At 44.9% G+C, this 288,358-nt stretch overlaps 1 protein-coding gene across 1 annotated transcript; it reads left to right on the top strand.

Moving 5' to 3' along the window:
- Positions 1-54,328: 54,328 nt before the first annotated feature.
- Positions 54,329-259,351, top strand: LOC147727979 (sodium-dependent organic anion transporter-like). The gene is made up of 5 exons (XM_086963214.1): positions 54,329-54,436; positions 173,776-173,864; positions 175,025-175,200; positions 218,646-218,803; positions 257,742-259,351. The coding sequence occupies exons 1-5, from the start codon at positions 54,358-54,360 to the stop codon at positions 257,891-257,893; spliced, it is 654 nt and encodes a 217-aa protein (XP_086819340.1). The 5' UTR covers positions 54,329-54,357; the 3' UTR covers positions 257,894-259,351.
- Positions 259,352-288,358: the final 29,007 nt, after the last annotated feature.

Here is a 288,358-nt window from a genome sequence, read left to right as displayed (position 1 = left end):
TGCCTGCGTTGGACGTGGCGAATCATTGTCGAATTGCCAAAACTGTACTTCCTTTTTGGGTCTGCTCGGGAAAGCACAGTATGGCAGATTTGGCATTCTACTTTGGGAGCATTCACATTTTTAAATCCTTCAGGTATTGAAAAAAATTTCCAAATAAAATGCTCCTTGATCTTGGGCTGAGGAGGCTCTTCCTGAATGAAGCCATCTGAGTCCTCACTACTGCTGGATGGTCTAGCTGCCATTCTTTGCACAAAATGGTAGGACAGAAAAAAACCAGGTCTTGCTGTCTCCAAAGTGACAGAAGAAATGAAGGAAATGGGTGGGGTTTTCATTAGTTGTAAAAAAAAATGATAACAACCAATGAAAAGAGTTATTTTAAGGACACATGTTATGTTATGTTAAAAATCTTATACCGCGCACGTACACCGAAGCGGTTTCTTGGCACTCATAACAAACACAGCGGACAAGGGTAGATGGTTACTCAAAGGCAGCTTTAAAAAGGAACGTTTTTAATATCTTACGGAAGAGCTCATAGGAGGGACAGTGACGAAAGGAGGAAGGGAGAGAATTCCACAAGGAAGGACCTAAAAAGGAGAAGCGTAGACCACCATGTTTCTTGCGGTGGTTGTGGGGAATGCACAAGAGATTGTCGGCGGAGGAGCGTAAGTTCCGAGTTGGTAGATAGCACTTTAACTTGGAGGAAATAAAAGCGGGCGCCAGATTGTAAAGAGCTTTGAAGATAGTGCATCCGAGTTTAAAGGTTCACCGTTTGGCCACTGGAAGCCAATGGAGGTTCCTCAGCAGTGGGGAGATGTGCTGGTGTTTGGGCTGGTGGAACACCAAGCGGGCGGCCTGATTCTGAATCATTTGGAGTCTCTGGAGCTGGTAAGCAGGGATCCCCACATATAAGATGTTTGCAAAGTCAACCCTGGAGATGACTAGAGCCAAGATGACTAAAATGAGTGCCTCTCTGGTGAGAAATCGACAGATCTTGCGGATCCTGCGCAGATGGAAGAAGCAGGATGATGTTACTGCCGAGATCTGCTATTTCATAGATAGATCACCAGAGATGACTACTCCAAGGCTTTTCACAGAGCTGACAGGGCAAGGGGGGGCGCCAAGAGAGGAGGGCCAGTAATTGTCATCCCACGGATTGGCCGGTCCACCCACCAGGACAAGTTCCGTCTTGGATGGATTTAACTTGAGCTGGCTGTGAGCCATCCAATCAGAGATATATAGCATGGTGGTTTGAAAATTGGTGCGGGAAGAGTGAGAGGTATCCAAAGGAAAGATCAGCTGCAGATCGTCTGCATAGTTATAGATAGTAGCAGGGGAGTGACGGAGAGAAACCATAAGGGGTTGCATATATAAATTAAAAAGGAGGGGGGATAGAGCCGAACCCTGAGGGACACCACAGGAGAGGGAGGAAAGGGGAGCAGAAAAGGTGGAGAGGTGAACTGCTTGAGAGCGGCCGTCAAGAAAAGATCGGACCCAGTCAAGAGCAACGCCCTGAATGCCGGCATTAGTGACACGGTCGATCAATATAGAGTGATCGACCGTGTCAAAAGCCGCTGACAGGTCTAACAGGACGAGGGCTTGAGGGATGTTATTCGTCCGCTCCTGTTCTTAAGGTGTCCATGACTGCCGCAATGACCGCCTCGATGGAATGGAGGGGGCGGAAGCCAGCCTGTTGGGGGTCCAAAAAGGAGGAGCTCTCAATGAAGGTACTCAGACACCGAGTTACATAAGTCTCTAAGATCTTTCCCAGATAGGGAAGAAGAGAGATGGGTCTGTAGTTACTCAAGACTAAGGGGTCTGCGTTGGGCTTTTTTAGAATGGGTAGCACTACAGCCTGCTTGAAGGAATCTGGGACTACTCCAGTGGCTAAAGAGGTGTTAAGAAGAGCCAGAGCAGGGTCAGGGCAGGTCAGGAAAATTTCTTTAAGGATGTGGGGGGGGGGCAGCAGTCGTTGGGAGACCCGGAACTGACTTTGTGCAGAAGGCTGTGGAACTCGGTGGTGGAAATGGGAGGGAATGTGTTGAATTGCTGGGAGTTTTCGGGGGGTAGTGAGAATGAATGGGACGAGGAGGGTGAAGGAATATTGTTTTTGATAGTGGAGATTTTATCCTGGAAGAAGGCATTGAGCTCGTCACACAGAGCCTGAGTAGGCTTGGGGGGAAGAGTGACACGATCGGGAAGGGAGAGCTCATTGACAATCGAGAAGATGTCTTTTGCTTTGGAGGCCGACTCCAAGATTTTGCGAGAGAAGTAGGATGATTTTGCCTCTAGAATAGAGGATTTATATTTTTTCAATAGGGTCGTGAATTCAATTTTGAGCAGGGGATCATAATTGTGACGCCAACGGCGTTCGGCTTGGCGGAGGGCCAGTTTGTCCAGTTTTAACTGGTCAGTGAACCATCGCTGGGCGTCGTGAGGGCGCATAGCTTTTATAGTTTTTAGTGGTGCTACTGAGTTGGAGGCCGCCGTCAGCCATTGTTCCAGGGTAGAGGCTTGGTGAGAGGCTGAGCCAGAAGACGAAGGGACTGAGGCTGCCAAAAGGGAGTGTAATTCAGTTAGATTGGCATTCTTCCAATTATGGGCTGAGATGTTGGTAGGGAGAGGGGGGCGGTGAGGGATAGAAAGGTCAACTGAAAAGGAAATAAAATAGTGGTCTGACCAAGAGCAGGGGGTTACCAGTGGGGGCAGGATGTCTAAATTAGCCGTCCAGACCTGATCTAATATGTGGCCCTTACAGTGAGTAGCCGTGGAAATCAATTGTCGACAGTTCATGCTAGTTAGAATTTCTGAGAACTGCTCAGACAGTCGACTTTCCCGAGGGTCGGTGGGCCAGTAATTAAAGTCACCTATGATGATGACTTTAGCGTGATTAATAAGGATCTGAGAGACGAGGTCCCCAACTTGTTGTGGGAAAGAGGGCACGTAAGTAGGGGGTCTATACATAAGAACGCAGGTAAGGGAGGACCTGGTCGAGCGAAGTTGGATGACAAGAGTTTGAGTGTTAGGGATGGGAGTGCAGTCTAAGGTGGAAAAGATATGCTCTTTGCGAATAATGGCTGCAACTCCATCACCAGCTTGTCCCCCTGGGGAGTTAACTTGTATAATATAGTAACCGGCCAGAATATCGGGTACAGAATCATCTGTAAGCCAGGTCTCGGAGAGGAGAAGAATGTCCACGGCGCTATCTTCGAGTAGGCGATGGATTTCCAGTTGGTGTTTCACCATGGAACGGGTGTTTAGGTAAAGAATGGTTAGGGGACGCGTCTCTGGCTCTAGGGAGGTGGAGAGCGGGGGTGCGGAAGTAGGAGCGGGGCCCGGTGGAATGGGGGTTCCTGTGAATGGAATAGTCGAAATACCGCACTCCTGGGCCATCCTTATGGCACAGGGCGGTAGAGGAACAGCCTGTCGAAGAGCGAGTAGATCGGCAGACGAGTAAGTGAAGGTTTGAGCAGGGTATATGGCCGAAGGTCGCAGCCGGCCGCGGACAGGCGCAGACGGGCTGGACTTAGGCGCGACTTCGGCGCGAAGTCAGCGCTCCTACTGCGCTCATCTGCTGCGCGTCCGCCATATCATCATTTTATGGAGATCTGAATTGAACCACTAGACCGCTAACCTGCGCTGGGTAAGGCAGGGCGGAAGTGGTGAAGAGAAGGCGGAGAATGGCGCTCTGCAGTTCGACCCTCCGCACAAACGGCAATCAGCCGGGGCGGAACGGGGCCTGGAGCAGTAATTATGCAGGTGAGAAGCTCTCACGAAAAAGTATCAACATTAGCAGTTAAAATCACACACATACAATAATATGCGGAACCGTTTTAAAAATGAGCTATTAGTCAGCTATCAGCGTTTATGTGGAAAGATAAAGTAAAGCAACACATCTGCAGCCTCAATCGCCGCGTCTGTCAACTGATTGGCAGCATTAGCGCGCAAGATATACTTCCTTCGTCAGTAACCACTAGACCGCTAACCTGCGTTTTGATCATTTTGAAACCAAAACTGTCCTGAACCAATAAAAAGTGTTATTTTTAGGTCACATGACCCGACGCGCTTATGCTACGCGCCCGTGGCGCGGCCCGGGGCGCGTCACGTAAGCGCGTCGCATGCTTACGTTGCGCGATCGTATTCGCTCGAGTGCTTCCGGGTGCGCTTACGCCGTGCGTATCACGCGGACGCAGCTACGCGATACGTCACGATGATGTTTTCGTTTGCGGCAATAGCGCTAACGGGACGTTCACTGGTGCGCGCCCCGGGACGCGCCGAAAAAGTGCGCTTTCCGGTGCGCTCACCGGGGCGCGCACCGGGAGCGCTCCAGAGCAAAAAAAATATTTTAAAAATAAAAGAAATATTACATTTCATAGCTATAGACATTTGGTATTAAAAAACTTTGAAATTGTTTAAAAAAGACATAGGTTTGGGGCCTTATATATAGTTAGGAATTAGCATTTAAAAAACCTATGAAATTCACTGAAAAAACCATAGGTTTCACACCAGTTATAGTTAGGAATTAGCATTTAAAAAACCTATGAAATTCACTGAAAAAACCAGAGGTTTCAGATCAGTTATAGTTAGGAATTAGCATTTAAAAAAAACTATTAAATTCACTGAAAAAACCATAGGTTTGACACCAGTTATAGTTAGCTGGAAATTTTACTGACATAAAACCATTGAAATTCCCACGTTATAGTTAGTTGGACTCAGTATAACTTGCGCGTGTAATGCACTGCTGATGACATCACATATTACATCACTCATGACATGGTCAGTGACATCACTCATGACATCACTGATGACACCATCCTTGTGATATAGTGACAGACCTCCTTTCACTGTAAAGTAACCCTTGAAACACATATTCAAAAATAGAAACTAACATTTTCAAAGATACCCATACCAGTTACAACAACCAATTCAGTAATTCCACCATTTATATACACATTCACTCATTCATCAACAGTTCTATATAGTCACTCATACATATACTCACTCATCATATGTAGTGATACACCTATACATCCTGTAACACACCAACAGTCTTCCAAAAGTTGCTCACACACATACTCGCACATGCAAACAAACTATTGAATATCCATTTATTTGCATATACAGCTATACACACACTACCACCTTACTTCTAAGGAAACTTACACATACTTACTCTCTTAAACAATCACTTATAGAAACACATACTTATTTAAACAAGAACTCTTTCAATCTCTCACTCTCACATATACTCTCTTATATACATCAATACTCACATATACAAGATTAAAACATATGTAGTTACTGATAAAGACACTAGTGAGATAGTCATTCACTTACTAACACACACATATACACACTTATCCATCCATACAGTCCTGCACATATGCTGCCTTCCAAACACATACAGTGAGTCACTCATTCGTGCATCTATGTACTAAGTAATACCCCCACCAAACCATATAGATACTCATACTGATACTAAAAAAAAATATAATAACCCATATACACACACATGTAGCTACTCACCAACCCATGCAGCCACTTATACACAAAGTGAAACACTGATACAAACATTTAAATATTTAAACATTACTCGTTTATACATGTATTCACTAAAATACACTTAATAAGCCAGGTAACCAATCAATTACTTTTTAAAAAAACATCCATTAAGACACTTATTTAAACATTTATTCTTCCATCGACCTTTACATATACATATATAAAACATATTCATTTTTCAGAAAGACACACATTCACTGGATGGTGTCATCAGTGATGTCATGAGTGATGTCACTGTCCATGTCATGAGTGATGTAATATGTGATGTCATCAGCAGTGCATTACACGCGCAAGTTATACTGAGTCCAACTAACTATAACGTGGGAATTTCAATGGTTTTATGTCAGTAAAATTTCCAGCTAACTATAACTGGTGTCAAACCTCTGGTTTTTTTCAGTGAATATATATATATATATATATATATATATATATATATATAAATCATTTTTGTTTTGCTAATATCGTTGGAGCCGTTAGAGGAATCTTCTCAACATTTTCAAAACTAGTTTGCAGCTCAATGCAGCTGCGCAGCTACTCAGGGTGATTTGTCAAGTGGAGGCAGAGAAAAGGGGGCGTCCCCTTGCAATTTCCCGTAGGGATTTACAGCCATAAGCGCTGACCAGAATTACACGAAATTTGGCAGAAAGGTAGATCTTGGTCCAGAAAGAGCCCTTTTTGTAATTTGGTGTACATCTGTTCAGTAGTTTTGGAGTTAATAGTGTAAAAAGATTGAGAGATATTGAGGGACGCTATTCTGATCTGATTGGCTGCCACCATTCAACCAGGAAAAAGTGGCAGCCATCCTGGGACTCGGACACCAAAAGAAACACAAGGGGGCAGGGTAGAAATATGCTGACTCTGGGCCTGCTGGTGGGGTCCAACAGGATCCTGCCGGGGGCCAAAACTATATATTTTTAAATTTTGCAATGACATTGTGGCAGTCTCTGACGCTAGCTTTCCCTTGCCTCCGCCCCCCCAACATGAGCCAGGTTTTGGTGGGATAGGCCTTTTATATTAAGAGATAGGGGAATGCACGCAGCACCCCACCCAGGGCAACTTTGGCCCGGGGACCACATTTCCGGGGTCCCGGCCTCAAACCAAATGGGAAATGGTGCCTTTCCCAGGCCACATTTGGCTCCTGGGACCCCATCTCCATTCAGCCGTGCATACAAAAGGGAGGGGGCAATGCAGCCACCCCTCCTGGAGCTAGTATGGGCTGTGGGGACCCTATCCCCCAGGGCCGGGCTCCTGCTATGCCCTAGGATTCCTACCCCCGGGATGTAGCAGGTTTCCTTTCACTTGGCGGGAGCAAGTTTAAAGCACTAGCAAGCAAGAGGAAATACTAAGTATGCACCCAGTGGTAAGGAGCATGAAAAATGATCCTGCCCACTGGAGCAAACTTTAATCTGTTTCTCTGCCTGCACTGAAGGGGGCAGGGAAACAGATGAAAAAAGTGCTCCTAGTCGCTGTGAGCAACTTTTTTTTACTGCTCTCTGCATTCAGGAGCAATGGGGCACCCACCTGTTCGTGGCTAGGCCCCAGGTGATGGGGTCCCTGGGGCCAAAATCGCCCCAGAGAGGGTATCTGTGCCCCCTTCCCTATTGATAATGTGGCCGGGTCCTGGGAGATGGAGTTTGTACATCTAGCCCAAACTTGATGAAAATTTACCAAAAACAAAGCAACCTGTGCTGCTGAACAGTGGAAGGCCCTTTATGAAAGTATTTTCCCCATTTTCATCGACACTCTGCGTGGAGCCATAGATCAGGTGTCACCGGAGTGGAGGGACAGAGTTAAAGATAAGGGCAAAGGGAATTCTTTTTATCCATCAGTTAATCCAGCATAATTTTGTTATTCCCTTCCATGATTTACAATTACATTATAATTTACCTGATTCATTTTTAATGAATATCTTTTAATATCAACAGCTTTGCAGTCTTATTTATCTTTTAAAAATGTCCCTTTAGCTTCTCCCTTACTCACTCCATCCTCACCGCTATATAGCGTCTCTCAGGAACATAGACCTAAGGCTGCCTTTATTTATAAGATGTTGTTATCACCTGTTACAGAACGACCTAAATCCCATATAGAATTACTCTGGGAAGCAGACTTATCTCTGTCACTTTCTATCTCTTCTTGGGATAAATTATGGTTCAAGTTATTTAAAACTGCTATTGCCACTCGTATTACTCAATCACTATTTATTTATAATAGAGCTGGTATTACCCCTGTTTGTATATCCAAGTTTTCTTCTACTTCCTCGTCCCTATGTTGGTCTTGTTCTAAATCCACTGGGACTTTAATCCATCAACACTATGATTGTTCAAATGTATTGAAGTTCTGGCAATCTATTTGGTCAAAATGTATGAGAATATTTCAATGTAATATTCCATTATCCATACAAAATGTTTTTCGAGGTTCCTCCACACCAGATTTTGATGTTTCTAATCATATTTCTTTGCTGTTTGATTTATTTATTGCTCTAGCATTTAAGGTGATTCTGTCCTGTTGAAAAGATAACTTTAAAGTATTATTATTAACATGGTGGAACTATATTTGTGATGAACACAGAATTGCTAATGTCTATTCTCTTACTCTTTCTCAGAAAACTAAATCTGACCTACTTTGGTTACCTTTTACTTCTTATCTCTCTACACACGCACCTGCATCTTAATTTCTTACTTTCTCTTAATTTCTAACTTCCTTTGTTTTCTTCTTTCTTTCATTTCTACTTTTCTTCTCTCTCTCTTTCTATCCTCTTATTCTCTTTCTCTATTTCTTCACCTCTTTTGATCCTTTTCCCTTTTGAATTATTTGCTCATGTTTTTCTCTTGTATATTAATTGTTATATTTTATTCATAATGTGTTCATTTGATTAATAATGGTTCTCTTTTTCTGAAATCTTAATACAAATTAATAAACAAAAAAAAAGATAAGGGCAAGGGGGCCCCCTGGTTTGTTGAGACTTTGAGAGAAAGGTAGCAAAATCTCCACCAAGCCGAGAGGCGGTGGCGTAAAGCATATGGCCCAGCCGAGCTTGCAACCTACAAAACCTTCCTTACCTCGTATAAAAAATCAATCACAACCAGGAAAGCTGAATACTACGAGGCAACAATTATAGACACTGCAAACAAACAGAAGGAGACTTTTAGAATATTGAAAGAACTCAGCCAGAAGTCTGAGCTGAAATCTGCTGCTGTGCCTGTAGACTGCAATGCATTTCAGACCTTCTTTCTCCATAACGTCAGGGACATCCTGACTGAGATTGATAACACCCCTATCAATCAGGGCTCCCAGGTCCAGAAACAGGCCCCTCCCCTCCCCGGCAAGCAACTTACCACCTTGCCTAATTTAGATTCGGCTTCCCTGACACTACTGATGAATCATATCAAATCGGGATCTTCAGCAGACCCCTGCCCCCGAGGGTCTTCCGAATGGCCCTTCCCGGGCTAGGAAGGCAGATCCTCGCTTTATTGAACAACTCCCTGGAGACTGGCTATATACCCTCCAACTTGAAGGAGGCTAGAGTCACCCCCCTGTTGAAGAACCAAGGGGCAGACGCTGCTAATCTCAAGAACTATAGGCCCATCTCCCAGATCTCCTACCTGGCAAAAGTGGCGGAGCAACATGCCCTTAAGACAATAGAGCCCATCACAGTACTGAGCTGGTAATGCTGTATGTACTCGACAAGCTCAGAATCATGCCTGACAATAAAAAAAACAAGGGCCCTGATTTTATTAGATCTATCAGCGGCGTTCAATACAGTCAGCCATGCACAACTTCTGGCCCGAATCACTGATTGGGTATTTGTGGGCTGGCACACCGGTGGCTGGAATCCTTCTTGTCAGGGCTGTCCCAGAGGATCTAGTTGGGTGAGCATGTATAGGACAGGGGCATCCTCACCTGCGGTGTCCCCCAGGGCTCCGCACTGTACCCACTCCTCTTCAACATGTATCTGCAGCCCCTGGTGGTGGCTCTAGCTCACATGGGATGCTGAGTTTTCAACTATGCGAACGATACTCAACTCTTCCTCCTGATTGACAACTCCTCTTATGCCCATGCTCTGGTGCAAAACATCCTCAGACTCACAGTGAATTGGATGACAGCTAATTCGCTGAAAATTAACCCCGACAAAACAGAGGTCCTCGTCATCCCCATGAAAAACGATCCCTGGAGTGACCTCTTTTGGCCCCAAGAGCTTAGTGCCACCCCCACACAAGTAACTGTCATGAAAAGCATGGGCATAAAGATTGACTCCGATCTCTCCATGGCCAACCAAGTCACCACAGTGGTCGAACTTGTACAAGTCTAATGAGACAGTTGCAGAAACTTGTCCCCCTCCTTTCAACCACCTCACTACAGATGATTGTGTCAGCCACAATTGTCTCTAGACTAGACTACGGTAATGTCTTATACAACGGCCTCTGCCCGAAACATATCAATAAATTACAGGTGGCTATGAACGACGCCACCAGGCTGATCTTTAGGCTCCCTAGAAGGACTCACTCTACCCCTTTGTGGTGCAAGCTGCACTGGCTACCCATTCAGCAGGGAGCAAATTTTAAAGGTCTCTGTATTGCCCACAAAGAAATGTATGGCCACGCTCCAGTCCATATTAAAGAACGCCCTGAGAGCTATGTTCCGGGTTGTACACTGCTGTCATCCGAGGCCTGTCGCTTGGCTTTTCCATGGTGCAATACAGCATACAAAGGGGGTTGAGCATTCTCTGTCCTACTCCCACAACTATGGAACCAACTGCCTGATCACCTCCGCAAGGAATTCACACTCCTCCCCTTCAGGAAACGGCTCAAAACTTTCCTGTTTAGAGAGGCTCTGGACACAGTCTAATCACCTTCTTTGTGCTGTTATGTAACCGCTAGTGGTTCTTGGCCACTGTCTCTAAAGCGCTAAGAGACCTGCCGGTGATTATGCGCTATATAAAAATCAATTAGCATAACATAACACATCCATAAGGATTTTGAACATGCTCCACAATCCAAACCGCTGGATGGAAATACACCAAATTTGGCAGAAAGCTAGCTCTCTGCCAGCTAGAGTTTTTTGTTACTTGGTATAATTCCAGTCAGTAGTTTGGAAGATATTAAAGACTATGCTACACCACTCCACTCTACTCCACTCTACGCTCTACGATAAGCGAATAACCTCTATTATAGTTCACTCCACAATAAGGGCCTGTGCCTATGGCAGTCTGACTGCTGACAGCCCTTGGTCCAACCGCTGCATTACAATACCAGCGGTCGAACCCACAGCAGTTGGGGGGAAGGCCACTGCCTCCACCCGGATGAGAGATCCCGACGGGGCAGCGATCAGATTTCGTAATCTAGAATGCCAGTGGTGCCGAGACAGGCATTGCCGCCGGGATTACGATATCCCTTTCTGACAGTCTTTTCATGACAGGAAGACCAAAACAGGGCACCCATCTGTCACGGTCCACTGTAAAGTGGCCCTGGTGGCACATGTAGTTCTTCCATGCACCTCCATGCACTGTGTGCATGAAGTGTTCCTTTTTACTGCTGCTTGAGCTGCGCCCTTTTCCTGGGCCACAGCACAAACTGCCTTCAAAACGGAGCACTTTCTAACCACCTTGAAATACGGCGGCTGGACCGCCACCTGCTTTTTGGGTGGTCTACTGACCACCTGCTATCATAATCAGGCGCTTAGGTATGGTGCTCCACATATAGTTAATGTAGTGTGGAGGGTGATGTGACCAGACTGTGTACAAAGGGGCATGACTTATAGTAATTTGAAGGTGGTGCAGGCATTCTGAATTTAGGTCATTAACTATAAGCTTGGAATTTCTAATGTTTAGCTTTGCCTAGTTTAATGTGAGTTTCTACTTAAAAGAATAAAAAACGTTTTCCTAACTATAACTTAGCTTTAATCATTTGTATTTTCATTGAAAGAAAAAATATATATATAAATATATATATATATATATATATATATATATTCACACTGAAAAAAACAAAGGTTATAGGGGCGTTATAGTTAGGCTGACATTTCATTTGTACAAAACGAGAAATTCAGCTGTTAGCTAGCTGAACTAACTATAACTCACACCCACACTGCGCTGCGTATAACCTCACTATCACTCATGACATGGTCAGTGACATCACTGATGATATTTCAAATTACATCACTGATGACATTAGAGATGACATCATCCACAGCATCTCTGACACACCCACTCATACCCCTATAGAATCTTTTATACACCCATTGCAACTCCCACACAACCATTCACAAACCCATTCACAGAGCCATACCAGTACTTACACACCCACTCACTGATTCATAAATCTACACACACATCCACTCGCTCACCCATACTGCTACTCATAGACACACTCACTCACTAATACAGCCATTGACATCTACTCATATAGGCGCTGAGTGAGTCATCCATAGACTCATACTAGGACACTCATCCAAACAGTCAATCATACAGCCACTTACTCACCCAAACAGTTTCACTACCAACCACTTACTTACTCCTACAAATAGTAGCACACACTCACTTAGCTATACAGTCACTGACAGAAGCATGCACTATCCATGTAGTTCCTCTCACATTCACTCACACACATACAGTCACTCATATACCCCATCACTCATGTATACTACCTTTCACATACTCAGTTACTCACCCATACTGACATATGCACTCAATCAGCGACATAGTCATACAGACACTCACTCACCTATACATCTTCCCACACATGAAACAGTATCCCATACAGCCAATGACTCACCCACTCACTGATCCATACAGGCAGTCACACACACCTCCTCACTCACAAACACAGACACCCAAACAACTATAGACGTAGTCAGACAACCAATCATCCATATAACCATTCACTTACCCACTAACATACTCATAAAGTGTCTAGGATTTATTCTGCTTTTCCCGACATACCACCTGCAGCGGAAGAGCCTGCAGACTCAGCAGGAGAGGAAGCCGATCAAAATCCGCTTCTCTATTTTACTATCCCCTTACCGGAGGATTTAGTTAAAATTTGCAGATCTGTTAAATCTGGCTCCCCTCGAGATCCCGCATTCCCAAAAAGGTTGAGTGACAGTCTGGAGACACTTGAACACTACATCAGGCACCTGCTAGATGTCTCCTTCCGATCCAGTTCTATACCTGAGGATTGGAAACAGGCTGTGGTGCTTCCCCTCCGCAAGAAGCCCAACATTAGCTTTGAGAAGCTGGACAATTTACGCCCCATTTCTCTGCTGCCTTATTTCTCTAAGGTTGCGGAGAAGGTGGAAACAAACAGCTAATGAAACATGTGGAGGAAAGCAACCTTCTTCACCCTACCCAATTTGGGTTTCGGCCCCGTCATTCCACGGAGTCTGCCCTTCTCAGGGCTACCGAAACCCTCAGGCAAGGTGCTGATAAGGGACAAACCATGGCTTTAATCCTCTTAGACCTCAGCGCAGAGTTCGACACTGTAGCTCATTCCATCTTGCTACAGTGTCTGAACAAAGGTGGGTTGCGAGGGGCAGCGCTGAAATGGATTTATTCATTTCTTGTAGGCCGAGGCTTCCAAGTGAGGCAAGGTGACCATTACTCTGAGCGAATCGCTTTGGACCAGGGGGTGCCGCAGGGCTCGTCCCTGAGTCCAACACTTTTTAATCTTTATGTCGCCCCGATTGCCAACTTGGTAGAGAGTCACGGCCTCCGAATGGTGTCTTATGCCGACGACACGCAGTTGGTCATCTCCCTGTCGCGCGCACCCGGTCTTTCGGCGGACATCTTCAGAGCTTGCATGCAAGATCTAGCTGCCTGGATGTCCGCCAATTGCCTCAAGCTTAACGGAGGCAAGACCGAGGTGCTGGTCGTGGGGGGAGGCCAATCGGCGTGGACGTCGGCATGGTGGCCACCTTGCCTAGGTCCAACACCCATCCCGTGCCAGAAAGCAGAACTTGGGCATCTGGTTCGATTCTGACCTGACCTTTGGCCCTCAGATCAATCGAGTGGTCGGTTCATGCTTCGGGACCCTAAAAAGTCTCAGGAAGGCATTGAAGTTTTTACCTGTAAGAGCCCGTCAAACCCTGGTGCATGCACTAGTTACATCAAAGATGGACTATGGCAATCTTCTCTATTTAGGGACCTTGGAGAAGAATTTGAGCCGCCTACAGGTCTTACAGAATGCCGCTGCCCGACTAGTGCTTAGACTACCCAGAAGAGCCGCATCCTCAGCGGCCCTCTGGTCTTTGCATTGGCTCCCGATCAGAAGCCGGGTAGAATTCAAAGCACTATGCACGTGCCATCGGATCATCAATGGGAGGTCTCCTCTCCCTTTGAAAGAACTGCTGACGTCTTACGAGCCGTCTCGCTCCCTGAGATCTTCCGGCTCAGGACTCCTGGCTATCCCCAAGGTGTCTAGAGCACGGATGGGCGGAAGATCCTTTAGGTACCTTGCAGCTTCTAGATGGAACAAACTACCCATAGCATTGCGACTAGAACCATCAGAACTAATATTTAGGGCCAAGCTTAAAACTGCACTATTCGAACAGTAAGGTATTCCACTTCTGTAGGTTCCAGTGAGTATCTGCTCCTCAGCGCGGGGACACGCCGCTGGGCGTCACCAAGCGCTTTACAAAACTCCCTAAATAGAAATAGAAAAATACACCCACTTAGATATTAACTGATAGACAGATACACACATTCACACAACCAGTCACTCACCCATACATTCACTGAGATACCTAATCACTCACTTATACAGTCAGTCACGCACCCACTGAGTCAGCCATACCATCACTCATACATCTACTGATTCAACAATACACCTTGCTATATATATATATTTAACACTCATAAACTTTTTTTTAAAACACAGTCACTAGATGATGTCAGTGATGTCATTTGAGATGTCATCAGTGATGCGATTGATCATGTCATGAGTGATGTAATATGTAAGGTCACAAGCAGTGCATTGCAGGGGTAAAAGTTATAGAGAAGAAAAGAAACACTTTATTGTATAGTTAGTAAAAACCATTACAAAGTATAAATTTGACAATATTCTAAAACACAGAGAATTTACATTGCTGTGTGCATGATAGAAAATTATAAAATGAAAGTGTCTTTCAAGTTAAAATTCAAGTTAAAAAATATAAAACATAAACATGTTCCAGGTTCAAGCCTTTGCCAGAGTTCTTTGTTTTTTCTCGAAATTGTCAATGAATTTAGCCGCTCTGCAAATGAGTTGCGGATCTACTGAGCAAAGGATTAGTATGATCGTGGACCGGCACGTGCATGTTCCATATTCCTTAATTTGGTTTTTAACCAACTCCGACGTTCCTGGATCAGAGCCGGGCAGATACAGATCAGATGGATAAAGTCTTGTCTTCCTGCGCCACATAAACCGCATCCATCATGTTCTTGGGGCTTCCACTTTGGCGACTCGGCATTTGTTGGGAATCTACTCAACCTTAAATTAAGGTGTTTCCGTTTGATGAATGGCGAGAAAGCAAGGTCTAGGAAGGCTGCCGGTGCTAATTTTTTATATGATTGAATTGTCATCCAGGCATGGGACCGACGACTGAAAGTTAGTTTATTGTCGAGCAGCGAATGCCTGTTGGCAGCCTTCTTTACCAGCTGTTTGAAGGAAAATACTGGAAGCTTAGATTCCCAAAGTGCAGCCAAGTCAGTTAATTCTTGTGACGATTTAAGATATTTGGCTTAGTGAGAGTTGGGACTTTTATTCATTATTGTCCACATGGCACGATGTAACACAATTTCTTGGTTCATCCAGACATCGTACCAAAATTTTATGGTCTCGTACTTTTTCAGCAGCACTTGGGATTGCAAACCGAATTCAAGTCTGACTTGTGCGGGAGATGCATTATTAGGTAACGCAAATACACGTTTGTAGACTTTCATTTGAATTTTGTCCAGGAGTTGTGCGCTCTTGCCATGATGTAATACACTCTCATAAGCTATTGTTGGGAGTAGCTTAGCTTTTATTATTGTTAGCAGGGGGGAGACCAGGGGGCCCTTAAGTTCGGTCGCCAAGCTACTAAAAGCGTGCAGTAGGACCATGCCCTTTTTTTCCATGCTATTGAGATGCGTAGTGAAATTAAGATGCTTGTCCAGTAGTATTCCAAGGTACTTATAGCTTTCAACCGCTTCCAATTTAATGTTGTCTATGGTGAAGGTTGGTTGCACTTTGTGGCGTCGAGTTATAACCATAGTCTTTGTTTTCGTGCTGTTTATTGCTAGCAAGTTCTGTTTGGTATAGCGGTCAGTTCCTGTAGTAGACGCTGTAGGCCTATTCTTGTCTGGCTTAGTAGGACCACGTCGTCGGCATAGGACAGATGTGTTATACAGAGATTACCTAGCCGCGGTGGATGAGCATTGATCTGATCAAGGCTTTCTGTTAAATCCGCCATGAATAAATTAATGAGGTGGGGGGCCAAGACACAGCCTTGCTTTAATCCATCAAAGGTATTGATCTTTCGGGTTAGCCTCTGTCCATTGTCGATCTTTACCTGCATCCAAGTGTTACTATACAGGTCAATGATCGGCATTAGAATTGAGTCTGGCAGACCCTGCTGCTTCAGTTTGGCCCATAGTAAATTCCTGTTGACACGGTCGAAGGCCGCCTTGAAGTCGACAAAACAAGTGTAAAGGTCCTGGTGGTTTTGTAGACTTTTTTCGCCAATCAAGCATAACGCCATTGCATTTACCATAGTGCCTGTTCCGCGATGAAACCCTGTCTGGTTTAAAGGGATTTTGGTGTTCGTCTCCGACCATTGTGCTAGATCGGCTAGCACCAGGGATGCGTAGTATTTTGCTTCCGCATCAATCACGGCTATTAAGTGGTAATTAGTTGGATTTTTCGGTCTCCGCCCTTATAGATTGGATTGATGATGGCACCCCTCCAGCTTTCCGAGTCTCGACCTGAGTTGCTAATTCCCCGAAATAAGGTATTGAATTTCCGTGCCCAGAACTTGTGGTCCTCTTTGTAGATTGCCTGCGGAATACCATTCGGCCCCGGCGCACTCTCTTGCTTGCCTTTCTTAATTAATTGTAGTATTCGGCAATCGTCATCTGTCCATGTTGATTGACCCATTTCTTCATGGTTGGTGTTCATGCCGTTAGTGCTAGAAACAATCGTACTTTCCTGGTTCATAGGTCTTGATGTTTCTGATGCAGTTATTGAAGTTGTAATCTGGTTTTCCGTTCGCTTTATTGAGAATGTATCGACTATGTGTTGGGCCCAATCGTTTTCAGCGATGCATGTCATGCTTACAGGTTGTGCTACTCTGTTAATGGAGTTGACTTGCATCCAGAAAGCCCTGGAATCTGATTTTTTTATGTTATGCAATAATTTAGCCCAAAAGTCGTTAGCTTTATTTATTTTTTCCATCCAGACCAGCTTCTTATATTGTCTCCTTGTTGATCGGACTTCTTGCCAGATGTTTGGGTTTGTCCTTGGACCTTGTGCCCGTCTTGTGAGCTTCTGAAGGTGTTTCTTCATAGAGAGTGCAGTTTTTGTGAATTTGGTGTCGGTCTTCCTTCTAGCATTACTACTGGACCTTGGTAACCTTTCCAGGAAGTCCGACCAGGTCTTTGAGCATAGGTCCTTGTTTGCAGTGGATATTTTGAATAATTTCTTTGCGTCTGACGCTATATGGGTAGGGTGTTACTCGTCCACCTTAGCCACTTCAGTTTGATTGTTGAAGTTGTACCTGGTATAGTTGGAGCTTTGGCGTACCTGGAGGAACTCAGTTTCATCTCGATGTGTTGCATTGAGTGATCACTGTCTAGTGAACAGATTATTTGAAATTTTTTAATTAGACTCAGCAGGGGTAGTGTTACTAATGTATAGTCCAAAATGGAGCTTACGATGTGGCCTATATAGGTGGTGGCAGGGGGTTTATCATGAATGGCTCTTCCATTTATTACCCGCAGGCCAAGACGTTCAAGGTCCCACATCAGCTGCCTGCCCACTTTATCTGTCTTCTTGGCCGGTATTATCTCCTGAGGTTCAACGTCCCGCCGTTCATTTGCTACAGAGATGTTGTCCTCATCTTCAGTTGGTGTAAAAGGTTGGTGTTGAAATCACCCGTAATAATAATCTCCAACTTGGGTGTTCAAGGCGGGTGTTGGTAACAACTTTAACGAGAAGGTGGAAGAGGTCCTTTTTGGCCACTTTTTTCGGGTGGGCGTATAGATTAATTAAGATGATTATTCTCGTCTTACTTTTTACTATGCTCTCCAGTTTGATGAGTTGCATGTCTGGGGCTGATATGGCCATTTGTGAGGCGCTGATCTTCAATGCGGTGGATATGTATGTTGAGAGTCCCCCCCTTGCGCGCCCAAAGCACTGGGGACGCGTTGCGCTTTCATGAAAACATAGTCTTCCCGGTACGTCAATTGGCTCCATTGACCATGTTTCCTGCAGTGCTATGATGTCGTATTGGTCCCAGGTAGCTGTCTTTCTACTATGGTTTAGGATGTTTTTCGCTCCTGCGATGTTCCAGGAGAGCAATTTTATTAGGGTTCCTTTGGTCTCACCTGCTTCGCAATGGGTTCAAATACCATTAAAGCCCAATGTCTGTCTACAATGATTGTTGGTGGGACTTTCAGCCTCCCTGGCACCTTGCAGTACTGAATGAGTGATTCGGCTTTTGGCGTCGTCTCTTTTCCCACATCTTCTTAGCAGGGGGTGACAGATAACCCTTTTTTATTTCTTCTTTTAGCGTAATTCCCCACTCTTCAAATTTACACTTTTCCGTGAGAATGTTTTTTACTATTTCAACGTTCCTCCAGGTGGTAAGCGTGCCTTCCTTAGCCACATTGTCCCCTAACATAATGAATTCAATTGATAGTACATCAGTGGTTGTTAGGCGGCTTAGGCTAGGGATGGAGGATGTCAGATGGAGAATATTCCCTGGATTTAATTGGTCTTGTGTGCCTTGGGGCTCATAATTGGGAATGAAAAGTATCTTCCCTACTGTAATTGTTTGCTTCTCCGTGGGTAGATCACTGCTAATCTGGGCTTTATCCTTTAATGGGAATTTTGTTGACCTGTGATCCTCATTATCCTTTGTGTTAAGATGGAGGTATTGCGCTATTTGATTGTACCCATCGTTTTGGGTTTGCATGAGTGGCGTGTTCCCCATAGCCTTTACTTCCCGGCCTATTCGTTTAAGGCCGACCTGTTCTGGGTAATGCCCACTAACTATGGCGGCAGCCCCGGGGCACTGTCCTATCCATTCCACATTTGTGGTTTCTGTAGTTTGTAGTATGTCATTGTTGCCTGTGAATATCGTGAATTGTAATTGGTCGTGCATGTTTCTGTCCGCCTTTGCTCTTACTTGTCTATTAGTCTTTCGATCATTTATCCTTGGCGTTGGATTATTGGTTGGTATGGTGACACTTTTCCCTGCAGTTGAATTAATAGTGGGTATGCTGACGCGAATGGAGGGAGCTTTTTGGTTTGTGTCCAAAAGTTATAGTTAGCTCAGCTACCTATAACAGCTGAATTTCTCTGGTTTTATGTGAGTGAAATGTCAGCCTAACTATAATGTCCCTGTATCCTTTGTCTTATTCTGAGAATTTCTAAGGTTTTTTAGATGCTAATTCCTAACTATAACATCCCTGAAACCTGTGTTTTTTTTAAGTACATTTCTAAGGGTTTTTAAATGCTAACTTCTAACTTTAACGTTTACTTCAATCCATGACAGAAAAATACAATTCATAATTCATTAGAAGAATATATCAAAAAGCTGATCAAGGGTAAGAAAAAGACAGATAATACATCCAAACGATAAAGACAGACAAATAATGCAGGATTTTAGTTAAATATTTCACAGATAGTTCTAAAAATGAATATTCAATATTTCATGTGTTCAATCATAGGGCCCCATACCTGCACACACAGCTTCTGCCTATGTGATCCTTTAAGAGAATAAAGTAGATATATTTAAGATTAAACATAGCGTCAAATCTATCTCTCCACAGCTCGAAAGTAGGAGCATCCTTCTGCAATCACATAGAAGCTATACAAAGCCTAGCCACAGCCGTGGCTAAAAGATCAAATAACAAAACTAGAGTGCTGGGTGCCCCGCCGTTGCACCATCCTCGATCTCTAGCAACATTGTAGGCGCCGTAATATTTATTACTGCCCCGGTTATCTCAAGAAGACATTTCTCAATGTGCCCCAGTGGTTAATCAAGTGCCCACATGAATAAAAGTTATATACAATATCTGCCACACCTGCTCCACAACAAAAACATTTCCCATTGTTAACCTGCCCCATTTAAGCATTTTAGCAGGATTATGGTACAGATTAAACACTGTTTTATAATGTTGCGCTTGCAGATTAGCAGACATTAAAATCCTTCCTGCAACATAGATTGTTCCACTCGGAGGCACTGACACCCCAACCTATCATCCCATTTTGGGCATCTAGATCATCCTTCTAGGTGTCAAGCAAGAGATTGTATAAAACACCAATAGGACCTTTGCTTTTAACAGCCTCAATAAATGGGTTCGGCTCTATCACCCGCTGTCTTTTACAGAGATAGTCCCGGATTTGTAAAAACTTAAAAAATTCCTTCTTAGGCAAATGGTTTTTATCAGCTAGAATAGCATCAGTTGCCAAGCTCCCATTGGTATAAAAATCGCCAATTTGCAAAATCCCTTTACTTCTCCATCTATCAACAGTCAAAAAACCGTAAACTGTTTTTTTTATAGTAACTATATTTAAGCATCTTAAATAAACAGTTCTTGGCATCAGCACCCAACAGCATCTGATAGATGGATGGAGCTTCAGCAATTTTGTTACCTTGCTCTCCAGTCACTAAGATCCGCATATTTTGAAGGATACAGGCATAGTAATACAGTGTAAAATCTGGGACTGCCCAGCTCCCATTCTCCCGAGATAGTGTCTGAGGTTTCCTTCGGGCCGATAGAAATCTAGCACGGATTGATTGAAGTTGTTGCAGCTGGATGCGGGTAAATTCCAATGAGACTGATCTAAAATATTATAAAACCCTTAGGTAGAATAATAATTTTAAGAACATTGTACCTTCCCACCAACGAAAAGAGTAGCATTCACATTGGCCTAATTGTTGTTTAGCTGTTGTTAGAATAGAGCCCCAATTAACCTCCACCAGTTCCTTTAAACAAGTCCTTATTCTAATACCCACGTATGTCACCTCTTTCATCACCCTAGGGTCATCACTGCAGTCTTGATTTATACACATAATCTGTGTTTTGGACACATTAAGTTTATAACCCGATACCGAGTCAAACCTGTGTGCAAGGTGCTCTATCTTAGGCATAGCTGTAGTAAGGTTAGATGTTACAACTGCTATGTCGTCTGCATAGGCAAATACACAGCATTATTCTTGCCTACAGATGACAGACTCAATCCTAAGGCTCTGCTCCGGCATGGTTAAAATATAATGCACCAACAGTGGGAAGCATGGACATCCCTGTCTTGTGCCTCTAGTAATGTGCACAGGTTCAGACTCTTAGCCCATCATGCAGATTTCAGCAGTAGGGGTCCGATATAAGACCTGAATAGCTTTAACAAAACCCGGGCCAAAGCCCAACCATCGTAGAACCGCCCATAAGAAGTCCCAAACGACCCGGTTAAATGCCTTTTCGGCATCTAACAGTATCGGACCGAATTTATTACCTTGAGCGTTGGCTGCATCCAGCAGGGTTATTACCCTGTTAATGTGGTTGACTGTACTCCTATCGAATATTAACTCCTGTTGCCATATTGACACTACGGGAGAGATGACTCTGGCCAGCTGGGACGCCAACATTTTTGCTTAAACTTTACAGTCGCAGTTTAACAGTGATATGGGTCGGTAAGAACCAGGCAAATCAGGCAGCTTATCCTTTTTATCAAAGACGACTATACTTGCCTCATTCCATGAAAATGGAGCAGCCCCTAACTGTGCTTGTTGGAGAGTGACCAACATATCTGTTTTTAATTCCTGAAAAAAGGTTTTGTATACCTCCAAAGACAATTTATCAGGCCGGCCGCTTTACCTTTGGCTAAACTATTAATGGCTTCCTCAAGCTGTTCCATAGTAATTGGCAAATCGAAAATATCTACCTCCTGCTGGCTCAGTACTTCTCTGTTAAGATTTTGCAACAGGATCTTCCTTGCCAGTACAGCAGAACAGTTTCTAGTATACGGTCCTTTAAAGAAAGTGTGAAAAACGTTCAGGATCTCAGCTGGAGTATCTACTTGATTACCGTGTTCGTCTATCATGGCCTTGATTCTTTGTGCCACCTCCCTTGACCGCAACCTTTGAGCCAAACACCGCCCTGTAGCCTCACCATACTCATAACTCTCTTCCTTATTGAGGGGATATTTACTGGCAATTTCCTTGCTCCATTGCAAATTAATTTTAGCCTTGCAGCGGGCCACCACCGTTTGCAACGGTGTCATATCCCCGCTAGCTTGTATTCCCAGCATGAGATTCTCTTTGGCAATTCGGAGTTTTGCATACAGTTCCTGTGTCCCCAGCTTTTCTTGTCTCTGTTTATGTAACCCAAAACTAAGAGTCTCCCCATAAACCCAACCTTTAGAGCATCCCAGATGTAGCTACATGTGGTAGAGTTGCGGTTTATGACAAGAAACTGCCTAATCCAGTCATTCATTTGTACAACAAATGCCTCATCCAACAGTAATTTATTATCAAACGAAAAAGATCTTACATTAGGAAGCGTACTAATTGCATGGATATCAAATACCAGTGGGCCATGATCTACCGTAATCTGAGGGAATACTGGTATTTTAACTCCTACTAATGATGATGTTGAGATAAAGAAGTATTATAACCTCACTAACTTATGGTATGGGTGGGAAATAGAATGTAAAGCCTGGGTCAGGGCCATGTAGAACAGCCCAAGCATCAGCCAGCCCATGATCAGCCAGCAGGTGCTGTAGAGCTTTAAACACTTTGAGTTTCTTACCATTATAGTTTTTTATGCCTGATTGCAGATCCTGGGGTCCGAGATGTATATTAAAATCACCACATAAAATAAAAGGGGTCGGCCATGATGCAAGTTCTAAGTTTAGCCCTTCCAGCACTGCTGTCTCATCAAAATTAGAACCATATACCGAGCACACAGTACTTAGTTTTAACACCCCCTATTATGCATTTGATATTAGCCTAGCAACCTTGTTTGTCTGCAAGAGCTCTTCCCAAACCCTGTATGCCGTGTTTGGCTAATACAGCTACCCCTCAGGTTGTTGTAGATTGTTGTGTACATATCAGTACTGAGTAACCAAGCTCAGCTAGAATCTTCCATTTACACTACGGTATGTGGGTTTCCTGTAAACAAACCTAATCTGGTTGGACCACCCGTTGCTCTGCCACAAAGCGTTGTCTCTTCCCACAGTTATTCAGCCCACATATATTAAAGGAACAGATATGCAGTCCCGAGTTAAAATTTCTATCCCCCATCAAATGTCGCTTTTTGTATCTAGTCCATAACCATACAGTATAGTTGTATATACCTATCACCTTTGTTAGAACCGGCTGTCTCTAGTTGGCGGAGGTATGCACTTCTGACAAATAGGGACACACCTTTTCTAGTCGGGGCAAGGGGATTACACCCTTTGATAACCCCTGCCCACCCCCTTGGTAGCTTGGCAGAGCAGACAGGCTTATCTCAGAGGCTGTGTGTTAAGCATTTATGACCACATACAGTAATAAAGTGAATACACTACAAATGGACACAACAGAGTAGTATTATAAAAATAAGGATTTTTATATAAGGCTTAGCACAAGACCAAATAACGACAAAAATATACCACAATCTTTATAAATACTCTTGGAAGGAAAAATAATAGTTCAAGTGTAGTTTCTTCTTAGCACAAAGTCTTCAGTATCAAAAGCAACTCTTCTTCTTTAAAACACTCTTGGCAACAATGTAACCCACACGGGAGTCACACGACGTCGAGGCAAAGTTAATCCAAAGGGTTCGGTGTCGACCGCGAGGAGCGCTACGTCGAGCCTGGAGTCGCACAGACCCCCACAACACAGTACCTTGGAAAACTGAAGCACACGATGATCAGCGGCATCGAGATGTCCGGCGTTGCGTCTCTGGCGTCGATCCGGCCTCGGAGTCTGGGCGACCTGCAGCGGCGTCGACAGATGTCAGGCAGGAGCAGCGCTCACGAGGTGAAGCAGGATATGGCGTCGTCGTCGATGTCGATGATGATGTTGCAAGAGTGAGCAGCACTCACGGCGTCGAGAGGGCACAAAGTCGATGCGATCAGCGGCGGTGCAGACACGAGGTCACTTGGAGCTGGAGCCGAACTCACTACTCACTGGCGTTGCTGCTGGCGTCGATCGGGCCCGGCGGCTGGCGTCGAGGAAGCGGGACACTGGAGCCGTTACTCACGATGTCGAGCTGGATTCGGCGACGTCCGTCGGCGTCGAGATTGCTGGTTTCTTTCAGAGGTGCTGGACTCTCAAGTTCCAGCAACAAGCACTTTTAGCAGATGAAGTCTTTTAGCCCTGTGACTTCAACAGGAGGCTGGCACTCTTCCAGCCCTTGGAGATTTTCTTTAGCAAAGCTTGAGAGTGCACACTCAGTTCCTCTCTCCTGGTTCCTTGGCAAAAATAAAGAAGCACTGCAGGATTCCCCCAACAAACAGCACACTGGCAGAAGGGGTAGGCAAGTCCTTGGATCAGCAGGCTTCTTGTCCTTGGTTCAGGTTTCCTTGTCAGAAGTGATCTAAATTCTTGGTTCAGGGGTCCTTCTCTTATACCCCTTTTTGGCTTTGATCCCTTTGTCCATGCAGGGGAATTTCCCCACATCCTGGGTTTGTTGTGGGTGTAGCCAGGCAGAGGCACCTGGCCTATTCACTGTGCAGGGCTGGGTCCTCAGACGCCCAGCAGGAGGTGGAGCCAGCATTGTCACTGGCAGGAGCAGAGCTATCGGCCTCCTGGTAGGAGGTGGGGCCAGGATCGTCCATGGCAGGCACAGAGCCATCAGTCGCCTGGCAGGAGGTGGAGCCAGCATTGTATCAGGCAGGGCAGGCTATCAGGAACTACTCTCCCCCTACTCTCAATGCAAATGCCCCACTCATCCCACACTGACTCACTCAGACCTCTGGAACCATCCAGCTCCTGTCACACACACACCAAACCAGCAGAGACCAGAAATAGTTAGACAAGAAAATAGCCACTTTCTAAAAGTGCTATTTTCAAACCCAGAGTCCAAAAACCATCCACACAAACGGATGCGTTATTAAACCCCGAGTTCAGGGATACCAAACTCGACATTGCACCATGCTCCCTGAGCCAGCTAGGATTATAGCATTAATAATCCTGGCAGCCCATTCTAACTAATGGAGAGCAGGTAACCTCGCAATAGTGAAAAAATGAATATGGCTGTAATTCACTATTAGGACATGCCAACTTGGTCAGACTTGTCCTATCTTATACTTACAATGCACCCTGCCCGTGGTCCTACCATAGGGGTGACTAACATGAAGTTAAGGGAAGGTTTAGGGACTGGCAAGTAGGTGTACTTGCGCAGTCAGCGTGACAGTACCGGACTGCAGGTAGGTCTATCAATGGCAGACCTTCAGACATACTTTTACCAGGCCGCTCTTGTGGGTGGCACAACAGGTGCTGCAAGCCCACGAGCAGCATTTGTATTTACAAGCCATGGCACTCCTGGTGCACTAGACTAGGGACTGACAGTAAACTAAAATAAGCCAAACATGGAATTCAATCAATACAGCAATTTTACCTAGGGAGCACTTGCACTGTGGCACTGATCAGCAGTGGCACAGTGCCCAAAGCAGTATACCAGCAAAAACATCGTAAACAGAGGAGGCAAACAGAAAAAAATGGAGGAGAGACTCAAGCCAATGATGTCAGGTCTAACAACCTTCAATTCTCAAAATTTCATGGATTGTTTTAGCTTGTGCCCCCTCAACCCCACCACACTCCCAGTGCTCCCCCATCCTCCCCTAGTGCTCCAAACCTACCCCTACCACCCCATCCGCCATCACAGGGCCTCCACCAAGGCCCTGCTCCTCCCCACCCTTACCCTGAAAAGAGGCTTTGGCAACAATGGTCCCGGAGATGGAATAAAGCTCCTGCCGCCCGGATTACCCCCTCCTGTATGGTTAATAAATACTATTTGGTGCAGTACCCCGTCAAAAATTCAAACAAAGAGAGAGATAAAGGACAAAAGTTAAAAAAGAGAAAACACCCAAAGGGAGCGCAATGAAAGATCTAAGCGGTCCTATACAATCAAATTGCCTTCAGCCTATGACCCATCTACAAAGATTACAAATACTCTTTGGCCTGCAGATCTGAGGTGAAAAACCAAACTTGCTAAATATGACTTTCAGTTTAGCTGGATTTTGCAAGTAGGCTTGAGCCCCCTTGCCTTGAAAGTGGTAAATAAGTTGCTGCAGTTGCCATCTTTTCTCCACCGTCTGGTGACAGTAATCAGGTCTTACAAAAACTCCACCCCTTTCCCCATTTTCTTTCGAACTGAACGTGCCAGATCGTAGACTGCTTTACAAGCTAGGAACTTATTGATTGAAATTTAGGATATCTCTTGGTACAGGGGCGCTTTGTCCTGGTCTTGCATATTGTATGAACGGAAATCTATGAATCTCCTAGTTCCAATCCCATTGTGACAGTCCTGGGAAAGCCTCGGAGAAAAGATCAATGATACATTTTAGAACGTCCTTTCTTTCTGCGCCTTCTGGAATCTCCAAAACTCTCAAATTGTTTAGCCGAAGACAATTTTCCAAGGTCCCTCAGCTTCCATTGTGTGTCATCTTTCGATGACCACAGTGCTTCTTCACCGCCTTTTGAGCTGCCCATTCATCACCCAGATGAGAAATCCGTGCTTCTGCCTCATTGAATCTTTCTACAAATTCTGAGCATGATTTTTCAATCTGTCGAACAGAGTTCTGGAGTTTCCGACAAGCTCCTTGAGTCCGCTGACTCTGTAAGCGTCTACTCTCTATGGACCATTATGCTCCGGTATATGACCGCCACTGAGATATCCTCCGGTTTCTCCAATGCACTGCCACTTGGTTGAGTAGATGCAGTCACCCCGCTTGCCCCGGATTCAGCTAGAAAGGAGTAGGCCCATAGCATGGCATCATTGCCTCCAGCGGACTTTAGGTGTTCTTCCAGTTTTCACCTCTTGTGTACTGTTTGTGGGCTAGTTTCTGGTGTGCCAGGCGTTTCAGTACCCAGATCTTCCTAATGGAAGCTGCTTATCTCACTGTGGCCACTGTCTGGGGATCCTCCCCTATGGCTAGACAGAATAGTTGGTTCTGTCTCATCCTCTGAGGAATCAGAGGGATCGGAAAGGGAGAAAAAGTTGTCCCCTTAATCAATTTATGTTACCTATCTGTGTGTGGTGTTATCATCCTTTAAACTTATGTTGTCAGCATTGAAGAATTCACCCATCTGCCCCTCCCTTATGATGGTCTTACCCAGGGTACTTTTACTGAGGCCGTCCGATTCAGTTTGTCTGATCAGGGTATCCCCTATATCAGAGGTGGTTCAATCACCCCTTCCTTTTTCTACTTTTAAAGCCCTTTTACTCTCTCCTTCGCTCGGTGTAGTGGTTTTTCCAGGCATGTCCTCAGTTTGACAAATCCTATCCACATCAGCATTCCCCTGATCTAAAAGGATATTCAAAGGCTTACCAGCCTTATCAATCAGTCCATTAGAATCCTTGGCAGGACATGCATGTGGGGGGCTAGGCTGTTTTTTCAGTTTTCCAGGAAAAAACAGAGATGGTACAGTGCCCTTACCACTAGTCTATTGACGTGTACTCTATCGCCTTTCACCTGCCGGTTCTCCCATAATGCCTCTTTTGCCTCCACGTATTGAGCTACCACCAGCAGCTCCTCCAGCTTCAATCAGGTTGCGAGCCTTCCCTCGCCCAGGCGTTGGAGGCATTACCACTGGGGGTGTTGCCAGGTCAGCCCCACCTTCAATCCTTGATATTGCTCGCGTGCATCACTCGCTTTACGCACCGATACCTGGAGGAACGCCACACCAGTCTCAGAAGCTGCAGCACTGACATTCGAGATGCCGCCAAGACACACCAAACACACACGAGCATGCTGATCCAAAAAAGGAAAGGTTTATGCTTTTTTTCTTTAGGGCATTTCAACCCGCAGGGTTTTCAATAAACAAGTTACAGAGAGCAGGGTCTGGGAGCTCGAGCTTATGTGACCGTCCGTGTGGTCGCCATCTTGCCTCCCTAATTATGCTTCTTCAACCTGTGGGTTGTTCAGTTAATTTCTATGTCTTTTTAACAAGCAGTTGTGTTTGTAGACTGATGGAGAAAGGGGGCTGGGCTCCAACCACAGCTCAGAAATTCTGCTACTGCGTAGGACTTACAGGAGGTATCAGGAGGGCTTCTTGGCCCCCAAGGGTCCCTCAGGAGTAAAGTGGACTTCATCTCCCAACCAGGAGTGCGCCAGGAGGCATGTTTACAGAGTGGTGGAGAAAGAAGCCGTGGCTTCTGAAAATCTCTTAGCAGCTCCACTGCGTGGAACTTACTGGAGGAAACAGGAGGGGTAGTTGGCCCCCAAGGACCTCCTTGGGGGCCCCTACCCCTCCTATTACCCCCACTATGTCCCACATAGCAGGAAATGCGGAGTTCTGATACCAGGCCATGCCCATTTGTCCAACACTCTGCAAGCGCGCTTGCAGGCATGCTTTTTAGGTTTAAAGCATTTTATTAAGACAAAAACATAGGGGGAGGGAACAGGAGGTTAGGGTTATATACATTCAAGTGAAAGAAGTTAGACATGATACTGTGAGTGCGATGGTGAATTAGTCCGCTGTGGAAAGGGAAGCAACGGTAAATGAGAAAGGCCAAATATAAGCAACGCCATCAATCTGAGCATAATCAACACCATCAATCCGAGCAGAAAAGAAAAGCAATGACACAAAGAAAACCAACCCACCATCCCCTAAACCCCCCCGAACACCATGACTCACCACAACTCCCCCCCCACCCCCCATCCAATGTTCCGCTAAGAACACTACCTGCCCTCCCACTACGCCCCCCCCCCCCCATGAGCCCAGCCCTGCTGTCCCCCTAGTCAGCTGAAATCACCGGTGGTGTCAATCTTAGAAGCCTGAGGTACCTCGGACAGGTGAGTTCCCTAAATTCCGTAGTTAAAAGCGCGTGAAAGGGTTTCCCTAGCTCATCAAATTGGTCCACATCCCCCGCTACCATGAGTGATAATTTTTCCATACCCAGCAAATGCCAGAGCCTATGCAACCAGCCTGTGATGGAGGGGACCGTGGTGGTGCGCCAGTGGATCAGGATGTTCTGAACCGCTGAGCCCAGTGCTATCGCGATTTGCCTGCCCCTGCGGGACTTCAGCGGGTACATCAGACCATTAGGAAGGCCCAGCAATACATACGCCAGGAAGCGCGGCAATTCGATTTCAAAATGCACATCAATCTCATCCAGAACTTCCTTCCAATAAGCTGACAACAAGGGACAATCCCAAAGAATATGTGAAAAGGTCCCCACCTGACCACAACCTCTCCAGCACTCCCTCTCGATATGCATGTTCATCTCGTGCAGTCTCTCCGGGGTGTAGTACCAATATGTGGACACCTTGGTGAATGTTTCGGTGAGGCCAGTGTGATATGCCGAGTGTCTCGCACGGTGTGCAATTTGGTCCCATTCCTTATGGCTAAATGTCCTACCCAATTCCCTGTTCCATCGTTCCCTGCCTAGGTTATAGTAGTGAAACGGAGGGGGCTGCAAGAATTTATATAGATTGGTGATCAGTTTAGCATCGGAGGCGCGGGTCACCAACCACCGCTCATATGGTGTTATCTGACGATCAGCGGTGTCCCGCACCTGGGGTTGAAGCGCCCAGTGCCGGACCTGCATATATCGCAGTCTATCTGACTCCGGCAGTTGGAACTCCTGTTGAAGTTGCTGAAAGGGGACCACCCCCTCCGACCCGTAAATCTGAAAGAGCGCTCGGCAGCCCGCCGCCCTCCAGTGGGAAAAAGCGCCTGGCTCCATCCCAGGGGAGAAATCAGGGTTATCCGTTATCGGTGTAAAAGGCGAAGGGAACGTGGTGAGTTCCCGAACCTCACAAACTGTGTCCCACACCCTCAGGGGAACCCGCGTGACAAAGGAAGCATAGAGGTTTTGGGGGCGGTGAACCCGGCGCAAGAATGGAACCTCCTGGAGGGTACGCCCCGCCACCGCCTGGTCCTGAAAGAGCCAGTGCTTATCGGATTCCCACCTGCTCCACTCCACAAGGTAGCACAACTGCGCCGCCTGAAAATATTTCCGAAGGTCTGGGATACCAAGACCCCCCGCCTCCGGGGTGAGCGTGGAGAGAACCCTCTTCATCCGCGGCTTGCGGCCTTGCCAGACAAAGCGTGCGATGTCAGCTTGCGTCTGCCTGATCCAACCCACTAGAGGCTGGAGCGGCAAGGCTCGGAAAAGGTATAGAATCTGGGGCAGAACCGTCATCTTGACCGCAGCAATCCTGCCGAGCCAGGACAACAGGCTTTTGCTCCAGCGGCCAAGCTCCTCCTTGATTTTCTTGCTAAGAGAGGCGTAATTGGCCGTTACCATCTCTGGCAACGTCGGCGCCAGGAGAATCCCCAGGTATGGCACCAGGGATGATGACCACTGCATGGGAAAGAGCCGCTGGTGGTCCCGTCTAGTATCCGTGGCCAGAGACACATCTAAAGCCACCGACTTGCCCATGTTCATTTTAAAACCGGCCACTCGCGAAAAAGCGTCCAGCTCATGAATACAGGCGGGAAGGGACCTCCTGGGATCGTCCAGGGTCAACAGGACATCATCCGCATAAAGACTGACCGTGTGGACATACTGCCCCATCTTAATCCCGATCGCATCTGGGTTTTGGCGGATACTCTGGGCAAACGGCTCCATGTAAAGAGCAAAGAGGAGTGGGGAGAGTGGGCACCCCTGCCTAGTGCCCCGTTCGATTGCAAAGCTACGGGAGCTGCACCCATTGACTCTCACCGACGCCGAAGGGTACTTGTAGCAGTTGAAGACCATCGAGCAGAATTTGTCACCGATGCCCAGTTTCCTGAGCACCTGCTCGAGGTAAGGCCAGTGAACCCTGTCGAAAGCTTTCACAGCATCCACCGCCAACAGCATTCGCTCGCCCGGGATCCGCGAAGCCTTCTCCAGAATGTGCGCCACTCGTTTAGTATTGTCGACAGTTTGTCTACCAGGCACAAAGCCAGCTTGGTCGGCCTCAACCAGACCCGGGAGGTGCAGGGCTAGCCTGGACGCCAGAATCCCCGTGTACAATTTGAGGTCGACATTTAGGAGAGAGATGGGCCTATATGAGCCGCATAAGGCACGGTCCTTCCCAGGCTTCGGGATCACTGAGACCGTTGCTCTCAGGAGGTCTGGTGAGATGGCACCTGATTCGGAGAAGGAGTTAAACAGCCGGGCGAGGATAGGGGCCACAACCGGGCAGCAGGTTTTATAAAACAGGGACGTGTAACCGTCCGGGCCCGGAGCTTTCCCGTGCTTAAGTCTGGCTATCACAGAGATCACCTCCTCCACGTGGATGTCACGCTCAAGGTATTCCGCCTGAGCGGGGTCCAGCGCCGGAAGGGTCACGGACTCCAGATATTCCGTGGCATCCCGCGACGAAGGGGGCTCCCCGGCGTATAGCGCTTCATAGAAACTACAAAAAGTTTCCGCAACCGCCGCATCACCAGAAACCGCCACCCCGTCAGCACCCAATATTTCCTTCACCACGTTACGCTGGTGCGCGACACGAAGCCTATTCGCTAAGAGTTTGCCACACCTATCCCCCCTGTGTAGAATGCATGTTTCAGACGCAACGCTGCGTATTCCGCCCTGTCCATGTCCAGCGCCGACAGGAGCTTCCTGGCAGCCTTCAACTGCCTCCACACCCTCGGAGCTCCCGTATGGCGGTGGACCCGCTCCAGTTCCTGGGCCTGGGAAGTCAGCTCCTCCCTCTTGCGCTGCCGCTCTCTATTTTCTGCCGAGGAGATGGAGATGAACTCCCCCCTGAGAACCGCCTTCAGCGCCGCCCACTGTGTCGCCAGTGAAGTATCCGAGTTATCGTTGTGTGCCTAGTATTCTCGGATCGCCCCCTCAATATGCTTTACAAACGTTTTTTTGTGCAGAAGGGTGTCCCTAAGGCGCCACACCCCCCGAGAGGGGGAGGCCGACGGCCACGCAAACGTGCCCACGACCGGCGCATGATCACACAGTGTCAGGACCCCAATGTCCGCTGCCGTAGCAGCGGCACGCATCGGCCCACTAACCAAAAAGTAGTCCAACCGCGCGTAGGTCCGGTGCGCATGCGAGTAATAGGAATAGTCCCTATCAGTAGGGTGGAGGGTGCGCCAAAGATCATGCAAATCCATGTCAGCGATTCGGGCCTTCCCGGCCTGGGAAAGTTCCCCAGTCTGCGGGAATCGCTGTGCTGATCTATCTAATGCAGAATCAAAGACTATATTTAAGTCACCCCCTAGTATGACATGACGATCAGGGGAGGCAGTCACGTCCACCAGCACCGAATCTAGAAAGCGTTCTTGATGGTCATTTGGGCTATATAAGGAACCAATGGTAAACGACGTGCCCCCCAGGCGGAGGCGGTATGCCAAAAGCCTCCCCTTTTGTTCGGCAAATTTGTACAACACCTCCCCCCTGAAGGAGCTCGAAAGCAAAATAGCCACCCCCGTGGTCTTGGACGTAGCAGAAGAGAAAAACTGAGTGGGAAACTTGGCAGAGCGCATTCTGTGACAATCACGGGACAATAAGTGGGTTTCTTGCAGGAGGCATATGTCAGCTTGTGTCCCCTCCAGCAGAGACAAAATCGCCCTGCGCTTCACAGGGTTATTCAGACCCTTAACATTAAGGGTCACCACCTTCAGGGACGACATACCTCCCAGGGTCCGGAGACGCAATGCCGCGGGCAGGTAACAAGCGGGGGAGGGGCGCAGGGCAGCAGCGCAGGACAAGCAAAATAGGACCAAGCGTTAACATAAGAAATACCGGACGGTTCCTTCCCAACCCCTGAACAACTCCCAACCCCACCCCTAACTAACCAGTGGCAACTAGCCAAATTCCTACTCATACACAAACAACCAGGGTCCCAGCCAAGTCCCAAAACGGACAAGTCTGCAGAAAGTACCAAAAAAGGACGTCCGGCCACTCGCTCTCCCCGCCCTCCCCTGGCCCTCCCTCCGACCCCCAAACCTGGCACCGAAGAAGCTATGTCCATCTCCCCCCGGAGTGAGTCTACGCCGTCAAGGCCACACCGTTCGTGGCGGCCGAGTCCCTGGCCGCTTCTCGCAGAGCGCTGGCCGTGTCCGCTCTAATGGTGGGCGAGTCAGGTCGCCCAGCGCTCGCCGCCGATCTCCTCCTCGCCGACCGCCGTCGTCCTTCCCTATCCGAGCGCCTCCAGGTCGGCGTTGCTCCATCCTCCTCTGTAGCCGTGAGACCCAAGACACCGCAGATATCCTGCAAGGAGCGTAGCTGGTGCAGTACCCCGTTCCAACGGAATATCAAACGAAAGGGATGTCCCCAGGAGTACGGTATCTTGTGCTCTCGCAGAAAATCGGTTGCAATCTTGAAGGACCTAAGCTTCTGTAGTGTGATGGCAGACAGGTCCTGATATAGCGCCACAGGTCATTCTCAGAATGTCAATGGCTTTTTTCTGCGGGCCTCGGACATGATGCGCTCCTTCACCGGGAAGTCAGGGAGGTAGGCCAAGATGTCCGGCGGAGGTGCCGCCGACTGTCGCTGTCGGCCAACTCTGTGGGCCCTGTCGATGCGGATCGGGAAGTCCGCGGGCTCTCCCAGAATCTCCCGGAACAAGTCCTGCAGGTAGCCCACTAGGTCTGTCCCCTCATCTGCGGACGGCACACCCCGTACTCGTATGTTATTCCTCCTCGACCTGTTCTCCAGGTCCTCGTTATGGGCTTGGAGTTCAACATGTTGCTCCCTGAGACGGAGAACGTCCTGTTGCAAATGGACAATCTCGTCGTCCCGGCGTTGGGCCGCCGCCTCCACCGTCTCCATCCGTTCGCCGAGGCCCTCCACCTCCCTGCGGACCTCGCGTACTTCACAGGCCACCTCCTGCTTCAGCGTCTGGAAGTCAGCCTTAAGCGAGCTGAACAGTTCCTCCATAAAGGACCTCGTGACAGGGGGCTCACCCCCGGTCGGATCCGCAGCAGCCCGGGAAGAGCTCGGGGATGGTTGCGCCCTGTCTCGCTGTTGCTGGGCCCTGCTAAGCATGTCCGGCAGGGTGCGGTCCCCTTTTCTCGATCCTCGGTTTCCGGACATTCGTGCCCCGTAAGCTGCCGCACTCAACTGAGGCAGGAACACTGGCTCTGGCCACTAGCAGTAGGCTCGGCCCTCGATGAGTCTCTAATGTTCGGCAGAGCACCTCCAGGGGGAACGCCCGCTAAGGTAGGGACACCAGGGGCCCTGCGCCACAGATGACAAAATGGCGGGCCAGTCCAGTCGCAGAGGGCGGTTCGGGGCCTAGACAAAGTTCCAACATAGGCCCCCGCTGGGGGAACCCAGGCTGACGCGTCCCGCAGGAAAGAGGAGCTGTACAAGGGTAGAGGTGCAGGAGACGACTCCAGGCGACACTGGAGGAGGGCTGCGCCACCGTCGCCGTGAAGACAAGATGGCGGTTGGGCGGGGCCGGGCAGATCGTCCAGGCCCGGCGATGCCACCAGGGCCACTCTAAGAGTCAGGTATACAGAGGAAAGGTCCATCCAGGGCCGTCCAGCCAGAGAGGAGAAACAGTAGACCTGGCTCCAATCCTAAGCGCCGTCGCCAACTGGCGACGGGGCCGAGGCCCGCACAGCGTGAGAGGCCACCACCGCAAGTCCAAGCACCACCACGATCACACAGCAGGGCCCACGCTCAGCGATGTCGCACGGCAGTTGTCCCTCTGACGATCCCGGTCGAGTACCGGGGCGAACTCCACTCCAGAGCGCTAGACATCAGCACCAGGCCCCAGCCGAGGCTCCCGGACAGCACCCCGCTCCGCTCTGCCTCCAAGTCGCTCCAACGTCCGGCTATCGGTCTCTTAGCGTGCTTCTGCCGGAGCGATCAGGGCCAAAGTAGCATCAATGTGTGCCCCAGGATCTCCGCCGCCCGTCCCTCAGGCGCTGAGCTTCAGCGGGGGGAGAGAAGCTGACGAAAAAGGGCTCGGGCCTAGTCGGGTCGGAGGAGCTGCGGGAAGGAGCGTCCGCTCACCCCGAGATCTTGGCCACGCCCCCCAGGCATGCTTTTTGTTGGTGGATGAAGTCTCTATTGCTGCTGGGAGTCCTTGGGGGCCAACTAGCCTGCCTGGTATCTCCAGTAAGGCTGTGTGACACCCATTCCCTTGACCCCATCACCAGGGCCTGACCCTTATAAAAAAAAACAGGAAGAGGTTTGCGTGACCCCTCTCCCGAGGCTGATCTTTACCAGGGCCCACTCGAGCCCCTGCATCTATTTAGATAATTGCCACAGGGACCTAGCCCACCCGGGGCCTTAAAGAAAACGAAGCGCTGGAGTCTACACTTCTTTTTTTTTTTTTTAAATCGACACCCAGCACAAATCCCACCGAAAATTTTAAAAAATAAATGCTTTTTTATGCCCTCAGGTCTCTGTGGGACCCCCTGAGCAGGCCTAGGGGGGTCAGAGTGTGTCTACCCTGCCCCCTTTTCTTTATTTGGATTTTTTTTTTACTTTTTCCGATGTCTCAGTTCAACCGGGTCATAAGATGGCTACCAACACTTCCTGATTGGAACTATTGGCAGCCAATCAGATTGCAGGCTCGAGATCAGGAGAGTTTGCGGATCTTCCGCTGCCATATTTGCATATCTGAGAAATGTTTAAATTGCTCAGGAACTACTAAACGGATTTACACCGTTTAACAAAAAGAGTGCTTTCTGAACCAAGGGCTAGCTTTTTGCCAAATTTGGTGTAATTCCATTCAGCAGTTCGGGCTGTAGCCGAGTCTAAACTTTCCTATGGAAATTAACATAGAGAAACCATGTGTTTTTTTTAAACCCCCACCCTTTTTTTAGCCCCCGCTTGATGAATCAACCCAAAACTTTCAACACAGTAGATGAAGTGAGTGGACCATTAGTTTTGAGAATTGCACAAAGATTCGTTAAACAGCACCAAAGATATTGCCAAAAGAAAAAACGCTTTTTGAATAGAGGAAAGGACGAACCGCCGCTGTCTTTTACCACTGGTGTCCTGCAGCATAACCTTACTCTTGACCCTCTTAAACCATCTCCAGCCTCCGTATAGTATTTCAAGAGATGAATAGTTAACCTTTGCCATCCAAATCATCCCGTAACAGTTCCTTCTAATAGCTTTTTTAACAATAATTTCAACATTTAAAGAATTTGACCAAGTAGGCAGCCAGAAATTATGTTAATGTTTATATTTTATGTTTAGGATTTATACAGTGCATGGCTATCCAACCTGGACTTCCTCGCGCTAATGAACAATTTACAAGAGAGAGACACCAGGAGAAGCCAGTCAGTGAGTCATTAAACATTATTCCGCATCATTTTCAGTGCAAGAAAGCACAGACATTTCTAAAATCAAGCATATATGTTTATAACAGGTATCTTGAAAATGTCCAATATTAAATTAATTTATCTAAAATTCATGTATGTACATAGCTCAAAAAATACATATTAAAACCAGAGACCAAATGGAGGCCAAATAGGCCTATATAAGAACAATATTTGTATAACTTCATAAAAGCAGTGTGCTTAACAGTATATACCCCATTTGGTCCTCTATTTAATTCCCTTACACTACCTACATATATAACAGGCTCAGACCCCAGCAGAAGCCATTAAAAGGCCAAGTCTTTAATTGTGTTCTAAAGGGCCCTTCGTTATCGCAGTGACGCAGCGGAATAAATACGTGAAAGTATGCAAAAAAATGATGGAGGAATGTTTGCATGAATCTTAGCCACCTGTAATTACTCGGCCCGCATCCGAGTCTATGGTCATTTTGCACCCCATGGCATCAGGCTTAGCCCTGCTTCAATAGGAACGGTCCAGCCTGGTGCGGTGCCATAATGTGCACAGTAGCGATGGGCTGGGATACGGCCCGAGTAATTACCAGACGCTGAGGTTAATTCAAGCATTCCATCCTTTTCCTTCTAGCATACTTCAGAATAAACATACAGATCGCAGCCGAATAAACATACAAAACCCATTGAGCAGAATATTCTGAAGCAGCGTCCATGAGGGTGTGAAAATGGTTGGCAAAAAAAAAAGATCGGCAACCCTCCGTCCCCCTCACGTGATTGGGTTCAACGGTTTTGTAAATTTCTAGGGGTCAGGCTTCCCAGGTGTAGTTGTTTCTGCGAGCTCGGCTACATTAAGTACCAAAATCCCAAATTATGCATTCCACAGAGTTAGACCCGTGGTATCGCCTTGTCGGTGCCTTTCCCGTCTGTCCAATAAAAGCTTTGATTCCTGCGCGCGTCACGGCGGATGAACCCTGCAGGCCAAAGGCTCGAGCCCTGGGCGCAAAGAGCTAAAGTTCATCTGAAATCAGTAAAGCATAGGAACTTTAGCTTAATTCTTCCTGACCTGCTGTTGCTGCTTAACACAAGAAAACGCTGATTGTGCGCTGCAGCGGGCCCTGCCTTGTCATCAGCGAACTAAGCCGTGAAACATGCACTAACATGCCACATGCTAAGCCATGGCAGGCAAGAATGTATTACAATATTTTAATTGCTCTTTTTGCAAAAATGCTGAATAAACAGAACGTTAATCCTGAGAACCTCAGTGCTATTTATAGATCTTAAGCATGGAACAGAGGAAAGCAAATAAAAGTGAAGTCTCACTTTCAAAACTTGTCCTCCAGTTGGAGTTAATAGTTGAAAAGGAATGAACAAAGTACCGGATTCCTCTTTTAAGGTATCTTGTTCCTTCTGAAAAGTCATAGTACCGATCCATAACCATTGAGAGTACAGCAGCCCTGGTGAGAAGTGCTGAGGTTCCCATATAAATGTCTGGTAGTACTGGCCCCCTTAAAAATACGACTTTGGGGTCAGGCTTGTTCTTAGATCCGTGAAGTTGTAGGGATTACTGGCCTACTGTCCCGGATTTTGGATACTGATTTATCCATATGTCCATATCCAGCTATACCGTGGTTTACATGGTGGTCTTGCGCACAAGTGACACCACGAGAAATGATGGCAGCCAATCTAAAAAGTGCATTTGGAAACAGTGCTTTCCATGTCCTCTCTGTGGGCTGCTGAACATTGGGGAGCACTTATGGGACCATAGCCGATTTTTTGGGGTGAAGTCCAGCTACCACCCTCCTGTCTCTGTCTTATGCAGCATATTGCTCCAGCTAGCGTGACCCTTAAAGTGCATGGAGAGCTAGGGTGTTGGTTGGAGTGATCTGTGTGCACGCCATGTGCAAGAAGTTTGAGTGATAGCTGGAGGCGCGTGCCAGTCATATTATGGGGGGCTTGATTCAGCATGTTGTGGACGGCTCTGGTGAAGGAACTAGCAAGGTTCTTTAGAAAGAGGTTAGGGGGGCACTGTGGTTCACTGCTTGGCATGTGTCCAGGTCCTAAAGTAAAGCTATTGAGTAGGTAAAGGCCATACTCCTTCAAACCCAGAGTTTATTAGCTAATAGTAACACTAGGCTAATTATCAGTTGCGTTTTTGCACTCTCTGAGGATGGATGGCTCCAAGTCTCTGTGGTGACAAGAGGTAAGGAGAGTGTGAAGTACCCGAATTCTAGGTAAAATGACAGTTCTGTGTGGTAAATCAAAAGTTCAAAACTAGAGAAAATAAAGTATCTTCGAGATCTGTTGGTAATGATTTTAGTTATCTGTTTCATGGCATATATTCAGAAATGTTTTCGCTGGTGTCTACTTATGGCAAACATTGTGACCCAAGGCCAATACAAAACACAGATTTCTTATTTGATATTGACCTTAATAATACATGTAGCTCATTCTCCAATGTTTGCCTTCAAGTTTCGAATGGGTGCATCTGGGGTACCTGGGCTTTTGGTACTGTTGCCACCCCTGGCCATAGAACAAAACACAGCCACACAAGGCATTGGTAGCTCAAAAATCTTTTGAATTGCTTGTCAAATTTTAGAGTTACTTCCTTCAAGAAACCAAAACTATGGATGTACTGAGGGTTGCGGCGCCTAATGACACAGGGCAGGACTAATTATGAAAATGATGCAATCATGGATGCTCTTTGACCCTCGTGTAAAATTACTGGTGAGCCCCCAAGCTTAATATGCAAAAGATTGATGAAGTACCTGCTCTGTGAGGTTTTCAGTAGTGGACGTGGGCAGCTTTTAAGCCAAATGGTTGATGGTCCTCAGCAGGGGCATAACACAGGCCCCCGCAGCCCCCGCGGTGCGGGGGGACCCCAAGCTCCAGGGGGCCCCCTCAGATCAGCACTCTGGCCGCAGAGCTCCTGATTGAGCCTGGAGGGGGGCCCACACGTGCCTTGCAGGGAGACCCCCTCAAATGAAGAGGCACAATCGCTACTGGATGATATGTACTTCAGACGTGAATTGTTCCCGCCGTAGTGACTCTAGATGAAATTGTTAATAGATGAGCACTCAACTGAATGAGGGTTTCCATATAGGGTGTTTGGTATATGCACAATATGTCACATCATATGCATAATAATGTGTCAAGAATCCGTGACATATCATGTTGCGTTATACACTTTTTCAGCCCTGAAGAAGTTGAAGGGTACACCGCTAATGACGAAACACGTGTTGGCTGGGAAATTTTCAGATTAAAGGAACAGGAGTACAACAGCTACATGAATTACTCTCAGTCTGTTATATATCTGTATATTGAATGTTTTTCTGAGTTTACTGAATGCTTACTGTAAGTTGTTACTCACAGGAGCGTGTGCATAGGCTCGCTATACTTCTCATTTGTAGGTTTCAATGTCCTTTAAAAATCCTTCCCAGCTAGTGGCCAGTCCTGCCTCTTTGTCCATCCTTTTTCCTTCAAGGAGCAGAGACAAAGTACATTATCATTACGCGTTGTTGTGCTCATCTGTTCGTGGGAGGACTATTTTATTATTTTTTCCACCTTGTGCTACACTGTGGGTGCACAGGCCTGTGGCTGCTTCTATTTTATTGCAGCATTCGACCCTCCCACTTCCTGCGATGTGGCTGACATTCTTTTGTTTTCTCTCCAAAGGCAGCTCCCAGGCTGGCTTGTTTATAGTTTGCTGGTAAGCTGTGGAGTTAATGGGGCAGTTTATATTTTTCTGTTGATGCTCAGCAATACTTTTTCATGTAGGAGTACGTTTATTTTTGAAATGTGAAGCTTACAGAGGCGGTTCTGCTTTCTGCATGTGTATTTGGTTCTGCTCATCTTAGAAAAGGATACACAGTGTTGCGCGCGCTTCTTCAGAAGCATCAACTTATCTATAGCTAAAGCTGTTGTTTTAATACCGATAAATGGCTCTGAAAGGATTTGTATTATTGTGTTTCTTTCTCCAGCCCCTCTTTCCCTCACCCACACAGACCCAGCTCACAAGGCAGCCTGCAGCCGACTCCCAGGTGGTCTATGCAGACTCATTCACACAGGTTTCCTTCATGTCCATTTTCAGCTTCATTTCATGTACATATTTCGCAGACATTGATGATTGTCTGGGGGCAATGCATGAGACTCTGACCAATCAAAGCCCTAGCCCGGAATGATGAGCAGCAAGTTTAGGTGCTAATTGAAGATGGACATTTGCACAAGTGTCCCCATTCAGAGGAATGAGGCACTCTCTTCCCATGCTGTAGTTTATTCTATCGACTCAGGCCCTAGACTCATAAAAAGAAAAGCAACACCTATTACTAGATTAAAACCAAACACAATCAAATCCTTCTCTGTTTTGGAGTTCCTCTCACGGGGAGGGGGTGCACTGGTCTAATATGCTCTACAGCACCAATTCTCATGTGTTGCGAGCGAGAGAGGGCTCTGTTTTCATGCCATTCCAGAACCTGCATGCTGCCAGCTTCATAAAGGAGGCTAACAAGGGGTCAAAGTAAAGTGTACCTCCAGGAGGGCAATGACGACACGCTGCAGTGAGTCACACTGGGACTCTTAATTGTATGCCATCTCGTGGGTGGAGTTAGGGTAGTTTAACATACTCTGGTTCCAGCTGCCACCAGCCCCATGAGTTTGCATGATGCATTAAAAGTTCTGTAAAAAGATTGACAATATGTTTGGGAAAACAACTTCTTTGCTTCCCATTGTAAGTCCTTTTCGCGAGACACAGTGCTAGCTGGTGTTTGCTACGCAGCGTCTACGATGGTAGCCTAGTGTCCTAGGTTTGCGTACATGTGTACATCCCTCCATTTGTCCTTTTGCCTTCTCTCCCTTCTGTACCAGCCATCTCCTCCCCACATCCTTTTCCCCATCTGCATCCCCCGCCTTACCCATACCTGAGCTCTTAGGTCACCTCAGCTCCCTTCCATTCTAAACCCCTCTCTTCCCTGACCACGCAGGAATGCGGAGCAGACCACGAAAGTGCAGTCTCTGTTTGCCTACAACAGGTTAGCAGAACCTGTTAAGAGTACCCTTGCAAATCGGCATGCAGCCTTTTTATTTTTCTTCTGACAAACAACGTTTTCTTTTAGTAATAAACGGCAGGCGAACGCAGATAATAAAATGCCTTTCTGCGCTAGGAACAAAAGTGACAGAGTTTTTACGCTCTTACATTTCAATCTTCCCTCTCTGGTATCAAAAAGTTCAAAACGTAGTTTTAAAAACAGCTCTTTAGGCTCCTATGAAAGTGCAAGATTGAGGCAACTTTGCCATGCCGTTTTTAGGTCGAGCTGGAGTTGCATCCGATAGGATGCTCCAGTTCGACAACTTTAGTCAGCCATCTCGTAGGAAAACGGACAGAAGGGTGTTACGCGCCTCTGTTGCCAATTTGGCTGGATTTGGGTGCGTGGACGCGCACGCTTTCGTGTTGGTGAACAGGCACACACGCAGGCACACACACACGCGGGCAGGCAGGCACGCACACACACACACACACATGCACACAGACACACACATACAGGCAAACTCACCCGCCCCCTCCACTCCCCCCCCTTACCAGACTCGCACCACTGTGACCAGCGTGTCCAGGTCTTCCAGCCGGTACTGCGGCGGCTCCTCTGGAAGCGGCTCCTGCAGAGAGGTAGGTGGGCACCAGGCTGCCTCCTCTCCATGTATGACCAGAACGGTGTTTGGAACATTACTCTCTTCTTGGGTTCCCTTCGCTTTCATAGGGGTACTTTGCAAGACTGTGATTCGTGTTATGATGTAGGGTGTGGGGCCAGGCCTTATGCTGGTCGCTAGCGCAGGGGTGGACACGCGCAGCAAACACCAGTCAGCCTCACCCCCAGTGCTGGTCGGAAGTGACGTGTCCGAGCACACGCCTTCCATTTATTAGTTCCCCGCAGGCCACGCCTGGCCTGCGGATGAGTGAATGCGTGCGTGCATCATCTAGAATGCTAACAATACTACATCCCTATCCAACTTTACAAACTTTTATTTTGTTCTCGCAAACGTTCCAGAATTGGGTGATCAGTCTATCATAGTCATAATACGAAGCGCTGTACTTGCGTGTCCCTTGATGACGACTTCAGGGCCTCAGCTGACAGGCATAGTCCTTTAGCTTCTGACTCGGGGGTGGATTGGGCCGTAGGTTGTATCGCGAGGGTTGACTTCGGCCAGGTTCTCGGTGGTGTGGGGTGCTCCGGGTGGGGATTTGCGTTGTTGGGGATCCACTCTCTGGCTCCGGCGTTACTTCTTGTGTCCCTGCTGGCGAGTTGTTTTCATCCTCTTGCGTCAGGGCCCTGGGCGATGCCCCAGTGTTGTCCAACGCTTCCGAGTTGTGGGTTAGCCCAGGGGATACCGCTTTGAACCACGAGGTGTTCCTCGACACTTCTTCTCCTTCCTTTCGTGCGGTCACCATAGTTCCATTCGTGGCTGTCACAATCCATGGTCCCGGTTGGTAGGGCGTCTGAAACTTCCCTCCAGGACGTCTGTTCCGTATGACCACTTGGTCTCCTCTGCACAGTCGTCGTGATGTCGCTCTCCGACGCTGACTTACTCGCTGATTGTTCTGTCGCCTCCGTTCCTGGGTCTCATCTATGTCATTCAGGGTAGGTACCATCCCCGGGGCAGTGGGGAGGAGATCTCTGCGTTGTCCTTGGAACATGAGGGCCCACGGGCTTCTCTGGGTGGTGCAGTGAGGGGTCCCTCTATATTCCCGTAGGAAGTCATGCAGTCTCTGTTCAGGATCTGCCTGCTCTACCATCACTATCCGAAATGTCTTATTTAGAGTTCGCATAAATCTTTCGGCCTCCCCATTTGCTTGCGGCCATTGTGGTGTTATGCGCCGGTGTGTGATGCCTCTGGCCTTCAGGAAGGTCGTGAATTCTGCTCCCTGGAATGGTGGTCCATTGTCGCTTTTTAGTTCTTCCGGGTAGCCAAACATGGAGAATAGTTTTTCTAGTGCGGGCCCCACGTGTGTGAATGCAGTGGAGTCGATTCTTTCAACGAACGGGTATTTCGAGTATGAATCAATAGCCACCAGTGTGTGTCCTTCTCCCGGAAAACTCCCAAAGTCTACACTTATTTTGGTCCACGGTGTTGTGCAGGCCTCCTCCGTGATGATCGGGCCGGCCTCTCTGGATCACCCGTCAGTTGACAGGACAGGCAGTTCTTCACATAGTCTTCAACCATAGTTTCCAGCTCGGGAAACCACACCTTCTCCCGCATGCGGGCCTTCATCTTCGTGGTGCCTTGGTGGCCGCCGTGGGCGAGCTGCGTAGCTCGATGCCTAAGGCGTTGTGGTATCACCAGTCGTGTTCCTCTTAGCAGCACACCATCGTCGGTGGCACTGAGTTTGTGACGGACATGCCAGAACTTGGTGAGGGCCTCCTTGTCCGCTGCCGTCCAGGTGTTGGGGGGGTGTAGGTAATTGGCCCAGGTTCCCTCCTGAATGGCTTGTAGAGATCTCATGTACGGGTTGTCATCAGCGGCCGCTTCTTTGATTTCACTGATGGTCATGCACAGGGGGCAGGATGTGAGTGCTACCCATCGGGCGTACTTTTCGCAGTCGTCATCGGTGGAGGTCGGCTCCTGAGGTAGTGGATGGCGTGATAGATAGTCTGCCGGGTTCTTGGCTCCTGGCCGATACACTACCTCCATTCCATACGATTGCAGCTGGATCACCCATCTTTCAATGCGTGGTGGTGGATGCGGGGCTGTGCCTTTGAAGAGGTGTACTATGGGTTGGTGATCTGTGACCATAACGAATGGGTGACCCTGTAGGTAGAGGTGAAAATGGCTACAGGCCCACTTAATCGCCAGGGCTTCCCACTCGATTTGGGCATACCTGGTCTCGGTGGGGGTCAAAGCCTTGCTAGCGAATGCTAGTGCTGTCCATTGTCCGGGCTCATGCTCCTGGGTCAGGACTGCCCCCAGGCCTACCGGGCTGGCGTCGACAATGGCCTCGGTGCGTTTCCCAGGATCAAAGTAGGACAGTGTGGCGCCTCCCAGGAGGGCATCCTTGATGCTCTGGAATGCTTCATTTTCCTTCTTGCCCCACTGCCACACGGCGTCCGTCTTGGTGAGGGCTCGTATGGGTTCGCTTTTCGTGGCTAGACCCGGTATGAATCGGCCACAGTACGTGGCCATCCCAAGGAAACTTCTCACCTCCGTTGGTGACTTGGGCGCTGGAGTGTCTTTGATGGCCTTGGATTTTCTCGGATCTACCTGAATTCCTTCCTGATTAAATATGTAACCAAAGAATTCGATAGAAGAATGAAAGAATTGACATTTGTCTTTGTGGAGTGTTGCTCCATATGCACTTAGTCTCTTCAGGACGTTCCGCAGATGTTTGTAATGGTCAGATGCAGTGGATGAATGTATTAGGATGTCATCGCTGATGTTGATGACTCCTGGCAGCCCAGATAGGAGTTCTCTAATAGTGTTTTGGAACACCTCGGCTGCTGACGATATACCGAAATTGAGGCGTTTGTAGCGCCTGAGGCCAAGATGGGTGCTGAATGTAGTGATGAACCGGCTCTCCTCCGCAAGAGGTAATTGATGGTATCCAGCATTAAGATCAATTTTGGAGAACCATTTTGATCCATTCACGTCGGCCACTATGTCGTCCATTGTGGGCGTCAGGTGTCTCTCCCTCTTGATGGCTGTGTTCGGTAATCGCATATCGATGCACAACCGGATTTTGCCCGGCTGTTTAGGCTTTTCGACAATGACCATGGGGGAGACCCATGGGGTAGGTCCCGTCACTTTTTCAATGACCCCCAGATTCTCTAGTTTCTCAAGTTCTTTCTCCACCAGGGGTCGGAGGTGGAAGGGTATCCGGCGGTGGCGCAAGGCTGTGGGGGAGATCGATTTGTCAATATGAAGTTTAATGGGGTCACATTTGATGCACCATAGTCCCTTGAACAATTCAGGGAACCGCTCCAGCAGTTCTTCCACTTGGTGAGCTCGGATCCGGTTGGCGAAGGCTATCAATTTCAGATCCTCGGCCGTATGGCTACTCAGTAGGGTGTCAGCTTCCCGGTTGATGATGTGGATTGTTGCAGTTACTTCCTCCTCATCTGCTCGGACGGGTATCACGATCTTCCCCTTGAGAGGTAGGGGTGTATCCGCACCATAGGCGAAGATTCTCGTTTTAGATGGTAGGACCTCGGGGCGAGGATGCAGCTTGTTGAATTGTTGGAGTCACATCACGTTTACGGTGGCCCCCGTATCAATGATCGCCTTTACGCCACTTTGTCCCATTTGTACCACGCATGTTGGCTGTGGTCGTCTCCGCTGCTTGAGTTCCCGGGCGAAAGAGACGACGAACGCCTCTTCATCTTCCGAGTCCAAATCATCATATACTGTGGGCAGGTGCTTCTCTGGTCTCTCCGGGGCCGGATCGGCTAGTGATAGTTGGCGGACTGCTTTAGTGGGCGTCCATGATTTCTTAGGGTTTCTAGTCTGGTTCCTCCTGCGGCAGACTGACGCGAAGTGATTTGGGATCCCACAGTTCCCACAGGTCTGTCCCTGAGCCGGGCAGTCCTTGGCCGCGTGTGGCTCATGTCCGCAGTATCCGCAGCGGGCCTGAGGTGACTTCCTTCGATACCCTTTTTGTGCCTGGCCACGTGTCCGAGGCCGCACAGCATCCGCGCGTTCTACCTTGATGTTTCCCGCCTTGATCGGGGTTTTATGTAAGGCCTGTTCCATGGCCGTTGCTCTGACGTCCGAGAGCTCGTGAGACCTGGCCAAGATAAGGATGTCTTCCAAGGAAATTCCGGGCTTACGGAGAATGTGGCCTCTCAGTGTCTTGTCCCGGCAACCCTGGATCAACTGCCTCCTTATGGCTCTGGGCTGATCTTCGTCAGTGGAACTGGCCAGCTCCCTGACGCGCGTGTGGAATTGATCCATAGTCTCTCTGTCTCGTTGACGCGCCTGTCCCAACTTGAATACCTCGAAGTCCACGTTCAATTGGGGATCAAAATGTCCGTTGAGAGCGGCAACCGCGGCAGCATAGCTGGCGGCCGCACCCGTGTTAGGGAGGTGTTTAAAAAGTCTGAAAATCTCATCCCCTGCGTAGTGGAGTAGTAAAGACCTTTTTACTGCGTCATACGTCTCACGTGTAACCACAAAGTAGTGCTCTAGTCTTTCCAGCCAGATTTTCCAGCGAGGGGCGGCCGTGGCTGGGTCAACTGCCTCGCTGAATGGCGGCAGAACCCCGGCTGCGGCGTGTTGAAAAGGGATATTAATAATAGGCGCTGCAGCATCTCCATCCCCCATGGCGGCGACTCCCAATTATGGCGATGATACCTTCTGGTCTAGTTAGCCCTCGCAGGAATTCGCGTCAGCACCTGTACCTGTGCAGGGATCCGCACCATCCGCTCTCCTCGCGCAGCGACGTCCTCCTGTGCCACGTGCGTCGTGTCTGGCCAGGCGCGGGATGTTCAAAACTGCTCCAGACGTGCTTCCAGGTCACCAGGGAGTTGGCGGTTGTCCCTCCAGGCGTCGGCACACTACCCCAGGTCACAGCAGACCATAACGCGGCGCACGCGAGATGCATGAGATGTTGAATGGCGTTTTCTCGCTTCCCACGCGAAATGCGTGAGACTTGGCAGGGCGCCGGTGCCGCGGACAACGCGAGATGCGTGAGGTCCGGCAATGCGTCGCAGAGCACCACACCGGGGCACCCCAGGAACCAGCAGGCGGCTGGCACCCTCGCCGGAGGGCAGCCAGGGGAGGGAGGCTGCCTCCAGCAGGCAGGGCAGTGGCAGGGAGGAGTGCTCCAGCAGCAGCAGGCTCACTGGTAGGAGCCAGGGCATACGCGGTCGGCGCCGGGGAAGAGGAGCGGACCGCCCTGTTGGGTGCAGGTGCACGGGCGAGGGTTGGGCCCCCTCCACTCGTCGCCAGTGTTATGATGTAGGGTGTGGGGCCAGGCCTTATGCTGGTCGCTAGCGCAGGGGTGAACACGCGCAGCGAACACCAGTCAGCCTCAACCCCAGTGCTGGTCGGAAGTGACATGTCGGAGCACACGCCTTCCATTTATTAGTTCCCCGCAGGCCACGCCTGGCCTGCGGATGAGTGGATGCGTGGTGGATCATCTAGAATGCTAACAATACTACAATTCGCAGTCAGCATTGCACAAAAGGGAGCGGTGGATGTACACAAGAGATGCTTAGAACTCTTTAAATGGCTCGCGAATGCATCTTTGAAGGAGCTTTTAATGCTTCCTGCTAGAACTGAGAACAAGAAACAACCCGTACTTATTCGTTTGTAGCAGGACAAAGATGAAATCCCGAATCTTTAACTTTATAGGTGTATGCATTTGTATGTTTTTTCAGCAGCACGCCGTTAGGTTCATGTGTGGCTTTTAGTCCGCCTGCCCACCGTGGCGGGGAAATAGACGGAATCCCTCACAAAGTGATAATACAATTATCTTAAAAGCATGGGTGGCAGGGCGCACAGCGGCACAGTGTCATGAAAGGGAAAGCATCTAAGGTAAGCCGATTTGAGAGTTTTAACTGGGTGACCAGGGCGCAGGCATCTAGCAAGAACGTCTCTGATTTCAGCAAAGCCTGAAGACCTTTTCAAACAGACGACTCGTTAACACACTGCGCAGATACACTGCGAGCGAAAGTCAAAAGTGCCACTGAGCAGAGCTCACCTAAGAAAAAGAACCTGTTCAAGAAATGCCCTGCAGAATATTATTAAAGCTATCACAGACCTGGATCATTCCATCCAGCGGAGTCACACTTTGATCAAGTCAAGAACGAAGTCACTATAACCTCCCATGAGCAGGATGAACCCAGATTGGCCACTACTGAACTTCGTCAGAGGTACCTCGTCGACAATGTAAACCATATTGAAAATTGTTGTTGGAGAAATGACATCCATATCTAGAGCGTATACAAGGTGATTCCCCCAACAAAGACCTCAAAGAATTTGTCAGCCCTGTGAAACAGAACCCAACAGCAGACCTGCCTCGTCTCGAGTGCATGCACAGTATGCTATCAGCTTACCAACAGAAAAATAATCTGATTCCAGATGTACTTATGAGGGTGCACTTATTCAGAGATAGGAAGCTACTCTACGCACTTCTCCTCAGCAGGACCCTATCCATTTCTGTGATGCCACGGTGTCTTTATTCCAGGATGTTTCCCGACTGACGCTTTTTGGGTACAGAGAATTTATATTGATCACCAATCACCCGTGCAGTGAGAACATTCAGTAGAGACAGGGGTTCCTCTGCCGCTTGCTCTTCACCTACAAAGGCACACAACATGGCGTCCACCAGAATGCCAATACTCATTAGACACTTATTGACTACTGTACGCTTGGCTCTTGTCCAATTTTGGAAACAGTCAGTCATCCCACCCATGAATGTACGGTGGGGCAAAAAAATATTTGGACTATCTACTCCCCTGAGAGACTGACCGTGCTGATGCATGACAGAATGGATAAGTGTAAATAAACGTGGCCGCCTTTCTAAATCTATAGGAAACTAGACCCGCCACTGATAACTGACCAAAGGTATAATTTTAGTCAAGTATAACAGACGATTAATGCTATAAACTACCTTTGATATTAAAGCTTGCTATTCTGTTTTTAAACAAATGTTTTAAAGTTTCCATCTGCTGTATAAAGTGTAAAAACAAGTCTAGGTACCTGCGACTAAAAAACACAGCAACATAACAAGGCAACGACGCAATAGAGACAAACAAACAAACTACTGTGGAACATAATCCTCCCTTCTCATTGTACATACTCTCTAAGTAACCGATCTCACTAACTCCACCTGCAGATGGCTCTGTCTATGGCCTCATGGCACTACAACCTGTGTGGTGCAAGGATGGCACCTGTAGGCCACGAGTGCCTAATTTGTGCGGGGTGCTCCAGGTGGTGGGCAGTGCCACTCCGTTTTCAACGTCAAACGTTGACCTCGCGCAAGAGCGAAAAAAACAGATAAGGAGAGAGTGAAGAAAGAAGACAAAGGTAGAACAAGGGAGACAAAGAGAGAAAGCAGGGATGACAAAGAGTTTGAAGGACTGAGACAATGAGAGAGAAGCGAAGGATGGTGGAAAAAGGGGCATGGGGTGGAATCAAAACTAGAAGTTGTGTTGTTCCACAACCAGGGCATTGGACAGCACCAGCCTCGAATCCAGTGCCACTCCGTTTTCAATGTCAAACGTTGACCTCGCGCAAGAGCGAAAAAAACAGATAAGGAGAGAGTGAAGAAAGAAGATAAAGGTAGAACAAGGGAGACAAAGAGAAAAAGCAGGGATGACAAAGAATTTGAAGGACTGAGACAATGAGAGAGAAGCGAAGGATGGTGGAAAAAGGGGCATGGGGTGGAATCAAAACTAGAAGTTGTGTTGTTCCACAACCAGGGCATTGGACAGCACCAGCCTCGAATCCAACGAAAAACATGTGCCACTCAGGCAGGGATGGGTGACCTGGTACTGGAGGCTGATAGGGATGGATGAACAGGTTCTGGAGGCAGGCAGGAATGGATGACAAGTACTAAAGGCAGGCAGGAATGGATGACCGGTACTGAAGGCAGGCAATATGAACGACAGGTACTTGAGGCAGGCAGGGATGGATAGCCAGGTACTGGACGCAGGTACGGATTAATGACCAGGTACTGGAGGCAGGTAGGGATTAATGACCAGGTACTGGAGGCAGGTAGCGATGTCCAGCATGTGTAGGTTACAACATGATTTGAGGTTGGATTGCACACCTTTAGTTAACGTAGTGTTTCTCCATATTTGTCTGTAGATTAAGTTGTAGCGTGCTCATTGGTGACGTGTTTAGCCCAAACTGCACGTAGAAATGTGATATAGCATGTGTAGGTTGGCAGGAATGATCTGCTACCTGAGGCTCTCAGGCCTTGACATACTGGCCCAGGAGGCAGGCAGGATTGGCCAGCATGCGGAGGGATGCAGGGATGGCCAGCTGCTGGAGGCTGCAGGCAGTGTCCAGATATCATGTACCCTGACAGTCCCAAGTACCATTGCTGTTCTGAGTGTGGGCACTGTCAGTCACTGGTACTGCAGCACCATTCTTTTTCTACAGTTTTTTTAGGTTCAGCCTGGGCAGCGCATGTGCTGCTCTGCGAGGCATGCTGTATTGGAGTATGTACTTGAAGCCCCGCCTCTGCCCATATTTGTTATTGGCCTGTTTCATTGTCCTTTGTAAATGATGGCTTCTGATTTGTAAATAGGCTTGTTAGTTCACCCTTAGTACCAGCTTGTTTATTTATTTATTAGTTTTCACTTTTATATAGCGCAAACTTTACCCGCAGGTATCAGAGTGCTTTAAATCAGCATGCTTATAACAAGCAAGACTAGCACTCTATATTACTGCCAACTTAGCGTAGCATAAGCAACAGCTAACCATTCACAAACAATGTTTATATACCAATTGCAAATTTAAAAAAAATAATATGCAAAGCATTGTCATTTACAATGCCAGTAACTCAAACTTTAATGCTGCAAGACCTATTGCATTGCAAATGCTTGTTTTTGGTAGGTTCTTGCTATTTGTGAGCAGAGTTGCTTTGCTTTGAAGGATTTCAAGGGTGTATCTCTGGATTTAGTGATTACTGTCGTCTTCAGAATCTGTTTGAAGGTTCCAAAGGATAGAGCAAAATTTGATTATAAATACCTCTATGGGATCGAGACAGCTGTTTTGTCTTGGGGACCTCGCACACTACGTGTTTAGCAAATGCATAACTGCTGTTCCATTTTTGTAAAAAATTTTTAGGTATTACATAAAGTGCTGACCATATGGGGCTTACAAATATCCGGCCTAAATGTTTCTTTTGAATGCAGTCTACAAAACATGTTAAAGAGTACATTCCACTGCTGTAATTTTGCACTTTTTATTTGTTGCTGTTTTCAAAGTTTCCTATTATGTTACACTATATGGATGATGGGTGTACAAAAAAGGGTCCAAAAGGGCTGGATTCACTGCAGAATTTCTAAACAACCACTATATAAATGATTTTCATTCATAGTTATTGTATATAAATGCATGTTTAACACACAGTGCTTGTGAACATGAGCTGGAAACGATATACATGTGTCAGTATGATGCTTTTTGGATCGTAAAATTGTTTATGGCACTTTTCATCACTGGAATATGTTTGTTTTCGAGTGATAAGGCGGTGATGACAGGGTGAAAGATGTTTTCAGTGGTTGCATGCACTAAGGATAGTTATTCAAGGGGCTACTGCTGTTTAAGAGTCAAAGTAACCACCTCTAAAATCTTTAGGAAAATACCAGTTCTGTTTCTTTGCTCACTCCATCCCTCATTTGAGACTTGCACCAACCAAATTGTTTGTTTCTCTAAATATAAACTCTGCACATCGCCATTCTTACCAAGTCCCTGTGTTGCAATAAGTGTGACTTTCAAGGCCACATTTTGTGGACATGTGCAGTGGATGTCAAATTATCACTTGTATAATAGAATAGTAACCATGTTCTTTATGAGCATCACTTATCACCAGTGCAGCTCCCCCTGAGCACCACCTTAGCATCAGTCAGCACCAGCACAGCACCACTTTAGCACCACCTGAGCATCACTGCAGAATCAGCGGAGCAACACCTCAGCACCAGAGCATCAATGCAACACCACCTTAGCACTCACCGCAGCACCACCTCAGCATCTGCTCAGCACCAGTCAGCGTCACTTAGCACTACATCAGCACCACTGCAGCACAACCTGAGCATCACTCAGCAGCACCTCGGCACCAGTGCATCACTTCAACACTTCCTCAACACCAACTCAGCACCACCTCATCATCAGCAGAGCACCACTTCAGCATGAGTCAATGCCAATCAGCACCACTTCAGCAGCACCACCTATGCATTACTCAGCAGCACCTGAGCAACACCACCCTAGCACCACCTCAGCACCAGCACAGTAACCACCTCTGTGTCACTCATCCCCAACACAGCACCATCTCAGCACTTAAGCACCACCTCCTCAAGGACCACTGCCGTACCAGCATAGCACCACATCACAACCAGAACAGCACTACCTCAGCATCAGCGCACCAGCACAGCATCACTCAGCGCCCCCACAGCATCACGCAGCAACACCTCAGTACCAGCACAGCTTTTCCTGAGCTTCACACAACACTACCACAGCACCACATCAGCATCAGCACCATCTCAGCACAGCACCACCTCTTACCAGTGCACCACTAACTCAGCACCAACACAGACCAACCACAGCATCAGTACAGCCCCATCTCAGTACCAGCGCAGAACCACCTCAGCACCAGTGCAGCACCACCTCAGCAGCAACTCAGTACCAATGTAGCGCAACTTCAGCATTAGCGTAACACCACCTCAGCACCATTGCAGCATCACCTCAGCACCAGTGCAGCACCAATTCAGCTCCACTCACCACCAACACAGCACGGGCACAGCACCAGCTAAGCACCACCAAAGCATCACTCAGAACCACCTTAGTATCACTCAGTACCACACCCGCACAAGCACACCACCACCTAAGTATCACTCAGCGCCACCACAGCATCACTCAGCAACACCTCAGCACCAGTGCAGGTTTTCCTGAGCATCACACAACACTACCACAGCACCACATCAGCATCATTTCAGCACAGCACTACCTCTTATCAGTGCACCACTAACTCAGCGCCAACGCAGACCAACCACAGCATCAGCACAGCCCCATCTCAGTACCAGCGCAGCACCACCTCAGCACCAGTGCAGCGCCACCTCAGCAGCAACTCAGTACCAATGTAGCGCAACTTCAGCATTAGCGCAACACCACCTCAGCACCATTGCAGCATCACCTCAGCACCATTGCAGCACCAACTCAGCTTCACTCAGCACCACCTCAGCACAGGCACAACACCAGCTAATCACCACCAAAGCATCACTCAACACCACCTTAGTATCACTCAGTACCACGTCCACACAAGCGCACCACCACCTCAGTATCACTCAGCACCACCTCAGCACCACTGCACTACAAAATTGTGTTACACTTAATACAATTTAATTACTATCCACATAATTCTACAGCACACAGTGCCACATATTTCCACTATACAACTCCACACCACACAATTCCACACCTCACATTTCCACAAAAAACAATTCCAAAACAACCCATCTCTCCGTTGCACTTCCACCAACCCAGTTATCTGTCCACAAAACCCCCACTGCCCTTCTCATCTCTCCCTCACAATCCCACTACCCCTTTTATCTCGCAATCCCACTGCCCCTCTCATATCTCCCTCACACTCCATATCTCTTATCTTTAAAACCTGCTCACACATGCTGCCTGCCGGTACCTCATCGAGCTGTGCACGAGTCCACATCTTGCCTCCTCGCCGGCTGCTCCTCCCACTTGTCCCTCTCTCTCATACCATCTCTCACCCCTCTCTCTCGCTCTTTTATGTACTCTGCCTGCCTCTCTTTTGTGGTTCAGTTGAGGTCTTTGAGCACATTCTCTTTCCCAAGCTTTTTCAAGGTTTTAAGTCCATCCAACCCATGCCCTCCTCCTCTCCTCAGGTGTCTTCTGTGTACACTCTTTATGTGGCTATGGCTTACTGCCCACTTCTTTCTCTCTTTCTAAAACACTCTTTCTGCTCCTCTGTCTGTGGTTAATTAATCACTTTAAATACAAACTACCTATTCCTCTCTATCTCCTTTTCTATCTATTCTCTCACCTCTATCCATTCACTATGCCACAAATTCCCCAACTTCACTACACAAATACACTATACACAATACAATACCACACTACAACTAAGAATTCAAATCCAAGCCACGTAATTCCATTCCACTCCACACCACACCACATCACACCACATACATCCACAACGCTCCAAACAAATACATGAAGGTAAAAGACATTACTATTTACAACGTCAATAGCTCTAACTCTCGCAAAGGCTAGACATATTGAATTGAAAATGCTTATTTATCTTATGACTGCCTTCAAATAATTTGACAACATCTGATCAAATACCTTATTAAATTTCTAATAATGTGAGGCTTAGATTTCGTACTGCCAGTAGGTTGGCAGCTTAAAGTTCAAGAACTAAATACAATATTGAACCATGTAAAAAAAATGTAATCATCACCTGAAAGTTATATGTTGTCTTTCTTTACTTTTCAGCCTTACGATGACAACATGTTCCACAATACTTGCCTTGGGAATGATGCCCCTGTGCCTCTTTATCTACTCTCGATCTTGGGAAATATCACACAGCATTAAAATACCATATGCAAGCATAGGTACTGCTCTCCTTTATTTTTTTCTATTAAGTGTTGTCTATTAAAGTATGACTTTTCAATGCCTCCAACCTAAAACTGCTCCAGTGGACACTCAATATGGATAAGGCCCTAAACTTTGGACTACCTAAACACAGTGAAGGAACCAAATGTTCAATCATGTTTAAGTCTCAAGATTATTGATGATTAGCAAATGTATTTGCATGATTCTAAGAAGTTATTTTTGATGCATAGAAGCACCACTAATCAACTTTTGCATATAAAAGGATTTCGTACGCCAAAAGTTGATGCAAGTGCAACTGGAAAAGCGTTTATATCACATAACGCCAAACCCTTTCTATTCTTTGTAAAAGGGATGTAAATGGGTCAGAGCCATGGAAACATGGCTAGGATTCCATGAGCAGCCAGATCTACTAATATAGTGCCCTAACTTTAAATGGAACTCTAACAACAAATTAAATGAGGTACAAACAATGGTAAAGGGAAATATCATATAATGTTTCCATGAGTAATATGTAATTTCCGCAAAATGGCTTATTTTATATTTATCCTTGGATGGTTGTCTGCATTTTTAAATTTGTCCCCACTGCTGTATAGCTGATGCTGCAGCACTCTGATACCATGCTGTTGGGATTTTGTGGTTTCTTCATCTTGGACTGTTACGTTGTGTATCTCTGCTGCTATGCAATCACCCAACTTAGTACTGAGTTGCATGTCTAGATTCAGTAGATTCTTTATGAGCTGACACATACAATTAACTTAATGCAGGGCAGAATAGTACAATTGAAATCAAACAATGCCTTGCTTTCAGATCTATGGGAGAAGATAATAACAGTGATGATGGGCATTGAGGAGAATTGGAGAGCTATGACCCCTTCGCTGCTAGCCCTCCGCCCCCATCCCCCCCCCCCCCCCCATGCTAAGCTTTTTTTGGGCTATTTGTGGTAGTTAACTCTTAGGCCCCTGTAACCTTTTGGCCACTTAAGCTATCCACTTCAAATTTTCCCAAAACCCAGAGTTTTCTAAAGGTTCTCGAGGTTTATGGATTCCCCTGGAGGTGACCCAGAAATTAGATAAAATACAGCTAATTTTTTTTTTTTATGAATGGAAGAAAGTGCTGCAGAAGAAAGCATCTGTTTTTTCCCCTGCAAATGGTATCAACAAATGGTTTGTGGTGCTGAAATCACCATGCTCTCAGCTTTCAGGGACAGGCAGACTTTTTTTTCAGAAACATTTTCTACAGTTTTGCTATTTTACTTGGAAATGGCCAATTTTTGCTATTTTTTGTGCTTTGGGTGCGTCAAGATTTTTCAGCTACATTTGAGATTTGCAGGGGATTCTGGGTACGGAAATATTGGGAGATCCACACAAGTCATACCTCCCTGGGCTCCCTCGGCTGTCTAGTTTTCAGAAATATCTGGGTTGGGTAGGTTTCCCTAGACGGCCGACGAGTCAGGGACCAAAAAGGCAGATGACTCCCCTGCAAAACCAGGTTGGTTTGTGATAATTTTGATCTCTCCACAATACCTTTTGGGCCCTTCCCCGCCGTGGGTACTTGGCCCACCCACACAAGTGAAGTACTATTTTTTATCGGGAGACATGGAGTAATGCCGGGTGGTAGGCAATTCGTTGTTTCTTTTTGAAGCAAGCACATTAAGACACAGTAATGCAAGGAAAATGTGACTTTAGTCACATTTTCAGGTTTGCAGGACACTGTGGGTAAGATAATTTGCTGGGATCCATGAGAGAGACATAAGCGGTTACTGCCCTGGGTGTTTAGTTTATGAAAATATGTTGGTAGATTTTTGCAAGGGGATGTACACCTTGGCAGAGAAAGAAAAGTCCATTATTACCCCACAACCATCTATTCCTCAAGCACACACACACACTGATTGTATTTGGCACAAGGGTGAGTGATGGTTCATTCTATAACACACAAATTAAAAGCACTGTTAATAATTGAATGGACAAAAAACTGAATCAGTGACTAACAGCTTGTGAGCTGAAAAACACGAGTCAAGGCCCCAACCGCTTTACAACCGATTTACAGGCCATTCACACACCTATCATACATGATACACACAAGACCATTCAGACTGCCAGCAGTGGCCCCAGCACAACAACACTCACAACAACAGACAGTGCCAGTCCACACTCACTTCCAGCCAAGTGTCAGTCCACACTCACCACCAGCTAAGAGCCAGCCTAAGCACACCGCCAACCAAGTGCAAGTCTATGCACACCGCCAGCCAAGTGCCAGTCCACACTCATCACCAACCGAGAACCAGTCCACGCACACCGTCAGCCAAGTTCCAGTCCATGCACACAGCCAGACAAGCGCCAGTCCACACTCACCGCCAGCCAAGCGTCAGTTCACGCACATCTCCAGCCAAGCGCAAGTCCACGCACACTGCCAGCCAAGTGCCATTCCACACACACCGCCAGCCAAGCACTAGTCCATGCACACCACCAGCCAAGCGCAAGTTCACACACACCACCATTGCATTTAGTTTTTTTAATAAAAAAAGAAAACGCAAACAGATTGTAAGTAGATACAAAACTGCAGACACAAAAGCTGAAACTAAATACATTGCACTAATGCTAACCTTGAAACTGAACAAAAAATATAAAACAATACAGACCAGGCAGATCACTTACCCCTCATGGATGTTCCCAAAAAGTATTTTTTCATGTGGTACATTCTAAAACAAGCAGGCCCACACTGCGCAGGGTTGAAGGACAGTCAGGGCAGTACATTCAAGTCTCTTTCAATGTACATCTTTGCCAACAGACTCTACATCTCCTACTGGGAAAGTCTTTTGTGGGCGTGGGAGTAATGTGATCAGGAAAGTGCCAACCTTTCAATTTAGCCACATCCTCCACCACTCTAACTCTAGGAACACTTGCTTGTTCCACTCCAAGAAGGCTGCCTATCACAGGCTCCATAAACTTAACAAAAGTCATTGTTAACTCAGGAGAACAATCCTTAAATACAAAAAAAGGTTTCCAAGTGGAAATGATGGATAGCCAACTTCTTATACCAAATATAAACCTTAGGAAGAGCAGTGTGAGGTTCCAACCTCCGATCTACGTTATCAATGCCACCCACATGCCTATTATAGTCTAAAATGTACACAGGTTTGTGCACTTCAGGAATCTGACCCCAAACAGTCACTGGTGAAGTGCTTTCATCATGGATAGTATTCAGCATGTATACATCTCTCCTGCCTGCAAACTTCTCATGCAAAACATTGCACTGTCCCTGCCCAAGCTTTTGACAAAGAAGTTATTCTGGGAAACCTTTATGGTTAGAGCAGATTGTACTGCAAGCAACAGTTTCCACTTTGGCCAATTCCCTGAACAACTGCACAGCAGTGCAGAAGTTATCTACATATAAATGGTGACCTTTGTTAAAAAGTCCTCTACCATGTTCCCACACCATATTCTCACTCACTCCGAAAGTGGACGGACAACCAGGGGTCTATCCTGGAATCCCTACCAGTGTACACCCTGAAATTGGAGACATATCCAGTCCTACTGTCACACAGCATATGCATCTTATTTCCATAGCGTGCCCTCTTGTTAGGAATGTACTGCCTAAAAAACCAAGCAGCCCTTGAACAAGACCAAATACTCATCCACAGCCATTTCTTTCCCAAGCGCATAGATCTCAGAAAATCAGTCTAGAAAGGGATCAATGACTGGCCAAAATGTAAAACTATGGCCACAATCAGGGTGATCTTGTGGCAACGCTAAACCATTATCGTCAAAATACAGCATCTGATCCAGAAGCAAACACCGATCAAGACTCATGATTGCCGGAAATATAGCCATTGCCATCAAGGGACTAGTAGACTAATATGAAGACATTGATGGCTGCCTTCTCAGGCCCATCAAAAAAGTTAAACCCAAGAACTTCTTCAACTCTTACAGATTTGTGAGAGTCCACTGGGTAGCTCAAGAGTGGGGCCAACAGAAAATCACCACCTTTGGTAGCGACCCTTGCCCAAGGGATTATTCCCTACTAAAAAAACCCTAGTTCTAGTAGGTTTCTATCCCCCATCTTCGAAAGGGGCCTATCCACTCCCGGGGGGTGGGGGGGCTGAAAACAGACAAAAGAGTAAAATAATAAATAAAGGGTGATCCTTGCCCAATGCACTTTAAAAAAAATCCCTAGGTCGAGTGGTGTTTTTTGCACCCGCCCCCCAGCCCAGGGGCAGAAAGGCTAAAGAAACAGACCGACATATCCCCTGGGGTGGAAGAATCGAGCAGAGAATAAAATTGACCCCTTTGGTAGCGACCCTTGCCCAAGGGGTCGCTTCCATTGCAACAAAAAAAATCCCTAGTGCCTATTGGGGGCATTCCTGCTTCACGATCGTGACCCCATACACGATCATGCAGCAGAAACGCCCTGCAAAGAGACATATGGGGAGAGGAAAAACTTGTTCCTCTCCCCAATGCCTCAATGCACTGAGAACGCCCCCCGGAAGCAGGAAGCACCTATCTGCTCCTCCGGATGCCTGAAAGCAAATGGCTTCCAGCGTGTCTGGGACTTCCAGATGACATTGGCATACACCGTGCGCACTGACATCATGGCATTGCCGAGGAGGGTGGGTCGGGGGTGGCAGCAGAAATTCTTCTGCTGCTAGATGGGCTGCCCATGGGGGGAGCACTAGCGCATCCTCAATGGGTTGGTGCCATGACGGTATGATTCCATCATGCCCACGTGCCCCGTGGCTCATGACAGAACCGGTCTGTCATGAGTATAGATATGCCAGGGTGGTAAAGACTGAGAAACAACTCGAGAAGACTGAGAGTAGAGTATGGGTGCTAGAGGGGTCAAGCAAAAGCAGGTGAAGGGTCAACTAGAGACATGAATACCTTTAAGCAGAATGCAGGGAGACCATGGTGAATTTGGAGGGAAAACTTGAGGTGATTGATCATCTTCAGACAGATACTCACTTAAGGGTACTGGCAGTACCAGCATAAAGAGGCCCTTTCTGGCAAGATCAAAAGATACTGACTGATTTGTTGGATGAGGATTTTTTGTTTGTATGAGGCTCCTTTTGTTTCTAAACCTCCTTTCCAAGACTTTTGACAGTAAGAAGGCTGTGATAGTGGTAAAGCAAAGCTGGAGGAAAGGGGTCCAACAGCTTCTGCTGGGTTTCGGTGAAACTAAAAGTAGAGCTTACCAGGATGACATTTGATCAGTGATTTGGCTGAGGCATTTCTAGAGGATCTAGGGCCAGTTGTAAGTAACACTGGTTGCAATTTAACCAGTAATTTTGTGACCATTTTGGTAATATGTAAACCAACCTGTGAACTAATAGGTCATTTTACAATTTAATGATTCCTAGTGGGTCACAATAAAACCTACCTTCTGAATACTAATGAGGTAGGTTGCAAATTCAGCCCACTAGAAATTACAGCCATCGTATGAATTGTGATCAGCTGAGGACAGTAGACCACCATGTCTGTGACTGCTTTTAAATAAATGTTATAATATATCAGTATACTCTTACAAAGTGTGGGAGCCGCACAGAAATTATCCTAAGCTGGGTGTTGTGCCCAAAGAAGAATGAGCTGACATGCGTCATCATCGGGCAGTGCTCCTCACCAGGCCAGCGCTGCAGTGCCTGGCGGGTCACATAAAGGGCACTTTATCTAAGATCTTTTAATTGAAGCCGTACAAGCACCGTGGGGTCAAAGGTGGACAACCCCACAAAAAAGTGAGAAGATTGGTGTTAGAAATGGGATTTTTGGTTGGCTAAGGGTTGCGCCAAAGCCAGGCAGAAACCACCACTCTAGTCAGTGCAAGGGAGTTGCACGCCAAAGATAACCCCTGCCAACCCCCTTGATAGCTTGGCACAAGCAGTCAGGCTTATCCCGGAGGCAATGTGTAAGGCATATGCGCAACACAGACACAGTAACAACATACTAGGCACACCACAAAAATAGCCTCTGTATTATCATAAAACACATTAGAATAGTAATCACACAATATACACTGTGCCACCTGGCACTAGGCAATATTTACAGGGTAATATATACACATGACAGGGCCAACTGGACCACTGTCAGAACCATCACAAAGTGAACATAGTAAATGTAGAACATATCATAAATGTAGAACACAACCAGTAACTACTGGGAAACACTGTACTCAGCATCATTCTGTAACATAAACCATATTATGCCGAGTATCACATTAGGCGTGAAATATATTCTGCGCCAACCTCAGAAACCTAAACATATTGGACCATAACCTCCTAAGCATCACTTACGTTAGGGGCATAACTCACAGTAGAAATAATTTCACTAGCATAAAGCACAGTATGCAAATATCCTCATACATAAACCACAGTTAGAGGCATAAAACAGGGTGCGTAAATCCCAGTACATGAATGACATTTCCTGCGCACCACATAAATCACATTAGGGCCTAGTGCCCTATAAACCTAACAGTTCCCCTGGCCAACTAGCTGTCTCAGAGGGCTCAAATGCTCTATGTCCCAAATGTCAGGGCATCTGCCAATGCAGCAGAATCCATGTGCGCAATTGGGCTGGGGCAGAGGGGTGTATCTCACTCCTATCTCATTCACAATCCCCCCATAGAACTGTGGCTTAAACGTTGCAGCTGAAGCTAATTACCGTGCAGCTGTGAACAGAACATGGGCCTGGGCACTCTCTGTACTCACTGAACACATATGCTAAAATGTAGCAGCTGCCCTCTATCAGGCGGGGCAGCTGTAAACAAGAATGAGCACCGACAATGTGCCCCGATTGGCACTGACACCCGCGGTGCCTTTGGTAGGATTCAATCAATTGCCCCCAACAATACTCCCGGCACTGGCAATGTCCCTCGGGGAGCATCAGCCATGCGTAATGAAGGGGGCCGTGTGTAAGCGAAGCCCTCACACAACAGACTCACCTACTGCCTCCTCGGCACCCTCCTCAGACAGCTAGCTCTGCCATACTCACCGGGCATGGGAGGTGCTGTCTCTGTCATGTGGTGCTGGCAGCAGGCAATGTAGAGCCCCCACTCCTCGGGGACTCCTCTCAGTGCGGTGATCTCTGCCTTACCTCCTGGTAGCTCAGCAATATGCAGGGCTCTCTCTGTACTACGAGAGCTCTGCTGTCCAGCAGCAACATTTCCTCTACACGTGGGGCTTCCCTTGTTCACGGCAGCCCCGCCCTGCCATCGGCAGCCTTGGCCGCCTCTCCTCTCTTCACCCGGGCCCCCTCCTGATGTGGAGCCCACGAGTCTCTAGACTTCTGCTTTCCAGTAGCAGGCTCTGCCCCTGGCCAGGCAGACGTGCCAGACTTCCTAGGTTGCGCGTTTGCGATCAGAATCTCCTCTGCGGGAATACGGGGTAGGTTCCCGGTTTATCTAAAGACAATGGTGGGGTGGGCACCAGCCACAACCTGCACACAAGTGGGGTGGGCACCTGCCCAAACTATGATCATAAAGCGGGGTAGGCTCCTGTTCGCAGTCAGCATCAATGAGGGTGTGGGCACACACTCCTCAAGCCACATCACGGGGGAATCCCTCATGCCAGGATTCCCTCTCAAGCTATATGTGTGAATTGGCAAATTGCACAAAACACGGGTGAAGTGGCTACCCCTCATTTTTCCACATGGGTAGTCCACACATATATGGTAATCACGCTATATGTTACCCACCATATGTGTTGTGTTGTCTGTGTTTGTCTTTTATCACGATTGACATTGTTACCGATTGAGAATACCTTTTGCTCCCATTTAAATTTCCAGCTTCTTGAAACGGGTACTACTACCCCATGGTTCTCAATACCATGATTTTGATATTGACATTGTTACCAATTGAGAGTACCCTTTTCTCCCAAATGAATTTGAAGCCTTAGAAACGGGTGTTTCCACCCCTTCTTTCTCAACACTGTGAATTTTAATATTGAGTACTTCCTTGCCTCATATGTCCTCAGACCATTTAAAGACGGACTATACTGATTTAGTCTATTAGATTAAATTAGTTGTTAGCCACTGCATGCAGCCGTTCTGATCGCACCGCTACAAGTACTAATGACAACAAGCTTATTCACTTTACGAGTGATTAATTCTTTCTCTTTTACTAGGCGTTTGGTGAGACCCATATGGACTTCTACAACATAACGACCAGGCTTCATTGTTTTAATACTTTGAATTCTTATCACTCTCATTTCAGGTCACAGAACTCTAGGCCAAATGACCTGGTGAAAAACAGCAAAGCTAGTTATACCGTGACGTTCAGAACCAGCATTGCGGTAGTGTAAGAGTTGAGATCACCTTCTCTTTTTACAACAGTCCTAAAGTATTGCCCCCAGACCTGCTAGGGGCTTTCTTAGGCAAGAAACATGTCAACCACTTCCACCAGATAGACCCTGCTGGACCATTACCTCCAGGCAGGGCTCACTGTTTTTTGCTAGGTTAGTGCACCCCCAGAATAGAATTATTGCTAAGGGCAGTACTAAACCTATTTCAAAATACACTACACACTCACTATACTACCCTGTCCACATACCCTCACACACCCAACGGCTTAATCAAAAAAAGATTTCCGCTAAAGAGGTGCCTGTCGGGCATTGCAGCGCTGGCCCGACGAGGAGCAGGACCAATGCTGAAGCATGACATATTCGGGGTGTGTGAGGGCATCCATAACAGACCTGAACACTCCTTCACAATTAGGAACTACACATTGACAATTTTCGTATCGTATTTGGGAGTATATGTGCAGTACCTGGTTCAAAAAAGCTCATGGTTCCTTCTATAAAAGAAATCAACGTTTCATGCCACAAGCAGCTGTGAAGCGGTCCATTGGCGTTTCATAAGGACCAGGTAAAGTATTCTGTGACCTAATCTTCTGGTTAGAGCAAGAGGTGCTAAAAGGATTTTTTATTTTATATCACCCATCATGTAATGAAAGGTAAAGTGACTTACTCTAAAATAGGAGCAATATATTAAAAAACGCTCCGTTATGGGTCACCCTCCTGAGATATCAGGGCAGACCCATGCAGGTATGCGAGGTCCTTTGGACACAGGAGACCGTTCGTCTCTTCTGTGCGAGCTCTTGTGCACCTACCCTCTGCCTCACCAACCACAGATGGAGCAAAAACAAAGATGCCCCCCTTGCAAAACCAGACCATTTTGTGATGGATCATTTTGATGTCTCCACAATGCGGTTTTTGGCACTTCCCAGTAGCGGGCACTTGGTCCAACCACACAACTGAGGTAGTATTTGTATCTGGAGACTTGGGGGAACACTGCGTGGTAGGAAATTTGTGCTGGTCCAGTGATCCCACAACTTTCCTAATCAGAAATGTGAGGAAAATGTGATTTGTTTTTAGCTAAATTTGAGGTTTGCAGGGTATTCTGGGTAAGAATTACTTTGGGCATCCATGCAAGCCACACCTCCCAGGACTCACAAGGTGTCTAGTTTTCAGAAATATTTAGATTTGGTAAATTTCCCTAAATGGCTGCTGAGCCCGGTGTTGTAATTTGACAGCGATTAAGTTGAGCGTTAGCAAAAGACATCTGAGTTTTGCTGTTATCTTAGCATTCGATGGCACCCATTTTAAGTTCGTGGCAGCCATTTTGTATGCCACGTGTTACCTCGTGTTGACCATGTGTTTTGTCCTACCTTTCTGCTTATGGCCTTTGAATCTGCCCGGCAACAAACTATTAATAGCATCTCTGTCCTTGCTGCAGACCGTTGGGGTCCGCATCTGTTATTTGTTAGCCATAGATTGGAATGTGTTAGCCGAGACCCCAAGACTGTTAACTCCTCCCACTGATCGATTGTGCTCCTCGATATTACCTTGTATGGACATAAAATGTGCTCTTAAGCTTTGTACCGCCTTCTTATGAGCCCCTGTGTGGGTATAAATAAGCCTTGTGTCTGGTAGCCCTTTGTGCTAATTCTCACAGTGCCGAAGGGTACTGTCCGAACTTTAGCACCACCTCATGGGGTGTAATAAACTCTATGTTTTGTATTTCCAGTTTCTGTGCCAACTTTTCTTTTGGGTCTGATAACTCTGTGCGCAGAAGGGCGAACCTCTTGCACTAGCGGGTCTGGCTGAGGCCTGCACGACAAATTGGCGCCCGGCACGTGGGGCTCATCGGCGACTCGGATGCCCGAAGGATTGGTTGTGACGAAGGTTTGGAATGTCGCTGAGGACGCGATCACTGCCGGAGGAGAACCGAGTTTCGGCACCCGAGGTGGTTCTTCCTTACTTTCCGATCCGACCATCCAGGCGGCGCCGGTCCTCGACTGAGATCTCTTCTGCTGGTCTGCCGTGCAGTGACAGTTTGGTCGAATTTAGAACTTGGCAGTTGGAATCTGGACAGTCTATGATTGGTAAGAGCCCTGTTGTAGGTTTTGGAATTTGGATGCCCTTGAGTGGTAAGGTAGTTTTAGGAACGCTTACCGTGGCATATTTGTATTTGGGATAGACTTGTCTACTTTGGCTCTTGTTTGATATGATATGATATGATTTGATATGTTTTGATACATGGATATATGAGTTGCAACCCATATAGGCAGGCAATGTGAGGACTTTTCCTCAACTTTTGATATGTAGCGCAACGTACTAAGAAAGTACCTTAAGCTCTCTTTCCCTATAATAGTGTATATTTTGCACTATTTTTGAGCATGCCTGTTCTTCGCGCACTTCGAAAGATGTGCTGCTTGTTTGGTGGTACCAGTTTACGACTTGAGGAATTGCAGCCGGCTCCCCCCGAGGGGACACCTAATAAAGAGATGTACATAAAATGTGGTCTTCCTGCCATAATGTACAGCACGTTGTGGCACAGGTATACCAAAAAGGACCCTGAGTTACGGTGGCCACTGTATGGGTCATTTGATGCGCGTAAGGTTGAGGATGTGGAACGATGTTTGTTTGAGCGAAAGTCTAGACGTGATATGTTTGAGAGTTTGCGAATGTGGGAGAAAGAAGTACGGCAGCAAGAGAAGCGTGAGCAAGCGTTGATTGAGATATAGCAGCGGAAGAGTTTGTATGAAAAAGCGCTTGAATTGAAAAAGAAGGAAGCGAAAGAACTGCAGGAGCGAGAGGAGAAAGAACGTAGGTTACAGCTATCTGGCCAATATCCTGTCCGTCAGCCTCTCTATCCTGTCCTTATTAAACCGCAAGATGATTTTTTGTTATTAGATCGACCTCCACCTCCGTATGCCATTCCGTCCGCTCCGGCAGGAGATGATGAGGACTCTGATTCGGAACGACAGAAAACGCGGGACACTCGATCCATGTTGTCTGCTGAACGAGCGGCCCAGATCAGACAGACTGCTCGTAAAGCATTACGTAGCATTGATCCTGCTTCTGATCTTTTTGCTAGGATAAAGGATTGGACAGAAAAGGAGCAGATATATTTCACTGCGTCATTTACTGATGAAGTTGTAGAAATGTTCCGAAAATGCTTTTTAGTATTAGAACCTGCTGATATCGCAACTAATCATATTCAGTTACATGACGGTACTTTTGTTTTTTCCCAGGTAGAAGACGCGATTAGACGACTAGTTAAATTACGGGATGAGGCGGTCCACCTGAAGGAGCAGAAAAATATTGCGGACAACGTTCCACAGTCCAATCCGCCCGGAGAAGCGCAGTCTCCTATCTTCGTGACAGATAAGATGATACCAGTTGTCATGAGGCCTATACGGGAAGCCGCGCCTTTTTATGTTCCTCCTAAAGGAGCGGGTGATAATGATGATAAAAATTGGGTTGATGCCAAGGGATATTTTATTTATAATTGGGTATACACCCCTTGGAATAGAGCAGATGTAATGGCGCTTAAAAATGCTTTGCCTGACCCGCGTAAAAACCCAGCCGCCTTTTACGAAGAAGTTGAGGGCGCTCTAAATTCCTGTACTATGACTTTAAGTGATATAGATTTGTTTTTCGGTCTCATTTTGCCCCCAGATATGTGGAGGAGCGTTTGTAAAATTGATGATCGGGCTGTTTTAGGTGCCGAATGGAAGGACTTAGAGCGCATAGATGCAGACAGAGAGCCCGCACAAAAACCACATCGGTTAATATTAGATCTTCCTACAGCCATTTTGACTAAACTTAAAACGGTCATCCCCCCAAAAAAGATTGATTGGACTGTTTTAGCGTCGTGTAAAGAAAAGACAGATGAATCGGTTTCTGATTTTTTCACAAGTTTCGAAGAAGCTTTTCATGATTTTAGTGGCCAGTCTTTAACAGATGATACCGGCAGGCATTTGTTTGTCGACAAATATGTTAAGAATCTGTTACCAGGGGGGGCGTGGCTAGGGGCCGAACATGGCGGCAGTATAGAGGACTAGCTCCGGCAGGGATGCGGCCTCTCCAACTATCCGTACATTAATCCGTGGCTGAATCTCACCTCAGACGGAGGCACCAAACGCCCAAGACCGGGCGGAACTGGCAGCAAGTACCCGGACAGAAATCGGAGGCCGGATGACGGAGTTATCGTCGAGTGCTGAATCGATCGAAACACAGGCCTGACTCCGGGGAACCCAGTGGCGAGTGAAGCCGACTGGAAGTGCGGTCTGTCCGGCTGCCCCAGACCGGAAGTGATCGGGGCTGGAGAAACACCCCGCGACACGACCAGCGAGCAAGGTCTCTGTCTTGGGACGGAATGTGTGCCATAATTGAAAGTGGTTCATGGAAGGAGGTGCCCGAGGATTAACTGGAATACCGAGGTAATAATATTCTGCCGGAAAGGTGCAGGCCGTCTGCTCCGTTACGACCATCGGGGCGTATACTCCCATTGTTACAACTGTATACCTCCCGCGACTACACTATGGCTGGGAAAGGTGCTAAAGGTGGTACGACTCAGACGCGTATTGAACGATACACTAACGACAAAACCGCCTCCCCTCCAGCGGATGGACGCCATTCCTCCACGAAAACAGTGGAAAATGTGGGAACAAAGAAGGCGACGCTGGATGATGTTATGAAGGCTCTCACGCAGGTCCAGACGACGGTGGGCTACATCTTGACCGAAATAACCCTCATCCGAGCGGATCTTCACAAAATGGCCGAGAAAGTAGGTTCATTGGAATTGGTCACGAAATCGCTGGTTGAGGATGTGTCGGAACTACAGACGGCCATGGAGGCGGTAATGGCGGAGAACAAAATCCTAAAAGACAAGCTGGACGACCAAGAAGGACGCTCCAGACGAAATAATGTACGCATTCTTGGTGTTCCGGAGTCGGAAGGCACGAGAGCGATGGATCTGTACGTGGAAGACCTCATTAAAATACACCTTCAACCTAAAGGACTATCGGCCTTCTTTTCAGTCGAAAGGGCACACATAGTCCCGGGCGGTGAGCCTAAACCAGGGGCTTCACCCAGACCGATCCTAGCGAGACTGTTTCATTTCCGCGACCGGGACATCATCCTTCAAGCGGCACGGGTCTCACCACCTGTGAAAATTCTGAACTCTACAGTGGCGTTCTTCCCGGACTACACAGCGGAGGTGGCCAGGCGGCGGAAAACTTTCCTGGACGTTAAAAAGGAACTCAGGAGACGAGAACTTCAATATTCTATGATCTTTCCGGCCAAGCTCCGGGTGGTGGCGGAGAACAGGACCTGGTTTTTAGACAACCCAGAGACTGTACGAGACTGGCTGGACGGTTGGCGTCCTGCCTCCCAATCTCGCCGCCCTGGACGAACTAAAAATGGCCAACACTCGAACGACCGGGACAACGCTGGAGACGCTGATATGAACAGTGGCAGAAGCTCGCCAGTGAGAGACAATGTCAATGCAAACCAGGAGGTAGACATATGAACACTCGACAGGTATGAGACATTCTTGTTTGGGACTGTGGCCGGAACCGCCATGGACACTGGGCCGAGGGCCTCTGCAGAGGGTATGAGGGGTCGCTAATTCCGGAGTGCTCCTCACCCCCAACAAGCAAGTAACTGTGTGTTTTTCTTGGGGTGGGTCTAAGCACTCTGCTAAATTGGGGTGGCGGGCAGTTTTGAGTCCGTGTAGCAGGGAAGCAGGGCGGTTGGGAGTTCGGGGAACGGGGGGGTTTCAACGGTTTGTTAGTTTGTATTGTTTGGCTCTATTGATCATCTGGATGTTTCTCATAGCCACACGGCGCCGAATTTCATACACCGGGTGTACCACTACTGATCTGCTAGCACTACAAAGACTCCAACATGCGATTAGATACACATGGGGGGGAGACCTCCATCGACCACAGTTCTGTCCTATCCCATGGAATCCCAATTTACATAGACGTCCACACGATGGCGGACCAACCACGACCAAATAACATAACAACTGATCCTGAGGTGGGGCCTGTGCCGCCGCTACAAATAATGTCATGGAATGTTCGGGGGTTGGGGGACAAAGTGAAGAGAGGGCTGGTTCTCCAGTGTATCAGGAGGTTGAACTGCGACATCGCCCTGCTTCAGGAAACACACTTGGTGGGTGCAGCTACCAGAGCTTTAGATAGACGAGGTTACCACATGGTTGCACACTCGGATTTCACTTCAGGGTCCCGCGGGACGGGTATTTGGGTGAAAAAGACATCTCGATTCATACAACAGTCTACCAAAACGGACAAATATGGCCGCTTCGCGGCAGTATGTGGGAAGTGGGAGGGTGTGCCCGTGAATGTGGTGTCTGTCTACATCCCGCCAGCGCTACATTCATTGGCACTTCCGGACCTGGGCAAATTTCTTCTAGAACTCCCGGACGGGGACCTACTGGTGGGCGGAGACTTCAATGCACTTGGCAATACTGAACAAGATAGATTCCCGGTTCGCACACTCACCACAGGCCCAACAAAATTCGGGGACTTTTTGGAGGCACAGGGACTGGTCGATATATGGCGGCAGCTCCACCCCACGGATCGGCATTACTCTTACTACTCAGCCACACACGACTGCCTATCCCGTATTGACTACTTCCTTACACTGGGGGGTGGCAGACTCACGATTAACGACGTGCAGATTAGGCCCCGGGGTATATCGGATCATTCCCCCCTGACCGTCACTTTGTCCTGCACAGTAACAGCGCGCAAGCGAATCTATCCCATCTACCCTGGTTATCTCAAACTTCCTCCGGTCCGAAAAACCTTGAAAACAACTACTAAGCATTACTTCCAAGAAAACGCCGGCACGGTGTCTTCCCCGACGACACTGTGGGAAGCATACAAGACGGTGTTGCGAGGCCAGGCGATCGCGGCCATTACCGACCATAAACGCAAGCAGAAACAGGAGCTACTAGAGTTAGAACTGAAGCTGGAACAGGCAAATGCGGCCCATATGGCAGTACCGTCGGATGACACTCGACACACACTACACCTCTGCCAACAGCAGCATGACGACCTTCTTAAACGACGGACGTTAGAGAATATAGAGGCAACAGCGCATAGGGTTTACGATATAGGCGATAAAGCCAACAAATTGTTGGCCTGGCTGGACAGGAAAAAAGACGGCAGTAGGCACATTTTACAATTGCAGGACCCGGAAGGGACGTGTCACACACGCCCCTCTAAAATTGTTGACCTCTTAGCGGACCACTTTCAGGCAGTCTATACCCCGAGGGTGGTAGTCACGGCCGAGGCGGCAGAGTCAGCACTCCAAGAGGTAGAAGTAGAGACGTTGTCACCAGAGGCAGTGTCTGAACTGGAAGCGGACCCCACGGTGGAGGAGCTCCGTGTGGCGATAGGTACACTACATATGGGTAAGGCATTGGGCCCTAACGGGATACCGATCGAATGGTTTCAAGCAATGACAGATACCTTGGGCCTACCGTTGTTGGCTATGTTCGAGGACTGTCGAGAAACCGGGACACTGCCTTTGGACCAGCGTTTAGCGACTATAGTGGCCATCCCGAAACCGGGCAAGCCTCCCGCGGATTGTACGTCGTATCGCCCAATCTCGCTCCTCAATGCAGAGGCGAAGATTTTGGCGAAACTGATTGCGAATAGACTGACCCCGCACCTACAACACCTGATCCACCCGGACCAGTCAGGCTTCATCCCACATAGGAGCACTGCGTTAAATCTCCGCAGGGTGAATGGAGCATTGGCTCAAGCACATTTGCTGAAGGGGCCGGCGGCCATTTTGTCGTTGGACGCCAGAATGGCTTTCGATATGGTAGAGTGGCAATACCTGTTTGCAGTTCTGACCCGGAAGGGCTTTGAACCTAAATTTTTATCCTGGATTAGACTCCTCTACACGTACCCGGTTGCCCATGTGGCGGCCAATGGCCACATCTCTCGAGCGATCCCTCTGGCGCGTGGGACACGTCAGTGCTGTCCCTTGTCGCCTCTATTATTCGCGCTGGTCCTAGAACCGCTCGCTATTGTTATTAGGAGCACACCGCTGCTGAGAAGTATTAAGTGGGGTGATGCCTGGGAGGACAGAGTATCCCTATATGCTGACGATATGTTGGTCTACTTATCTGACCCTGAGTCGAGTGTCCCGATATTGTTGGCACTCTGTGATAAACATGGATCGACCTCCGGATATACAATTAACTGGACAAAGTGGGTCCTTTACGTACTGAAAGGCCCTGTACCAATCCTTCCTGAACAATGTCCTCTGGTGGTGACTGATGTCTCCTTTAAATACTTGGGCATACATGTCTCCGGTGACCCGAACGTGTTCTACGATCGGAACCTGGCGCCCCCACTCCTTCGCCTGAAAGCGGATGTCCGACACTGGACAGCCCTGCCTCTTACGCTGCTGGGGCGCGCTGCCTTATTTAAAATGATGGCACTACCGCGCCTCCTATATGCTCTGGAAAACACCCCAGATGTGATTCCGCCCTCCTACTTTCGTAAAGTCACTGCAGTGGTGACTACTCTGTTGTGGGGTGAACAGCCACCGAGAATAGCCCACGTTAAACTTAACCGCGGATGGTATGATGGGGGAATAGCATTACTGAATATACAACTTTATTATTGGGCATCCCAACTCAAAGTGATTAATCAATGGATCCACGCACCACACGATGACCCGGCATATTTGGCAGATAGGGCCCAACTGGGAACGCATAGTTTGTTGGCCCCGTTGTATAACCCAAGTCTCCTTAAGGGGCTGATTGGCCCAACCAAGCACACAGTTACTTTATGGTACAGGGCGCTCACACGGTTAAAGTGGAAGGGGGTCATTACAAAGCTGACTTCACTTTGGGACACTAAAAAGTTGGGCTGCCTCAGGTCCAGCAAGGGGTTTACCCAATGGGACAATATCGGCATTTCAACGGTGGGAGATCTTTGGACGTCCACAGGGGTAGTTCCTTTTTCGCAACTGCAACAACAATACGCACTAGGCCCCACTGAAACCTATAGGTACATCCAGATAAGGCACGCTTTGCTGGCAGTACTAGAACCAGGGTCCACCGTCCCAGAATCGTCACCCCTAGAAGACCGGGTTCTTACAGACTTTATGCAAACACGTGCCACATCACTCACATACCACAAATTGTTGAACAATCTCCCGGACCCCTTACAGCGTTTGAGAGAGAAATGGGAAACTGAATTGGGAGCTATGGACGAGACGGATTGGAATGCTGCTATGGCGTCACCAAGGGAGGCGGGGTCTCGGCCCGATTTAGGCTCGTACAATTAAAAATACTACACAGAGTGTACTACACAAGGACTACTCTTCATAAAATGCATAGGGCTGACACCCCATACTGTCTCAGGGGGTGTGGGGAGGAAGGAACACTACTGCATACACTGTGGGATTGCCCGTCCATAGGGAGGTACTGGCAACAGGTCATGAGAACAATCTCCCAGGCCCTTGACACTTCCCTAACACCGGAGCCACGCCTATGCCTACTGAATATTTGGGAGGGAACTGACCTCAATCTCAGACAGCAGCAGTGGGTTACTATTGGAACAATGGTGGCCAAGCGCGACACGGCGCAGAGGTGGGGGGTATCGGAGGTGCCTACATTAGCATTATGGTGCAGGACTATGGACAAATTGATGTTAACTGAACGAACTATGCATAAAATGAGAGCTAACCCAAAAAAATGGAACAAGGTGTGGCAGGCATGGAATAGATACAGGGGAGACATATGTGAACCGCTGTCGGAGGATGAAGACGACGACTCGGAGGATGAGGAGGAACTGGTCGATTGAATCGGGGGGAATTCTGGGGGTGGACGGGGGGTGTTAATTTGCTAACAGGGATTTAGGTTTGTTCAGTGCTTGGAGAGGGAAGGGTATCTACCTGGGAAATTGGGATCGGCGCACTCCACTGACATTGTTTCCCACTTTGTGACTATATATCACAGATGAGCCATCGAGTTTTGTTCTGTTCAATTTCTATACAAAAACAAAAAATGGAAAAGAAAAAGTAAGATTTTATTTCTTCATTTACTGTATCCTGATTGCATTTCACATCATTTCGAACAGTCGCTGCTGGACCGGAGGGTTGTCGGCTGAATAGCTGTGTGACAATACGTACCATTGCATTATCCTGTAACGTATACGACTGACAAGATGTACTGATGTTATTATGATGGCAATTGTCAATAAAAATCTTACACCAAAAAAAAAAAAAAAAAAAGAATCTGTTACCAGGAATAGCCAGCCACCTAAAAGCTAGCGAAAGTTCTTGGACTACTTCCTCCCCGGCCTCTGTCTTAACGATGGCTCAATATTACGAGTGCCAAGAAGCAGAGGCGAAGGGGAACGAGGACAAGAAATCAAAAGAGTTAAAAACGAAAGTTATGTTGGCCCAGGTATATGGTCCGCCTTCTAGAGGTTACGATAGGGGCCCCAACAGAAATTATGATAGAGGTGGACGAGCACCCCCTAATACTCCTTATCGTCGTACGGATTTATCTTTAAATCAATGTGCATCAATGTATATATATATAATATATAAATATTTACCGTCTGAATTTCTATGCAGTAAAGTTCAATAAAATAACTCAATCGAAAATAAGAGTCAAAGTCCGTGGCATCTGAGTTATAAGGGTTTTATTCCATAAAATGGAATGGTTCGAACCAGGGTATCATGTTCCTTTCACCATAAAGGATCAGGAAGGGATAGAGCATACTTTATTGACAGAATACAACTTTTATAGTTAATGCATATAATGGTGATTAATACAGAAGGCGTAACATCTGAGAGAAACGAGATAAGAACACATGTGCGTAGCAATACGTAATCAGAAGGCGTGCACAAGGGCGTACACAGAGGTGTATGCTAGAAACGTCACATGAAAGTGTCACAAGTGGGTGGATACATAGTGGAATCTTGCAGTGTCAGCAGAAATCTGTAGCAAGGATGCGCGCGCAGCAGCACGACGTGTAACTGACGTGAGGCTGGAGGGTGCAGGGAACTTGACATTTAGCACTAGAGGAAAGAGACAGAAGTCTGGCATGTCAGATCAACTCGTTCCTAAATCATATCTGATATCTTGTGTTTGGGGAACTATATTATCTAGAAGGAAAGGTCTCTTGGGCAAAGGCTACTCTATACTGACTATTAATGTGTGCATATGTGACTACGTGTCTGCGTGTAATGCGAGGGGCCATGGGCCTACCATGGTAACAAGAGCAATGAATTACTTGCATGGAGACAGAGAGGCCGGGCCCTTTGCTCTGCAGCCGGGGAAATGTTTATCTATTCTGCTAGACTGGAATGTGTTTTCGAGGAGCTGAACTCGGCTATACTGATAACTTGAAGGCAAAATACTGTCTTTGGCAGGCAAGCAGGCCGAGCCGGGCACCGCTCGCCGCGCAGGGAGTAGGACAGAGGTCAGGGAGGCATCCCACGTTGCAGCTGTTCAGGAGGCAGAGAACAGAAAGGGCTCGATGGCAGAAATCAGGGCCTAGCTCTGCAGGGCTAGGAAAAACGTGAAAGTGCACCATGAAAAGACGTTGGCAAGGCATACTTAGGAACTGAATTATCGATCCATTCATGGTGGATCTGAAAGAGGACATGTTAACGTTGGACGCAAATGTATTTGCGTCTTCATAGCAGGTCGAGGAGGGAAGTTACATGCACTTTAAGCTCGTACATGGAGACGGTGGGGTTCACGTTAGGGGACACAATTGACTATAAAATTTTATATTACCTCATTCCCTCCTTGTCCCCTACGGACCCTTCATGATATATCAATCCTCATTATTCCATCTATTTGTACATATAACATCATTTGCTCTTCCTTTTTCAGACGGGATTTAGAACGTGGACTGGGATGAGGAAAACAGGATGTGGCGCACAAGCCGCACATCGCCGGCCCACATTGTATACATAGGCAACAACTGAATACTATGAGAAGGGCTATTCTGAGGAAGGATAGGACTTTCCAACCCCAGGCTGACAACACGCTCCAGAACCAACCGGACCAAGTCCAGGTACCTGGATTCTGGTGTATCTGACTTGCAATCTTATGGAGACGTGTAATGGCTTTATATACTGACGGTGCATTATTTGGAATGAAAACACAGCAGCTCGATCCGAGGACTTTACAGGCCCCGCCCCTATCGGCCAGGATGACGTCAAGGACGAGACGATTTTGAAGAACGACAAGTCTCATAGCAGACTGTTCCTCGGTCAAGTTACCTAGGGCGGAAGTAGTTTCATTCACTACTGCTTCGAGGGTTCTGGTTAAGTGACGTATAGATTTACTATTAAAGACAGCACCTAAATAGGGAAAGAAACCTTTATTGAAATCTGTGTATCGTTCCCATGCCGTTTCAGTATAGTCGACAATCGGGAGATCTCTTTTGGGTCTATGAACTAGATGGGAGTTTCTATGATAATCAGGTGGAGCTAGAAAAACAGGTGGCAGAAGGAATGCAATGTAACATGTCCCATCCCAATCTAGTGGCAAACGTATATAGGCTGTATGACCACAAATGAAATAGGAATGGCGGGTAGCTTTGAATGTAGACTTGCCTTTATCACTGAATTTGATCACAGTAGTACATTTACTATGACCTAGAGGTACTGAACCATTCTTTCTGACACATAATTCGCCTTTGACGGGCAATATTGACATAGAGGGTAAGTCTGGTCCTGTATCAGACTGAACATTTAGAATCATGAGGTTGAGTGTATAATTACCTAATCCATATACTTCATTTTCTAAATCGGTCCCTGTCCTTTGTGGAAGACCCTCCTTGTTAGGGTAACATGCTTTATGCAGAACTGTGTTCAGATTTCCCCATATCCAACTGCCTTTGTAGACTATGGACGAAGAGTCTTAAGAATTTATTAAACTAAACCAGGCACCACAGGAACCGTTATGTGTGAACGGATACGGGAAGAGGGGCAAGACTCCCTTGTATTTCTGATAGGGAGGAAGTCGGCCTCATATCCATCAATTTGTAGCATTGCTGATCTGATGAGAATGATGTAACATACTGATAAAAGTATTGTTGCGCAGCGCAAGCCGGTAAGACAACTCATGCGGGGGTAATTCGCTGAAGGTATGCTCGACAGTGCTATTTGGAAAGAAATGTGCATGTATGGAAATAGGGAAATACATGTGTAGCAGAAAACTTGCAGCAATAATCGTAATACTCAGAAAAAACATAATCAATAATGTCACAATACAGTGACTACAAAGAGATTTACAATATTCTCGTTTCTTGAGCTGTTTCTGTCTATCTCTCTCTCTATTGGGGTCTAACGGGTACATGTCAGAAACTGTCTAACCGATTCACCTAGGGGAGGACTTAAACAATTAAACTGTCTGACTTGCTAGACCTCAGCTTTAATTTATACTCCTGTTGAGGAGTTTTCTCTACCAGAGGGAGTTTAGAGTCACTGGAATCTGGGCAGTCCTTAGAGGGGGAGGAAGAGTCAGTCTCTGGCGGCGATCCGTAAAGTTTTTTAACATGACTCATGTGGACCCATCCCTTGCGGCCCTCCAACTTCACTGCCGTCCTCGTGGTCAATAAGACGAGCTTCGGCTCCTGCCAGCGGGGCTCCAGCGGACTTCTCCTGTCGAAATTTCTTACAAAAACGAAGTCCCCCGGTGTAATCTCGTGCGGCTTCACCTCGGTGTTGTCGGGAAAGGCTGCAGCTACCTGTGAACGACAAGATTGTAGTGCAGACATCAAGGAGGCAAGGTAATCTGTCAACATGTTACTATCAACATCAGTAATTTTACGAGGCATAGGCGTCCCCCACATATTCGGTGGCCTACCAAAGACCACCTCATATGGGGATAGCCCTGTTCTAGAGTGTGCAACCATTCTCATGTAAAACAATGCAACTGGCAAGGCGACTATCCAGTCTACCCCTTTCTCGGCACAGATCTTGGCAAGGCGTGTTTTCAGTGTCTGATTGTGGCGTTCCACGAGACCTGCTGCCTCGGGATGTCGGACGCAGTGGAATTTCCACTGATATCCTAGCAGGAGTGAAACCTGCTTCATTAATTCGGACGAGAATGGTTGGCCGTTATCTGAATACACGACACGAGGCAAACCGTACCGTGGGAAGAATTCACGAACCAGCTGCTTGGCAGTGGTCGGAGCAGTGTAATCTGGGACTGGATATGCTTCCGTCCAACGGGAAAGTGCACAAACAACTACGAGGACATATTTGAATCCTCGACATCGTTCCATCTGGATATAATCCATCTGGAGGACTTCAAAAGGGTAATCGGGAGGATTGAATCCACCTTGCTCTACGGGAATGCTTTTACCTGGGTTGAACTGACAACAGATCATGCAAGTACGCACTTTCTGTTTTGCTGCTGCTCGTAAATGTTTGTTGTACCAGAGATTCTGTAAACTGTCTAACATGGCTTTTTCTACCGGATGTGCTGGACTATGTGCAGTGTTGATCATAACTTGAACCATAGAGTCGGGGAGAAACCATGTGGCTTTTCCCTTTGTCATCCATCCCTGATCTGTCTGGATCCCTCCTAGTTCAGTCCATTTCTTTATTTCGTCTGGAGTAGCATGTGTCTGTATGTCAATTACATCTAGTGCGGGATCCTTAACTGTCATGCAATGTGTCGGTGTCGGAACTATTGTCTTTGTCATATCAGCTGCATGTGTATGAGTCAGAGCTGTGTGTTTTGCGGTCCGATCTGCCAGGTCGTTACCCTGGGAAATAGTGTCTGTGACTTTAGTATGTGCTTTACACTTCATGATGGCTATGGCTGAAGGCAGATGTATTGCTTCCAATAATTCTTGAATGAGGGGACCATGTTGGATTTTGGCTCCGTGAGAGGTCAAGAAACCTCTTTCCTGCCAGAGTACACCGAAGTCGTGTACCACTCCAAATGCATAACGTGAATCTGTGTATATGTTAACATTCCTGTTTTTGGCTATTATACAGGCTCGGGTCAGAGCAATGAGCTCCGCAGCTTGAGCAGACAGTGTATCAATGCGGTGTGTTTCTTTGACTTCAGTTTCAGTGGTCACTGCATATGCGGCCACTAATTCGCCTGTGCTTGTTCTCATACATGAACCATCCACGTAAAGTGTCAGGTCTGGGTTAGTCAGTGCAACATCTGTTAAGTCTCGTCGGGGCTTTGTTACTGCATTAATGATCTCTATACAGTCATGTGGAACTGGATCTGTAATGTTCGAGGGTAACAATGTGGCAGGATTGAGTATGTTACAGCGTCTGATTTCTATGTGTGGTTGGAACAATGTCAATTCATAACCTGTCAGTCGTGCTATAGTCAAGTGTTGGGTCTGTGTTCTGTTTAAAAGAACTTCCACAGAGTGTGGAACTTGTACTGTCAGAGGATGTCCTAACACTATGGAATCACTTTGTCAGATTGCTAAGGCTGTTGCTGCAACTGATTTTAAGCACGCAGGCAGAGCCTGGGCTACTGGGTCTAATGTACTCGAAAAATAAGCACAAGGCTTATGTGAACCTGCTTGATCTTGTGTGAGGACAGACAACGCTGTACCATCACGTTCTGTAACAAAGAGTGTAAAAGGTTTGCTGTAACATGGTGTTGCTAAAACTGGTGCTTGACATAATGCTTTCTTTAATTCATCAAAAGCCTGTGTGTGTTCCTGAGTCCAAGGGAGGACAGTCGAAGTCGCTGCCTCGTGTGTTGTCAACTGTATAAGTGGCTTGGCTAGAAATGCGTACTGGGGAATCCATTGCCTGCAGTAAGAGGTGAGGCCAATGAAGGCCCGCACTTCCTTTTGTGTCGTAGGTTGCGGTAAGTGTGCAATTAACTCGATGCGGTCAGGTGTTAGCTGTCTCCCCCTCTTGGACAGCAAGTGCCCAAGGTACACCACTTGCTGAACACAGAATTGTAACTTTGAAGGGGACACCTTGTGTCCCTTGTCAGCCAGAAAATGTAAGACTGTCAGTGATGCGTGTTCACATTCAGGTTCGCTACGAGCGGTGATCAACAGATCATCGACGTACTGCAGCAGGGCAGTGTTAACTGGCATTTGAATACTGTCAAGTTGTCTTTTCAATGCTTGGCTGTAGATGCTGGGGCTTTCTGTGAATCCTTGAGGTGCGCGTGCAAATTTGAAGCTTCGGCCATTTAAACAGAATCCGAAAAGATATTGGCTCTCCGGATCAATGGGGACACTGAAGAAGGCGTTCTTGAGGTCAATTACAGTAAAGAACATCGCCTCTGAATCAATAGCAGTCAATAAGGATGAGATGTCGGGGACCACAGGGTACTGTGGCACAATGCATTTATTTAATTCCCGCAGATCAATCACCAACCGATAAACTGGTGGTGCATTCGGGTCAGTACATTTAAGAATCGGAATGATAGGGGAATTACATATATTGGAGTCGGTTTCTACAACCACTCCCTGTGCAATGAGCTCTTCAATGATTTCCAGTAAAGCCACTACAGCATCGGGTAGTAACTTGTATTGTCGGATTCAGGGCAGTACAACTCCTGGCTTGAGAGTCACTCGGTATGGTGTAATGTGCATACAACCTACATCAGTTGGGCCTTTCGCCCACAAATGGTCTGGTACATTTTTCAATCTGACATCAAAATTTCGTAACACATAGTGACCTTTGAAGTCACGTAAAAACAGTCTAACTCCTTCCAGAGAACAACATATTACAGCTCCTAGAGCCTTCAGTGTTTTGATACCTAACAAGTTTTCTGGACATGACTTCGTGAGTAGTAAGTCTGTAGTGGGTGACAATGGACCAACTGCTAGGGGAACAGGTTTCGATACTTCATTAACAATAGGCTGTCCTGAAAAACCAAGGGAAACATTCTGTGAGCCTGAGAGGGGTGCCCCTGGAACCTCATCGTGACTTATTGTTGTTCGACTTGCCCCTGTGTCAATCAGAAACTTTCTATCCTTTCCCAATACTTGACTATGTACATAAGGACCCTCTTGATCTACAGGGATTTCAATAAGGGGCAAGCCAACCTCCCTCTCTAGGCTGTTTCATGTGTATCGCTGATAATCGGGGTAATCAGATTGTGCATACTGGTACATCTGTTGTGAAACTTGCTGTGTCGCGGCAATAGGCTGTGGCTGTGGTACCGCTACTGTCTGTACTGTCTGTTGGGGAGCATGCATTGGCTGGGTGTTCTGTGGAACATGTTGCTGGACCTGATGTTGGATCTGGTCCTGTCTAGGCTGACGGGGTCTCTCTTTAGTTTTACCTGTGGCTATGTTGTGTTTCAGGACTGTACATTCATTTACATAGTGACCTGGCTGTTTACAGTAGTTGCATGTCCCTTTAACGGGAGCCGCCGAATTATTAGACTGTGTCATACCCCTTTTCTGACCGTCAGCTGGGACTGACTGAGCGACTAGCATTTTCATTTTCGTATCTTTCATACGTCTTTGTTCATGATCTTGTTCTTCTCTAATTCTATTCTGGTGGTACTGTAACATTTGTAACATTTGGGATGGCGTATTTGCTTGCCATGTGCTTTCGACTTTATATACACGGTTCTTAACCTGTGGCAGGGAATTCTCGACTAATTTGGTTACAAAAAGGTGCGGGTATGACTCGCTACTTGGTTTCAGGCCGCTATTAATAATAAAACATTTCTCGAATCTAGAATAAAAATCACTAGTGTCTTCATCGTGTTTCTGTTTACAGGTTGAGATTGCATCCCAGTCTTCCTTTTTCGTTGTCAATAATCTTGGCAAAACCTGTACAATTAATCCTGGTAATGCTTTAGCTTTTTCCCCAAGGCCTAACCCTGGAGTACGACCATTTTCCTCGTCTTCTATTTCGGTCCAATTAATCTTTTTATCTCCCACCTCCCATTCTTTCTCTTTGAGTTTCTCGTAAATGCCAGCAGGCAACAGTACTTTTAACATTTTCATAATATCTGAGTACGTGTAGTCACCCATGAGTAGCATATCTTTAATTTCTCGGTGAAAACCTGCAGGGTCTTTATCGTGACAGGGTACTAGTTTCTTCATTTCTAGCAATTCTATTTTAGTGAGGGGTGTATATACAAATACACGTTCTAATGTGTCATCGTCTTTTCTGACCGGATGTACTTCCCGTAAGGGATTCTGTCTGTCGAAGTAAAACATTTTTCTTTCTGGGGGTGGTGGAGCTGACATAAACTGTGGTTTCAGAAAGGTACTATACTTGTGTCTATGTTCTAGAATTTCTTTAATTAAATCGGTACCTAGGCCTCTCCATCTATTAGAGAGCAGTTCTATTAATATATCCGGTAAGGGACCTGGATCAGAATGTTGGCTTTTAAACAACGTAATGAGATGCTGAATCATGTATACACTAGCTAATTTTTGTTCATCAGGGGAAAGGTTCAAAAACGTCTGGGCTACTGCATCATCATTATACGTACTAGAATTGTCAGCCCATTGTACGGCGGACCGGGCTAGTTCTTGTTCATCCATGGAATCGAGTACATGGTACCCCATTCGTTCCTGAAGTATTTTATCGGTAGCCTGAAACAAATGCTCAGGAGTCCTCGGATTTGACATGGCAGCGTGAAAAAGTCTCTTGCTTTCTGGACGTATCGGACGTATTGTATTATTAAAGGGTCTTCCCTTACCTACATATGCTATCATTTCTCTAGCTGGTAATTGCAATGTTTCTGCTGTGGTCTCTGGTTGTTCGTCCTCCTCCGAGGATTCATTCTTGTCTGTATCTATTTCTCTTTCAGGCTTTCTTCTTTCATGTATTTGTACTACTGCTTTTCGGATCCTTCTGTACATGTTGTCTATACAACTCTGTTTATCATGCTTTCCATCTGCTATATTCTGACCCCATTTGTTAAGTGCATTCATCTCTTCCTTGTCTACACCAGGCCTATCTTGATCTCTTATCAAGCAGTTTATGAAGAAGCGTAATATCATACCTTGAGTGTCAACTTTCTGGTATGCCATGGCCTCGCCAATACTTTCAGGACCTTCCCCCGTTTGGACAAAGTGATATATTCTGTCTAGATGATCAATCATTCCTGGTAGTAACATTAAATAGTTTGCAACTCGTCGTAGACGTACTGATGCTAGCATCATTCTGTCGTCTTTACCGGGTACTGGATCATATCTACAGTCTGTGAGAGGCTCTTTAAGTATGTCGTAACTCGCTTTTTGAGGTGTACGTTGCTTTGCTAAATCCCTATAAGTCAGTCGATGTTTTGGTGGCGGTGTTCGAAAACCTGCTGTCGCACCTCCTGAGGTGCCAGGCCCAAAAGGATTTAGTGGATTAATGCCAGGAATAACGAGAGGGGAAGTGATAATAGGTGCGGGAAGTGCTGGGGGAACAGGCGCAGGAGCGGGAGGAGGTGGAGTTTGTTGTTGCGGAAGTGGGTGTAGATTATCTTGGGGTAAGTTGCCGTCAGCAGGTGGTGCATGGACACGTACATTTGTATATGCGGGAGCTACGTCGTCTAAATAGGAAGAAAGGAATATGTCCTTTGCGGTCTTGTGGCATAATTTAGTCGGAACTAATGGAGGGGGCAGATCTTTCGGTACTTCCGGGGTGGCCTTAGGTAAACCCTCGGCCAAAAGAGGATACATACCATTCGCAAGAGTATTTCGTTGTCGGTCTACTTGTTCTGCTTTAACTCGTATACCTTCCTCAACTAATTCATTTTCTCAGGCTTTTTCTGAATCTTCCCTATGTTTTTCTGCTTTTCTGAATTCTTTTTCTGTTCGTTTATGCGATTCTTTACGCCACAATTCTATGGCATCTTTCTGAGATTGTCTGGCTTTCTTTTTCCATAGTGCTTCTCCTACTCTCATGATGCAATCTGCATCCCATGTCCCTGTAACGGGCCATCTATATTTCTCTTCTAGGTTCTTAGTATAATCGGCCCATAAATCTAGGTACAGTATGGCCTCGAAGCCATGCTTATGGTACATAAAATTTCCAGGAGTGTCCCTAGGTGGGACAGGAACTGCTTCCTCTAATATCCCTTTCCTAGTTCCTAGCTGTTTTAATTTGCTGAATAATGGCATCTTGGTACTTGACACTTGATACTTTCTTGAACTCGAACACAGCTGATATACAAAAACACAGTAAAACAGTCACTCATACCACGACATTAATCACATAACAAGCATTTACAATGCAATGGTTTTGCCTTTGTTAAAGTTAGAGCAATTAGCATTGCTCTTGACATTATTTTTATTTATGTTTTTTTTAACATAAATAAATGGCATTGTCATTTACAATGCCACTAGCTTTATCTCTCGCAAATGACACACACAAACACACACAGAGCCACCCCACACACACCCCCACACAGAGCCCCCCACACACAGCCACACAGAGCCCCCCACACACACAGCCACACAGAGCCCCCCACACACACAGCCACACAGAGCCCCCCACACACACAGCCACACAGAGCCGCCCACACACACAGCCACACAAAGCTTCCTACACACACAGCCACACAGAGCCCTCCACACACACCCACACAGCACAAGCAGGCAACAGGGGCACACGGAGGCACAAGCAGGCAACAGGGGCACACAGAGGCACAAGCAGACAACAGGGGCACACAGAGGCACAAGCAGGCAACAGGGGCACACGCAACAGGGGCACGAAAACGGAGGCACAAGCAGGCAACAGGGGCACACGGAGGCACAAGCAGGCAACAGGGGCACACGGAAGCACAAGCAGGCAACAGGGGCACGAAAACAGGCACAAGCAGGCAACAGGGGCACGAAAACAGGCACAAGCAGGCAACAGGGGCACACGGAGGCACAAGCAGGCAACAGGGGCACACAGAGGCACAAGCAGGCAACAGGGGCACACAGAGGCACAAGCAGGCAACAGGGGCACACGGAGGCACAAGCAGGCAACAGGGGCACACGCAACAGGGGCACGAAAACGGAGGCACAAGCAGGCAACAGGGGCACACGGAGGCACAAGCAGGCAACAGGGGCACACGGAAGCACAAGCAGGCAACAGGGGCACGAAAACAGGCACAAGCAGGCAACAGGGGCACGAAAACAGGCACAAGCAGGCAACAGGGGCACACGGAGGCACAAGCAGGCAACAGGGGCACACGGAGGCACAAGCAGGCAACAGGGGCACATGGAGGCACAAGCAGGCAACAGGGGCACACGGAGGCACAAGCAGGCAACAGGGGCACACGGAGGCACAAGCAGGCAACAGGGGCACACGGAGGCACAAGCAGGCAACAGGGGCACACGGAAGCACAAGCAGGCAACAGGGGCACGAAAACAGGCACAAGCAGGCAACAGGGGCACGAAAACAGGCACAAGCAGGCAACAGGGGCACGAAAACTGAGGCACAAGCAGGCAACAGGGGCACAAGGAGGCACCAGCAGGCAACAGGGGCACACGGAGGCACAAGCAGGCAACAGGGGCACACGGAGGCACAAGCAGGCAACAGGGGCACACAGAGGCACAAGCAGGCAACATGGGCACACGGAGGCACAAGCAGGCAACAGGGTCATGAAAACAAGCACAAGCAGGCAAAAGGGTCACAAGCATGAATTGTAATTTAGACAGGGCTGAAGTGGAGAACGGTCAGTAGGGAAGTAGTGCGGTTGGTGCAGTGGTACCAGGCCGAAAGGTGAGAGGGGCTGTCTGCACCCCAGTTTGGACAGTTTCCACTACCTAACAGGGATTGGTGGGAGGGGGGGCGTACATCTTGCTTGGTTTAGGGCTGTTACTTCGGGGACGCAGTGCACGCTCCTGCCTGCTGCCGCCGGGACACAACAACAGGCAGGGAGAGGACAGGCTGGGAGAGGGCAGGGAGGAGACAGGCTGGGAGAGGGCAGGCTGGGAGAGGGAGGGGACAAGCTGGGAGAGGGCAGGCTGGGAGAGGGCAGGGAGGGGACAGGCTGGGAGAGGGCAGGTTGGGAGAGGGCAGGCTGGAAGTGGACAGGCTGGGAGAGGACAGGCTGGGAAAGGGCAGGCTGGGAGTGGGCAGGCCGGGAGAGGACAGGCTGCGAGAGGATAGGCTGCGAGAGGACAGACTGCGAGAGGACAGGCTGCGAGAGGACAGGCTGCGAGAGGACAGGCTGTGAGAGGACAGGCTGGGAGAGGGCAGGTTGGGAGAGGGCAGGCTGGAAGTGGACAGGCTGGGAGAGGACAGGCTGGGAAAGGGCAGGCTGGAAGTGGACAGGCTGGGAAAGGACAGGCTGGGAAAGGGCAGGGAGGGGACAGGCTAGGAGAGAACGGGCTGGGAGTGGGCAGGCCAGGAGAGGACAGGCTGCGAGAGGACAGGCTGCGAGAGGGCAGGCTGCGAGAGGGCAGGCTGCGAGAGGGCAGGCTGCGAGAGGGCAGGCTGCGAGAGGGCAGGCTGCGAGAGGGCAGGCTGGGAGAGGGCAGGCTGGGAGAGGGCAGCAAACAGCTGGCCTGGGAAAACAGCACAGGGATCCTTGAAACCAACGCCAGTACTTCATAACTGTAACCAGTCCCTATAAGACCAGGGAAGCAGTGCTTGGATCCCTGAAACCAGAGGCAATTCTCTGTGTCTGAAGCCTGTCCGGTAGCTCTAAAAAATATATCCTTCCATTTTTTCCATTATTGGATCCCACATTTACTCCTGTATGGATTGTTTGGAACTGTAGTCGCATACCGCCTATAACCCACATACTGTAGATCACCTGCTTGTAATCCTTCCTAGGTTGTATCTGTAATGTGCTCATACAACTGTTTGGGGACTGTTTTCTTGTAAAGTGCTCTGATACCTCCAGGCCATGTCCACACTATATAAAATCAATGCCAACATTCGCAATGGCCGTAGGAAAGTTCTCAATCTACTGTGGTTGTTGCCTGCCTCAAAAAGTAACTTATAAAAAGGTAAGTTACATCTTTTGGCCGACGAGGAGGCTAAGAGATAGAAGGGTAGGTGGATAGAGGGAAGCATGAACGGGGAGGAGGATGAGATGTAGAGAGGTACGTGGATAGAGGGAAGCATGGGCGGAGAGAATGATGAGAGGTAGAGGGGTAGGTGGAGGAGGGAAGCATGGACGAAGAGGAGGATGAGAAGCAGAGGGGTAGGTGGATAAAGGGAAGCATGGATGGAGAGGATGATAAGAGGTAGAGGGGTAGGTAGGTGGATGGAGGGAAGCATGGACGGAGAGGAGGATGAGAGGTAGAGGGGTAGGTGGCTGCAGGGAAGCATGGATAGAGAGGAGAGGTAGGTAGGTGGATGGAGGGAAGCATGGACGGAGAGGGTGATAAGAGGTGAGGGGGGGTAGGTGGATGGAGAGAAGGATGGATCGACGGACAGGGGACAAATGGAAAGAGTTTAGATTGAAGGGGTGGATGAGAGAAGGGTGGACAGAGGGACAGACACAGATGAGTGGGTGGATGAAGCTAGGGATGCCTGGGTGGGAGGAGAGAGGGACAGATGTATCAATGGAGAAGTGAGGGATGCCTGAGAGAAGGGTGGATATGGAGAAGGAAGGGGAGCAGGTCAGATGATGGAGGGAAGGAAAGAAGGGTGGAGAGACGGGCGGATGGAGAAAAGAAGGATGGATGAATTATGGATGGAAGGAAGGAGGGGAAAAGACAGGCACAAAATAATAGAAGGAAAGAAGGATGAATTGGTGGAAGAGGACTGAGAAAAAGATGAGAGAAAGAAAAATGGAAGGATGGATGGAAAAAGACAATAATCGAGAACTGGAAGGACTAAAGAAAGACGGTCCCACACCCTGCTCCCCGGGCTAGTGTCGACCCCACCCGCTGGTTCAGTGTTTCTTCGGATCCGTTCCAAGTGGGGAGCATCCATTTTTCTTGTGACGCCCCTCAAGAAAACTAAACCCACAAGCACCAGAATGCAAAGGTGGTTCCATTGCTTGGAGAACTCCCCAGGCCCGGGTGGGGGCTTCAGTGTGAGTGCAGGGGGCATGGTACCTCCCTCCTTCCCGCCCTGCTTACCCGGTGGCAGTCTCTGCGCTGCGCCCTCCTACTCCGAGTACCACCTGAGCTGAGCTGCCCGGCTGGACAGACTGCCCACCGCCAGCAGGTCGTCGGTCAGCGCGCGCGCGTCCATCCCGGGTCCTGGCACCGTCCCCGCGCCCGGGGATCTGACTCCTCTTCCCACGGCCTCAGACGGGAAATGCCGCCCCCTCGGAGGCGCCGCAGCTAGCACCGGCGAAAGTGAAAGCACCCGAAGCCGAGTGGGCTGAGTATCGGTGGCCCACACGCACATACCAACCCCGAAAAGCCCAGCCTAATTTTAGAAGTGGGCTTGCGGTTAATTATCCCGGCTTCCCCAGAAGGCAAAGAGAAAGCGTGTGATCTTGTGCACACCGATTTATATAAGGCGAGGCGCCTCAGATAAATCGGCGAGCAGCGCTGCACGAAATTTACGTGCAAAGCAGTGCACAGCACGAGTTTTTCAGTGAGAGCTGAGAAACAGCAGGATGTAGCAGGAGGGGCGATTCTCACCGAAACACAGTTCATTTATCTGTAATGTCAAAAACATGAGTATGACTCAGCTGACTCGACCCGCCGCCGCAGTCGACTACAGGACCGGGCATTTATTTTCAGGGCACTCCTCAGGAGACTGAGGCACACATTAATTCACAGCCAGGCCTGCCTGTATATTTTCAAAACCACTAGCCTAGTGTAAGTTTTCGTTTCAACTTTTTAACTAACCTGAATTGATTTCAATGTTAATGAGCTGAGCCCTTACCTGCGATCACACCAGGCCAGCATCATGTTGCCTCGTGTTGGCTGGCCCGAGCTGCCGGCGGTCTGAGTGATCATTTAGCTCCTGAGCCTGCCTCCCCTACATCGCGGGCGGCCCAGCAGGGCAGGTCAGTCTGGTGCGAACAGCAGGGTGCAGTGGGGCCGAGCAACACCATGATTCCCCCCGTCGCCCACAAACAAGTGAGTAACACTCTAGAGATGGGCCAGTCCGCAGCAGAGGGAGTTCTCACAACATGAAATACCTCCCTTCTGCACTTTTTGGAACAGAAATCCAATGCATATTCTGCTGACTGGGCCCGACTTCTCCATTTGCATCGGCGAGCCCAGAGAAATGAGGTAATTAGCGCTATTACTTAAGCCGCCATTAATCTTCGGTATGTGACCAGCGAGCGCCGGTTCCCAGCTGTAAAACACATCAGCAGAAAGCTGCAGGGGCAATGCGGGCAGCAATAAAAACATTCGAGCAGACTGCAGCCAGCGGTGGGACACAAAGCGGACCCCCTGTATCCCCCCGCAGGGGCTCAAGAGCCTCCGTGGATCTCCCAGGCATCCCGTAACCGGCACACAAAGCCAACACATCAGCAGAAAGCTGCAGGGGCAATGCGGGCAGCAATAAAAACATTCGAGCAGACTGCAGCCAGCGGTGGGACACAAAGCGGACCCCCTGTATCCCCCCGCAGGGGCTCAAGAGCCTCCGTGGATCTCCCAGGCATCCCGTAACCGGCACACAAAGCCCGGCCATGCGGGCGGCCTAGCGCCCCTAAACATAGCCCCGGCCACGAGGAGGAAGACAGGTTGGGGCAGGGGCTCGGAGGGTAGGGGAGGAGGGAAAAAAACAAACAAATAAATCGACTCACCTGGTCTGGGAGGCGAGCAGCGACAGGCTGGGCAGCCCAGACAGAGCGGCAGGTTGGAGAGGCACTTCTCCGGTCTCCCCGCGGGCGCCGCCATAGTGCTTGCCGTCTTCCTCTCCTTCTTCCCCCGGGCTGCCGGGGGCGGGCACTTCCGGCCGGCCGCGCTAGGATTGGCCGGCCGGCCAGTCACGGGGTTAGGAGAGACGCAGAAGTGCCGGCAATGCCGGACCAGACACGGGGGCGTTCCCCGCGTCCCGTGACGTCGGCAAAAGCCAAAGAATGTCGGGAACGCCCCCGTGTCTGGTCCGGCATTGACGGACAGGCCCCTCGTCCAATGGCAAGGCTCCGTTTACGGAGCCAGCCAATCAACGACGAGGGCCGAACCAAAGCACCCTACAGTTCTCAACAGGATTTCGCCTGCGCGAAAAGCTGCGCAGAAAGCGCAGCTTTCGCTAGGCAAAACCTAAAAACACATATTGACTACCCTTGAACTCAAAAACGAGAACAAAATCGAACCCTTGAATGTACGAATTTCTTGATATACTGCTAAACAGTACAGATACACTGCTAAAACAGTGCAGATAGGGTCTGTGTACCCAAACCCGTCTTTACCGGATACATAGTAATGCACCCGTCTAGATGCGTCCCCAGCAACGGTACTCACCGGGAAGCACAGAACGGAAGGCTCGGAAACTCGACTGGACTGGACCAGACTGGACTCGACTCGACTCGACTCGTGACGTAGATACTTCGGAACTGGTGGGCCTCTAGATACCTCGGACCTTGTTCTCTTTGGCTGGGCTCTGGTCGGGATCCTCCGCACTCCTCACCGCCTCGTCTGGGTGCTGATCGCAGTCTCCTTCACCTCCGTAGGCCTGAGGGAGATACAGGAAATCCTGCGGGTACGCGTAATTGTCCGTCTTGGCTGGGGCAGGGGGCAAAGGCCGCAACGCACCTACCGGCGCGTGGGGTGGGGGAGGGGTCCCTATTCGGGCGCCAAATTAATGTGGTAAATAAATATTTACCGTCTGAATTTCTATGCAGTAAAGTTCAATAAAATAACTCAATCGAAAATAAGAGTCAAAGTCCGTGGCATCTGAGTTATAAGGGTTTTATTCCATAAAATGGAATGGTTCGAACCAGGGTATCATGTTCCTTTCACCATAAAGGATCAGGAAGGGATAGAGCATACTTTATTGACAGAATACAACTTTTATAGTTAATGCATATAATGGTGATTAATACAGAAGGCGTAACATCTGAGAGAAACGAGATAAGAACACATGTGCGTAGCAATACGTAATCAGAAGGCGTGCACAAGGGCGTACACAGAGGTGTGTGCTAGAAACGTCACATGAAAGTGTCACAAGTGGGTGGATACATAGTGGAATCTTGCAGTGTCAGCAGAAATCTGTAGCAAGGATGCGCGCGCAGCAGCACGACGTGTAACTGACGTGAGGCTGGAGGGTGCAGGGAACTTGACATTTAGCACTAGAGGAAAGAGACAGAAGTCTGGCATGTCAGATCAACTCGTTCCTAAATCATATCTGATATCTTGTGTTTGGGGAACTATATTATCTAGAAGGAAAGGTCTCTTGGGCAAAGGCTACTCTATACTGACTATTAATGCGTGCATATGTGACTACGTGTCTGCGTGTAATGCGAGGGGCCATGGGCCTACCATGGTAACAAGAGCAATGAATTACTTGCATGGAGACAGAGAGGCCGGGCCCTTTGCTCTGCAGCCGGGGAAATGTTTATCTATTCTGCTAGACTGGAATGTGTTTTCGAGGAGCTGAACTCGGCTATACTGATAACTTGAAGGCAAAATACTGTCTTTGGCAGGCAAGCAGGCCGAGCCGGGCACCGCTCGCCGCGCAGGGAGTAGGACAGAGGTCAGGGAGGCATCCCACGTTGCAGCTGTTCAGGAGGCAGAGAACAGAAAGGGCTCAATGGCAGAAATCAGGGCCTAGCTCTGCAGGGCTAGGAAAAACGTGAAAGTGCACCATGAAAAGACGTTGGCAAGGCATACTTAGGAACTGAATTATCGATCCATTCATGGTGGATCTGAAAGAGGACATGTTAACGTTGGACGCAAATGTATTTGCGTCTTCATAGCAGGTCGAGGAGGGAAGTTACATGCACTTTAAGCTCGTACATGGAGACGGTGGGGTTCACGTTAGGGGACACAATTGACTATAAAATTTTATATTACCTCAAACAGTTGGGTCATTGGATGCGTAACTGTCCGGCACTTCATTCCCAGCAGGATGCTAGGGGGCGTGGCCAAGGGAGAACTGGTTCAGGTTTCTCGGAGCCTTGAGGAAACATGAGCGATCGTGCCCGATCTGACATGAATGCACGCTCACAGAATAGGCAAAACACTTTTGATAGGCGAAAACAATGTCAAATGTCTGATTATGTTCAGCCTGATTTGTATGATTCTGCCCATGCATAGGGTTGCCTAGGATGGGGTAAGGAATCGGTTGAAGTTCCAGTAGATCAGACGGGTCCCTATGTTACAGCACATGTTTTGGGCTCTACTGATCGGTTTCTGGTTGATACAGGAGCTACACGTAGCGCTTTGTCTAAACAATTGGTTCCGTGGGCTCCTCTGTCTGGCACAACTATTACTCGATAGGTTTCGATGGAACACCTTCCCTTAGCCCATTGTCACAGCCACTTTTATTCTATGTTGATAAATTCGATGCTCCATGCCCGTTTTTGCTTTCCCCTAACACACCAGATAATATTTTGGGTCTTGATATGTTGAAATATTTTAGAGCCACGATACGATGTTTTCCTGAAGGGGTACGAGTCATTTTGAATGATAACTACATTGAACCTGCTAGAATCTATCTTGTTAAAGAAGATATTGCATTAGCCTCACTTCCTGAATCCTTGTGGGCTACTTCAGACACTGACGTGGGTCACATGGTCATTCCTCCGGTCCAGATTAGCGTTAAGGAGGGAGCTGTGTTACCCCGATTGCCGCAGTACCGCAATTCACAGGAGGGAGAAGATGCACTCATACAAATTGTACATGATTTGATACGAGTTGGGGTTGTTGAGGAAGTCCCATATAATGTCTGCAATAGCCTGATCCTTCCGATTTTGAAGAGAGATATTGACAAACGAGTTTACAGATTCATTATTGATTTGAGGGAGGTAAACAAAATTGTAGTACCACAGTATCCAGTGGTCTATGATATCACAACACTCCTTACTTTGTTTCCCCTAACTGCCACTACATTTACTGTGATAGACTTGAAGAACGCTTTCTTTTTGATTCCTATTCATCCTGATAGCCGATATTTGTTCGGTTTCACTCTGAATAATAGATCGTATCGATTTTGTAGAGTTCCTCAGGCTATACTGAGAGTCCAAGTATTTACAGTCAAGCATTGAAAAGAGATCTTGATTCTTTTGTATTGACCAAAGGTGTGGCTCTCATACAATATGTTGAGGACATCTTGCTGGCAGCCGACACTCCTGAGCAATGTGAAACATGTACTTTATCTCTACTTTCTTTTCTTGCTTCACACCATCACAAAGTCTCTCGGAAAAAGCTGCAATACTGTAGACCAAAGGTAACCTATTTAGGTCACCTTTTGTCTAAGGAGGTACGTGCATTGACATCAGATCGCATACAAGCAGTATTAGATACACCAGTTCCTACTACACAGAAAGGAGTACGTGCATTTTTGGGTCTCACTTCCTTTTGTAGACAGTGGATTTTAGGATTTTCACACATTGTTAAGCCCTTGTTAGCACTTTTGACGAAAGATACCCCAGTACCCCTTCCATGGACAGAAGAATGTGAAAGTGCTTTTCAACAGCTGCGACAAGCTCTTTGTTCAGGACCAGTGTTAGGCACACCTGATTATACAAAGCTTTTTACACTTTATGTACATGAGAAAGATGGATGTGCATTGTCAGTGTTGGTTCAGTTACACGGCGATAAGCAACGTTTGTGTGCATACTTCTCAGCAGTTCTTGATCCTGTTGCTAGAGCATTACCTGGATGCTTTCATTCAGTTGCAGCAACAGCAGTGTCAATTCGACAGAGTGAGGGAATTGTGTTGTCACACAAATTGTTAGTGTTAGTGCCACATGCTGTTGATGCCCTTTTAATCAGACAAAGACACAGCACTTAACTAGCGCTCGTCTCACAGGATATGAACTGACATTGTTAGCTCCCCACATTACATTGAAGAGATGCGCAACCTTGAATCCAGCCACTTTGTTGCCATATCCGGTGACTCAGCCTCAGTCACAAGTAAGTATGGGCGAATTTAGCAAATTTGTGATCTGCAAATTTGCGGATTTGCGAATTCGCGATCAGCAAAATTCACGAATTATGCGAATTTGCGGATTTTTTTTGCGTGTTTGCGGGGTTTTTTGCGTGTTCGCGGGGCTTTTCGCGTCTTCGCGAGCCGCTTGCATAGCGAAGTTACCCATGCAGTCGTTTATGGGAGAGGGAGAGAGAGATAGATAGATAGATAGAAAGAGAGAGAAAGAGAGGGAAAGAGAGAGGGAGAGAGAGAACGAGAGAAAGAAAGAGAGGCCGAATCTTTGAAGGGCCAGATTCCTGAGTTGCCCCTACAGAACATACAGCTTTTTATTTTTAGCAAAATGCATATGAAAATTGTGCTGTAAAGGTCTCTTTTAGTTTAACCCCTCCTGACAACTCAAAATGGGTGTATTTGCCATCCTCTCCCTTCTTCCTGTTTTTTATATCTCTAAGTGCTTCCTGATGAGGTTTAATTCCTTGGACAGGTGCCTCGTTGCCTACTTGTAACTATTCTCTGACCCTGCTTCAAGGGTCAGATTAGGGTCAGGGAATAGTTGCAAGTAGGCAACGACGCGCCAGGAAGCAATTAGCAGCAGGTGTCCAAGTTGCAGTTAATTTGTTAGTAACCCTTTTGTAAAAGGTTACAAAGAAATTAGGTTCAACTTTTGCACCTGCTGCTGTAACCCTTGCTTGGCTGTAAATTCGTCCCCTCTGATTCGCGGATTTTACCGCGATTTCGCGAGATTCACGGATCGCAAAATCGCGGAAAATCCGCAAATTCGCCCGCGAAACGGATTTTACGCCCACCCTTAGTCACAAGAAACGCACAATTGTATTTTTCTGACTGAAGAACAGACAAAGGGTCGTATTGATTTGCAGGATACGCCCCTTCCAGATGTAGATGGTGAATTGTGGGTTGATGGGTCCTGCCTGAAGCTACCAGATGATACGACCTCAGCTGCATATGCAATTACCACGCTTGAGACAGTAGTGGAGACAGCTCGCATACCACAGAAATCGGCTCAAGCAGCTGAGCTGATAGCTTTGACACAAGCGTGTGAGCTTAGCGCTGGTTTGTGTGTGAACATCTACACAGATAGCCGCTATGCTTTCGGAGTAGCACATGATTTTGGCCTACTCTGGAAGGAAAGAGGCTTTCTTACATCGCATGGAATACAGATAATGCATGGAGATTTGGTGCATAATCTTTTGACTGCATTGACATATCCAAAGAAAATTGCCATAGTGAAGTGCAGTGCACATAAGAAAGTAACAGATAAGATTGGACAAGGAAATGCTTTTGTAGACCGCGTAGCACGTGAAACTGCGATGCAGAGAAGTACCACTTCTATGTACGTAGTAAAGTCACAAGCTGAAAGATAGCACGATGCTAGACAAGAAGGGCGAGAGATCCAGAAGACAGCTTCTGATAAAGAACGTGAGCAATGGTCAAAAGAAGGAGAGTGAGATGATGAAGGTTGTTGGAGAAACAAGCAGATGGATCGATGGAATCTGCCTATAGCTTTTGTACAACCTATGGTTCAGATGGCACATGGGCTGGCACATGTTGGAGCTTCTGCAATAACGAGAATGCGTACGCAAGTTTGGAAGCATCCAGAGATTGCCAGAACAGCTACGAGAGTAGTACAGTCCTGCTTGGTTTGTTTACAATACAATCCTGGAAAAGGGACACAAATTCCGTCTGGAGGTTTTGCTACACCGACTGCACCTTTCGAAGTCCTGCAAATGGACTACATCCAGCTTGAGCAGTGTAATAATTTGAAGTATGTCCTAGTGGTGGTTTGTGCCTTCAGAAATTGGATCGAGGCATACCCTACGAAAGATAATACTGCTACTACTACTGCTAAGGTGCTACTGAAGGAGTTCTTCCCGAGGTTTGGTGTTTTCAGACTCTTTTGGAATGATAAGGGACCTCATTTTGGAGGGGAAGTTATCAAGTATGTCCTGAAAGGATTTGGAATCAAGCAGAAATTTCATGCTGTATTCCATCCACAATCTGCAGGATTGGTGGAGAGGTATAATGCTACTCTCAAGCTGAAAATCGCGAAGATTCAAGCCTCCACGAATCTGACTTGGCCAGACGCGTTGCCATTGGCATTTTTGTCCATTAGATCAGTACCACATTCTAGGACGGGTCTAACCCCGTACGAGGTGGTATTTGGACGGCTTATGAATATATGGGGAGTTCCGAAACCAAGTTCTGTGTATGATGTACCTTGTGTTTTAATGAATGACTATTTGGCACAATTAACCGACAGCTTGGTTTCTATTCATCAACAGGTTCGAGAAGCGCTCCACGATAAATCCCAAGGTGAGGGCCATGAACTCTGCCCCGGTGACTTTGTTATGACCAAGGTATTTGAGAGGTCAAGCAGCTTGGAGCCGAGGTGGCGTGGACCAGAGCAAGTGCTCCTCGTTACGAGAACAGCAGTTCGAGTGACCAACAAGAAGAACTGGATACATAGCACCCATTGCCGGAAGGTCCTGCCAACCTTGGTGGAACCTGTTGTGCTGACCGATCATCGGGATATCCTGGCTACAGAGAAATGCCCTGCTGTATCACCTGACGGATCTGTGGAGTTCTTCCCGAACCAGATGACTCCTGGGGCAACGCGATACAATTTGAGATCAAGAAAGTGATTTGCCGTTTTTTTTGTTGCGAGACTGGTTGAGCAACTGCCCTGGGTAGTCAAAACGGAGAGCCAATATTACAAGGGAGGGGGTCAGACCTGCTTAGTGTAGTGACACCTGTCTTGGTCTGTGGTAAAGAAACCAACGTCTGCCCAGGGTGAAGAGCTCATTGACTATTTTTCTTTGTTTTCTCTATTTTTTAGTTTGTAGAAGACTTTGTTGAAATGATGATTCCTGCTCGTGATCTTGTTGTGGTTCCTACTACTCCCGTTCCGGAAGAGCACCAGCATTTCACTCTTTCATACCATGAGTATAAGCACCAAGAGTCTTACTTGAATAATACGTTTGTTCAGATGCTGCACCATACTCAGAATGCACAAACACTACAAATTGTTGGATATGCGGTATGCTTCCAGCTCATCAGAAGAAAGGTGGAACACCATTTATTCCACTTCCTTTTTCGCATAATGGTTCTTGTCAGGCCTGGTACACTCTTCTATTTTCGAACAGGAAACCTGCATTAGGTGGACTTCTCTTCCGTTTGAATAAAGAGTGCTACCAAGATGAACATGGGTATCCTCAAGCAAATGGAACTATATGGGAATGGGAAGAATATCGACCGGATAATGCTTCTACGCCTTATGTTTTCACCCACACAAGAGACTTTACCACGAGCAATGAATCTGTAATTACTGTAACACGGACTAAAGCAGACCTATGTGTGCAAAGTACTGGACGAATTCCAGTAGGAGATAGTGATTGTGCTGTTATATTGAATATGGATGGAATAAATGAGAATACCTTTTTAGCTTCACATAACACGTATTTAGTATGTGGAAGCCATGGATATCACAGATTACCTGTAGGGTGGTCTGGCACATGTTATGTTTCTTTTTTATTACCCCCTGTTTTTCTAGCACCAGCTTCATATCACCGAGATTTTAAACTATTTAGGAACATTTCTACGAATCGCTACAAACGTATGACACAAATTGATGATATAGATCAGACGGACACTAGTCTGCAGCAATATGTTGATTTTTAATTTGGGTTTGTTTCCTTTTGTGGGTGCCGCATTAAACAGTAGGAAAATACGGCGATTGACTAGAGTAGTGGAAGCAGTATCTAATGAGACTGCTGTAGCTCTAGGAAATATTACGGAGGAGCTGCAAGTTGCCAGAATTGTGACCCTTCAAAATAGAATGGTTCTAGATGTAATGTTAGCAGATAGAGGAGGAGCATGTAAGGTCATCGGAAGTAGTTGTTGTGTTTTTATACCTGATAATTCGCCTTCTGTGTATGAAGCAATTCTTAAATTGCACAAAATAGCCTCCGATATTCATGAGAAGAATGGCACCTGGACATTTGCTGGATGGTTTTGGACTCTGGTTTCCACCTGGGGTTGGAAATTATTGACTATTCTATGTGTTGCGGTTGCAATGATTTTCACCTGTTGTATGTGTATCCATTGTGGCCCAATGCTATGTTTACCATCCAAACGAAATGCCGTAAAAGCGCAACAATCGTTGGATAAGGAGGTAGTGAATATAATGTGCATAGATATACGAGATGAATGCACAGATTACCCAAAAAGAGCACATGTCTTTAGCTAACGCTAAAAGGGTCGTCTGTTGTAATTTGACAGCGATTAAGTTGAGCGTTAGCAAAAGACATCTGAGTTTTGCTGTTATCTTAGCATTCGATGGCACCCATTTAAGTTCGTGGCAGCCATTTTGTATGCCACCTGTTACCTCGTGTTGACCATGTGTATTGTCCTACCTTTCTGCTTATGGCCTTTGAATCTGCCCGGCAACAAGCTATTAATAGCATCTCTGTCCTTGCTGCTGACCGTTAGGGTCCGCATCTGTTATTTGTTAGCCATAGATTGGAATGTGTTAGCCGAGACCCCAAGTCTGTTAACTCCTCCCACTGATCGATTGTGCTCCTCGATATTACCTTGTATGGACCTAAAATGTGCTCTTAAGCTTTGTACCGCCTTCTTATGAGCCCCTGTGTGGGTATAAATAAGCCTTGTGTCTGGTAGCCCTTTGTGCTATTTCTTACAGTGCCGAAGGGTACTGTCCGAACTTTAGTACCACCTCATGGGGTGTAATAAACTCTATGTTTTGTATTTCCAGTTTCCGTGCCAACTTTTCTTTTGGGTCTGAGAACTCTGTGCGCAGAACGGCGAACCCCTTGCACTAGCGGGTCTGGCTGAGGCCTGCACGATGAACTTCTTGCAAAACCAGGTCATTCTGTGATTGATAATATTGATGCCTCCACAACCTTCCCACACAGAAATGTGGGGAAAATGTGATTTGTTTAGCTGAATTTGAGGTTTTAATGGGATTCTGTCGGAACCACAAGAACTCCTCAGGATCTGGGCGATGCTCAAAGGGGTTCACCTCCTGACATCCCCAACCCTGACTATAGAATATACAGAGTATTGAGGTGATCAAGCGAGGGATATGGATACCTTGTATAATGCTGCAATGACAGGATGAATGATTTCCACGGCCTCTATGGAGGTTTCTTCTGTAGCTGACTGCCTCTCTTTCAGTGGAACCACCTTGACTGGTATCCTATGTCAAACTAACCAAATATAGCCAAGATCCAAAGGAAAAAATAGTTCATGGGATATAGGAAAAAACCCCAGGAAGAACCCTACTGTTGAAAGCACAGAGGATGCTTAATGCCACAATGGTCCCTCAAGAATGAACTGAAAAATGAGTATTCAAAGAACAAAAATAGAATAATCCTTAAGCAAGTCTTCCCAGCAGTTCAGGAATCAAAGAATATAAAGTAACAGTACCTCCCATTCCAAGAACACTCTAAATTTAGATTCCTTCCATCCACGTAGAGCTAGGTTCCCTCTGAAGATATGGAAACCCAGCGCACAATGCCTCACCTCCTAGGCAGGCAGGAAAAGGTCCGGCGCTAGGCACCAGCCGCCGCCGTAAACAGGAATGTCGGAAGGGGAAGTTTGCACGCGTCTGTGCTCTACTTCCCTTCCCTGAGAGGCCCGATGTCTCCTGTTGCAGCCGCAGATGGAAAAATGCCAAAAAGCCCCCACGAGTCTCGCGTCTAAAGCGCGTCACCAACCACGCTTGCACTCCGCGCCGATGAGAGCGCAACCACACAGCAGTTAGGCCGATGTTCCATGTCTCTGCCAGAGACCCAACGGAAGCATAATCAAAATCGTCGTTCAGCAATCCATGAGTAGCAGAGTAGCCGCTCAGCTATGGTACCATCCAAAAAATCAGGAATCACGTACACCGCTTCCTGCATGATACATGATTAAATAGAGATCCCGCCTCCCCATAGGATGAACTTCTGGGAGATGTAGTTCAGTTTGAACTCAGTAGGCGCAGTCCTGATTCAAGATCTAACAGTATGTCCTCCACCAAGCGCCTCCTAGAACCAGGTTTACCAGGATTGCGGGCATTGAACAGATGCACAGCACAAGGGGGGTGCACTCCAGAACAAGGCTCCCACGAGTCATCCTCCGATGTGTACCCTTTCCAGGAAATAAGGTACCAAAGGCACCCCTGCCGATATTTGGAATCCAGGATGCTGCATACCTCATATTCCAATTGCCCATCTCTCACCACCGAGGGCACTGCCAGTTGTCGCGCACCTCTTGCCGGCTTCAAATGACTACAATGGAACACCGCATGGGTTGCAGGCAGTTTCAGCTTGTAAGCCACTGGGTTGATCCGGTGCAGAATGGTGTATGGACCTATGTATTGTGGATGAAAGATACTGCGCATACGAAACCAGATATTTCTGGCCATACCCAATCTCCCACCTGATACGTAGGCCCATCCTGTTGATGCTGACCTGCCCATTTCTTGTAGGACAACTTGGCCTGATCAAGGGGTTCCACTTGGGCAGACACCTTGGGGTGATTCCGCACTTCACTAGTAATAGCCAGAGGTAGGGTATTGGCATGATATCCTATATTGGCTCTGAAAGGGGTTTCCTTGATGGACCTATGCCAAGTATTGTTATAAGATAGCTCAGCCAACCATAGCAAAGGTACCCTGGACTCACCTGCTTCTTTCGTATAGCATCTCAGAAATATTTTCAGAGTCTGATTCAATCTCTCAGTTTACCCATCGGTCTGCGGATGGAAGCTGGTGGAAAGGGCTGCTTCCACATGAAGCGCTTTGCACCACATCCGCCAGAATGTAGCAACAAACTGGGGTTCTCTATCAGAGACAATGACTAGTCAGTCTATCCCCAACCACCAAGATGGCATTACACCCCGATCCATGGGTAATCCTAGGATGAAATCAACACTTATGGTTTGCCATGATTGTGAAGGTATGGGCATCTGCATCAGTTTCCCTTTGCTTTTGCTGTTGCCCCCTTTGGCCCTTGCACAGGTTTCACTTTGGGCTACCCATAGTTCCACATCTTTAGCCATCTTTTCCCACCAAAAGTAGCGCTGTATTAGTTGAAGTGTTTTCTTGTGCCCTGAATGGCCAGCCAGAACTGCAATATGACAACAGTTAAATGCCTCCTAATGGATGCTATGGGTAGGCAGGAATAGTTTGTTATTGTGCAAGTGTATACCATGTTGAAGAGTTTGTTGCATACTCTGATCCACCCATTGCTGCCACTGGTCTAGGGACCGATTATTCTTAACTTGGTCAAGGAATTGTTCTACTGCTACCACACACAAGACGTTGTTCGGATGTACTATTGCCTCAGGGAGACCTTATCGAGGAGTATCATCTTCACTTCGTCAGGACAGGGAGTCTGCTTTTTTGTTGTCTGAGCCTGGATGAAAGGTGATCAGGAAATCGTATTCTGCAAAGAAGAGCATCCATCGCATCTGTCTCTGGGATAGGTGTCGAGCAGTCTTCATGTATTAAAGATTGCGATGGTCCGTATACACCGTTATGGGATGTCGAGCCCCCCATAAGTAGTGTCTCCATTCTTGAAAGGCTTTTTTGATAGCCAACAGTTCTTTCTCCGCCACTGTATAATTGACCTCCGCCGTGTTCAGTTTCCTTGACAGGAAAGCCACTGGATGTAGCTGTCCGGTTTCCTTATCCCTTTGTGAGAAGACCGCTCCGATTGACACATCAGAAGCATCTACCTCAACTATGAAAGGGATGTCCACTTGTGGGTGACGCAGGATAGGGGCGCTACAGCAGGCCTTCTTCAGTTGAGTGAACGCCTCCATGGCTTCAGGGGTCCATACAAAAGGCGATCCTTTCCTCAACAATCGGGTCACTGGGGCGAATAACTGGGAGAAGTGAGAGATGAATCTCCGATAATAATAGGAGAATCCCACAAAACATTGCACCTCTCTCACATTCTTTGGGACAGGCCACTGTTGAACTGCTTCCACTTTTCTCTCAGCCACACTAAACCCTTGAGTACTCAAGATGACACCTAAGAACTCGACCTCAGTAACACTGAATTCACACTTGCTTATCTTACAGAATAAGCTATGTTCTTGCAGTTGTTTAATGATCATAACTATGTTTTTAGTGTGTTGTTCTGGGGAGACAGAATAGAAAAGAAAGTAGTCTCTTGTATTTTCTTACTTAAAATGCCAGAAAATGTAAAAGTGAAAAAAAGAAGCCTATTAAGCCTCTATGGCCCTACACCAATACTTGTAAATGTAGATTTTGTGTTTGCGTCGGTATTCATGAATACTCAAAGAATAATGTTTTATTCTTTCAGTGAACAGAAGTTGGGTTTTAATTTGGGTTGGATGATGTTTGTTTTCTTTGGGGGACTTATTAGGATTTACTTGAGGTTTGTAGACAAATGCCTTTTTCACTTATTGTGAGTTCTGAATGTGTGAGGAGGGTTTAGGAAGCACATAGGGAAAATGGCTCAAATCCATTTCTCTTAATCCCCCCCGCCTTCCAAACACAGTCATGCCTCATTTGTTCATGCACGTATTGCAAAGACTTTGAGCCGCTTAGTATAGGAGAGAAAAATTAGTAATAAAAGAACAAAAATAGAATAATCCTTTAAGCAAGTCTTCCCAGCAGTTTAGGAATCAAAGTAACAGTACCTCCCATTCGAAGAACACTCTAAATGTAGATTCCTTGCATCCACGTAGAGCTAGGTTCCCGCTGAAGATCCGCAGGCATGGAAAACCTGCTAGTGAACCCAGTGCACAATGCCTCACCTCCTAGGCAGTGGAAACGAAAAGCAATGTTGACCCTCAGGATAATTTTATCTCACTAATTATGAGAATACAAACAAGGGAAAACCTATTGTTCGTATGGGTTATTTTATTTAGACCCTTTTGTCAATTTTTAAATCATTTTGAAAAGCATTTTAAGGTTGAGAAAAAACACTAATTACAAACATTTACACTATTTACAACTATCATACATACAAATCTATACATCAAACGATAAACATATATACAGATGAATCCACAGTTATGAACAAGCTTCTTTTACAAAAGAAAAAGACAGTTTTTTCACACAAAAAATCAATCTTTGTGAAACTTCAACTCATTAGAAGGCCCAACCAGGGTCAAAACAACAGGAAAAGGCAACAAGAAAATTAATTAGAACTCGTCGATCAGTTAGAGTTGACAAATAACTGTTAGCTTTGCTAAATTAAAGGTGTCTATTCGCCGTTATGCCGACACGTTTCAAATCTGGAAAATAATCTCAGATTCTCTTCAGGGCTCTGTCAGTGTGGCATTCTACAAAAAGAAAGGAAGCTTGTTTTAGCCACTATTTACAAATGATGAGTGCCCCCCCACAAAAACAAAGGCAAGAAGTTGCAGGGTTTTACCTTATCATAAGGATAACGCGATCCCGCGGTCCAATTACTCAAATGGGAAAGGGCTTTAAGGTTATGCAGAAGCTCTGTTAAAAGAGATCATGTGAAAGGGAATTAGTTACCAGGCCATTCAGAAACGCACAGGTACAGGGGTTCCACGACTTCAAAGCACACGAATCATACCTCAGGTTGTGAAAAACGGGAGCGCCACTATTTCCTTTCCCAAAAATGAATTCTCCGCTGTGAGCTCAATCACGCTGCCGCCTGGAATGCAACAGACATGGACTAAACTTACTGAAAACTATACGGCTGTACAGAATGGTTGTAGGGTTGCAATTGACTGCAAAGTGACATACCTTGGGGTTTGTTTTAGTGAAGGGCAGTGGATGGTTTACTGTTGAATCGGTCCCAGCGGACCCTTGCTGTCGGGCGGGGGTTGCCTCCGCGGTGTGTCACAGGGGGTGCTGCAGTCGCGCTACTATCTGAAATAATTATGTTTAAGATGTAAAAGCGAAAAAATGTCGTTTTTCTATCTATAATTCAGGAGACACGCTTGCACCCACCTCACTCTCCAACCATGGACCAGGAAATGCGAACTCATTGGTGGAAAACCACCATGTGAGGTTCCTACATCATAGCTAATCCGCCGCTCGGCATTGTGGGCATTGTAGTTTATCAGGTAAGTACATAGAACTTATAAGCGAGAAATCTCTGATAAGGAGTTGAGCCCCGTTTGGGTGCTGTTAAACTTAAGTATCAGGTATGCTTCTTTTTTTAAAAGCATTTGGTCAATATTTGTACTCGAGTTGGTTTGATTCAAATTAAACAGCACAGTCCACTTGAACTCGTTTTCCCCATGATTGTGATCAATGAAGTGTTGGACAAGGGGCGCTGTGAGCACTTTGTTTTTGATGCGTGACCTATGTTGCGTCATGCGTGTATTAGCTTGTTGGTTTGTCTTGCCTATATAAATTTTAGGACAAGGACAAATGATGGCATAAACCACATTTTTGGTTCTGCAGTTTGTGAAATTCGAATGGGTCCACGTTGTGGTAGTGTGGATGAAAATTTTCCCTTCAATGGTTGTATCACATGCGATACAATTCCCACATCTGTGGTGACCCTCAATTGGTTTAAGTCCCCATTTGGACAATAGGTCGCTTTTTGGTTTTGATGTTCTAACATCTGCGCGAACTAATTGCTGGCCAATATTCTGGTTTTTCTTGAAGGCAAATATTGGACGGGGGAACGGCATTCCCAGCTCTTCTAGCAAGTGCCAGTGTTTCAGAACCATCTGTCTAATTTGACATAGGTCACGCATCAAAAACAAAGTGCTCACAGCGCCCCTTGTCCAACACTTCATTGATCACAATCATGGGGAAAACGAGTTCAAGTGGACTGTGCTGTTTAATTTGAATCAAACCAACTCGAGTACAAATATTGACCAAATGCTTTTTAAAAAAAGAAGCATACCTGATACTAAAGTTTAACAGCACCCAAACGGGGCTCAACTCCTTATCAGAGATTTCTCGCTTATAAGTTCTATGTACTTACCTGATAAACTACAATGCCCACAATGCCGAGCGGCGGATTAGCTATGATGTAGGAACCTCACATGGTGGTTTTCCACCAATGAGTTCGCATTTCCTGGTCCATGGTTGGAGAGTGAGGTGGGTGCAAGCGTGTCTCCTGAATTATAGATAGAAAAACTGCGTTTTTTCGCTTTTGCATCTTAAACATAATTATTTCAGATAGTAGCGCGACTGCAGCACCCCCTGTGACACACCGCGGAGGCAACCCCCGCCCGACAGCAAGGGTCCGCTGGGACCGATTCAACAGTAAACCATCCACTGCCCTTCACTAAAACAAACCCCAAGGTATGTCACTTTGCAGTCAATTGCAACCCTACAACCATTCTGTACAGCCGTATAGTTTTCAGTAAGTTTAGTCCATGTCTGTTGCATTCCAGGCGGCAGCGTGATTGAGCTCACAGCGGAGAATTCATTTTTGCGAAAGGAAATAGTGGCGCTCCCGTTTTTCACAACCTGAGGTATGATTCGTGTGCTTTGAAGTCGTGGAACCCCTGTACCTGTGCGTTTCTGAATGGCCTGGTAACTAATTCCCTTTCACATGATCTCTTTTAACAGAGCTTCTGCATAACCTTAAAGCCCTTTCCCATTTGAGTAATTGGACCGCGGAATCGCGTTATCCTTATGATAAGGTAAAACCCTGCAACTTCTTGCCTTTGTTTTTGTGGGGGGGCACTCATCAGAGCCCTGAAGAGAATCTGAGATTATTTTCCAGATTTGAAACGCGTCGGCATAACGGCGAATAGGCACCTTTAATTTAGCAAAGCTAACAGTTATTTGTCAACTCTAACTGATCGACGAGTTCTAATTAATTTTCTTGTTGCCTTTTCCTGTTGTTTTGACCCTGGTTGGGCCTTCTAATGAGTTGAAGTTTCACAAAGATTGATTTTTTGTGTGAAAAAACTGTCTTTTTCTTTTGTAAAAGAAGCTTGTTCATAACTGTGGATTCATCTGTATATATGTTTATCGTTTGATGTATAGATTTGTATTTATGATAGTTGTAAATAGTGTAAATGTTTGTAATTAGTGTTTTTTCTCAACCTTAAAATGCTTTTCAAAATGATTTAAAAATTGACAAAAGGGTCTAAATAAAATAACCCATACGAACAATAGGTTTTCCCTTGTTTGTATTCTCATAATTAGCGAGATAAAATTATCCTGAGGGTCAACATTGCTTTTCGTTTCCACTATATTACGGTCCAGTTAACCCTCTGTCCCAGGACCAAACTCCGTTTTTTTGCAAAATCACCTCCTAGGCAGGCAGGAAAAGGTCCAGTGCTCGGCACCAGCTGCTGCCTTAAACAGGAATGTCAGAAGGGGAAGTTTGCGCTCGTCCCACTCGACTTCCTTTCCCTGAGGGGCCCGATGTCTCCCGTTGTAGCCGCAGATGGAAATATGCCAAAAAGCCCTCACGAGTCTTGCGTCTAGAGCGCGTCACCAACCACACTTGCACACCACGCCAATGAGAGCGCAACCATACTGCAGTTAGGCTGACGTTCCGTGTCTCAGCCAGAGACCCAATGGAAGCCTAATCGAAATCGTCGTTCAGCAATCCAAGAGTAGCAGAGCAGCTGCTCAGCTAGAGTACCATCCGAAACAGCAGAAATCACGTACACTGCTTCCTGCGTGATAAATATTAAATAGAGATCCCGCCTCCCATAGGATGGAATTCTTGGAGATGTAGTTCAGTTTCAACTCAGTAGGCGCATTCCTGATTCAAGATCTGACAGATTCTGGATATGAAAATCTTAGAAGATCCACAAAAGTCACTCCTCCGAGGACTCCCCTGGGTGTCTAGTTTTCAGAAATGACTTGGTTTGGCTGGTTCCCATAGATGATCGCCGAGCTTGGGACCAAAAACGCAGGTGACCCCCTTGCAATACCAGGTCGTTCTGTGATAGACAATTTTGAAGCAATACATTTTGGGCCCTTCCCTGTCACAGACACTAGGCCTACCCACACATGAAAGGTAACATTTTTATCAGAAGACCTGAGGGAAGGCTGGGTGCAAAAAAGTTTGTGGCTCCCCTGAGATTCCAGAACTGTCCAGCACAGAAAATTGAGAAAAATGTATTTTTAGATAAATGTTAAGGTTTGCAAGGGATTCTGGGTAACAGAACCTGGTAAGAGCCACACAAGTCACCCCATACTGGATTTTCCTAGGTGTTTAGCTTTAAAAAATATACAAGTTTGCTAAGTTACCTTAAGCTCCAGCTGAGCTAGGGCCCAAAATCCACAGCTGGGCACATTGCTAAAAAGCGTCAGTTTTCATTTAAAAAATGTGATATGTCCATATTGCCTATCAGGCTGTTTCCTGTCACAGGCACTAGGTCTACCATTTTTATAAGAAGACCTGGAGAACTGCTGGGTGGAAAGATGTTTGTGGCTTCCCTCAGATTCCAGAACTTTATATGACAGAAATGAGAGAAAAAGGAGGTTTTTTTGTCAAAGTTTGCAAGAGATTCTGGGAAACAGAACATGATGAAAGCACATCAGTCACCCCATCCTGGATTACCCTAGGTGTTTAGATTGCACAGGTTTCTTAGGTTTCCCTAGGTGCTGGCTTTGCTAGAGTTCAAAATTCACAGCTAGGCACATTACAAAAAAAGTGTCAGTTTTCAGTGAAAAAAAATGTGATGTCCATGTTGAGTTTTAAGCCATTTCCTGCTGCGGGCACTGGGCCTGCCCACACAAGTAAGGTACCAATTTTATCAGGAGACTTGACTGGATTCATGGGTGGAAGGAAGTTTGTGGCTCCTCTCAGATTCCAGAACTTTCCATTTCAGAAAATTGAGGAAAGTTTTTGTTTTTTTAGTCAAATTTTAAGATGCACAAGGGATTCCGGTAACAGAACCTGGTGAGCGCCACACAAGTCACCCCATCCTGGATACCCCTAAGTGTCTAGTTAAAAAAAATTACAGGTTTGCTAGGTTTCCTGTCTTAGGTAAAAGAAGTCCAAATATAGCCAAGAGGTAAAATCACCACAAGGTAGTTCAATTTTCCAGTAACAGAAGATGAAGTTGGTAGATAAGATGGTACATAAGATGTAAGGTAACCCCACCAGGAGCAGCCTCCCTGCTGCTCAGCCTGCACACACCAACTGACACTCAGAACATCACCAGGCACTCAAGAATTCCATGACATCACCCCACATTCCAATACTCTAGTCAAGTCAAGTCAAAGCACTTTATTCGATTAATTAAAATCATAAAAGGACACAATAAAAATTACAATCATAAATAGGTACAGTATAAGGTCAATCAGTAAAATCATACAAGGTTCCTTAAAATCATTGATTTACGCAATTCATATCGGAATATGCAGATCTAGACTAGCAAATGGATTTAACATGGTTCAGAAATGCCTGATAATCTTAACTTCTGAGATCTTACAGCTGCCACCAAGTAGCTCGCAATATTAAAGATGATCCAAACATTATGCATCAATTGCAGATACATTAAAGCAGGTTTAACTTGTCGAAACCCCATACCCCTCAAAAGTGGGAAGATGTACTTTCTCCTTATTACAGAATAATGGTTACACAATAACATAAAATGAGTGGTATCCTGGGTGGAGCAATTATCAGTCACAAGGTAGGGCCTTTTCGGATGCGCTCCAGCCCTGGACTGTGCCCAGTAGGCTTGATATTTGATTAACCCCTTCCATGCTCATGACGAGCTCAGCTCGTCATGCAGTACACTGCTTGTGTGCTCATGACGAGCTGAGCTCGTCATGATCCATGGTGTTTAAGACTCCTCAGCACAGAGGGAGAATTGCTGTAGCACTGATGTGGTTAAACCTGAACCTTGTTAAGAGGCATCTGTGAAATGGTCTAGTGACCACCTTTAAATATAAACATTCCAACACTCATCCTGGCTGAGCAATAGGGAAGAAATGCACAAAAGAAAGGAGAGGCGACAATCAAGTCACAACATTTCCCTAGTTGCAGGCTGCGCTAGGGCCCAAAATCCACATCTAGGCACATTGCAAAAAAGGGTCCGTTTTTAGTGGAAATATGTGATGTGTCCACGTTGCATATTGGCTGTTTACTGTTGCAGGCACTAGGCCTGCCACACAAGTAAGGTATCAAATTTATTGAGAGTCCTAGGGAAACATTGAACCATAGAACCAATTGTCTTTCGCTGCATGTGCACCTTCCAAATGTAAGACAGTGTGTTAGAAAAAAGTCATTTTGAGAATTTCCCTCTAATTCCCACAATTTCTTTGTTCTTGGTGAACCTACAAGCCTAATGTATTCCTGCAACCAGAAGGATCCAGTGGACGTAACAGCATATTGCTTTTGAAAATCTGCCGTAGTTAGAATAAGGTGCAGATGGAAACAGACACAAATTGTTGTTTTTTTCAACTCAATTTCAATACTTTTTATAGGAAAAACTTTAAGAATCTACATAAATGACCCCTTGCAGAATTTAGAATTTGTCTCATTTTCATAAATGTATAGCGTTTCGAGATCCACTTTGGATTTTACACCCGTTTCCTACACTAACTGGGAGGAGGTTGAAAAAACAAAAATAGGAAACATGCTCTACCTCCCAGTAAAATGCCAAAACTGTATTGAAAAATGCAGTTTTCTGATTCAAGTCTGCCTATTCTTAACAGCTGGAAACATGGTGATTTGGGCACACAAACCATTTGTTAACGCCATTTGCAGGAAAAAAAACACTTTCTTCTGCAGCACTTTTTTTTTCATTTGTCCCCAAAAATCCAAAATGTAGCTGTATTTTAGCTAATTTCTCCAGGGAAATCCACAAACCTTGGGTGCCTTTAGAATCCCCAGGATGTTGGGAAGAAAATATCTAAATTTCTTGTGGATACCTTAGGTGGACAAAATGTAAAGGATGCCTAAGTGCAACCTACCCCAAATAGCCCAAAAAAGGTTTAGCAGAGTGAGGGGGGATAGGCCTAGCAGTTCAAGGGTTAAATAATTCCGAAGAGGGGCTTGAGGGTTAGGAAAGTTTAGAGGTCTTACCTCCAGGCTATTTGGTCATATGGTGCATTCCAGGGGACTATGAGGGCACTATTGATCACATGTATTTAATGTTCTGTGATTTTTTTTATTTTTATTAGGAATTGTGTTGTTTAATTTGGTAGAATCGGGCTGCCCTTTGTAGCCTAAAACCTTTTCTGTGTACAAAATGTTAGTTTTTTTTACCTGAATAGTGGCAAGCAGGGCATAGGTTGTATACTAGCATTATGGAGCATTATCTGGGGCTGGGGAGGAGGTTTGGGGTTTCTCATGTACCACAGTACCATATAGAGAGTACCAAAGTACCGTGCATTAGTAAAAAAAAATCTGGAAATTCTTTTTCCAGCCAAAGAATATTTTGTTTCTATTTTGGCTGATTTTTGTTATACATTTGACCTGCTCAGAATTCAAACAGGCCTGTTTCGCCTCTGTTTTGTTGGTGGATATTTACTAGACATGGCTGAAGGAAGCCAACCTGTTGTTCCTGCTCCAGATACATTGAAGGAGGAAGAGGAGGCCAATGCTATAGTGGAGCAAGAGCTGGAGCACTGGAAACAGCTGAAGGAGGAGGTGATTTGGCAATCCTTCAGTATTCCACCAGGGGAGAAGTGAACGCCCAGCAGGTGTGTTGATGTTTGTGCAAGAAATTAATCTCACATGGAACAGGACAGCAGTACTCCTTAGGGACAATCAGAATTAGGAAGCACCTTGGTGCCATGCATTCCACCTGTTTTGTGTAAGCAGAGAGGAGGTTTGATTTGGAATTGGCCCAACTGAAGGAGGGAGCATCTGCTGGACCTGGGGATATTTCACCTGTTGCTGTTCCTTTCACTTCTGGCATAGCCACTGAAGTACAACCACAATCTCATTCTACTACCCCACACACCATTCTAACAGGTGGCTTGCAAGTTGCAATCAAACGGCTCCAGCAGCAGCACAACATTGTACAGTCCACATTGTAGAGACTGCAGCTTACTATCAATACTGACAGTTGTTGTCGCAGAGGAAAGTGACTTGAATATTCACCCTGACCTCATCATTGCTCACCACTGTTCTCCCCAAAACCCAATGGGCTTTTCATTTTTGTTTTTATGGCCCAGGTTTTTTGGTGCCTTGTTAGATGCATTTTTTGCTTGTTTTATATTTGGCCCCACTGACCTAGAATTTCGGGAGAAAAAAATAACACAAAACAAAAAGAAAAAAAAGTTATTTTTAGACCTATTTTCAAATTTATTACAGTAAAGAGCTGATTAATATTGCTAACTTTTAACTTACAAGTACTGGTAGTAATATTTCAAATTTGAAGAGCAAAGAGAAGGTAAGTCAATGGTAGGTCTCAGGAAGTAGCTACTGTTTACAGATAATATTTCTAATAGTCTCCCTCCTTGTATGACTGTACAACAGAGAAGAAGTCATCTCTTTGTTTTTGTAGGTGGGTTCATTAGGCATACTAGTATTTGCGTTTTTTTGCATGCACAAGCATATTATCAGCACAAACTCATGTCTTACTTTGCAAACATGCAATACTACTCTTACCATTTTCCATTTTTGTATTGTCTACATTGTCCTTTTGGTGGTGTGGGTACTTTATCTCTCATACATTTCAAGTACATTTTAATTTTTTTCTGATAATATTTTGAAATCATTGTCGTAATTTTGGTTATACCTGTACATAAAAGTAAAAATAAAAAGGAACTCTAATTATTATTTGAGTGAAGCATAGCTCAAACATTAACTGTACAGGTAAAATGTTTGTTTTGATAAATATTATGGCATCTTAATTGCATTTATCTTTATTCCAAGTAAATAGTGTTATTCTTTTCTGAACAATAGAACAGTAATAAACAAATAAGTGTCTCTCCAAGCTTTACTTGAACTGCAGTTTTAGTAGAGCAATACAACTAATGTAAATACATTTTGCATAAGTTTAGCAGTATTGCGCTATGTTTGCATCCTAATGATATTTTTAATGCAATAGCAATTTGTGTAACATCCAAATGTTATTTATAACAAAGCATAGTTTTGAGTATTTTACTCATGTGATTAAAGTTAGTCTGTGGTTCACATCAGTTTTCAACAAATCACCAAGTCTATAACAGAAACTTAGTGGGTTGCTCTTCTAATGCTATAGTCTAATGGTTTACATGGTCATATGATCCAAAAGACAAAAAAGAACCTCTCCTAGAATATTATATAACAATAGGTAATATATCCATCAATTTTTATATAACATCATTGTCCCACACAAAAGGAATTATAAGAAAAACTTGGACATTTATTATTTCGAATCCATCAGAAAGCAGAAATTCATAAAATACATAAATATATATAAATATACAATTCAAGGTAATCAAATAGAGACAACATATAGCCCCTACGCAAATTCACACATTCGTACATCCTCTCAGCCAGTCACAATCACAACTTCATACACCACAAGACATAAGACAATATAATCATAAGACCAAAGACCTAAAGAATAAGGTACAAACAAAAACAATGCGCCGACGCGCGTTTCGGAAAGGACAATGTATCCAAAAGTTCCTTCATCAGGGCGCAAGGAGGGCCAAAATATGTAAATCAATTTCTTCCGGATAGAGGATTACTTGAATATTTTCAACAACATAATTCCTTTAGAACCACATTTCAATGGCTATATTTTAATGATGATGAGCAATATATAATACAATGTCCAAAATTATGGTAGATCACGCCAGTTCAAAAATAGCCCATCGCTATACGAAGTCCAAAGATCATATTTTCCAAGGAACAGTTAACAAGATCCTAGGGAGTGGGACGCCCAGGAGAAAGTAGCCGTCAGGTACGTGGGCTGAAAAAAATATAAACATAAGCAATCGTCTCTCACTCTTCATTCGAAGTGTCTCTCCAAGCTTTACTTGAACTACAGTTTTAGTAGAGCAATACAACTAATGTAAATACATTTTGAATACGTTTAGCAGTATTGAGCTATGTTTGCAGCCTAATGATAATTTTAATGCAATAGCAATTTGTGTAACATTCAAATGTTATTTATAACAAAGCATAGTTTTGAGTATTTTACTCATGTGATTAAAGTTAGTCTGTGGTTCACATCAGTTTTCAACAAATCACCAAGTCTATAACAGAAACTTAGTGGGTTGCTCTTCTAATTGCTATAAACTAATGGTTTACATGGTCATATGACTTTAAAGTTTAGTGAGATTACTATAGCTGCTGTGTATATTGTCTAGTCTTTTTCGGAATGAATGTGCTTCCCTAGTACTGTGCGGGTTATGTTAGCAGCCCAATCTCACATATAACCAATCAGCCTGTTTCTTTCATTTTTTTTTTATTTTTTTTTTTTTTTAATTTGTTGTCCTCATATATGCCACCAGTTAATGACTGCTCTAAAATAGGCGCTCTTCAAGCCACTGTCACAAACTGTCCTTTCCAGCCCTCGTGTTTGTGGATAGCTGTAGAAGATTGCCCAGAGGAATGGTCGTTACCCGTCCAACTTCCTTTCGGATTGATATTTGCTGCTAAGGAAGGACAGGACTACATACCTCTGGCATAATCATTGGACTATTGTTACTTTTCGATCCAGGCATTCAATGCTGACCACAACCTGACAGCTTTATCACCCCCACATAAAATATCAAATTTACTCACCGCCACGATGTATTTAAGACAATCTGCAAATTTCGGGGGGATACAGACTTCCATGCTTTGCAGATCTCTCTTCTAGCAATGGCCATTACATAAAAATAAACTGTGACAAGTTACTGTTGAACACATAATCAGGCAATAGGCCGAAGAAAACCAATTTGGATGTACATTGAATTGGGACCAACAGTACCTCTTCTAAGAACTTACACAATTGTTCCCAAACATTAGCTATGTTAGGACATTCAAAAAACATATGAATATCATTTGCGCTCATTAGATTACACCTAGGGCAAAAATATTGCACCCCAGAGATCCTAGAGAGTTTCGCTGGGGTCCAATATACTCTGTGCAATGTGTATAAGTGATTTCTTCTTAGATTATAAGGTTTAATTATCTTTTGGGATAATGAGAAAGAATCAATCCATAATTTCTCTACTTCCTCAGCTATCTGAACTGAGGAAGGGTCCCATATATTCGCAATCTCTGTTTCCAAATTGTCTTTATTGTTCAGTAATATATTATACCATTGTGCCGTTTCCCTTTTCATTTCTCTAGAATTACTAAATAACTCTAAGAACGGTTCCTCCTCATTTGTGTCCCAATTTTGACTTCCCCACCAGGCCGATAGTTGATAAAACTTGAACCTCGTTAACGTCCCTCCAGTTATGCCCTCAAGAAATTCCCACTTTAAAACTTTCGATTCGTCACATAAGTCCCCCCATTTCAGGAGACCTGCTCTTTTTAAGGGGAGAGCCAGTTGGTCCATTAAACACTCCGGGGTGCCTGGTGAGTCCCAAATTGGGGAGTATTGGTGGTAATATTGAATACACAGCAACCTACACATCTGCGACCAATAGTATAAAGCAGCCTTTAAAACTTTCAGCATGACTTTTTTGAAAAAAATTTTGTCACCAAATTTAAACAGAAAATAATCAGTACCAAAAGGGAGATCCTGCAGCATAGCCTGGAATAGTAAACTATTTGAAGTAAAATCCAATTTATTAGCTAATATCCTAAAATTTTTAAGCTGGAAAGCATAACAGTAAAATAATAAGTCGGGGAGAGCTAAACCACCTAATTTTAATCCTCTCCTTAGCTTCTTCCAAGCTATCCTTGGAGATTGTGTTGCCCAAATAAACGACCCTATTCTACCTTGCAAATTAAGAATATCTTTTCTACTGAAAACTAAAGGAATAGAATTAAACAAAAACGTAACCTTAGGTAGAATGATCATTTTGACAAGATTCACTCTGCCATAGATGTTTAAAGGCAGAGTGTTCCACCTAGAGAGAAGTTTTTTGATCTCCTTTATCACAGTTCCCAACTAACCTTCGGAGTGTCATCTATATTCTGGGTTAAATAAATACCTAAATATCTCATCTTACATTTGGCTTCTGGAATAGCGAGTAAGTTATTCCAACACATTACCTCGGTTTTCTCCTTGTTAATAGTGTAACCCGAAACCGAGCCAAAGTTCTCTGCGAGCAAAAATAACCTAGGAATCGCTACGAGGGGGTTTGAAGTATACAACAGAAGATCATCTGCATAAAGCGCTGTCCTAATTGATAATTCCCCAATTTTAAATGAAGAAATAATAGAATCTTGCCTTAAAGAACAGACAAAAGGCTCAATGTAGATATCAAACAACAGTGGAGACAAGGGACATCCTTGCCTTGTTCCTCTGCCAACACTGAACCATTCTGACAGTCCTCCGTTAACCAGAATCTTGGCCCTGGGACCTCTATCTAAAGACACCACACTTTTAATATAAATTTCAGGAAAACCAAATTTCTTCATCGTTGGCCATAAATATTTCCAGTTTACTTGGTCAAAAGCTTTCGCAGCGTCTATTGCGACTATGGCCAATGGTTTTTTATTTTGAACTGCATAGTCAATAGCTCCAATTGCCTGAAATGTGAGTTCATTTAATTGTCTGCCCGGGATAAATCCACGTTGGTCCGGATGTATAATGGATTTGATCACCTTAGCGAGCCTGTTTGCCAAGATACCTGAATAAACTTTTGAGTCCGAGTTCAGTAAGGATATGGGTCGATATGATTCTATCCTTTGTGGGTCTTTATTCGGCTTCGCAATTAATGAAATGGTTGCGTCCAGCCAAGAAGACGGGATTTGCTGACCTTGGATGAAGATTTCATTAAAAAGTTTAAGCATTGGAACAATAAATTCGTCCAAATTATCCTTATAGATTTCTGTTGGGAGCCCATCCGGACCTGCAGCTTTCTTTCTTGCCATTTTCTCGACTTGAGATCTGATTTCCCCCTCAGTGATTTCTTTTCCTAAAAAGGATATTTCTTCATTGCTCAAACGAGTTAGATTTCTCAGAATGTCTAGATTTTCTATTTCATCCGATGAAATATTCACTTTTTCACGATAAAGATCTTCATAAAAAGATCTGGCCTCCTCTTTAATGTCTTCATCCTCAGATAGGACAACGCCAGTTCCTCGTTGTATTAGAGTTTTAATGCTGTTTCTGGACCTGTCAGACCTGGCTTTCCAGGCAAGCAATGATCCACATTTCTCCCCATACTCAAAATTACGCAACTTGCTTACCTCCCACTTATCCCTTAGTATTTTTTCAGAACATAGTCTGTGGTGAATTTGTAAGTCATCTAATTCTTTTTCCAACCTCAATATTTCTGTTCGATCATTAGAGATGGCATGGAGAAGTTGCTGCTCTTTTATTTTAATTAGATTGAGATTGTTTACATCTTTTTCTTTAATTAGCTTTCTATTCAATGCCATTTGGGAACCGTATATACCTCTTAGAAAAGATTTAAGAGCGTCCCATATGATCCGGTTCGGGCTGAATCATTATTAAATAGGAAAAACTCTCCTATACTTTTCTTAGTGCTAGTGTTGAAATCTGCTTTCAGTAAAATAGTCCTATCCAGAGTCCACCTATATTCTGATGGGTTCCTTTTTTGAATGCTAATGCACAACTTAACCACGGAGTGGTCTGATTATCCATTCGGGATATATGCAATAGGATGTATATTTGATAACATCGCTCTATCAAGCAGAAAATAGTCTATCCTGGAGAACTGGTGGTTTTTTTTGCTGTAAAACGAATACTCTCTCTGGGAGCCATGTTTGACTCTCCAGACATCACACAACGCATAGTCCTTAATAATATTTTGCAGCGTACAAATCGATTTTTTTGGGCAATTGTATCTAGCCTTTGAAGTGCGGTCTAGTTCTGCATCCAGTAACAGGTTAAAGTCTCCCCCTAGCACTATAGGGATAGAAAATTGTAGTAAATAGCTTGCTAGTTTATGAAGGAAACATGGATTATCTTCATTTGGGCCATAATAAACCCCACATAAAAGTTTAACAGTGCCCACTGATACCACTACCGCCAACCACCGCCCTGACTGATCTGTAGCCCAATCATGGACGACTATTCCTTTATTGGCACGAATAATGATTGCCACCCCTCTCGTAGTACCCAATTGTTTGGAGCAAAAAATTTCCTGAACCCACTTGTGTTTTATAAAGATATCTCTACATTTATTTGCTTCCAAGTGAGTCTCCTGCAAAAAGATTAATGATGCTCCGGCATTTTCTTAAAAGTGAGATACGTTAAATTGTTTCTTATCACTCCCTAATCCATTCACATTCCAGGAGAGGATTATAGTTTGGCTAGCTTGAGTCATACTCTAATTTTAAATTTTGAATGTGGCTGATAGCAAAACTTAGTACCTTATAACAATAATAATTAACAAAAGTAAAAAACTTTTTTATGGTGCATGAGGACATTTTTTTTTTTACCCCTTCCCCTGGACCATGCGGGGAACCCTTCCCTCCTGATTGGCGAAAATACGCCCTAGGAGGCCCTGTTTCCTGATTGCCCCACTCTAAAGTAAAGAAAAGCATATGTACGGGTCTCATTCCCCTGTCTTACCTGTTTATTCCATGCAAACTCTTAAAGACTCTTAACTAAATATGTGTAGTGGAAAATTTTTTTTTGTGTTCCTTTTTATATATATATATATATTTTTTTAATTATTTATTTATTTATTTATTTTTTTTTCCCCCACACCCCGCTCACAAACATACTCTACCCACCGCTAAATGCGGAGAAGATAGATTTGAGATAGATTTGAGAAATGGAACATCTAGACCATCTCTAATTATGCTATTCCTCCTGAGCCTTCATTCTATCGAGAACAGCATCTACTTCCTCTGGAAATTGGCACGTGTACATTTTATTGTTCCACATGATTTTAAGAAGTGCTGGAAATTTCATCTGTACATTTGCCCCCATGGAACGTAGTTCTGGCATTCTAGACCCTAACTCCCACTGCCTTTGAGCAGTTTTACCACCTATATCAGATCTGATGTGATATGGATTAGCTCGAAAATGTAGGGAAGTGCGTGATAAACATCTATTCAGGATCAGTTCTTTCACACTATATGTTTGAAAGTATACCAAAATCTTCCTGGGGGCCTTCCTGTCTGGGTGCAACCTATATGGGTCTCTATGTACCCTCTGAATTTCCGCTTCTAGGTCGATATCCGGACGGTCCTTGAGAATATCTTCACGTAATAATCTGCAAACAAAACCTTTTATGTCCTCCACCTCGGCCCCTTCCGGAGTTTTTAGAATCCTCAGATTGTTCCGGCGAGATTGAGTTTCCAGTCTCTCCAGATCCATAGCCAGAGATCGATTCTGGGCCTTCAAGGCTGTTATATCTTTAGAGTTGATGTTTGAGGTCTCTGAAAGTGTTGAAACCTTCCCTTCCAGCGCACTAGTTCTAATATTGATACCATCAATTTTTGCCTCTAGTAGATCAAATCTATCATGCAGACGCTGTTGATTTTTTTCAGAAGTCTCAAATCTGCTTAGTAGATCTCCTCTTAAGGACTGCAGTAGAGATCCAAGGCTTTTGTCTGAAAGATCACTACCTCCACAAGCCCCTTCTTCCTCAGTGCGGAGGAGTTGGGGTTCAGCATCCTGCGTAATGTTTTCTGACAACTCACTTCCATGACTTGTTTCTTGATTAATGGCCCTTGGAAGACTAGCTGAAGATTGTGCAGTTACATCGATTACCTTGGTTGCGGAGACTACTTCAACTGTTATCGCTGAAATGTTAGCTGATTCCAAAGCCCCATATTTATTACTCAAGGGAAAAGAGGCTAAAAGCGGGGAAACTGCTACCTGAGTCGGATTATTTAAACTCCGTTCCCCTCCACCCCCTCCATCCATTCCTGTGCTGTCCGTCTTAGAAGACAGTGCATGCTCCATTATCTTAAAATAACTCTTAAGTGACGGAGTACCTTTAAGCAAATTAGATTTGGATTGTTTTAAGTCTTTAGTCTTACCCCTCTTTGCTCCCCCTTTTCTGCTTTGTTTGCCAGGTGAAATTGGCTCTGGACCCTTACTACCAGCCTCGACCAAGTCAGCAGTATTTAGGACCCCCTTTATCTTAAGCTCCTTTCGAGAGCGAAGCTGGTATCTGTTTTTGATAGCACTCTTTTGCTCGCCAATGGTTACTCCCACTTTGGGAGGTTGTACAGGTACATTTGCTGAAATGAGCCCTTTCGCTGTATCCCCCTTCCTGGAGGGGCTTATATTTCCCAAGGTAAATTGCTGTGTTGCAGGAATTCCCCTGTCTGCATCCATACAAACTGTAGAATCCCAACAAGATACAAATACAGGGAAATGTGAGTAGTACTTGCGGCTTGCAACCACTGTTAACCGATACCATAGGGCTGCTCTCGTGCGGAGCCCGATATTATTACAGCTTACCCTAGGTTTTACACGGACTGCAGTCTGCTCTGCCTGGGGTCGTACAACGCTACCACGGCATCCATTCTCAATACGCTGAGATCCCGCTCCTGATGCCGACAGTAACGCTTCACCAGAGACCCGATACAGCTGACCGGTAGCCGACTCCCTGGCGTAGCGCCGTTCGCGAGTCCAATCGTGTTGCTCTCTCATCCGACCTGCCAAGTGGCCCGCGTAGGTCCTAGAGCCTTCTCCTTTCCGCCTCAGTGCTTCCTGCTTCACGCTCGTGGTCTCGGCGTTTGCCTCTCCGCAGTCACTCTCGGTCCATGAGCGCGGGGGAGAAGGTAAGAGAGAGAACTAAGTTGCCGTACATCCGAAAGGGAAAACAAAGTACGACTTCTCACTCACCTATACAACCAGCATGATCCGTTGTTGTTAATCCGCTGTTAATCCGCTTGAAAAGTAGAGGGAAGAGACCCGTAGTGACTCGAGCTAGGGCTTCAAGATCGGAGCCTCGCAGCAGCCGCTAGCCTGCCGCCGCCATGTTCCCCCTGTCACGCCTCCATCAGCCTGTTTCTTTCAGAAGTATAATATGTTACATACAATGTAATTGCCAGTGTTCTAGCCCAGTACATCCATGTTTTACTTTACTAAATTCAGTGAGTATTTGTTGAAGGTGTTTGGTAGTCTTCAAGAAATATGGTTTGTGTGTGGATAATCTTACACAGTTATATTTTATGGGCAAGAGAGTATGCCAAGAACAGAGAAATTTAGCATCATGTAGTTGAGATCACATGGGTTGAAGAAAGAGATTTAGGGTGGAATAACATCTTACCTTTCATTTAATCTCTTACTAATTGTGAGCATCCTCATTTTCAAATTTTTCATTGTGAATGCAATTATACTGGTCACCTCACTGGTAAATAATTGAAATAGAGATGGAAACTACTTTAAAATGTTAATGATTTTATTTCCTCACACCCATTTTGTATGTCGAAATATTTGCCAAAGGTTAAAATCACAGTAGAAAATAGGGGAAAGTAGGAAAAACGCACAGACATATAAATAAAACAGCGTCTGCCTTCCTAAACAATCACACCATATCTTCCATATACCAACTCAACATTTTGTTTTCCAAACCTTATCTATATTGTGCAGATTGTGTACAATATACCGTAATTTGTAATAATATCATCAATAATAACATACGCCAATTCCTACTAAACTATTTCTAAATCCAAAGTACACACTTGTAATAAAAGGCTTCTTCTAAGAGTCAATCTAACAGGAGCATGTGTAAATATGAATACATAAGGGTTATTTAAAAAACGACTTTTACTGTTCCATGGAACTGTCTAGAGACCAATACAAAAGTACTGATGTACGTAATTTAAAAAAAATACTTTTATACATTCAAAACAATGTTGCCTACATATCACCCCTATTTTTACCTAATTAGAATGACAATTGAAGGCTCAAACACATTGTTAAAGTGTACTGCAAAACACACTGAAACTACTGCATAAAACAACATGGCTCCCTTCTGGTTTTGGAAAAGTGCACATTAGGCAATTAGATAATCCCTTGTCATCGCTATGTACTGAGATTGTACTACATTGCTGCCACAGATATAGCTAAAGTAAATACATTATAACTCAACATTTACTTACTCTACTTGGAAGCTCCACCCCACAGAATTATCTACACCCCCTACAAGTCACACTGCCAAAATCCCACTAAAATCCAGCTGACAGTTTTCATGCTATACAAAAGTCTATGAAAAATTTCCTTGGATTTCAAGTCCGTTTTGGGATCCCCCATTTTTCTTTGCACCCCCGTGTTATGAACCCCAATGTACCCCAGTATAGGCCTAGTTAAGTACGCAACCTTTTACCTACATCTGTCCTACCATTGTTCTACATAACAGGTCTGACGCTGACCTTTTACCTAGTTACGTGTAGAACAAATGTAGTGTCGTTTTCTCTGAAAACTAGCATCATGTATTATGCACGAGAATTCTCAGTATCACAGAAGGATTACCATCTTCTACAGAATAACTCTGTATAAGGTCACCTCTATCGTCATCCTTGCCCGAAATGCCCATAGTACACTTCTAGGTAGAACCCTTGAGGGTACCTTTTGGGTATATAAGCCCTACATATTTGCTGGGTAAACCAGAGGAGAAAAAGACTTCCATTCTGACCCGCTGGCGGAAGATGCTGAGGTTCCTGTATCAGACACTCCAGCACGCAGTGGTCTGAGATCCCTTACATGGTGTCCTTCTCAAGATCAAGACGGGTCCTTCACTCTCCCACATCAGGTAATGGGGTTGGCTTTATCCTAAGGGGATTCTTGGCTATACACCTACATACATGCTAGATACACTTAGGTACATCTAGTTAGGGTTTGCATACTAGGAGTGCGCATTATTACAGTTATGCATCTATATGCTTGCAAATATTCACTGTTTTAGTACTATGGTGGAATTTTTCTTTACTTTACTCTACTAGTTCTTATCACCGTATATATCTGCTTTTGTCTTATGGTTGTTGCAGCACATTTATTTTATACTAGAATGACTCTGGTTCAATAAATGCTTATTGAAAAGATCTTCACAGTTTATTCTGTTTATATCTCTAAGACAAAGTGAGCACAAGTGACTGAGCAAAAAGTACTGTACTGTTTCCACGGTCTCTGAGGCTCAGGGTTGTCACGTTTGAAAGTTGCCGGAAACTCTCCACTCCTAGGTTAGAGGAGCTGGTAGTGGCACTGTGAGCTAGCTGGACTAACAGACTAGCATGTCCTTGGGGGTGCCTGGAATCAGTCAGGACACCAATCCCATAGTTTATGTCTAAATATGCAGATCTTATATAGATTTGTAGGAACAACACAACATGGCGCAGCCAACATTGGTTTTGTTCCTAATTAACGGTCAAATTTGAATAGTTCAGTTGTGCTTTCTCAGATACCCCTGCTCATACATACCCAGAGAAGTCTGGAGTGGGAAGGGAAAAATCTGCCATAGCTGAGTAGATATGTTCTATGTATTGGCTGTCGGTTTTTCAAGCTTGAAAGGATTACAGTTCCCTACATTGTGCATAAAACCGAATCTTATTGTCCTTGAACAATGTCTGTTGAAGATAACCCACCGGCACCATTACATGCAACTGCAGAGGCAGCACAGAAAGGTGCTATAAACATTTGAGAAAATGTTAGAAGTGCACTTACTTTAAAATTAGCAGATTATTGAGTGTCAGCATTAGTTGGGACTGTTACCTTTGTGGTCAAGGCACACAAAGCATACAGAACGGAGATGTTCTATTCATGGATTACATTTCCACCGACAGACACACGCACACATACATTTCATTCTTACATTCCAGATGAAATACCAGAAGAATACAATTCATACAAGGCTATAAAGGCCCTGTTATTATACCAGGAACTTTTAAACATGTTTCAATGCACCCTCCGACGCACCAGAGAAAAAGTGAGACTCAGTCCGCTCAGCAGAGATGGAGCGACTTGGCCAGTTTTGGCTACTTACACACCACATCCAGAAGTTAACCCATTGGCAATAGCAGACTTATGTCCACTTCACAAAGAAATAGTACAACTTTACAGAAACTTAACACAGTTCATTATGAGAACTCACACTTTACCCCACAAGGGCCACACCAGCAGGTCAACTGCAAGGGACTGCAACTGAAATTTTCCCACAAGCACTGATCACGGTTATGGAAAGAATGGCCACTAAGAGTGTGCTGTTCTGGATAGCACAGAAAATAGCACAGTTAGAGGCAATGTTTCCACACACAGGCTCACCAGGACTCATGGCATCCCTTCAATAGCAGTTATACCAGAAGTAAGATAAATACAGAATGAGTTTGGAGCAGAACTTGCTCTGAACTGAGGGATGAAATGAATACACAATTTTTCCCAGGTAACTACAATTATGCTGGCAAACATAAAAGGGGAAGCAGTAGCGGTGGCTATACGCCAGTGCCTGAGGGAATGCCCACTTGCACAACAGGAGCAGGATTTACTTAAAATTATCAAAGATACATATGTCGAGTTAGTTAGAGATAATTTAGGAGCTAGACCCATTAAACCACAAGTAATGGGTAAATCTGAAAAGGATAATACTAAGCAAACACCAGATCCCTCTAAAAAGAAATTGAATAATAAACAACAACAAAATAAGCAGAAACATCACAATCACAGTGTGTGTCTTCTCAATAGGAGGTATAATCTTAGAAACCTTGACAACATTAGACAACCTGGCACGTATCAGGATACTGATACACGTTCCTCTGGTTCCTTTCACGGTTCATCAAAAAACTCTGAGAGGGAAGGATGTTCAGAACACAGATCAGAAGAGTGAGTCAAGCCAAGAGACATATATTGCGCTCCCGACTATACTATCAAAAAAGAAGACAAACAGAAATCAAAACCTTAATTTAAAATGAAGAAGATAGCAGGCCTTAAGACAAGAACTGCCGAGGCTGCTGAGTACCCAACTTCTGAATGGGGAATGGGCTCTGACGATGCTAGGCAGTACAGCAGAGGTTCCAATAGCTCTTCCGGAACCTGATGGCATTTCTGGTGACAGCGATGTTAAATGTTGTAAACAACGAAGGAGTGACTAAGGTGCAATCACAATCCCTCAACAAAAGCGACTACGACACAGAGTGCAGAAGACTCCTAAGCAATGGTAACAACTACATTCCTTTAGAGGTGGACCCTACAAACGATTTAAAAAATGAAATCTGTGATCTAGTATCAACAGCAGAAAGGGATGGCTGGATCTCGAAGAAAGAGGCTGATTTTCTGATGATGTCTGAGGGACGGGTCCCTTACTTTTATGTGTTACCAAAAACACATAAAAATGTGCAACCCCCCCAGGATGACCGATTGTTTCGGGTCTAGGATCTCTCCTGGAGCCTCTCCCACAGTATTGTGATTTCTTCTTAAAACCGATTGTACAATCCACAACCACTTACCTCAAGGACACCAAGAGTTTTCTATTTCTGCTCAACACAATCTCTCTACCAAATGCTCCCTGTTTCCTTGTCTCGATGGATATTGAGAGCTTGTATACAATGCATTCTGCAGGATGAGACCATTAATGTGGTCAAGGAAGCGCTGGACCAAGCAGTGTGGAATTTCAACACCACCCGGGATTTCGTAGTTGACTGTGCCACTCTTGCCCTTAAACGTAACTTTTTTGAATATGAAGGCCAACTTTACCTTCAAGCTACGGGAACATCGATGGGCAGCACTTTTGCCCCATCGGTAGCGGGTCTTTACGTATACGACTTCGAGTCTAAACACATCCTGAACCCCACAAACCCATACGGTTCGTGGGGTTGTATGGCGTCGATATATAGATGATGTGTTCATGATCTGGCAAGGAAACGAATCCACTTTACTCGAGTTCTATACCTGGATCAATACGTGTGATGATCATCTGAGGTTCACTCATGAACACTCTCAGGACGAGCTCACGTTTCTAGACGTCACCATCAAGAGGGAAGGCAACCGACTGGAGACAAAAACTTTTACCAAGCCGACAGTAAAAAACAACTTGTTGCACTTTACCAGTTACCACCCCAGGGCCCTATGGGAAAATCTCGCGTATGGGCAATACCTAAGAATACGGCGTAACTGTAGTACCCTGTCTACATACAAGCAACAGGCAAGTGTGTTGAATGGTAAATTGGAGAAAAGGGGATACCCATCGAGGATCCTGAACACCAGCCAAAAGAGAGCACGGAACCAATAAAGGGAGGCTCTTTTGGAAGACAACCCCCCTCCAGAAGTGAACGAGATTCCCCTCACATGCGTCACCACTTTCAATCCACTATCTAACGCAGTGAGCAGATGTATATCTAGAAACTGGAGAATCGTCACTAGTAATAAGGCACACTGGTGAAAACCACTCTTTTCCTATAAAAGGCCTCCCAGCTTAAAAGATTCTCTGGTCCACACACGACCAAGAAACAACAACAATCACAACCAACCACCGAGCGTTCTTAACGCCTGGAGGCTACCACCAGTAACAGGCCATCATCCCTGCGGTAACTGCAGTATCTGCCATCTGACTTCACACACCAAATTCCTGGACTTGACGGATGGCACACGCTGGGTACAACGCAGCCACACCAATTGCAACACAGCAAATGTGGTTTATCTGATCACCTGTAGATGCAAGTTACAATACATTGGGATGACATCCAGACGTGTCAAAACAAGAATATGTGAGCATCGTAGTAACATTTGTTGCAAAAAAGCAACAACGAAACTCACTACACATTTTCTGCAGACCAACCATACACCCAATGACCTCGAATGGACTATCCTGGAACACCTGAAGGGCAGTTCAGAGTCCTTACTATTCGAGAAGGAACAGCGTTGGGTGTATCGCCTAGGCACCAACACAAAAGGCCTCAACGATGACATACCATGGGGTACTGTATTACGCTGATGGGCAGAAACATGAGTCCTATAACAAACTGAATTTTTTTATATATACCAGGTTGAGCTCGTTTGCCCCCAGTTCAGGGACCTAGTCCACACCATGTAGAAAAGACACCTTTTGGATTCCATCCACTTATACCACTACTCTGGGTGGGAACCATCATACTTCTCCAAATGGCCACTAATATCCTTATTTCTCTACCCAAGTGTGGGACCCGTGCATCAAATATCCCCTATTTTGCACCCCACACTGTCTAGCTGATAAATAAAAAATAAATAATAAATGGTGTATTGAGGCGATGGACCTAAACTCACAATTGTGGGCGTGTTACTGTGAGTATTTTTTCTGACCAGACATACTATTCTCGGATCAGACAATCGTTGTGACTTATTTTTGCAATTACTAGCTAATTTAATTCGGGATTCGGGTTGAGACTCTACTGGTACTCGAACCCCCGACCTCAGAACTATGAGCTCCGTAATGCTGGTTTAGTCCGCCTCCCACGTGGTAGCTTTGAACCAATTACATCATCTCCCATTTGCACAGATGCCTATCCCTTTAAGACGCCGTGCACGCGCTGAACTTCCCCAACGTCATGCACCCACGAGGGCCGGTGCATCCAATTAGACACTTCAGGTATTTAAACTAACCGGGTGCTCTTTCTTTCGATATTTCCGGGAGACAGTCGCAGTCCGTGTAGGTACACGGAGGGGAGCCGCGGGCGTGGAAGTAAGCAAAACTCTATCCCGAGCTTTATGGCGAGCTCTTCAACCGAGGCGAGCTTTCACAACGCGGTACTATTTTCTAATGACCCGTCACCCTTCTTATTGTTATTTTTCATTTCTGGTAGAAAACCGCCGCGTGAAGTCACCTCACGCTGTCGTTTCCGAAGGGGCGCAATCTGTTCCCTTAGGAAGTGAGTTATTTCTAAAACTTCCTCAATACCTATTACTGCTCACAAATCCCCCTTTTGGTATTTACTTCCGACGCTTTGAGAGGGATCTTTCCTCTATCTATGTGTGTGTCTGTGGATTATCAAACACTTGCGGATATGCTTGCTTACAAATCCCTTTTTGGTATTCATTGCTCACGCTGTGAGAGGGGGTTTTTCTTCTACGTGTGTGTTTGTGTTCATACATTTAGGGATATACTTGCTCATACCCTCTTATCACTGTGGTCTGCTAACCTCACCACTTCATAACCAAGTTGTACATTGCTCGACCCTAATGACCATCGAGCATTTTCCGGACACGGACTCATTCACCGGGCTGGTCCTGATAGCTAATTTAGGTGCACCTTATTAAGGAATCTAAGGTAGCACCCCGATATTGGTGTCACATAAATTATGCATGATGCCTAGACCTGAACATATGTGAAACCAATGTTGATTACAACCTTGTACAGAAGGAATTAACCCTTCTCCTTCATGTTTATGTGTTTGTGGTCCTGTTTTGTCCCTTCTATCCCACAGGTTCCCTGTTTTAACACACCCCTACCAGAGTGAGTAGTGTGGTGTTGATGGAAGGTTTTCCGTCTTTTGACACTGTATATAACTTTTTCACACTTAGAGCCTCACGGGAGGGTGCGACTTAGCGCGCGCACACCACCGGAGGACTTTTGGTTTAGGTCCTGAAGAAAGCTGAGCTACACGCAATATAAACAGCTGAAACATGTCGACCAAATTTTACTTCTGATCCAGGGTTCCGGTTCCTTAATTAAGAACCTGGGGAGTCCGCTCACCTTGACTCACCTTGTTTTTAACTAATGCGGGCTGGCCAATATTAAAAAATTTTCTAAAGGCACAACCTTTGCATTTTTTAATTGTTAAACACACATTTGCACTATCACATTTAGTCACTTCCCAATTTGGGCCCTGTTGCACCCACCACATCCTGCTCCGCTGTAATCAGGCACCGTAGCACGCTGGGGAGGCATTCGGTCACCCCAGCGGGGACCCGATGATGAAGCATGTCACCAACTAGTGGTGAGTGAGGGTCCTTCTAAGAATTAAGGTTCTTTCCCTCCACCCACTACAGGGTGACCAGCAAGCGCCCTGACTTTCTTCCAGTTGAAGGCAGTCGCTCGGGCCCTCTTAGGGACATTGAGACTGCCCCGCTGTGCATACTGCACGCGTGTGAGTATTGATCACGCATGCAGCACACAGTGGAGCTTTATTTCATAAGCCTTTGAACCTATCACGTTTGTCACTTTTCTTTTGCACCTTAGTCACTCCTTCGTTGTTTACAATATATATTACCGGGGTACAGGAGTGTCTACACCCTACCTCTCTTGTTGATATTTAATAGTGATGTTAAATGAACATATCACGGTGGAGACACCTGATACTAGGGTAAGTGTCCCACACCAGTTCTATGAAATAACACTCCATGTGGAGGGGGCATACCCAGGAAAATTAAAGGTCTCTTTTGGGAGAACCTTTTCCTTGGATATTCTTCTAGCAGAAAAAGAGTGGCCGCCAGAGTTTGTTATGGGCTGCCCAAATGGAGAAACTGTAATTTTACCAAGTTTTTCTGACCTCATTTCAGAATCACTAAAGCACTCATATTGGCTGGAGTGAGTGGTAGCATTAGCTCCTGCATTATATCGCAACCATGTAGGGTGGGAAGCTGAGTCACCTCACCATGAAATCCCAGTAAAAAGTACTCCAACTTCACAGAGACAGTACCGAATAAAACATGACACGAAACAACAAGTAGGGGGGATCTTAGATCAACTTGTGTACCAAGGTGTACTAGAGAATAGCACCTCTTCAATGAACAATCCTTTATTTCCCGTAGCAAAACCCAACAATTTATACCGTCTAGTTTTAGACCACAGGCATTTGAACACATGCACAAAAACATTTGCAGTACAAAATGCACACAGTGCTGCATTAATGAATAACATTGTGCAGAAAAAATACAAAAAAACGAAAAATCTCTGTTGCCAAAATATAGCATCTTAGAACAGATATTTGACAGCATTTTCAGCCTTAGGCGAACAGCTGCAATTTTCTAGACTGCACCAAGGGTATAAGAATAGCCTGGACCTGTATCAGAGTTACTTCAAAATGTTGATGAGGAGGCATTGTCCTATGTAGATGATATTTATCTGATGGACGATGAACTATTGGATCATTTGGCCAGGGTGAACCACATAATATTGGGGTTCGCCTCTGAGGGCTACAAATGTAACTTTAAAAAATGAAAATTGCCCATCTCAATGTCCTATTTTTGAGATATGAGCTTCCAAGTGAAGGAAAAGCTTTGCATCAAACTTTTTAGAAAAGTGTGCGCTTCTCCACCTCTAAAAACTCTGAAAAAATTGATTGCAATCCATCTAAGGATTCCTACATTTTGCCAGAACATACATTTTGAATTACGCAGAAAGAGTGAAACTATCCTACGACTTATTTTGACCTGATTTCTCAGTTCAACATTGGACACAGGAACATACAGAGATACTTTGTTCCCTACAAGCTGACATGGTAGCTCCCAATCACTTACACACACATGTAAACACTACGAATTTGGTGAACCATGTAACAGTGGGTCAATCCGGGTACACTTACCTCACATTCAATGAAGGCAAAACGGTACCCATTATGTAAAAATCACATTTGTACACAAACACTGAAATGCTTTTTGCATCAACTGAAAAAATATTGACAGCAGTACAGACTGCTGTGGTGAGAGAAAGAGGCTCAGGGGAAACAAAATATTTGTGTGACTCCAGTACCAATCTTAGAGGCTGTTACAAAAGCAAGCATTCCTAGCGCAAAAGCATTACATCCACAATGGATACAATGGGCTAATTCTCTCACTGCAACTGATGTCGACTACAAATTTGATTCTACACCAAAAGCACATTTTGGTAATACAAACAAGAATACCCTCTTCCAAATGAAATGATGCCTCCAGACCAGTATAAATATATAATTTACACTGACGGTTCAGCTCAGTCAGCTGTAGGGAGTAAACAGCAATACAGAGCAACTTGTGCGATTGTGAAGGGATGTATGATGGATGGTATGTTCCATCCTAGGAATACGCAGACGCAGTCTCTAGTAAACTGCAAGGCTCAGCTGGCAGAGCTAAAAGTCCTAATTCTGGCACTGAAAAATATGTATCAAGAATTCACTACACTAATTATGTGCAATTAATGTTATTGTGTCCAATCTTACAATGAATATCTTCACTATTGAGGCCAGAATGGATTTAAAGTTTCAAAATAGTTGCACAATACAACACAAGTTACTCTGGGAACAAGTGGCAGAGCTGAAAAGGAACTTGCAGTGGGCTCACGTGATCCATACGCTGAGTCATCAATGTGTTGGCGTGTACGCTGAAGGGAATTTATTGGCTGATGAAGGCGAGAGGGAGAACTGCTGCCGTAGTTGCAATCACTTGTCCTAGCTCGCGAGTAGATGGACAAATACAGGAGTGGGGGATAGAATAATACCAAACTTGTATCACAGATTAGATTTAATACTAGCTGCACACAAGGGTCTGGGCTCAGCACACACAGGTATCACAGCAACAGTTTCATTGTTGAAACAATGCTATTGGTGGCCAGGTCCAACCAAACAGACAAAAGCGTTTATCCTTTAATGTCACATCTGTCAGCAGTTGAAGGGTTCCACCGTAGCACGACCACCACAAACCCCACTACTGATATCAGACAGACCGCTCGCATGTGTCTATTGGACCACTGCAGCCCCTTGCAATCTGATGGGGCTTACTAGTAGATCTTGGTGGCAGTGGATTCATGCTCTAGATTCCTGTGGGTTTGGCCCCAGTGCTCGGCTGACGCCCGAACTGTTTTAAAGGATTTGCGAGTCTTCATAGAGACATACGCAATTTGCACATTACATTCTGACAGTGGCCCCGTGTTCAGCTCTCTGGTTTACAAGGAAGCCATGAGAATTGTGGGTGTGGCATTGCAGTACTCCTCTCCCTATTAACCCAAGGGAAACTCGATTGTGGAAAAGAAAACCTAGGACTCAAATCAATCCTTAACAGCGAGGGTACTAGGCTCAGTTGGCAGTTGGCTCAATCACCTATATGGGGTCCAGAGGGCACTTAATAAAATGCCAAGAATCTGCATGGGAGGCCGTACTCCAAACGAAGTCCTGTTTGGGACGAGAATGTGGGTACTCGACTTCCATTGTGGCAGCAAAGTGGCAGATAAAAAGGCATTTGACTTCAATGATCGTCTGACTGTTTTACAGGAACTCAATGAATTCCGGGTACTACAAAGCAATGTCCAAGTACAACGCACCACCACTGGGGAAGTTAAAGCAGTTTCGGCAGGACCTGCCTAGGTCCGCAAGATTGGGGATCTGGTCAGAGAAAATATTGTGGACAAAAAAGAATTTGGGACTTCAGAAAGCCTGTACCTGTCCTGGAACAAGAACAATACTTCTACCGCCTCTTGCCAAAAAGACAGAAAAGAGATTTGTCTCCATTGATCTGATCAAACCACACTATGTGGCCAATACTGAATAGCAGGCGGTGTGAGCTCTTTGGTAGCCATTGATCTCCTCTCGCCACCATAGACAAAGTTCAGACAGAAAGGCTAGTAACTTTCGAAAATTTTACTTTACGAGGTAATGGAGTTGCCAACAATGGAATGGAAATCGTGCAGACTGAAATTGAACAACAACAAAACACAAATGAAATACAGATCTCATTTCATCCTAATACCGACATCTATATGAATATGTCTCACAATGAGTCTTCTGCCAGTTCAAAAAAACCTGCATAGCTACCAAAAATAGACCGGACAGCATCTGGCTACTTCATCGATTCTGATACCTTCTCACTGGATCTGAGTGAACCCGAGTCACCAACATCTTCTGTTACCGGCAAAGAAAAAGTATGTAACATCTACCTTTGGCTGAAAAAGACTTACTTTGTTACTCCCTGCTTACAGCTCTGGATTGCCCTTGGTCTACTGCTCCTAGACCTCTGGATAGGGGTAGTGACTGTCTTTTTCCTGCTTATGAATGGACATTATCTCCCAGAACTCTCAGCAGTATCACATGTGAACTTGGTCCTGAAACCTCATACATCATCTCATCTTGAAAGAAGAGACCTGTCCTTTGTCAATATTACAGTAGTTCCGGTTCCTGAAGGAATAGTTTGGGATAGGGTTTTCTATGATGTATTTGGTCCCACTGAACTTTGAAAATACCACATGTATTTAAAATTCCTTTAAATGATATCTTCACCTCCAGTAAATTCTCTGATGAATGGGACTTTGAAACGGCGGGAAGCATGCTATCTGATTTAGAGCAATGTGCTGCTTTTCAAAAAATTAATTGTATGATGAAACATCAGATATCAAATCCAGGTATTTTTACCAACCCTATGGTCATCATTTCTTGCACAAGGCTAGTATTCCATGAAATTGTTTTACTTACTATAAATGGGAACATTGCCCAACACCACCAAAAGGTAGTTCACAAACATTTGCCCAAAATTTTGCTTACTTTTCAGGATTTAACACTTTGGACCCAACCTCATATTGCTATAAGGTTGCACCTAACCCTGCAAAGAAAAGTATGCTGACAAATAGGAAACAGATATACTCAGTTTCCTTTATTTCCCAACTGTCTTTACAAGGCTTCGACTTTTGGAGGGACACCATAGACTCAATATCAGTCTGGGGGACTAAAGATTGGCAGGCTCAGGGAACTGAGGCGCTATTTAGAGCATGTCTCATGCCACAGCAGATTATTTTCCTGAACGATACCATGCAGCAAACTTCCTGTCTTGGACTTGCCAAGATTAAGGACTTGAACACACCTCGGATTCCCTCACTTACACACTTTGAGGATTGGCAGAATTATACATCTGAAAGTGAGAATACGGTTAATGACATTATACATGAAGGTTCATACAATTCTTCAGACCCCAATTATAAGGGATGGTCAGTTTGGCCTATTGACACAAATGGGTGTCAATCACGATTAAAGGGTATCATCGGAGGGTTTAATATCCATAGGCCTGACCAACGCTATGTACAACAAGAACATCCACAGGTGGTGATATTCTACAGCGTTGGGAAGTTATGGCTAGATTGGCTAAACACCTCAACACTGTCCCAGGTGAAACACTTGTACTTACTTTCAGATGATATGGCCCTAAGGCGTTTTTTGCTAGGTCCCCGAAAACCGCGTCAAACGCTTCTTATACGCTATTTACAACAAAGTTTGGAAAATCTCTCAACAGGAAGCTGTGGAGAGATTGTGTGAAATTGACAGGGTTAACCTAGAAAAAGCATTGACAGTGGTCGATAATGGCATGACCACACTAACATCCAGAATGTATTCACTGGGCAACATTGTGTCCACTGCTATAGATATAATGGAACAGGATCTGTTCATCCTACAACATGGGCAATCACAGCTTCGATCCATTCTATTGTTAAGGTGGATTCTACAATCATTGCATTCTGGTCATGTGCCTTGGAGATATATTAACTATACTGTACTTATAACCATATATATCTTCTGTCGTATGGTTGATGTAGCACATGCATTTTATACTAGAATGACGTTGGTTCAATAAATGCTTATTTGAAACGTTCCCACTGCTTATTCTGTGTATATCTCTGGGACAAAGTGAGCATGAGTGACTGAGTGAAAAGTACTGTATTGTTTACACGATCCCTGAGGGGTCAGGGTTGTCATGTTCGATAGTTGCCAGAAGCAATTCGCTCCTATGTAAGAGGATCTGGTAGTGGCACTGTGAACTAGCTGGACTCACAGACTAACATATCCTTTGGGGGTGTCTGGAATCAGTCAGGACACCAATCCCTTAGTTTATGTTGTCTAAACTCACAGATTCTATATAGATTTGTAGGAACTACAGGACACCCTTGATGAACTGCTGTGAAACATTCAGGATTCCACAATGAAACAAGGGCCCCAGGTGCCTCAATTATGAGGCCTTGCGTCAGTTTTGCGCTTCCAATGCATCACTTTGTGTGGCGCATCGGCGGCATAAAACATGCCTCCTGTTGCGAAATCTACGATATTTCACTGCGTCACTTCTAGGACGCCTTTGCGTCAAGATTTTACGCCTGTCTCACAGCAGGTGTAATACTGACGCAGGCCCTTTCACATGGGGCTTGCCCCATGTGAAAGGATGCATTGCTGGAGCTGCGTCACTTTTGTGACACACGCCAGCAATGCGTCACTTTTGCGCCATACAGATACGTCAGAAATACTGACATATCTGTAACTCCTTGCGACATGATGCGTCATACAGTAAATATGATGCATCAGGTATGTCGCAAGGAGTGCGCACTGAGAAGTGACGCATCGCTGCTTTCGCGGACATTCATCAAACAGGTGCAACATTATTAAGGAACAAAAAATAATCACTATCTATGGTCTCCCTAACTATTAATACGGAGTGGCTACCGCCACTCTGTAATATATACATATTACATCATTCATGACATGGTCAGTGACATCACTGATGACATCACTGATGACATCTCAAATGACATCACTGATGACATCTCAAATGGCATCACTGATGACATCTCAAATGACATCACTGATGAAATCACTGATAACATCTCATTTGACATTACTGATCACATCACTGATGATATCATTCATGTGATAATAAGATGAACCTCTTCAGACTCTAATATAACCTTAGATACAATCAGTGTAAACAGACACTCACAGACTGTCACTCATCCATGGAGTTACTCACACACCTAGTCAGTCATGCAAAGAATCAATCACACCTCCATTTCCTCAACTATTCAGTTATACACACCTTACTTAATCAAGCATATACTAACACATATTTACTCTCTTATACAATCACTGATACAAGTTCACAATGATCCATACAGCTACTCACACATTCACTGGTTCTTATGCACAGTTATTTATATATGTCAACTCTTACATGTACTGTGTTTTACATATGTACTTACTTTGACATGTAGCACTGAGAAATCCAATCACTCACCAATACACTCATGCAGACAGTCAACCGCCCATACAGCTGTTTCCACATGCACTTTTGAACCCATACATCTAGTGAATCAACTGCTCACACATATATGCACAGAGTCACACACCTCCCAGCCACCCCCACACACACACTCACTCGCCCATACAAATACTTGGGCAACCAATCAATAACCCATATAGTTACTCATATAGCTACTGATCAACACATGCAGCAGTTTACAGAACAACAGATATAATGATGCACAAATTAAGACAGTTTAGTCACTAACCCATGCACTCAGTGAGACACATTTAATCATTCTCTCATACAGTCAGTCATGCACCTACTAAATCCTTCATCCAGACACTTATACATCCACTCATTCTTCAATATGTAAGACATATTTTAACTTTACAGAAACATACAGTCACTGGATGATGTCATCAGTGATGTCATCAGTGATGTCACTGACCATGTCATGAATGATGTAATATGTGACATCATCAGCAGTGGATTGCGGGTGCGCGATATATAGTTATTGCAACTAACTATATATGCGAATTTCTATGGTTTTGTGCGAGTAAATTAAGGTTTTGTAAATGCTAATCCCTAACTATATATGGTCTATAACCAACGGTTTTTTCAGTGAATTTTCAAGGTTTTGTAAATGCTAATCCCTAACTATATATGGTCTATAACCTATGTTTTTTTCAGTGAAGTTCAATGTTTTTTTATTAGCAAATATCAAAAGCTGTAAAATGTATTCTTATTCTAATTCACAAATATATTTTATATATTTTTGTATTATATTTTTTTAATTCAATTTATATTATAGTTTAAATTATTTTTTCTTGTTTCGCTGCCGGTCCGCGAACCGGTAAATGTTCCGTTAGTGCAAGTACCGCGTTAGAAAGCCACATCGTGACGCGTCGCGTAATCGCAACGTATTGTGTTACTGCGTAATGCGCCTTATGACGCGCCGCGTTAGCGCACCCGGAAGCGTTCTGGAACGCGAACCAAGGCGCAAAACGCAGAGCCCCGGAAACGATCCGAGGCTCGGCGCGGAGCGCGTAACGTAAGCATAACAGGTCATGTGACTAGTTCATAAAACTTTTCATTGGGTTATTTTATTTTAGTTTTCTAATGATGGAACGCTTGATCATATGACGTAAAATAAACACTTTTCATTGGTTTAGAACATTTTTTTTTCCCAAATGATGAAAGTCCCACCTTTTTTCCTCACTCCGACTTTCATTTGTATGAGAGAAAGACCTGTTTTTGCTTGTTTAGTCATGGCATTTGTAGTAGCTGCAGCTGGTGGATCCCCACCACCACCACCACCACTAAGGAAGAGAGGACCAACTGCACAGGTCATCTTCCAACAAGAGGAGGAAGAAGAGGAAGACGAGGAACAGGAGCAAGGGACAAGGGTGTTTTTGAAAGAAAACCCAAGGACGTCCCATGTTAAAGAAAATTTTATTTGGCAATTTTTTTCTTTTCCTCCACATGAAAAAAAAGTAAATGCCAGGTACGTTACCTGCCTCATCTGCCACGATAAACTCTCCAGAGGGACCGAAAAAAAATATAGTTATGGTAATCATACCATGCATCGACATATGGAGAGGTGGCACCCGATTAATTATAGTGCTGCACAAATTCGAGATTTGGTGGATAACCCCTGACCTGCCAATACATCCACCAATGAACTAGCAATAACTGAATCAGAGGCAAGGGAAACGGTCCCAAATCTTCAAAAGAACTTTGGGCAGATGAAATTGACATGTATAGCTTGTGGCAAATTAATTTCATGTGGAGAGAGGAGTGTTACTCTAATAAATAGAACATATGAACATCATCAATGTCCAAAATGTCCAAGAAAGTACATTTTCTTTTTTTTGTTGCTCCTGTTGAGCCCTTTGTAGTGAATCATTTTTGTTTCCCCTTCCTCCAAAAAAACACAAAAAAATATAAAACAACAAAAATAATAAAAAAAAGTTCTTTTCAGAACTACCTTCCCTTTTTAAAAAATTGCTAGAATGTTTAGCACTCTAGCATCCTCTATTTCTTTTGATTCGCTTCCCGGTTAGCGCTCCGGTAAGCGAACCGGGAGCGAACTAAAAATTTTTTTTTTTTTTAAAAAGACGAGTAAATAAACAGAGAGTAATGTGAAAAGAAAGACAAATAGAGGGAGTAACACACAATTACTGTTGAAAGAGGGACTGATAAAAGGAGTGAAAAGAGTAGTATAAATAAGTAATAGAAAAAGAAATGAAGGAAGTAGCAAAGGCAGGAAACTAAGGGTTAAAGAAATGAAGCAGTGGAACTAATAAAAGTTAAATCTTATAGACATGTAACGTAAAGAGTACTAAATACTTACCTTATAATTGTCATTAACGTAGTCTATTATCATTTTTATACTTTTAATCTGTGTAAGAAAGAACAAAAACATTTAAATTAATACAAGGTAGTAAAAAAAGAGTGAGCATGAGACAAAATGAATACATATTATAAATCACAATTCAAAGTACAAAATTAATTAAACATATTTAATGGTTTATTTTTGCTGTTATCAGAAAATATCAAATTTCACTGAAAACAGTGAGTTGAAGGTATTCATCATATAACAGCGGGGAAAAAAAAACACAATCAAAATGATTGTGTTTAAAAAACCCAAATAATATAACTAAGCAGAAATCAGAACTCCTCAAAAGTAACTTACTTTCTATGACGTCAAAGGATGTCCTATGAACAGCTTATACTGTGTTGTGCTGTTACTATTTTCTGCCCACCACTTTCTGAAAGATAAACTCCATTGTTTTAAGAAAACTGAGACATACAAAGCAATTTAAAACAGCACACTAAATTACAGCAACACCTAGAATAATTATAGTCCAATTACCTACCCTAAATTGTCACTTCAGTAATCAAGTCAAAAGGCAACATTGCTTCGTACTCAATTAGTAATGTTTGCTGAAAGACTAGCCTTTTTTATATTTCAAATAAGCTGTGTAATATCCAGATGTTGTCAAAGGACCATCATAATATGTAATAGCTGCAGTGGCAAATGTTCTTCCTGAAATCGATGACTGTGTAGGCAAAAATTTTTTAATTAGACTTAACAACTTTTTTTCATCCAGTTTATGTAGTTCAAATTGTAAAATGACATTTCACCCATAAGTTTCCATAAAAAATATGGACAGCATTGCAGACTTACATTTCCTCTACTCCTTATTTTGATCTGCTGCTTGACTTAGCTTATAAAAACAAACAGTTTTCGCTCTGTACTACAATTATCCACAAGGCCATATAGAGTAGGAGCCATTAGAACCTCTGGAAATTCCTCTAAACAAATCCCAAGATTCCTTTCCTAAAATTTTGGTTGTAAGAACACCAGGTAAGAATTTTGAAGGTGGAAAGGCAATCTTTTTTTGAAAGTTAAAACAGAATCATTGCAGAATGACCAGCCGTTTCCAGATTTTAAATAAGCTGTATAATGTCCTGAATTAGCTGAAGGACCGTTATGATATATAATTGCAGTAGTTATAAAAGTCCTTCCTGATATTGACAACTGCGAAGCCACAAAATTATTAATTAAAGTTGTCAATTTAGTTCCATCAGGCCTACATCGTTGGAACATTAAAATGACATACTGGCCATAACTTTGTAAAATTAACGTGGACAGCATTGGCTACAATCCATGTTTTGATCGGCTGCCTTTACTAGCCTATTGAAGGATACTGATTTACTGTCAGGCAAAGTTAAATATATAAATCTGAGTCTACACTAGTAGTACTTGATAGCCTACAGTTCTTGCAGTCATGCTGCCATAGATAAGAAAGGCCAAACAGATAATCTACATCTACACCCTCATCTTGCAATACATCAAGCATATACATTAAAAACTCCTGACAATCCTGCTGAATATTTTCAGAGAATTCTGTTTGACCTGAACATTCGTCTAACAGAAAACGAATTTCAGACACACTTTCTACTCTCGTTCTATCAGCACTACATTTCTCTAACACAGAATTCAACAAACAGCATAAACTTTGTTCCGAATTGATCACAATCTGTTCTTTTAAAGTCTCTAGTGAAAAGAGAACATTAACAACTACATTAGCATAGCAGTTGACACCAGAACTATTTTCAAATTGAAAACCAACAACATTTTCAACAGAATTCATTTTATTCCTGCTTACAATTTTTGGATCATCGACTTTTGGTGTTTTTGCTTCAACCTCCCTACTATTACTGATATTTCTTCATTTCCGGCCTACCACACGTTTCTCAAACATAGGATATTGAGGCAAATGTGGCACATACTCTCTTCTTAACCTATTGTATTCCTTAACACAATCTAGATCCGCACAAATGTTTGTGACATCACAGTCAATCAAGTACAATCCCGATAAAGTTCTGACTCGTGACAATGCTACATAAGCCATACCCTCTTTGAATACAGAACTGCCAATATTCACTAAAGCAGTGTCTACACTTAAACCTTGCGATTTATGAATTGTCACCGCATATGCCAAGCAAACAGGAAACTGCTTACGGCGAACATATAAGTCTTTTACAAGCAAAAACCTTGCTGTGCGACGACCAATTAGCTGTACTTCCTCAATGCCATCAAATTTAATTTTTAAAAATTCAATTCCATCTCTACTTCTGTATTTCTCAAAATCAACAACATTACCCATTGATCCATTTACCAGACCTCTTTCAACATGTAAATTCCTTCTCAAAATGATACGGCAATTTAAGCACACATTCAGAGTCTTTTCAAAACCCGCAGTTTTAGATATAGTCTTCTCTAATGAATCCAATTTAGATTTCAAATTCTCAGACAAAATAATTGTTGCTCCCATATGCTCTATTTTGTCAATAGCTTCCAGTTTCACAATCTCTTGTTTTTCTAAATTCAACATTTTGTTGTTGAAGATGGAACATTCTGCAAGAGTTGGCATCAAACATATTCCAGATTTCTTCACAGTAATTTTCTGAAAAATATCCTCTGGCAAAACGTCTTCTTCTGGATATAAATTTGACAGTAATCGTGCATGTAAAGCTTCTTTACCACGCTCAGTCACTTTCCCGATTCTAACATCTTGTAGAATATTCTTGTAATCTTCGTCCTTCGCCTGATGCATATTTTCACGCAGCTCAGCATAACTGAAGTTTAACCATATCTTAACGTTGCCAATGCTCCCTAGGCATTTCTTGGTATCTTCATGTGTAAGCAGTTTAAACACTGGTTGTCCTTTCACTGGTGTCAGCTGCAGAAGAACACCGAAAACAATGATGTGTTTGCCACCGAATAACACATCATACTCTGTTTTAAGAACTTCCTGCATTCTCAAATGCACAAAGGCAAGCATGACATTGGAAACCATGCTTACTTCGTCAATGATAAGAAGTTTCATCTTCTTCAACACTCTAGAAACTTCACAACAAGCATCCCCAGATAACTTGTGGTATTGTAATTTGTTATCATGCTCCACTGGCAGCATCAGTAACCGATGCAAAGTAATCCCTTTAATGTTATGAGCTGCCAGTCCAGTTGGAGCGGTCACAACACAAGACAGCGATGACTCAGTCCTTTTCTGCAGATAACATAAAATTGCTTTAATAAGGAAACTTTTTCCAGTTCCTGCTTCTCCACTCACGTATAGTCGGACAGGCTTCAACGACGTACATGAGCACTCTTTCTTCTCATGACTTAATCCATGCTCAATTTGGTTGGTAACTTCGTCATATATTTTCCTCTGCTCAACGTTAAGTTGTCTTTCCAAATCTTCTAAGTTAACCGCATCCTCCTGAGCATGTGCCATGGCTCTTTCCACTTCAATCATGGCAGTGGCAGCTTCATTTTCGATAACTGGTTCTCCTAGTGGATCCTGACTCAATGAAACAGAACTCTGACTGTCCTGAGAACTGTCTCTAGCAATCTCGGCTGCAATTGTTGCTTCCTGCTCGATTTCTGCATTCAACATTTCTAGATATTTTGGAAAAACAGGACATTCTATGGACTCCTTGGCTGCATTAAAAAAGTCTTCGTAACAGAGGAAATCTCCAAGCAGTTCCTCTTCAGCACGCCAAGGCTTGAAAAGTTGTAAAAGAGCTAAATAGAAAAACTCTTTTCTTTCTGGAGATTCGCAATTCAATTTTCGATGATTTACCAAATGACATTTTCTTTGCTTGACCAGACATCCCTCACTTCCAATTACAGCATACACTCCTTTATCAATATCTTCTTTGATGTTCCTCTTGAAAACGTAATTTTGAAGAACATCATACAGACAAACATTCTCCAGGTGACTGCCTCTATTTGGATAATATGTATCCAACATGTTGGTCCTCAAAATATCTGTACTGTTTGGCTCCTTCTCCGCCAAATACTCAATTTCCCATACAGGTTTCAGAACTCGATTACGCATTGCAGCAAGACCAAGACTCGCCCAAATGATACTCCTAGATTTGGCATAGAGACTTGCTGAAGATAACTGGTAAGAACATTTGTAAGCTCTGATTTCTCGATGCGACAACATCTTCAGACTGAAACTGTACAACTTCTTACTGAGGCTCTTTTCATGGGAAATATCCTCCCACATATCCTTCAGTTCTGTCTTTTCTTTTTTGGTGATGTAAGACGTCACATACCGAGCCACAGCCATACAGTTGTCAGCCACAAACTGTATATCCATGTTAGCATTCCACATGGACAAAATCACTGGGTTGTAGTCGTTAATGTACTTGGACTCTTCGTTTCTTTTCAAATTGTATGTGTTTTTGGGTGATTTCCTCATCACATTATGTCGCAGCGAAGACATCAAATTGTTAACTCTTCCTTTTGATATCACCGACCGTGGAAATGCAAAACGAAACCTAGGATCTTCTGCATACAATCGTAAAGTCCGGTATTCTGAAGCAGGAATTTGAACAGGTCGCTCATCATATCGTCCTCCTCGACCTGTGGGAAATAACTGTGGGAAACATCGAGCTTCCAAACTTTCCTCCCAAACACTAATGGGACTCCCTTTGGCTTGTTTTATTTGAAACAACTCAATAGCATTCCCCATGACTTCCTTGGAATGCAAAGGATGAACACTATAATGTTCATATATTTCTTCCTTTTTAGAGGCTTCTACTTTCTCAATTTGTCCAGGACACAAATCGCTGTCCTCTTCTTCACTTACTTCCTCTTCTGCAACACATACATTCTTGTAGTACTCATTATTTTTTATCAAATACAATGTTGCCTTTTTGACTTTCCTAACATCCACTAAATCTTGCCAGATTTTCTTACTTTGTGTTGGAACACCATTAACTATGATAACCAGAGGTTCCTCTTCCACTTTCTCTACTCCAATTGTATTAATGTTTTTCTTCAAATCCAAAGGCAAATAAACAACCCTTCCCTTTAATCCTCTCTGTAAATCTGATGGAGGCAACTTCCCTGTCTTTGGCTCCATTCGTACAATAGCCTGAAAGGGATGGACACTTTGAATCAAAATAGATTCATAAGTATTTAAATCCTTCAATTCAGAAGGAATGTCAACTAATTCCAGATTATTATAAACCGCTCTAGCAGGCATCTGGTTTTGGTTTAATTTGTTATAGCAATAAGTACACATACGTTGCTCTGCTCCCAAATCAAAACAATTTTCTACCATCAAGTATGTGACAAAATCCTTCCATTCACTATTGTTTTCCATATCACTTTTTGCACATAAATCCACTAACTTAGTCTGATTCTTATAATAAGTCAGTCGACAACACACACAAGTGAAATTAGGCCTCTCACATGTTTTCACCATAAACGTGGAAATTTCCTTGTGAAACTTATGTGTACTGAAAATCTGTACACTGTCTTCCACATTACCTTCTTCTAGTGGTTCAATATCAACATTGTTCTCTTTACCAGCAAAGTAACAGAACTCAATTTCTTGACAAATATTCTTCACATCTACATCAGAACCATGCAAAAGAGCTCTGCTTAATTATTTAAGCATAATTGCTGGACTCTTAGCATAATACAACATTCTAACTAATTTCCTCACTTTGTTATGATGCACTGCTAGCATCCTGAAATGATGAAAAACACTCTGGCACACTCTCCCAGAAAGACAAGCCAGTGAATGACCACGCAAACCTGTCACTTGACTCACTCTGCAAGGATCTAATTCTTGCAACAACTTTATTTTTTGTTTTAAACTTTTCTTATTAAATGTCCGTACAAATTCACAAAGCAAATTGATAGAATCCTGTCGCACACTGCAAATAGAACTACACTTCCAGGTGTACACTGGTCCCTTAGGACGTCTCCCTAAAACCTCATCACTTAACACCTCTTCTGCATCTGCAAACACAAGTATTTCTTTTTCAACCGGACGACCATCTTTTACCTCATATGCTCGACCACTGCTGTCAACTGCATGCACCAAATCATTGTCCTGAAAATAACTCTCCTCATTAAAAAATGCCTCACTATTTGAACTATGTATCCATTCTCCTAAGAAAACTTCACAAAAATTATTTTGATTAACTTCTCTCTTCCATCTACTATTTGATTCGAAAACATAGATTACCTTGTTTAGTTTCTTAATTCTATTAATTACCAAAATAAATAACTTTCGCTTAATTTCGAAAGCCTGATCAATAATTTTCTCTACATTTTTCTTTTTCTTATAAAATGCCACTTTCTGTTGACCTTTCTTAAATTGTTTTAGCAAATTGACAATTACCCTGTTGCGGAACATTCGCCTACGAATGTCCCTGAATATATTTTCCCTTCTACTGCCATGCACAGAGTTATCTCCTGCTCTAGCAGAAACTTTTTTGACGGGCCTTTCCTTTCCATTTAAATTGGGTCTCTTTTTCTGGACTAAAACTTGTTCTGTAGTTATACTTTTGTTTCTACAAATGTTTCTAAGGAATGATTTCGTTCTCTTACCCGGAGCTTTCTTCGTGCGGTGAGGTGATTTTAATGTAGAGGACTGCTGCAAGCATTTAGTAATCTGCTGTCTTTGACGTTTCGTAGCCTTTCGGATTCTATCCTTAGACGGCATTGTCTAATTTCTAAATAATCTGCAGTTGAATCTGTGGTAAAATATAATAAAAATTTTTATTAACCATTATTACCAAACAGTAAATCAATAACAGTAAGAATTAGATTCAGCAATGCTATAAAAATGATTCAGTAAAATGTTTTTAATTTTCCTGTGATAGTGAAAGTATTACAGGGCTTTCATGCAAATGACTGCCCCCCCTGCAACAAAAAGCCCACATGAAACTTTACGCACATTAAATTGTGTACTTACCTGCAATAATCCATATGCCAGTGTTTATGTCCCTCCACCCTGCCCCTCCCCCTCCCCGCCTGCCTGCCCCACCGTAACTCCCTCCACGACCCGCGGCTGCTATCTTGCAACATGGTGCATCTTGTAAATCTCTCCTGCATTATAAAAGTGACGCAACAGCAGCACAAAAGAGGCGCACAACCATCATAAATCTGCCCCTAAGACTTTAAGGGCCAGATGTAGGTCGGTCGGTAACGGCCGAAAAACTGTATTTTCGGCCGTTACCGACCAGTTTACAAAATTTGGCATGTAGGGGGCAATATATTACCGAATAGGTAAAATTACCAAATCGGTAATTTTACCGATTCGGTAAAATAAAACCTCGGTAAATATACCGATTTGAAGCCACCCATATGTAGGTGAGACTCTTCAGAGTCCCAGGAGCCTTTACGAATCGGTATTTTACCATCAAAACCAATTTGATGGTAAAATACCGATTCTGGTGTGCATGCATTTGATTTCAAAAAACGTTTTTAAACCTTTTATGTAAAACAATTATATACCTACATTCATGGAGAACTGACTTAAAATGCCCTAATACACATGAAAATGTTTTTTTAAGGTACTTGCACCTTTTTTCAATAACTTTTAACATGGCTATGTAACTCAAACAATCAAAATCAAAATTTTTCAAGCACACATGGGGGCGTATTTACAAGGGCCTTGCACCACGGGGAAAGTGACTACAAATGACCAGACACACATGGGGACGTATTTACAAGGCCCTTGAACCAGGTGGAAGTGACTTGAAATGGCTAAGCACACATAGGAGAGTATTTACAATGCCCGTGCAACACTTATGCATCATTTTTTACATATACACCGTAGAGCAGCATGGGGCAATACCAACACAGATGCATCATACATCTGTTCCGCAAAAGCGACGCATTGCAGGAGTCACATCACAAGTAAATAAATTCTAATAATTTTTTAAAGCATGCCTTTTCCTTAAAAACGATTTCCTGATCATAATTTGAAAACACAGCACAGCTCCTATGTACATACACACCTTGTCAGTACTAATACTTTACATTATCTACAATTACAATTGATAAAAAAAAGCAAAATCGTCTTTGAAAGCATAATGCAAACACTTGACGCAAAACATCATTTTAAATACACAGCTGGCTTTCTTATTTACGCAAAAAAGCATACTAGTCTTTATCTAAAATATAGAAACGATAACTCACCTTTACAAATTCTTTTTGAATTTCAAAACAGTCTCAGAAACACACCAATTTTTCTTTAGCAGAATTAAAGGTATGCACTCCAGAGGCTGGAACCAACAAAGGCACTGAAACGCTGATATTCATCACACATTTCTCTCATGTCAGCCAATCAAAACTCTTTCCTCACTATTTTCAAATCAACACCCTTCCTACCCCTGTGCCCTTTCTGCCCTTTTTCCATAGCAACTACCGCCTGCCAGACCTCTCATGTTTACAAGTTCACACAACAATGTTTCAAATGAACTCTGAACTCTCAGTACACCTGCTAATCCACTGCAATGTTTCATAACAACATTTTTAAATAACCATTCAAATTACATCTTTCAAAGAACACATCCATGCACCCTAACTTTCTGTTTTCTGCAATGGAAATACACCAATCACTACTAATGAATCATTTGCACTCAAACTCCACAGTTTTTTTTCATTACAAACTTCACTATTTCAACTGCCATTTCATTCCCACACTTCATCTGACTGCAGCAAAAACTCCTCTAGCCATGTTTTCAGTCTGGATTCTTGGACATAGCTACATCCACTGAGCTCACAGGTATGCTGATAACAGAAATTTACACAACCTCAATTTACAAAATGTGGAAATCAAATGGATTGGCCGAAGAGGATTGAAATGTCACCAATTGATACCATTGGTGAAAACCTTTTTACATTTTCCAAACCCTGACCTCATAATAGTGCACTGTAGAGGAAATGATTTGGGCGCTTTGACTGGGGTAGGTCTGGAAATGCTCTTAAAGGACACCTTTGAGCAATTGATGACACTTTTTCCTCAAACTGCCTTGGTATATTCTAATATATGCCAAAGACAAAAATGGAGGTGGTCCAATCAATTTTGTCCATAAATTGAGAAATCGAGGAAGCATGTAAATAAGTCGGTTTCAGCTTACATGAGAGACCATGGAATGGGTGCTATCTACAACAATAACTTGCGTTACTACATGCAAGATATCTACCGAGGAGATGGCGTGCATTTCTCAGATGAGGGGAACAGAGTTTTCATACTAAATTTAAGAATGTGTATTGGTTCCTAATTATAAGTACCTAGAACTTACACAGAACCCAAAAGCTCTTTTCAGAGCTACCTTAACTTTATTTACTCTTTTGAAATTTCGAATGTACCTTTTTTCACTAATTTTCACTTATGTTCGCTTCCCGGTTCGCTACCCAGTTCGCGTACCGGCAGCTCACCGCGCGAAAAATTCAATTTTTTTTCTCGACATACATGAGCCTCCTCAGCCACCCTCAGAAAACATAGGGGGTCAGGATACGTCTAAAGTACCCCCTTCTACCCATTCTGAACATTATTTACCCTCCATCTTGTATCTCAATTCCACCGAAACACAAAATGGAGGACTCTCGTAACGCTGCAGGTTCGCGTACCGGGACACGCACTGACAAGCACTCGCTCAAAAAAGGTGGGAAAGTAATTTACATAAAAACCACTGGAGACACTTTCACCAATTAAACATTAGCTCATACTACATACCAATCCCTACTATTTTCACAAATTTCGTAGGAATTCCATTTAGCCATTTAGCATGTAGAACTCTCTAAAATCCCTGAGGTAAATTACTTCACAAAACATATCGGAAGTGTTGGAATTGACAACCAATTAAAATATTACTTTCAATTTCTACTATTATATCATGACATTTGATTGGTTACGTACCTGAATATATATAAAGAAAGAGAGAGAAACACAGCCATTTTGACTACTACTTCTTGAAGTGCATATCCACTACATTTCAACTGATAACTTCAAGTTGTATTTAAAAGGTAAGATATCATTTTAAAAACTGAAGTATGTTCTGTACTGTAAGCTAATTAGGAAAACATTTTCTAATAGTTATATTCTATCACTCTGTAATACTTATAGAATAAAATAGACTTCTCTGTTTTAGTTATGGATGGAGTTAGACTTGTCTTGTATAATTCAGAATTGACTAAGAGTTTATTTGATAATTTTCTTCATATTTCTACTTCCAATTTGATACCATACACTGGCAAAAGAAAAAATCACTGTTTAAATAACCAAACTACCTGTCTGTACTTAAACCCAACAGTGCCCTATCTGTACTGATATATTTTTTAAAAATTCATTTTTCAGCATACAAAATGGAAGGACAACAGGAAAATAACTTGAAAATTGAAGCAGGAACAAAAAAAGAGTCAGAAATTGACCATGAATTCAATGATGATTCACGGAACAATGAACTTCTGCAATGTGTGGAAGCAGTAGATTTCCTACTGGAAAATGAAAAAAAAATGATAATGATTTTTTAGAATTTCTTTTAAATTTTGAAAAAGAATCAGAATAATAAATTTTTATTTCATAATTCAAAAATTGTTTGACACATTATTCATTTTTATATGTATATTGTAAACTAGTAGCAAATTGATTATAACGTAAAGTCAGACTTTAAATATACTGTGCAACTTTTTTGTGTTACATACTAAGTTTGCTCATAGTTACTTCCTTTCTTCCACTATATTATCTCCAATGTGCATTTAACATCTCTTTATCATCCCCTGCCTCCATGTTGTTTCGGCTTTCCAGACAGACTATGGTATGAATTCCATATACCACAATAACTTCTGTAACAACATGCAAGATATCTACAAAGGAGACGGCGTTTATTGATTTTTAGACTCTGCATTGGTACCTACATGTTGCTACGTAAATAAAAATAAAATAAAAAAAAACAACAAAACGAACAATCAATAAACATAAAATAAGTTAAAAGTCAATCATTCTTGTTTCCTTATAGTACGCTCCCCAGACCGCTTTCGGGTACGCGTACCGGGCCCACCCCACGAAAAAAAACGATTTTTTTATTTTTTTATTTTTTGGCCCGCGGGGCCCTTTTAAAGCCTCCACATCAAACATAAGGGGTCAGGGAGGATCTACTATGCCCCCTTATGGTCATTTGCCCCTTCGTTTTGGCCTCCTCTTGTCTCTCGATCCTACCGAGAGACAAGATGGCGGCCGCTACGGACTGTTTAGAATGTTGACAGACACCGGAGAGCCAATCAGCTTCGCTTCGCAAAGCTCCGTTACGCGAAAAGTACGCAAACATGTGCGCTATCCGGGACGCTGTCACAGATACATCTGTTTTTTTAAATGTTAATTTCTCAAAATCCACTGTAGCACATATATTGAGACCCAGCAAAGGCACATCGGGCTAACAGTCCCTACAGTTTTGCCAAGTTTCGTGCAAATCCATTCAGCCGTTCGAGCTAAAAGTGAGGCCAAACGCCCTATAGAAAACTCAATGTTAAAAACGTGTTTTGGGACCCCCCTTTTTTCTCAGCCCTCCCTTGACAAAACCCCCCCAAATTTTCAGGGGCTGCTCAGAAACAAAATGTGCCATTTTCCTGAAAATTTCAGCCGATTCCGTCCACAAACGCCAAAGTTATTAGACATAGAATTTTCAAAAGTTCCATAGAGAAAAAATCCTAACTATATATACCTACTGGCGACCGCCAGTAGGTAATATATATATATATACAGATATAGACAGTGCTTTAAATGGAAAAAATAGGTGCAGGTACTCCTTAAATTGAGCTAGGGGTGTGTTAGTGAGCAGGGTTAGAGGTGGGTTGAGACAGAAACACTTCTGTTGAGTATTCACTTTGCCCTTGCATTGCCCTTGATAGTTGTCAATGCGCAGAGAAGGGCATACACACCAGTTGCATGACATACCAAAACATGTAAAAAATGTATCAATATAAACAAAATGTGATAACTTGTTACACAAAATGAATGTCAAACACCCCTTGTAAATGTTTCCTTGTTTTGTAATATTAGCAGCTTCTTAATGTCATACTGTTGCTACTTACTTGCATTTGGCACAATCCTTATATATTGAAGAGTGCACACACATACACACAAAACAAGTATTCCACGCATTTCTTTATACATACCTCTTGAGGTTCCCGATTCTCTTCTGCTCTGATTTCATTTCTCTCTCAAACACAAACATACATACAAACAAATGCTCTCTATCAGTCTTCTCATCTCTAACCTATCAATCCCTCCCCCTCACTTCTATCCCATATGTATCTAATGCTGCTCCACTCTCTACCCCAATTGGATTCTATCATTCTCTACCATCACTCTCTCTATTTCTCAGTACTTCTCTCACTGTTTCCATAGCTGTCTCGATCGCTTCCCCATCTCTATCTGCGCTTACCCCTTCTGTCTATCTTTTTCCCCCTTTAAAATCTCGTCTGCTTTTTCTATCTCTACCCCTTCACCTTCTCCCACCCCATAATCCGTCTTCTCCCCTCGGCAGAAGGCCCCATGACCTGCAACCCACATAAGCAGACAGTGAGCACTGCTGGGTCATGAACATGTGCAGTGTCCAGCAGGGTCGAGGTCAGGGGCAAAACAATACTGACCTCTGATGGGTAGGTCAGTAGACCACCTGTCACCTCACCTGGGCACCATGGAGTCCACCTAGGTAATTCCCACCACTCATCCTGCCCATCATGAACTCAATGTCACAGAAGGTGGGCAGGGTGGGGGTTGATTTGTAGGGGCAAGTGAGTCAGGGGAAAGACAGTAAGACCCCAGTAGGAGGCCAAGGGGTACAAATGGCCCTTGTTACCTGGGGTCCTAAGTGGCTACTCATGGGCAAGCACCCCATCCACCCACTAATTTACTCCAAAGACATCACTGTGCCCCAGGCAGCAAAGGTCCCATACACTTTCTAACAAGGCGACCCAGCATGGAGGCTCGGCAGGGGGCTGTGAAGGACAATGAGAACTTTCATCTGGGTGGGGAGAAGGCAGAGGCCCACTTGCCACAGGAGCAAGCCTCACACAGGCCATTCAGGCCTCATTTTGGCATTTGCCACAGCTGAATGACAGAGACAGATGGCAAAACAACAAACATGCTGCTAAAAAACTGACCCACAGCTGGCCCTCAGCAACTGCCCACCTTATCAATTCGACCCTAAGTACTGGTACTCTCCTTGGCAGTGGAGAAGTGCTGGGACTTAGCTTGGTAAAAATAAGAAGTGCTGGTATTCAGTACCTGTGAGTACCGGCCCATTTAAAGCACTGGATATAGGTAGATATATGGATATATATATAGATATATATATCAAAGTTTACCCTTTCCTGGCTCTTAAAAAAGTGAATGCTTCAGGTTCAATTTTGTTTTTTTATCATTGATACCAGTGCGGACATACAGACTGCAACCCACAAAAGCTATTTGCTTCTCACTTGGGCTGTATGGAGGGAGAAAACATATCCATTGGGAATCCCATATCCATTATAGATCTTGCCCACTTGGGCTTCATAGGGAGGGAGAAAAAGTATGCAATGTGAATCCTGCATCTATCATAGATCTTGCCTGCTGGGGCTCCACTGGGTATGACTATGGTTACCAGGATGCAATGAAAGGGAAACAGCTAGTAGAGCTAGTCAGTCCAGAGAAGTAACATTTCACAGACTGAGTTAATTTTGATCTGATTTGAATTATTTTTTCACCTCTCACCCTATTACCGATTTTCTGGACTCAGATTTCCCCACAAATTTCATGCTCTGCACTTACCCTTTGCTACTGCAATCGATAATTTGAGTACGCCCTCAACATGCACAGTTTTCTCATCAATAATTTGACTGCAAAGGTTACAGTGATATTATCAATGATGTCAAAATCAATGTCATGAGTGATGTAATATCTGAGGTAACTAGCAGTGCATGATGGGGGGATGAGTTATAGTTACCTTAGGGCATGAGCAATAGTTACTTTAAATAACTCCAACTATAACAGCTGAATTCCTATGATTTTGTGTGTGTAAAATCTGATCCTAACTATAACATCCCTGTAACCTTTGTTTTTTAGTAAATTTCTACTTTTTTAAAAATGTATTTCCTAACTATAACATCCCTGTAACCTTTGTTTTTTCAGTGAATATCTAGAGTTTTTTAAATGTTAAGTAAAATGCCCATTGCATTGCGCTGTGGGGGTGGGGCTGGATGCAGGATCTTGCCTGGCATTGTGCTGCCTCCACCCAAGTTTGCTGCTCCTGTCCCCCTCCTACTTGCCATCCATTCTCCAAGTCCATGCGCCTGCGCCCTCATAACAGCCCTGTGTGGCCATTGTTCAGCCACTGCCCATTCCCCTATCCCTGAATAATTAGCTTGCTGCCTCATCTACCTTCTGCCTACATTCTGTTGTCTGAGTCCATGTAAAAGTCCCCTCAGTCCTGCCCAGTATGATCCGATGTGCTACCACTACCCTCCATTTCACTTGATATCCCTACCCACTCTTCCTGCCCTCTGTTGCCCAATTATATACCCCAACATTGCCCTCCTTCTTAGCCTCTGTGCTTAGCTTGCTGCGTCTTTCTTCCATCACCATGCTTTCCGATGTCTGTGTGCACGCCCCTGCTTCCTCTTTTTTGCCCGCTATGTTCCATGGAACTGCCACTATGCCTCCTATCTACTCTGAGTGTTCTGTTGAGCGGCCACTGTCCCTCCAACCTGCCTAGCATTATCAGATGACTGCCACCTGTCCCTGACGCCTCAACCCTGCCCATCCAAGTTCCATGCTCCTATCCCCTCCCTCCTGCCCTATATGGTCCATTTTGCTGCCACTTCCTGCTGCCCTCCATACTCAGTTATGCTACAACTACTCCTCCTGTCTGCACTATGTGGTCTATTGGGAAGCCCCTTCCCCTGCCCTCTCTTGTCTGTGTCCAGCCTCTACCCCTCCCTTCTGTCCTCCATGGTCTTTTGTGAATGCTGCTGCCCCCTCCCTCTTGTCCACCACAGGAGTTGTGCTGCCACTAACCCCCCTGCTTGCGGTACATGATCTCCTGTGCTGCCACTCCCACTTAACCTGCGTGTTCATCTTACTTCCCCGACCTCCTCCCACCTTTCCTCTCTTGTCTGTGTGTATGCCATTATAGTCTGAATTTTGCCATGCATGGTGTCTTGTGTTTCCAGTGCCCATCAAGCCTGCTATTCTACGGTCAGCTTGCTGCTCTTGCCCTGCTGCCTTGCCCCCTACCCTCCTTCTTCCATGTGGAGGCTCCTATCCACTCCCTTCTGCCTTGTCTGGTAAGTTGTCGTGCCCCTGCCCCCTTCCTCTTGTCCTTTGTGGTTTGTTATGCTGAGAACTATCCTTTCTGTTTGTTCGGTATGATCAGTTTCCTGCGCTTTCCTCTTTTGCCACTGCTTTCTGTTGTCCATATGCGTGGCCCTACCATATATATATATATATATATATATATATATATTACCTACTGGCTATCGCCAGTAGGTATATATAGTTAGGATTAATTCCCTATGGGATTTCTGAAAATTCTATGTCTAATAACTTTTGCGTTTGTGGACGGAATCGGCTGAAATTTTCAGGAAAATGGCACATTTTGTTTCTGAGCAGCCCCTGAAAATTTGGTGGGGTTTCGTCAAGGGGGGGCTGAGAAAAAAGGGGGGTCCCAAAACGCGTTTTTTGCATTGAGTTTTCCATAGGGCGGTTGGACTCACTTTTAGCTCGAACGGCTGAATGGATTTGCACGAAACTTGGCAAAATTGTAGGGACTGTTAGCCCGATGTGCCTTTGCTAGGTCTCAATATATGTGCTTCAGTGGATTTTGAGAAATTAACGTTTAAATCAAGATATATATCTGTAACAGCGCTCCGGGCAGCGATCCGGTCCGCTTACTTTTCGCTTATCGGAACTTTGCGCGCAGAAAGCTGATTGGCTCTCCGGTGTCTGTCAACATTCTAAACAGTCCGGAGCGGCCGCCATCTTGTCTCTCGGTAGGATCGAGAGAGAAGAAGAGGTGAAAAACGAAAGGGGAATTTAATGAAAGGGGGCAAGGTATCCCCCTCTTGACCCCCTAGGAATGTTGTTGGGGTTATTAAAGGGTCCCGTGGGGAAAATAAAAAAAAATGATTTTTCACGGTAGAAGCGCTTCACGGGCCGCGAACTGGGCCGCAAACTGGTAGCGAAACGGGAATTCGCCATTTTGTGCTTCGTTAATTAAATTATTAGGTATAAGGGGGTGCGGGAGACGTATCCTAATCCCCTATGTTTCCTGAGGGTGGCTGAGGAGGCTGATATATGTTGATACATCTCTTCCAGCGGCTGTGCATGAGCTTTTTTTTTTTTTGCTGCGTGACAGTCCGGAGCGGCCGCCATCTTGTCTCTCGGTAGGATCGAGAGAGAAGAAGAGGTGAAAAACGAAAGGGGAATTTAATGAAAGGGGGCAAGGTATCCCCCTCTTGACCCCCTAGGAATGTTGTTGGGGTTATTAAAGGGTCCCGTGGGGAAAATAAAAAAAAAATGATTTTTCACGGTAGAAGCGCTTCACGGGCCGCGAACTGGGCCGCAAACTGGTAGCGAAACGGGAATTCGCCATTTTGTGCTTCGTTAATTAAATTACTAGGTATAAGTGGGTGCGGGAGACGTATCCTAATCCCCTATGTTTCCTGAGGGTGGCTGAGGAGGCTGATATATGTTGATACATCTCTTCCAGCGGCTGCGCCATCTTGCCTTTTTTCCAATGCCACAATTTTGTCGTGCACGGCAGCCATTTTAGATGCCAGGCTGGTCCCAGGCTATCACCTACACCTGCGGATGTAGTTTATGGCCCCAGCTGTAGAGAATTCAGACATGCCAACCCTCCCGATTCAGGCGTGTGACTACTGATTTCAGTGCTAGTCTCCCGCCTCCCGATTTCTGCAAGCAAAAACACGGGGGCATATTACGAACAACTAGCGATAATTTTTGTCTCTAACTTGTTTAGAGACAAAAATTATCGCCGCACATCGGCGATTTTTATCGCAGATAAACCTTGCTATTATCGCAGAAAAGTCAGCGATATTCATGTATTATCGAGCAAATGCTCTTAGCCATGTTATCCACCTCCCATTGGATAACATGGCTAAGAACTGCTCAGGGCAGGTGTTAGATTTTGGAGATATTCGCGCTTAGCGCGAATATCTCCAAAAGTTGGTAATAGAAGGTAGCGATGTTAGGGACTGTTTCCAGTCGCTAACATCTTGGCACGCCACTTAGCATGTCATTAGTGATAAGTATCACTGACATGCAAAGCGGGGCCCAAGATGGTCGCTATCTCCTTTTAGCTGTCACTAACCGGTGTTAGCGACAGCTTGGTAATAGGGAGATAATTTTATCTCCGCTTTCAAGGCTTTTAAAGCCAAAAAAGCGGAGATAAACCCCCTTGATAATATGCCCCACGATTCCTTGGGGGTTTCAGCTGACAGGGCTTGGTATTGTGTTACATGGTAATTTTTCCAGGAAACGTCAGAGGGTCGATGCAGGGGTTCTAGAAGAGGTGATAAACCATTTAAGCCTCATGAACAAGCGCATGGTCTTTTAAAGATTTGTGAAGTACTCGGAGCGGCGGTGTGTGTGTGTGCCCTCTTTCAGGAGCGGGCGGGGGGGCACTGCCAGCAACTTGCCAGGTCAGGTAGTGTTCAACACGTGCATCACCCTTTCTCTGCTTGCTATTGCGCTCCATGCTTCGGAAAGGTAAGAAAAAGAACGTGCATTTGAGTTTGAAATGTCCGATCCTGCAGCAGCACACTTCCAAAGCCCACACATGACAATAACCCGATTCAAGGCCCCATTCACCCGTTTTTAAAAAAATAGATAACACTCCAACAAAGTAAGGTTATAAAACTTTATTAACTATTAACTTTAACGAACGGAACAAAAACTAAAAACATTTAAACATTTCTCAACACAAAAAGCAACAATGGTTAGAAGCTGTCTTTTGTGCGAATAGTCCCAAGGCAGCACAACGTGCAGAGTTCTGGACGGCACCCAGGTGATGTCGCCTGGGTGCCGCACTGGTTTAGGGATCCTACAATGCAGCACAGAAAAACAGCGTGGGGCGTCCCGGGTGGTGCGGGGGGAGGCCTCGTCAGTAGCGGTCTGTGTCCAGTGTCACATGGCTGACACAACATGTACGACAGGCACCCAGGTGATGTCCAGTAAACTGCCGCACTGGTTTTGGTATCCTACAATGCTGCTCCGAAAATTGGCGTGCGGCGGCCCGGGGGGGGGGGCGTGGGGGAGGCGGCGTGAACGGGCCTCCCCAGGTGGCGGCCATCTAGCTGAGTTGCGCCCGCTCTTGCGGCTACAGCGTCTCGCTCACCATGTTGTTGAGTTGCTCCCACTCTTGCAGTGCAGCGATAGGCGGCTGCCACATGGCTCTTAAAATGGCGGACGGCTCCTCGGTTTTAGGCCTGGTCCACTGAAATGGCCCTGGGACACTTTGGAACTCGGACGCTTGCCTGCTAGGGCTTGGGCTCCATTCTCGAAAAGCGTCCCCTCAGCCGTGAAGATTGTACAAAAGTCTTGGGGGCCCCCGACTCCCGCAGGCTTCCGGTGGGGAGCGGCTGCCATGATTGCTCGCGGAATGACCACGACGGAGCCACGAGATGGTGGTGCTCTCATGCTGACGCCAGCTTCAGTCTGAATGATCCAGAAACAAGGTGGGGCTTTCATCGTTTAAGAAAAAAAAATGTTCTAAACCAATGAAAAGTGTTATTTTTAGGTCATATGACCAAGCCTTCCATCTTTAGGAAACCAAAAGTAAAATGAACCAATGAAAAGTTTTATAAACAAGTCACATGACCTGTTATGCGGCATAGGGCTACAAAAAGTGTAGAAAATCCGTTGGCACGTGAGGCGGCGTCAGTAGCGGACCGATGTGCGAATAGGCCGAAGGCAGCACAACGGGCCGAGATCCGGATGGTACCGAGGTGGTGTCCAGCAAATTGCCGCACTGGTGTGGCCATCCTACAATGCTGCGCCGAAAGACGGCGTGTCCAGCTGAGTTGCGGTCACTGTTGCGGTACAGTGACTCGAACGCGCCGAGATCCGGATGGCACCGAGGTGGTGTCCAGCAAATTGCCGCACTGGTGTGGCCATCCTACAATGCTGCGCCGAAAGATGGCGTGTCCAGCTGAGTTGCGGTCACTGTTGCGGTACAGTGACTCGAACGCGCCGAGATCCGGATGGCACCGAGGTGGTGTCCAGCAAATTGCCGCACTGGTGTGGCCATCCTACAATGCTGCGCCGAAAGACGGCGTGTCCAGCTGAATTGCGGTCACTGTTGCGGTACAGTGACTCGAACGCGCCAAGATCCGGATGGCACCGAGGTGGTGTCCAGCAAATTGCCGCACTGGTGTGGCCATCCTACAATGCTGCGCCGAAAGACGGCGTGTCCAGCTGAGTTGCGGTCACTGTTGCGGTACAGTGAGTCGAACGCGCCGAGATCTGGATGGCCCCGATGTTGTGTCCAGCAAGTTGCCGCACTGGTGTGGCCATCCTACAATGCTGCGCCGAAAGTCGGCGTGGGGTGCCCCGTTGGCTTATGAGGTGATGTCAGTAGTGGACCGATGTGTGAATAGGTCGGAACCAGCACAAGGCGCCAAGATCCGAATGGCAAGTCCTGGATGTTGAGTGCCTCAGTTGAGAGTTCTGAGCAGTGCTTGCAAGACTGTCTGAAGCTTATTTGCACCTGCTGCAGCTTCACTAGGTCCGGCGGAACTTTTTGCCTTTTCCTTTCTGCTTCTTTTCCTACAATGCGTTTCATCTGAAGACACGACCAGGTCCCTGAATGTGTGCAGGGGGACGCTATTGATTGAATGAAAATGGCGGCTTGACACAAAGCTGACTCAAGCGTTACTGTTGGTGCTATACAGACAAAAATTGGTTTTCAGTTTGTACATTCTTCAGGTTTTTTTTTTCCATCCAAGTCTGATTGAGAGTTTGTAGAAAAATGGGTTCAGATTTTCCACATACTACTCTTCAACATTCTTCCTAAATGTAACAATGTGAAACTCACTAGGAGAACGGCTGTTTCTGTTTCCTTTCAAAATGCTGCCAACAATATTTTCTGAATGGAAGACACCATCTTGTAGCATAAAGGGCCGAAAGGGGTTCTGGTCTGGCCGATGGTTGGTGGAGACATTTTGACTATATCTTGGACCTGCCCGGCCTCGCCCAAAATGGCGCCGGTATAAATGGGACTCGTAACTCCTTGCCCGCAAATGTATATCTAGAAAATGTTATTGTAAGTGGCCCTGTTCTATTTTAATTACAAAATGTATGTCCACCGATTCCGCAACTGTTAGACACCTTAGTTCTTGCAACCTAATGGCCCGCTCGTTACGTTCCTCTACAGTGTAAATGTCTCCTCATCATATACGATTTCAGTTTGCTCCGTGGCCGGCCCACGTGGTTATAGGCCCGTATTTGTATACTGACATTTTCACAATAAAGGTTTTTAAAACAAAACACGGTAGTAGTATTTACATTGGTAAAGTTTTTACTTTTAGTCACTGTTTTCGAATCAGTAAAAGGCAAGTGAAATAAAGCAGTCCAATTACATGACGGATAAAAGGTATAATATGTAGGAACGCAGTAAAGATAAATGGTCAAGGGCAGTTGTGTTTTTCATGTCTGCAACATAAAGTGATCGATAAGAATCTGATAATCAGGCGTATCGGCGACTAAGACAGCAGGCCGAATCTCTTTTACTCAACGGCTCCGTCATGGAAGGAAGAAACGCCCTTTTTCTCGAAAAAGGAATATATTTTACTTGCAAGACAGTTGTAAATTTTCCGGGAAAGTACATTAGCCTGGAATATTATAACATATGTTTGAAAAAAAAATATTGTTCGAAAACAATAAAAAGCGTAATTTTTAGGTCATATGACCAAGCTTTTCATCATTAAATTAACAAAAGTAAAATGAACCAATGAAAAGTTTTATTAACAAGTCACATGACCTGTTATGCTTACGTTACGCGCTGCGTGCCGCGCCTCGGATCACTTCCGGGTGCGCTAACGCGGCGTGTCATAAAACGCATTACGCGACAACGTAGGTCAAGAATATAGTCTAAATGTCTCCACCAACCAGCGTTCAGAACACAACCCCTTTCAGCAGTCCAAAAAGTTCTGTTAAATGACAACAGAGGGGACAGGCAACAAGAACCATCAGTCAAAGAGGGGAGGGCAAGTTCTTCTCTTCCGGGTCATGTTGGGGTGCTACCGGAACTGATCGAATTGGTAGTCTATAGTGTTTCTGGATGTTTCAGACTAAAGCTGGCGTCAGCATGAGACCACTACCATCTCGTAGCTCCGTCGTGGCCATTCCACGAGCAATCATGGCAGTCGCTCCCCACCAGAAGCCTGCGGGAGTCGGAGGCCCCCAAGACTTTTGTAGAATCTTCACGGCTGAGGGGACGCTTTTCGAGAATGGGACCCAAGCCCTATCAGGGAAGCGTCCGAGTTCCAAGGTGTCCCAGGGCCATTTTAGTGGGCCAGGCCCAAAACCGAAGAGCCGGCCGCCATTTTGAGAGTCCTGTGGCAGCCGCCTATCGCTGCACCGCAAGAGCGGGCGCAACTCAACTACATGGTGAGCGAGACGCTGTAGTCGCAAGAGCGGGCGGTAAACAGCTGAATGGCGGAAGAGGCACAGTGTAGCAAAAGCGGGCGGAATGGCAACTAAAACGATAAAGGGGCGCCCCACTACAGCTTGTCTTCAGGTCAAACGGATTGTGGGACAAGGTCCAGAATTGAAGAGTCATCAAAAGGCATCGGGAGCCGGCCGCCTATGTCGGGGGCGATCTCAGGCTACACCAGTGCTATAAGACTTGGGGAGGGTGTCGGAGCCAAGCGTCTTCTCCGAGTCCATGGCCATCACACCGCCCCTCAGGGGCCTCCGTCAAGCTGTTTAGGAAGGTAACATATCACATTGTTTTCTAATGCAGTCAGGTCCACAAACGACACTCACTTACTTTGAGAATAGTGAAGCTGCAGTAGGTGGAAATAAGCTTCAGACAGTGTTACAAGCACTGCTCAGAACTCTTAACTATGGCACCCAACATCCAGAACTTATGCTATTTGAGAATGTCAGTGACATCGAAGCATCTCAGGGACCAAAACCATTAACGTACTTTCACGTATGAAAATCTTACTTGGGGAGGGGGCAGGAGCGAAGCGCCCCCTCCCAGTCAGCGCCACCACACCGTATGTTGAAAATCTGAAGCCATCGTTCTACAAAGTCAACCAAACTTGGATTGAAAAATCTAGAAAAATGTACAAACTGAAAACCAGTTTTGGTCTGCATAGCATCAGTAGCAACGCTTGAGTCAGCTTTGTGTCAAGCCGCCATTTTGATTCAACAAAGCACAGGCATTGAAAAAGGCTGAAATTCAGAACTCTAAACTATGGCACCCAACATCCAGGAGCTTGCCATCCGGATCTTGGAGCCTTGTGCTGTTTTCGATCTATTCACACATCGGTCCACTACTGACATCATCTTATAAACCAACGTTATGTAAATAGTTTTTTAATAAAATGTTTTACCCTGTTTCTTTGCTGGTGTGTTGTCTATATTTTTAATATTTGCATAGGGTTTGTCGTTATTTTGGGCGGGATGGGTGACGGAGCCGAGCTGTCTTGCAGCCCTCATGGTGTGGAGCTCAGTTCATCTCACTATTTTCGTATTTCTCATGAAGGGTTGTTCCTAATATTTCTATTTTAGCGAGGTCAAAAAGAGATCCAATTAGTGGCCTACTGATTTTGCTCGATTACTTTTTTTTTTTTTACACGATTTTTCACTATCTGCAAAGACTAAACAGAGTATTGCGACTTTGTGCTTGTTTGTAAATAGAGAATGATCCAAAGAGAACCAATTCTAAAACAGTAAATGCTTGGACAACAATCAATCAAATGGAGAGACAAGCAGGCACGACGGATTACAACGGGGGCAAAGGCTTGCGTTAACTACCGTTCACTATCTTCAAAGAGAGAGTACTACTAAGACAAAAGAGGGGAGGGGGGGGTGCAGCGTTCAAAGCACATCAGCGTGCATAAATACGAAAATGTTTTTATCTATCACGTACTTGACATTTTAAAGCTTTTCATATTTGCTATTAAAAAACCAATGAAATTCACAGAAAAAAACATAGGTTATAGTGGATATATAGTTAGGAATTTGCATTTACAAAACCTTGAAAATTCAATGAAAAAACCATTGGTTTTAGGCCATATATAGTTAGGGATTTGCATTTACAAAACCTTATTTTACTCGCATAAAACCATTGAAATTCCATATATAGTTATAAGCGCTAACTATATATCGCGCACCCGCAATCCACTGCTGATGATGTCACATATTACATCATTCATGACATGGTTAGTGACATCACTGATGACATCACTGATGACATCTCAAATGACATCACTGATGACATCACTGAAAACATCTCATTTGACATGACTGATAACATCACTGATGATATCATTCATGTGATAATACGATGAACCTCTTCAGACTCTAATATAACCTTAGATACAATCAGTGTAAACAGACACTCACAGACTGTCACTCATCCATGGAGTTACTCACACACCTAGTCAGTCATGCAAAGAATCAATCACACCTCCATTTCCTCAACTATACAGTTATACAAACTTTACTTATTCAAACATATACTAACACATATTTACTCTATTATACAATCCCTGATACAAGTTCACAATGATCCATACAGCCACTCACACATTCACTGGCTCTTATGCACAGTTATTTATATATGTCAACTCTCACATGTACTGTGTTTTACATATGTACTTACTTTGACATGTAGCACTGAGATATCCATTCACTCACCAATACACTCATGCACACAGTCAACCGCCCATACAGCTGTTTGCACATGCACTTTTGAATCTATACATATAGTGAATTAACTACTCACACATCTATGTACAGAGTCACACACCTCCCAGCCACCCATACACACACACTCAGTCTCCCATACAAATACTTGGACAACCAATCAATAACCCATACAGTTACTCATATAGCTACGAATCAACATATGCAGCAGTTTGTAGAACAAAAGATATAATGATGCACAAATTAAAACAGTTTAGTCACTAACCCATGCACTCAGTGAGACACATTTAATCACTCACTCAATCAGTCAGTCATGCACCTAGTAAATCCTTCATCCAGACACTTATACATCCACTCATTCTTCAATATGTAAAACATATTTTAACTTTACAGAAACATACAGTCACTGGATGTTGTCATCAGTGATGTCATCAGTGATGTCATTTGAGATGTCATCAGTGATGTCATCAGTGATGTCACTAACCATGTCATGAATGATGTAATATGTGACATCATCAGCAGTGGATTGCGGGTGCGCGATATATAGTTAGCGCTTATAACTATATATGGAATTTCAATGGTTTTATGCGAGTAAAATAAGGTTTTGTAAATGCAAATCCCTAACTATATATGGCCTAAAACCAATGGTTTTTTCATTGAATTTTTCAAGGTTTTTGTAAATGCAAATTCCTAACTATATATCCACTATATATCCACTATAACCTATGGTTTTTTCTGTGAATATATATATATAGATACAGTTAGGACCCATTATCCATATCCTACTTAAGGAATATGCAACTCACCTCGAAGGACTTCAGTAACCAGCATGCCTGGGGACTCAAACCTTACAGCAAACCACACCCACTTAGGGCGTAATTGTTTCAAATAAAATGCATTTGAAAACACGAGGTGAACAAGGCGTGCAATGTTTGTCTGTCCATGAAGAAGGGGCGTTTCCAGCCCCGAAACGCGTCGGACTTTGCCAAACTTGGAGACAGTTGTGAAAGATGCTTGGGTGCTGACTGATAGACCGGATGGTACGAGGCCGTGGTGAGCTCTCCCACTAGCGCTGGAGCGCTTTGCTTTTTCATTTACTCACACGGTCGGTTCCTGCCGTGGGGAGAGGCTCCACTTCATTCAGCGTTCAGTATTTCTGCGCCATGAAGACTGAGTGGAGGTGACAACATCTCCTGATCCCAGCGCGACATCGTTTGTTTATATGCAGCTTTGCAACATACCCTCCACCTCCTACTCAAGGATGTAATAAAGGACTCAATGCTAGACACTGGTACACGCCGCCTACTTAAGGAATATGCAACTCACCTCGAAGGACTTCAGTAACCAGCATGCCTGGGGACTCAAACCTTACAGCAAACCACACCCACTTAGGGCGTAATTGTTTCAAATAAAATGCATTTGAAAACACGAGGTGAACAAGGCGTGCAATGTTTGTCTGTCCATGAAGAAGGGGCGTTTCCAGCCCCGAAACGCGTCGGACTTTGCCAAACTTGGAGACAGTTGTGAAAGCTGCCTGGGTGCTGACTGATAGACCGGATGGTACGAGGCCGTGGTGAGCTCTCCCACTAGCGCTGGAGCGCTTTGCTTTTTCATTTACTCACACGGTCGGTTCCTGCCGTGGGGAGAGGCTCCACTTCATTCAGCGTTCAGTATTTCTGCGCCATGAAGACTGAGTGGAGGTGACAACATCTCCTGATCCCAGCGCGACATCGTTTGTTTATATGCAGCTTTGCAACATACCCTCCACCTCCTACTCAAGGATGTAATAAAGGACTCAATGCTAGACACTGGTACACGCCGCCTACCTAAGAAATATGCAACTCACCTCGAAGGACTTCAGTAACCAGCATGCCTGGGGACTCAAACCTTACAGCAAACCACACCCACTTAGGGCGTAATTGTTTCAAATAAAATGCATTTGAAAACACGAGGTGAACAAGGCGTGCAATGTTTGTCTGTCCATGAAGAAGGGGCGTTTCCAGCCCCGAAACGCGTCGGACTTTGCCAAACTTGGAGACAGTTGTGAAAGCTGCCTGGGTGCTGACTGATAGACCGGATGGTACGAGGCCGTGGTGAGCTCTCCCACTAGCGCTGGAGCGCTTTGCTTTTTCATTTACTCACACGGTCGGTTCCTGCCGTGGGGAGAGGCTCCACTTCATTCAGCGTTCAGTATTTCTGCGCCATGAAGACTGAGTGGAGGTGACAACATCTCCTGATCCCAGCGCGACATCGTTTGTTTATATGCAGCTTTGCAACATACCCTCCACCTCCTACTCAAGGATGTAATAAAGGACTCAATGCTAGACACTGGTACACGCCGCCTACTTAAGGAATATGCCACTCACCTCGAAGGACTTCAGTAACCAGCATGCCTGGGGACTCAAACCTTACAGCAAACCACACCCACTTAGGGCGTAATTGTTTCAAATAAAATGCATTTGAAAACACGAGGTGAACAAGGCGTGCAATGTTTGTCTGTCCATGAAGAAGGGGCGTTTCCAGCCCCGAAACGCGTCGGACTTTGCCAAACTTGGAGACAGTTGTGAAAGCTGCCTGGGTGCTGACTGATAGACCGGATGGTACGAGGCCGTGGTGAGCTCTCCCACTAGCGCTGGAGCGCTTTGCTTTTTCATTTACTCACACGGTCGGTTCCTGCCGTGGGGAGAGGCTCCACTTCATTCAGCGTTCAGTATTTCTGCGCCATGAAGACTGAGTGGAGGTGACAACATCTCCTGATCCCAGGGCAACATCGTTTGTTTATATGCAGCTTTGCAACATACCCTCCACCTCCTACTCAAGGATGTAATAAAGGACTCAATGCTAGACACTGGTACACGCCGCCTACTTAAGGAATATGCAACTCACCTCGAAGGACTTCAGTAACCAGCATGCCTGGGGACTCAAATCTTACAGCAAACCACACCCACTTAGGGCGTAATTGTTTCAAATAAAATGCATTTGAAAACACGAGGTGAACAAGGCGTGCAATGTTTGTCTGTCCATGAAGAAGGGGCGTTTCCAGCCCCGAAACGCGTCGGACTTTGCCAAACTTGGAGACAGTTGTGAAAGCTGCCTGGGTGCTGACTGATAGACCGGATGGTACGAGGCCGTGGTGAGCTCTCCCACTAGCGCTGGAGCGCTTTGCTTTTTCATTTACTCACACGGTCGGTTCCTGCCGTGGGGAGAGGCTCCACTTCATTCAGCGTTCAGTATTTCTGCGCCATGAAGACTGAGTGGAGGTGACAACATCTCCTGATCCCAGCGCGACATCGTTTGTTTATATGCAGCTTTGCAACATACCCTCCACCTCCTACTCAAGGATGTAATAAAGGACTCAATGCTAGACACTGGTACACGCCGCCTACTTAAGGAATATGCAACTCACCTCGAAGGACTTCAGTAACCAGCATGCCTGGGGACTCAAACCTTACAGCAAACCACACCCACTTAGGGCGTAATTGTTTCAAATAAAATGCATTTGAAAACACGAGGTGAACAAGGAGTGCAATGTTTGTCTGTCCATGAAGAAGGGGCGTTTCCAGCCCCGAAACGCGTCGGACTTTGCCAAACTTGGAGACAGTTGTGAAAGCTGCCTGGGTGCTGACTGATAGACCAGATGGTACGAGGCCGTGGTGAGCTCTCCCACTAGCGCTGGAGCGCTTTGCTTTTATATATATATATATATATATATATATATATATATATATATATATATATATATATATTACATAGATATAGTTAGGACCCATTATCCATAGGAAATCCACAACATTCTATTTGGAATAACTTTGGCGCCGATTGACGAATCTTCGGGAAATTTTCTAAACTTTTGGCCAGCTCCGGTCCGGTCTGATAGCTTCCCGGTGATTCGTCATGCGGGGGCCGAGAAAAAAGGGGGGTCCCAAAACGCGTTTACCTCATGCAATTACCCATAGGACCTTTAGCCGCAGCTACAGCCCGAACTGCTGAACGGAATTACACCAAATTTGGCAAAGGGGTAGTCCTTAGTTCAGACTTGTGCTTTTTGCTTAAATGGTGTAAATCCGTTCAGTAGTTCCTGAGAAAATGACAGTTAAAAGCATTTACATATCTATGGACGCGGTGGATCCGCGTAAGGATCTGTGTACCCTAAGCGAAACCTACGCTTGAGCTGTATTTTAATTGGCTGTCAACACTCCAAACCAGGAAGTGTTAGCAGCCATCTTGTGTCCCGGTAGAACCGAGGCACAAGAAACCCCCCAAAAAATTGCAAAACGCAAAAAGTGGGCAGGGTAGATACACCCTGACCCCCTAGGCCTGCTCAGGGGTCCCACAAGGCCCCCGAAGGCCCAAAAAATGTATTTTTTATGTTTTTTTAAACGAGAGTCTGTATTTTACAGTGAGTGATGAAAGGTTATGCTAGTATATGATGAGGTGTATCTGATTGTCACGTGGATGATGTAATCAGTGATGTCATAAGTGATGTAATCAGTGATGTCATTTGAGATGTCATCAGTGATGTCACTGACCATGTCATGAATGATGTCATATCTTTGCTGATGTGCGCGTTAAAGAGACTATTCTTTCTGTGGCATTTAGGAAAAGACAATTTGTGGTGAATCCCACTACTAAATGTAGGATTTTCTCAGATATGTCAGCCGCTGCTGCAAGACGCAGGAAAGAATTTGTCAAGATACTGCAGCTGTTTAAAGATAAAGGCGCGCAAGCAATGATTGCACAGCAATCTAAACTAAAAGTGTTGGTGAAGGGTAAATTCTATTGTTCACGGAGGTGGATGAAGCAAGGGGACTTTTGGATAAGATATCACAGGGTTAATATGATATTAGCTTAAATATTAGCTTGTCAGCTTAAATTGTGTGTTCTCCTATGTATTTACATGGTTAGGGGTGATGGAGGGGTAGGGAGGAATAAGGATATCACGGGGTAAGAGGTGCAATCACAAGGCACCTCCAAGATAGGGGTTAGTACCGGGTGGCTAGCGTGGAAAGGAGAGGTAGGGAGAGAGCAGGGCCACAAGGTAAGGGTGAGGGGGGGGAGAAAAAATGAAAATATTGAAGTTTCTTTGGTTGAGGTCGTAAGTTTTTGGAAGAGTGGCTTAAGGGTGATAATGAAGGAATAATTTATGCTAAAAAGTATGAAGTACTTTCTTTATAATGACTAGTAGAGGTTTAAAGATAATTTCGTTTAATGTTAATGGACTGAATAATAAAAAAAAAATGCGGGCTATTGAGTCCTGGATCAGAACGGAGAATCCATCTATTGTTATGTTGCAAGAAACCCATATTCCTGATACAAAAATCGAGAATTTTTCTATGTTTAAAACTTGGGCATCGTATCGAGGGTTTTCATGTGCCACAGAATCTCTTCGAGGAGTGGCCATTTTTTTAAATCGTAATATGGATACTGAGATTCTTCAAACTGAAGAAGATAGGGAGGGACGATGGTGCTGGGTGTCATGCGTGGTGAGTGGCAGATGTAAGCCTATTACTTTTGTCTCTTTTTATGCCCCAGTGGATGACTCGAGTCAGAAGTACGATGAATTATTTCAATCACTCTACATGATTAGGGGGGATATTGTGATTGGAGGAGACTTCAATATTCTGATGGATGTAAAATTGGATTCAACTGTGCTCACTAAAAAACAACTTAAGCCTAAATCACGAAGATCTATAAGCCAAAATATAGTTACACTAGATCTCTGTGACCCTTGGCGCTTAGATAATCCTCAAAAAAAAGAGTTCACCTTTTGGTCAGGGAGACATAAATCTTCATCTCGAATTGATTTCTTTTTAGCATCCACGGAATTAGAGTTTTCCTTTCAAAAGTTGATGCATAATGGGTTCTCTGATCATGCTATGTTAGTGATTGAATTTGGGGCTGGAGAAGTGGAAAAAACTCCTAAAAGATGGATATTCAATAAGACATATTTACAGGATGAGCAGTGGATTAAAACATTAAAAGTGGAGATCTCAGACTTTATTACACGTAATCTAGATACTGCCCCTCTGCATATTGTGTGGGATTCACTGAAAGCTTTCATTCGCGGCATTATAATTAGTAAGGATGCTTCAGAATGGCGAGCTGTCAAGCAAGTAAGAGATCAACTGTATCATAGAATCGCTACCTTAACACTATTACGTCAATCTGATCTCTCAAATACAGTGAAAAACAAGTTGAATGAAGCAAAACGTGAACTCAGTACAAACTTTTATAAACAGAGTGAGGAACAGTTTCTAAAACAATCTCAGAAGATATATGAGGAAAGTAATTTCACGGGTAAACTCTTGGCTTGGCAAGCTAAAGAACAAGCGGCTGCGAATAAGATTCATCTGTTAAAATGTCCGATTACACACACAGAGACCTCACAAACTGCTGCAATAGGTAATATAATGTTGTCACATTATCAAAAGATATATACTCAACACCAAGATATAGATGCAGTTAAACTTAGGACCTTTCTAAATAAATACGAAATACCATCTCTAGCACAAGAGGATCAGGAAGGAATGTCAGCTCCTTTCATTAACGCTGAGTTGGAACTAGTAGTCAAAAATTTACCAATGGGCAAGGCCTGTGGGCCGGATGGCCTGCCAGCCGAATTTTTTAAGATTTTCTATGACTCCCTGTCGGACTTACTACTTCAGTTGCTAAATTCTATGTTAAAGGGGGGCCAAGTTCCTAACTCGTTTACGGAAGGCTCGGTGGTTAGCTTTCCTAAAAAAGGCAAAGACCGTAAAGACCCCAATTCATATAGGCCCATTACCTTACTCAATACTGATTATAAGATTACAACAAAACTGCTCTCCTTGCGATTTAACTCCATGGCGGCTGCGGATCTTATACACCCAGATCAGAATGGATTCATTGCAAGCCGCCAACTTGCAACGAACACTCATTTTTTAGTAGAAGCCTTAGATTATTTTGAGATGAAGAAGATCCCTGCTTTAATTTTATTGTTTGATGCAGAAAAAGCTTTTGATTTGGTGGTTTGGAACACACTTTTTGTTATTTTGACACAATTTGGCATTCCCTCACAGATTATTAATTTAATTCAAAATTTGTACACGGGTGCTAAAGCTAAGATAATTGTTAATTCGGCCTTAGTAGGTACAGTCTTAGTTCAGCGAGGGACTCGACAAGGCTGTCCTTTATCCCCCACTCTTTTTGCTTTTTTTATTGAGCCTTTAGCCATAGCAATTCGTAATTCTCTAGATATAGTCCCTCCTGTTCCTACTATGGCCAAAATTAAAATGTACGCAGACGATATCATGCTGCTAATCAGACCAGATATGAAATCTCAGGTCTGCGCCTTAAAACTTTTTGAGGAATTCGAAACCTTAGGTGGCTATAGGATTATTAAAAGAAAAACCGAAATTTTAGACTGTGGAGGGAAGGATCTTAATGTTCACCCAGAGTTAGTCGGACGTATCAATCCAAGGCCAAAAAGATATTTAGGAATTTTCTTTTCGGCTTCGGTCGCAGATTTATATATACTTAATTTTGAACCTCTTTTGCGGAAAATACATTTAATGTTTACTAGGTGGAGTCCTCTGCCATTATCAATCTTGGGCCGGGTGGCCCTGATTAAGATGTCCGTGCTTCCACTGTTTAATTTTTTGTTTGCAACTATTCCATGTTTTCTTCCTGCAGCCTTCTTTTCAAAGGTAGAATCTTTATTTTCTGGTTTCATCTGGGCAAAAAAAACAGCTAGACTAGCATTAAGTACTCTCTATACAGATACAAAACAAGGTGGGCTATCTCTACCGAACATTAAAGATTATTATAGTGCATATTTTGCACAATATCTAGAGCGCTTTAAGATTGGAGCGCAAAGACCTAGTTTATTTATTAATTTCTTCTTTGACCTTATCTGTTATGATACCCAGACTCCCTTCGTTTTGCAAATTCCGAAATCTCCAAAATTAGTACGATATAAGATCATGAACTGGTTTTTTAAACGACGGGATGCTATCCTTAAAAGATATTCCCTTCCACGCTTCAACTCTAAAACTCCTCTGAAATATGTCTTCAAATACACAGAAACTAAAATAAGTTCAGATATTGTTATGCAATGGAATCATCGAGGTTTTAACAATTTATCAGATTTTATAAGGGATGGAGTCTGGATAAAGCCGTGCGAGATGCAACTATTGATTCAGGGGAATTATCTGCTAATAGGTTCTTATATTCTGATTTATAAAATGCTGGAACAGCTGGACCCAGGAAATCTTAGTTTACAGAATCAGCTATGGGAAGATTTGTTTGTGGTCGTAAGGTCCAAGAAACCAGGGGAATGGAAACGCTGTTTAGCTCTTCAAATTGAGATAGATGTCACCCCGAAAGTTATTAAAAAATGGCAAGATCAAGAATATCATGTTCTCTCTGTAAATGTTTGGAAAACGTTAAATGAGTTAAAATTTAAAGTGTTACGGGGTGCTAATTGGAGAAGAATGTTATTTTTTAATAAATGGCTGCTATATTATACACCAGCCGCTATCTCAAAAATGTACGTTAACACATCTGCCAATTGTTTTAGATGCCAGCACTTTTTCCCTGCTAATTGGTCTCACACCATAGTTAACTGTCCTAAAATTGTACCCTTTTGGAATGAGTTATTTAAGTTTCTACAAACTGATTGTAAGATTCAGATTTTATATAATGAAAAGTTGATGCTCTATGGGTATGATATCGAACTGGAAATTGATGATCAAACCGTCAAATTGTTATATATTGCAATGGCTGTAGCAAGGTCGTTAATACTGCAAAATTGGAGATCAACTCAGGTCCCGTCGCTCCAAGCATGGCTGCAAAAGATAAGAAATGTTAGAAGAAGTGAATTTTTATATGCAAAACGGATAGGAGGGTTGAGGAAATTTGAAAAGACTTGGGATTCGTTTTTTGAGTAATTATGGATCTGTTTTTGCTTGGTAAAAAGTAGCCCTATAATTTTTATTTTTATTTTTATTTTTATTTCAATTTATTCTATTTTGTTTGTATTCTGCATGTAATGTTACTTTACATATGCCTTGATCTTGATTTTTGACATTGTATATAACGGTTCAGATTTTTAAGAAACCAAAGAACTTCAATAAAAAATTGTTTAAAAAAAAAAAATGAATGATGTAATATGTGACATCACCAGCAGTGGATTGCGGGCGCGCGAGATGTAGTGAGTACAACTAACTATATCCGAGGAATTTCAATGGTTTTGTACGAGTGAAATGTCCAGCTAACTATAACACCCCTAAAACCTATGGTTTTTTCAGTGTCTTTCTAAGGTTTGTTAAATGCTAATTCCTAACTATATCAGGCCTGAAACCTATGTTTTTTTCAGTGAATTTCAAAGCTTTTGTAAATGACAACTTTTCAATGTATTAATATATATAAATAGATACATAAAGGAGCAATTAACACAAAAATCCTCGAATACAAAGCTGATCTGTGATATTTCATGTAATCAAATTGATGTCTGCAGGTTATAACATTGTGTGAAAGAATAAACAGACCACTCTTAAAGGCTTACTGGCTTGAACATATGAGTTTCATAATAAAGAAATCAAGCCTGTTACCTTATTCATAATGTTTCATAGCAAACCGATCAGACCTATGGCATCTAAAATAACTTTTCCAAGCAAACCAATCAGGACTATTGACTTTACAATTGGAATTTCTGCAGAACCAAGGAAGACCTACTCTATTGAGCATAGTATTTGCCACAATGCAACCATCAGGTATATTGGGGCGTCATAAACCCCTCGCTTTAGCTGCTACACCGGGTGTGGAGTTCTTTATGGCCCTTGCCTGTGTGCAACATGGCAGACAAAAGATCATAATTAATGCTAAAATTAATAAAGATGGGTTGATAGAAAAGTGAGAGATGGGTCGAGGGTTGAAATAAAGGGAAGACGAGCATTAGAAAGGGTGGAAGAAACATAGAAATGGCGATAGAAAAGATGAATAGATGAGTGGGTGGATGGATGAGTGGGTGAAAGGAAGAGTGAATGGATAGATGGACGAATGATGAAAAGATTGCAGAGTAAATGAATATCAGAGTATGGATGGATGGAATGGCCAATAGATTAATGAAATGGAGAAAAAGATTGAATGCTGAATGAAAGACTGAATAGATGAAAGAATGTAAAGTTAAAATTGTGAATATCAGCAGGTGGACGGAATTGTGAAAGGATTAATGCATAGATTCTTGCATGGAAGAGACAAGGGAACTCTTGTAGGTATGGTCTTTTGCATGCTTTGGTCCAACGTGCGGGATGTTATCAATTTTTGGGAACTCTATTCAGGCAAATTATAATAAAATTACAAACATGTCCAAAAATACCGTTGTCAAAACAATATGAAATCTCTCTTGAGAGGGTCTGATAAAGGATTAATATAATGCAAATATTCTATCCCCATTTTATGCACGAGTCCGCTGCCAACAAAAAAAGTCTTGTCTACTACAGCCTTTACCCTTGGTGTAACCCCAAAACCTACACAGGCCTACTACAGTCTGAGTAAACTGGAAAGCATTAAATCTAAAAAGACAAAAAATGAGATCGAATAACCCACATGGGCAAAAAACACGTTGGTTCTCTATAGGGATTAATCAAATATACCTCAATGGGGTTTAACTATAGTGGTGGTGCTCACTAATGGATGGAAAGATATTTACAAATTCTGCTTAGCTTGCTCTTATTTTGATGTTCAGGGTGTCACGCACTTCTGAATTATGTACGATAAATCAAAAAGTACGATTGCACATAAGGACAAAAGACATAGAGCAATATTTTACTGTACAAATAATGTCCGACGTGTTCATTGACAGTCCTTGTCATCTATTTTATTTGATAAACACAGTCCCTGTAGAGATATGAATCAGTCCTAATGGTTCAAAGTTGAATATATCCTTAGTTCAATTCTTGTTTGCCCCTTGTTCTTCCTAAACTGGCAAGCATTGTGCACACATGTATAATATTCGAATTATATACAATATGACAAATGGCAAAACAATATACAACCTTTCTGAAAGAGACGATCAATAATCATCCCAGTAAAAACCTTTAACTCGCACTACCCATCTGCAGCCTGTAACACGGCGTGCTAACAATTCACTTTTCATAATAAACAGATGAGACCTATGGCATTGATCATATTTTTTTCGCCAGTGAACCAATCAGACCTGTAGCCTTTATTGTTGACTTATCACCATTCCCAAATCAGACATACTGTATTGAGCGCAAGCTTTCCAACAAGGCAAACATCAGGCAAATGGATATAAAATTACAGTTATCAAAGAAAAATACTATCTAACCCAGGAGGGGAAACAAGGATTGACACAGTACATTTCCACTGGTCCCGTTCTTTACCATGGGGCTGATCAACACCAAAACCCTTGCCTATTGTGTAAAATAAAAGATTCCAAATAATAAAATACCTTTTCCCAGTCTTTAATACATAGTAGTAACAATCTATAATTAAATGCTTACAGACTTTAGCATATGCTTTTTCAAAATAAATATGTCAGGCCTATCGCCTTTATAGCAACTTTTCTTAACTAACAATCAGGACTATAGCCTTGATAAACAGCTTAGCACAATAAACAGTAAACAATTCAGTCCTACTCCACTGAGCATAAGCTTTCCCACAAATGAAAGAGAGCAGGAGAGGCAGGCAACTTTGGTTCCATCAAATGCTGCATATAAGAGAACCAACAGTTGGATGGGGCCCAAGTCTCTCTCCCAAGTAGTGCTTCTGAAAGCTCTTTTTCTGTTGATCACAAAGTCTGTCAATAGTTGTGCTCTCCAGCCAGACATAAACATGAAGACAAATGGTGCATGTGTGAACTCATGTAGGAGCTAAGTATATGTTTTATGCACAATTCACACACGAGGCAATTTTGGTCACAGTGAGCACGTGTTTTTTTATTTGCAGGTATCTGCACTGTGAAGATCTGTCCAACACCGATTTGCAAATAAACAAGTCATGTAAATTTAGCGCATAATTGTACGACATGCCTCTATCAGTGCCCAATTTCATGTAGGTCTTTTTGAAGGAGAGAGCATGGATTTTGTGGGAAAAGGTGGGGAATTGAAGAATTGTAAAGGCTGATATAATTTTAAAATATTGTAAGGTAATAGAAGAAGTGACAAGAAGTCAAGACAAAGGAACATATTTACAATGCCCGTGCATCACTTTTGTGACACTCTGGAGGAGCAGTGTGCTGGCCAATATTTACAAGGCCACACAGAGCCACCCGGCTAGGCTTTCCATGGCCTTGTAAATATGGAGTTAGGCCATTTATTACTTTGTGTAGAAGGGATGTTCCATGGGTGTTGCTGGGTGTGGTTTCCCATGCAACACCCATGGTTTTTGACACTGCCCCAGATTTACAACATAGTGAAAATCTGGGGTTGCACCAAACCTAACGCCTTCCCAAAGCAGGAACAACAGGGAGAAATATATACATTTCTCCTTGCTTGTTCCTCTTTCAACGTGTTCTGCATTCTGCAGCGCACATAGAATGAGGAAAATATCTCCTTTGATTTTGGGTCCCTTCCTGCACAAAAACAATCATGGCAATTACACAGACACCCTTGCACCATGTGGTGCCTACCTTGATGCTCGGCTGCAGTTTGTGCACCAATACTGGTAGAAAAGACCCGGAATGCGCCGTATCTTGTACATAGGGCGCATTACTGCCCTTTCCATTTGACATAGGGCAGCGCTGCTAGAAGGCTTGCGGTGCTGCCCTACGCCAAAATATTGTAAATATGCCAGTAGCATTGGATCAAACCAATAGCCAGTCATGCCTAAGGCTCTGGATGAGAGAAGCAAAGATTCTCAATTTGTAAATACAAATTACATCTAAGCTTTTGTGTTCTTCTCTTGTGAAGAGGCTTGTTATGTATGAAGTCCTTACAGAAGGTTTTGTTCTCCGTTAGCAGGTAAAATATGTACCCTGATGTAATGGACTATTCAGGGATTAGAAGTAGGGCCAAATTTACAAACATTGTGCCACTGCAAATTCACCAAAAGTTATGCAAACCAGTACTAAGTGTTTATATAGGATTTATTTTCCAGCACAAAATAAGTTTTACACTGGAAAGTAGCCCTAAAGTAACGCAAAGTAGCTCTCTGCACTTCTTTTACCCTACTTTGTTTCAAGAGGGAGTCCCATAGGTGGTACATAGGCATTCCCATTCAACTATCCATGGTTTGTGGCACACATCTACCAATAATTGTACATGGAGCTTTTTGCCAAAAATGCATGCCTCGTTGAGGTAGCCCCAAAGTAGTAGAAAAGCTGTATTTTCCCCAAACATTTTCAACTTTTTTAGCACATATCTTCATAGAAAACTACATTACAATGCAGTAACAATCCATTAAACAGCTACCGCTTGTTTCACTGGAGGGCTGCGTGCTTGCCTTTGACTCAGTAGAGCACCCTGTCGGCTTTTTAACGAGGTTTGAGGTATATCAATACCATATACATACATACCTACTAATACAGTCTTTGCATGTGTGCTACAGTCTACAGCACACTTACGAAGCGGAAACTGTTTTAAAGTAGGTATAATAATAATAGTTTTACTGGAAGGGGACCCTTCCAGTACCAAACCTATGCGAGCCATCAGGTACTGACTTTTGCACTATTGTTCAAATGTGTGTGCGTGGAGCAAGAGAGCCAGAAAGTGTGCCAGGATTGGCTCTGTTCTACTTGCTCCCTTCCATGCATGCAGCACAGCAACTTTGGTTGCTGCACTACGTTGTAGGAAACATATTAAGCTTGCCGCTAAGGTTTTCCTCATAGGCTGTAGCACCAATCCATCAACTGATGCAATAAACCATTAATGCAGATATGCTTTCTTCTCCCTTGTCTGTGTGTATGCATGCCTTCAATGAGTAATGTTGTAAACACTGCACTGGATATTTCTAAGCATTCAAAGACATTCTTTGTTTTCCCTTTTAGGAATTGCATTAGTAAGCCTGGTTGCACCAGTGGCTGGGGGAATGTTTGTGAATTACAAGTGGCCAAAGAAGGCTAAGTTGATTTCCAAAGTAAGTCCAAAGTCTGCTTTTTTCTATTTTTCTTATGAAGCTGCAGTGGCATAGGAATTATAATGTGGTAGCCATTGACATAGTGTGAATTTACCTTTCTATTAGACCTACCTGGAGCCCAGGACGGCCACAGACCCACAAATGCACAAAGGATAGTGACACACAAGTCAGCTAAAGTTCATAGCTAGCCGTAGTAGTATTTAGAGTAGTAGTATCACTTGTATCAGTATTAGTAGTAGTGGCAATAGTACAGTATGTAGTAACAGCATCAGCAATAGTAGTAGCAAGAGAAGTAGGAGTAGCGAAATTAGTAATAGCAGTAGTACTAACAGTAGTAGCAGCTGCAGACAAGTGGTAGCACTGGCCAAAGCAGAAATAGTAGCAGAAGTAACAGTACTAGTGGAATTAGAAACACTAGTAGTAGTAGCAACAGTAGTATTGGCAGTAGTGGCAGTAGTAATAGCCAAAGCAGTATTAATAGGAGTAATAGTTGGAGTAGTACCAGTAGTTATAATCACAGTTAATTGTTTAATAAACAATGACATACTACAACAGCTTTAAGGAGCTAATAAATTGCATTACAAAAGTCTTTGCCATAGTTTAAATTACTTTGCCTTTTATTGGTACCTGGAACCCTAGGAAGAGTAAAAGATAGCAACAGAAGGGGCATCCGAAAGTAGCCTTGCTATTAGTGGTCACACTAATAGTAGTAGTAGATGAACTTGTAGTTGGATTGATATAAGTGTAGTAGTGATATTAGCAGACACAGTAGTAAGAGCAATGTTTGTACTAGAAGCAGCAGTAGTAGTAGTAGCAACACTAAAAGTAGTAGTAGTAGAAGTAACAGTTTTATTTGTAATTAACAAAGAACAAAATATGGCCTATATGTATAGCCTTAAGCCAACTACAAGAATATACAATTAACAATAACAACAAAAAGCCTTATTTAGAGTCTGACAGATGGGATTTGATGTCACAAACGTTGCCGATGTCCCATCTTCTATATCAAATTATAGCCTATGGTATATGGCGGAAGGCAGAGTATCCCGTCTACAGAACTCTAAATAATGACCTAATTTGTTTTAACAGAAGCATATTTTAAATAACAACACCATTTTTTCCTGAAAATACCTTGGGTGTGCTGTTTTTGTTTCCAATAGGTTGGGTCAGTCATCGGTGGCCTCCTAATGCTTGTGATTGGAACTGCGAGCGCTGTGTTATACAAGGGATCCTGGAACATGGATCTCTCAATTGTGATTATCGGGATGATCTATCCACTCATTGGGTACATCAGTGGGTTCGCAATGGCGATTGTTGTGCGCCAGCCTTGGAGAAGGTAAGCCAGACTAGCACCTGCAAAAATATTTGGAGAATTGAGTCGGCCAGGTATAGAGGCTTTTTAGATATAGAGGTATACTTTCCAGTACAACATGGGAATAATATAGAAAAGCCTTACATCATCAAAAAAACTTTTTGTAGCACAAACTTGGCCAAAGGGCATTACAGACGTTTCCAAGAAAACCAAATTATGTGACCATTTGTTAGGTGCAGGGAGATAAGGTGATTTGGCCAGAATCATAATATATGAAGCCAAGTTCAAACCTGATTTCCCAGTTCCATGGTAAGTAGCTCTAGTCGATAGGCCACATCTTTTGCTAATGGTTTACATTTTTATTTAAAGAAGTTTTGAAAATATACACTAGAGCCCAGGTTTGTCTATGAAATATGCTACTACATGTTTTGCATCATATCCTTTGTATTTGTTACTATTTTGATTTGATTGAGTCAGATACATTTATCTCGCTATTTACTGTGCAAGGAAATGCGTAGGGCCAGATTTACTAACACTTGACACACTGGAGCAAGTCAACTTGCTGCACTGCCTCAAATAGAGAGAGCAGGAATGCACCATAATCTCTCTTGGAGTTTGTCCTCCTCTTCATTGACCAGAGCTACCCTTGCAATGTGAGACAAAGTAGCTGGCAAGCTGGGACTTACCAGGTTTTTCCTAACTGTTTTCTCCCATACTAGACGATACTGAGTTCACTTCGGCCAAATACAGTGACTCCTTTGAAGTATGGCACCAGCAATGGTTCAAACGAATAGGAGAAATGTGGACATGGAAGTACTTATATTCTTGAATCGAGAATATGCTTGGCTTGAAACTGAGCACTGTCGATATACACACGTCTGATTGTGGTTATTGAACTCCACATTCAAGTTACTGGTAAGTCACCTGCTGATGACATTTCAGCAATGCCTCCCTACAAAAGATTATGACAAAAAGCTTATCATTGGTATTTATAAACTCCTGAGTTCTAACATGTCTTAAAAATCTCCAGGGCAAAATGGATATAAATTAGTGATCAGATTGCTTAGCTCAGAAGACAGAGAGCTGGAAGATTTATGTTTGGAACCACAGTACAGCTAAGTTAGGAATCACCATAAAATCACTGCCTAATATAGCTACATACTGGTACTGCACTAAGTAAACCTTTGGGAATGGGTCAAACATGTGTTGATACATGCTGGAAGGTATGTGGGACCAGTGGTACCCTCACACACCTATTATGGCTATAACCAAAAATTCAGTATTATTGGGATTCTTTAAATAACGCTGATTAAATATTACACACCACTATCCTGAGGCTCTAGACATAGGTTTTGTTGTAGTTTCAAAGTAATCTTTTTCGAATCATATGAAAACAAAAGTAAGCAAAATAACACAATAATACAGATATATTTTGCGTTTAAAAAAGTACCTAAGTAGGTGGGATATAAATGCTAGAAAAGAAGGAAAGTCTGGAAAAAATACATATTAACAGTACTATATGAACAAGAAAGATATTCAAATAATAATAATATCGAAATAGGGAAAGTCAGTGAGGTTGTAAAACATCTTGTTGTAATGGATTAGGCCTAAAAGAATGCTTGTCATTATCATCAATAAACGTAGTCACAGGAAACCATAATAATAAGCGTTTCATAGCAAGCAAAATAGGGTATACAGATGCTGTATCTAATCTGTGGTCATGAAAAAATTCATACCACCAAGCCTGAAAAGATAATTTAATTGAATCTTTCCAATTTTTAGTAATTTGATTAAATGCAACTGCAATGAGTAGGTCTAACACCAATACATTGAAAGGACAGGTTCCCCAATCATCTGATAAACTACCTAAAAAGATATTTCAATAGAGAAAGGGGCTGTACAATGAAATATTAAGTTATATGAGCCCAAATTGTTTTTCAAAAATCTTAAACAAAAGGACAGGTGAAAGGTAAGTGTTTTAAATCAGCATGCAATAAGAAACATATTCAGCAAGTATCAGAGAGATCAATATACATCTTATACAGGCCAGTGGGGGAAAGGAAAAGTCTATTATAGATGAAAAAGAGTGGTTGCCACTCTAAACGTTTTCCTAATTTTGGTCCACATTCCAAACCCAAGCCCTGTTCCCAGGCTAACTCTATGGCAGTCTTGACTCTAGTGATACTGGGTGCGTGCAAATGAGAATAAATGGCAGACTCTTTGAGGCAAATTAGAAGGAGATTATGTCGCTCACTAACAGGGGCTGGAATGGTGAGGGGATGTGAATTAAAATGAGCATATGCAAGACAGAGGGCAGTTTGTAACAACTGGTATTTATTTTGAAGAGAGGAGGGAAAGTCAAATAAAAGGTGGGCATATGATTGGTTCACCCAAATTATACCTTTCCATCTCCAGTAGAAAGTTTTACCATTGATCAATATGAATTTATTATGCCAAATGGTGGACTTAAAAAAGGTTACATAATCTATAGGTGTAGAGGGCAAAACAGATTCTAGCAATTTAACTGAGCACTTTAGAGTGGGAGTTGAGAGATTATTATGAATGAGAATAGCGAAAATGAGTGCTGGAAGAAAATGTTAAGTCACAAACATGGTAATGAGAAGGCAAAATACTACATATTGTGGAGAAATAGCATTCAAAAATGCAGGTTGGGTGAAGAAATACAGAGCTTCCATCATGCCATAAAGTAGCAACCCTCAGTCTCAGCCTTCCAAAATAGTTTAAAAAAAGAACAAAAAGGAAGCATGACTTTGTTGAAAATATGGTCTGGAAATGCAGTAGTCAAAAAGCTACACCATACTCTTAGCACTGAGTTCCGCTGCAGTGAACTGGCCGCATCGTAAAATGGCAGCCACCACTGAGTGGAGAATTGCACTGTGGTAGAAGAAGAAGTTCATGTCAGCACCGGACTTGTAGGCAGGGAAAGAAATACCCTGCCTGTGTGTGGCACCGAAGCAGCAGAAGGGGCTTGTAAAAAAGGCCAAAAACACTGAGAGCCTGCCTCCCGCGCAGGTCCGACGGGAGTCATACAGATGCCACCATCTTCCTTGGGAGTCAAGCCACACCCCTAAACATAGGTTTTGTTATGTGTGACTAACACACAGGGATCAGCATTTACTCCATGGCTCGTAAACAGGGTACAAATGTCAATATTTGTACTGCTTCCACCATTGACCTATGTGAAAATTGTTTCCTTTATTTACTCACTTATAATGTTGACATATGTTTTGGCTCTCCTCCATGGGAAACTGAGAGCCAAACTGAGTGGCAATGTCTGCATATGAGAATTTTCTTTATGCTTAATAGTATTAATAGGACAATAGATAACTAGAATGTGAAGCTAATTGCATTATTTTTAACATCTCAAAATGGTTGGTGGCCCTTGCTGCCATCTTTTCAGCATGTGGTCATCTTTTTATTTTTGTCACACTCTGCACACAGAGGATTCAAGAGTGGCATACAGTGGAGTAAAGTGCATTGGAGTGCCATACAGTGAAATAAAGAAGTATGTTGTAGAGCAGAGTGGAATATAGTAGCAGAGCATAGAGTGACGTGGCATAGAGTGGAATACTGTACAGTGTAGTCACAGAGAGGTCAGCTGCGTACAGTGGACTGGTATACACCAGGGTGGCGTACAGTGGAGTAGCATAGAGTTGAGTGATGTATAGTGTAGTGCCACTCAGTGTAGTGGGGTATTATATACATGATAGTGTGGAGGGCTGTAGATAAGGCTCAGCGACATGCACTGCATGGCATGTTTGCCCATGTACCAAGCAACGCAGGGCATAACATAACATTAAATATGTATTTGTAAAGCGTGTGTTCACCCATGGGTATCTTGACACTGAATAACAGATGTTAGCACATGTTAGGGTTCCGTAGTTTGGTAAATGGTACATTAGTATTGTGTTGCCCTTGCAAAAGTATGTGTCACACAATAGAATCCTAAATATCTTCCCTAGTAATATAATGTGGCATGGTATACCATGGTAAATTAACAGCATACTATGGTACATATCTGTAACACGGCAGTGTATAATAGGCTAATGTCTGCCGTTACAAATTTAAAAGAAGCCATAATCATTTTAGTAGAATGCTGTGGCTTAGAGTTTTCAACATAGTTAAGTAGTAAGTTTTACTGTTGTTCCTAACCTATTACCATTTTTATATAGTGAAAATAAGTATGGGCATTTAAAAATAATTTACTATATATTTATTTAACTAGTTGACACAATACTACAGTAGTACATAAGATGCACCTTTATCGATGGTTTAACATGCCTTTTATTTAAAAAAATATTATGTAGTACTCCATAATATTTTTTTAAAATACATACTAACTCATAATTATATTTGCCTACCTATTACCACTTAACGTAAGTGTTAGTAGGTAGGTAACACATATGAAACCTAATTCTTACCATCACAATGTACCACGGTATTACCTCAAAACTACTGTGCTAACAGATATCACTAAGTTGAAATGCTAATAAGTCTACAAATAAGTACCCTTTTTTGTCACAACCACAAAAAGATTCATCTACACAACATAATCTTCAATCCATCCAAATTTCATCAAAATTCGACTGACAATTTTTGCACTGCTTGAAATACAAAAATCTAAGTAAAATGCATCAGATTCCAAGTGTGTTTTGGGACCACCCTTTTTTCTTTCCACTTCTGTGACCAAACGCCACCAAACTTTCAATCCTTCACCAATGTAACTGTGCAATAGGTCGACAAAGTTTTTCAATTATTCATAAAAACAGGTGCACAATTATTTATGAGACAAACATCAGAGGAATTCCTATCTCTGAGTAAACCTACCTATAACTACAGAGTGGTTACTGCCACTCTGTAATATATATGACCCATGCGTCCTGTTTCTTTAGGCGCTTGGGCTTTTAATCACCATTTATTGCACTGCCTACTCCATGTGACCAAGCTCCGTCCGCGGAGCGAAACGCGTCAGGGAGGGCACTTGCTCTGACACATTCTTAAATAAATATGCACTGCTGGCACTTTGACTAGTGTGATGGCTTTCTGATGATTCAAACATCTGACATTTAATTTATTGATGGAGAGGAGGTCTGCGCCAGCTTAAACCGCTGCAAGAAGCGGTTGGGATCCTTTTTTCATTTCAATACCGGGATTGGTTTGCTTCCGGTTTCCTGGACCCGCCCATTATCCGAGGCACGGCATTGGTTGCAACCAGAAACGCCTCGGCGTTCTACAGCTTCACTGAACGAGTACTGCTTGCCGTGCCCCCCGCAGTTCATGGACTGATTCATTTCATTCATTCGTGCAAGTGGTGACCTGATCTGGAGAGGAGTTTCGGAGCTGGAGAGGTCGGCGGACTTCTTGCGGCATTACGAGGCGGAATCCGGTAAGGCACCGAGCGTGCGAACTGAACTAACATTATTGAACTTAAGCGGGTTTGGGCTTAACTCCAGCAAGAACTTTTGCCTGATTCAAGCCAAACAGCAGTCTAGCGGCATATTCAAAGCTGTCTACTTTGTATGCAAATATGTTCTCCAGCGATGCGCTTAGGAGTAGGGAAACGGCGGCGGAGGCTCTCTACGAAAACCTGCCTACTGCAACGTCTGTAACTACACATGAAAGTCGCACCACGAACACCAACAGCAGCACTAGGGAACTACTAAAGACATTGGAAAAATTACTCCGTAGCGAGTTATCGAAGTGGTGGGAGAAAAAATCATTAGAAAAGTATCTTGAGGCCAACCGTGTTCCGAGAGGTTTAAGAGTAATGATTGTTCCGACATATGAAAACCCGGATAATAAAATGCTTCAGGAATGGGCAGAGAATAATTTACAGTCATCTAGAAATATGTTATTGATTTTAATCAAATAAGCCCACTCTGATAGGGAAGCATTACTAACTGAAATTGACAAGGTAAATGCACTTTTGGAAGCCACTGGTGAAATTGAATTAATAACTAACACCCGCAAAGAAATTGACCAAAGACTCACAAAGTTGGAGCAAACTATTCAAGAGCGTAAAATTCACAAATTTGCACGGGATAAACAAGACTATGCGACAGGTCGTATTTTTACCTTTTCTCGTAAATACGACTCCTACAAACGCAAAGCTATGTCCGTCCAACAGAAACCGGGTGTAACTACTGATCAAACGACACCTTCATGTTCCACTTTGACTAATGAAGACAACTTATCAGTAGCATCATTTAGTGTCTCTGAGGAAAGTTTGCCACCTGCTGTCGCAGGCTCTGTTGATCTGACAAGCTTTTCAGTGGTTGACGAATTAAATTTTGTCAGCGAGGACCGGAGGTACTCTCTGCGCTCACAGAACAATCCTCCACCAGCAGGCAAAGTGGTAGTCAAAAACGCCGCCGCAGGAAACGGATTGCCAAAAAGAGGTGGAGGGCGAGGCAAAACGCGCAGGAATTGGAACAAGTAACGAGCGCACAAGATAATACAGTAATCAACCTGACTGATATGACACTTTCTAAGGCGGAGGAATAACTCCTTTCTCTAGGCCTTTCATATTGTCCACCTAATGACTTCTATTATGTCCAAGCACGCATCGATGTATTCAAATTTATTAGAAAAATTTAACTACAAAAATATTTTTTGTTACATCCTGAAAATCCAAATATCATCGCTAACGTGCCAGCGACAACACCAGACCAGGAGCCATTACAGGTCAAGAATTTGCCAGGACTTCAAACTCTGATCTCTTTAGCCAATGAAGAAAGTTTTCAAACTAGTCCTACAGTCAGTCAAGTCATTACTGTTAACCAATCACCAACTACTTCTTTTCGGGGCAAATCCACATTCCAGCCCTTGATGCCCAAAGACGCGCTGGATGTCTTCAGTGACAGGATTATCACTGAACTTAAGATACTCAACAAAGCGGTGCTTGGAAAGAAAAAACAGTGTGACTTTAACAATGTACAATATGCTAAACTTGTTAAAAAAAATCAGGACAATAACCAGGTGATAGTGAAGAGTGCGGACAAGGGGGGTAATACAGTGTTGTGGGCCAAAAATGATTATGTTTTAGAGGCAGCCCGCCAAATAGGTGACCCCCTGTGCTATACTAAAACTACTAAGTTTGTGATGCTCAACAGCCATGAGAAAACCAGGAAATATATCAATCTCTGGTATAGACAAGGCTTACTTACCAAGGAGGAAACAAAATTCCTTAATGTAGCACATCCCATCACCCCTCTTGTCTATCTTTTACCTAAGATCCACAAATGCACCGTTCCTGTTCCAGGCCGTCCTATCATTTCTGCCCAAGGTAGTATGAATGAAAATATTTCAAAGTATGTGGATTTTTTTTTACAGCCCCATATGATTTCTCTTCCTTCTTTTCTTAAAGATACCACTGATTTTTTGGTTAAGATTAGTCAAATCACTTGGTGTCCTGATTTTTGTTTCCTGGTGATGGATATTGAGGCACTTTACACCAGTATTAACCATCTACAAGGTTTGGAAGCTGTCCAATATTTCTTAGACTCACGTGAGGCTGCCATGAGAGATCATAATCTCATGTTACTTGAGATGATACGAATCTGCCTCTATAACAACTACTTCCAATTTGACAGGGATTTTTACCCTCAGTAACGCGGAGTGGCCATGGGTTCATGCTTCTCCCCCAGCTATTCATGTCTTCATGTTGGCTGGTGGGAGAGGCATGTTCTGGGGGTCACCCATGGGCATTGGCTTCCACACCTCGTCCACTATTGGAGGTTTATCAACGATATTTTTATCGTCTGGAAGGGCTCACATGAACAAGCAGCTATGTTTGTTAATGACATCAATACAAACAACAGGAACTTAAAATTCACTGCTAATATCACATTGAACTCTGCAGAATTTCTAGATGTCCAGGTATATATTGATCATAACACCATTCAGACAAAACTTCACAGGAAAAGCACTGCGGGCAATTCCATCTTGCACGTCCGCAGTGCCCACCCCCCACATACCATCAATAGCATACCTCTGGGAGAATTCATTCGCATCAAACGTATTTGTAGCAGTCCAGACACTACTAACCAGTGTTTGTTGGAATCTAGGGAAAGATTCCTCAGGCGAGGCTACAATCGAGTCATTTTAGATCGGGCTCTTGCTAAGGCCCTAGCTCGTCCTCGTGAGGAACTTCTTACTCCAAAAATTAAAATCATCCCTGATTCCGCCACTATGGGCCCAATTCGTTTCATCACCACCTACTGTTCCCAGATACCCAAGTTAAGCAAGATCATGAGATCAGAGTGGACGATAGTTTTAACAGATGTGATTCTAGGTTCATTTTTGCCTAAATTGCCGGCTCTCACCTTCAGGAGGGCTCCATCTATGAAAGACTCTTTAGATAGAACACAACCTGAGCTCCCACCTTAAACCACCTGGCTCAACAAACCGGGTTTTTATAGGTGTACTTCATGCTGTGCATGTACCTTTGCTGTCAATGGTACACACTACACATCTGCCTTCAATGAGAGACCCATTCCAATAAAAGAACATCTCACATGTCGCAATGACTATGTAGTTTATCAACTTACCTGCACATGTTCACTCTCTTACATTGGAAGTACCAAGTTGCAAGCTAACCAACGTATATTGCAACACATCCAAGCCATAGTAAACTCTGATATGAATTATCCAGTGGCTCGCCACTTCAAAGCAGTTCATGATAAAAAACTGAAAGACCTGAAATATACTCTATTGTGTTCTGTAGCTAATCCGGGCAGGGGCGGTGACCGTGAAAAACTGTTGCGTCAAAGAGAAGCGTTTTTCATCCTACTGCTCGACACTAGATCTCCCAACAGGTTAAATGCTTTTGATGAATTACATCATTTTCTGTAATGTGTGTTTATTTGCTTAACCATTGTCTGATCTATATTTCCCTAATGCTTCATTTTCAATGTATCTACTGAAGACATGTTCACATGTGCTTGATAAGTACTTGCTGGTGTTCAGTGCTAATCACAATGTTTGTCTATAGGTTTTCAAAGGAGTTTCCTATCGCCTAAATGTATTCCAATGTAACTAACATCTGAATATGATGATTTTTTATGTACTTGCACTTTAGCATTCAAGCACTTTGAGACACAGGTTTATAAAAGGTGAGGATTTACACTTTTTCTATTTAGGCCTGCATATATGGTTTTTTAACCACATCTTGCACTTGCAATATATATTTTTTCCATGATATACTTTTTTATGATATTATAGAAGAGGAAACAAGGAATGCATATGTTGTGGTTATGTTCCATAATTCATCGGATGATGATGTCATTGTAAAATGGATTTAACGTGTATATGATTGTTTGCATTGTCACATCTGGCCCCCTTTTTTTCATACTCAAGCACTATGCTTGAACAGTGTCTCTTTGCTTAACATTTCAAAGTATTTTGAGCTCTTATTGTGAATATTTTGTTGCATTACTGCTTGTTTGCTTTGTTGTGTGACCCATGCATCCTGTTTCTTTAGGCGCTTGGGCTTTTAATCACCATTTATTGCACTGCCTACTCCTGACGCGTCATGTGACCAAGCTCCGTCCGCGGAGCGAAACGAGTCAGGGAGGGCACTTGCTCTGACACATTCTTAAATAAATATGCACTGCTGGCACATTGACTAGTGTGATGGCTTTCTGATGATTCAAACATCTGACATTTAATTTATTGATGGAGAGGAGGTCTGCGCCTGCTTAAACCGCTGAAAGAAGCGGTTGGGATCATATATATATATATTGCTCTTGCTGTCAAGTCCTGTTACCCTACCACATGGCATGGGCAAAAGATCTCGGGGTGCGAAAGCGCTCTGTTTAAGGTTGCCATCTCATCTAACTTCACCCTGTCGGGACTGGTAGTTTATCGGCCCCCAGGGAGTGAAGTAACATTCAGAGCAGCGTTACCCGAGGCTGTTAGCAATCTGGCTACGGGGTGCTCCAATTTCACCATCATTGGAGACCTAAATCTGCACTTTAACAACTCCAGCAGTCCCTCAGTTGCCAGCTTCCTGGCCGACCTTGAAGCGTTACAGCTTACTCAGTTGGTGACGCAGCCCACACATTCAGGGGGTCACACCCTTGACCCGTTTTTTACCAATCTGACGGAAGTATGTGTCACCAGCTACACACCTCTGGCGTGGACTGATCATTATTTGATACAGTTCCACTGCCCTATCGTGGCTAGTCCATCTAAGCCAATGGTGTGTTCTGTTCCAAAAAGACGCTGGAACAAACTTAAGCTAGATGAGTTCTTCCATCTCTTATCAGCTGACCCGCTTGACGTCTCAGGTCCTCCGGATCAGATGTACGACAGGTTCACCGACTGGGTCTCCAGGGCCTTGGACACCCTCATCCCCTTGGTGACCCGCAGAACTGGTTTAGGTAAGGCCAGCCCTTGGTACGATGACTCTCTGCGAGCCCTGAAGGTGTCTTGCAGGCGCGCAGAGCGGGCTTGGCGCAAAGCCTACTCCAGCTCTAAGAAAGTCGTATATCAGGCTACAGTGAAGGTGTACCATCGGGCGGTGTGTAGAACCCGTGCCGCTTTTTATGCGACACAATTCAGGAACAGTTCGAACCCAGCAAAGGCTATCTTTAAGGTAATGAAAGACCTCACTGCCAAAAAGGTTGTAGCATCACATCAGAGCTCTCTGGAGCACTGTGAAAAGTTGGCAGAGTTTTTTCTAGAAAAGGTGAATGCTATTTACCGGGGCTTCCCTGTGGTCGTTCCCTCGGTGATGACATCATCTAAGCCTCCACCATCTGAGGGGCTGTGTTCTTTACCTTTGGTAAATCCTGATAGCCTAGGCACTTTGGCTTGCAAAGTGAAATCTGGGTCCCCTGAGGATCCACTTTGCCCCGAAGTGTTCAAGGACCTGGCGGTACATGACATCTCTCCGCTTTGTTCCTTGGTCAATGCGTCTTTGACTTCTGGCGTCGTTCCACTTAAGTGGAAGCGAGCCATGGTTCGACCGATCCTGAAGAAACCTAGCCTGGATGGAAGCAAGCCGGAGAGCTATCGGCCTATTTCACTCTTGCCGTGGCCGGCCAAGGTGATGGAGGCACACGTAAATGCCGCGCTCTCAGAACATCTCTGTCGAGCTGACATACTCGACGCTACGCAGAATGGGTTTAGGGCAGGTCACAGCACGGAGACGGCTCTGCTGTATATGGTGGAGCACCTCCGCTCCGTGCTTGACGCGGGACAAACGGCAGCGCTGGTGCTATTAGATCTAAGCGCTGCCTTTGACACCGTCTCGCACCCTATCCTTCTGCAGCGTTTAGAGGATGCTGGTGTTTCCGGCATAGCACTCGACTGGTTCCGGTCGTTCTTATCAAACCGGGCCTTTAGCGTGACCGTCCCACCCTTTCAGTCTAAATTCCACCCGTTGAACCTGGGCGTCCCCCAAGGCTCCTCGCTGAGTCCTACGCTGTTCAACCTGTACGTAAGGCCGCTAGCTGAGGTTGTCAAACTATGGGGTATGACCATGGTATCATATGCCGATGACACCCAGCTAGCGGTCACGATCAGCGGGGATGCGGAGGTCGACGCTCCTAGGTTTCAACAAGGACTGAGGGCGGTCGCTAGGTGGATGACGCTTAATTGTCTCCAGCTAAACGCTAGTAAGACCGAGGTGATGGTATTTGGTAGGCGACCGGAACTGTGGGGAGAGAGATGGTGGCCGGAGGAGTTGGGTTCCGCTCCCATCCCAGTCGCCGAGCTTAAAAACCTCGGGGTCTGGTTGGACCCTTCCCTTACGTTTGCATGCCACACTAAACGCACGGCTGCTTGCTGCTTCGGCATCTTGCGTGGGCTCCGTCCGGTGCTAAAGTTCTTTGATGCCCCCACCCGGCAACTCATGATCCAAGCTACCGTCATATCTAGATTGGATTATGCTAGCTCTTTGTTGGCCGGACTGAATGTAGCTGAGATAGGGCGCCTGCAGCGGATCCAGAATGCTGCTGCGAGAGCGGTGGTGGGTCTTCCTAGATTCTGTCCCACCTCCAGCACCATTCGAGCATTGCACTGGCTCCCTGTGGCGCAGCGGATTCAGTTTAAGGTCCTCTGCGTCGCCCATAAGATCTTGAAGGGGTCCCCTGCAATGATCCTCACGACACTCATGGCCAATTACATTCCGGCACGACCCTTAAGATCGTCAGATCTCGATTTGGCTGTGGTCCCGCGCTTTAAGCGAAGCAGGGCCGGTGGTCGCTCATTCCGAGTGCGGGCCGCTGCTCTGTGGAACTCCTTGCCCCCGGCAATTCGCGCCATGAGCGATGTGCTCTCTTTTCGTCGCGCCTTAAAAACATTTTTATTTCCTTAGTTTGTGTGTTCTGTGCTGTTTTATTTAGTTGTGTTGTGTAGCTGCCTTGTCTGGCGCCAAGACGCTCCTTAGCTGGAGCATTTGCGCGCCTAATAAAAACCACATAACATAACATAACATAACATAACATATATATATATATATATATATATATATATATATATATATATATATATATATATATTATATATATGCAACAAGGCTCGCTCCAACCACAACTTCCACACAGACTTGCAACAAGAAGACGAGGTAGACCCAATTCAGTGCTTCATTTTATTCCAGAACGCCACCAGCCATCATATATATGTATATATATATATTTATATTAATATTTCATTTTGTTTTTATTTTGATGCAGATTTATGGTGGATCCGCAAATCTGTGGCAACATTTTTTAAAGAAAAGATGTGCATGTGCATGAAGGATGGGGTCCCATGGGGCCCCCTTGGGCTTATCAGAAGCCCCGGTGACTGCCACCTCCCCGGCGCTGTAACAATGAAAATGTGGGGGACCTGCTCGGCCCCATGCAGCCTCGGGACCATCACCTTCCCGGGGCACACTATGTTTTTAAAACATGCAGGGGAGGACCTATGGCCTCTCCCGCTGCCCCGGGGATTAACACATTACAAATGTTCGCTCGGCCACCCCTACTGGCCAGGGGAGAACCACCTCCCCAGGGCAAACTGCATTTTCAAGAGGGGAGGGGGCCGTGCGGCCCCCCTGCAGGAGCCTTGCATGTCCCTGAGAACCGCCACCACCAGGGACTGCTCCAGCAAATGTCCTGGGGTGCCCACTCCTGGGACATTATAGTTTACTATGGCTTGGTAGGAGCACCTCTCCCGCCATGCCATAGCAAACTCTGGTCACTGGATGATGTAATTAGTGATGTCATGTGATGTGATTTTATTATATGTTGTTTTATTTGGAGAGAGTAAAAGCATTCATAAGAGCAAATATTACAATTTGGCAATTAATAGTGTGTACATTTCATGCATCTGGTATAAATCTTGTGTAAAACACATGAGTAGAAAAGTGAATAAAATACAATACAATGAAATGTGAAGTCAAAAAAACAGGTAGGAGCAGATAGTGAATGATCAGCTTCTCCTACAGCATGATTCCTGGGAGACCGTACATTCCTACAAACCCAACCATCCTTCTCTCATCCATCCAGATGGCGCCCAGATTTTGTGGCCTCTCCTACTTTGACGCCAACCCTTACAATTATACAGTGTTCTTTCGAGATTGTATATGGCTAGGAAGCGGCCAAGCCAGGCCCGATAAGTGGGGGGATTGACATCCTTACTCAACGTAGCAATAAGTAACCGGATTACAGCCAACACAATAAAGATAAAGTTAGTCTGGGATACATCGAGTTGTTCCTTATTGTCGTAGCCCAGAAGCATCAATAATGGAGCTATGCAGACCCTTCCACCCATTGAGTCATAAAAAAAGTCCTCAATCCCTTCTTTTAGAAGTGACAGTTTCCCACAGCTACAAAACATGTATATCAAGTCTGCTGGCCCTTGAGTACATCTAGGGCACTTATCATTCTCTTGTTTACCCCAGCAAAAAAGCTTAGCTGGAGTATAGTAGAGGTTGAAAATGGTTTGATAATGCTGAGCTTTTAAAATGGCCGAGAGAAAGATTTCCCTACCTAATGCCATCGACTGATAACAATCTACGTAAGGATCCTCCAGTTTCCTAGCCCAGTTGGCTTCTATCTTTTCTAGGCCACCAGGAACTATGTCCAGTAAGATTTTGTATATGTGTTTAACCTAGACTGGGAATAGACAAAGGCTTCCGATAGTGGGATTTTATTTACGGAGAGCTTTTTGGTCCCTACTTGAGTTAAAAAGCTAGTAATCTGCATGTACTTATGTTAAGATCCCGCAATTACTCCATATCTCTGTTAGAGATCTATAAATGAGCGGATATGGTTGGCTGAGAATAAGTCCCCTAATCTGGTTATGCCCTTTTGATCCCATTGCCTGCCCATGATATCATACATTGTTACGGGAAACAGAGGGGATCACTACAAAGGTGTATAGCTATTATACCTGTGTATCTGCATAAGTCTAGCCACTTTGCTCCAAATTTTCCAGGTTGCTATCACCACCTCGAACGGTGTCTTCTTGTAGTAGCTGGCTTCTGTCGGAGAAGCATACCACATGCCAATCTACTTCTAGCCAACTCATATATAGTGGGGCTATCCATGACAAGATCCTATGGGCCGATAGTACACAGGGTTATCTGAAGGCTTATCCGTTTTTAAGAAGATGGTTATATCTTCTCCCTGCTAGGATTCTGGCGGGTCCTGCTATGTTGTACACCTTAGAACAAGTCCAGAAGTAGGGTGGCTATCTCTGCCAGTATTACCTTGTAGAGCTCCAAAGGATTTCTATCAGGGAATACCACTTTTAAGCATGGGCGGAAAATCCGTTACGCTCGCGGATTTTGCGGATTTTCGGTAAATTCGCAATCCGCGACATCCGCGAATTTCCCGCAAAATCCGCAAATTCGCACGCAGCGGATTTTTTGCTGCATGCGGTGTAAGTTCGCAATTGCGAACTGGTACAAAACCCTCGCGAACTGGCAGAAATCCTTGCGAACTGGCAGAAATCCTTGCGAACACAAAAAAAGCATTCAGCAGGTTCAAAAGTTCAAACTCATCATTAGTAACCATTCCCTGTAGTGCTTCCTGACAAGGGCCCCTCCAGAGTTCAGTTGCTACTTGCAACAATTATATGACCCTGCTCTGACCCTCACAGCAGGCTCATAGAATAGCTACAAGTAGGCCACAAAGGTCCTGGAAAAAAAAATTGCACTGCAACAGAAAGCAAATTACAGATAAGGAAGCAGGTGCCAGACTGGAATTTTAAAACAGTGACACATTAAGAAATCAACCCCAAATTAATTCATGTCAGTTGAAGCAGGCAGGTGTGCTTGCTTTTCCCCCCCATAATCTACAGTGATGATGAACCAGAGGGTGGCATTGATGCACCAGAGGATGGCATGGGTAAAACAGAGGGTGGCAGGGGTGAAACAGAGGGTTCTGGGAACCTGTGATGATGAACCAGACGTAGAAACAACATAATCGTGACCGTTGCGAGCCGACATGTAAGTTCGCAATTGCGAACTGGTACAAAACCCTCGCGAACTGGCAGAAATCCTTGCGAACTGGCAGAAATCCTTGCGAACACAAAAAAATCCGCAAATTCGCGAGAATTCGCGGATTTTGCGGATTGCGAGTTTGCAAATTCGCAAAATTTGCGAACGCCAGATTCGCAAAATTCGCCCAATGCTTATCTTTCTCTGAGGCCATAAAGTGTGGAGCATGTAGAACTTCCTCTATCGTTATATCCCTTTCCAACTCCTGTTTTGACTCCTCGACTACCCTTTGTCGGTTCCCCATGATTTTTTCAATCTTGTCGATAGGTAAAGGGTCGTAATAGTATAGATCCTGATAAAAGCTTTCAAAAACTTTATTAACGTCTTTTAAACTTGTGACATAGAGTCTGTCCTGCCCTTTAATCCCTGGGATATTAATCCTAGCAAGCTTCTGCCTTGTGCAGAGCGCTAGCAGCTTGCCCACATAATCTCCGTACTCATAGCTCTCATGATTATGCATTTGAAATCCTGAAGCACTCCTCCTGCTAAAATAAATTCTGATGTTAGCTTTAGCGATCACTACTTTTTGCCGTAATGCTAATTCAGTCACTTATTGATTCTGTCTGATTGTTAAGGTGTGTCCTTTTCTAATGCCCGCAGCCTTTCAATCAAACCATTATTTTCATCCCTTTGTTGTTTCCTGATCTTTTCTACAAAGCTGATAGTTTCACCCCGTAAGCCAGCCTTGAAGCTAACCATGCCACGTTACTTGTGGCTTCCTTCCATGATATTTCTATATTTGGTCCCATGCTCACCTCCTGATTTATGGTCAGAGCCCCACAGATTACTAGCGGGTCTGGCCAGTATGTCAACTCAACTTCTAAGTCATTAAATATCTTTGGATCATGCTGGCTTGACCAATAAGTGGTACAAACTGTCAACCCCACGGGTAGCGACACGATCACCCATCTGCCCCATTTTCCTCCAAGACTTTTTTTACAGAGCCAATGTTGTTTTTTAGGTGCATAGCCACCTCCCTTGTGGTGGAGGTTTGTGTAGAGCACACTTCCAGGGTATAGCCTTTAATTGTCAGGGTGTTCCGCCTCCTCCACAGGATGTGTGTTTTCTGTTGACAGATTAGGACGGCCCCTTGTGTTATTAAAGCATCAGCTACCCTTATACGTTTCATCCTATCAGTTAAGCCTCCCACATTAATTGAGCATATATTTATCTTACCCATTCCCGTAATACAGGAGTTGCCATTTCTTATACTCTCAGTTGTATTTCCTAATTGAATCCTCTCACCTGACTTGTTTTACTCTCTCTCTAATTTTCCCCCCAACCTTTTTCCATGCCAAACACCCAGTGAACCCCTCCCCAACCCGCCAAGCCCTGACCGCCCCTCCCTACTCGCTCCTTTCCCCAGACAGCAAGTCCTCCACCACTCCCTACCCACCCCAAACCAGACTGATCTCAGTCTGTGGTGATGAGTACTGCTCCCTGACTGGCATTCCAACCATACTCTTTATGACAGCATGACATCTAAAAAAAGGACAAAAAGAAAAAAAGAAAAAAGAAGAAACCCCAAAAGGAGAGTGGCTGATGAATTTCATATCCTTCGCTAGTCATTTTCATATCCCACACCAACACCTACACTACTCATATCTATTTAAGGTTTTGACCCCATCCCTATAAGTATTCTTTGGCCTTAATCTCCAAGATAAGGAACCAGATTTTAACCCCATAGATCACTTTAAGGCAGGCCAGATTCAACAGAAAAGCTTGCCCCCCCTTATCTTGAAAGAGTTTAATAATCTGATTTAAATGCCAACCACTCTACTGTAAAATGGCAGAAATCCGGTTGGACAAAAAAGAATAAATCGCCCTCACTCCTCTTCACTTCTTCCCTAGCCTTCTCATAAATGGTCTGCCACAGGAGAACGTTGCAGAAGTAGACGTGAATAGCACAGGCTTCCTATCTGGTCTGACTGGTTACCTTAAGATAAATGGCACCTGTTGTGCCCTCCATACTTCCAGTGACCAGTTCCAGTCTTCCAAGTAAGGGAATTTTTAGCTAACATGTCTACCATGTACGACCGAGCATCCGAGCCCCCCTTGTCCTCCGGAACTCCAAGAATCCAAATTTTATTGCTGCGCTGTTGATTTTCTTGGTCCTCCAGCTTTCACTGTATGTCGACCAGCTGTGCCTCATGTGCTGTTGTCTGCGCTCGAGTGTCGACCAGATCACTCTCAAGAGCCTCCCCTCTGGATTCAAGATAGGACAAGTGCTTCCCAATTGCACTGCATGTTTTCGCCACTTTCCTTACTGATCATTGGAGCTTTCGCATGGCTGTCTGTGACTGTGACTGTCCTGACGGGTTCCTTGCGGTAGGAGAGCATGCATTGTGAGATAGTATCCAGAGTTGGAGGTATTGAGGCAGTAGAGTCTCGAGAAGGCGATATTACAGTGGTACACAAAAGCTCTGCACCTGAATAATCCAAATAAGATCTTTGTTATGCATATTGGATCTACCCGACATTTTAGGCGCTTTACATGCTGTAGCCATTGGGTCAATTTTGCTTGTATCTGATATGTTCCTATCCTCACTAGACGCAGTCAATAAGTCTGTCCCAGACCCATCCCTGACCATACCTTATCTGACATAGAAAAAAAACAGTCATTTGCCTCAAAGTCTTGTTCACTAAGCGTTGATCCAGTAGCTTGTGCCTTTAGCTGCACAGTAACCTGCGGGCCTGTAAGTTATTAACCCCGCTGACACCATCCAGCCCCCCCACCTGCCTTGGAGGTTAGACTCCAGATAGGCCAGACTCGTCTGTACAACTTCCCCCAGCCACTGCATTCATAGGATTAGAATTGGGATGGGGTAAGGTTACCTCTTTACTCGCAGCCAATCTACTCTGATCTGTTGCATCATTAACCGCACAGGTGTAAATTCTCCTTTGTGAATTCTCCTCTCCCTGAGCCTCTGCATGTTCCTGGGACTGTTCCTGGGCTCCTTGCAGCTGTTCTGGGCCAGAGGGGAAGGAGCTCCCTCCTGTGGAAGCTTGCAGCAGTTCCAAGACAGATGACCCAGGTGGGAGTTGCTGAGGCGGAGCCTCACCTTTGCCCCTTCTCTCGTCTGCAATCTCTGTCCGGGTCACAGAGATCCCTGCTGGATGCTTCCTGCCATTTCTTTTCACCTGACCAGTGGTGCCCGCTCTGGACCAAGCACCTCGGCGGAGTTCCACTGGCATCCCGCATTTCAGAGAGAGAGAGACGCCACCAGGATGCTCTGTCTTCCCCCTCATGCTTCTCCTGCTGGGGATCTTCGGCCTCATCTCCCACTGAGGGAACGGCTGCTGGCACCTTCGGTGACTTCCAGACTCCCTGCTGCTCGCCAACTCCTTCAGTACCAGCTGCAGTACCCAAAACAATTCAGCCTGACAAACGGTGAGTCTCCACCGTCCGGGATAGAACTGTAAGTACGCTGGTACAGTTCCCATTAGCTCCTGTAGGGCATGCAATTTGAGGGGTTTCCTACTCCTGCTGCCTTACTGCACTAGGTCAGGGAGCTGCAGCGCAGCTGACTCAGGCAGTCACCATCTTGCCTCCCAGTGATGTCATTTGAGTTGTCATCAGTGATGTCACTGACCATGTCCTGAGTGATATAATATTTGAGGTCATAAGCAGTGCATTGTGGAGGCTTGAGTTATAGTTAGCTCAGCTAACTATAACTGCTGAATTTCTCTGGTTTTGTACGAGTGAAATATCACCCTATTTTTTTATTTATTGATTTAGAGAGTTTTATATAGCGCTAGCAGGAGCCGTGGGTATCAGAGTGGAGTGCTTTACAACATATACACAGGTAATAAGAAAGAACAGACAGACAGAACAAAATGGAGAGCATATAGAAGGCAGGTAAAAAAGCCGAGAGTTACTAGATAGTAACTACGGTGTATTGATCCAAAGGTTAAAGGTGCCGAGCGAGGAGGAGATCATTTAGTTTTTTTTATAAGGTCACGAAGGAGGGGTTGGTTCTGCAATCTGCTGGTAACGAGTTCCAGATTTCGAGGGCATTGCCCAAAAAGGAGCAAGCCAGGGCTTTTTGTTTATGCCTCTTTAGGGGAATGAGAAGTATGTTGTTTGTCCTCCTCAGGTTTCTTGCCTGGCCTGCCTTGGTGGGTTTGGCTGCCAGGTAGACTGGGTTACCAGTGTGAAGGGCTTTGTGGGTGAGACAGGCAGTTTCGAACTGGAAGCGAGCTTCAATATGAAACCGTTTGAGATCTTTCGAGGAGGGGGATATATGATCGTGCCTTTTAGCTCTAGTGACCATCCTTGCTGCTGCGTTTAGAGTTGTTCTCATGGGGACTAGGTGGGATTTTGCTATGCCTGTGAGGGTAGCGTTCCCGTAGTCTGGTTTGGATAGAACCAGGGCTTGTGTTGCGGTCTTGAGATCATTAGGCGGGAGGAAGGACTTGATTTTGTTGAGTAGTTTTCATTTGTAGTGTGTACTCCTTGCGGTAGCCTTAATGTGGGGCTCATGTTCAGATTAGGGTCCAGTATGATACCCAGCGACTTGGCTGAGCCGGCAAGTGTTCGATCGAAGTTTAGGACATCGATAGCTTAATCCATTCTTGGACCTGGTGGGTTTGTCCGTCATTTGAGAGGAGAAGGATTTCCATCTTGTCTTGGTTGAGTTTTAAGTGGTTGTGTGTTAGCAAGTTTTGGATTTTTGTTCGAGTATTATTAGGATGGCGTATGTCTTCTGGGGAGGAGACTTCCAGGTAGAGCTGAATGTCCTCTGCTTAGAGGTGGCAGGTGATGTTGGCTTGACTGATTATAGTAGTGAAGGGATCCATGTAGATATTGAAGAGAGTAGGTGAGAGGACTGAGCCCTGAGGGACACCTCTGGTTATAGTGGAGGCATGAGAAATTGCATTTTTTATTTGTTTATTTTGATTAGTTGAGAATGGTTGTGAAAGAAAGATGTCCCTGTAACCTTTTATTTTCCAGTGATAAACTAAACCTTTTGTGGCTATCTTCGAATGGGTTTCTGCAACTGTGTCTTTTATTAAGCGGCCGAAACCGGTCGCGAAGATTGCCCACCGCCCCTGTGCGAGTCCTGAGAAGATTCCTGATTGGTGCCTTTCTCGCTGAAGGAAAAGGTTCGAGTCGGTGTTTTTGCAGAGAGACACCTGCTCGTGCACATGGAAGCAAGCAAAGCAGGACAGCTTGCCGAATGAGGATGACTTCAGCCCACTTGGGAAGTAATTTGTGTTTAAAAACTTTGGATACATAAGCGCACCCACTTGGGATATTACAAATAACTACATATCCCAGAAGGCCGTGGTGTCGGCCACGCCTCCTTCTGGTTAGATGATGATATTACCTGTGCACCAGCACTGGCGCTGGTATTCACTGCTTCACACGCCACTGAGGAAGAGAGCATGGAGCTCTTGAAACGCGTTTGGCGAATGACTTTTGCAAGAAGCTTTTCTTCATTTGTGGCAAGCTGTCAGCATTACTCCCATTAAACCGAGTGATAAACTAAACCTTTTGTGGCTATCTTCGAATGGGTTTCTGCAACTGTGTCTTATATTAAGCGGCCGAACCCGGTCGCAAAGATTGCCCACCGCCCCTGTGCGAGTCCTGAGAAGATTCCTGATTGGTGCCTTTCTCGCTGAAGGAAAAGGTTCGAGTCGGTGTTTTTGCAGAGAGACACCTGCTCGTGCACATGGAAGCAAGCAAAGCAGGACAGCTTGCCGAATGAGGATGACTTCAGCCCACTTGGGAAGTAATTTGTGTTTAAAAACTTTGGATACATAAGCGCACCCACTTGGGATATTACAAATAACTACATATCCCAGAAGGCCGTGGTGTCGGCCACGCCTCCTTCTGGTTAGATGATGATATTAACTGTGCACCAGCACTGGCGCTGGTATTCACTGCTTCACACGCCACTGAGGAAGAGAGCATGGAGCTCTTGAAACGCGTTTGGCGAATGACTTTTGCAAGAAGCTTTTCTTCATTTGTGGCAAGCTGTCAGCATTACTCCCATTAAACCGAGTGATAAACTAAACCTTTTGTGGCTATCTTCGAATGGGTTTCTGCAACTGTGTCTTATATTAAGCGGCCGAACCCGGTCGCGAAGATTGCCCACCGCCCCTGTGCGAGTCCTGAGAAGATTCCTGATTGGTGCCTTTCTCGCTGAAGGAAAAGGTTCGAGTCGGTGTTTTTGCAGAGAGACACCTGCTCGTGCACATGGAAGCAAGCAAAGCAGGACAGCTTGCCGAATGAGGATGACTTCAGCCCACTTGGGAAGTAATTTGTGTTTAAAAACTTTGGATACATAAGCGCACCCACTTGGGATATTACAAATAACTACATATCCCAGAAGGCCGTGGTGTCGGCCACGCCTCCTTCTGGTTAGATGATGATATTAACTGTGCACCAGCACTGGCGCTGGTATTCACTGCTTCACACGCCACTGAGGAAGAGAGCATGGAGCTCTTGAAACGCGTTTGGCGAATGACTTTTGCAAGAAGCTTTTCTTCATTTGTGGCAAGCTGTCAGCATTACTCCCATTAAACCGAGTGATAAACTAAACCTTTTGTGGCTATCTTCGAATGGGTTTCTGCAACTGTGTCTTATATTAAGCGGCCGAACCCGGTCGCGAAGATTGCCCACCGCCCCTGTGCGAGTCCTGAGAAGATTCCTGATTGGTGCCTTTCTCGCTGAAGGAAAAGGTTCGAGTCGGTGTTTTTGCAGAGAGACACCTGCTCGTGCACATGGAAGCAAGCAAAGCAGGACAGCTTGCCGAATGAGGATGACTTCAGCCCACTTGGGAAGTAATTTGTGTTTAAAAACTTTGGATACATAAGCGCACCCACTTGGGATATTACAAATAACTACATATCCCAGAAGGCCGTGGTGTCGGCCACGCCTCCTTCTGGTTAGATGATGATATTAACTGTGCACCAGCACTGGCGCTGGTATTCACTGCTTCACACGCCACTGAGGAAGAGAGCATGGAGCTCTTGAAACGCGTTTGGCGAATGACTTTTGCAAGAAGCTTTTCTTCATTTGTGGCAAGCTGTCAGCATTACTCCCATTAAACCGAGTGATAAACTAAACCTTTTGTGGCTATCTTCGAATGGGTTTCTGCAACTGTGTCTTATATTAAGCGGCCGAACCCGGTCGCGAAGATTGCCCACCGCCCCTGTGCGAGTCCTGAGAAGATTCCTGATTGGTGCCTTTCTCGCTGAAGGAAAAGGTTCGAGTCGGTGTTTTTGCAGAGAGACACCTGCTCGTGCACATGGAAGCAAGCAAAGCAGGACAGCTTGCCGAATGAGGATGACTTCAGCCCACTTGGGAAGTAATTTGTGTTTAAAAACTTTGGATACATAAGCGCACCCACTTGGGATATTACAAATAACTACATATCCCAGAAGGCCGTGGTGTCGGCCACGCCTCCTTCTGGTTAGATGATGATATTAACTGTGCACCAGCACTGGCGCTGGTATTCACTGCTTCACACGCCACTGAGGAAGAGAGCATGGAGCTCTTGAAACGCGTTTGGCGAATGACTTTTGCAAGAAGCTTTTCTCCTTCTTGTGGCAAGCTGTCAGCATTACTCCCATTAAACCGAGTGATAAACTAAACCTTTTGTGGCTATCTTCGAATGGGTTTCTGCAACTGTGTCTTATATTAAGCGGCCGAACCCGGTCGCGAAGATTGCCCACCGCCCCTGTGCGAGTCCTGAGAAGATTCCTGATTGGTGCCTTTCTCGCTGAAGGAAAAGGTTCGAGTCGTGTTTTTGCAGAGAGACACCTGCTCGTGCACATGGAAGCAAGCAAAGCAGGACAGCTTGCCGAATGAGGATGACTTCAGCCCACTTGGGAAGTAATTTGTGTTTAAAAACTTTGGATACATAAGCGCACCCACTTGGGATATTACAAATAACTACATATCCCAGAAGGCCGTGGTGTCGGCCACGCCTCCTTCTGGTTAGATGATGATATTAACTGTGCACCAGCACTGGCGCTGGTATTCACTGCTTCACACGCCACTGAGGAAGAGAGCATGGAGCTCTTGAAACGCGTTTGGCGAATGACTTTTGCAAGAAGCTTTTCTTCATTTGTGGCAAGCTGTCAGCATTACTCCCATTAAACCGAGTGATAAACTAAACCTTTTGTGGCTATCTTCGAATGGGTTTCTGCAACTGTGTCTTATATATATATATATATATATATATATATATATATATATATATATATATATATATATATATATATATATATATCAAAGCTCCTGCTTGGTTCGGTCAGTTTGAGGAGCACTCACACACCGGCACAGGGCTTCAAGCATAGCCCCAATAAACAGTACAGGAACGCCTTCCAGTCGATCCCCTTTCACAGTCCTGACAACATTTTCGCCGACGCGTTTCGAGATAACACTCTTCTTCAAAGGCTAATGATGGCAGGAAATCAGCACCGCCCAGGTAAAGTCTCCATTTATGCGTCATGGCGCGCCCTCTGATGGGCTGATCTGTATGATGCTGCGCTGGGCATTATGAGAGTTGCAGTCTTGGGCAGAAATTTGAATGCCTGTAAGTGCTTCAATAGACTGTTGGTACATTAACCTCTTCGCCGCTAATGACAAGGGTAACTCGTCATGGAGTTTCCATTGATTTCAATGGAAATTACATTGAAGTGCCAGAAGCAGCATAGCATCCAAGTGGTTAAAAGCTCACAGATGAGCCTCCGCTGGCATGCGTTCCTTTATCCAGTGACGATGTACCACGATAGGGGCTGTTGTATACACACCCCTGTGGCCCCCAGGTTCATGGGATGGTGGCTCTCGGCGGCACGAACTCCGCCAATACATCAAAGTTCCTGCTTGGTTCGGTCAGTTTGAGGAGCACTCACACACCGGCACAGGGCTTAAAGCATAGCCCCAATAAACAGTACAGGAACGCCTTCCAGTCGATCCCCTTTCACAGTCCTGACAACATTTTCGCTAACGCGTTTTGAGGTTAACACTCTTCTTCAAAGGCTAATGATGGCAGGAAATCAGCACCGCCCAGGTAAAGTCTCCATTTATGCGTCATGGCGCGCCCTCTGATGGGCTGATCTGTATGATGCTGCACTGGGCATTATGGGAGTTGCAGTCTTGGGCAGAAATTTGAATGCCTGTAAGTGCTTCAATAGACTGTTGGTACATTAAAAGCTCACAGATGAGCCTCCGCTGGCATGCGTTCCTTTATCCAGTGACGATGTACCATGATAGGGGCTGTTGTATACACACCCCTGTGGCCCCCAGGTTCATGGGATGGTGCCCCTTGGCGGCACGAACTCCGCCAATATATCAAAGCTCCTGCTTGGTTCGGTCAGTTTGAGGAGCACTCACACACCGGCACAGGGCTTCAAGCATAGCAATTGGAGCTTCAAAACGTGTCGGGCAGATCCCCTACGGAGGGGCGTCTACGAGTGGATCCCCGCCCTCACCTATACATAAACCAAGCTGCTGTTCACGTGCTACTCAAAGGTGGACACCTTCGAGCATTGATTTATACGCGGCCGTAGAGCCGCGGAGTATGCACCACCCCGGTACCCTGGGGGTCACTACAGTGAAGCAGCAGTCGTACTTGGAATCGAGGACGGGCCCACTTGTGGAGTCCATACAGGACTTGATTGTGTGCTTCCCGGACCACACTTCCCAGAATGCACAGTCTCATTTGAGCCTCCCATCGGTGGGTGTGTTATATATTAAATGGGGAAGTGGGTCGGCAGGTTGCGCACACCGCTTCCGTTAAAGCCCCTGAAGAGAAGCAAATGGAGCTTCGAAATGTGTCGGGCAGATCCCGTACGGAGCGGTGTCTACGAGTGGATCCCCGCCCTCACCTATACATAAACCAAGCTGCTGTTCGCCTGCTACTCAAAGGTGGACACCTTCGAGCATTAATATATATATATATATATATATATATATATATATATCCACAATCCTGAAATGCTCGGAATCCCCAACAATCAGGCAAGGACCACAGCGTGTCTTCAGAAGTATAGTGTGGTTTTTATTGCATATTTTCTAGCGTTCTCGTTACGCTGCTAGTGCCCAGCATGAATGCGTTTCAACAGTGGAACACTGTCTTGCTCACATGACTCACCAAGGGCCAATCAGCAATAGATAGTGTCAAAACATTTTAAAAAATTGGTGTCAATTACCTGCTTTTTTTTAATTCATGGAGATAAACAACATACTTCATCTTTCCAATTTCATACAACATGAATTATTTAAATAAATATTTGATCAGGCTGTGATATACATAAATAAATAAAATATTTTAAATAAATAATCCCAAGTGGGCTATAAAGTGCAAGTGCCTATTAATTAAATGATATAATCCAATCCTGCTATGTCACCACTTATTAAAAACTCATAACTGTAAATTTTCTCAAGGTAAAACCATGAGATACTTTTTCATTCATGTTCTGTCTACCTATTAACTTAAAGTGAAAGTACAACTTTAGTTACTAAATTCATCAAATTCAGTGCAAATTATTAGTATGTCCATAAATAATCAATTGTCATTATATCTTCAACATACTTAACCAGTGCTACACCTTAAAGAATGTCATATGCAAAGATACAGTCCCAAATCAAAAAAGTACTGAGATCTATATATAAGGACCACAATTTTTCAAACTACCTATGTATTTACCGCTATACCCATAAAAAAAAACCCTGGCTTCAGCCACATGAAAGACTGGTAAAACCAACCGTTAAAACCCAGTTACCCAGATAAAACCCTCAGTAAAACCACGTCCCAAACTAGACTAAAACCATGGATAAAATATGGTGCGATAAAATAAATGTAGTACAGGCTAAAAATACAGACATAACCCTGGAGTGTATGAACAGTCTGGTTCATGAATAATGATGTCATTCCTATCTAGTATTGAGACCATTTGGCCTCTTAGTATCCAGTATTACTATATAGTGAATTTCCAACGGACTGAGTTTTTTATCCCTATAACCGCCCCTCAATGACCTAGGCACTGTATCAATCACATAGTACTGCAGTTCTTTTAGATCATTATTATGTACATGTTTAAAGTGCCTGGCCACCGGGTAACTGGGGTCAGTGTTGACTATAGCTCTCAAATGTTGCAATATTCGATTAAATTCTTGCAGTTTAGTACTTCCTACGTATCTTAGCTTACATGAAAATTCTAATACGTAGACTGCAAATTCAGTGCGGTATGTAAGTAGCTTAGTAATTTTCATGAGTTCGAGGTCAAACGCTGTAGTTATTTTATTGGTGTTTTTCCCAAATTTACATGATCTGCGAAAGCTGCATTTAAAGAATCCTATTCTATTTGAAAGCCAATTTGATGTAACAACAAGGACTTGTCTTCACCAGTGCATCCCTCATAGAGGGAGCATGCCTGAAAGTCATCATATGATGGTCTGGCACCTATTGTGACATAGTTAAATCGGTTTAATAATGGGCCAGTTTTTATATATGATCTTCCTTAGTTGTTTTTCTTGTTTGCTATAAGATGTTATGAGCCTCACCACATTCTCTTGTTTAGTTTGGTCTCTTTTGATCTTAGTGGAAATGTCTATACTTGTAGTACTAACTAACCCACTTTCCTCATTTTGGTTATCTGTTTTAGCTATGGCCATTTTCAAATCTCTCTCATTGTATCCACGATGCCTGAATCTCTGAAATGCCTAATTTTGGCAACTTTTAAGATCCTGTTCAGTGTTACAAATCCGCCTTATCCTTAAAAACTCCCCGGAGGGGATGATATTAATTAAGTGGTTAGGGTGGGAGCTGCTGGCATGTAGCACTGCATTGCCTGCAGTGCTCTTTCTATGCAGTTTGGTATGGATGGCTTTCTCATGAATATAAATCTCAACATCAAGAAATTGCACTCACTCCACACTTGCCTCCGCTGTAAATCTCAGATCTAATTCATTATTGTTAATCTCAGTAACAAAATCATATGCGGATTCAATAGACCCCTCCCAAATGACACACATGACATCAATAAAATGCCACCACTGCCTGACATGTGCATCAAACAGCTTACCGTGGGTGGTTTTGAGGACGCGATCCTTACCACCAGCCAAGGTGGAGACACGCATAGCTGGGAGAAAAGCACGCCCCCATTGCCACCCCATGTAGCTGCTGATGCACTTCCATGTTGAAAATAAAATAGTTGTTGTTCAGGCATAAACTGATCATACTTAAAAGCATATTATTATGTTGATAATATTTGCAATCCCATTTGGATAAAAAATGCTTAATCGCTCTTATACCATCAGTGTGTTGTATACTAGTATAGAGTGAATTAATGTCCATAACTAGTAGGAGACAATCTTGTTTCCACTCTATTGTCTGTATTTTTGATTAGAGATGTCATCAGTGATGTCGTGAGTGATGTCACTGACCATGTCATAAGTGATGTAATATGTGATATCATCAGCAGTGCATTGCGGACACGCGAGTTATAGTTAGCTGAACTAACTATAACGGGGGAATTTCAATGGTTTTGTATGTGTAAAATATCCAGCTAACTATAACATGTATGAAACCCATGTTTTTTTCAATTAATTTCTAAGGTTTTTTAAATGCTAATCCCTAACTATAACGTGTGAAACCTATGGTTTTTTCAGTGAATTTCTAAGGTTTTTTAAATGCTAATTCCTAACTATAACGTGGCTGAAACCTATGGTTTTTTCAGTGAATTTCAAAGGTTTTGTAAATGATAATTTTTAAATGTATTGTTATATTTTTTTATACTGATTTACTACATTGTTTTAAACTATTTATTTTTAGATTTTTTTTTAAATGACATTACATGTTTTTAATATAAATTGAAAAAAAGTGTTTACAAATATTAAAATTGTAATATTTTTTTGTTATGTTATATTTTTTTAATGTATATATATTTTATATAGCAGGCAATGATATCCTATGGAAGGAATTTCAAGTTACTGGTAAGTACGGTTAAAATTACTTTTCAGGATCAGTACAGGGCTGAAAGATGCAGCACTGTGGTCTCTCCTGATAACAGGAGAGTAAATCGGAATTCGTAGTTTGGCTGATTTTTGAGGAATTTTTTTAAGTTCCAAAACTCCACACTTAGAAGAATTTCCAAGTGAAACCAGTCAATGTTTGCATATGGAAGTTAATTCAAGTTACTGTAAGTATGGTTAGAATTACTTTTCAGGATCAGCAGTGGGCTGAAAGATGCAGCACGGAGGTCTCTCCTGATAACAGGTGAGTAAATCGTAATTCGTAGTTCGGCTGTTTTTAGAGGAATTTTTTTAAGTTCCAAAACTCCACTATTAGAAGAATTTCCAAGTGAAACCAGTCAATGTTAGCCTATGGAAGGAAATTCACGTTACTCTAAGTATGGTTAGAATTACTTTTCAGGGGGGGGCGTGGCTAGCAGCATGGCCGAGTGAGATGCACTCTGCGCCAGCTCCGACTAGCCAAACTGATCCGACGCACTTTCCCACATCCACGGACCATTTAAAAAACATACCGAAGCGGCGAAACAGTAGCTGACCCCAGTGACCGGAACGGAGGGCACCCGACAACCGCCTAACACGGCATATTTCTCCCGAATTCCCTGCAGCAGCGCGGCTCCCCGATCGAATCCAAGATGGCGGCGCCCTCCGCGGAGGGCAGAGACCACCGAGACCCGTACCCGAACCTGAGCAGAGAAGCAGAGCTGAGCAATGCCTCCTGTGCCAGATGCCTGCGGAGGCCGCGGCGGTCTGGGAGCTAAGAACCGGCGGACGCGATCGCGGCCCCTCTTACCTCCTCCCAGCGCTGAGCCGGGCCCCGAGGGAGCCCTGCCGGGCCCGGAGGAATCAGATACGGTGCTGAGGAAGCAGTCCCCCATGATGGCTCAGGGAGGTGAGCAACCACAGGGGGGGCAGCGGGGGGGCCCACAGCATAACTCCAGCCTCCAGGGCACGGTTGAAACGTGGACTGCACAAACAGCCAGGGACTGGCAGCGAGGGACGGCCGACCCCTGGTAGTCTCTCCCCAAGGGTGCAATAGTGGACATCAGGGCCGGGGGTGGAGAGATACCACCATAACTGCTCCTACACTGCCTGGGAGACCCTTGTATCGCGGCTTGAAGTGGGGCGTGACCATCTGGAGCATGAAACAGGTCGCCACCCTGAGACTGAGAGCCATCCGAGCCGGGGAGGCCCAGCCCCAAGGACCACTGAGATCGGGGACATCGCCCCGGAGGGCCTGGTAGCCGCCTACGAACCTGAGGTGTGCGCGGCCAAAACTGGGGCCAGCTGACTTCAGCCCGGACCGACTGCGCTCCACAACATCAACTGCTTTCCCAGGCGGAGAGTGAGGTTTACGAGGCCCCTACCAACGTACATAGTTGCGGGAACCACAAACTATCCCCTAACCATCGGTGTCGTTGTTTCGACACGCACGGGGACAGGCGCAGTGGAGGGCCTGAGTAACCGTCAGACAGCGGCGCAGAATACAATGTCTCCCCTCCCGCCCTTGCGGCAAAGATCCCAGACCACCATGGGGAAGAGGGAAGTGGTCTCGAAGACCCAGAAACAAGGCCTTATTGACAAGTTCACTGTGACGCCACAGCCCGGAGGAACGGGAGAGCCGGGACCTGGCTCTGACACTGCCCTCCTGATGGGGGCAATACAGGCCTCTAGGGAAGACATCCAGGCGTCCAGAGCGGCCCTGGAGGTGAAGATAGGAGAAGTAGGAGTAGAGGTCAACTTACTGCGGCAAGACTTCCGCAACCTCACAGATAGAGTCACCACAGCGGAGACGAGGTTGGGGGAGACAGAGGAGGTAGTCCATGATCTGCAAAAAGACGTCAGAGACCTACAAGATGCATACAAACTGCTAATGTGGAAGGTGGATGACGCGGAAAACAGGGCACGACGGAACAACCTACGCTTTGTGGGATTTAGGGAAGGAATTGAAGGGACCAACAAGGTGGAGTTCCTGCGCACCTGGCTCCTTGAGACATTCCCCCGAGCGGCTTTCTCTGCCTGTTTCATCATCAGGAGGGTCCACAGAGCACTCATGGCCAAACCGTTGGTGGGGGGACGGCCGAGACCTATCATAGCAAAGTTCCTCAACTTTGCAGACAGAGATCTGATTCTAAGGGAAGCCAGGAAGTTGGGCGAAATTAGACTTGAAAACATGCAAATCATGATCTTCCCGGAGTATAGCCAGGAGGTGCAGAAGGCGCGACGCTCTTTCGATACGGTAAAAGCAAAACTGAGGGAGCTGAAGATTCAGTACATGCTACTCTTTCCGGCCAAATTGAAGGTCATCTACAAGGACAAGACGTACTTCTTCTCACACCCGGACGATGCCTGGCAGTGGCTGGAGGAACGTCCGATCCCCCGGAATCATGAGGGGAAAGAACATACAGAGACAGCGACGAGTCGTTCTGCGGGCAATCTCTGGGAAAGAGTGCAATCACAGCGGAGGCGCAAACAAAGGGGACAGCAGAAGACACAGGCGACACCTCGCCCCTCGCAGCAAGGGTCCCCGAGGCAGTCACGGAATAGAGGCTCGCCTACGCCTGGCAGCCCAGCGGGATCCAGGTATTCGGCCCTCGCTATAGCGGAGCACGCCGAAAGAGAGAATGAAACGGGCGGAGAAACTTCTGAGGTTGAGGAGGGGGAAGGACAGTCGCTTCACCCGCTGGTAGTGGCTATTCATGAACTGGATGGAGGATCCGCCACAACTAAAACCCCAATACCGGGGGAAACTGATTCCCGCAAATCTTGAACTCTACAGAAGGTGGATGGAACAGATGCAGGCTAGACCACAAGGGAGCACGCAAGTGACTCACACGTCTCCTGAGTTTTTGATTTATTGTTATTTTTGTGTTCCCGTTTGACTGTTTCTCTTATAGGGTTTGTTTCTTTTCCCTACAACGAACTCCCACACGACACAGTGGCTTGGGCGCTACACGGCCCTATTGGCGGTAGTGTGACGCACAAGTTGGGGTAGGCGGTAAGGGAGGGAGACACCAGGGTGGGCGACAGACCTTTTTCCACCAACAATACCTATCGAAGGGAGGTAGTTGATGGGCATGCTGGGGGAGGAAGGTGGGGTGGGGGGAGGGGGGCAGAGTCGGGCGGTTTACAGTTCTGTTGGGGGAAGAAGTTGGGCGGGAGGGGGGGACAGTCATGTACATGCAGACACACATACGGTGCTTCACGATACACTTCCTCACTTGAATCAGATCACACCCCACACTTTGAAATCTTGAATGGCGGGTGATAACGACACACAGCCTCAGGACCGCAGAGGGTTCACTTTTCTGACATGGAATGTCAATGGGCTTGGCAACAAGATTAAGAGGGGGCTGGTAAACACTTACATCAAGCAACAGAAATATAATCCTACTGCAGGAAACTCATCTCAAAGGGTCTAACTGTGCCTTCCTAGCTAGGGGCCGGCACAAAGTCCTAGCACATGCGGGGTACACCACTGACTCGAGGGGGGTTGCCATCATTATCAAAAAGACCTCCCCGTTTTGCGTTACCCGTACCTGGACCGATCCACTCGGGAACTATGTGGGTGTCAAAGGGACGTAGAATCGACGAACATTTACGATCATATCTGTATACGCCCCCCCCCCCCCCGAAGCTACAGGCGAATACCCTACGGAGAGTGGCTGGCATACTATTAGAAACAGCAGACACCATCCAGATTCTGGGGGGTGACTTCAACGATGTCATGGACTTGGGACAGGACCAGTCGGGTGCGGCCCCTAGAGTGGCGGCTCGGACCCCCCCGTCCCAACTGATTGACAATATAGGACTAACGGATGTATGGAGATGGGTGCACCCCACTCAGAGGGCCTAATCCTATTACTCGGGCGCCCATAGAGTATTTTCGAGGCTGGAGTATGTATTTGTAGCCAGACAACACTTGACAGTGGATAACACTGCGGAATATACTGCGAGGGGGATCTCCGACCACTCCCCATTGCTGGCTAAGGTGGGACTAGAGCGCAAAGTAGACAGGGCTTCATGGCGCCTAGCTGCTTGGGACTTGCAAAACGCGAGTGTCCTGAGAGGCCTGAGGGCAGATCTGGCAGTATGTATCGCAGAAAATGAGGGAACAGTTGAGTCGAGCGTGATCCTCTGGGAAGCAATGAAGCCAGTAATGCGAGATAGGATACAGAACAGACTGGCGGAGGAAAGGAGGAAACTCCATTCCGAGGTAGCAACAGTGGAAGCAGATATAATGGAACTGGAGAGGGTATACCAGACATCTAGGAGTGCGGAGACTCTAAGGAGGTTACTAGACCGGCAGAAGCACTATAGGGAACTAGTGACGGGCGAGGCTAAGACCCAAGCACTGGCCACCCTCCATTGCTTATATGATGTGGGGGACAAATCGGGTAAACTACTTGTGTGGCTGAGCAAGAAGGAACGTGCAGCCAGACAGGTGGAACAAATTAGAGACCAAAATGGGACGATGACCAAGTCTGATGCCCAAATCGTGGAGGCGTTTGCCACGCACTACGAACACTTTTATACAGCCAGGGAGTTGGGAACTTGTGAGGATGCCATACAGTATCTGGAACAAGTAGACCTACCAGCGCTGCTGCCTGAAGCACTCAATGTACTGGAATCTGACATTACCCAAGAATATATCTCAGGCGCCATTGCGCGACTGCACCGGGGCAAAACACCGGGACCCAACGGCTTCCTGGCTGAATTCTACAAACGCACGGCGGATCTCCTGACCCGCGATCTAAAGGGTCTCTTTGAAGGGGCCCTGCAGGAAGAGGGACTCCCCCCCCCGACCTCACCACGGCGACCATTGTCCCAATACATAAGGAGGGGAAGCCGAAGGAAGAGTGTGCGTCCTACCGCCCTATTTCCCTCCTCAATATGAAGGTGAAACTCCTGGTTACCATCCTGGCACAAAGACTAAGATCTGTGATCCCAGATCTGATACATTGGACCAAACGGGATTTCTCTCAGATAGGGCTACCAGACTGAACCTCCGGCGTTCCCACAACTGGCTACAGGAGGTGAAAGATAGGAAGGAGCCCCACTGGTTTCTCTTCCTCAACGCCGAGAATGCCTTTGATGCCTTCCACTGGCCGTTCCTCGAGGGAATCTTGCGGAGATTTGGCTTTGGACCGAAGTACCGGAAATGGATACAGCTCCTGTACACTGGCCCCAGGGCTAGAGTCAAGGTAAATGGGAGGGTGTCTAGAGAGTTCCGGATCCAAAGGGGAACCCAACAGGGATGCCCGCTGTCCGCCCTCCTCTTTGCACTCACTATAGAAGCACTGGCCGCTAGGATTCGGCAAAATGCAGACATCGGAGGCTTTAGGAGGACCGAATTGGATCCCGCACAGGAGAAAATATCCTTATACGCGGATGATATCCTGCTGTATATTACAAACCCCGCGACGACCTTGCCCGCCCTATTCCACGAACTGGAGAGATATTGTAGACATTCGGGGTATCGAATTAATTGGCATAAGTCAGTCCTATATGACCCCAGGTGGCGGGTAGACTGGGGGCAACTCCCGGGACAAATACTAACTACGGTGGAGGGCTTCCAATACCTCGGAGTTTATATAACCCTAGATAAAACGGTATCATTCCAACGTAACGTGGAGCGCGTCAGGTTGAACTCCATTGCGGATATGGATCGCTGGAGGCAGCTCCCACTCACACTCCTGGGTCGGGCGGCCATGTATAAGATGATTGTCTTACCCAAGTACCTATATGCCCTACAGAATGAGTATTATTCGCTCCCACCAGCTGTAATCTCCAGAATACACGCAGACCTGAGGCTGAGGGCCTTCCTTTGGTTGGGGAAGCAACCCAGAGTGGCGTTAACTACTCTCCAGAGACATCAATACAGCGGGGGGGGATTTCCCTACCGAACCCGGAGGCATACTACTGGGCGGAACATATTGCCCCAGTCAACGACTGGCTCCACGCTCCGGCGGGACACCCTACTTATGCCCTTGAAAGACACAAAATGTCTTCGCGAAACCTACTGTATTACCTATATGGTGGCACTCATAGGGAACCGCTCCTTTCGGCGACTGTAATTACCCTCCTATTATGGAACAAAGTCATGAAACGCACGGGTTGGGAGAAGACTCCAACGAGGCAGACGCCGCTCTGGCATTGCAGGTGGTTGACAGAGCTTAACAAGCTGAGAGGCTTTCACAAATGAGATGACATAGGCATCTCCACTATAGGGGATGTGATTGCCAAAGGGGCACTGAAAACCTTCATGACATTGAAGACTGAATTCGGTCTGCACCCTTCGCAGTTCTTCAAGTATGCGCAGTTTCGACACGCTTGGCAGGCCCAGAACATACAACTAGCCGACCTTTCAGAATATGTACCATTAGAGGGAAGGCTACTGCAGGAACAAATAGGGGAAGGCGGTTTCACTCACGTATAAAACTTTAATAAATAACATGTTAGGCGATCTGACGAAACTTCGACGGAACTGGGAAACTGAGGTGGGAACTATGGAGGCCATTGACTGGGACACAGTATTAATGCACCCCAGAGACGTGGCTATTAAATCCAGACTGCGCCTTATCCAATTTAATGTGCTCCATAGAACGTACTATGACAGAGTACATCTCTATCGCATGGGGAAAACGAACAACAAGAAGTGCCTCAAATGTAAGCTAGAGGACGGGGACTTTTACCACCTGGTGTGGACGTGCGCCTCGATTCGCCAATACTGGTCTTCCATCTTCGCGGAGTTGAGCGAGGTGATGTGGATCCCTCTCCAACCGGAACCCAGACAGGCCCTGCTGGGAATGACTAATGACGTCGACCTCATTAGACCCTTACTAACCTTCCTAATGCTGGAGACAAAGCAAAACATTAGGGGTCCTCGGTATCGCCGGAGATAGAGGAATGTAGGAGAGGGCTGGACATGTACATGGCTGCAGAAAGGGTGACATACAAGGCCAGAGGGTGCCCGAGAAAGTTCCGTAGGGTCTGGTCTAAATGGAGACACTACCATGGGTTGGATGGGGGACTGTGAGGGGCCTGTTTTAAGCCGAGGAATGTATAATTCCATGAACACACCAGAAAGGCCTGTATATAAGATGCAGTGGGGGGGGGGGGGGAGAATACTGATGTTGTTGACGTCAAGTCACCCTGGGACGATTGTCACCAAAAATGGCCAATGTCACCAAAAATGGACAATGCCGAAGGGGGTGGGAGTGGGTGCTGGAAATGTGTGCAGTTAATTGCATGAATGTCATGTTTGAGTTATGATAAAATTAAAATAAAAAGAATTCCTTTTCAGGATCAGTAGTGGGTTGAAATTTTCAGCACTGAGATCTCTTCTGATAACAGGTGAGTTAATCAGAATTCGTAGTCCAGCTGACTTTAGAGGAATGTTTTAAAGTTCCAAAACTCCACACTTAGAAGAATTTCCAAGTGAAACCAGTCAATGTTAGCATATGGAAGGAAACTCAAGTTACTGTAAGTGTGGTTAGAATTACTTTTCAGGATCAGTAGCGGGTTGAAAGATGCAGCACTGAGGTCTCTCCTTATAACAGGTGAGTAAATTGGAATTCGGAGTTCGCCTGATTTTAGAGGAATATTTTGCTCAATAGTGAAGGAAGGGGGCGGGGCCTGAGGAGACATGTGTGCAAACACACCCTGTGGCGCGTTTTAAGTTGGGGAATTCATTCCTCTTCAATCCTGAGGTCCCCTGTGGACCAACTAGCCCACCATGTACCTCGGGTATGCGCCAGGGAGCTGCGTTGCAGAGAGGTGTTCAGAGGCAACATCCCCTTTTTACAACACTCTGCAACGCAGCTCCGTGGCACTTACTGGAGGTACCTGGTGGGCTAGTTGGCCCTTAGGGGACTTCTGGATTGAAGAGTGTCATGTAGATAGACTTTGCCTTCACACTGTGTTATGTTAGCATGAGCTTATTAGAAGTTTAAACACCATTTTCCTTTTCTGCAACCTCTGCACACGACACATTTTGTTATTAAAGCTTTTAGCCTAGTAGAATATTTAGCTTCACACGAGATAATATGTTTGCTTGTAATATCAGCCTTGCTTGGTAAGCTATGTCTGAACAGTGAGTGCCGAGGCCTTCAACGTTATTTCAACACAGAGTTTGTTGTTCGGTTTGATCAGCGCACGGTCTAGACATAATACAAATGCAGCTGTGGCCAATTCTGTTTTTTTGGCGCGTTTAATAATGCACTGCGCAATGCATGCACACTCACTTGATGAATATTCACATGCAGAGAGTTGGTGCAGGAGATGATGTGATCCCTTTCTGCTAAGACCAGAGGTATGGGCCCGCCCTTCTAAACGCAAAGAGACCTTCTGTAGATATAATATAATATACTAACAAGGGAGGGTAAACTGAGGTTCTATTTAGACCTTTTCCCTTTAGCATTTTAACATGCTTTCACCCTTTGTATTTTATGTAATAGTAACTATGCTGCTAACCTTGTTCCTTATAATATGTTTGCTTGTATTAGCTAAGATACTGCGCTTGAGAACACTGCATTAGAAATAAATATTTCGAACTTGCACGTGTCATCATTTACTCCTCGTTCTGGACTGATATGTTAGTATAACAAAAGTGTGTTCATGTGTTCCACGTTACCTGAGGTGTTCTAAGTCCATGTTCTGGGTTGTCTAATCATTGGGGGTTTGTAAGAACCAATGCGACACTGATTGCTAGTCTGGTAGGGGATTTTGGATACTAAGGTGAGTTTGGCACACCCTAATTCACTGAGGTAGGAGCAGAATCCCTGCGACAAGAGGAATTAATTCCCCAACTTAAAACGTGCCACATGGCATGTTTGCACACATATCACCTCAAGCCCCGCCCCCTACCTTTACCACTGTGCAAACGCGCCCCGTAGCGCGTTCTTAGTTGGGGGATTAAGTTCCCTTGCATACTGGGGGTCCCTGGGGACCAACTTGCCCACCAGGAACCTCCAGTATGCGCCAGGGGGCTGCGTTGCAGAGAGGTGTAAAAAAGGGCGTGGCCTCTTTACACGTATACTGGAGGTCCTGGTGGGCTACTTGGCACCCAGGGACCCCCAGTATTCAAGGTGAATTATTTTCCCCTCTGCAAACGCGCTAGGGGGTGCGTTTGCAGAGTGGTGCCTTAATTTTTGGGGAGGTATCGGCAGGGTATGCATACCCTATGCGTATCCCATGATTTTTCCCCCAAAAAATATATTTTTTTGGGCCTCGGGGGTCTTTGTGGGACCCCCTGAGCAGGCCTAGGGGGTCAGGGTCTTTCTACCCTGCCCCCTTTGCGTCTTTTGCGCAATTGTTTATCACTTTTCTTGTTCCTCGGTTCTACAGAGACACAGGATGGCTGCCAACACTTCCTGGTTTGGAGTGTTGACAGACAGTTTTCAGCCAATTTGAATGCAGCTCATGCTCATAATGGTACGCATACTGTCCTGGGACGGTACGCGTACGGTACAACTTCCCAAATATATCTATGATTTTACTTTTGATTTTCTAACGAACTATTGGATGGTTTACACCATTTAACAAAAAGCGTAATCTGCGAAACAAACTCTACCTTTTCTTCTTTTTTTAAAAATGTTTATTAAGATTTCAGATGGCACAGAATCATACAAAGATAAGATCACATATTATCCAACATTATTACTACTGGCGGTATAAAAGGAAAGAATCACAATAAAAACATATTCATAACTTCCAAATTCAATCATGATCATAGTATGATAAATATACAATAAATACATTTTTAAAAGGGAGGGCTCGGATATGATTGAATTTATTACTGCATCCTTGCACTCGTCCAAATTTTTTACTGGTGCCCAGATCTTTAGCCCCATCTCCCATTTATTCCTACCCTTAAGCTCGTATAGAGCAGCCTCCAGATTGTGTATGCCCAGAAGTCTGGACAGCCACATCTGGAAGGACGGGGCGCCCGTATCCTTCAATGCGGCTGAAATAAGAATGCGAAGAACTGCAATGGATATAAAAACCAGGGCTCCTATCTCATCTTTTAGGGCTAGCTTACTTTCACTTTCTAAAATCATTAAGGTTGGGGATAGGCAGATCTTAATGCCTAGCAGCCCCTCCCAGAATAACTCGATCTCCCTTTTGATTGCGCCCAACTTATCGCATTCATAAAACATATGTAGGAGATCGGCCGGCCCTTTCGAGCATCTAGGACATCTAGGACAGCTGTTATCTTCCCTTTTACCCCATTCAAACAAATTAGCAGGTGTATAGTATAAATTAAAAAGTGTTTTAAAATGTTGGGCTTTTAAATTAGAGGAACGCAATAACCTTTTATCCAGATATAAATCTTAATCTAAATCCACATCTGGATGTTCTCATTTTGCGGCCCAAGAGACTTCATTTTTTCCAAATCGTCTTGGATAAAGACCACTAAAACTTTATAAATGAATGTAATCCTACAGCCCCCTTTTCTCAAATAATCCAATATGCTACATCTTTTCCCTGAGTCGATACGTGGTCTTTTAGCTTTAATTGTCTGGACAACTTGGGCATATTTAAAGTCTTGATTGCAGTCCATGTTAAACCTCTTTTGTATATCCCCCAGGCCTCTAACTTCTTTTCCTTCCATGATATCTCCAACTATTAAAATTCCCTGCCGCTCCCAGTATTTCCACATACCATTCATGAATAGATTTGAGAATAGTCCTGAGATACACAGAGGGGTATAATAATTAATCTTAGGAATTCCTAACAGTTTTTGAATTGATTTCCAAAACCCCCAGACACTGTCCCATTGTCTTGTACCTCATTTTCTTATAGTACCACCTCTCTGTCCTTCTCAGTAATACCCCTGTCGCCTCCCGTCCTAGTATTATTTCATAAATCGAGAGGAGGTTTTCATTCCTACACACCAGCGTTAGATTTATTCCAATCAGGGTCAAATCAGATTGCCATTTGAGTTAACAAGCAGGCCCAGTGATAGTACCTTATATTAGGAACCCCTAAGCCTCCCCTTTCCTGTGGGAGGGACATAACTTTTATAGAACTTCTGACTTTCTCGTACTGCCATATAAAGTTCATGAATATTGCTTCTATAGATTTAATAAATGTTTTTCTCTATTAGGAAGGGAATAGCACGAAACATATATAAAATTTTGGGGAACATTGCCCTCTTCAGGACATTGGACCGCCCTACTACTGACAAATATAATAATGCATTCTTTTAAGCTCAACCTCCATCGAATTCAGCACTGGAGTGAAATTATCCCTAATGATAAACTCGGGTGAGGCATTAATCATTATTCCTAGATATACTGCTGAGCTGACGAATCTAGAATCAGATTCAACCAAATTATTCTGGGAACAGATCACTTGGGTTTTCCCCTCATTTAGCCGATATCCTGAATACCTCCCATATAACTTGGTAATTCCAACCAATGCCTGTAAAGCTGGGTGTGGTTCCACAGTGATGACTGCCAGGTCATCGGCATATGCCAAAATTTTGGTCTCAAATCTGTTTTTAATGACTGGCTTTATCACTGTATCGCTAAGTATCCGCTGTATCAATGGGACAATATAAAGTGCAAACAAGATGGGTGAGCAGGGACAACCCTGCCGTGTCCCCCTTGTTATACATTTTTTCTCTGAACTTTCACCCATCAGTTGGATTTTGGCATCTGGGTCAGAATACATGGCTTTTATAGCAGTCTGGAATCTTACTCCGAACCCTCTTGCTTCCAGCACCCCCCACATATTCCCACCTGACACGATTGAACGCTTTCTCTGCGTCGAGGAGGATCATTGCTATCCGCCCCTCCCCGGCAGCATGGACATCAAACAAAGATATTGCTCGTCTGATATGGTCGGTAGTTCCCCGGCCTGGAACAAAGCCATGCTGCCAGGGAGAGACCAGACTACCAATGATCCTACCCAGACGTTTTGCTAGGATTTTTGCGTAGATCTTATTATCCGCATTTATAAGGGAAATGGGTCTATAGGAGCCGAGATTTTCTTTCGGTTTCCCCTTCTTATGAAAGACCACTATATTTGTCTCTTTCCATGTTTCCGTTATTTTACCCATATTCATTATCCCATTAAATAAATCTAGAAGCATTGGGGCTATTTCAACCGACACGCACATGTATTCTTCTAAAGGGATACCGTCAGGCCCTGATGCTTTTCCAGGGGCCTGTTCATGTAGTGCTTCCAGTATTTCACCCATAGACAGATCTTTTTCCAAGGTTACCCTCTTCGCCGCTTTTTCACGAGTGAAAAAGCGGCGAAGGCTGCGAAACGCGTTGGGTGTTGTTGCCGATTAAAAGCACTTAAACAAAGCTGAACGGGGCCTCGACTCTCTGTCATGTGAATGACGAATGACGGTACTTTCTTGGATATATATATATATATATATACATACATCAAACAAGGAAAGGCTCCTGCCGAGATACTGGGACCCAACGAGGGGTGGCGTACACTCCGGCGGAGCGTGCCGGTAATCGTATATCAAAATCCTTTTGCAAAACTCATTTGTACGCTCTCAGCCTTGCGGCTTGTTCTCGTGAACAACCGCAAGGCGAAACGCGTTGTGTGGAATAAACCTGTGTTCCAGCATTCGTGGTTTTGGACTCATTTTCCTGAGAGCGTACGAATGAGTTTTGCAAAAGGATTTTGAGATATATATATATATCTCCTAACGAAAAGTTGCCTAGCTCGAGAGAGTCCAAACAGGTGAGTAGTATCACCCGAATTTTATTCAAAGATAGCAAAATCCAAACAGCAGGGGTTGCCCAACAGTTGAATGAATCGTCCTGCCCGACGCGTTTCGTGCTGGAAAAGCAGTTTCTCATGGGCTGCAGGCGTCTGCATGAGTGGTGATCACAGCTACGGCTTCAATTAAACAAACATCACTCCGCCCGGGTGGGCGTGGCCACCGCTGTGGCCTTCTGGTAATGGTAGTTTCACTTATAATACCCCAGTGGGTTTCTGGGCTCACACTCGATCTTTGCCAAAATTAAAATCCCAAGTGGGTTGTGGTACGTACCCTCCCCCGTCAGTCCAGCTTTGAAGCATCTTTAAAAAAGCATCACCTGTCCCTATTGCTGCAGCTTCGAGTGGCGTTGTAGCGGGGCTGCACCGGAGAACAGCAGGGCTCATCTCACGGCTCAGGCTGCGCCGTACATATCCTAACAAAAAGTTGCCTAGATCGAGAGAGCCCAAACAGGTGAGTAGTATCAGCCAGAATTGTATTCAAAGATAGCAAAATCCAAACAGCAGGGGTTGCCCAACAGTTGAATGAATCGTCCTACCCGATGCGTTTTGTGCTGGAAAAGCACTTCCTCATGGGCTGCGGGCGTCTGCATGAGTGGTGATCACAGCTACGGCTTCAATTAAACAAACATCACTCCGCCCGGGTGGGCGTGGCCACCACTGTGGCCTTCTGGTAATGGTAGTTCCACTTATAATAACCCAGTGGGTTGCACTGCTCACACTCAATCTTTGCCAAAATTAATATCCCAAGTGGGTTGTGGTATGCACCCTCTGCCGTCAGTCCAGCTTTGTAGCATCTTTAAAAAGGCATCACCTGTCCCTATTGCTGCAGCGTCGAATCGCGTTGTAGCAGGGCTGACCGGAGAACAGCAAGGCTCATCACACGGCTCAGGTTGCGCCGTACATATCCTAACGAAAAGTTGCCTAGATTGAGAGAGCCCAAACAGGTGAGTAGTATCAGCCAGAATTTTATTCAAAGATAGCAAAATCCAAACAGCAGAGGTTGCCCAACAGTTGAATGAATCGTCCTGCCCGACGTGTTTCGTGCTGGAAAAGCACTTACACGTGGGCTGCGGGCGTCTGCATGAGTGGTGATCACAGCTACGGCTTCAATTAAAGAAACATCGCACCGCCCGGGTGGGCGTGGCCACCACTGTGGCCTTCTGGTAATGGTAGTTCCTCTTATAATACCCCAGTGGGTTGCTGTGCTCACACTCGATCTTTGCCAAAATTAAAATCCCAAGTGGGTTGTGGTATGTGCCCTCCGCCGTATTTTATTACAAACAGGACGAGATATATATATATATATGTATATGTATATATATGTATATATATATATATATATATATATATATATATATATATATATCACAAAAGGTTCCCCATGTAAGGAAAGCCTCCCAGAGATTTAACAGACTGCAGTGCAGGCCCCAGCAGTTACGGTTCTCACTCTCTCCTCCATGTGCGGCTCAACACGTTTCGGGTCACCCCCCTTGCTCACGAGCCTTAAGAACTTGAATCACAGCAGCCTCACGATTTTACACACCTGCTTTTTATTGTAAAACAGTTCCGCCCCAATGGGTGTGTACTTAGCCTTTCAGTGTTTTTGCACGCAGTGCATTCTGGTTACTGCAGGCAAAATCGTTATTCACCCCAGTGGGTTTGGTGCCAGTGTCCACAGCCCTTGCTTTAAAATTCCCAGTGGTCAAGGATAAAGCGAAATCCAGTCTCTGCTGACATGCGTCCCCCCACACTTGCAGACATCTCTGCTCCTTTGATGGCACCCGGAGTTTTCTAGATGCCGGGATCCGCGTTGAAGCGGCAGACTTTCCTCGCGGCCGGGATGGTCGCTAATATCAATCACAAAAGGTTCCCCATGTAAGGAAAGCCTCCCAGATATTTAACAGACTGCAGTACAGGCCCCAGCAGTTACGGTTCTCACTCTCTCCTCCATGCGCGGCTCAACGCGTTTCGGGTCACCGCCCTTGCTCATACATACACACACCCACACATATAAATAATTTCAATGGAAAGGACTTTAACTGTACCACAGGTAAGCTGATGATTTGAAGGAGATTCTTCATAGAACTAAAATTTACCGGCTGTATTTAACATTTTGCTGAACCTTTGATTAATTACAGTATTACATGAGAAGTTCTGAATGAAAAGGATTTCCATTCTTTTTCTTAACCACTGGCAAATTTGTGTTCACAGATGTCGAACTATTGCCCTGGAAACTGGAGCTCAAAATGTACAGATGTGCTCCACTGTGATGCAGCTTTCCTTCAGTCCAGAGCAACTTGTCCAGATGTTTGCTTTCCCTCTAATGTACGGCTCCTTCCAACTCTTAACTGGATTGCTTTTAGTTGCAGGTGAGTTGAGTCAAAATAGTAAACACTTATTAAGCCAGGTAAACAGGTGAATGGAGAAAGTTAAAATAGACAGCAACCAGATAAATAGTTGTGGGTTCTCCACTAAGTGGCAGCCCGTCCAACATTAGCCTACCCCAGCAACTGTCAAAAATGTAAGCTTTGCAAACCTATGTAGTCCCAGAGCTGTGATTGGATGCATATCGTGTTGCAGATGGGCTGAATAGATGGCAAACAGGGTCAGAGACCCAGTCAGTTTTAGTGAGCAATTCTTATGCATGCTAAGATTTACTAATTGCTCTTTTGTGAATGTTTGTTAAAAAGCTCGTAATAGTATGGTTCTTAGACACTGAATTGGTGAGTGCAGGGTAAATGCCTTCCGGCAACTTCCACTTGGCCATTCACTTCCATCTACTATGGTACTTTATCCTGTATAATTATAGCTAAAGAAATTGAAATGGTGAGATTATTAAAGCTTTCTGCTATCCACAAGGGTTTCATGGCACAAAAGCAGAGAGTGTATGTGAACCAATAGCTATGAATGCATAGAAAAAGAAAAAAATACCTAGTTTTAAGGCACTTCTAGGGTTTTATGTAATCTTGTATACAGAGTTTAAAACCTTGGGGAATGGTTGGGAAAAGAAGCGCCGCCTATATGTGTGAGCCACATTATTCAGCTAAAGAGGAAAATGAGACTTGGATAAGTAAGCCCAGGTGCAGGCTGAGAAGCATTCAACCTCTTCTGGAGAATCCTTGGAAATCCCTCTATAGAGAACAGTGTATCAAAAAGTGTAGTCACAAGTGAATGCAGTACTGAATTGGCATTAAAGAAGGCCTTGGTGTGCAAGACGTGAGGCCTGGTAGCAGTATGTTGCTCACCTTCAAGCATTGGTAAACATAGGTAGGGTGGCTCAAATACTGGGAATTGCCTTGACACAGGCTTAAGGCACCTGTCTAACTGGCTACTAGTATTTAAGAATCAGAGTGAAGCAGAAAACAAAACACCTTAGAAAATACAGGATATAAATTTCAGGGTAAAGCAACCACACAAACTTGACGGGTTAGAGATCGATCTTGACACATCTTCAGGTCAAAGTTGTGGGCAATGAGGAAGGAGTACCTCGGGAAACCATTACCTTCAGGTTCTCAAAGGCCAGCTCAAGAGAGCTATATTAACCCACCATTCTGCAATACCCACAATGACCAACAGAAAGAGCTGAAAACAAATTGCAGTGACAAGGACATTCTAAGTCAGAATCAATAGTAAAAAAACATAGATTCAAAAAATATGTGATAACAAGGACAACAAATTAAGCACTAAACAGCAGTTGGCTCAAAGATAAAACCTGAAGATCTCTACAGGTTAAATCCCCAAAAAAGGAATGAATGAGGCAAAGATAATGTGATGGAGAATTTACTCTCTACTAAGCTTCCTTTAAAAGACCGTAGTGAAGCAGCATGGAATGGCATTTGCACCATAACGATCCATGGTGCAAATCCAAGTACAAGCTGCACTCTGGCCATAAGACCTTTTTCTTGAATTGAGGTTTAACATCAATAGTTCAGGAACATCTCAATGACAGTGAAGCACATTTTGCCCCCACAATGATGCTGGAGAGTAGTAGATTTAGAAACTGAGAAAGTTTAACAGCAGATTAGCAAAATTACAATCTGAAATCAGTCAGATTAGTCATAAATCAATAAGCACCCTTTTATAGCATGGTTTGATATAATCAAAAGCATGTCAAATAAGCAAATACAAAGATAAGCTATTTAAAGATAGTTAAATGTAAATTGAATAAGATTCAGTTCATCTGACGGGAAATTCCTTAAATCTAAACTGGGATTTTAGATGAGGTTGAGGAAATTAAGCAGCAGTTTTCAGCGAGTAAAGGCTCTAGCGGAAGAACTAAATAAAGGTTCAGTCTGACAATGAAAAGTAATTCTGCCTGAGAGTATAACTCCATGAGCAGGGCAAATTAAGCATAGGAGTTTGAGGTAGAGCAAGAAGGGGTGTGGGTGCTCGAAAGAGTAGACCGGAGCATGTGAATTCAAAGGTGGACTGAAGCAATCTGAATCTAAGTAACACAGCAATGCACCATGAAATCATACAATTTCTTAGATGTCAGCACTCCTTACATTTCCTTGAATGTGAAGACCAATCACGACTGAGTGTTCCTTACTAAACTAATTTCACTCATGTTCTCAGCCATTGCAGAAAAAAAGCTGACAGTTGCACAGCCTTCAGAGATATCTCGCACAGGACAATAGTTTGTGGTAAGGACGTCTCAGGCACAGGTGCACAAGACTCATTATTTTATTTTCAGTGAAACTCACAGGTATAAACAATTTACATAGAAGCTAAGACTATTGCTACATTTTAATTTGGTTAAGCTACCGGGATTCATCTCCTGAAATAAGAAAAATAATGTGTTAACAATCAACAGCCAAATCACATTTTCAATGTTAACATGTATCATTTAATTGAGGCCTACATTAACTATGGCTAACTTAACAGGAACACACTTTAACTATGGTTAACTACAATGTGAAAATCACTAACTATGGGCAAACTGAACATGAAAATTACACTTTAGTTATAAGTTTGTAATGTGTATTAGTACAATTGTCTAAGCAAAATGAAAAATAGTGACATCGCATCACCAGACGCAACCACACCCTTATCTTTGGATAAATATCGGTGAGGCGAATAAGTGGTTACAAGAAAATAGATAGGATAGGCTGCAGGGGGCACCTCTAGTTTTAGGATTTGGAATGAGTAATGATTCAGAAGAAATCAAAGTATGAAACAGAGATTGATGAGAATCCAGATAACATATCTAACGGGCTCATCTCTGGTGGCCCTAGAGGCACAATGCACACACATTCTAGTTTAGAACGCTTGATGGTAAAAATGTCAACAAAATTACCTTCTACTTTACAAATAGTAAAGCTACACAGTTCTTCAAAAAGTTATAATGAGACCAGGACCTTGGTTTGTAAAGCAGGCATGCAGAAAAGCTCATTAAATGTGGTGGAGAGTTCTTTAGAGAGACTAGCGCTTGAATAATGTGAGGCTTAAGAAATTCCAACTTGCATATTGCTTTACATTCTGTTCACAATAAAAGTATAGACTCAATGTTACAGGTTTGTTTTGCAGTTTTATACAAAGTAAACTTAAGCCAAAGTTATTGGACCACTTGAACACTAGGCACATTGCACAAGGTCACATTCATTTTTTTTAGCCACAGGCAGATTGAATGATTTCCCCAAAATCACAGGATGTTGAACCAAAGCCAAGACTCAATCCTGGTGCCTCAGTTCCAAAGTTGGAAGCTCAGGCCATCACGCCACATCCTCTCCCCGGTTGATCAGTTGAAGCATTACACTATTTTTTTTAGCATTGTCAATGTTTAAGAGGGTATACACAACTTCCTGGTGAGCAACTCTGTTTTATTTAGGGACGAAATTATTGTTAGTTAGGCTGATTCTTAAAAGTCTTTGGTGGTCGCAAAAAAATACTGGCAGTAATTTGTGACGATATATTCGTACATCTGCGCATTGTTCTCTATGGCAACAGAGTGACATTTACATTAGGCTGGTAATTTTAAACCTGTTTAAACATGTTTCTAAATCCATGAGGAAGACTGATGTTCCAAACCTGTTTTCGCCTTGACTGGTGCACAAATTGTGTACTATGTACTCCCGAAATATAATTTTATTGATTATCACATTAGATAAGGATGTTTACGTGCTTACAATACAAGTGCTATTGCACATTCGTTTTTAAAGTACACAATACTGAGTTACAGGTTGTGGGTCTTAAAATTCAGCTTTGGGATTTTACACGTTTGTTAAAATCAACAAACTAACAAAAAAAATAGTAAAAGCAGACCGAATCAGTACTTCAGGGCTTAAAAAGCAGAGCCATACAACCAATCATTTTGCAATACAAACACCCATAATATGGGTTGGGTATGCTTCTTATCCAATGAGATGCTGCTTATTCTTCACCTAACTCTTAGCGTCTTTAACTAATATGGCCGTCAGTTTCATGTGCTAACATGCTCCATTTTCAGCCTCCCAGTGACCTCCTCCCTTCACATCAACATTCATTTTCTTGTCGGTGCCAGTATTTTTTTTATTTTTATGTATTAATATTCATGGTACCAGATACTACATGCAGCGTGGTTATTTTTTCTCCTACCACCCTTGGATTTATGTATGTGTTGCAGCCAGTATTTTGTGAGTTGAAGTCATTCCCTGTGACAGAGGTGCAAATAATTATTTTACAGTCAATAGTTATTCATCATTAAGTGCCATTGAATATTAAGAGCCACAACTTCTTCATGGTTCACATACAAAATATTTACAGAGTGGAAGCCCTTTACCTGTATTCATAATAATATTACCCATTGATCAGGGTAAACCAACCACGCAATGCGATACATACAGGTCCCTCTTCCTCATAAACATAGGTGTTAAAATCCTCTCAAAACTGATCCCCAACCGCATTAGCCCCCTCATGACTGCCCTACTCCTTCCTGACCAGTCCGGGTTTGTACCAACCAGAGGTACGTCTCACAACTTGCGCACTCTATTCGCTGTCTTGCAAAACATCGATCCCAACATGAACGCTGTGGCGCTCTTCCTTGACGCCACCAAAGCATTTGATCCCCTTGAATGGAATTACCAGCATTTGTACTACAGCTCCCTTCTTAGCTTGGTTTAATCTGCTATATACAGGACTGCATGCTAGCGTTGCAGTTAATGGCTATAGATCCTCCCCATTTGCAATAGCCAGAGGCACTAGAAATGGATGTCCCCTTTCAACCCTCCTCTTTGCCCTGGCTATTGAGTCCCTGGCCACCAAAGAACATCAGCACTTCTGGGACCATGCCCTCATGTACTACGAGAGGGAAATACTAATCTCCTTATGTGCGGATGACCTCACGCTTTACCTCCGCAATCCAAAGACAGTCTCAACCCCATTCTCAGACTGCTCATTCTTTTTGGTCATCTCTCTGGGGTCAACATAAACTGGGGCAAGTCTCAGCTTTTCCCCCTCCCTGATGCCACTATGCGGTTCACAATAGTAACAAAGAGCGAGGTACCCTAAATTTCAATAGGGACAGGGTAATAGCAGTACCAAAACACAAAAAGTCCCTGAAACACGACACAGTTTGCGTCAGAACGTACCCAATCCGGGTTGGGAACATAAACACCTTACATTTTGCAAAGCAACCAACAGCCCAATATGAAGAAATGACAGTACGTCAGTAGAGCACAGTAAAAAAATTCAAGATATTTCCATTAGAAAGATCGTTTTTTTATTTTTGAAAAGGATAAAAGAGGATTTACCATCCACAGATTAAAAACAATATACAGTACATGTTAAGAAAACAAAGGTCGACGCGGCATTTCGGTTAGTGGTCAATCAATCACCTTCTTCAGGACAGTTTTCTATTAGGTCTAATGTTCTATCTTTTGATATTAAAAAGCAGCAAATAGATTGGACCTTTTGATGAATCTTGCTGTTATCCTTTATTTAATAACCTTATGATAAAAATAGCTAAACGTGTTATATTGCACGTTGGAAGCCTCCGTTTAAAAATGTGTTCATGTATATCGAACACCAATGTTTACTTAAAATACGAATGCTTGAGACTCGCCACTTTATGTATCGTGACTGAAGTTCCAAACAACCTATTTTACCCAGCGGTGGAATGTATACCCACTGTCTGATACTCTTGATTGATGCGAGATGGCCAGCAATTTATATACGAAGCCCTGACGATAAAATCACGGCCTCCTTGCTTCCGAACGTGCAGCTTCCGGGTTTAGTATCCTAAACGATACATCAAGTGGCGAGTCCTAAGCATTCGTATTTTGAATGAAAATTGTTTTTCGATATATACATGAACACATTTTTAAACGGTGGCTTCCGACGTGCATTATAACCCACAGCAAGACTCATCAAAAGGTCCAATCTATTTGTTGCTGTTTAATATCAAAGGATAGAACGTTAGATCTAGCTGGACGTTATAGAAAACTGTCCTGAAGAAGGTGATTGATTGACCACTCACCGAAACGTAGCGTCGACCTTTGTTTTTTAAACATGTACTGTATATTGTGTTTAATCTGTGGATGTTAAATCCTCTTTTTATCCTTGTCAAAAATAAAAAAATCATATTTTTTAATGGGAATATCTTGAATTTTTTTACTGTGCTCTACTGACGTGCTCTAATTTCTTCATTTGTGTTGTTGGTTGCTTTGCTAAATTTAAGGTGTTTATGTTCCAAACCCGGATTGGGTACGTTCTGACGCAAACTGTGTTGTGTTTCAGGGACTTTCTGTGTTTTGGTACTACGCGGTTCACACCAGACTACCCCCAAACCTGGTGTGAAGATACCATCACATATCTCGGAATAGTCATTACTCGTAATTGGAATGACTTGATGACAGCTAATTATGGGCGAGCACTGGACCTCCTTATGGACAAAATCACCAGGTGGATTGCTATGCCAATCTCCCTGGCCGGGAGAGCCTCCCTTATTAAAATGGTGATCTGACCCAAGTTGCTTTATCTTTTCATTAACATCCCCTACGCTCCTAGCAGACACTTCTTTAAAGTCCCAAAAAGCCAACTCATCCGTCTCACCTGGAGACGGAAACAAGTTAGACTGCGCTGGGAAACTCTCACTAGGCCCTTCAGTGCCACGGAATTCGAAATACCAGACCTGGAGCTATACTTTATCTATGCTCAAACCCACTTTGCAGCATACTGGATAAACCCCCCCTCCTTACATGCCTCATTTGGCGGTCGAAGGAGGTTATATGACACCGACCCCCTGCTCCACCTACCTAAGCTCGCCCGCCATCCTTTGACACCTAGCCTCCACCACACTCCACTTCCCTGTCACATAAGAAGGAGGCTGCCAACAACTCCTTCGAAAACTCTCCATCCAGACCTGGGGCAAGCTTTAAGTCAATGGAACATTCTGCACCAGTGAAGAATTCTTTGGTGCTACCCTACCCACCCCCCTGGAGCGATTTTTCTATATTAGGCTGCAACAAGATATTAAGGCCGTCACCCCTTGCTTCCCACAAGAACCCCGCACCATGGCACCACTACATGCCTTCCTACAGCAAGCCACCCCCACACATGTTGTCACGCTGCTCTACCGCACTACTCAAAAAGACAGTCCACATGGTCCTCCCGGCTATGTGCCGATAGGAAAAATAACTCAGCTCTCCCCTTACCGATGACCAGTAGTCCTACAGCGGCCGTCAGACAGGCAACATTTCTGCAGGTAGCAGATTACGTATCATTCACTGCAAATACATTCACTGCATATTTTATACTCCTGCACGATGGCGACACAACACTGACCGATCTGACCTCTGTAGGGATGAAGGTGCAGACTTTCATCTCTTGGCATGGGACTGCCCTCCCATCAGACGCTACTGGTCAGAGGTGTTAGTTGCGCTCGATAGAATGAATGGACTACATGTTCCTGAAGACCCCCTGACTACGCTTGGAGGATACACTGAGGAGCTGGCTGCTTCAGCGTGGAAATACGTCTCCCTGGCGCTCCTCCTTGCTACAAGACGCATCGCCTGTAGCTGGGGTAGAGGGAGAGCTCCCAAGTTCAAAGACTGTCTGCAAGATTTTATATATTGCCAAGACCAATAACATATCTACGCAGAACTATTGCCGCCTTCCTCCCGCCCAGGTGACATATGGTCTGCCCTCTAGACATACTTTCTAGAGCAGACTGCTTCCGATGACACAGGCTACGAGCCTCGGCTTGGAGGTGATGGAACTAACACATGAGGAGTGACTTGTAATATGTACAATCTCACTTTTGCCAGGGGACAAAACCAAGGGGGTCTGTAACAATGGGCTTGTTAACGTTTTAGCTATGGTGCTCATAATATTTTCAAGCTGTCAGAATGGTCAATCTGTTATGTCAAAGACACTAAGTGGTAAAGTGTATCTTTTTATGCTTGTCGTTTAAGCTCAAAACCCAATAAAGAAATAAAATATATATATATATTACCCATTGAGACAGTTGCCTTACATTTAAAGAGCTTGGATATTTGTGGTCACTGTTTACAAGAAATTAATTTCACACCATGGATAACAATTAATGGCTGTGTGTCCCTTCCCAGTGCTCATGGATTTTGAAGCTGTGAGGATCCCTTCTGTAGGGCTCCCTAGCATTTCATATACCCCACTAAAGATGCTATTTCTCCTTGTAAATTGTGAATATCCTGAAAATATAAGAACCAATTATAAAAATATAAATGTTATTTTGCGTCAATCATTAGCTAAATAATGTTGGTCAGGTAGCCTTTCAAAGACTTTCAGCCAGGTATTTACTTTGCTCCGGAAGCAGAAGAATAGATCGAGACACTGTGAGGATAAAGCATTTGAACAGAGAGAATGCTACCATGTTTTAGAGCAGAAGTCATTCTTTTGGTTTCACTAATTTGATGCAGTGCTTAACATAAGCCTCAATGAGATACATTAAACAGCAGGCTCAACAATGACCATAAGAGAAAGAAAGTTTAAGAATGAACTCAACAAGTTCATGAACCATTACGACAAATACAAATAGTTTTCTTTTGAAAAGGTTTCTCCAGGCTAAACATCCCCTATAATGAAAATAATGTCCTCTTAGTCTGAGAGAAATAAGCAATCCTTACATCCTACATTGGGATTCGTTCCACAATTAGTTCACACTATGTTAGTTTGAGGAAAATTATGCAACATTATAATCTCAAAGTATTTCTCACAAAAGTCACCCTCGGATCTTGTCTGCAAGGGTTCCATAAAACCACAAATTGTCCGGCGGGCATTACTTTAACAGAAAATGCCATGCATCTAGCAGCATGCGTACATCAATGATCAGTGGTAATTTATCTTCTGTAGCTAGCTTGATCAAAAAAGATTTGTACACCTTCACAACTCATTCAGGAATTGGTGCTGAGCTACAAATACTTCAATATTATGTGAAGGAAAATGAAAGATGCCATCTAAACTGAAGATTTTGGATGGTGGCTATAAATTGTTGACGATTTGTCAAAAGAAATGGGTTGAAAGATGTTAAAAGCAGCATCACAGAGGATACATGGAGGGCATCCAGAGATAGGGATGCTTGAGATGGTGCTAGGTCGATAAGGCTACTAAGAATAGAAAACGTCTGTACCCTTCTGGTGGGTGAGCAGAATAAGCAGGAGGTATTGCTCCTGCATGTGGGGTGCCAGTACCTTCAGAACTGCAGCTGTACCTGTCTTTGACAAGAAGGATAAAGAGCTGGCTTGCCGGATTAAACATTAGTGTAAATTTAGGAGTTGGAACAATCATCAAAAAGATAACTTCTGTGCTGATGCTATTGAGGGGTTCAGTATCCTGACAGAGTTTGCAAGCTCTGAAGATCCGAGTGGCTGCCTGGGTTTATTTGTGACGAAGATGTTTTCTACTGCTCTGATACTGTCAAACTCCCAACAGTCATTGTCTCAAATGCCATTACTGCTATGACAGAGCAGGGTTTTCTATATCTTAATCTTCAAGTGTAATAATTAAATAACCCTCACCACTGGTCACTTGGACCTTTGTTCATCAACAAGGAAAAGTGAATAGGAGCAATCATCTACACAAAAGATCTTTCATTGAAAGTTATGTTATGGTATGTTAAAAATACTTGTTACCGCACACGGTCACCAATTGGTTTCATGGCGTTCAGAGACAAGTGGAGAGAGGACGCAGGAGAGTAATTGGGCTAATCGTGAGCAAGATGGAACAGATGAGTTTTCAAGTGTTTGCGAAAAGTGATGTAGTTTGGAGTGAGCCGAATTGAGAGGGGAAAGGAGTTCCAGGTAGACGGAGCAAGAAAAGAAAAGCAGGCACCGCCATGTTTCTTACATTTAAACCTGGGAGTGATCAAGAGATTGTGAGCGGAAGACCTAAGGTGCCGTGAGGGAACGTGAGAATGAAGGCTGAGAGAAATAAAGGCCGGGGCAGAAGCGGATAGAGATTTGAAAACAGTGCATCCCATTTTGAAAATACAGCGGTACCCTACCGGGAGCCAGTGTAGTCTTTTCAACAAGGGCATGACATGTTGGTATTTGGGCTGTTGAAAGACCAGTCCGGCTGCCTGGTTTTGTACCAGCTGGAGCCGGTGAAGGTGGTATGCGGGGATCCCCACGTACAGACAGTTGGCATAATCAATACGTGAGGTAACCAGGGCCATAATGACAAGGATGAGAGCCTCTGATGATAAGAACCTTCGGATTTTCCCAATTCTGCGAAGGTGATAAAAGCAGGCCGAGGTGACAGCGTTAATTTGGGGCCTCATCGATAGGTCACTGGAAATGATGACGCCAAGGCTCTTCACAGAGTTGACTGGGCAGGGGGGGGGGGTGAACCAAGGGCTAGGGGCCAGAAATTAGGACTCCAAGGGTTCGTGGGCCCACCGATCAGAACCAACTCAGTCTTGCTGGGGTTGAGCCTCAGCTGGCTGAAGTTCATCCACTCGTAGATGGTAAGCATTATTGATTGAAAATTAGAGCAAGAGAGAGGGGAAGAGTTGATGGGAAAGATTAGTTGCAGATCATCTGCGTAATTGAAGATAGTGACAGAAGAGTGACGAAGAGAGGCTAGAAGGGGCTGCATGTATAGGTTGAACAAGAGAGGGGACAAGGTGGAACCCTGGGGGACACCACAGGAAAGTGAGATTTGGGGGGCAGAGAAGGTGGACAGCTGAACCGATTGGGAGCGGTGTTGAAGGAAGGACCCAATCCATGACAGGGCCAGGCCCTGGATGCCCGAATTTCTGACACGGTCGATCAGGATGACATGATCGACCGTGTCAAAAGCGGCCGAGAGACCTAATAACACCAAGGCCTGGGCCAAGTTCTTGTCCACCCCCTGTCTCAGCGCATCCATGACCGCTTCCACCACTGTCTCTGTTGAATGGGCCGGTCTGAAGCTTGCCTGCTGGTCATCAAGAAAGTGAGTTTTCTCGATGAAGGCGCTCAGGCAGCGGGTGACATAGGTCTCCAATACCTTCCCCAAGTAGGGGAGAAGGGAGATAGGTCGATAATTACCTAAGACAGCAGGGTCAGAACCGGGTTTTTTCAGAATGGGTACTACAACTGCTTTTTTGAAAGCATCAGGGACAGAGCCTGTAGCGAGGGAGCGGTTAAGCAGATCAAGTGGAGGACCTGGACAGGCCATGAAAGCATCTCTTAAAATTTGGGGGGGCAGCAGTCGTGGGGGGAGCCGGAGCTAACTGCATGTAGTATCGAGAAGAATTCATCTAGAGAGATAGGAGGGAATTCGTGCAGACAACAAGGTTTCGAAGGAGGGAGGACACTGACCTGGGACAGGGAAGGGGGGGAATATTATTTTTAATGGTGGAGATTTTGTCTATGAAAAATGAGTTGAGAGAGTCACACAAGGCCTGCGAAGGTTGAGGCTGGGCCGTGACACGGTCAGGGAGGGAAAGTTCAGCCACAATGGAAAAGATCTCTTTAGTTTTTGATGCTGAGCTAATGATTTTCTGGGAGTAGTAGGAGGATTTGGCCAAAATAATAGATTGTTTGTATGATTTTAATAGATCGGTGAAGATGATCTTTAATGAGGGGTCATAATTTCGCCTCCAACGACGCTCAGCTTGTCTGAGAAGTAATTTATCCGCCTTTAGTTGTTCGGTGAACCAACGCTGGGCGTCATGTGGGCGTTTGGATTTGATGGTTTTCACAGGGGCAACCACATCGCTGGCTTGGGACAACCATTGATCCACAGTGGCGGTTTGGGAATTCAGATCGGAGTGATCATTGGGAAGCGTGGTAGAAAGGGTCGAGTGAAAATGGGAAATGTCGGCATGTTTTCAGTTACGTGCCGAGAAATTCGACACTAGTGGAGGACGAGTTGGTAGTGAAAGTTTCAGTGAAAAGGAAATAAAGGAATGGTCAGACCAAGTGCAGGGGTAGACCAGGGGAGGGGAAATATCCAAGTTGGTTGTCCATACCTGGTCAAGGATATGGCCCCTGTTATGAGTTGCGGCAGAGATGTGTTGCAGAAAATTAAGGCCAAGTAATAAGTCTGTGAATTCAACTGATAAGGCGGTTTCATGAGGGTCTAGTGGCCAGTAGTTAAAGTCGCCTATAATCAAGATCCTGGCGGAATTAATGACCAACTGAGAAATAAGATCACCAAACAGGGATGAGAAGGAAGGCATGTTAACAGGAGGGCGGTATACTAAAACACAAATGAAGGAATATTTAGGGGACGTAAATTTCAAAGTGAGTATGTCAGAGTTTAATATAGGAGTAGTTGTTAGGGAAGTGAATTGTAGTTTAGAACGGATAATGGCAGCTACTCCACCGCCCGGTCTGCCTGAGGTCCTGTTAGATTGAAGGATATAAAATCCTGTGGGGATGGCGGCCAGGATGTCGGGGAAGGAGTCCTCATGAAGCCAGGTTTCTGAGAGGAGCAGGATATTGATGTTACCATTATCCAGTAATTGAAACACTTCGAGTTGGTGTTTAGGAAGTGAGCGGGTGTTAAGGTAAACAATCGAAATGGAGTGAGCATCAAGAGAGCTAATCCTGGTGGATGGGGGGGGCGGCGTTACAATGGAGGGAGGGGGCAGGGGGGGAAGCCAGAGGGGTATGAGAGGAGTGGGAGGACAATATGCCACAATTCTTGACAATAGTATCAACGTGGGGGCAAGAGGGGCAGAGCAGTGAAAAGAGTGAAGATCCTGGGAGGAGTAAGTAATGCGACAGGCAGCATGCATGGCCCCGGGCCTCGGTCGGCCGCGGACAGGCGCAGACGGGCTTGACTTGTGCGCGACTTCGGCGCAAAGTCGGTGCTCCCGCTGCGCTCGTCCGCTGCGCTCGTCCGCTGCGCTTCCTCCAGGTCGCCATACATACTGCCTGACGTGAACCACTAGACCGCTCACCTGCACGGTGGAGAGGCAGGGCGGAAGTGGTGCAGAGCAGGAAGTGCCGCTCGTGAAGGGGACCCTCCGCACAAACGGCACAATGCCGGGGCGGGGTAAGGAAGAATACAGTATTTGCCAGTATAACAGTTAATATTGTAAAAATGCAGCAAGTGTGTTCCATATAGGAATTTTCCTATTTTAAATTAATTTCAAATTAAATAGAATCACTTATCAGTTTCAGATGCCCGATAAAGAGTTCTGATGAGAGAATATTTGCATGGCCATAAAGCCTTTCCACATCAATTAAAAGAAACAATCAAGCTGGAAAGTATACGTATACTCAGCTATAATTCAACAGACATTTTAATAAATTCAGAAAATAGGCTACGTAATCTACCATGAAGAGAGATATAATCTCAAGAAACCTAGAGATGAGTCTCCAGCAAATGCAAGTGAGAGAAGCCCCTCTCTGCTCTAGGAACAAGCACTAATTAAACATCCAATATTCTACATAGTATCATGTTTTTTTTCCTCGCTCACAGCATCCAATAGGATTTCAATAACCCCCTGGGAATAGGTAACCTCACCAATTTCTGTTCCTGTTGTCTCTTCTGTTCCTGCTGAGAACCTCACTATCAGTTGTCTAACACAAAACAAGTGCCTATTCACTAACTAACAAAAGGCTTCCGGAAAGTTACAGCAATTGCAGCAAAAGAGACAAACATCTTGTTCAAAACAACAGCTCAATGTGGAAAACAGCCCTTTCAATGCTAGTGAATTATTTTTCAGTCAATATGGCATCAACAGTTAGGCTAACCTAAATGAGCACACTATTGTTTCTTATATATGTTTATATTATCTAAGTATAATTACCTACTACAAAAAGCAATCAAATGTACATATTACTTGCGTATCCTTTTGTACTTTTTGGTTAAATACAGTTAATTTGTAATATGAAGAAATTCCCTTGGTCAGCTGTTAGCTTACTTGTTTTCCTCTTTGTTTCCTATGTGTAAAACATCCAACTTATCATCAGGCTGAAGGGTAACTTAGAACAGACAAACCCTCTTTCAAGACCGCCTGTCTGCCAAAGCCATCCAGTTGAACTCAAAATTATCATAAAAAAAACACAGGTGCAGATGTTGAGATTGAGAACTCCCCAACAACCTCACAAATAGTGTCCTAATGAATTGGGATCTTCTCTTACCATAATCTGTACATCTCTTGATCTTGGGTTCTCCTTTGATGAGGCTTTCATAATTTTCCCTTAAATAAATGCATTACCGGAGAATTGCTTTTTGCCTTAAAATCTGTTACAGGATGTATTAATGGTATCTTTACTCTTCCAGTTTCAACTGTGGGAATTCCCTTTAACTCAGACTCCGCTTTACCTCACTCTCTGCTTTTCCCTCTTGGCTCATATGAGGAAGCACATTAGCTTACCATAGTTAAACATTATATTTTTTTAAAGTATCTTCATGTGTCACAGAACTGCTATCGGCAGTAGCTTCTCTTTCTATCAGAATCTGCTTGAACCTTTAATATTTCAGTGGCGGCTAGTGACATTTGAAAGCGGTGACGCGATGCAAGAGTAACATGTCTTGGGGCTCACAGAGGACTAACTGGAATAACTTAATAATAGCCCTGTTCTCCAGTCAAGTTAGTGAAACTATCACTTTCAAATGTCATTGCTCTCATGGAGATCTGGAGGTGCATGCATGGTGAAAACTGGAATTCACCTTCTAAAGATAAATGCATCTCACAAGCTGCAGCCTCCATGGCAATAACCCAAACACAAACAATCACTCAGCAGACAGACACGGAAGAAAGCACCCTCAAAAGTAAAATTACACCGCATGTCTTCTTCCTCTTCTTTTCATGGAACACACTTCGAGTACCACAACCCCATCGCCCCTCACTTAAACATACAAGATCTACACTAAACAGTCCACAACATCACAGAAAGTTACAAATACCAAACAATTAGCTCTCGTGCAAAGAAACCTGCCAAGAGGCAGCCCACCAACAATAAAACACACAAAACCCACAGCAAAGGGGTCCCCAAACACCAGATACTATCTCAGCCTCCCCCACTGCTGGCCAAAGGCTTTTGGCCATCAACCATCAATTTAAACACTGGCGACTAGTCATGGGGCACCCTCAGTCGAACACCGACCGGTGCCCTGCCCCAGCCTGGTCAGCCCAACAAATACACAAGCAAAGAGAGGGAATGCCCGATGGGCCTAGATGTTGCCCTCTCTCCTTCTGCGGTGGCATGTACTCCAAATAAACAAAAACAAAGTACTCACTGAGGTCGGTTCATCTGGCTGGAAGGAACCCCACTGCCCGCGCCAGACGAATAAGAAGCCCAAAGCAAACAGCCAATGAACAAATCCAACTAATCCTGGGGCTGCTCCCATGCCATTCCCAGCACAAGAGCAGTGCCATGATTGGTTGGGGCAGGCCAACACAGTGTTCCCTCTCAGACCAGGAGTCTGTTCTTGCAGTCCACCCGGCTGTCACATATCTAGTACATTGGGGCAGGTTGAATTGCGCATGTCTGGTCGGGCGTCACAATACAGCCGGCGAGTCCGACATGTGCACTTCAGGCTTTAGGCAGGTCATTTCGGCTGCCAATCACAGGCAGGATTTGTCCCATCCCTTAGATAAGACACAGTGAGTGCACCCCACCAGAATTGTCATTTTCATTGACCATTCCATCAAATGTATGTTTGCTGCTGCTATTGCAGCATGCGTGGCGACCCTCCCTCACCCTAAAGCAGTACCTGCTGCTCACTTTGCTTACCCCAAAATAAGCAGTTTTTGTAAGTTGGTTAAAACATCGCCTCAGTTTAACTCTTAGGCTTTAGAGGCCACCCACTAGAATCAGAACACCCTGTCTGGTTTACTGTTGTCATTCATTCACTCACCACTGTTCTTGTGAAAAGCGTTGAAACAATTGGTGCTAAAACGCAAGCTATCCTAAACATGTAGAAGGTACTGAACTATTTGAAGTACATGACACAGAGGATGCAATGGCAAATACTTTTGAATAATTCATAAACTAGTCAGTGGCAGCTTCTCCGCTAAGGCAGAGGAGCGTCGCCCCACAAGAAAAATAAAATGATAATAACAATGTTATTATTTTTTTTCGCAATTTTTGTGCACTTTAAAGGTATGGGCAGGGCTGTGCTGGCTGTAAAGTAAGGGAGAAGTGAAGAGCACACTCTGAAGTGTGCATAACTGTTTGGCCGCCCGTTTTGGCTGGCCAAACAGCCAGGCGCATTTTGCATGTTCCCCACCGGGCAGCGTAACACAGCTTGGTGAGGATCATACCTAGCCTCCCATTCTCCATCTGAGCGCCGACCCACAGCGCTCAGACCAATCACAACGCTGCAGCAATGTGATTGGCTTAGGGAACAGAGCCTGAGTGCCTCCTGTTCCAACATACATAGTGTCGTGGAAGAAGAGGTCGCAGGACAGCCGGCCGACGGGAATGTTCTTTTCTATATATTTTCCCCCCTTTTCTTTTTTTTAACATCCCCTGTCCCCCGCCCGGCTCACCACTACTCCGTTCTCCTCATGAGCAGCCGCAACTGAAACTAAGTGAATATTGTAAAATTAAAGGACGAAGACCTGACAAATGGACCAGTGAAATTTAAATAGCCAAAAGAAAGGAAAAAGTACCTTTACCAGCTATTTGGGCATATAAACCAAAGAACAGTTCAGTGTCCCTAGGAAATAAATGTATTTTTAAAGAATGTAAAAATGAGTGCACACCTTATTGTGACGGCAAAACTGAAGCTGTTATGGAAGGGGAGAAACTACAATTTTTTTGAGGATATTAATGAAAGCAACAAATGCCTAATGGAAGTTCAGACAGAAAAAAGATGAGAAGAACAACTGAAATAGCTTTCACCTGCGATCCTAACTGCACAGAGAAGAAACGGTTTTATGAAATCGTGAGTTTCACATGGTTCACAAACCTCAAGATGTGTTCTTACCCCTAGCTTTGATTTGCACATTCAGGTTGTTTCCTGAGGCTGACAGCTCTTAAGTGTAAAACAATACCCGAGTCAGACACAGATTTGAACGGGCGCCTCAAGTCCAAACTGAGTGATGTGGAGAGACTGGGAACAAGGTGAATGGGGAAGTGGGATGGGAAAGAGGAGGTCCCACGGAAATGAGTTCAGAGAGCTGAAGGCAAAAAGGAGGAGAAGAAAACGATAAGCAAAAATAAAAGGATAATTAAATGCATTGTCAGTGGATGTTAATGGATGATAGTTATAAAGACAGGGCCTGAAGCTATTTAGTAACGATAAAATGGCCTACATAACCATAACATTAAATATTCTGCTGTCATGTTTAGAAGTTTATATTATTTCTAGGCAAAACTTTTTATCTTATTTCGAGTTCAGTTTGAACTTCATTTTAAAGTTTTGTAAGGAAGAAAATTCCTTATTAAAGTGGCCTTTGGCCACAACTAAAATAGTGAAGACTGCCTTTTGTTTCTCCTGTATATCGATGTCACCAGTTGTTATTTTTTTCATGACGTTCATTATCCAACAATATCAAGAGGACATCACATGTCATTTACAAAATCTTTAGGGATGTGTGGTCGGACATGGTATGAGTTGATAAGGGATTGATGCAATTGATTTGTTTAAGGAGCATGTAAGTAAGAGAGAGTGAATAGGTCCTCCTTGAGGAGAACATGGCGTCTGCTAGCTGAGCAGCCGCGCATGTCTGGACTATCTATCCCTATCCCTGCCGTTAATAGAGCGATGTTGCCCGGCTTTTGAGTAGAAAATCTTCATAAACGTTCCCGGGAGCACTGTGCGTTGAGAACCGGCTGCAGCTCGGCGGAGAGAAGCGGTGAGAGAATCGGATGTGGGTGGAACCTTTCGGCGCGCCCTGCCTGTAGTGTTTAGCCTTGTAATGGACTAACTCAAATGGGTACTGTTTGTGGGGGTTTGTAGCCATACCCCCCCCTCCTGCGTATGAGCAGTGGGCCGACCCTGCGTCCGCGCGGGCGGCACGCTGCAGTGTGAATAAAAGCCCAGGGAGCTGGGCGTGGCGTCAGGCAGTAGCCGGTCACAGTACTACTAACACATGTGTGCTGCGTCTTATTCCTCGAGGCCTTCTTCAACACCACATTGGCAATTAGGTGGTCTCGCCACCCCATTGCGTGCATTTGCCTCACCACGCTCTTGCCCAAGGAGCGGCTCGGCGCAGCCCCTGCAGCCCCCATCCGGCGGCCGGTCCAGCCCCCGCCGTACCACGTTGCTGAGTGAGGCCTCCCCTAGCTGCCCTGGTGCCGAGCACACCCCAAACGGACTCACCGCCTGCCTCCGCCGAGGCTCTGTACGTGCTGGATCTCTCTCCCCGCCATGGCCCCGCACCTCATACCCGGCGGTGATACCTCGTGGCCACCAAGGTGAGTGTGCAAAGTGCTTAGGCGCTCCAGCTGTTCCTCCCTGCCTGCCCGCATCCCCGGCAGCCCCTGCGACTGGCCTCCCACCCGCCTGACAACTCTCTGTCTTTGCACAGGCTGCATGCGCGGAGCTACGCAACAGCCTGCCGTCCATCACGCTTCTCGTGTGCAAAGTACCGGACCTGCCATTTCTCACGCATTTCGCGTGAGACACCGTCTGGTTCATTCAAGGACCCTGGTTTGCTCCTCCTGCTAGCCGGAAGCTCCTAGCCACCTCTGTCCACACAGAGAACCCGCTAAGACACCTCACCCTGAGGTTCGCAGTCGAGGCCCTCCCCACCTGCGCCCGCCCTCAGCGGCCATGACCAACGTGCCCCCCCTGGAACCATTCACAGTCACCGGCACACCACACCACCGTCGCAAGCCGCACGGTGGAAGAAATGTGTGGAACGCCTGGAAAACTACTTTGTGGTGGCAGAGATCGCAGTTGAGCGGCGGCGTGCCATGCTGTTGCACCTCGGAGGGGAGGCGATTCATGACATATCGAAGGACGTGGTAGAAGGCGGCCCGCCCAGAAACTACGCAATGTTGTGCGACACAATCACCGCGTATTTCGAGCCTTTCGCCAGCGCAGACTACGAGAGGTTCCTGCTCCGCCAAGCCCGCCAACTCCTAGAAGAGTCCGTTGACGTCTTTTATGAAAGCCCGAAGAAGCTAGCAAGCATGTGCACCCTCCCGGATGCTGACGACGAGATCCGTGCCCAGTTCATACAGGGCTGCGCATCTTTGAAGCTGCGCGAAAGGGTATTGGAGGAAGACAATATGACCATGAGAGACATCCTCACGCTCGGTCGGTCCAAAGAGATGTCCAAGGCCAGAGCCGTGCATATGGAAGCTAAACCCAACGTCACAATCAAGACAGAGCCAGTGTGCTCCCTCCGGACCGATTCTCTGGATGCCCGCCCAAAACAGCCCCGGTGAGGAACGCCCAAACCAGCCCAGTCATCGTGTAGCCGCACCTGTGCGTGGTGTGGAGGCCTGACGCCTCACAATGGAGCCTGCCCAGCGCAAGGCAAAGTCTGCAGCGCCTGCGGGAAGGCCAATCACTTCGCAAGTGTGTGCAGGTCAACGCCGAGGAAGAAACAGAATGACCCTCCCAGGAGAGTAAGGACAGTGGAGCCGCGCCCGACCAGTCCCACCAACAGCGACATGGACGAGGATGAAGCCAACACTGCTTCCATACATGTCGTCTGGATGCTTAACACCCTCGCAGCCACGCCGCCGGCAGCACCCATGTGCACCATCGACATCCAGACCAACTCTACTCGACACAGGCGCGACAATCAATCTAATTGCGGCCAGCGTATTCCGTACACTGACGAACGCCCCAGCACTACACCCCACCAGAGTGCAAGTGTACGCCTACGGCACCACCCGTCCACTTTGCCTGTGTGGAATGTTCCGAACTAACCTATCCTATGGTTCCACCCGCCTGCAAAGCAAGATCTACGTGTCTCAGGAAGGGTCAGGATTCCTGCCGGGATGCCGGACAGCACAGGACCTAGGATTGATCCACTTTGCCCTCACAGTCCAAGCTCACAGCCTCAACCACCTAGTACAGGAGTTCACAACCCTGTTCGACGGAATCGGGTGTTTGAAGGGACCGGCCATCCACCTCCACATAGACAGATCAGTCGCCCCGGTGGCCCTCCGGCACCGACGCATTGCATTCCACCTGCGACCTAAGGTAGAAGCGGAGCTAAGGGTGCTCGAACAAGCAGGAATCATCGAGAGAGTGAGTGGCCCTACCCCGTGGGTATCACCCATCGTGGTAGCAAAGAAACCAAAACAGCCAGACGCAGTGAGAATCTGTGTGGACATGCGCATTCCCAACCTAGCTATCAAGCGTGAATGCCACCTAATGCCCACAATAGACAACATCATTGGGGAACTATCTGGTTCGAAATGGTTCTCGAAAATGGATCCGAGGTCAGGATACCACCAAATTCCGCTACACCCAGATTCACGCCCAATAACCACCTTCTCTACTCATGCTGGACTCTGGCGATACACCCAGCTAAACTTCGGAATATCAAGTGCTGCAGAAGTTTTTCAAAACATCATTCAGAATGTCTTGCAAGGGCTAGACGGCGTCCTGAATGTCAGTGATGACATCCTAGTCCACGCACCAACTTTGGACGAGCATATCCGGCGCCTCCATGCGGTATTCGCCCGGCTCCAAGAACGAGGCCTGACCCTCCACCGGGAAAAGTGCGACTTCCTGCGTAAGGACATCAGCTTCTTTGGGTACCGTTTCTCGGATCAAGGGATAAGCCCGGACCCAGACAAAGTAAAAGACATTCACGAAGCTCCCGCCCCAACATCGGTGACAGCTGTTCGCAGTTTTCTCGGAATGGTCACCTACTGCGGGTGATTCATCAAAGACCTAGCAGATCTCGCCGGCCCTCTTCACGACCTCACCAAGTCTACCACCACCTAGGAGTGGGGCCCGGAACAACAGGAGTCCTTTCGCAAGACCAAGGCCGCCCTGTCAGCAGACACCAGGCTGGCCTACTTTGACCCCCGGAACGAGTCGCAACTAGTAGTGGACGCCAGCCCAACAGGTTTAGGAGTCGTCCTAGCCCAGCAGCAAGCCTGCGGTGAGTGGGCCTCCGTGGCCTATGCAAGCCGAACCCTCACGCCCACAGAACAGCGCTACTCGCAAATCGAGAGAGAGGCTATCGCGATCCTGTGGGGGTGTCGGCATTTTCACATCTACATGTATGGACACCCATTCGTGGTGATAACGGACCACAAGCCCCTCATCCCTTTGTTCCAGGGATCCTCCACTCTTCCTCCTCCACAAATCGAGAAGTGGGTGCTCCAACTCCAGGAATTCCAGTTCACAGTGGAATCTCGACTTGGCACCCGGAACCCCGCTGACTTCCTGTCGAGGCATGCCCGCCCAGTTGCAGCAGCGGAAGCCACGGCTACAGAGGAGTATGTACGGATGATTGTGGAAAGGTCCAGGCCCTTACCTATCTCTATGAACGAAGTAGTGCAAGCTACCAAAGAGGATGACTGCTAACAAATCGCCATCCAAGACATCGCCTCCGGAAATTGGAAAAACCTCCAAAGCCCTGCTTCTTTCCGTACTCCTGGAGCTCAAGCAACGTTGAAAGCATTATACCAGGTCCGCAATGAACTGTCAGTCTCCCCAGAAGGATGCCTCCTGAGGGGCCCTCGCCTGGTGCTACCGGACTGTCTCACCCAACAAGCAACACTCCTAGCTCATGGAGCGCATCAGGGCATCGTAAAGTCGAAGAATCGCCTCCGGAGCAAACTCTGGTTCCCGGGTCTGGACCGGATCGTGGAGACCATTGTCCAGAGGTGCCCTGTGTGTCTGACAACCAGCCTGCCTGACCACCCTGCTCCAGTAATCACAGAAGAAGGGCCAACGTTCCCGTGAGAGTGAGCCAGCGCTGATTTTGGTAGCCTCCCAGGCGGGAAATACATGTTTGTCGTGGTGGACGACTTCTCACGATATCCGGAAGTGGAGATCCTGTCCTACACCGCTGCCTCAGAAGTCATACCGAAGCTGGAAAAGATCATAGCTACCCATGGGCTCATTGGTAAACTGCGTACAGACAATGGACCCCCTTTCAATGGCACTGAGCTAGGCCAGTACCTACAGTCTCATGGCATCAAACACAGACGCATAACCCTGAGGTGGCCCCAAGCGAACGGAGAAGTTGAGCGGCTAATGAGGACATTAAACAAGACTATTCAGATATTTCTAGCCGACAGCCAAAGTCTAGAGCTAGCCCTCTATCAATTCCTGCATGAATACAGACTGACACCTCACTGCACGACAGGAGTCCTGCCAAGCCGCCTCTGTTTTGGCAGGGTAGTCACGGATACCATCCCACACCACCCAACGTGGGCAGCGACTCCAGCCCCACCGAACCGGTCGATGGAACGAAGAACAAAGACAAATGCCGAAGCGTCCCGGCGAAGGAGAGCCGCTGACAGCCCGATCGAAGTGGGGGAACGGGTGCTGGTAAACGATTGTCACCCAAGAGGAAAGTTCCGACTGCCTTTTGAATTGGACCCCTGGACCGTGGTCTACATCAATGGTACCATGGTCACTGCATCCCGGTGGGGAGAAAGAGCCACAAGAAATGTGTCATTCTTCAAAAGAGTCCCAACAGATGAAGACGGAGATCTGCCACCCAGAGTTTCCAGCCCAAGAAGTGCTCCCTCCCCGCAGGACGGGAAGGAGTCCCATCGTCAGGAGCGCAGAGCAGCATGGACATAGCATAACAAGACTATTCGGAGGACATGTTCCAAACCCCGCCGAGCAGGGGCAGCCAGGGCAGGTACCACCTGCGGCCCTGCCCGCAGCCCTCCCAGAAGTATCGAGACTTTGTTGCCCGCTGCCGGTTGAGGAAGTAGGAAAATCCTGTTTACCTGTCAAACCCAAGTAATACTGTTCTAGTTTTGGTTTCGTATATTACAGAGACTGCAATGTTTTGAGACACGTTTTAAATGTCTTGCTGTTGATGTAATTGTTTTTACATTTCTAGGTAAAGGAGGAATGTAGTGTTCAGCCTTGTAATGGGCTAACCCAAATGAGTACTGTTTGTGGGGGTTTGTAGCCACACACCCTCCTCCCGCCTATGAGCAGTGGGCCGACCCTGCGTCCGCGCGGGCGGCACGCTGCAGTGTGAATAAAAGCCCAGGGAGCTGGGTGTGGCGTCAGGCAGTAGCCGGTCACGGTACCACTAACACACGTGTGCTGCGTCTTATTCCTCGAGGCCTTCTCCAACACCACACTGCCCGCCCTGCCTTCTGCGTTGGTGCAGGGCCACCCTAGAGCTGAGGCGCTGCTGCAGAGGGGCGGCTCACAGGCTCCTCCGGGTCGGCAGCGGCACCATCTGCCGTTTTTCGGTGCAGCAGGCTCTGGTTGAGCTGGGGGAGCGCTCGCAGCCGCCCTGAGGAGTCAGTGCCTCTTCTATCCCCTCTAACCCGGGTACCCAGACTGTATTATCCCCTAGCCAACACACAGGAACCCCAAATTCACTTACTCACGAACACGAGCACCCAGGAGGCAAGTGTTTGCCATTCGGCACAGGTGACAGCAGGGCAGGCGCTAGGCATGGGGAGCGTGGGCGGCTGCCCAGGGCCACGCGTCTGGTCGCACTATGGGGGCCTCGCACCTTTAAAGACTTAAGTGTTTCAAGGCCCAGGGGGCCCCCTAAGAGTTTAAAGGTTTTCTTTTGTTATTCATTTCCCCTGCTGGCCCCTCGCGCAAGGCCTAATCGCTGCATCTGCATGATGATGGCAGCGATTTGATAGGTACTTAAACTGCCCTTATGTGTGAAGTGCGCCCTGACCCTGTATGAATGAAAAGCAGGATATCCTGCAGGGCGCACAAAGAAGGATAGAATGACGTCCTGTCAAGTGAAACTGCTCACCTAGGACGAGGGAAAACTAGGAAAGGAAGCACAGAGAAAAGGGGGGGGGGCAGATAGGTGTGAGTATGACAGTGAGACAAGGGGTGCAGGCAGAGGAGCAGACAAAGCATAAACAAGTGGCTGGAGCAAGGCTTTATATGTCTTAGACCCAGCAATAAATCGGCCATTGAAACGGGACCCATATATTTTCCTATATTCATGTACTTACTTGACCTGCAAAAAAAACTGGTCTAGTGTCTGCACAATGAGGCATGACACATTTGCAGGGTCAGACTGACCTATAGGGCAATCAAATCAGGCTGTGCCCCACGGTCTAATCTGTCAGGCCAGTATGTAGGCATGTTTTTTTTGGTTGTTTCCAGACCTGGTTTATGGTCATATGAGCCGTTTTTTTACTGTTGCTTTTCGTGATATTTTAAAACAAACATTGCTTCCATCAAGCTCAAATATATACAGTCTTCTATACCTTACACAATCGTATACAGCATGTCTTTACAAATTAAAAACTGCTATAATATTGCAATACAGAAATTTTTCTAGCTGCCTAATTTGGGGGCCACTTTTATTTCGGTGCTGGGGCCTATTTCCTGTCCAGTCTGACAATGCATGTTAGGGTAATGCATGGCAGCAAATTAGTTCCTGTTTGTAGTTCACATGCTTCACTTAATTTTGCATTATTTAAAAATCTTAGGTATTTCCAAGCTGTGTGTTTCTGTGATTCGTTTCACAGCATATTACTCTTGTATGGTGCACACTTTGTATTGAGTCACATCCAGGTGTTTATAACAGGCTACAATTGAGAGCTTTGTATTTGAGGCCGAAGGCAGTACAACTGTCTCACTGTGCCTACCTGGGGTTTAAAAAGGTGTTCAGAATGCATGATCATTCAATACATGGCCTCTCTGCAGAGAACACAGAGCAGCAGTACAGTATTCAAATTGCAGGTGTGATTCTGTGCAAGTGTGTGTGAAGGAGGCACTCATTGGTCAAAACACTGACAAGGTAAAAGTAAAATAATTTGTTGTTGTTACTCATTTATCCGAAACAGCTAACAACCATTTCAAAATCAATACTCCTGGATGTTATATTTCTGTTTTCAATCACGGAAAGCACAGAGAGGAAACAAAGTACCGGTCAGATTGAACTCTATGTGGAATCATAGAAATGTAGATTACCTGTTTAAGCTACACCCTTAATTACATAGACCATACCCCTTTGAGAGACCCACACATTTTTTTAGCCCGCTTAAAGGCCTGGGCTGGCAGAAAGGGAGACCGTGAAGAGGTGGATGTAATGGGCAGAATCCATGCCAACAGGCTGGTAGAGAGATTAAGAGACGAGGTGAAGGGCATTACATTCAAAAGACAAGGATGTAAGAGGGGTAGAATCCATGCAAAATGGTTGGAGGCAGGGAAACTGGTGAACTTTGAAATGCAGAGGTTCCTAATGAAACATTTAATAATTTGTTTTGTGCCAGGCATGCCTCCCACTTCCTAGTGGTTTTGGGGTTTCACCCTCATCAAGAATACTTTGAAAAATGGCAGAAGATAGTATTTTTGGCCCATTTTCCATAAAAGTGGTCCACAGGTCATGAATGACCCATTCTTACCAGTCTGCACCACTTTCTTGTGCCTCATTCGCATGTAAGAACTGCACTCCTGTCTTTTCCCTTCTGTAATCCCCACTTTCCCATATGCTCCATTTTATCCTTACAATCAACACACTTTCCTGTCTGCAACATTCGCCCGCATTAATCACCTCTCTTTATTGTGTAATGTTCTCTAGTGTGCAACATTCTGCTCTCTATGCTCCTTTCTCTTTAGAACACCATTATAATCCCATGTATACTGTGCCTGTGTTGTCTCCTCTCTTCCTAGTGGACAAACAGGTGCTAAATCAGGTGAAAATTCTTTTTACAACTAGTTGTGCCATAATTGCAATGGTAGGCAGGTCACAAGTTTGAATTGGCTATTAATAAAACATATTTACAGAGCTGCAAATGTGTAAAAGTAAACGATTTATAAAAAAGTTAGTGTTCCATTTACTTTTCTTTGCAATTGAAGCATTTCTACCTCTTGAAATGTGTTCCTACTCAAGGGCAAACATTGCCAGTCTAAAATAGTTCAATGAAATTAATACACGTCTGCTTTATATCAAGGACTCTCACTGTTTTTCACAAAAAATATGTTTACATTCAAACTCGGAAACAGGAAATACTACAACATAGGAGATACATGAGAGAATAGTGCCAACAAATCATATTGATCCATTGTCCTAGCTCAATGTACAATTATGGTTATTACTTAGGGAATACATCTTTATTTACACATGTAATAAGGCTCTGTTATTGGACATTCAAAAGTCAGCATGCTGTGACAGTCATCTCAGGTAGGTGACACTGTATGATCATAGGTGATTCCCAGCTCAAAGATTTTTCACAGTGTGATCATAGGCTAAGAAAGCTGACCCAATGTGTGACCACCTGCACAGCATGCTAAGGCTTTATTGTGGAAATACAACCTGGCCTGTGGGGAGCAAAACGAACAGGAGAAACAACAAGCAGTGGAAACAGTTCAACTTCCCAAGTGGTACTGAGACCAGATTCTACGTACCAGCTCTTCTCTTCTGGTTCACTCAGTCCTCAAGTCTGTGTCTCTGCCATGAGTTTGCTGACAACCCTATCAGAAGACAGTCTAGGAACAGGGGCTGACCCTTCTACAGCCTCACTGTATCATGGCTTCTGATAGGCTTTGGGGTGACAATGCTACAAATGCATCACCGCACAAGCATGCTCCTGTGTTTCACAGATGTGCATTTCAGGAATGTGTGAAAAGTGCGAAAAGGAGCATAGCACTGACAAAAACAAACACGCAAACTGACTATAAGTCTGGGTGTTTATGCTTTTTGCCTTTCAAAACTGTTCAAAGCAGCTTCTTTTTGCCTGTTGATATTAGGCAGCAGTGCTCTAGCGGCTTCAGGCACCAGCTGGCTCTGGTAAAAGGATTGGGGATAGAGGAAGGGTAGAGGTGGATGTAAAGAAGGAAAACAAGTAAAACAAAATAAGAGACTCTGGGAAGAGTGGCGAAGATCAGCACACGGAGAGCAGAAGAAAATGTTACAGGGTCAGAACCAGCAAGAGGAGAGTAGAGATGAGGGAGAGCTGAAACACGAGGAGTAGAACATGGAGGGAAGAGGTGGATCTAAAGAGTACATAACCAGTGAAAAAAATGTGTAGCTGGAGAGAAAAATAAAAGGTGCAAGATAGTGCATGAACGGGAACAGTAGATATAAAAGAATTAGAAGAATTTAAGTAGCAGGAAGAGGGGAAAGTGAGAGGTGGATGTAAGAGGTGAGGTTCATCAATAGAAGGTAGGAGGCTGGGTAGAGAGGGAGGGGAGAGGTAGCCATTACAGGGGCAGAATCAGTGAGAAAATATTAGAGACTGGGGAGAGATGAGAGATGAAGTGTTCTATAGGGAGGAGAGAGGGGGTGAAAGAGAAGCAGAATCAGTGAGAAAAATAAGAGGCAGATGGGTGTAAGAGATTCAGAAACAGCGAGACAAGGTTCAGGGCTCGAGTAACAGATGATCAGTGAAGGGTAGCACAACTCCGCCACCCTGATCGACTACCTCGCCAACCTCGGCCTCAAACAACTCATCACCGTACCCACCCACACCGCCGGCCACACGCTGGACCCAGTCTTCTCCACAGGCACCCACGTCGCCTTCGACCACACCTCCACTGGACCGACCACCGCTGCATTCATTTCACCTTCAAGAAACCAACCACGCACCACCGCACCCAACAGCTGCCTCGCCGCTGCTGGAGCAAAGTCACAAAAGACCGGCTGATCACCAGCCTCAACCAGAACGCACCCACTGACCCCACCAACCCAGACGCCGTAGCCCGCAACCTCAGACAGTGGATCGACGACTGCGCCAACATCCTCGCCCCACTCAAGAAACCCTCCAACAGCCACGCCAGCAAGAGAACCACCTGGTTCACCAATGAGCTCCAGACCTCCAAACAGCGCATGCCGGAAACTGGAGAAAATATGGCTCCACAAACGCACACCAGACAACCTCGCAGCCCACAAGGACGCCACCCTCAGACATCATCACCTCATCATATTAGCAAAGAGATCCTCCTTCAAAGACCGCTTGGATAACAACGCACACAACAGCAAAGAGCTCTGCAGCATCGTAAAGGAACACTGCAACCCCAGGGCCAACGCCAATGACATCCCGCCCTTACAAGAACTGTGCGACTCACTGGCCATCTTCTTCCACCGCCAGATCGGTGACATTCACAACCGCCCGACTACGCCAGACTCCACCTCCCCTGTGAACACCATCAGCGGCATCTGCCTGACCTCCTGGTCCAACGTCAACGACGACGAGACACGCAAGGTCAAGAACTCCATCCACTCAGAATCTCTGTCAGACATGTGTCCACACCATATATTCAACAAAGCAGACGCAGCCATCGCACCCCAACTACGGAAGTTCATCAACATCTCCTTCGAAACAGCAACATTCCCGGAAAGCTGGAAGCACGCCGAAATCAACGCCCTCCTCAAGAAGCTCATGGCAGACCCCAAGGACCTCAAAAAATTCCGGCCCATCTCCCTGCTCCCGTTCCCGGCAAAGGTCATCGAGAAAATCGTCAAATGGCAATTGGGCCGCCACCTGGAAGACAACAACATCTTGGACCCGTCCCAGTCCGGATTCAAACGAAACCACAGCACCGAGACAGCCCTCATCGCCGCCACAGACGACATCAGGCGCCAACCAGACATTGGCGAATCATCAGCCCTCATCCTCCTGGACCTGTCGGCCGCCTTCGACACTGTCTGCCATTGCACTCTAAAGACACGCCTCCTAGAAGCCGGTATCCAAGAGAAGGCCCTTGACTTGACCAAGTCCTTCCTCTTCGGCAGAACCCAGAGCGTCCGCCTCCCACCCTTCCGATCCGAAGCCACCGACATCATCTGCTGCGTCCCCCAGGGCTCATCCCTCAGCCCCATGCTGTTCAACATCTACATGGTCCCCCTCGCACAAGTGGCCCGCCAGCACGACCTCAACATCATCTCCTACGCCAGCGACACCCAGCTCATCCTCTCCCTCACCAAGGACCCACACACTGCCAAAGCCAACCTCCACGAGGGAAGGAAGGCCGTCACCGACTGGATGAGGAGCAATCGTCCGAAACTGAACTCGGACAAGATGGAGGTACTCATCCTCTGACCCACCCCCTCAGCCTGGGACGACTCCTGGTGGCCAACCACACTGGGAACAGCACCAACACCCACCGACCATGCACGCAACCTAGGATTCATCCTCGACTCCTCTCTCTGCATGGCTACGCCGGTCAACGCCGTCTCCTCCTCCTGCTACAACACCCTCTACATGCTCCGCAGGATCTACAAATGGATCAAGACCGAAACAAGAAGAACGGTGACACAGGCCCTTGTCAGCAGCAACGCACTCTACGCAGGAATCCCAGCCAAACACCTACAACGACTACAACATATCCAAAACGCCTCCGCCTGACTAATCGTCAACGTCCCCCGCTGCAGCCACATCACCCCCCACCTGAGAGACCTACACTGGCTCCCCATCGACAAGAGGATCACCTTCAAGCTCCTCACCCATGCACACAAAGCACTCCACAACGCCGGACCAGCCTACCTTAACAGCAGACTCAGCTTCTACACCCCCACGCGCCAGCTCCGCTCCGCCAGCCTCGCCCTCGCCAATGTCCCCCGCATCCAACGAACAACCCCCGGTGGCAGATCCTTCTCCTACCTCACCACCAAGACCTGGAACACCCTCCCTACCCACATACGGCAGACCCAAGACCTACTCACCTTCAGAAGCCTCCTCAAGACCTGGCTCTTCGAGCAGTAGCGGCACCCCCTCCCCTCAACGCCTTGAGACCCTCACGGGTGAGTAGCGCCCTCTACAAGTACTCTGATTGATTGATTGATGGGAGCTGATCAAAGACACAGTGCCAGCAGGGAACTAAAGTGGGGGAGAGAGAGGGACTAGTGAGAGTTGGATGTAAGAGGGGCAGAATCAATAGTTACTCTAAGAGTCAGGCGTAGAGATGATGTGAAGTGTAAAGCAATGATCACCCAATCACACCCAACCCAATTATTGGGTGTGTGTGGGACCCCTATGTCTTTTAAATATTGTTATTGAATCTGATATGAAACATTCTTTGTACAAACAGAATTATGTATTATTCCAATATCAAATAATGTCGTTCATGAATATTTATGTCTTTGATTAAAAAATAAATGTATAAAAAAGAAAATGAAATTTTGCTGAATAGTAATTGGCTCTGATGGTTTGGAGTTGGTCACCCTAATTTCTAACTGAAGGATCCTCTTGTAGGACCTATACACATGTTCTGGCAGGGTTTTGCTTTTCTTTTTCCCTTTTTTAGAGTACAACCTGAAGTCTTGACCATTTCAAAGCAGGGAGTGGATGTCAGAGGGGATTTCGACATTTGTCCCACTGGCTCTGCATTAGGCTCTGCATTAGGGGCATCCCAAGATAATATGGAACCCATGAGAGCCTCCCTCACTCAGAAGGACAGGTGCCCTCGGAACAGATGCAAGATTCGTTCTTGCTGCAGGAGGTAGAGTTAGAGCCAAGCTGAAGCCCCACGACAATTCATTGACGGGGGTGAATCAGGTCATATGTCTCAGGAGCAGATTGGGCCTCCACTAACCTCGCTGGAAGCCCTGTTTGCATCACTAAAGGAGGATATCAAGCATGGCTTCGCTGTATCAGCTGCTACTCAGGGAGAGATGAGAAACTCTCATGAGATTTTAGAGAAGGAGGTGGATCTCCTAAACTCGAGAGATGAGTCCCTGGAGAATTCTGTAGACAAACTTAAAGCTGAATTAGGGGCAGCAGAGTCTAAGATCCAGGACCTACAAAGAGGGGAAGTTGCTCCGCGGGACAGAATGGAGACACTTGAAAACAACTCCCGCAGAAATAACCTTCGCATTATGAACCTTACAGAAGGAAAAGAAGAGTCAGATCTCAAAACTTTCATGGTTAAGCTGCTTAAGGAAGTCCTGCCACTCGAAGAGTCAACCGAGTTCCAAGAAAAAGAGATACAAAGGATTCACAGGGACCCGTTTCGCCTAAACCCAAATAGGGCAAAACCAAGGAAGATTCTAAATAATTTCCTTACGTATGCAGTAAAAGAAAAGATTCTGAAGACAAAAACAGGGACTTTTCCTTTGAAGTTCGTTCGGATCTCTCGAAAGCTACCCTAGAAAGGCAGTGGGAACTCGGCAGAAGGATGGGCAACTTTAAGAAGATCGGTGCAGTATACAACTCAAATTCCCGGCCTTCTTAAAAGTCATGCATAATAACAAAATGCACAACATTAGATCAGCTCAGGAGGCAGATGAGTTGCTTGATACCATCAGCAAACAGGTCCTATAGGCTCGTACAGAAAAGCCTTGGCAGGTCGCTAGAGGTTCAGGATAGAACAACAAAAAAAATGAAGTAGGGTAGAATAGAGTCTCACATTGTCTTACATCTTAACTATATTAACATAGTATTAACATAGTATCTGAAGATCTGATTGGCCGGGCAACATGGGTTCAGGGCGCTTTCTCTGGTTGTTTGATATTATGTTGTTCTTATCTGAGTTTGCATGTTTGTATTGGTTTGGGAATGAGTTAGTGGTTGATTGAATGAGTGATTGATCTGTGTGCCATTTCCTATTGCCTTCTGTGTTCCTGGGCTGTTGCTGTGCTTTTTGTGTATTTTTCAGATGAAATTAAATGTTATATATAAATGAGGTAATTAAATGAATTATGTATTGACTTCAACTATGTAAATCTGATATGGTACACAGTCAAAATATCGAATCTTTAATTTCGACTTACACTTATATCGAGTTGCTAATATCGAAGGGACAGAATATCGATGTCCAGAATATCGATGGCCAGAATATCGACCCTAAGGTAAGTAATATCGAAATTACTTATATCGATAGCATATATATCGATGTAAGTAATTTCAATTTACTAATATGTGTTAGAAATTTTACTTAAGTATTTAAATTAATTGTTATAATATGTGTTTAATATGTTTTTATAAAAAAAAATATAAAAGTAAATTATATGTTTTACTACCTGAGCGGGTTGTGGGTTTTTAGGGGAATAGGGTGGGAAGTAATTTATTTGTAATTAAATAATTATTTTTTAATGATTAATTTATTTTGCAATTAAATATTAATTGGCAATGAATTATTTTAATTGATTAATTGATTAATTAATTGATAATTTATGTATATTTTTAAGTAAATTATATGTTTTACTACTGGAGCGGGTTGTGGGTTTATAGGGGAATAGGGTGGGAAGTAATTTAATTGTAATATTAATTAATTTTGGGTAAAGGAGTATTTTTAGGGTTCAGGGTCAGTTTTCAGTTCTTGGGTAAAGGGGTATTTTTAGTGTGCAGGGTCAGTTTTCAGTTTTTGGGTAAAGGGGTATTTTTAGGGTTCAGGGTCAGTTTTAAGTTTTTGGGTAAAGGGGTATTTTTAGGGTTCAGGGTCAGTTTTCAGTTTTTGGGTAAAGGGGTATTTTTAGGGTTCAGGGTCAGTTTTCAGTTTTTTGGGTAAAGGAGTATTTTTAGGGTTCAGGGTCAGTTTTCAGTTTTGGGGTAAAGGGGTATTTTTAGGGTTCAGGGTCAGTTTTCAGTTTTTGGGTAAATGGGTATTTTTAGGGTTCAGGGTCAGTTTTCAGTTCTTGGGTAAAGGGGTATTTTTTGGGTTCAGGGTCAGTTTTCAGTTTTTGGGTAAAGGGGTATTTTAAGGGTTCAGGGTCAGTTTTGGGTTTTTGGGTAAAGGGGTATTTTTAGGGTTCAGGGTCAGTTTTCAGTTCTTGGGTAAAGGGATATATTTTGGGTTCAGGGTCAGTTTTCCTTACTGTTGCACCCTCTGGAGTGGGAATAGTAATTGTTGTTAAGTAAGTATATATTATATATGATTTCTTAATATTATTTTTTTTATTACATATGTATTATTATTTTTTTTTACCATTATTAAATATATTTAAATATGTTTAAGTAATTTATAAGTATTATTTACAGTATTTTTCATGTTATTTTAAACCAAAAAAAAACAATATATTTGACAACGATATTTTTAACATCGATATTATTTTTTCGATATTTTGGTACTTCCCATGTTGTACATAGGGCGTCGATATTCTTGCAATCGATATAATTACGCCGATATTTGTGTCGGTCGAAATTCTGTCTGTCGAAATTCTGTCATAGATCCATCTGATATATCGTTTTATGAGAATAAAAACAAAAATATAATAAAAAATTTGAAATATATTTAGCTGTTCTGTGGGCGTCTTTTGCTGAGTATTGGAACTTTTGTCCTTTTTATCATTAGGAACTCCCTTTTCTTGTTGTTCGACAACATGGGTTCAGGCCCTGCATGAGCAAGTCAAAGAAGAAGAATTGTAGATATGTAGAATGTAGTAAATGTAGGAGGTCCCTTAGGTTGCGGGGGAACACAATTCTTATATTTTTTTGTTTAATAGCATTTATTTAGCCTGGTAGGGATTACATTTTGTTTAGAGTAGGTTCCATTTTGTGGTAGGGTAAAACACATTTGCAATAGGGTTAGGGGGGTAGATCACGGACATAGCATCTGCACAACACCTGGTCCAGATAAATGGGGGAAAGGTTCTCCAAGGGGGGTGGAAGGGATGGGAGGGGGAGGGGAGCACTGGGGGATAAAAAATTAAATAACCTCATTTGTCTTATATCCTTTAAACTTATTAATCTCAAGTCTAGACAGACTTGGTGAGAAAGCAAAGAGATAGATGTTACCTCTGCCTTAGCATGGCGCGTGCTGGTAAAGTCAACCTTCAAATAACATGACAATACTCCAGATCTTGTCCTGGAATGTAAATGGCCTGCACATAAGGTCACGAAGAGCTAGAATCCTGCAATACCTGAGAGATTCCCCAGCGCAGGTCATTGTCATTCAGGAGACTCATCTTTTGAAGGCAGAGACAAAAGAAATCCATAGGATTCAGAAATGGGTGGATTCTTTTATCTGCACCGACCAGACAGCTAATATTAGAGGGGTGCTAATCCTCTTCAAAAAGCAAGTCAAAGCCCAGATCTTACAACATAGGGGCAATCCAGGGAGAGGTGGCTGATACTGAAGATCACTTTAATGGGCATCCTCTTTACTTTAGTTGGGTATTATGGCCCGTTTCAGGATGGCCCATCTTGTCTTAAATCTATCTTTTCACATCTCCTGGATTTTCCAGAGCCAGTAATATGGGCAGGAGATTTTAATATCATTCTAGAGTCTAAACTGGATAAATCTCCAAACAGTAGAGCGACAGTCCCCTCAAGATCCAGGGTGTCTCTATTGACAATGATGTCATTTTATTAGCTCTTGATTGTACACAGTCACAGAAGACTAGAGTATGGTCCTTTGATTGGTTCATTATTACTTGAAGAGGAAGAGACAGGCTTTCTCTATAATGAAATTCTTAGAGAGCAATTTAGGTACAGCTGACATTACTATAGTTTGGGACACTCACAAAGCCTTTTTGAGGGGCATCATTACCAATCGATAGAGCTATAGGAGTAAAAAATATAAAGAAGAGACCTCCGCCTTGGAGGCAGAAATGAGGGAAGTGGAGCTAAAACTGAATAGCCAGGCTGATATCAGCTCGAGGGAAGACCTGGATAAACTTAAAGAACCAAATGAATAGCTGGAGGGCATTCTCCAAAAGAGGCTTATGCATAGATGGAAGGCAAGAAAGACTACCCACTTTGAATATGGGGAAGGAGCAGGAAAGTTACTTGCTTAGAAAATCAAAGCAGACCAGCTCCGAAACCACATTAAAGAAATTACTGGGGGAAATGGCATAGCCCTTACATAAAGAGACCTGTACGGATGATAGATCTAAAGCACAGGCATGGTTGGAATGAACCACATTAACATCCATTAGTTCCAAGCAACAGACAGTCTGGAACAAGTTATTACACAGGGGGAAGTGAGGAAGGCCTTGGCGGAATGTAAAAAGGGTAAAGCTGCCGGACCTGTCGGACTACTAGCTGAATTATATAGATCGTTGTGGGAGGGTATAATTCCAGTATTAACTCAATTATTCAATAGGATACTATTGGAGGGAATTAACACTCCTGAATCCTGGAATGACGCTACAGAAGTCCTGATCCTGAAACCTGACAAAAACCCAGCCAGCTGTGGTTCAGATCAACCTATATCACTTTTAAATGTCGATCATAAAATCTTTACTTCAATTTAAGCAACCAGGCTGGGGACGATGGTGAATGACATCCTTCACCCCGACTAGAAGGGGTTCGTGAAAGGGTGACAATTGGCAGACCTCACATATGATCTTGGCGGCACAATAGATATTGCTTCCACCTATTCACTCTATCTTGCAGCTTTAACCCTGGACGCTACCAAGGCGTTTGACAGGGTAACTGGGTTTACCTGTCGGAAGTCATGGTCAGATTTAACTTGGGCGATAATTTTCGCCGTACCATACAGCAGCTATATCAAGCACCGTCGGCCGGGCTTTTGTTCAATAGAAGCCTGACGAAGGAATTCAAGATAACTAGGGGGGAACTAGACAGGGCTGCCCCCTCTCCCCCCTTCTTTTTGAGATATATATATATATATATATATATCGGGTTACAGTCGCCTTCACCATGAAGACAACGAGGAACTCAACGGGCAGTGGAAGTTGATTGTGAACAGAAATTCGTATGGCATGACGCGTTTCGGGATTCGTCCCTCTTCAGATGCCTGAGCTCCCCTCCTGACGCCTTGCAGCAGTCCCTTTTGAATGATGAATGCATCCTCCTCATTGGGGGAAAGATGATGGACTGCAAGTCCCAGCATCCCTAGTGGTGGGATGTTTGAGCCGGCTGCCAGGATTCGGGAAAGTTCCTTTTGGGGCTGTAACAATTCACCCCCACTGCCCACCGCCTTCTGCAGCCTCCGTTGCGGGCAAATACGGTGAGTCCGTGGCAATACTCCGGGCTACACCGCAAAATCGCGGTCCCAACAGGGCCCAGTATACGCCCTCCCGTGGCTTGCAGCGCTCCAAGCACACCATCGCTACCACGATACTTCTCCAGTGTGCCACACTTGGTGCTTGGCTCGTTAGGTTGGGTTACCTCCATATATATATATATATATGTGTGTGTGTGTGTGTGTGTGTGTGTGTGTGTGTATGTATATATATATAGCCTTTTGCGCAGAGGCTCAGAGAAGGCCCTAGCATTAACCCTTTCAAAAATGGGGACTAGGAGAGGAGGGTAGCCTTGTATGGGGACGATATCCTCCTAATACTTTCTGCAGATTTGGGCACATCCCTCCCGGCAGTCACTAGACTGGCAGGGGAATTTGGGCAGGGCTCGGGGTATGAGGTAAATGCAGGGAAGACCGAGATGGTGCCCTGGAACATAACAAATAGTTTGCACCAGGTCAGTACCAGCATGCGCAACATGGGGTTCAGAATTGTCCAAGACATAGATAAAATCGCAGAAACCAACTTAGCACGAGCCCTCAGGAAATGTTATAAACAGATGAAGTCATGGGCCCACCTTCCCTTATCCATCCTGGGGAGTGTGGATCTGATTAAAATGACAATACTACCCAAGATCACCTTTCTTTTTAATACAATCCCACTTCACTTTGACAAACGCACCATAAATAAATTCCAGCAGGAAATTAACTCTTTTATTTGGGTATACAGATCCACTAGAATAGCCTGGAAAAAACGAAGGCGTAGGAGGGAGAAAGGAGGTCTTGTGCTACTTGACCTACAATACTATGCCTGGGCATTTCAGCTTTCCCACTCCTGAATGCTAATAAAAATGCCTGACACCACCGGGGGAGGAGACATGTTTTTGGCCATGCTAAGAGGGGTGGGACTACCGGAAGAGGGCTTCATGTTCAAATTTGGGGACCAACATTTTTTCAAGAAGGTCAAACTTAAGGTCCTTCAGGCATTCGCCTGAATATGGGCAAGGCTAAAAAATCTGGTGGGACTTAGTTATTTCTCAAACCTAGCGCCACTCTGGGATTCACCGGGCTCGCCGAAATGCCTCCAGGATAGGCTGGCGATACCACTTAAAGATGCCGGGCTAAAAGTATGGGGGGATCTTGTTAGTGAGGAAATATTTATCTCATGGGAAGATCTCAGAAAGAGGATGGGAAGGGTTCTCTCAAGATTTAACTACATCCAGTTACAAAGCTGAGTACAATCCCAGTTAAGACAGAAGAAAGCTATTGCCTGGGGTAACAGCCTTGAGCAACAGTTAGTTGAAAGGCCAGTAGAGAAGAAGGTTTCACATTGGTACTGTCCTATAGAAGAGGGGTTGGATGCTGAATTCACACTAGCAAATGAGTTATGGAGCGAACAGATGCCAAATTCACAGTGTGATCTCCTATGGAAGGATTCGTTTAAAAATCTTTTTAGTCTGGTTAAACCTGCCTGGCTGAAGGTAACCATTTGTTCACTGTGCACAGAGAATACCTATCCCCCCTTAGGCTATCTAAATTTTTTAATGGGCCTCAAGCCAACTGTAAGAAATGCGGGCTGGTTGAAGCGTCAGACTTGCATATGTTCAGAAACTGCCCTCACAATATTGTATTTTGGAAAGAAATACGGATGAGGTTGGAGAGTATCTTGAGAACACAAATTCAGATAGACCTGACCCTGATAATCTTTGGCCTTTATAGCCACGTTGCGGGTCCAGCTAGAGCCCTTCTGTTTTATTCGGTTTTATTGGCCAGGAGACAAATATGTAAACATTGGGTAGACTCAGCCCCTCCTAAGCATTCTGAGTGGTTGACTTCACAATATGAATTGTCTAAAATTGACTTATCCAGAGCTTGCAGTAGAAAAAAAGATTGTGTATTGAGATTTAATGCTCCAGTGGAAATAATTTAAGAGGAAACCAGCAATATTTTTTATCTATACTTTGCTATTTTACTTACATTTGATTGAACTGCCCGCTGATTATGCCTCTTGGATACTCCTTGGACTATCTTGGGTGGGAAATAACATTCTGGTCTGACAATGTACCCTTACAGGCTGAAGGCACCGAGAGATTTCATCAAAGAGCCTACGTCATATCTCAGGTCGTTTAGTGGGTGTACGAACGTCTATTTACTGTGGTTGAAGGCGAATGAGGACAAAAAAGATTTTTTTTAAAAAGACAGAGTGAATAGTTGAATGTGTGGAGGTTCAAAGAGAGTGTGAATGGGTAAATGGATAAGAGGGTAGGTGTGTGGACGTCAGAAGGCCAGTGGCCACTCGGTGAGGAATGAAGTGATCTCACTCAAGAGATTGAGCAGTGAATGAGATCAGCCAAACAGAGGATCCTCCTGCTGCCAAGTCCATGGATCCTGGCAGTCTCTAGATGAATATTGGGCTTAATGGCTCACTGTGCTCAGAAACTGACCAAATTTGTGAGTATAACCTCCGGATGACAGAAATTGAGTGACTTATGAGTGAAAATGGGTGGGCCAATGCAGGAGTGAAAGTGCATTGAACTGAGTGGGTGACAATTGGAGAGAGTTGGGCATTGGGGATCTGAAGCCAATGGTCTACCATGATGTAATTGTTGGCATATGTGATGAGGTGTGTGATGTTCTATGGGTCATCATATGTGATGACACTGGTAATTAAATTTTTGCTGTCAATAATGATATCAGTCATAGTGCAGTAAAAGAATGATGAAACTGGTAATTTCAGTTTTTGGGGGGTTTTGTGCCATAACCATGTCACTTCAATAGAGGAAGCAGTAACACATTCTGTGTGTTGGATCTTCTGCTTGATAACAAACAATACTTTTGACTGAATTTATTCAGGATAAATATATGTTTGAAACAAGAAAGTTATTTTAACTTTTATAATCCCCAGAAGAATTCTTGAGGCATCATAGACGATTTTCATTTCAAAAACAGACTAAATACATGTTACTCAAACAGTGCTTAACGTACCTTTTTTTGCATTTTCAGCTTATCAGGTGTACAGAAGAAATTGTGGTAAGAGAAATGAAAAAAGGGACCTGAATCGTTCTGAAATGTGTTTAAATCAAAGTTTGCAGAATATGGGTGATACAATGATAGAAGATGAGGCTACTGAATTGAAACAACAGGCAAGCAAGTAGAGCCATTGATTTCTGATGGAAAGACAATTTCAACATTGATTGGTGGTCTTCAATGCTTATCTCAGAAATCTTGAGACTGTGAAGTTGAACGCTGATGCCTATTCACAAATTGGTGCACACCTTTCGGAAAGGGATTTCTGGCTCAGCCCACAGCATTTAAGAACTGTGCGAATGAGGCTCAACTTCTATTTTTAGTGTCAAATGTTCTGGAGGATTGACTCCTTAGTAGCATACACCATAACATCATGAAATTATCCTGCATCTTTTATAGTTAATGATAATGTTAATGTCTTTGGTGACTGTGGTTTAGGATTCCATCTAGTTTTTTGTATGTTACTTAGCAACATGCCATTGCTGGCACTCTAGGGGGATGCGAGAAAGCACAGCCTGTGATATTTTTCTGCAGATCACAGCTAGGTATGTAGATAAACCAAAAGTTTCACTTCCAAGTGCTGAATATTTAGGAATGAAGCTGGAATTTATCGGATTTGAAAAGTTCAACAATTTCAAAACAAATTCATGTAAGTAAAAGATTAGCTGTTTTCATTACCAATTTGTAACCCATCAAAATGAATATATTGCTTAAGCTTTTAAGACGACACAAGTATATTGGTTATTTGAGATTCTTCTAAGCTTTTACAAAAATATATCCTACAAAGTTTTTGCAAATGCCCAATTGTGGAGCAAAGATAAAATGACAAACATAACATATAAATGGGAAGGAGCCAGAGGCCAATTAGGGAAGCCAGCTCAATGAAATTCAATACAGAAATAAATGGATTCCTCAAAAAGATAATGTTGAAGTTGTAATAAATTGCCTAAGGTCAAGGAGGTGATAGGTACCCAATTGGTGTGGTAGGAGGAAACAGACAAGTCAGTAACTGCTCTTTCACTTCAGTGATACTGATTATCACTCAGTAAGGTTCTATCAGTTCAGGCTCTAACTCTTCATTAGAAAGCAAAAAGAATGGAGAGTGATAACTGAACAAAGTGGGTTTGTCAAAGTTGAGGGTGAGGTGGATACCTATGAGAGTATTTCAATGTAAAGCAGCAAGTAAAGAGTTGTATTAAGAATTCGGGAGCTTGAACAGAAAAGAGTTCACTAAGAGATAAGTTGAGGTTTAGACCAGAGAAAATAAGTTGTTGTAAAAAGAAGCAACCTGATTTACAAAAAAGTTAGAAATTTGCTTCGAAGTGTTACTTCATTACATTGGGAGCAAATTGTCAACTGTCTAGGAATTCACACAAAAAAAACTATACCTGTTACATTCCCTGGGGTACTCACATGCATTCCAACTACTCTTTTGAACACCGTAAAGTCAAATACTTTAGACTAGGAAAATATAATATAAACTTCACTTGAATTTGACAGCGTGATTTTTTTTTAATGGAAAATATAAGACGGAAGGCCCTTTCCTTGCACCTGCACAGATTTTCTGAGTTTGGGGCAGGGGATATCTGCAGAAATGTTTGGATACCCACAATCTTTGAAATGCGTGGGTTTAAATCAACTTTTGGGTATATCTCGAACCCATCTCTTCAATGATACTTAGTCACACCTCAAATCACACCATTCTGGTGTAGTTTTATAGTTGAGTATCTCCATTTACTAGTGCACTTTTGGTGAATAACCAGGTTAAATTTGCGTTAATAAATGCTGTCATTTTTGCACACCATATAGATGTGCAATCAAATTTGGGAATCTGGCCCAAAGTGAACAAGACATACAGAAGAGCAGGGTTTGCGTCAAATTTATGGAAAGCTTTGAGGGCAGTCCATAGATAATTTATTACTTGGCAGGTCTGTTTATCCGAAAGCAAGTTGCACACTTTAATAAGTTGAATACAGTCACAGTAGTAAACATTTCATTTGATGAGAAGAAGCAATAGGATGTTGAAAATAATCAAGAAGCAAATGATTACAAGCTCAGAGTTTAGGTGGTATTAGTGACTTAACCAAGAGATTTTTGGATGAAAGAGAGGGTATGTGTGAAATAACCAAATGGTGGCCATATTGACTTGACTAACCTTTGTGAATCTACAACAATAGTGAGACCAGATTCATGAATGCAATTGTTAATTATTTTATGACAACAATTAATTTAAAACAGTGCCTTAACTAATCTTAAGCATGTGGTACTGTTATTTAATGAGGGTCGGCATTTCATTTTACCTATGTCAAGCTCTAAGCCACTGTGATTAACATTTTAGAATATGAAAATCATTGGAATGGACCTTGGAAGTTGAGAGAATCGCCATTCAATACATGGGTTATGATCCAGACATATACATTGACAATTAGTGATGAAGAGGAACAGGTGGCACACTGTACATTCTCCAATAGTTAACACATCCAAACACAAATGTACAGGGCACAGTGATCATACGGAACAATATTTTTGATTCTGTGTTGGCTATCAAAGGATATAAAACTAGATCAAGTGGTTCTGGATAAAGAAGCTTCATGATCGGCTGCCTACCCACCCTGGTAAGGTGACAATACCAGGGCAGACTCGACCTCCAGTTCTTAGATAAAGTATGCTAGCTGGATAGAGTGGGGATCCAGATATTCAAAATACCTTAGGTTAAACCCATGGAAATTCCTTTCATGGTTGGGTACCCCAGGCATACATAACATCTTAAAAACAAAAAGGGGGATGTTTTATGGGTACTATGGCAAATACATCCAATTTATTGCCAACATGTTTTTGCCCCTAACTGAAAGGCTATGAGAGGTCCAGGGCGTTGAGCAGGACAATTAAGATATAGAACCCCTATACAATTGGCGAGCACATCTGCATACAGATGAAAGGATTGCTTACCTTCACCATGCAAAGGTAGTAGCCTGGGCTGGAGAATCATATCACATATTCATTATGATAGCGGTCATTTTATGTGAAATAAAACAGAGTCAGCATGCATGTTCCTCAATGGTGGCACTGCCAAAGAGAAACAACAAAAAGGTGATTCTGTAAAAATAAAGCAAACTTATGCTTACACTAATGTACTCAAACTTACCCAACTGTGGGCTGGTGCTTACAACATGGTCAGGATCTGAGCGAGTACTTTCTTTAGTCACACAATTAGAACACAATAAAGTTTCCTTATAAACAATAGCACAGTACAGGACTTGCAGGAGATTGGAAATAATCACAACATGGTTAGTTATCATATTGTCACCTTTTTAAGGACTGGGACAGATGGTTAACTTGTGATATATTGTTCTACATATTCCCAGGAGAATAAACCAAATGCCCATATGCCTGTATAAATGGACTACTTCCTCGCAGGCAGGGAATATTGATTTGCTAATGTTTACTAATAGTCATTAGGCCCATTTATTGGTTTAGTAAACACTGCAAATTGTAATAACAAATAGTTATTATTGCTGATTGTAAATGTTTTAAGAATGAGAGGCTGGCCAAACTAGATGTACTTGAGACTGGATGGTCCTTATTGTTAAGGTGGCTAAAAGACTATCAGATGCACTTGTGATCAAGATTAAGACTAGTAAAAATGCACTGAAATCACAGTCCAGTATATATGTCTTGAAAAAGAAACTGGATGTTGTTAACAAAAGCATCACAGAGTATAAAAATTTCCTGACACAATCAAAAATTGATAAGTTTCAAAAATATCTATAGAAATTCTCTCATGAAACCACTTACCCATATTCCAGAGACAAATATGAGGAAAAAAGACCAGAGCTTTCTGACTCATCATCTTGGAGCAGTAGATCTTCAGACTTTGATACCCCTTATGATGAGAAGAAAATGACCAAGGGCAGACATAGTTGAAGAAATAATCTACCTATGATGTTCACACCATTAAGTCACAACCCCTTCAGGAGTCGGTTTGGCTACAGCCATATGGCTTTCCACTTTATCCACCTCCTCTGACTATCCCATAGCATTCCCTAATGCAGTTCGTATACCATAAGTTAGCGGCAATAAATTGGATTTATTGGCATTGTACCAGTAAAACATCCAGTTTTTCTTTTTAAGATTTTATGTATACCTAGGGTACCCACCAATGAAGGGAATTCCCATGTGTTTCCTAAGGTATTTTTAATATCTAGATCTCCGCTTTAGCCAGCTATCATACTTTATCTATGAACTTCCTTACAAAATGGATGTCAAGTCTGCCCTGGTAGTATCATCTTACTAGTGTGGGTAGGAAGTCGATGATGAAGCATGCTACATTAGGTGGGTAAGGCTTCTTTATCCAGAACCACTAGATCTGGTTTCATAGCATAGGGCTGCCACATAAAACAAAAAGTATGGTTCTGTATTCCACTGTGTCCCATACCTTTGTGTTTGGATCCTGATCAAGAAATGCACAAGAATTAAGTGTACTCTTTTAAGACATACTTACAAAATGAAGTGCAAGTGGAGGCATTAGTCCTATAAGAATTCATTCATCCTAACCATGTAATGAACCTTTAATTTTGGAAAACAGTATCCTTGAAGTGTTAATATAGAAAGGATTTCCAAAGTTCCAATTCCCAGTGTCTGTAAATTGTTTGTAAACACATTGTTAAACGCAAGACCAAGGGTAAAATTACGCACTTGAAACACAGAGTCTCCCTGTGGAATGTATGTTTGGCACTGATAGTTTATTTGTGTACCTCTATTTGTATTGGTTTGAATGTAAACATGTTTTCTGTGTTAGAAATGCTCTCAGCTTAAGCTAATTTGCTCATTGAAAAGCTATTTTTATATGTTGTTTTGCTAAATTTGTGTGGAAAGCTAACATGAGGTGGAAGTTTTCCAACACATTTGTAGTAAGTCCAGTAAATGCTGGCAAAACCTGAATTGTTTAGAACCTCGAGAAAGTAATCATTTTATATGAGTTACCTATACAATATACATATATAGATACTTTGTATAGTCTAATGCTGTGAACCAAATAGAGAAATAGTAAGCTAGGAAAGCCAATATTTTGAGTTAGATTTAAAAATGTATAGTTTATGAAATGCACTATATTTGATCTGCAGATGACCTGGGATATTTGGAGTATCGTGCTTTAAGTCAAATGATCTAATTTGGGCATTGAAACTAACTTTTATTTTCTTATTCTGAAGTACTGAATATTTAAAGACAATGTACATCACTGTGTTGTCCACACTGTGTGAAAAGCATGTATGTCTTAAATTTCTGATATTACAAAAACTCTTAAAACAAAATTATGTGTGAGATTTCTGTACTTACGGTTTACATGACACTTACATTGGAATTACATTTCTTAAGTCCATATTACTGTACTACATGTAGCTCAACACTATACAGCCATAAGAACAGTGGATCCGGATAGTGATACAAAAGAACAAAGTTTAATTCTACATGTGAGTGCCTCTATATTGTGAAAAATGTATTATTCCTGGCCATACCCAGCATCCAATGTCAAATAACTCAACATTTTGGGTGATTTGAGGGTCCACATTATTTATTTATTAAGTATTTATGCAGCAGTCCAACAGTAACAACGTGAATACACAACACAAGAAAACCCCACGCTAATTTAGACAAACAGAATAACTTTTAATAAACAAAAGGATTCCAGAACAACAAAAACCCAATCAATAGAACTGGAGATATGCATTTGAAGAGTTTTAGGTAAGTATAGTACCTAAAAGCACAAAGTACCACCGCTGTCATCTAGTCGTGCTAGACCAGGAGAAAGGCACAAGTTCAGGCCCACCCCGAAGTAGTGTCGCCTGATAGAGGGACCAGGTAATTCTAGCTAAAAAGGTTACCTTCTAAAAGTCCAGCTTGAAGAGTCCAGAACTTCAGGATTTCAAAGGAGGAGTTCAACTGATGCCAAACAAGGGTCCAGGACTTGGGGAGGCACCTCTTTGGGATCAGGAACTCAGCAAAGGCCAGAAGGCTCAGACAGGTACAATTGCAGGTCCATGAAGGTCTAGTTTCAGGAAGTCAGCTGGGCAGTTGCAGGGAGGCAACTGGATCTTGTTGTTCCCCTGAGTTCAGAACAGGATGTCAGCCAACTGATTCATTTTTTGGGGGTTTTAGTTTTATATATCGCAAACTCTACTTGAAGGTATTGAAGCCTTTTACAGGATTACCAGTAACCTTACACAACATAAATTCCTTTTTGTAGGCACGGGGAGATTAAGTAATTTGCCCAGAATCACAGGATGTGGATCTGATGCAGAGACTTCAACCTCATTCCCCAGGTCCAATGTTAGCAGCTCCGACTGTTATACCACATCTACACCCTAGGAGTCACTCGCTTAGCCTGAGATGAAGGGAGCAGGGCTTGTTGTCATATGCAGAGAGAAGGGCAGGCCTTCAGCAGCAGGTGAGTGCTCTGGTGAACAGGGCAGGCCTCCATCTCAAGCAGTGAAAAGTCCTCTGGGAAAAATACAAGCCTTCTTCTGTAATGTTAACAGGTCCAGCAGTGTACTGAAGATGTTGTTCAGGAGGTCCAATATTTATACCTGGTGCCAGCCTTTAAAGTGGGTATGAAATCCTGGTCCATCTGGTTCTGGAAAGTTCCTCCCTTCTCATGTCAATGCTCAAAGTGGTTTGGGGAGGCAAAAGCCTAGTGTCTTTTTTTTGTATAAAATACTTTAATCGGATTTCAACAGATCCATAAAAGTGACACAATTAAAAGTACGTTAAAAATGATTACAAAAACTCTCACAGGTAGTTGAAAACTGCAAAAAGAGCATACATGCATAAATGTAAACAATCAGTGTAATCCAGTTACTAAAGTGCAGTCCAGTTTACTTAAAGTGCAAAGGCATTGGGAACTGTACAGTGCATGACATTTCAAGGAGATTCCATCGATTTACGTGTAGAAGAAATAACTTTCAGAAATGAGCTTACACGGAAAATCAATTCATCGTTTTCTAGTTTTAAAAGCATAGAGTAGGATTGGGTCAAGGAGACTGGTCTGTGTTTTTTAAAATATGGGGCTAAAAACTATTTAATGTATTTCATATAAAATTTACAGTTAAAAAAGAAATGTAATTCATTTTGTCTACTAAATCCATCGCAGGGACAGGGGCGTAGCGTGTTTCCAGAGTTCATTATACTATGGCCCATAGGAAAGCAAAGTGAGTATTTTATAGTCCCAGCTCTCAAGCGATATAATAACGATCTTTCCCAATTAGTCAATGGAAGTCTTAAGTATAAGGGAATTTGTTGTGGAGATGTGTCATTGTTTACATTGTTCACATATGACTTAACAGTTTGTTTTTTCAGTTCTTCCTCCAACCTCTTTTCCCTATAAAGAGCATAAAGTTCGAATTTTACATCCTTTTTGTCAGTGCTCTTGATCTGAAGGGGGTCGTTAAAAAGATGGGTTTTGCCTATGCTGTTTAGGCTTTCCTGTGTTGCCCGAAGCCACGGGATACTCATGCCTTTATCACAAGCTACTCACTCCATCACAATTTCCTGAGTTGAGGTGGCGCGATCATTGGTCCAGAGGGCCAGCCAGAATAATGCAGGCCGTGTAGCAATAAAATCAGTTATATAAGGCAAGTTAAGGTCAGCATGGCAGATGTACCCGGATGAGGAGATTGGGGCTCCAAGTAATTTCCTGCATAACCGGTTCTCTTCTGTCTGCAGGCTGGGTGTTTTCACTGTCCCCAAATCTCGGCGCCATGGGTTGCTACCGGGACACATTGCAGTTTATATATTTTCACAATTACGTTAGTTGTTTCAGTCCTCTTTGGCCGTGGAAGGGAAAGGATTGAGTTTATGGCCTTTGAGAACTTGCCTGTGGCGTGGGCGAGATGCCCACTCCACAGGCCGTTCGCAGCAAAGACCATACCTAAGTAAGGAAATGATTTTGTAGAATACAACTTATCTTGTCCTATAGAAATGGAATTTAGATGTTTCGCCCCTGGCCCTCAAGTCATAATAAACGATTTTTTAAAATTCACTTTCAAATCCAAATTCCCCATAAAATGTGCAAAGTTCTTGACCAGAGCACGTAGGGCGTTTGGTGTTAGGCCCATAATCACCGCGTCATCGGCGTACAGAAGTGCGGGTAACAATCTCCCTTGGATTCTCGGGGCGTCAATGGTCGTTTTTTTCAGAGAATCGCTCAGTCCGTTTATATAGATAATAAACAGCAGGGGTGCTAAAACGCACCCCTGTCGGACGCCTCTTTCAACCTTGATGGCCCCAGAGATCTCACCCTCCTTACCAATCCGTACCTGTGCTTTGGTGTCCGCATGTAGATAAGCCAGGAAATGTACCAAAGGTTCGTCAAGGCCATAGGAGAGGAGGGTCGCCCACAGTTTTGACCTGTTCACTAAGTCGAATGCGGACAACAGATCCATAAATGCTAGGTAAATTGGTGAGGCCCTAGCTTTGGTGTATTTGCCAATTATGAGGTTGAGGTTCAGGCATTGTTCAATTGTCCCAACCTTACTTCTGAAGCCCATTTGGCATCTGTCCATCACCCCTGCTTCTTCGGCCCAGTCATTCACTCTGTTATACAACACCCAGCCCAAGATTTTTAAGGTGTTGTCTAAGAGCGAAATGGGCCTGTAATTTGCAGGGTCAGATCTTTCCCCTTTTTTGTAGATGGGGACTATTATGCTTGTTGACCAGGTGTCAGGAATAGGGACCAACGGCAAGCAGTTGAAAACATTAACCAGGATGGGTCCCCAAAATTCCGGCTTGTGTTTAATTAAGTCGATTGGAAAGCCATCCGGCCCAGGCGCCTTGTTCCCGAGGCTTTGATTTATAGCCAAGATGACCTCCCCCAGGGTTATGTCTAGTGGATTCAGTTTGTCAGGTCTGTGATCATATGTAGAAGCCACAGGGTTGGCATATATTTCAGAGAAGTGTTGTTCCCATTGCTGGCTTGAAATGGTACAGCTAATTGATGATAACTGTTTTCCCATATCCCGCATCTTCCTTACTGCGGGCCAGAAGGTAGCGCTATTTCCCACAGCAGCTGAAACAGTTAATTCTTTCCAATGTTCTTCCACAATGGCGGCCTTCCTTATCCCTATGGTTGTTTTGTAGGTTTGTCTGGCGGACCGCACATCTGTTTGGCTCCTGGGTTTGGAATTTAGAGCCCTGCGGAGGGCCTTATTTGCCGCTGAGCAGTGACTGTCAAACCACCTAGGCTCATCATTTTGTTTTTTGTTGGGAGCAGTTAGGAGAGTCTTTATAACATTACAGAGGTTTACAAAGTTTTTAACTATCCTTTGGTGATTCCCATCGGTAAGTGAACATGAATCAACTAGTGGTTGGTGGTTACTAATAATTGTGTTCATAATGCGACCGCTGTCGACCCCTTTCCATTTCAGCCTTAGATTGTTAGTTGAAGGCGTGATGTCCCTAGCTCCCAGAGTACGAGCAGGTGCTTGGGATGATCCTAGTCTTAAGGTTACTTCCAGTGCATTATGGTCTCCAAAGGCTGTTTCTAGAACTGTTGCCCGGGTGACTATATCTAATAGTTCTGCAGACATAAAGATGTAGTCCACCGTAATAGAAAAGTCTCTGCCTCTAAAGGTTGGAATATATGCGGATTCACTGGTTTTGCAGGCGTCCATAATATCCAACAGGGTATGCGTGTTTATGAAGCTTTCCAGTTCTTTTCCGCGTTTAGTGGCCCTGTCTGATTGAGTAACACATTCTTTGGTTTTGGCTAGTTTAGCATTGAAATCCCCAGCTAGGATGATCCTATTGTTCGCACAGTTGTCGAGGGCTTCAGTTATTTTCGCTAGGTTCTGAAATAATTCTATAAAGTTCCTGTTTGGAATTGAATGGAAATCATTATTATAGAAGTTAAACAGGTATAACGGGGACCTACGTGTGAACTCAATTATTTGGATGTTCGGGTTTTTGGTTGGTATTAATTTGATAGCCCCCCCTAAAGTTATCCTGAATCCAATCAAGAGGCCTCCCATAGGACGTCCAAAAACTGGCTTCTGTGCGATGACACTGTGACATTCGAAGCCTTCTATAGCTGTTTCAGAGGTAGCCCATGTCTCTTGTAACATTATTATGTCTTTATCGGATATAAATTTTAACCATTCCAGGTCCGACACCCGCTGTTGGAGTCCGGCAACGTTCCAGCTAATGATCCTTAGTTCGTTGTTAGATTGTTTATGTGGGTATGGTTTCCCGTGGATCATATGCGTATCAGAGGTTTTTTGGGGGCTACGGGGAACTCGGGGTTCAGATATTGCGGGCCCATTAGGATTACCACCTACTTGCTCTTCTCTTGTCGGTGACATCCTCAAACTAATTTGAGCTAAGTGTGTACTGGGGTTCTCCTTATCATGCACTTCTGTGATTTTTGTGATCTCAATCGGGCAGCCCTGTTTGGTTCCCTCCGATTCAGTGTTCTGCGGCCAGAATGGTGACAGGAGTCAGTCAACCATTTCTAGGCTGCTGAATCTATTGAAAACTGGAATTCCCCAGTATGCATCCCTACTTGTTATATTTCTCTGAGGGTATCTATAGTTATCCCGCCCCCACTCACCCTAGTTGTTCCCCATGTCTCTTTGGCCCGCCTGACACCAACCTCCATCGAAGGCCTGGTCGTGGTTGTCAAGTCTACCATGGTTCCTAGATGGGTAGAAAAAAGAGAGGTGCCTTGTCTCTATACCTTCGGTATACCCCTCACTTCTCCAGGAACAGATGTGTTCTACCGTGCGTGGGTCCTCGAAATTAATAATCACACAATCTCCATGTGTTTTCTTTGTCTCGTGTCCCACCCACGGTACTCTCCTAACTGTTAGAATTTTACTCCTGCAGTATGGGGGTAGAGGTCTGTTGTTATTTAGCCAATAACTGACTTTATTTAATAAAGACCAGGTGAGTTCGTCAGTTTTGTCTGGTGTCTCGGGAACTCCCGTCATCACCACTACATATGGACTTGATCCAGGGGGCAGGTTAGCGGAAAATCTTTCTTGATTCCCTTTGTTCCTGTCCTTATGGTTGTTAGTGCTTCCCCCCTTTGGTTGTGATGGGTTAGGTTGTTTCCCTTGCGGGTTTGTGTTTATAGTGGGTGGGGTTGGTTTTTTCGCGACGCCCTTAGAGGGTGAGGTTAGTTTGGGTGTGTTGTTAGAAGCTGCAACAGGTTTTTTCACGGGTTGGCCCAGTGGTTGTTGAGTGTGTGATTTGGCTGCCACTAGAGCAGATGTTCCTTTTGTGGGTGGAGTTTTAACTAGGGTGCTTAATTTATTTAGTTGTTTCTCTATGTTCCCTAGTCTCCTATCTATTGTTGCTAGATGTGCACTCATAAGTTCCCCGATCTTTGTTATAAGTTGGTTGGTCGAGGGGCAGTCTTTACATAATGGCTCCATGATGGACGAGTCCCCTTTATGATCCAGCCCTGTATTAGGTTTCTTGTTGCCCCTTTTTAAGTTATTAGGTGGACATTTCCCCTGCTTTCTCTGAGGTAAAGGGTTCCCCTTGGATATAGACTTGTTTGAGCCTTGGGGCTGTTTCTGAATCGCTCCCTCCCTTAAGCCTCGCAATGCTCTTGAGTTAGGAGTTAAGACCTCCAAAGTGTGTGTAGTGACTGATTCTGGGGGAGGGGATAGGTTAGTGGCCGTCAAGTCGGAATCAATAATCAGAATTGGGTCAGTAGCAAGAGCATGTGTGGTGTCTGTTATCGGGATAAAAGGTGATTCGGACTCCATGATAGGCATTATGGCCAGATTCTCAGCAAAACTCGCAGCTGGGATAGAGTCAGTGACAAGATCCAATTGTGTGTTAAAATTATCGGTTACGTCTAAGTTTGGGGATTTTTCCAGGCTCCGTAGTGATTCCGATAGAAGCTGTGTTGCTGATAAGTCCACAGTGTTAGGCATGGTATGGATCTCTGCTCTAGCTCTAACTACAGGAATACCATCAGCAGGGTTGGCCCTGTTTGGGGTATTAGCTGAAGCGAGGAGTCCCAAAGAAGAACGTTTGGCTTGAGCCAATTCCAAGGAGACTCTACGCTCCAAGAGTGATATCCCATGGTCAATAGCTTCATTGGCCCTAGAGATGAAATTGTCGATTGGGCCAGTGACCTTCCCTGCTCCTGCAGCAGTCTTGCTGCGACTGCCCCTTGTGGACATGGCAGTATGTATAAGGGATAGTTGCCTAATAGAGGCGAAGCGTAAATGGGTGTGATGTCTATAGTGATCTTACTTCAAAGTTCCGGATAGCGTGGGAGTAAGTGGGGTGGCCCGTCCCGTCCTCCGTCGTCCTCGGACGGCCTCAGACGGCCCGCCCTTTGCCTGGGCTTAGCCCGGCGCTCCCGCACGCTCCCGCGACACGGGTGGGGCTGTGCAGTTTTATGCGCCAGCAGGCGCGCTCTCTGGTCCCGCCTTACTTCCTGGTCACGGGGCAGCTGGCAAGGGTAGTTCTTTCCCTCTCAGTCCCCCCCCCCCACTCAGCGGCTGTTCCAAGAACAAGGACAGCGGCGGAGGGAGACAGGCGCGGTACACCCGCAGGGGCTCCGCCTCCAGCAGCACCACGCTAGTCAGCCTGTGAGGTTATCTGGTGAGTCTGCGTCTGAGAATTCCTTCGTGACAGTTTCCCCGCTCCACCGATGGGGCTGTGCAGTTTTATGCGCCGGCAGGCGGGCTCTCTGGTCCCGCCTTACTTCCTGGTTCAGGGGCAGCTGGGAAGGGTAGTTCTTTCCCTCTCGGTGCCCCCCACTCAGTGGCTGTTCCAAGAACAAGGACAGCGGCGGAGGGAGACCGGCGCGGTACACCCGCAGGGGCTCCGCCTCCAGCAGCACCACACTAGTCAGCCTGTGAGGTTATCTGGTGAGTCTGCGCCTGAGAATTCCTTCGTGACAGTTTCCCCGCTCCACCGATGGGGCTGTGCAGTTTTATGCGCCGGCAGACGCGCTCTCTGGTCCCGCCTTACTTCCTGGTCACGGTCCAGCTGGGAAGGGTAGTTCTTTCCCTCTCGGTCCCCCCCACTCAGCGGCTGTTCCAAGAACAAGGACAGCGGCGGAGGGAGACCGGCGCGGTACACCCGCAGGGGCTCCGCCTCCAGCAGCACCACGCTAGTCAGCCTGTGAGGTTATCTGGTGAGTCTGTGTCTGAGAATTCCTTCGTGACAGTTTCCCCGCTCCACCGATGGGGCTGTGCAGTTTTAAGCGCCGGCAGGCGCGCTCTCTGGTCCCGCCTTACTTCCTGGTCACGGGGCAGCTGGGAAGGGTAGTTCTTTCCCTCTCGGTCCCCCCCACTCAGCGGCTGTTCCAAGAACAAGGACAGCGGCGGAGGGAGACCGGCGCGGCACACCCGCAGGGGCTCCGCCTCCAGCAGCACCACGCTAGTCAGCCTGTGAGGTTATCTGGTGAGTCTGCGTCTGAGAATTCCTTCGTGACAGTTTCCCCCTGGTGTCAGTTCCCTTTGTGTGTCTGCTGGAGGCAGGCCTTTGAAATGTAAGAGTGGCAAGGCACAGCCCCACCCCAGCTATTCTGGCGGGATGTTCCATCCTGCCAACACCTACTCCCTTTTATCTCACAGTCTGGAAGGAATACACAAATGCCAACTGCCAAGATATGTACAGTTATGTGACTCAGGAAGCAGGCACCTAATGGTTTGGACAAGAAAATGCCAGTTTTCTAAAAGTGGCATTTTCAGAAGTGTTACTTAAAACCAGACTTTATCATTAAAGAGGGTTTAAAATTACAAATGATTTAAGTCCAAACTTGACATTCCAATCAGTATTCCAATCAAAAGTTAGCACTTATTCAATATAATGAGGTAACGCAATGGTATCCAATGGGAGAGCTAGGCCTTACAGAATGGAAAAGGGAATTTAAGAGTTTTCACTACCAGGACATGTAAAACTTAAAAGCACATCCTACTTTTTAAATACAACACACTCTGCCCAGTTGGCTGTTTTAGACCTACCTTAGGGGGTGACATATATGTTTTGAAAAGGAAGGTTTAGGCCTGGCAACATTTTTTTTTGCAGGCCTAAGAGTTGTTTGATAGTGCTACCTAAGTGGCTGGCACATCGAGTGTTGCAGGCTCACTAGTATCATTTAAATTAAAGGACCTGGGTATGTGGGGTACCATATTCTAGGGGCTTATACGTAAACTAAACTTGCCAATCAATTGTTAGCCAGTTGTACTATGTTTTAAGGAGAGAGCACAAGTCCTTTTGCATTGGTTTGCAGTGGTAAAGTGCACAAAGTCCTAATACCAACAAAAAACATTCTGAAAACAGGAGGGGTGTAGGCAAAACATTTGGAGGAAGACCACACCAAGAATGACAGGTTTTACGTATTGTTTCCCAGCTGAAAGTAGAGAGAACTACCCACCCTCATGAGTGTTCCCATCAATAAGGCTGACAAATCTGGAAAGATATTCAGCACTAGAGTGGTCAGTCTCAGGACGGTGTTGCACTATGAAATCCAATCGCTGTAGGGAGATGGACAACCTCAACAGTTTGGGATTCTCACCCCTTATCTGCATGAGCCTCAGAGGGGCTATGGTCTGTCTCATCCAGGATGTGAGTCCCAAACATATATGGTTTGAACTTCTTCAATGCCCAGACCACAAAAAAGCATCTAGTTCAATAGCACTCCACCTCTTCCCTGGGCAATAACCTTCTACTGATGGAGGCTTGAGGTTGGATTAGACCCTCTTTATTTAGCTGTTTGACCAGAGACCTATATCATGCGCTTAAGCTTCTTTCTGTGCGACAAACTGCTTGGAGAAGTCAGAGGTCCTGAGTACTGGTGCTGCACAAATGGCCTCCTTCAGAGCATCAAAGGCTTCCTGGCAAGCCACTTCCAGATCACCTTTTTAGGCTGCTTCTTAGAAGTCAGCTCAGTCAGAAAGGCAACATTAGTCCCATAGCCCTTCACAAACCTTCTATAATATACATGAGGCCTAGGAAGTCCCTCACCTCAGTCTGAGTCTTGGGGGGGGGGGGTCCCAAGCCAGGATAGTCTCAATCTTAGCTTGGCGGGACTGCATCTTGCCCCACCCACTAGGTGTTCCAGATATGCCTCAGATCCCTGCCTGATTTGGCATTTGCTAGCCTTGATAGTCAGGCCTGCCTACTGCAGGGCCTGAAGAACCTCCTGGAGGTGAAATAGGTAATCTTCTGAGCTGGATCTGAAATCTACAATGTCGTCCAGGTAGGAGGCATTGTAAGCCTCCATCATGCCAGGACCCCATTAACCAACCTCTGGAAAGTGGCAGGGGCATTCTTTAACCCAAAGGGCATAACCCTCAAAAGGAAGTGGCCTTCTGGAGTGAAGAAGGCAAATATCCACTTAGCCCCCTTGGTCAGGGTATCTGTCAGCACCCAGATGTTAAATCAAAGGTACTTCGCAACTTGCTGCCTATTTTTGAGGTCATCAGCCCTGGGACGGGGTGAGCATCAGTTTTTGAGGCCCCCCTATAGTCCACACAGAGCCTAAGTTCTAGGGTGGCACCAGTTGGGCCGCACCACTGGGCAAGATCAAAGGCTACAGGAGTGCTCTGTCACTCCTAACTCCAGAATCTTGTCAGACATCCTGTAAATGCTATTCTTTACAGGCATGTTGTCCCCACTGTCAATATCATGAGTACACAGAGAAAAACTGCCCCAGCAAGTAGCAACAGTTCCTCTGCTGTGGTTCGTTTGGGGAGAGGTTCACTCACTTCTTCCACCCAATCATCTGTCACCAGAGGAATAATGACTTCAGACCTCTCATATTGGGGTTTGAGATGGTACACATAGAGGACCCTAAAAAGAGGTCTTGAGGTCTACCATATAGATGACCTCCTCCTTTCTCTCCTTCTCATAAGGCTCCACTGGCTCCATCACCCACACTTTTTGGTCAGACTGAATCACAACCATAGTGGCCTTCTGGTCATCCCAGAGATTTATCACCTCCTGACTGGCTTCCAGGTTCTCAGTGTCCTTCTTCTAGAAAGCGTTTTATCCGAGTCCTTATGCAGTGACTACATCCTGGGGGCTTCTTGTTACTTTGCTCCCACCCCTCTTTTACAATACTGAGAGGTCCCCTAATAGGGAAGTCAATCAAGAGTTCAAAAGGACTGAGCCCAACTCCTTTCTGTGGCACCTCCTGATAGGCAGAGAAAAGGCATGGCAAGAGGACATCCTACTTCTGCCTCATAGACTCTGATAGGCCCATAATTATACCTACAAGGGTCTTGTTGAACCTTTCAACAAGCCCATTGGTCTGGGTGATATTGTGTGCAGAAGTTATATGTTACTCCACACTTATCTTACATTGACTTCATGTAGGCTGACAAGACGTTTGTATCCCCGTCGGACAGTATTTCTTTGGGGAACACCACCCGGGTAAAAATCCCCATCAGGACCCTGGCCACTGCAGGTGCACTCACAGTCCTTAGAGGTATGGCATCTGGGTATCTAACGCCATAGTCCATCAAGACCAGGATGAACCTGTTTCATAGGATAGTCTTGAGGTCCAGGGGCCCAATAATGTTGATGTCCACCCTTTCAAAGGGCATGCCAACAACAGGTAAGGGAACTAGGGAGCTTTTAGCTTTCTCCCTGACTTCCCACTGGCCTGCAGGTTGGACAAGACCAACAAAATACATCTGAGGTCACCAATAAAAATGGGCGACAAGCCTGGCAAAGCTCTTGTCCTGCTCAAGATGTCCTGTCAGGGGTATGTTATGAGCCAGATCTAGTAGGTTCTGTAGCACTGTGAGACCACCAACACACAGGTTGCCCCGGGCTCAGGAACCTGGGACTCACTATACATGAGCTCATTCTCCCAATATATCAGGTGATCTCCAAAGGTGTCACCAGCTGCCTGGGCTTTTGCCTGCCATCTGAGACCCTCCAGGGTAGGGTACTCATTCAGATCCTTGCAGAATTCCTCCCTGGTGAGCATTTCTTCAGCTGGCCAACCAGTCTGCTCAGGCAAGTCACTCAGGGCAGCACTGCCATCTCCTGTAGAATTTGGAGCATCGCGCTCAGGCTCAATCTCCTCCATACCATGGGAGTTGCTAATGGCAGGTTCCCCACACCCCCTTCTCTTATTCCTCTTGGCTGCTCCCAGGGCCTTTTTTTAAGGATCCAGACCCCTTAACTAACCTCCCAGGATGCATGGACCTTGTAGTTAGGCACACCCACTCAGGCAACCTTAACATCTCCAGGTGAGACTGGAGCTCCACATCCTTGCAGATGGTGTACTCTAAGTAATTTCTAAGCAGACAATCTACATGTATGGTAGGAGTCAGCTACTTTCAAGAAAGCTAAGACCGCCTAACCCCCCACTTGAAGGGATACAGAGCCACAGGGGAGTGACTCTCATAGTGTCTGCTACCAAAACCTGGTGGAATGTACTGGGGATTACCTGCTCTGGGGACACCAGATGACACCTGACAATAGTAATTCAGGCGCCTGTATCCCACAGAATCTCCACCATTGATGGTGACCCACTGCCTATGCTTGGAAGTTTTGAAAGGCATGTAGGTGGGTTTTTGGCACCATCTCTTTGTCACCCCAGGATACCAGGGTAGCCTTTGCTCTTACCCCCGCGTGCTAACTGGGACAGCCTCCTCCCGAAGCACTGCACAAGCCAACAATGGTGTCTGCCCACCAGTGGGGGTGGGGGCTGTTCCTTCTTCGGTCATCTGGTATCTCCCTTGACAGGCTCGCACCTATAGTACTCATAAAATTTTGGGGATGGACTTGCCTAATTTCTGTTCAGGGAGCCCACTGCTCATCTAGTCAGGCTAGGACTGGGAATCTTTCCACTGAGACCACATTTAGAGGCCTTTAGAGAACTCCTTGTTTTTATTCTTGTCTCCCCCCTCTTTCTTCTGTTGGTGTCCCTGTCCACTCTTTTGGGATACTTTCTTGTCACCCCTGGAGCTAAGTCAGTGGTCCACCTCCTTAGCAAGCTCCCTTGGATCAGAGAGCTTACTATCTACTAGGTATTGGCTCAGCTCTGTAAAACTCTTCCTGTACAAGTGCTCTCCGGAAAACAAATTGTGCAGCCCTTTTTATCACTCACATCACTTCCCTTTACCAACTGTCTACTGCCTTGCAAAATCTCCCCTTTTCCTGAAGCTGTCCCTTCTGTATCATGAGGCTCAATCAGGTAACCTGCTTGTGCAGACAGAAACTGTGATATCATCTGTTTGAATGTATATTGCCTCTTTAACCACCCTTCAGTTACTTTCTCACACGTACCATGTTAATATAGGGTTTTGATTCATTCTTACAGCCTCAAGGATAGGTATCACAAACTTATTTTTCATAACTGTGACTGTACCCTGATTTTGGAAAACGTTAGGCTGTTTAAAATAAATTCAATGCCTTGCAAAAGCTAGCCACAAAATCCACCCAGGACTGATGGGGCAGCTCATGGCTGTCCCTAAACTCTGGCCTATGCTTCTCAGGAGTGAGACTATATTTCCCAGCAAAGACATTCTTCATGAGAGCATACCTCATCCTGTATCCATTTCCTAAGGCCATTCTTGCATCCCTTCCTTCACTGCGAATGTGCCCCCAGAGATTGGCTCCCCAATGCTCCTCAGGGACCATGTGTATTTTTAAGGCATTCTCATAATCCTCAAACCCCTTGGCAATATCATTTCGAACAGTAAAGGTAGGCACCAGGTCCTTGGAGATGTAGACCCTCCTGTCTCCGATGGGCACTGGGTTATAGCTGTCATCATTAGTGCTAGACTCTGATGATTGTTTTGCTTTTACTTCCAGCTCTTTAAGACTCACTTCAGGAACCAACAAATGTATCTTCTCTGCCAAGTCTTTCTCAGTCTCAGCCTTCTCCTTTGCCAGGGCTCTCTATGCATCAGGCTTCTCCTTTACCAAGGTGATCTGTGTCTCAGGCATCCTCTCCTCCAGGACCCTCTTTGCAGCAGCCTCCTCCTTGGTTTGCTTCCATTTGCAACGTGGCTAGATGCAACCTGAATTCCTTTTCAACTTTCCTGTCTCCAGTTTCTCAGGAGACAGGTTGTGGGAAGAAATGCTGCTACCTTCTCTGGATCTTGCAGGGGACCTCATTTTATGGATCCACCTCTCCCCTCTGTGGCCATGGTTAGGAGCATTTCTCCATCATTATCAATCACTTCCTCTGCTTCTCCATGTCCTCCTCCTCTTCTTCTTTCTCCTGAACTGTATACGGTAAATGGCAGGCCTCCTCCTGGGCCCTAAAGGCATTCTTGGCTCCTGTTGCTTGGAGCCTTGGTTGGTGGAATCCGACTCTCTCGCTGCAAAATCCTTCGATCAGCCACAGTGTAACTCTCAAGGTTGTTGAACTCAAACTCTATGTTTGCAGGCAGAGTCCCAGTTGCGCAAATCCAGGTAGGATGGAAATGAATTAGGAAAAAGCATAAAGAGGCCAATCAAATTGAATATAAAAAGAGGTTGACATCTACCCTGGCTACTTACAGGTCCCAAAAATCAAAAAAGCTGTCATCTCCGCGACAAAACACTACTTCAAGGAGAATGCTATGTCAGTAGATTCCCCAACTACTCTGTGGGAAGCATACAAGGCGGTCCTCAGAGGGCAGGCCATTGTCTCTATAGCGGGGCACAAATGGGAGAAACAGCAGGAATTGCATGATCTAGAGCCAGTATTACATGACGCTGAAGCCCAACACTCCAGAGACCCAACACCGGCTACATCCCAGAAATTGTATCTTGGGCATCAACAGCGTAAGGCATTGCTCGAAGACCTGATTAGGTCGCGTTTGACTGCCACCCTACATAAGATATATGAAACCGGGAACACAGCAGGGAAGCTTCTGGCATGGCTGGATAAAAGGGGAACAGAGTAATAGGTGGATAGCGAGGATTCAGACGGAGGAGGGGCAAATTACAACAGATCCGCACACAATAGTACACACATTGGCACAACATTTTCAACAGGTACATACGTCGTCCTCCGGGATGACAGTAGAAGAGGCGCTGTCTTCCATAAAAGATATTAACATGCCCAGGCACACCCCAGGCGCAGCCCTCATACTTGAGGCGGACCTCACGATAGAGGAGCTGCAAGTGGGAATCGGGACATTGCAATCAGGCAAAGCGACAGGACGCAAAGGCATCCCTGTTGAGCTTTATAAGAAGACGGCGGGGACTATTGCCCCACACCTACTGCACATGTATATCGACTGCTTGCAGAGAGGAGAGTTGCCGTTGGATCAGCGAATGGCCACAATAGTGGTGATACCTAAACCAGGAAAGACGGCTGACGAATGTACCTCATATCACCCGATATCATTGATTAATGTGGAGGCCAAAATTCTTGCAAAACTGCTGGCGATCAGACTGACGCCATACCTTACGAACCTGATCCATCCGGAGCAGTCCGGCTTTATGCCAGGCAGAAATACTGCACTAAACTTGAGGCACCTGCACGGAGTGATGGAAAATATCCCATACCTTCAGGAACCGGCAGTCGTACTCTCCCTGGACGCAAAAAGGGCGTTTGATATGGTTGAGTGGCCGTTCTTGTTCTTTGTGCTTCATCACTTGGGTTTCGGCCCTAAATTCTGCACGTGGGTCTGTCTCTTACACACCAATCCGGTAGCTCGTGTAATGGCTAATGGGCACATCTCCCACGACTTTCCTCTGGCACGGGGCACTCGCCAAGGCTGCCCCCTGTCCCCGCTGCTTTTTGCCCTGGTACTTGAGCTTCATTGGCGGCGTGGATTCGGTGGGTGCCAATGATAAGGGGTATCCAATGGACGAAGGGTGGGAAGATCGTTATATGCGGACGACATCTTATTGTATATGGCATCTCCCAGGCGTTCCATACTGGTCCTCCTGAATATATGTGAACTCTTAGGACGGGTGTCGGTCTACACTATCAACTGGTCCAAATCTATACCATATGTCTTACACGGCCCACCACCGCTGCTTCCCTAAGACTGCCCACTCTTGGTCACGAGCGACGCATTCAAATATTTGGGAATCTAAATCACACCTAACCCAGATGACTTTTTTAAGAGAAACCTGTTGCCACCGCTGGAGCGTCTTAAACGGAATACGACACATTGGGGAACGTTGCCACTAACCCTGTTGGTTAAGGCAGTGCTTTTTAAAATGATGGCGCTTCCTCGTTTTGTGTATGCACTGGAAAATACACTGTTTCTGGTGCCTCCAAGCTATTTTAAAACAATAGCGGCCCAGGTTTCCAGCCTGTTATGGGGACAAAAACCGGCACGCATATCGCAAGCCAAGTTGGTTCCCGGCTGGTACGAGGGGGGGATAGTGCTCCCGAATATACAGTTATATTATTTGGCAGCGCAACTAAAAGTAGTCAACCAGTGGATACACGCTCCTCAGGCAGACCCTGCTTTTAAGGCAGACAGATTGGTATTGGGAACAGGAAATGTGTTGTCTGCTCTCTACGACAAGAAGCAAGCCAAGTCACTAATAGGGCCTGCAAAACATACAGTTACTATATGGCACCCTGCACAGGTTAGACTGGGCTGGCAAGGAATAATAACCCAACTCACCCCCCTATGGGACACAAAACAACTGGGAGGGCTTAGGAATAGTAAGGGCTTTATTCAGTGGGACGCTATTGGGATTTCCACGGTAGGGGACATGTGGCACAAGGGGGAAGTAGTAACATTTGAAAGCCTCCAGCAACAATATGAGTTAGCGCCTGCAGAAATCTTTAGGTACATGCAAATAAAGCATGCTCTGAGAGCAGCCCTGCCGCCAGGTATCGATGTCCCGGAGGCTTCGCCTCTCGAAGATAGATTACTGACGGAATGCATGGATAAGCGGGCCACGTCATTCACTTACCAGAAATTAATTAACAACCTTCCAGATCCCACAGCATCTCTTAGGGAAAAATGGTCACACGAGCTAGGTGACATTGACGACACAGCATGGCAGGAGGCACTGGCTTCGCCGAGGAAGGTGGGCATACCCTCACGCCTTAGGTTGGTACAGCTTAAAATTCTGCACTGGGCCTATTACACCAGAGTCACCCTGTATAAAATAGGTAAAACATCACACCCATACTGTCTGAGGCACTGCGGGGAGGAGGGTACCTTTTACCATACCATATGGCACTGCCCGAGGATTCAGGAGTACTGGGCAAAAGTGATGAGGACGATCTCACAGTCGACGGAGGTGTTGTTAACACCAGAGCCCAGGAGACGCTTGTTAAATATGTGGGAACCCAACGACCTTACACACCCTGCGCAAGATTGGGCCACGCTGGGGATAATGATTGCTAAACTAAATATTGCTCAGAAATGGGGGGCAATGGAAGTGTCGACACTCACCGCATGGTGTGAAAACATGGACACAACAATAGTAGCAGAAAGAACAGTATTTATCAATCGAGGTTGCCCTCGAAAATGGAGCAAGATCTGGGGGGCCTGGAATGCATTTTGGGGAAATATCTGTGAACCCCCGGAGGAGCAGGCTTATGAGGGCCTAGGAGAAGATCTCTAGGGAGGGTGAAGTATATGACATGCGGGGTTCTGTTTATGAGTATGTTTCGATTATCAATGTACTGGGACTGTAATTTGCTGGATTTTAATCAGTATGTATACCATCTGGAAGAAGTATGCCTTGTTGGTGTTGATTATAATAAAAAGAATTAAAAAATGTTTTTTTTAAAAGGGGTTGAATCTGATATCAGATAATTTATATGGTATTTTAGTGTTACACAACATCAATGAGTGGCTCTGCACAAATACAAGTACTTGATTTCCATCACTGAACAACAATATAAGAAATAGGGCTATTGGTTCAGGGTGGTGAAAACCCTTCTCAAGCAACAACCACAATCCTTGTCAGTGACAACCACAAAGTTGCTAAATTAACCTGTGTTTATCCCTCCGGTTGCTTGGAACAAATAGCAGTCAAGCTTCTCTTACAGGCAATGTGTAAAGAATGTATGCAGCACTCTAACAGTTATAAAGTGAAAAAACAACACATGAAAAATCCCACATCAATTGAGAAACACAGAATATATTTTAATCAATAAAATAATACCAGAATGATAAAAATCCATGAAGTATAACTGGAGATATGCAATTTCAAAGTCTTAGGTAAATATAACTTTAAAAAGCACAAAGCTCCCCTCACATGCATCTGGTTGTGCTAGACATGTGGGGAGTCAGAAGTTCAGATCAACTGCGACGGAGCATGGGCCAAATACAGGAACCAGGTTAGCCCTGTTGAAAAAGTTACCTTCACAAAGTCTGATATGAAGAGTCCAGACCTTGAGGATTTCACAGGAGCTCAACTAATGCCAGCCAAGGATCCAGGACCTGGAGAAGTAACTCTTGGGGATCAGGAACTCACTCAGAGCTCAGCAGGGCTCAGACAGGTCAAGTTGCAGCAGGTCAGCTGAACACTAAGGAAAGGGGGTGCTAGCCAGGCAGAAAAATAGGTGCTCTCCACAAACTAACTGAAGAAAGTAGATAAATATTAAACTAATACACAGTGCTCCAGGGTGGGGGTTGGCTACCATACTTTGCAAATATAACCCAAACAGGGAGGGTTAGAATACATACAACAATTGCATATAGCACTAAAAGTCAAAGAAATCCAAATATCCAGCAAGGAGTTGCGACGTTTCCGTTGTCTTTTATTTGATCCGCAAATGTTCTCATGATTCCTTATTCCCTTCACAGAAATTCATGTACAGCAGTTATGCGCTTTAAACAGTCAACACATGTTTTGTTGATTTCGCTCATTTGCCTCCAACTTCCTCAACCATACAACAAAATAAATACAGGTACCTTCACCCACCAGTAGGTGAAAAATCTAAAAAGTAAATAATGTGACAAAAATGTATACTATGGAAATTACTGACCATTTTTCAACCGAATGACAATTATATCATTAAACAAGTTTCAAGATCCGAACCCACTTACAAGCGTATAAAGTGAACATTCATATGAATGAGATAGAAGTGCAAAGATAAAACATGCAGACAGTTTTGCCAGAATCATGTGCTCACCCCTTCTTGCCATATTGCGCACCAGTCTATATGAGACAAAATAAGTACATATTTTAACCTGAAATGTATTTAGACCGATCCCTGTCTCCATATATGGGAAAAGTAATAGTGTTCCACAATTTAGGTTCATGTAGACACATAGGGCCAGATGTATCAAGCTATTTTGCCTTTGCAAAGGGTGCGAATCGCAAAAATAGCATGTGTGCGTATGCAAAATGGCCTGATCCAATGTATGAAAGCTTTTTCAGTCACAAAATTGGTAATCGCTCAAAATGCGAATGCCAATTTTTCAAAACAAGATTTTTGTAAATTCCAAATTGCGAATTCACAATTTGGGGGTCTCAAAATCCGAATTCACAAATGTGGGGCTAGCAGTTGGTGAAATTGTAATTTTTGGTATCGCAAATTGGAATCAATGTATGAAACATTTGCAAATTGTGAATGAGCAAAAAATCGCAATTTTGCACTTTCAATTTACCACCAACTCAAGGCAATTGGTAACCAGGTGCAAACAATTTAAACAGGCCCAGTGGGCCTCCGATTCTTTCACAATGGCAGTGCTGTATGTCATAGCAAGGAGGATGTGGATTCAAGCAGCAGCACAGAGAAGGAAGAGGAGACAGGAACGCATTTACAGAGTGCGCATAACCCTGTTTCAGCAGACAGAGGAAGAAATCCATGACAAATATACACTAGACTCAGCAACAATATTAGACCTGATAGCTGACCTACATCCAATACTGGAGCCTCAGACCCGCAGGACCCAAGCTATTCCCACACATGTGCAGGTCCTATGTTCACTGCACCTACTGGCATCAGGGAGCTTCCAGGGGGTGATATCTGCAGCAGGAGGGGTGTCCCAAAGTTGTGTTTCATGCTTCCTGAATTCTTTTTTAGGCTGCAATGGTACAGAGAATACACCATTACATCATATTCTCCGCTACACAACAGGCATTGCAGCAGACCAAATTGGATTGCTACCAGATAAGACAATTTCCACATGTAATTGTGGGACACATGTAGCCATCTGTCCCCCCTCAGATAATGAGTATGTTTATAGGAACCGTAAATCCCTTCATTCGCTCAACATACAGGTCATATGTAATGCCTCACACATAATAGCTGACCTAGTGGCCAAATATCCTGGCAGTACACACGATTCCTTCTTATTCAGACACAGTGGAATATACACACGTCTCACTGGGGGTGAATTTGCGAAGGATACCATCTAGGTAAATGCACGTTACTTACTCTGATAGACTCCTTAGATCTGTAGCAATAGCACAGTGATTAACCATTTGCCTTTCATCCTGTAGGTGACGGTGCATATGCTGTGCGCTCCTTCGTACTCACACCATACCTTAATCCAGCATCTCAGAGTGAAAGGAAATACAGTGCTGCACACAATTCTACACGCAATTTCATAGAGCGGACATTCGGCCTACTGAAGAGTAGGTTCCGCTGTCTACACAAAAGTGGAGGTGCACTGCAGTATAGGCCAGAGATCTGTTGCAAAACTGTGGCCTCTTGTGTCATGTTGCACAACCTACCAACAACCAATTGCATACCATTGGACCTCACAGATTCGGAGTCTGATGAAGAGGAGGAACCAGGTCCATGTCACAGAGCAGCAGGTGGCATAGATGCTGCAGATGGCAGACAGAGACGTGATGAAATAACACACAACTATTTCTAGGTGAGTAATGATAAGGCAAAGCACCTCATGAATGTTGAACAACTGTGTTTTTATTCATCTTTACATCAGGTAAACTGTGTGCAAACAGCCATCAACTCCTTACTCATGTGTGGCCTTTGTAGGTCAACATGGCATATATACAGACCATGCTTAACATTCAACACTTTTCCTCGTATGCAATGGGTTGCCTCACCCATTTGCATGCCTCGGCCACACCACTGACTATTTCTTGTGCCCACGCACAGCCCTAGTATGGTCAATGTTCACACTGTACTCCCTTGATGAGACCTCGGATGCTGTTCCTTGCCTTGCACTTCCCCATCTGGGCTCAGTCACCAATGGAGTAATGCTGCTGCGGATGGCCGCCTCCTCACTGTCTCTTGCACCTAGAAAACCTGTGCCAACCATGTTGGTTGTCTGTAGCTGTTCAACCGCAGTGGTGATCTGCACCAATCCCCTGGCAGCGTCATGGCTGCAGTGAGCCATTTCCACCTACATGGACACAGTGTGTCTGGACAGGACAGCTGTGGCATTGCACAGACGGTTGACTGCCTTTGTGTAACCATCCAAATTGCTAAATAGGTGTTGCTTTTCCCGGCGTCTGGAGGCATGGTCCCCCTGCATGGTGGTACAGAGCTCTTTGATCACTGCTGTCATGTTCTTTATACTGTCTGCATTAGCCCTATGAGCTTCTGCCACTGTGTTATTCAGCTCCCTGATGCCGTCCTAGATGTCAGTCATGTTTTGATTCAGGCACACCAGCTGGCTTTGCATTAACTGCATGCTTTTTAATTGCAGCCGCTGCAGCTTCACCATAGTGCCCTCCAGCCCAGCAAAGGCAGAGGATTCCTCTCCTTTGTCAGTGGCACAGTGTGCCCTTGCTATGCGTCTTATGCGATTGGTGTTGCTACGCTGCATGGGAGACTGATTACTTTGATGCTGTGCCTGCTCTTCAGGCCTTGACTGTGGCTCATCCTGGATGTTTTCCCCTCCTACCTCTAACTCCTGTAGTGGAGCCACAGTGTACCTGCATCTTCTTGGTGTAGGTGTTGTTGGTGTTGTGGTGTCTGACTCTTCTTCCCCTGCCTGTTCCTGGAGCTCAGCTGGCTCATCTATTGGTTTGTCTTCACCCTGTGGCACAGGTTCAAATGTTAATACAAGATAACTACTTATTGTGTGTCCTGATTTCTGTTATTTTTAAATTAAATGTACTTGAGTTGCTATACCTAAATGCTGTGTTTAACTTGGTCATTTACTGATTTGTCTCAACTGCGAATATGTTTCTCTGTATCAATGCTTTACTATCTTATGTGTCGGACTGCATCTCCCATGATTATATTGCTGGGTGGTAAGAAAATTGTGGACTGGAGTGGCAATCTTTTTTGATCTTTGAGTCATTTCTAAGTGGGTTTTTTAGTGAATAAGGGGGCTGGGGTAATTTAGCATGCATCCTACCTTGTCTGGTGTTAGTTATGGCTGAGCTGTCGATGTCTGCTATGCCACTGATGGATTCTGACTGTAGGGTGGACTCCACCAAGCCCTCAAGGGGTGTGGACGCAGGCTGTGTAAATGGTCCTCCACCGGTCTTCTAGGCGTCTGCAAGGCACCTTGCCACCTTCTCTTTTACCCTTGAGCGCAAGTTGTACCAGCGCTTGCATAGACCTTCTATGGAGCACTGTGTGACTCATATGGCATTTACTTTAGCTTGGATGTCCAGCCAGATCTTCCTCTTCTCTGACTCAGGAATATGAAGGGATTTTTTTCCAAAAAGTTGTTCATGGCTCTTCACCATTTCCTCAATGAGGATCTACAATTCTTTCTCATTAAACGTTTGTTTTCTTTTGTGTCCTGCAGCCTCCTTTGCCTTCACCTGTGTAGCCATGATGTGTTTTGGTGCCTTTCTTTGCACTCCTCATGGTCTCCTGAGTGGTGTGCTCCTGCTCTCAGCCTCTTTCACAACTTCAGGCACTCAGAAACAGAATGGGCAGGCACACTTCCTGCTAGTGATGTCATTAAACTGCACCAAATTTGCTAATATGCAATTTCTTAATTTGCAAATTCGCTATTACAGAATCGCTAATTGGAAATCGGTAATTGCAATTGTGATTAATACTGATTCGCAATTTTGTTGTTATTTTTTCCTGCATAGCGTTTTGCAATTCTCAAATAGCGATTCGGTAAAAATCGCTCTTTGGGAATCGCAAAATGCTTTCTTGATACATCTGGCCCATACTTTAGATCGAGGATAAACAATTACAAAACTAAGTAGCAAGTCACTAATAGTCTTAAGTTTAATACCTACGGTACTCTTATAGTGCTCAATATTATAGGCCAGACTTGTCGAATGAATCACAGCTGTACAAAAATAGGTAATATTGAGTATATCAGAGGCCAGTAGGGTTCAGGCAGGTCCAGTGCAGCAGGGTAGCTGGGCAGTTGCGGGGAACCTCTTGAATTGTTATGTCCTTGTAGCTCAAAACAGGAGGCCAGCCAACTGAAAAAATCATTTTCTATAAATAACTCTCATCCACTCTAATAGTGGCATACTTCATCATAGGGTTCACCCTGACCCTTAAAAGTCAAGGTGGGCTCAACCATGTCCAATGGAGCTTTTTGTATATTATTATTTAGAGGGGAGCTTAATAATTAAAATTCCTCATCCACTACCAAGGTGTCCCTTTATTAACGGGGTGGGTGGAAAAGATTAAAGTTAACTATAAAGGGGAATGAGGATATTATGGTCCTGTGACCTTTTAAATCACCAACATGTTGGAGCCCTAAACTACTGGCCTATTAGGTCATGGGCTTTTATCTGGGCATGTTTGTTTTTTAGTACTTCCCCAATTACATATATTCTGTACGTCCATATAGATCGCAACAGTTCCCCTCGCAACATCAGCATACAACCTTCTTCCAACCCAATCATTGTGTCTTTTAGGTAGAGGTGGCAGGAGAGGGAGGCGTGGCAGATGAGGAGGCAGGAGAATCCAGTGGGAGAACGATGAGACAGAAGGAATGAACATGCGGAGCGGGATACAGGACCAACAGGAGGGCCCGAGTGGCCTGTCCATATGGTGGTCAACCTTACCACTGAGGACCTCTTCACAGATGAACTATCTGTCCTTGACAAGGGGTTGGGCTTTGTCCCCACAACACAGATTGACAAATTCAAAATGCGATGGGAACTAGCTAAGTTCTTTAGAAAAATCTGAGTTAAAGTTTTTTTTCAGAACTCTTACAGATGATGGACACTTGACTTTGAGAAAAAAGTCCAAATTCAACCCACCTCCTTCGACAATACCCCCAGAAGTATGGTCATTTAAGGAAGCAGTAACAAAAGAAGTAGAGGAACTGACTCCCAGAAGAGACACCTACCAGAATCGCACCAGAAAGGAGAGAACAGTCCTAGAAACTCTCAGCAAACAGGATCATCTGGTCATCAAACCCGCAGACAAAGAGGGACCCATTGTTATCCAAGGGTCAGAGGAAAATAGGGAGGCACCCCTAACCCTTCTACATGATCGGAGGATTTGTGAAATCAGATCCCACTAGCCCTCTACAAGAAACAATCAAGTACATACTAGAGGGAGCCATGGACAACAAGTAGATCACAAGAAAAGAACAAGTATTTCTAACTACTAATGAACCACAAAAGCCTCAATTCCACACTATCCTGAAGATTCACAAAAGAGAAAACCCCACCCCCCAGGAAGTCCCATAGTATCGAGTATAGGCTCTGTCCTTGAGCCCTTATCACAATACACTGATTGGTTCTTGCAACCTCTGTTCACAATATTAGGACCCTGCATCAAAGATACCAAATGACTGCTAAACCTGCTGAAAGAAGTGGAATATGATTTCACTTCAGAAATGATGCTGTCTCGAAGTCAAGGCTGTCTACATCAGTATCCCACAGGAAGAGAGCCTGTGGGTCATCAGTGATCACTTGCTATCCCAAGAGTAGAAGTGGGCAGCTCCAGTCCAGAGAATCAGTAGTTTGGCAGAACTAGCACTAACAGAGAATGTTTTCTCTTTCAAAGCCCAAATATTCCTACAGGGCCATGGGACAACCATGGAGAATATGTTTGTGCCAAGCATAGCCTGGCTATGTGTGGGGTGGTTTGAGGAGGAGAACATTTGGGCCAACAACCCGTTCAGTGGCAGTATCTGATTATGCACTGGTACATTGATGATATTTTGGTTATTTGGCATAGAGATGAAACAGCCATCAAACTTTATTTATTTATTTAAGAGGCTTTATATAGCGCTGGCCAGACCCGAAGGTATTGGAGCGCTTTACAGCAGAGAGGATAGGATTATATCAAGGAGATAAATATAAACAAATGTTCATAAGAGTTCAAAAGTTCCATTGTGCTGTGCGTCTGAGGGGCGCCAATGAGGTAGGGAGGTCCAAAGTCTTAGGTTAAGTCTTCCTCCGAGCGGCGATGAACAAGGAGGGGGTTAGGGAGAGGGGATGAGATAGGCAGTAGATGAACATTGTTGGTTGACTGCAGAGTGGAGGCTAGTGAGTTGCGGATTTCAGTGCGGGAAGGTACGGTTGAGGTAGAGTTCTTTTAGGAGTGATTTGAATTTTGGGAAGGAGGGGGTAGTTCTGATAACAACAGGGATGGATTTCCAGATTTTGGGTGCGTTTCCTGCGGAGGAACGTGCTGCAGTTTTTTGTTTGCGAGTTTTCAAGGGGATGAGTAAGAGGGAGTTGGAGCTCCTGAGGTTTCTCGACTGGCCGGCTTTTTTAAGTTTTGAGGTCAGGAATTCTGGTTTCCCTGTGTGCAGGCAGTTCCGAAGTCAGCATGCATTTCCACTGGGAGACATTTTAGTTCTCTGAGTGCTGGAGATATG

The sequence above is a fragment of the Lissotriton vulgaris genome, chromosome 3_1 (genome assembly GCF_964263255.1).
Source record: "Lissotriton vulgaris chromosome 3_1, aLisVul1.2, whole genome shotgun sequence".
Classification (NCBI taxonomy): domain Eukaryota; kingdom Metazoa; phylum Chordata; class Amphibia; order Caudata; family Salamandridae; genus Lissotriton; species Lissotriton vulgaris.
Note: the sequence above shows the minus strand (reverse complement) of the source record. Positions and strands in the feature narration are given on the sequence as shown.

Excerpts from the sequence above, each read along its gene's own strand:
- LOC147727979 (XM_086963214.1), top strand. The coding sequence starts at position 54,358 with ATGATGCCCCTGTGCCTCTTTATCTACTCTCGATCTTGGGAAATATCA. Across the intron at positions 173,865-175,024 it reads AGGCTAAGTTGATTTCCAAA|GTTGGGTCAGTCATCGGTGG; the intron begins GTAAGTCCAAAG and ends TGTTTCCAATAG. Across the intron at positions 218,804-257,741 it reads TGGATTGCTTTTAGTTGCAG|CTTATCAGGTGTACAGAAGA; the intron begins GTGAGTTGAGTC and ends TTGCATTTTCAG.